The 288,358-nt window shown below is 46.2% G+C and overlaps 2 protein-coding genes across 2 annotated transcripts; both read right to left on the bottom strand.

The window, feature by feature from the left end:
• Nucleotides 1–62,308: 62,308 nt before the first annotated feature.
• On the bottom strand, nt 62,309–228,037 carry LOC142559297 (uncharacterized). The gene is made up of 9 exons (XM_075670914.1): nt 227,958–228,037; nt 224,748–224,841; nt 220,806–220,964; nt 220,434–220,640; nt 220,237–220,372; nt 219,289–219,362; nt 218,622–218,756; nt 69,769–69,919; nt 62,309–62,352 (listed from the first exon to the last, which is right to left on the bottom strand). The coding sequence occupies exons 2-9, from the start codon at nt 224,748–224,750 to the stop codon at nt 62,309–62,311; spliced, it is 909 nt and encodes a 302-aa protein (XP_075527029.1). The 5' UTR covers nt 224,751–224,841; nt 227,958–228,037.
• Nucleotides 228,038–228,046: 9 nt separating this feature from the next.
• LOC142559296 (uncharacterized) lies at nt 228,047–231,587 on the bottom strand. Its single transcript, XM_075670912.1, has 4 exons — nt 231,347–231,587; nt 229,426–229,536; nt 228,244–228,338; nt 228,047–228,137 (listed from the first exon to the last, which is right to left on the bottom strand). The coding sequence occupies exons 1-4, from the start codon at nt 231,473–231,475 to the stop codon at nt 228,047–228,049; spliced, it is 426 nt and encodes a 141-aa protein (XP_075527027.1). The 5' UTR covers nt 231,476–231,587.
• Nucleotides 231,588–288,358: the final 56,771 nt, after the last annotated feature.

The following is a 288,358-nucleotide window of genomic DNA, read 5'->3' as shown; positions in this document are numbered from 1 at the left end:
TCAGTTTTGGCACTAATCATTAACAAACTCTTTTCTGAGTGGTGTTTCCCAGCTGTCTTAGAACTGGTAGAATAGCTCCTGTTTTCAAAAAAATCTGATCATACTTCACTAGGGAATTTCAGGCAATATGTAGCCTTCATGTTTTTGGTAAAGTGATTGAAAAGCTTTTCCACACTCGATAATTCCCCTCCCTAAAGTAATTTGTCCTTTTGTGTCCTCAGCAATTCGGATTTCGCCAAGGATATAAAACCGATCTGGCACTTATTACTTCAACTGAAGAAATCAAGCAAGCTATTGACAGAGTTGTAGTTGTGGGATCTCTATTCATCAATCACACGAAAGCATTGGACACGATAAACCATTGCATACTACTTGTTAAACTCGAATCATTTGGTATAACAGGTCATCCGCTAAACTTTATAAGAGACTACTTGAGTTACCGGTCTCAGACGGTTCAGGTTAACTGCCATGTCTCATTATGCAGGCTAATTAACGCGGGTGTGCAACAGGGATCAATTTTAAACCCATCCTAATTTCTGATGTTTAATAATGACCTACCCACCCATTCTTGCTAACACCAAGTACATAATTTTCGTTGATGACACGACCATCTTTACATCCGCTAATTCATAGGCGTGTATATATCGCCTTCCAGCAATTTCGATACCAAAAGATTTGCGGATATCTTGAGTGTTTGTCCCGCCCCATGGGTCATCATAGGAGATTTCAATGCACACCATCCAGCATGGGGAAGTACAAGGTCAAATGCAAGAGGACGAATATTAGCAAGTATCGCCCACAACTATGGCCTTATTCTCCTGAACGATGGTAGCCCCACCTTTCTTCGAGGCGTGACATACGGCAGCTGCCTCGACCTTGCTTTCGTCTCCAACTCTCTCGCCAGATGTGTGAAGTGGTTTCCAGACATTGAGACACATGGGAGTGACCACATTCCCACCTATCTGAACATCAAAGGCTTGTCGTCTACATCAGGCTCACGGAATACCATTCGGACGATTCAATGGGCCAACTTCAAATCTGAGATGGAAGATGCCTGCCGCGAGGGCCTACCCTCTGGGTTAGAGCAAACGATTAAAATGACGATGCAAAACGCCACTCGCATGATGACGATCTCTTCCACGCGAAATGACTTCGACATAGAATTAGAGCGACTTCGAGCGCTTCGTCGCCGGGCGGAACGTCGATATCGACGTACAAAATCAATCCATGACCTTAGGGCAGCCAGGAGGATGCAGAAGAAGATTCAGCGTCGTATGGATAGATTAGCGTCGGAACGGTGGGCAACGTTTTGCCAGACACTCGACCCCCGCAAGCCACTGTCTCACATTTGGAAAACGGTGCAAGGTCTGCGTTGCCTTCCGGAACGGCGTTTTCCATTCAAGGCGCTAGCGCTTTTCCAAGGGCGGCAAGACATCGATGTCGCAGAAGACTTTTGTGCGCGGATCGCAGACCAAGCGGCTCGTCCAGATCCTCCAGCCCGAGCTGACGTCCCCCATTCCCGTGATTGCCGCATGGACCTTCCTTTTACAATGGAGGAGCTCGAAGCGGCACTAGCTCTCTGCAGGCGCTCATCATCTCCGGGTCCAGATGGTATATCATACCGGGCCTTGTGCTATCTCGGAGAGTCCGCACGGATAGAATTGTTGAGCCTTTACAACTCCTCATGGCAGGAGGGAAATGTTCCTGACGAATGGAAAGTAAGCCGCCTGGTGCCACTCTTAAAGCAGGGCAAATCCCCATTAGAACTCACCTCTTACCGCCCAATAGCACTGGCCAGCTGTGTAGGAAAGATAATGGAACGGATGATCCTTGGCCGCCTGGAATGGTACCTTGAATTTTACAAGATTTATCCGCTTTCCATGGCTGGTTTCCGACGTGACCGCTCTTCCATCGACAGTGTAGTTGATCTCGTTTGATATGTCCAGCACGAAAGGTCCCGTAAGCGTTTATCTGCAGCTTTATTCTTAGATGTGAAAGGGGCATACGATAACGTATTACATGAGGCCATTCTCGACGCTCTTGCGACGGTTGGCCTAGGTGGTCGAGTTTTTTTGTGGATTGCAAGTTACCTGTCTGCAAGATCATTCTATGTGTTAACTGACGATGGCCCAACTACGCGACGCTATACCAGCAGGGGCGTTCCTCAAGGCGGTGCTCTCAGCCCGACGCTATTCAACCTCGCTCTTGCTGGACTTGCTGAATGCTTGCCAACTACCATCAAGATTTCAACATACGCTGACGACATCTGTGTCTGGACTTCGGCAGTCACACGTCCTCAGATACGTGCGCGACTTCAAAGAGCGGCCACTTTGACAGCGAACTACTTGTGTAAACAGGGTCTCAGCATTTCACCTGAAAAATGCGCACTAGTCGCATTTACTCGAAAACCGATGACGCCTTATATCATCTCAATCAATGGGCGGACCATTTCCTATGTCCGAAACCACAGATTCCTTGGAGTCATTATTGACCGAGACCTCTGTTGGAGCCCACACGTGGCCTACATGAAACGGCGCCTGACAGCTACTTCCCAGTTGTTCAAATACTTGACAGGGAAGACGTGGGGGATGTCAGTAGACGCAATGCTTAAACTCTACAGAGCTCTCTTTCTCGGTTTTTTAAGATACAGTCTACCTGTACTGAACAACACCTGCAAGACAAATATTCGTGTTCTGCAGGCAGTACAAGCTCAAGCACTCAGAGTCTGCCTTGGTTTGCCCAGATGTACGTCAACAGAGGCGACTCTTGCGATTGCTCGGGACCATCCAATGCGAACTCACATTACGGTGGAAGCCCTGAGAACGCACATCAGACATTTTGCACGTGCCCCCTATCACCACCTTGCAGCACTACCTTCAGACAGGCACCAATCATCATTCTCTAAAACTATCAACAAGTACAACGACAAACTTCCCTCGGGCTTCACCGATGCATCTAAACCATCGATACCCCCTTGGTGTCTTATCAGCCCCACAGTACATCTCAGTGTACCAGGAATCGGAAAAAAGTCTGAACTGTCGTCGCCTGTCCTCAAACAACTGTCTCTGCTTCTTCTGCACGAGAGGTACGCGGACAGTCAACACATTTATACTGATGGTTCCACAAACATCCAGTGTTCGTCCGGTGCTGTGGTTGTCCCAGCAAAAGCTATTACCATCAGCTTCAGGACTGACCACCCGACAACATCGACATCTGCTGAACTAGCTGCTCTTCGCGCTGCACTCCGTTTCGTCAGTCGGGAGCCACCTCGACAATGGTCCATCTTCAGCGACTCAAAGGCAGCCCTACAATCTGTACTATCAGCTCTGCGTCGCGGGCCATTCGAACAGCTCGTATTCGATATTAGATGCCTACTCCATACATCACAGGAGAAAGGACACCACGTGACGTTTCAGTGGCTGCCAAGTCACTGCGGCGTCACTGGAAACGAAGACGCCGATAATGCAGCTCGGGCAGCTCTTGAAGACGCACAAGAAGAGGCCATACCGCTTTCACGATCCGACGCAGCTAGCAGACTTCGAGTGCTTGCACAGGAGATGACGCTCTCTTCATGGTGCACACCAAACAGCCAGACCAACCAGAGCAACCGTCAATACCACCTGCCCTCTTTGATGCATCTCTATATGCCAACTGGACTCCGCCGAAGCGAGGCGACTCTGCTTTATCGCTTATGGTTAGGGGTGGCTTTCACGAAATCTTACTCCTTCCGCATTGGAATGGCCGACAACGCTCTCTGCAATGCCTGTCTTTGCGAGGAGACGCTGCAACACATTCTGTGCGACTGTCCTGAATATAATGTTCAGCGACAGTCCCTGGCATCCGTTCTCGCGCACCTTGACACTAGACCATTGTCCCTCGACACGATTTTCACATGCCGCCGACAGAAGACATCGCAGGTGAAGGCGACAAAGGGACTACTTCAGTTTTTGAAAGAGACGGGATTGGACAAGCGGCTCTGACAGTGTTATCACGTACAATGCCGGATTGATAGACTCTACCGGACGATGTTTGTGTGCTGTGCTATGTGCTCTCTCTCTCTCTCTCCCCTTTCTCCATCTTTCATCGCACCCATCCCTCTCCCATGTGTAGGGTAGCAAGCCGGTTACGCTAAACTGGTTAACCTCCCTGCCTTTCCTTCTCTACTTTTTCCTTCCTTCCTTCCTTCCTCCAGTCTTAACCTTAACACCGACTTAAACAATATTACCTTATGGTGCCAAAATAATAATCTGCACAATAATTCAACTAAAATCATATTTATGGTGTTCGATTCCCAACAAAATTCAATCGACGTTCCACTTGTTCAAATTGGTGATTACGTCATACAAGTTTCGAACGAAGCGCGGTTCCTCGGTGTCATCTGAGATAGTGAACTAAAATTTCATGGACACGCCTGATCACTTACGAAAAAGATTGCATTTGGCATCCACATTATCGCAAAGGCAAGAGCTTAAAGAAACGGAAAGCTCATTTTAATAGTTTCTCGCGATCAACGCGCGTGAGAACTTAGCCATCACGAGAATTCACGCTGAAGTGGGAGCTATGGGTGTCTAGCACACGGGTTAAAAAACGTGGCAAGCAGGTTATCTTTATTGTTGGACATAAACTTGTTCAGGTTTGCCCAGGTGTCCACAAAAAAAGATGAACGGACTGGCGAGTGACAAACCTGCAGGATGTTCTGTTAACCATGAGAAGTACGTGAATTGCAAAATTCAAGTTGCTTATAAAATACCGTGCTCTTGTGGAAACATTTTACGTAGGGCAAACAAATCTATATTTAAACATCAGGATCCAGCAACATGCACTCAATGTAAACAATGGTACTGGTTCACATTCAGTGGTTCATTGCGGCTTACGATTGTGTAAACCCAATTTTGATAAAACCGATTTTGTAAAGGTATAGAGCGCAAAAAGGAGTGACATAGTGGAACCCTTTTACATGTTTTTCGAGGGTGACAGATGCAGCAGCCAACCCTCGATAGCTTTGTCGCAGCCATGTAGTACGGAATTCTTTTATTTAGTTGAAATGATTGCGAACGATCCTAACAAGGGTCCATCGAATCCTTGCCACGCGCACTTTCATAAAGCAGCCGCAAGACGCATTCTAAACGAGGAAATAATTTTTTTCGAGCTATATAAATGCTCGTTCCGGGCTTTTTCTCCATTTATCGGACTTGTGACACCAGGTAAGCAGCATTTGTTCTAGTACGACGCTCCACTGGACTACAGCTGCTCAAAAAGTTACAAGCATGTGTCCTTTTTGTCTTTAGACCTTTTAGGAACACTGCGTGTAGGGGCGAAGGGCACGGAAGTCGGGAATGGGCGGCATTGGAAACCAAAGCAATCCGCTTCTGCGTAGATATGGCGTAGAGAATACCCGACTCATCCCAGACAGCATCACAAAATATGAAAACACCTGATTTGCAAGCACTCTCCATTCCCGGACATAATTTCACCCGCTTAAAGAGCACTAATACACGGGCGACTGCGCTTTCAGAAAAGAAATTGGCCTCAGCCGACGCAATGGTACGCAGATGCTCTCAGCCAGACCATGCTAGACGCTGGCCGTATTCCTTCTATTCGCACTCAAGACAAATGCGCGGGTGCAATGCCTGTTTCTAGTCTTTCAGAAGACAGAATTTACAAGACCCTAGTTTCTGAGCTCCTTGGCGTTATCTTTCCCGCGTTTTGCCACCGCAAGCAACACATTCCAGTCTTATCATTCCTGGCAATTGGTGGTCGCGTTTTCGCAAGCGTGAATACCTAAAGAAGGTCTAGCTTGGGGTCACAAAAAGCGTCATAAACTTGTCCCATTGATGTTGAGTAAACGCCAAACTTACTTTCTCACTACGACCAAGCCGCTTTTATTTCGTTGACTGTGTCACAATTCCAGCCGCGGTTAGCGTGCCTCGAAAGTATCTGAAAAATAACGAAATTAGTTACAATAATTTTCGAGGTCAGAGAAAGTGCAAAAGCTTGTCCCAGTAAGATTCAGTGCACGCGAAACTTACGTTACTAAGCCGAGTGCGGCGAGCATGCGCAAAAACTACCGAAAAAAGTAAAATAATGTTGAGGCTCATAGAAAGCGTCGCAATCATCTCCTAGTACGAGTTATTAACTCATATTAACTACTCCAAGACAGCAGAGCTGTGTTTCGCTTAATGCGTCACAAGTCTCGGTTCCGTGTTATAACAGCTTAAATGGGTCGCAGACTGTCAAACGAAATTCCTCATCTTGCTGTAGTACGATAGTGAATTCGCGCCGTGTCGATGTACACAACGAACGCAAGAATACACCGGAACCATAAGAAACAGGCCACATCCAAAAGATGGGGATCGCCCAACAGGCGAACTTCACATATGCAGCCGGCCTCGCTCGCTTCGGTGGCGTGTTGGCGCATAAAGCGTGCTATGTAAAGCACGAAAAAGAAATCGCTAAGTATACGTTCATTGAACGCTAAAACGTTTTAGCTTTAGCGGGAAATAATAAAAAAATAAATAAAACGCTGTCTAAATTCATTTGACATTCCTTTTTTCTTTCGATGGTCGCATCAGCTAAAGAATGGGACTAACACAAGCCGCGACGTCTTTCCTGTTCCCAGTAAGTTCATCTATAGGAAAAACGTTTTGGTTTTAGCGAGAAAGAATAAAATAAAAATAAAACGCCGTCTGAATTGAGTTCACATTCTGTCTTTTTTTCCGCAGCACGCGTCAGCTTATGTATGGGATGAACACTAGGCGTGACGTGTTTCCTGTTAGCAATTTTTGCAGAGTGTCCCGTCCCGTTTAATTTTTTTCCCTGCAGGTAAACGGGTAAGCCGACAACTGAATTAATCGTACTTTGAACCAAGCGGTGATGGAACTGTCAATGATGCCAAAACGTAAAGAAAAGCGCACTCTAGGTACATTACACAAAATTCCTTTCACATTCCCTTATTTTTGTTCCGATGCTCGGGTCAGCTAGCGGATGGGATAACACTAGAAGGGACGCGTTGCTTGTTGCCAGTGTTTGCTGGGTGTACACTCTTGTTTAATTTGTTTCGCTATTATCCAGAAAAAAGCGCAAACGTCCATTCCATTGCGCACGGAGCCAGCACCCTTACGAAAAGCGCGCTCCTGATATGCTTCACAAACTCCATAGTTGCCCAGCGGTCTCTGTATAAGCTTCTCTTCATTTCCCGAACGGAAAGGCGCTACTGCAATTGCTTATTAAGCAGTATTGACGTAAAATATCCGCCGCCGGCGTCTTTATATGTAGATCTTCTCTGCTATTAAAAAATGCTAGGCATCTCGTTTCACTACATGAAGTATATTTACGCGTCCACTACGTAGCTTGATAGCGCACCAAGGCACAACATTGTAATGCTTTTACCGCTAAACACATTAGAATAAATCTGCCCGAAGTGGCAACCACAAAGGCGCCGCCAAGTTCCTGCCCCCCATTATTGTCATGCTCGCAATCAATGATGCGAAAACTTGCATTTACTCGAGAACGTCCATACGGACAATGTGTAAAAGTGCGTCTGCGTACTGTGGAGAAATATGGGATCGTCATTCATAAAACATTCAGCTAATTATTAGCGTGCCTTAAAAGATGCCTTTGCAGGTACCTCGACTAGATAGCGCCTCCATAATCAAGGGAGCCTCCGTATCGCTTAGATTGCGCGTCTCGTCTGAATCACATCTCGTCGTCGGCGCATGGGGGGGGGGGGGGGGCGCAAAGAAGCAACATGGCGGCGTCCTGGCAGTTGCAGGTGTCGATGCATGGGCGCTAGAGTTGGTTATATTAACTCGATAGGTGAACGTTGAAGCCTGTTTTATGTGTGACGCCAGCTGCGGCAGCTTAGTGCGTAAGGCGCTTCACTGCTGAGCTCAAGGTCGTACATTATATCGCCGCCATGGCGGCCGAATGTCGACGGTAAAAAGAAACAAAGATACGCGCGTGTGCTTGGATTCAGGGGCACGTTAGAGAAATCGAAATCGATAAACTCACCCCGAGTCCCTCACTGTAGCGGGCTTCATGAACAAAGCGGGCTTTTGGTGCGGAAAATCCAACATTTAAATTTCTAGCGTTATGAGCGAGCAAAGTTTCAAAAGCGTCAGTTTCAGCCACCGTATATATTTCGTGGGCAAGTGCACTTATCCCACCCTGTGTCTGCTTCCGCCCCCTTCACCTTCCTAGGGCGGATGAAGTATTGGTTAGAAGGCTTCGGGCCAGGGTGGCCCTTACACCAGCTGTGGCCTCAAAGTGGAAGTGGTCGTATTTACCAGTGGGTGCTACGTGTCCAGACTACTCTGTGCCAGTGACGCATAGGCAGATGCCGCGTACCACCTAATATGCACAGGTCGAGGCTCACAATCGGAACTCTCGAGTCTCCTATTGCAACCTTGCCTCCGCTACATGCAATGTCGCATCCAGCTTTGACCGCTGGGCACATGGCGATAGATTCCCCAAAACACAGCTTCAATTAGTACGCTACATTGACCCTACACCACTGATGTAATAGATATACATATCAAAAATTAAGGCTTCAGGCCAAGTTGTGATCACAATAAAAACATATAAAAACGAAGTATTCAAACACGTTATACGGTGTTTATCAACCATGTCTGCGAGTGCCTTGGGTAATTTCGACATCACGCCGAGTTTCCAATTGGCGAAAATGGGGACCATAAGATGTTTAATGCATGGCGAAATTTTTTTAAATTTGCAGCTGTGATTACATTTGTAAAGAAAACTGGTGCCACACTTTGTCCCTCTTTTTCATTTTTACGCACAGTTTGTGCCATTAACAAATTTCATTGTTGAACTAAACAAGACACTTGATCATATTGCTTGAAAAGAAGAGGTATGCCATGAGTAATGCGTAGACGACACCAAAAGCGTCAGATTTAACCACAGCTTCTGCAGTAAATTACGTATTCAAGCAGGGCGGGAGCGTTTTAAATGTGTTTCATGAAAGGGGGGGGGAGGTCTGCAGAATTTAACACGCTTTCCAGGGACCGCTATTATTGCCCTAAAGATTATATTGCCTTCGAGGCCAGGCACTCATGAGGTCTGGCCGGTATGAGCTGACAAGCGAAGTGTATACCACTCGCCCTAAGGATAGTGTCTGCTCAGTATTGCAACGTTACATGCCGCGCAAAGTACTTAAATTTCAAACCAAACGCCGTTTGCAGTTCTCCGCGGGGGCGTCGCCTCCCTGCGAGGTAGTGCATGTTTATATCGCGCAAATGCGCCTACGTACATGGCAGCCCTGTAAAGTCAATCGTAGTGAGACGTGTCTATAAAAATTATTCAAGCCGACATCATTTATTCGTTTACTATGTTGTTTCAATGGATGACTTAGAGTGAAGAGAAAGAATGTCCTCGTGTTTTTCTTTTACTTCGTGCCGTATGGTAAGAGAGATGCACTTCCATTTCGTCCCCTTGTTCCCACGTCACGCATTTGCGCGCGCAGAAAACCAAACTAGGTCGTTTTTACTTGCGTATTCCAGCGCCGCGGTCATGCTCTTTCATCCTCTCACGCCTACCTCATTGCTCGCGATTACGGCGCTGATTAGGTGTTCCTGTGCATGCAGAGCGCGAGAAATCACTTGCTGCGCAAAACAAGACAGACAAAAGAGCTCGCTCGTGAGAGCGTCACCGGAACTTTACCACTCAGCAAAAAATACGACAGAGCAAATAGAAGGCAGGACCGGTGACGTATCCGTCAGGCGATCCTCCGGCCGTGGCATGGGAGAGTGAAGGGGCGGAATTTCGCTTGCTGAGCCTAGAGAGGAAAAATGGAGAGGGCGTGTATATCGGTGGTTACGCTCGTCTGCTGCAATCACGGGTTAGTGTCATTCCAAATATTTCTATCTCTGCTATTAATGATCAAATTTAAAGAAGTGTTGCCGCAGAACGCTCCTTAGAGGGCACGTAACCACTTCGAAAGGATAACCCAAATTTTATTGTGGCTCGGTGACGGTTCCTTTAAAAAGGGCGCTTGCCATAGCACTTGCGCTATCGAATTTATGTGCGCATGCCTATATACCAGTTTTCGTATTAAAGAAGGTAACAGTTTCGTCGAAATGGCAATGCACTTCATTGTAATAGTGAAGTGCTAGACAACTACGCATCGTGAGGTTGATAGTTTTATGGGCTACATAGCTCACAGTAAACATTTCCTTTCTAAAAAAATAGCAAGCACGATGTCACGTCCCCCTAGTCAAACATCAGCCACGTTGTCACGATGAAGTACTGTCGGCATCAGGAATGGAACCCTTGGAGCAGCCTCATGGTTCAATGCCTTTCCGACACATGAGCTTACGCGATCGCTAACACTTAGGGACGCTGGAAGACAACGCACGTGAACCGACACGCTATCTCGGCTCCCTCAACTATGCACCCGCCGCAGATTACCTCCAATGTATCGCACGCAACCAGGGAATGTGCTCAACCACCCGAAGAACCATGCGCAGCCAGTGGCGCCCACCTTCCCACCCCGTCCCATGTGTGCCATACTATGGACACCATACGTACATACATACATACATACATACATACATACATACATACATACATACATACATACATACATACATACATACATACATACATACATACATACATACATACATACATACATACATGCGCAGCTACCGCAGCCTTCCTTCACACGCGTACCATACCATCACCAACATACATACATACATACATACATACATACATACATACATACATACATACATACATACATACATACATACATACATACATACATACATACATACATACATACATCGTAGTACGTGTACATACGCAGTGCACAAGTATCCGGAAGAATTTAACTTTGTTGTCTTTTTGTTGAGCAATGTCCATAACTTGTACAATCTCGAGGGCCGAAATTGAAGCTCAGCTTCTTGAAATTCATCAAAGGGTTTGAATGCGGGCTTATAATCGATAAGCCCTACCCTTAGATCAACTCAAGGACACATTTTTATTAATTAATTAATTAACTAATTAATTTATACACACATGTGTCGAATCAGCTAGGTAGGGCAGGAGATGAGCAAGATTGTACTGAGTGATGTAAAAAAAGAGAGAGAAAGGTTTTTCCCCTTTTTTTCACTTTTTGCTTTTATTCCTTTCTTATTTTGGTTTGACATTAGTGATGACTGTTGCCTAGACCAAGGAAATATTTTTGGGTGGTCCTGTGCACTAGCAGCCCCTCCTCACTCCCCCTGTGTACATAAAGCCCTGTTTTCCATGAATAAAATTCAGTTGAAGTCCGGCGTTCGTGTTGTCTTTCTCTTCTCGTCCGTGTTCAATTGTGCGCTGGGACTATGTTTCATAATAATAATCACAACCAACTAGCCCAGCTGTCCATACTTAGCGATATCATTTCAGATGCTTTTTTTTTCGGTGCTTGCGTGAGCTAACGCATAGGTTTACGACTAGCGATTACGGGTTTCGTCTAGCCAGTTCTTGTTGAATTTCTTTCTCTATGATTTACACAAAATTCCTTTCAGACGCTTTTTTTTTCCGGTGCTTGTGTGAGCTAACGCATAGGTTTACGACGTAGTTGTTCTGCGGAAACCCGCAAGGCGGAGAGAAGTAATGAATAAAGGTAAAATCAGACATCCACCCCTCCGTCACTTGCCTTTGCTTCGCGCTGTCGACAAATTCGACTTCGCCCTGCCATCTGCTAGCCGCCTGGTTAGCTCAGATGGTAGAGCGGCTGCCACGGAAAGGCGGTGGTGCCGAGTTCGAGCCCCGGACCAGGACGAATTTTTCTTCAACAATTAGGCTTTCCTTCCGAGAAACCCGTATGGGTGTCTTTTGTAGCAATTGCTACGGAGGGGTGGATGTCTGATTTTACCTTTATTCAGGTTGACGACTAGCGATTACGGGTTTCGTCTAGCCAGTTCTTGTTCAATTTCTTTCTCTATGATTACACAGCTTCAGCCGCGATGTCATATCTGTCATGTCGATGGAGCGAGCATCCAAACGAAAAGCGCACTCTTGGTACGTTACACAAACTCCATGGTTGCACTGGGATCTCCACGGAAGTTTCTTCTTTAGTTCCCGAAATGAACAGGCGTATGCGAACGACAATCAAAATGTATTTACGTAAAACATCCACAGCGGGCGTCTTTATATGGAGACCTCTTTTCTTTTATTGAAAAATGCTAAATTTGTCGTTTCGCATTACGGAGTATATTTGCCCGTCCACTAGCTTAATGACGCCATAAGGCATGACATCGTAATAATTTCACCGCTAGACACATTAGAGTAAATCTGCGCGAAGTAGCAACAGGGAAAGGTGCCGCCCAGTTGCTACTTCCCATTTCTGTCAGGCTCACAATATTCAATGCATGATGTGAAAACTATCATTTACACGAGCACGTCCATAAGGACAATGTGTAAAGCTCCTGCATATTTAGGAGAAATATTGGCTGACCCTTTATGAATCATTTCGCTTATTTTTATCGTACCTTAAGTTTTGCGTTTGCAGGCCTCTGAGCTAAATCCCGCCATCATAATGAAGAGGGGCTCAGTATCGCGTTGATTGCGCGCCTTGCCTGAATCGCATCTCGTCGTTGGCGCATGCGCGGTGGCGCAATATATCCACATGGCGGCGTCCTTGCAGTTGTAGATTTGAATGCATGGGCAAGGTCGATCCAAATAGGTTGCGAAGCTTCGAGCGTAAGCAGTTCAGTAAAAATTGTCACCGACATCAGCAAGGGTGGTTATGGGAGAAGCGACTGAAGCGCGACTAGGCTTGTGGAGAACAAACATTGGAAAAGATAAAATCGTTTTTTAATTCAAGCGAAACACAGTTACATTCATTAACAAATAATAAAATTCTTGGTCAATTTTACACATTCATGAGGAGCTAAGGAAATAGAAGTTGATTTAGTTTTATTATTACTAAAAATACATTTCTTTTCAGCGCCCACCGTTACTGGGGCGTTGACGCCGCGATCACTCTTAGTGCAATGTACCTCTTGAAGCGTGCAGAAAGGCGCGCTCGTAAAGTTCACCTCTTGAAATACGCTCCCCTCACACATTGTGCTTTCTTGCTTGTCGAAGTTTAGTTAGTTAGTTAGTTAGTTTGGGTTTAGTGGCACAAAGGCAACTAAGGCCATGCTGCGCCAGTTACAAGACAAAATAAAACGGAACGTTAGGGCAGGTAAACCTGCATTACGTTATAGTTGGTGTAAATAACCAGTTTTTTCTAAAAAGTCGAAGAGGTTAGGAAATGGCACTAGCGGGTCATCTGCTAGTAATAGGGCAGGGTGTAATGGAATGTGCAAATTATACAGGCTGTGTAAAAACCTCCGTCTCAGTGCTTCGATGTGTGGACATGTTATTAAGATGTGCATGACTGTAAGAGCTTCATTACATTTTTCGCAAGTTGGCGGGTTTTCTTTTCGGAGAAGGAAATTGTCCGTCAGATGTGTGTGTCCAATGCGAAGTCGACACAGGGTCATCTCGTAGAATCGTTGCTGGTGACTGCATGATTTCCACTCGCCAATTACAGGTTTAATTAGATGAGGCTTGTTGCTTAAACAATTGTCCCAATCGCGTTGCCATTTTCACGTCAAGGCCTTCCGAATCGGATTGACACCAACTTTATATGGAAGTGCTGTATTTTGAATGTTTTTGTACGCTGCCATTGATGCGCATCTATCCGCTGCTTCGTTACCCAATATTCCAACATGGCTTGGTACCCAGCAAAACTTAATTCATCTGCCATATTTGTTTGACGTTAATGCATTCAAAATATCGTCTAACAAGGGTTCACTTTGGGATTTCATGTGTAGAGCCTTCAGTACGCTTAATGAATCTGTGTATATGACAGTGTTTTCAAGTTTGTTAGCAATGATCTTTTGAACTACCGTCCATAACGCGTACACTTCGGCTGTGTAGACAGAGGTATGCTGAGGTAATCGAATACTTGTTTCCCAATTTTCTGTTACGGCCCCTACACCCACGTGTTTTTCCGTTTTAGAGCCATCAGTATAAAATTCTTGTAGTTTATATACTTGTCTTGAAGAGCGCGGAATTCTTGTATAATGTGTTGATGTGGCGTGTCTCTTTTCTTTAAATGTGTTAGTGTCCAATCACATAACGTCATGAAATCACACCACGGGGCTAAACGTTCTGGCTTTCTGGCAACCTGGAGGACATACCGAGGGATGTCATATTCCCGACAGTATTTCTCGTATCGCAAGATAAGCGGCCTAATCATGTTTGGTTTATTTGTGTAATGTAAGCGTGAGCTGCACTGTGTGACGATGTTGTAGCATATGTGTTGTGGTGAGGATCGGATTCTGAGTATGTAGGAAAAAGTTAGTAGCGCGCTGCGATGCTGTAAAGGAGGCTCATTACATTCAACATGTAAGCTCTGTATAGGCGATGTTCTGTAAGCACCGCATGTCAGTCGTAGCCCTAGGTTATGGACTGGATCAAGTCGTTGGACGTAAGATAGTCTGGATGAACCATATGTAATACTACCGTAGTCTAATATGCTACGCACCAAAGTGCGGTAGATGTGTAGTAGGCATTTACGGTTAGAGCCCCACCGTTTCCGGGAGAGGATTTTTAGAATGTTAAGTGCATTGTTCGCTTTGATTTTAATACTATTAATGTGTGCGAGAAAGTTCAACTTTTTGTCAAACAGAACACCCAGAAACTTGTGTTCTTGTTTCACGGGTAGTGTGGCATCCTGTAGTTTAATAATAATAATATTTGGGGTTTTACGTGCCAAAACCACTTTCTGATTATGAGGCACGCCGTAGTGGAGGACTCCGGAAATTTTGACCACCTGGGGTTCTTTAACGTGCACCTAAATCTAAGTACACGGGTGTTTTCGCATTTCGCCCCCATCGAAATGCGGCCGCCGTGGCCGGGATTCGATCCCGCGACCTCGTGCTCAGCAGCCCAACACCATAGCCACTGAGCAACCACGGCGGGTTCCTGTAGTTTAAGGATGGGATCTGGTTGTAGGCCTCTTTTTTGTGTAAAGACAACACTAATCGTTTTTTCACTTGAGAAGCGAAAGCCATTTTCAGATGCCCACTGCGTTAGTTTGTTTAATGTTATTTGAATTTGTCGCTCGCAGGTTGCCATGTTCGATGCACGACATGCAATTTGAAGATCATCCACATATAGTGAATGCATTATAGAAGATGGAATTAGACTATTCAGCAGGTTCATTTTCACCACAAACAATGTTGTGCTCAATACGCATCCCTGAGGTACTCCGTTTTCCTGAATAAATACGCTGGACAGCACCGTTCCTAAACGCACTTGGAATGTTCGATCGGACATGAAATCAGCTAGACATTTAAGCATTCTGCCGCGGATCCCAAAGTCCGCTAAATCCTTTAAAATACCGAACCTCCATGTTGTGTCCTACGCCTTTTCAAGATCAAAGAAAACTGTGAGACAATATTGCTTGTGTAGAAAGGTCGCACGTATCTCCTGTTCTAACCGAACTAGATGATCTGTTGTAGAGCAGCCTTTCTTGTACCCACACTGATGATTATCGAGCAGGTTCTCAGTTTCGAGGACGTATGCCAATCTGATATTTATAACGGATTCATAGGACTTGGCAAGACAGCTTGTGAGTGCTATAGGTCGGTAGCTGGTAGCTGTTGTAGGATGTTTCCCAGCTTTCAGGAAAGGGATTATAATGCCTTTTTCCACTCATTTGGCATTTTTACTCTTTCCCAGATTATGTTAAAAAAGCGGAGCAATGTGTTAACTGCTTTTGAAGATAGGTGTGCGAGCATTGTGTAATGTATTCTGTCCGGACCTGGCGCTGTTTTTTTGCCAGTAGTGAGTACTCTGTTGATTTCCGAAAGTGTTAAGGGGGCATTGTATAGTTTGTCGGAACTTCCTGTTGTCGGAAGCTTTTGTTTTTCTGCTGATTGTTTATACTTTTGAAATTCGGTGGAGTAGTTTAGTGAGCTTCATATGTTATGGAAATGCTGCGCTAATATGTCAGCTTGTTCTTTTAAATTCTTTTGTGTACCTGGAGGTGAGAGTATGAGGATCGTATAAGGAGCGTACTCGCTTCTAAACTTACGAAGCTGATCCCACATTCTTTTGGATGTTATTGAGCTATTGATGGAGGATACATACGTTTGTCAAGACTGTCTTTCGGCTTGCCTACGCGTGTACCTGGCTTCTTGGCCTTTGCCTTCTTGGCCTTTGCTTTCTTGAAATACAGAAGGTTATCTTGTGTTGGATATCGCCGAAAGATACCCCACGCTTTGTTTTGTGCTTTTTTAGTTTGAGTACATTCATTCGTCCACCAGGGTTTTAGTTTTTTCCTTAAGAAGCCGGAGGATTGCGGGATCGTCTGTTCTGCTGCAGCAAGTATGGAGGCAATAATCTTTTCATTTATTTCGTCTATTGTTTGATCATCTGATATGTATCAAGACTGGCCTTCTCGCTGAAGAGAGGCCAGTCTGCTAGATGGATTTTCAAAAGGGGAGGTCTTAATGGTACTGTAGGTTAAGGAGATGTGTTTTTAATAATGCCGGGCATATGATCACTATCATAAGGATTGTTAATAACACTCCATTTAAAATCGATCAACAGAGATGGAGTGCACAGCGCCAGATCTAGACAGCTCACAGCTCCTGTGCTTGGGGCGCAGTAGGTTGGCGCACCAGTGTTTAAAAGGCATATTTCGTTAGTCAGGATAAAATCTTCAAGTGTTTGTCCCCTGGTGTCAGTTGTTTTCCTACCCCATAATATGTTATGAGCGTTAAAATCACCTGTTATTAAAAAAGGTTTAGGTAGCTGGTTTAAAACTAACTCCAGATCTCTTACAGTAAAATGTGAATGGGGTGGAATGTACATTGAACAAATGGTAATGGTTTTATGTGCTATAACCGTGACAGCAACGGCTTCTAAGTGAGTATTAATGGCAACTTCTCCAGCTGCAATGCCGCTCATTAGAACTATAGCTACACCACCCGAAAGCCGGTTCGCCTGAGTACGATCGCGCCGTACAACAGTGGAGCCTTTTAAAATGTTTTTGTGCTTTTCACCTAGGTTTGTTTCCTGTAAGCATAATGCTACGGGAGAGAAATTAAATAAGAGGTCTTTTATGTCACCTAAGTTATGTAAGAGACCTGTAAAATTCCAATGGATCACAAAAGCCATTATAAAATTGAAGGATAAGAAATGAAATTAACGAGTGAATGGAAGATAAGAAATATGTTAGGTCACATGGATCTGAAGAAGGCAGGTACAACGGAGCTATAACCCTTAGGTTTAGCCTTCTTATTTTGCGTCGTTATTGGGATTTTGTCCCTCTTACCGCGCTTGAGAGAGCGCTTGTCCTTCGGTGTCGATGACACCGGGGTTTTTGTTCCGGCCTCCATCGCTCTCTCTGAGGCGCTGGAGGACCGAGAGTTTGGCGCCGAGACACGTGTCTCGGGCCTTGGAGTTCGCTTGATCTTTGGGCCCTGCGGGACTGGTGTTTGCAGAGCCTTGGAAGAGGATGGAGCAGCGTCGGCTGCTTCCATCACGGGGGCGGGAGGAGTCACTGCGGCACCACTGCGCGTGGGCTCGGAGGACTCCTGAGACCTCTGTGACGCTGCCCCCATCTGCGTCACATCGGCGTAACTTCTTCGCGGGAGGTACGATAGCCGCTTTCTGGCTTCATAGAACGAGATTTTTTCTTTGACAGTTAGAGCAATTACTTCTTTTTCTTTTTTCCAGCAAGGGCAGGACCGCGAGTAAGCTGGGTGATCTCCCTTGCAGTTAACACAAAGTGGGGAAGAGGTGCAATTGTCAGTTTGATGATCGTTGGAGCTGCATTTAGCACAAGTAGTGCGTCCTCGACATGCATGCGAAGCTTGTCCAAACCTCTGGCATTTGAAACATCGTCTAGGGTTCGGGATATACGGTCTAACATTTACCTTTACATAACCTGCATCCAGGGAGGTAGGCATTACACTTGTTCCGAAGGTGAGTATTACATGTTTTGTGGGGATTTCTTGGTCGTTACTGCGGATGACAATTCTTTGGACTTTGGTAACATTTTGTTCCTGGAAGCCTTCCAGCAGTTCTTCGTCGCTTAAGCCAATAAAATCTTCCTCTGATATTACACCCCTGCTTGTATTTAATGTTGTGTGCGGTGAAATTGTCGCTGTTGCGTTACCAATACTGGTAAGTTCTGTGAGCTTCTGCGCTTGGTCTTTGTCATTCAGTTCTAGGAGGAGGTCCCCGCTAGACATTTTTGAGGCTTTGTATGTAGGTTCGATTTTTTCTTTTAGACACTTGGCCACTAGAAATCGAGAGAGCTTTCTCACTGGTACGTTGTTTTCACTGTGCAGTACATAGAACTTGGGAAATGATGGAGCGTTGCTCCGAAAAGAGAACTGGAACGTTGCTTCGGTGTGACACCTTTTGAGACGCCGATCATATAGAATAGAAGCTTGCGCTTCCATGAGAAAAATGTGTATGTTCGGCAACAGCGCCGACCGCGCACCACGGAGCCCAACGAGGGGACGCGGCAGAGCTTGTGTACAAGTCTGCACGACGCCAGTCGTACGCCGTCACTATAACCAAATATGGTGTACCTAAGGTAGGATAGCCACACAAGGTTAACCCTAGCCGCCGTGGAGAAAGGAAGTAAATGGAAGAGAAAAGAAGACAGGAAAGATAAAAAAAGTGAGGGATAAAGACTAAGATTTGGGGAGAAAGAGAATGGAAGAGGCGAGTGCCAATTTCCCCCGGGTGGGTCAGTCCGGGGGGTGCCGTCTACGTGAAGCAGAGGCCAAAGATCTGTGTGGCCTCCGCCGGGGGGGGGGGGGAGGGCCTTAAAGGTCCAAACACGCGGCATCGGCTCAACCCCCAGGATACCCCTTTCCCCGGACACGGCTAAGCCGCGCACGGCTACACGCGGGAGGGTCCAACCCTCGTGTGCTCGGGTACGTGGTGTCGCAACAAACCTTGTCGAAGTTTGTCTGAATTTGGTGACGCGGGGTAACTTCATCACCTAAAGCACTCCACACAAGCACTCATTAGCACTCCAACCTAAAGCTTTCGTCGGCCTCCAAAGAAATTATGTTCTCTGCAGGGGTGCGATTTCGGCAACCGTATGGTTGGCTTTTTCCTGCATCACTTTCCGCGCTGAATACTCGATACGCCCATCAAGTCGAATGGCGGAGCATTCGAATATATAGCTTTAAAGGCAGGCGAACAAAACAAGTTTCGCGCCCTCCAAAACAAAATGGCGCCACTTCTGTTTTTAACGGATATGGCGTCACATTATATTTTCTTCTGCCGGAATTGTTCCCTCCACATACAGATGGCGCTAAGCCCCATGAACCGGCGATAAACGGCCATGTTTTGAACGTATACGCTCCGAAGGAAGCTTCGGTACCAGGTATACTTACCTTGGCATGGGCGCAGGAGTTGTTTTAGAGCGCAGCTTTTTGGCGTCCGTTCCTGGGTTTCGCGTCGTCGTCGGCGTTGTCGTCGGCCTCGTAACCAGCTCCGCCCCCCTTTCATCCCCCCAGCGCTAGCAGCGACCGACTGATACCGCTTGATGCCGCTGACGCCGCTAGAGAGTCAAGATAACGTGACTGCATAGAACACCGTCGCAGCCATGCAGAAAGAGGAGGAAAGGGTCCCCCCCCCCCCTGTTCTTGTGTGGCGGATAGGGTGCTCTTCAGTTGCCGACGCGCCGGTTATTTCACGTAGGCCCCGGCACGTCGACGAATACGTGACCACCTTCCCACGGCTAGACCTGGTTCTTAGCGCTGCGGAAGCGAGGGTATCATATTGTTTGTGTCGGCATCGGCGGCGTTGTCCCTGAAACCAACTCCGCAGCTGGGGTTGACTCACTATCGGCGTCAGCGGCATCAGTCAGTCGCTGCTATCTCTTCCCTCCTCCCTTTATCGTGTTGTCCGCTTGCTGCGCGCGCTTCTGCCCCCATCGTTTGCCGCTGGGTGTACACGCCGCCCCCCTCCCCCCTCTTCCTGCGAGTCTCCGGTTGTCAAAGCGCCGGCTCGAACTTAATTCCTTTCTTCGCTCCTCCTCCAATGCAACCCCTGTGCGGTGGCAATCAGAGAGCCAGATCGGTGGCGGCGGATCTGTATATGTGCACCGCCCGAGCCGAAATTGCCGCTGCCGTTCGCCCTGTGCGGTGGCAATTAGAGAGCCAGATCGGTGGCGGCGGATCTGTATATGTGCACCGCCCGAGCCGAAATTGCCGCTGCCGTTCGCCCTGTGCGGTGGCAATTAGAGAGCCAGATCGGTGGCGGCGGATCTGTATATGTGCACCGCCCGAGCCGAAATTGCCGCTGCCGTTCGCCACTGCGAAATTATCTGCCAGTTCTTTCTGAGCCATGAGCGAGACGACCGATGGAAGTCCTCCGTCTGCTGCTGCTGCTGCTGCTGCTGCTGCTAAACGAGCTGCCAGAGCAGAGGCCCAGCGCCGTCGCCGTCAGAATCCAGAGGTGCGTGCCGCCGAAGCAGAAGCTTACCGTCGCCGCCGTCGAGATGATCCAGGAGTACGGGAAATATAAAAAAAAATTCTGTGATAGCGCATACATGTGTTGCTCGATTTCTTTGCCTCAATCTATCGAAAAGGTGAAACAGCTTATTTGCTGCGCTCAAATTTCGCATTAGGAAGTAACGTAATCGTCGGTAATTTTTTTGTTAACTCGATAGGTGAGCGTTGGGGCCTGTTTTGTGTGTGATACAAGTCGCGGTCGCTTAGTGCGTCAAGCTTTTCACTGCTGAGCTCAAGGTCGTACATTCAATAGCGGCCACGGCGATCGAATTTCGACGAAGGCGAAATGGAAAAAGAAGACGAAAAAATAAAAAGAAACAAAAAGACGAGCGCGTATCTGGATTTAGGTGCACCTTAATGAACCCGAAATTGGTAAAGTCGCTCCGAGTACCTCATTACGGCGTGCCTTATAATCAAAGCGGGCTTTCGGCGTTCAAAACCGAACAGTACAATTTCTAACGTTATGAGCGAGCAAAGTTTCGAGAGAGTCAGTTCCAGCCACTATACATATTGCGTGGGCAAGTGCTCTTATCCCACACTCTGCTTCTTATCACACTTTCTGCTCCCTCCCCGTTCACCTTACTAGGGCAGAGGAAGTTGTGGTTAAAAGGCTTCGGACCGGGGCGGCCCTTACGCCAGCTGTGATCTCAAAGTGGAACTGGTTGCATTTACCATGGGGTGCTGCATGTCCAGACTGCTCACTCCTAGTGACGGATAGGCGGATGTGGACCGCTTAGTATGTAGAAGTGCAGGCTTACAATCGTAATGCTCGCGTATGCCACTGCAAGCTGGCCTCCGCTACAGTGACACAACCAGCTGTGACCACTGGGTGCGCGATAACAGATTCCACAAAACGCACTGCTTCAATTAATACAGTACACGGGCATCACAACACACATATATTACAGACATACACATGAAGTATTAAGGCTTCAGGGCAATTCGTTGTCGAAATAAAGATACATATAAAAAGGAAGCGCTCGAACACGTTACGCGGTGTTTACCAACCATGTCTCCGAGTGGTTTGGGAAATTTCGACGTCCCGCCGAGTTTCCATGTGGCGAAAATGTGGCTCATTTGATGTTTCCTGCGTGGCGAAAATTTTCATTTTGTAGCTGTGGTTACATTTGTAAAGAAAATTGCTCGCGTAGACTGTCCCTCATTTCCAATTTTACGCATGGTTTGTACCGTTACCGAAATACATCGTTGATCTAAACAAGGCACTTGATTATATTGCTTGAAAAGAAGAGGCATGTCGTGGGTAATACGCAGACGAAATCAGAAGCGTCAGATTTAACCCCAGCTTTTGTATTAAATTACGTATTCGATCAACGCGGGAGCCTTTGAAATGTGTTCCATGAAGGGGGCTGCAGAATTTAGCAGGTTTTCCTGGGACAACTACCAATACCCCCGATATTATATTTTCTTCAAAGACTGGCCCCACACAAGGTCTCACTATTTTGAGCTAAGAAACGCACTGCATACCAGGCGCGCTAACGTTCGTGTCTGCTACGCATTACTTTCTTATGCGTCGCGCTAAGAGCTTAAATGTTAAGCGAAACGCCGTTTGCCGTTCTCCTCGCGGACGCCGCCCTCCCAGCGAGAGAGTCGACGTATATCGCGCAAGGGCGCCTACGTACATGGCAGCGCTGTGACGTCGCTTGTAGTGACACGTGACTTCAAATATAATTCAAGTCGAAATCATTTATTTGTTTACTATGTTTCTTCAATGGATGACTTAGAGTTAAGAGAAATAATGAAGCATACAAGTCGAATGTCCGCATGTTTTTATTTCACGTAAGAGATGTGCTTCCGTTTCGTCTGCTTGTTCCAACGTAACGCCGTCGCGCGCGCGGACAACGAAATTTTCCTTTTCTAGCGTATTCCAGCGCCGCGATCATGGTCCTTCGTCATCTCACGGCTGCCGTGAGATGTAATAAATCGCAATTACTACGGATGCGTGGATGTCTCATTTTCCCTTTGTTAATTACTTCTCTCCACCTTGCGGGTTTCTGCAGAACTATTACGTGTTGGAACCTCAGCGCTGACGCCCATTGTTGCACCTGGGTCGCAAGCCCCAAGGGTAGCGTTGGCCTGGCGGCCTGGGGCACCACTGGAAGCATCCGAAGGTCCCGGCAAAGCATGAGTCGACTGGTAACAGAACAACTTGTATATTCTAGCATCGTAAAAGAGCGGGCGGTCAGGTCGACCGAAGTGGAGAGACGGGAGAGCACGTAACTCAACTGAAGAAATCGGAGCCTCTCGGCGTCCGGGGGCAGCTGCTTTTATACTCTCGCAGTTGAGGGCAAGAAGGAACGCCTCTATAGACGCGCACGTGACTGTGCCGCTCGGGGACGTTGGGACGAGTAGGTGACGCATCCGCCGGGCCGGCGCCGCTCAGACCTCCTCGCCTCACAGTTGGGGGAGCTCCTCTCCCCGGCTGCCGCGCTTTGACAAGTGTGGGCACCAACATGCACACACACACACACGCACATCGAAGACACGTGGCATTGGAACATGCCTGGACGCGCTTGGCGGGGAGGCGTAGCCGCGGCGCCGAACGGGCCAAAATGTCTGCCGCTTTGAACGAAGCCCCGGCGTCCGTTGCATCCGCGCCGGCTATACCGCGCGTCGTAGGCGAAACGTAACAGACCGCCCCGCCGGGGGAAGGAGATCCCGATGGTCAGGGGACTGCATCCGCTGTCCGGAGGGATGTCGCTCGATGATGCTCATAACCGAAGTCGGGCGTCCCTCGACGTTTCTTGAGCGCAGCGCACAGAGAAGGCCTCGTTCTCTCGTTCAGGTTCACACAGGACACTGCAAAGTGACTTCGGGAGAGTTGACATATTTGTTCTCGTTCCCGGCAAGCGGTAGAACTAAGCCGAAACTCAACCGCTCAGTCAGCAAGCACGAAACAACCTTCACTAAGCCCTGCCAGGCTCTTTCCCCTTTTATACCACTGCCTAGTTCCTTACAGTAGTCTAGCAGCACTCAAAACGCGTCCACAAATTGGAAAAGTGCACTAGAAAGCACATCATCACTTTGAAACACTACACAAAAGCAATATGTTAAAAATCCTGCCTCAGGAAGAAAAACATCAGTAACAAACAATTTTGAGGCTGATTCCTACGTTAGGGGCTTCGACTTAAGCCATCGGCGTTACCGTTGAGACTCCCCTTTTTGTAACGCACCTCAAAGGAATATTGTTGCAAAGCGAGGCTCCAGCGCAGGAGGCGGCCATTTTTGGGAGAGATGGTCTGCAGCCATTGGAGAGGGCAGTGATCCGTCTCAATGATAAACCTCGAGCCGGCTAGATAGCATGACAATTTCTGAACGGCCCACACGAGACACGCACACTCTTTCTCGGTGGCGCTGTACGCCTGCTCACGACTGGTCAGCTTACGACTAGCATACAGGACGGGGTGTTCCACTTCTCCATTTTCCCGTTGGCACAGTACAACGCCCATGCCTCGCTCACTAGCATCGCACTGAACAACGAACCCTTTTGTATAGTCTGGCGATCGTAGCACAGGCTGGCTTGTTAGGGCACTCTTTAGGGCGCTAAAAGCTCTTTCCTTTGTCTCGTCCCAGACGACTGTTTGCGGCTCTGTCTTTCTTAGAGCATCCGTCAAGGGAGCCGCGATATCAGAGTACCTGGGGATGTACCTCTGATAGTAGCCGGCGACACCTAAGAACGACCGAATGTCGGTCTTCGTGCGCGGTTGCGGGAAGTCTCGCACAGCGGCCACCTTTATTTCAGAGGGGCGGCAACGACCCCGACCAATCACGTGACCGAGGTAGACAACCTCGGCCTGTGCTAACTGGCACTTGGGAGCCTTGACTGTCAAGCCCGCTTCGCGCAGGCGGGTTAGCACTGCCCGCAAGTGTGCCATATGCTCAGACCAGGATGAGGAGAATATCGCTACGTCGTCTAGATACGGTAAAGCGAATTCTTGCTGTCCCCGCAACACTTTATCCATGAGGCTTGAAAAGCAGTATGGCGCGTTCTTCAAACCAAAACTCAAAACTTTAGGACGGAATGTTCCCATTGGTGAAATGAACGCCGCATACCTACTAGCCTCTTCTGTAAGTGGAACCTGCCAATAACCCCTGACAAGATCTAGGGTGGAAATAAACTGAGCGCTACTAACTTTCTCAAGGCGCTCCTCGATGTTAGGGATCGGATAAATTTGATCCTTAGTGATGGAATTAAGCCTGCGGTAGTCGACGCAAGGACGAGGTTCCTTGCCCGGTACCTCAACTAAAATCAAAGGGGAGGTATAATCACTCTCACCAGCCTCAATAACACCGAGCTGTAGCATTTTCTTTACCTCAGCCTCCATAATATCGCTCTGGCGGGGTGACACCCGGTACGCCTTGGATCGTAATGGCTCTGGGGAGGTAAGTTCTATATCATGAGTAAGGACAGAAGTCCTACCAGGCCTCTCAGAGAACAGACCTTGAAACTCTTGTAAGAGCTGGTGTAGTTCGATTTTCTGCTCAGGCGACAGCGATGCTCTACTGATTAAGTCACTAATGACTTGATCGGTGTCTTTCCTGTTCGTCACTGAGCCTAGTCCCGGAAGCTCGACCGGAAGCTCTTCAGGAACGTTTACCATCATGCACACCACTGCTTCCCGTTGTTTATAGGGTTTGAGCAGATTACAGTGGTAAACTTGCTGTGCTTTCCGCTTTCCTGGCAGACTCACCACGTAGTTGACGTCCGACAGTTTTTGAACAATTCGTGCTGGGCCCTCCCACTGCACGTCTAGTTTGTTTTTTAGCGATGTGCGCAATATCATGACCTCATCGCCCACCTCAAAACGACGGGCCCTGGCTGTCCGATCATAATAAACCTTGGCCCTCTGCTGGGCCTTTGCCATTGCTTCACCTGACAACTCCTGTGCCCTTCTTAAGCGTTCGAGGAGCTTAAGCACGTACTCCACCACGACTGGGTCGTCGCCCCTGCCTTCCCACGATTCTCGAAGCATGCGAAGCGAAGACCGCAGCGAGCGACCGTACACCAGCTCAGCTGGCGAAAACCCCGTAGCCGCATGCGGCGCGGTCCGTAATGCAAACATCACCCCAGGCAGACACAGCTCCCAGTCAGTTTGATGTTCAAAACACAATGCTCTCAACACGCGCTTCATGACGGAGTGGAGCTTCTCAACGGAATTCGACTGTGGGTGGTACACTGAGCTGTGTAGCAGCTTTACCCCACACCTTTCGAGAAAAGTTGTCGTCAAAGCGCTAGTAAACACTGTGCCCTGATCTGATTGGATTTCCGCAGGAAAACCAACTCGCGCAAATATGGACAGTAGTGCATTGACTATCTCAACTGAGCTGAGTTCTTTAAGCGGCACTGCTTCAGGGAACTTTGTCGCTGGGCAGATCACAATCAAAATGTGTCTGTACCCCGTGGCTGTTACCGGCAGAGGTCCCACTGTATCAATAACGAGCCGTCTAAAAGGCTCCGTAATGATAGGTACCAATCTCAACGGCGCCCTCGATTTGTCCCCTGGTTTGCCCACCCGCTGACAGGTGTCACATGTCCTCACGAAATGGTCTGCGTCCCGAAAACACCCTGGCCAATAGTACTCTTGCAAGAGACGGTCCTTAGTTTTCTTAACTCCTAGGTGTCCGGACCACGAACCCCCGTGCGACAAGCGCAACAGATCCTGACGGTAGCACTGAGGCACGATCAGCTGATCGAACTCCACTCCCCTGCGGTCTAGATACTTCCGGTACAGGACCCCACCTCTTTCCACAAAGCGAGCATTTTTCTTGGCGATACCTTCCTTGATAATGCAGCGTATGTTTTCTAGGCTGCCATCCTTCTTTTGCTCGGCTATCAAAGCCGACCGGCTGACTTTTAGCAACCTATTAAGTCCGTCTGACGTAGGCGCGATGAGCAAATCTGCAGATAACTCTTCTAACTTTCCCGCATCGGGAATTTCCTCTCCAGTATCTGGTGCCTTTAACGTTACAGACTCAATTTTATTCAGTTCGGGCGTGCTCTGAATATCAGCTTGCTGCGCCTCTGACCCTTTTTCATTGTTTGACAACGTCGGCCCCGCAACTACCGCCTTTGCAGCGAGCTCCCGAACCTTCGATCTGGTTAAGGCCTGAACGCTAGCCTCACCAAACAAAAGCCCCTTCTCGCGCAGGAGGTGATCGGACCTGTTCGAAAATAGGTACGGGTACTGGGGGGGCAGCATAGATGACACTGCGGCCTCCGTCTCAAGTGCTCCGAAAGGTCCTTCAATAAGCACTTTTGCTACGGGCAGACACACGCTATGAGCTTCCACGGCTTGCTTGATCCATGCGCACTCGCCCGTGAACATATGGGGTTCTACGTAAGAGGAGTGAACTACATCCATTGTAGCTGCGGAATCGCGAAGCACTCGGCACTCTTTCCCGTTCACGAGGAGGTCTCGCATGTAAGGCTCGAGAAGCTTCATGTTCTCGTCAGTGCTGCATAATGACAAAAACACAACTTTTGGTTTTGTTTCCGGACACTGCGCCGAAAAGTGACCCGGCTTCTGGCACGTATAACAAACGCGCGCTTGCCTCGTCTCGAACCGCTTTCTGCGTTCGGCTTCGGCTGCCGCCGTCTCCTTAGGTTCGGTCGGACTGCTTTCACTCGCATCCGCACTACGTGTGTTCCCCTTTGCTCTCATGGGTGTGAACTTTGGCCTCTCAAACTTGGAGCCAAATTCACCCTTTTGACCGTCCTTAGCTCCGCGAGCCCGACGCGTCACAAACTCCTCGGCTAGCTCGGCGGCTTTAGCCACTGTACTAACGTCTGGCCTATCCAAGACCCAGTACCGCACGTTCTCAGGTAACCGACTATAAAACTGTTCTAGCCCGAAACACTGCAGAACTTTCTCGTGGTCACCAAACGCTTTCTCTTCTTTGAGCCACTCCTGCATGTTTGACATAAGCCTGTACGCAACCTCTGTGTATGACTCACTTCTGCCTTTCTCATTTTCCCGAAACTTCCGACGGAACGCCTCCGCTGACAGCCTGTACTTTTTTAGCAGACTCGATTTCGCTTTGTCGAAATCCTCTGCCTCCTCTCTATTCAAGCGAGCGACTACGTCGGCCGCCTCGCCGGGTAACAAAGTGAGCAAGCGCTGTGGCCACGTTTCCCGAGAGAACCCCTGCTTCTCGCACGTTCGCTCAAAGTTAACCAGGAACAAACCAATGTCCTCTCCAAGCTTAAACGGCCGCATCAGGTGAGTCATTTTGAACGATACTCGTTCTCCTGCACCGTGTGCCTGACTTCCATTACGAGCGCGTTCCATCTCTACCTCAAGACGCTTCATTTCCAAAGCGTGTTGACGGTCGCGCTCTTCTTTTTTCTCTTGTTGCTCTCGCTCTTTTTGTTCTTTAAGTTCGCGCTCCTGTTTCTCTTTTTGCTCTTTAAGTTCGCGCTCCTGTCTTTTTGCCCTCTCCTCAATGGTCTCAAGGCATTCCGACAGCTCGTCATCCTCAGCCTCTAACTCAAGAATAGCCCTTAGCAGTTCTGGTTTTCTGAGTTTGTCTGAGACATCCAGACCCAACTCTCTTGCAAGCTCCAGCAATTTCGGTTTGCGCAACGACTTCAAATCCATGGCTGCTCTGAATGCTGCTTTCTCTACTGCCTACTATTGTCTTGCCGCAAACTAACCCGGCAGCAACGACAACCACAATTACCAGCTCTGTTTCTGACACTAACAAAAGCCTGGCAAAACTCAGAAGAAGAAAGTCCCGCACTCACCAAACCTCGCAGCCAAGAATTCAGCGCAGTCGTTCCGCTGCAGGCAACCAGTCATCACACAGGGCTCGTTGCACTGCTCCCGGATGGTCGTTGTGCTGCTCAGCATACAGTCAACTGCATATCTTCGCTGCTGGCCTCCGTTGTCGCGATCTCACCGCTGGCAGACAGTTGTTGGAACCTCAGCGCTGACGCCCGTTGTTGCACCTGGGTCGCAAGCCCCAAGGGTAGCGTTGGCCTGGCGGCCTGGGGCACCACTGGAAGCATCCGAAGGTCCCGGCAAAGCATGAGTCGACTGGTAACAGAACAACTTGTTTATTCTAGCATCGTAAAAGAGCGGGCGGTCAGGTCGACCGAAGTGGAGAGACGGGAGAGCACGTAACTCAACTGAAGAAATCGGAGCCTCTCGGCGTCCGGGGGCAGCTGCTTTTATACTCTCGCAGTTGAGGGCAAGAAGGAACGCCTCTATAGACGCGCACGTGACTGTGCCGCTCGGGCACGTTGGGACGAGTAGGTGACGCATCCGCCGGGCCGGCGCCGATCAGACCTCCTAGCCTCACAGTTGGGGGAGCTCCTCTCCCCGGCTGCCGCGCTTTGACAAGCGTGGGCACCAACATGCACACACACACACACGCACACCGAAGACACGTGGCATTGGAACATGCCTGGACGCGCTTGGCGGGGTGGCGTAGCGGCGGCGCCGAACGGGCCAAAATGTCTGCCGCTTTGAACGAAGCCCCGGCGTCCGTTGCATCCGCGCCGGCTATACCGCGCGTCGTAGGCGAAACGTAACATACGTCATGAAATTATTTCTAAAAATATCTGCGCCACTCTCAACCCTGCTCACAGCCGCTGCATTTCTTGGGACTGAAATGCGAAAACACCCTTTGTACTTAGATTTAGGTGCATGTTAAAGAGCACCTGGTGGTCCACATTTCCTGTGTCCCCCAGTAGGGCGAGCCTCATAATCGTAACATGCATTCCGAACTTAAAACACCATATTTATTTATCTCAACTACACTATTTCAAAGATTTGGCTGATGTGCATGTCGAAAGGAACGTCTCCAGCGAATTTCACAGACATCCACAGTACTCCAAATATCGCAGGAGTTAACCTCTATGCTCAATAAGTTAAGCACAGAAGTATCAATGACGTTCAGTATCGCCCGCCATGGTTGCTATTGTGTTGGGTTGCTCAGCACAAGGTCGCGGGATCGAATACCGGCCATGGTGGCCGCATTTCGACGGGGGCGAAATGCGATACGGCCCGTGTACATAGATTTAGGTAAAGGTTAAAGAACCCGAGGTGGTCCAAATTTCCGGAGTACCCTACTACAGCGTGCCTCATAATCAGATCGTGGTTTGGCCCGTAAGATCCCATACTATGATTTTTGTGATGTCCAGTATTCAACGAAAGTTAGACCTAGTACAATGTCAGTGGAGCCAGTACTGTAGGAAAAACGCACTATATTATGGCGGAAGGGTTAAGGCTAGAAGAAGGAATAAAGAATAGCATTGAAGGAAAGTGAAAGACCCGACATACAGCGTAACGAAAAGCGCGCTGATATTATAGCTAAACGGTTAAGCCCAGAAGAATGCATGAATTTGTGTGTTTAGAAAAAGTTTATTTCGACAAGAGACGATACGAACACTGAGTCGTAATCACGGCACGATTCCACCCGGACGATAACATGTAAGAAACGAAACAAAGCGCGTTGTCAACGTAAGTAGTGTCCGAGTCCTCACGCACCAACATATAAACACGTATACCCACGGAAAGGCACAGTTACACATAAACGAAATGCCACATGTACAAAATGATTTTCAATATATACAGTGTACACAATGGTTATATACAATGATGATGTGATAGAACACTTTACACAATTTTGAAGTGATGTGCACGAGATGTGTATATACAGAAATGATCATGTATACGAGAGGACACACACACAGAAATCACGGGCACCTGCATTCTATGTGCATTAAATGAATAATTCTGATGGTCTAGCTACAAGAACCAGGCTGGACGAAAATTCAGCCATACGCGTCCATCAGCCACCGACAGGAAACGACATGACCACTGTCGAAGGAACTCTTCTTCTCCAAGGAAGAACTCCTCCGACAGAAACGACAGTAGCTCAGAGTAGTGCCTCCCCATAAGTGGAAAAAGAGCGCGGTGACGACGTCCCATGGCAACTGCCTCGCACCGGTTACGCCATAGACAGAAGGCCCCCGCAGCAATTAAAAGTCGCGCGAAGCGGCCACGTGAGCAGCGACCAGATGTAATAAAGCGGTTAACTCCAAGGCCACCAAATCCAGTATCCACGGCCCTCCAAAATATCCTGGTATACGTTCACCGACAACTCCAACCGTCAATGGAGTCAGAGTATATCGAAAAGTGCGCTCTTTGTACGGCAAAAAAACTCCATGGGTGCCCTGGAATCTCTGCAAAAGTTTTTATTCGTTACCAAAGGATACAGGGTATAAACAATTTGTAATCAAATATTGATTACGCGAAATATCCGGAGCTTGCGTCTTTATATCGAGATCTTCCTTAATGCTGTATAATATGCTAGCCTTCTCGTTTTGCTCTATGGAGTATATAACATTGTCCATCCAATGCGTAGCTTGACAGCACACCAAGTCATAACATCCTAATTCTTTGACCGCTAAACACAATGGACTACAAGTGCGCGAAAAACAGTGGCAACAGCAAAGGCGCCGGCCAAGTTGCTACCTAACATTTGCGTCAAGCTAGCAATATTCAACATATCTTGTGAAAACTAGAATGTACATGAGCACCTCCTTGCGGACAATTTGCAGAGCTCATTCCATGCATTTTCGAGAAATATCATTTGGCCATTTATAAAACGTTTAGCTCATTTTTACCTTGCGTTAAGGGCTGCATTTGCAGGTGCCTGAACAAGATGGCGCCACCAAGGGAGGCTCCGTTTCGCGTTCATTGCGCGCGTCGTCCGAATCGAATCTCGTCGTCGGCGCCTGCGCGGTGTCGCAAAGTTGCAACATGGCGGCGCCCTTGCAGTTCCCGATTTCACTGCATGGGCGCTATGGCGAGCGTTTCTTCTAGAGTTGGTTATAATAACTCTACAGCTGAACGTTGCAGTCTTTTTTACAGTAATACCAGCCGCGGTATCTCAGTGCTTAAGGCGTTTCAATGCTGAGTTCAAGGTCGTCCATTCAATCGCGGTCACGGCAGCCGACTTTCGATGGGAGCAAAATGAAAAAAAAAGGTCAACAAAAAAGAAACAGAAAAAGGTAAGAAAAAGCGCTCGTGTACTTGGATTTAGGTGCAGGTTAAACAACCCTCAATTGGAAAAGCCAAACCGAGTCCCTCATTATAGAGGGCTGCATAAATAAAAGCTGGCTTTCAGCACGTAAAACCCAACATACCAATTTCCAGACTGATGAGCGAGCAAAGTTTCAAATGCATCAGTCTCAGCAACGATAAAAATTACCTCGGCATGTGCTCTTATCCCACTGTGTGTGTGTGCTTCTTCCCCTTAAACTTACTAGGGCGGAGGGGGTTTTGCTTCGGAGGCGTCGGGGCCAGGGTGGCCCTTACACCGGCTGTGATCTCAAAGTCACTCTAGTCACATTTACCACTGGGTGCTACCTCCCCAGACTGCTCAGTCCCAGTGACGGATAGGCAGATGCCTACCATCTAATCTGCACATGTCCAGGCTTACAATTGGAAAGCTCACCTCCCCTACTGCAAGCCGGCCTCCCCTTTCAGCGACGCAATCAGCTATGACCGCTACATACGTGACGACAGATTCCACAAAACACTACTACATACACAACAGAGGCCTCACACAAGACATGTAATACAGATCACACACCAATAATTAGGCCTTCAAAGCAAGTTGTAACCGTATTTAAAATATATATAAAATAAAGAAGCACTCGAACACGTTGCAATGCGTTTATCAGCCATGTTTCCCAGAGTCGTGGAAAAACTTCGACGTCACACCGACTTTGAATTTGGCGAAAATGGGGCTCATCTTATGTTTAGTGCATGGCAAAAATATTAAGTTTGAAGCAGGGATTACATTCGTAAAGAAAACTGGTCCCACAAACTCTCCGTCTTTTCAATGTTTATGCGCTGTTTTGTACCATTACCCAGATTTATTGTTGAGCTAAACACGGCAATTGACTAAATTGCTTTAAAAGAGGGGTTATGTTGTGGATGATGCACAGGCGAAATCAAAACCGTCAAATTTACCCGCAGCGTTCGTAGTTAAGTATGAAGGCCAGCAGCGTGGGAACACAATAAGTGTGTTTCACGTACGGGGGGCTGCACAATTAAGTACGCTTTCCAGGGAGAAGTATTACTGCCAGCGTGATTATATTGGCTTCAAGGCGGGGTTGACCAGGTCTGGCCAGCTTGAGCTGATAAGCGCAGTAGATACCACTCAAGCTAACGATCGCGTCTGTTAAGTATTGCACCATTATATGCCACGCAAAGTGTTTAAATGTCAAAGCAAACGCCGTTTGCCGTTGCACGGGAACCGCCCTCCCACCGAGAATGTCGACGTATATCGGGCAAGTGCACCTATGTACGTGGCAGCGCTGTGACGTCGCCCACAGTGACATGTGACTTCAAATATTATTCAAGGCGACATCATTTACACGTTTACTATGTTGTTTACATAGACCACTTAGGGTTTAGAGAAACGTTGAAACACACAAACGGAATGTGCGCATGTTCTTTTTTTTTTTTACATCGTAGCGTATGGCAATAGATATGGACTTCCGTTTCATCTGCTTGTTCCCACGTCATGCAGTCGCGCGCGCAGAGCGAAAGTATGTCGTTTTCTACCATGTTCCATCGCCACGATTATGCTCTTGCATCATCTTACGGCTGCCTCGTTGCTCGTGAATGTGGCACAGATGATGTGTTGTTGTGAAGGACGTGTTCTCGCCAGCTTCGCGAAAAGAAACAAACGCAACCGCTTGTGCGGGAGACCACCCTCCAAGGTGGACCATGCAAAAGAAAAAAAACGTGACAAAATAATAAGGTGGCGGGGTCCTCGACGTATTCAGCACGCCACCCTCCAGCTCAAGTATGGGAGAACGCAGGGAAGGAAATTCGCTTGTGGAGGCTAGACGGAGCAAGTGGTGACAGTGTCTATTTTGGCGGTGATGCTCGCGTCATGCTATCAAAGGTTCGGACCGTTTCAGATACTTGTATCTCTGCTATTATTGAAATAATTTGAAGAATTGTTGAGCAGAACACTCATTAGAGGGTACGTAACCACTTGCAACGTATAACCAATATATGCTATGTGGCCCAGTGAGGGTTCCTTCAGAAAGGGCGGATGACATAGCCCCCGTGCAATCGAATTTAAGTGTACGTGCTTAAAAACCAGTTTTACGTAAAAAACAAGGTCACAATTTCGTTCGAAAGTCGAAGCATATAATTGTGATGGCGTTAAATAACTGTACATAGTAAGGTTCGTTCTTTTTATCGGCTACACAAGTCACAAATAACATTCTCTTATTAAATAAATTAGCAAGCGCGATGTCACCCCCACCAAAGCAAACATGAACGACGCTGTCATCATGAACGTCGGCATCAGGAGTCGGACACTTGGAACTGCCTCTCGCGTGAACGCCTATTCCACACGTGAGATTATGCGATCGCCTACACCAGGAACGCTGGGAGACAGCGCACGTGAAGCGGCCGGCCTTCTCGGCTCGCCCAACTATGCACGCGCCGCAGATTGCCTCCAAGATACTGCACGCGGCCAGGCAATGCGCTCAACCACACTGAGAACCATGCGCAGCCGCGGGCACCCATCTACACAACCCCCCATGACCGCATACCATCACCAGCACCATACATACATACATACATACATACATACATACATACATACATACATACATACATACATACATACATACATACATACATACATACATACATACATACATACATACATACATACATACACACATACACACATACATACATACATACATACATACATACATACATACATACATACATACATACATACATACATACATACTACGCGTAATGTAAGCAAGGAGTGAGAATGTATCGTCATTAAAAAGCAATGCATGCGAAGGTGCTATCGTGCAAGGCAAATCTTTTCTCGGCGTCACAAGCATAGTGCTTTCCACACGCAGTGCACATGTAACCAGTGCAATTTACTTTCCTTGGCCTTTCGTTCAGTAGTGTACATAAGTTGTACAATCCCAAGGGCCGAAATTGAAGGTTGTCTTGCGAAAATGCATGAAATCATTCGAAGGTGGACTTAGAATCGATATGCACTATCCACACGTCAACTCGATGTTTACAATATGAGCGCTTGATACAAGGATGCGTCATGGGCGTTTTCTCAACTGTATTTAAACTTTCAAAAAGTCACGTCGAGCGATAGCAATGCGACACTCCATGTCTTCATACAACATACGCCTAACTTGGTTAGATCATTTAAGGTTTCCTTGTACCAAATCGTGCAATGTCAGCAACGTATGCGTTGGCAGAAAATAGTTAAGTACGGCTCGCTTGTACGAATATGTAGGCTTATAAGGAATTAGGTAAATTCTGTAAGCATGGACGCTGATTTTTTGTTGGCACGAATATAAACGCCTGACAGTAGTTACTAAAATGATAATCTGTTGAATGATTTCGTGACGAATTGACAACATTTCAGAAGGTGTCATTCCTACTATATCAGCAATAAATCTTCGCATTTTTCTAGCCTCACTTTGCCCCCCACCGAAGGACAGCTTCAACTTTCATGAAAAAAGTTGCGAAACCTCTTTGCAACATTTGTCTCGAAACTACACGCTAAAAACTAGGGAGGGTATCGCAGGAGTGAAGTGGCCGATTTACTCTTCAAAGCGTTGTTTTACTCTCGCAAAATGTCGAGTAGAGTGAAATGCATTGTTCCCTCGGTCACCAAGGACAGAGTTAAACCTGCTTTTCACTCTGTCCTTCTCAGAGGGAGTAGAATGCCCGTTCTACTCTTGCGGCAATAGAGAACAAAACGTAGCGTAACCTTCTGCTTCAACAGTTGGAGGCAGGCCCCGAACATGGCAATGTATCACTCACGTACACTGAGCAAAGAACACACCGCTTTGCTTCCAAGAAAACAGGCAGCCACAGTTCAAAGGAACGCGGAGCGAGCGCTCTACTTTTTCACTCGGAGTTGCTCCAACGCCCACGCGCTCAATATCGGGGTACAGCACCGGTGGTCCGTCCAGTGAGCAACAACGAAAGCCATCGAAGGGAGATCGTGCGTCAGCCATATCGCGTCGCCGCGAAAACACGACAGTCGTTCGTCATTCGCTAGATATAGCAACAAATCCTCCACGTTAAGTGAATTCTAACTTAGGTGCACTTTCTGCGTGTAGATATCCTATCGCCAGGAAGTCGTCGCGGCGCTTAGGCGACGCGATTGCTTTAATTCCGTGTTACCAGTCGTCTGTCATACACAAAACAAAAGGTTGGTCTAACAAACTAATAACTGCGGTCTAACTGCATCCTTTACATGCCTTCAAGAAAGTAAAATGGTAGATTTCAAACTGCAGCACTAGTCGAGTCTGTCAAAAATGAACTCCATTGCGCTGCTCATCAATGAGAATAAGTCCATGCCCTTTAGTAAGCTTAGATGCAGGCCGCAGTGAACTTTCATTACCTTTCGGTTCTTTCTTTTTTGTTTAAATTTAAAAATATATATTAGTTCAGCAGTTGACTGTTGCAGTCATTTAGATGTTTCTTATGCATTTCAGTAGGAAGACTACGAGCTAAGACTTCCTTTTAGTGCCATAACCTTGACTGTCTTGATGTTGTTTTACACCATGTCCTCGTGTTGACTTTAGGACACGACATTTTTCAGGCACTCGCTTTATATAACGCAAGAAGTCAGCTGCAAGGGAACAAGGATGTCAAAGAGCCAGCCCAGCGCGACTCCACGTGGTGCAGAAGAGCGCACACTAAAGAATCAAAATACACTGCCATGCAATTTGGACGAGAAAACTAGAATGTGGGTATATTCGGTGTACCATTAGACTAACTGCCAACAAAACTTTCAAAATACAGTATGCCGCAATAAGACGAAAATTCTCACGTGCCCTAGGCAGTCATGCTAACACGGTATATTTATGTAATGTCTCTGATGGGAAAGTAAAAATCAAGCATGCTCTCTCGAGACAAATACATAGGAGCAAGTGTCATTGAAAAGTTAGAAATATGTTTAATAAGGTGATTGGTTTTGTGAGAGCTGACTGCTTTTTGTCTTGCCGCTCAACAGATATATTCATGTGATAATCAAATAGTGGTACAATGAAATTGCACATTTGCTTAGTGACATGATACATACTTGCAATGAGCATGGTTAGGTGCTGACATAGATATAACATTTAACAGCTTTAATAGCTTACATTTAGTATCACGTTAATGCAAGGGTGCAAATACAAACCACTGTCATTCTGTATTTTAAATGCTGACATGAAACAGACAGATTTTCATGTCATCCCTTTTAACTGTTTTACGCCAAATTTTAGAATTGTGGCTTCCTTTTAGGTTCCAGAAAGGGGAAGCATTGGGGGAAGAGAATGCCATGTTTACGAAGTAAATTATCCTTTACGTGCATGGTAACAAAGCCGCTTCATTAGAACCGCTCGTGCCTCCCGAAGCGAAAGCAAGGAGCAATCAGGGATTTAACTTTGTACACAGTCGTGCATACCTTATGTCTTAGAAGCCGGACAGTCACTTAGAATGGAAAATTGTTTCAATATGTAAAATTGTAGTTTGTCCTGTGAAATAGTCATATGAAAGCTTCTGGAAGGTATTTGACATTTTGATTAGGGAGACTCAATCTACTTGCCAACCAAGTATGCTAGTAGAGATAGAGATGATTTCACTGCAAACAACTGAGAGCGTCTGAGTAGAACACTTGTTCATCAATTGGTGCATGTGAATTGGTGCATGCATGTGTGAAAGAGTATCGATCTACTCTCGAAAAGAGTAAAATGTGGGACAAGCTGTTACTCCCTTAAAGAGAGTGCCCGGAACTCTCTTTGTTTTTAGAGCGTACACTCTCTTATTCTCGATACTTTATATAGCTTACAATGTTACTTAAAAGCCTGAGGCCTCTCGACAAATTCTGGCTATAGACAGGAAGCTATAGGGAGCCAACAAGGGCGCCTATTTCTAAGGGTTTCACTACAAGAAATTTGAAAAATTTTGATGTCGCGTTGCCCTGCTCTCAAAAGACCAGCTTCACCTCCAAAGTTGACACTCTCTCCCTTAGCGTAAATGAACGTCCAAAAGCGTCACATGAACCCTCCGTGGCAACTTTCCCTTCCTTTAAAATAGCCATCTCCGTTGTGTGCTCCAATTTCATGCGCACCCTTTTTCGCTCGATTCACCCGATTACAGCCTTGCCTGCTCGCATAACTTCTAGTTAGAGACCCCGTTATATTCACGTCATTACTCTCGGCTCCTTTTTACCCCTTTCTATTCATTTCTTGTTCTTGCTGCACGACGCACACAAAGTTGTGGTACTTCACGTTCTGCATAAGGTGATTTACATAAGTCACGTGCAGAAACCACTGACGCTGGAGGCAGTGCGTCTTACGCACCAGCATTTTTACTAGTTAGCTGGAATCTTTGGCAGAGACCGGGGTTCCTCAAGAAGAAGGACCTGCGGGCTCTGTTTCAATTTCCAGCAGTTCGGGCTCCGTGCAACCGCTTCATATTTTGCATACTCAATTAGCACTCGCGATCTAGCAGTCCCGCTATTCTGTTTGCTACGCCCCAGCATGGTGAGGCGCTCTTTAAGACAATGCTGCATGCGTTTAGGAATACTGACCCTCCGAAAAACTGCATAAATGTCACAAAAGTGCTTCAGGATTATTTATCGTGTTTTTCTAGGCCGCGAATATTTCAACTTCAACTTCTACTTTATTAATTCTTCTAGTACACACTGCAAACGTCCTTCTGGGCTAAAAGCTGCCATAAGCAGCTTGACTGGACCCAAGAGACGTTGTTGTACATGGCAGGCCGATAACAGGAAGTACTTTGTAACATGAAACAGTTCAAAAACAGTTCCAGCCGCAGGAAAGAATTTCAACATATTCAAATATACGCCTATTGACAGGATAATTGTCTTGCGATGCAGAAACAGGCAACATTCAAACATATATGATAAGGTTAAGAAAAACAATATCAAAAATAAAAGGGCACCACACAATTAGAATCGTTATACATGAAATATATATGCTTACATGTGAACAAAACACATCTTCAATTCCCTGCGAGAAAAATTAGTAGAGTCAGCGTAATTATAAAGGATCTTTGGTAAATTGTGTTTAATGGATTGTAATTTGTATTCAGTGCGAAAATGTGGTACATACCAAGGATCAGGGTCTCTTAGATGTACTGGTATTTTATGGCACTGCAAGGCCGCTATGTATGCAAGTCAATTCCTTAACTCTGCTTTTGCGAAATAACGCATCTGTAAAACGCGATATACATAATAGCGGTCTACCCATATAACTTGTTATTTTTCTGACAAAGTCTTTGTCGTCGATAGGGGATTGGTACTGGCAATGTGCCGGAGGCTCGCCTTTTGTAATGTAATTATTTTATTCATGTTCGCTTGTGTTGTGGTCCCCCATACTAAGCTACAATGCATGAAAAATGTTTAGCTTGGTTGTTACCGGCATGACAGCCCTACAGCGAGCCAGCAGCCCGGCTACTGCAGAAAATTTCCTGTGAGGTTGATTAAAATGAGCATCCCAATTTAGATTACAGGAATAAGTTATACCAAGTATTTTATATTCGTTATAGCTCAATATTTTTATCTGAAAAAAGTTATTGAATGTTGCAGTTTAAAAATTTTATTTCTTCCTCTAAAAAGAACAGCTTTCGTTTTAGCAGGATTAATTATGATTCCATTTAACTGTGACCACTCAGACAGCTTACGTAGCAGTGCATTACACCTAATAATTAGTTCGTTCGCATCCTTTCTAGTGGACTAAAGTGCTATCATCTGCATATACAAAGAAATTAACCGCAGCATCAATAATTACTAAATCATTAACGTATAAGTTAAATAATAGCGGACCCAAAACACTCTCTTGTGGCACCCTGTTTTAATTGACGAGAAAGACGACTAAACATTAGCCATGCATACACAATGAGTGGTATTTTCCAAGTATGACTTCATCAAGGCGAGGGGACCGCCGCGAACTCCATACATAGAAAGTTTAGATATAAGAACGTCATGATTGAAGCAATCGTGACATTCTGCATGGCAATCTTCTCGACTCACAGAATATGTGTTGACTATTGTGGTAACCTAAACTCGTTGAGCACTGATATATGGTGCCGCTAAATTGGGGCGAGCGTTAGAGCGTTCTTCTAGCCAAGAACTTCTGGATTTCTATCTATTCTTCAGTTGCTGCTCTTAAGTGGAAACTCCATCGTAAATAGCGGTTTCCACATTTGACATTCTAAAGGTGTCTATGACCGGTTGGATTTGTTTTCCAACACTGCTATGATAATGGATCGGCCCATAAACTGCATTGAATCGCAATTTGCTCCCAATGAGTAATAAGAACCTTTTCACCGGCCGAAATATTTATGCGCAAAGACCAGTGGGAGAAACGACTTGGTCACGTTCATAAACCTAAGATTTCACAAAACTTCATTTTTTTCGGTCATCCAGCCACTTTAGCAATTGGAGGACTGTTCCCAGCATTTTCGCATTATTCGGAATGTGACCGAGAAACTATATATTCTGAGCGTTATCATCTGATCCGTTTTCGCTTCCAGGCATGGTTGAGTACCTATTTATACGTTACTTGGAGGATATCGGTATCAAGTTGTATATCGTTGAGTCCGTGGAGGTATTTGACAAATCAAATTATTCTCCACAGAATGGAGGCACGAGGCCTTCTTTTTCTAACATGCTTGCCTATTTATTCAGCGCGATATAGGTTCGCACATATTTACTCTACAAGAAAAAAATTGAGGGAATGTGAATATGAATAGTGCATTCCTTAAGCAAAAATGCCGCACACAGCCTTATGGTGTGCGGAGATGAGGTGCGTGTATCATAACGAGAATAATTGTCAGCTAGCGCTGGACGTGTTTCTAATCAGCAATTTTCCCTGAATGGACGGGGTCGTAGTCGAAAAAAAAAATAGATGAGAAGCGGCTGAATTCGGTAACAGGGAGCTTATACCGACTTAGCGAAATATTGATCGCCTGGTCGGTGACGGCTGCGTGCTTTCCGACATGAGCTAATGTATAAGAAACCGCATATGAAAAAGTCGCAGTTTCAACAGAAAGGCGAATCGTCGTTTGCGATAGCGAAGTAGTAGACAGCTATACTAAGTAAGGATAGTAGTTTTGTCGGTTGTATCAACTTCGAAACGGCCACTTACTAACTGAATTGACAAGCATCGTCCCAGCGCGCACAAGCAAACATCAACAGATCACACTCAGTGAGTGCGGACACTCGCCGTCAAAACGCTGGTGTGAGCAAGCGCGGCAGCAGCAGCGAGCGAAGCGACCTTCGTGCGGTCTATCGCTTCAACTTAAGCGCGGCGAGAACATAGCGCGCGCAAAGGTGTGAGTCATCTACAGACTCCTTTCAAGATACGGCTAAGGCTGGAAATTTCTAGAATTGATTTTTCGATTATTCGATTAACTGTATCCCGCAAAACAATTATTCCTTGTGGTTGTCCGCTTCTCAATTTGTCGACTTTATCGATCAGCCCGATTGGATTAATCGTTTTAGAGAGCTTGACAGCAGTCGCGCGAGAACTCTGAAATTGTAGTGGAATGGTTGCGCACGAGAAGTGACATTGCAGCTCTAGTAGAGTGACTCGACTGTTTTTCGGAGTCCCAAAAGTGATGAACTGCTCAGCGCCTCCCCCCACACGGCACACGCCACGACGCCGGCCCAAGCCGGAGGCTTAAAATGTCCTCGCAATTCAAGGCATACTATAGCAACCCAGTCGTCAATTGCCGGGCAACTCCCAGCCCAATAAAGGCGTGGCACGCTGGCTGTATGGCCATTCAAAGAAGGTGTAGGTTTCACCCAAACAGCCCAACCAATTGATACTCCTTCATTCTGTAGAAAGAAGCATGTGGTTTAAATTCCTAAACCAGAATTTTTTTTCGCCGATGCATACTGGAATTTCTTGCATATTTCAGTTCGACTTCACCGTTCACTTTTGCCATTTTACTTATTTCATGCCTAACTGTAATGTACAGGGACTCACTAGTGTCATGCACGAATCTTAATTTCCGCGCTAGGTGCCATGTTATGTCCCAATTATTGTTTCCCTCTTCAAAGGCCACTAGTGCCATTTATAGGTTTCCAAAAATGTAATCATTATCTCTTATCAAGCGTTTACACACTTGTGTTTCAAACTTGATTCCACGTCTCGGAAGTTAAAATAGCGTCCTAATAAAGTAGGGAACTGTTCGAACATACTTAAATATGCCCGGCAAGATTTTCGATTCCCGAATAAATCAATCCAAATGCCTTCATCAAAAGCGAATAATTGTTTAAATGCTGAAACGATGTTTGATTATTCGTTAATCGAATAAAAACATGTAATCAACCATGCCCTGCGCGCCCTTGCACGTGCGCGGCCATGCAAACTACGCGTTTGTTGCGGAGTCGAAGCTGCTCCCCTCCCTCCCTCGTAGCCTCTCCACATTCCTCATACAAGGCGCGCGACATTGAGCCGTTATCGTCAGTTGCCCTGGCACCCGGTCGCGAAATACAAACGTGCCGCAGAATCACAACCCAACTTACTTCCCCCTCCTTCCCTCCCCCCCCGGCCTTTCGCGCGTTGGAAGATTGTGCGTTTGCTCTCCGCTTTCCTCCATCGCGCTCACCAGCTTGAGTCGCGATCGTTGGCTTCCCTCGCACACTTCCACTCTCGCATACAGCATACGACGCGTGGCTATTGTGTTATCGCCCTTGGACCTTATACGAAACATCACGGCGACGCGGACACCGACGGCGACGGAAAAATTGCGCCCGGTGTGTCCATATAATTGCTAGCGCAAGAATAGGGACCGCAGTGATAAATGCCCCCATTCCAGTTGTCTGCACGCTATCGCGTTCAACGCGCGCCAGGTGCAATTGCAGGCCTGCCGTAGGAATGTTAGACGCACTCGAGAGCTCACATCAGCACCTCAACAAACACATGCCCGTCGGGAGGTACCATTGGCTTCGAAATGCAACGCCAATCCACTTACAACGAGGTCGGACGCGCCGAACTTCTTCCCCCCCAACCTGACTCGCGCAAGCATTACGGCATCCGGCCCTTTTGTTGTCTAGGTTGATGGGAGTCTGGCCCACGGCCTTTGTTCTTCAGCACCTCGCGCCGCACTTTTCACACGCGCAAATATCTGAATTGGTTTTTTTTCCACATGGATACCTAATCATCGCAAAATACGACTTCTCGCGCATCTGTCACCGCTGACTCTACTAGTATATGATTTAATAATTTATTTATTGTTCCCTGAGGGCATACAAAACATTAGAGAGGGGAGGGGTGATCATACCTTATGAAAATAAATGTAGAATAAAGCACGGTAACACAATGAGCAAAGAAAGAATCATGTCAGAAACTAAATTCTTCGCCCAAAGTAAATTGTGTTTTTAAATTATGGGGTTTTAGTGGCCAAAACCACTTTCTGATTATGAGGCACACAGTAGTGGAGGACTCCGGAAATTTCGACCACCTGGGGTTCTTTAACGCGCTAAGTTGTGTTTTTAAAAGTTGAAAGGAAGGAAAATTAACAGAAGGATGCGTAAACTGAACATAGCACAAAAAAGCGGGGTATTCAGATTATGCTGGCGAGCGACCTGCGGAGATGATCAGTGTCTGTAATGAGAACTGGCGAAAATGGAAGGTGGTTCCAGTCGTCGCATGCTTTAGCAACGAAGGACTGGGATGGGAATAAGTGACAATGTCATCGTGACGTCAGCACGTTGCGTCTGCACCCGCCAATAGTTCAGCTGGCTGCGACAAATTTCTCTCCATTTATGACTTGCCGGATTCCTGTCACGCGATTACTAAGTTCCCCGACCAGCAAACGTAGAACCTGCAAATAGCCTCCAAATGCGACCTGCCAACATAGAATGGCACATGAAGCAGAGGATACGATTTGTTGCCACCGCTGTTTCCTTCACTTTCGTTCCTCGAGAAGGGATGCAACTTTTGGAATAAATCAGAGATTATATATTAGTAAGCTATCTCACAGCAGGGACGACAAAAGATTTATTAAACCGGAATGGGGGTCAGTGTGGCAATAGCAAGTGCCACCCACCTAGTGTATTGTTGAAAATCTAAACAGAATTATTTTTTGTTTATTTGTTCGTCTCAACCAGCTAAACTGTATCTACAATAGGCGCACCTGTAGTAACAACTCCCCGCATGTGGTTAAATTGATAGGTGGAAATGTCGCTGTAGCGATAAGGTGCACAGCGTTACACTTTTGTTATGATATCAGGCTATCGAACACAGTGGCACGATGAAAGAAACATTTCAGAAACCGCCGCCAAAGCGAAGAATTCTGCTTAATAAAATTGTTTCCCCTTTGCACCTTCACCGAAACGAGCCTGATATTGCAAGGGCCAATGACACTAGCTATTCTTCGGCTATCCGTCATGAACAACAAGCCATCACTAAATCACTACACCTAAACTTACTTTCGCGCAATTTTAGGTTTTGGGCGTAGAAGAGAACTGATGCCTTCGCTACAGTTGAGATATTAATGGGAAAAATGTGGGCAAGAATCTCATACCAGTAATCACACTACTATTAACCACACAGGAACATGCAAGCATTGCGCTTCCTTGTTATCACTCCTAGCGAACGCTCGTCGCGCTTTCGACAGGTATAATTATTGACACGCTGACCATACTTTTGTCCAATGCTAAGAACTCTAGTTAGAAAACAAGTTATACATTGTTGGAGTCCACAAAGAAAGTTAAAAACGTTTCCACGCACGATGCCGTCAATGCGGCTTAAAAATTACGTGCAGTCACAGGAGCCGGCGTGCAGTCACCTAAAATTACAGTATTTATTACTGAGAGAAGAGAAACTGCCATTGTCAAACGCAGTAAGAATAACACACAAGTAGCGCGTTTATGATCACCATGGACGCGACAATCGGCTGATAAAATACAAAGTTCTCATGAGCCATAAGGGAAAGTGGCGAAAAACTCGCCACTGGTGAATTGTCATACAGTGCGTAGCATTCTCCGGAACCATTGCCGATAAATCTTGTACCAGGGTGAAAAATATTGGAACACCTTTCTTATACTCCACTCTCGAAACCAAGACTGCCGCAATTTAAGTGTCGAGCCACTCCATAATATACCACGCACACTGATGATATCCGCAGTAAACTCGTTTGTACCGCCAGTCCTGTTTTGGTAAATGAAAACAAAAATATTTTCGTGTTGTTGTTTGCTGTCCTACAGTTTGCCCGCCGACATCCTCGCCTGCATTCCAACGCGTCCTCCTCAGATGCTTCTTGCTGTTATTGCAGACAGAATATTCTCGGTGCGTGCGTTTTCAGCGCGAACCTTCATCGCGGAAGCTTTCGCTTTCGTTGAAACTGTGCCTCTGTAAACGCTGCGTTCCGCTTGCATTTACTCGGCGAATTCAGGCCTCTCCGTTCCTCGTCCCTTAGCAGCTTTGTAATGCACCCCCAGCCCTGTCACGCGAGTAGTGTACTGCCTTTTATCTGCACCAAAACGTGTAATTTGCAACTTTAAGGCATTTAGTCATTGTGATAGTGTGAATACATATGATTGGTAGCGTTTAGCAATGTAGAACATTTTAGAGCAAGAAAAAAAGATACCCGTAGATATACAGTCCAAAGAAAATGCATGGGAAAGATTATAGTATGGATAAAGCAAGAAAAATTTGAGACTGGGTGAACTTGAAATTTGGCCTTGGGGACAAATTGAAATTTGCAAGTGGGTCAACTTGACTTTTCTGGGTGAGCCAACTTGAAATGCGGGGTGGGCCAAATTAACATTTCAACCTGATGCAACTGCAATTTGGGAATGGACCAGCTGAAATTTAGGAACGAGCCAACTGAAATTTGGGAGGTGGGCCAAGTCAACTTTGTGATTGGGCCAACTTGAAATTTGGAGTTGGGCCGATTTGAAGTATGCATGTGGGCCAAATTAAATTGAGGGGTCGCTGCATTTCAATCTTGGGGCGGGCGAACTTTGAATTCAAAACTTGAAATGTTGCGTTGTCGCAATGGAAATGTGGGGTTTGGCAAACTTGAAATTTCACGAGAGGCCAACTAGACATTTATCTGTGACCCAATGTCGAGACGCGCTTGTTCTCCGCGTTTTCAATTCATTGGTACGATTGCATTGAAGAAGCCGCATGGGGCGAGGAATTCCAAATGTCTACTAAAGCCTAAGTATCCTTTGCCACAGGAAAGGCCATGGGTAGACGCGGATAAGCTAGGAAAAGCAGGTAAGCAAAATGAAGTAAAAACGAACTCACAGCCGAGCCAAACAATGTAGTCAGTAGACAATTTACTAAATATCTGTAACTTTTTGGGAAGCGGTATACTAACAGAATTTTCATTTCCAAGTAATGAAAGCAATAACGTCTTCTGTAAAATTATTTTCCAGCCAATTATGCGACGAAAATGCCCCGATGTCGAGTGCGCCAATCGCGAGTAAATTCTAACGATATTTTGGGTCGCAGGGTTTCATACAATAAAATTCACAGGGTCTCTTGTGTTACCCCTAAAACGAAGGCGAAAGACCAAGTACCGATACATGAAAGACGGACACATAACCTACACATTCAACTTGATTCGTTTACTCATCCTCCTCATTCGCTTAGTCAATCCCTTATTTCGCTTCGCGCACTTCGCTTAGTCATGCCCATAGAGTTTCTCACTATAACACCTAGAGGGTAATCTGGCGCCACCGTCTATGGGAGTTTCTTAAGGGGGCACCGTGCCTACATGGGAATGACGGTATATGTGTCTGCGAGGCTCGTGTTGGCTGATGTTGTAACAGGCTTGTCTAAAACGTGGATTTGGCTACACAAATAACGCGTTCTCAAAGTAAAATCTTCATAAAATGTTTCCATTCACGCATATTACATCTTTACTCACCTACAATGCACGACCAAGCGAAGAAAAGCAAGAACAGACGACAAACTGTTTCAAAGCGAGCGCGAACCTTGTCGTCTATCCTCCAACTTTAGCGGCTCGCTGATACTTTTTACATATTATATAATCGTACACGTAATAACAAGTTCTCATAGTTAAATAAAACATGTTTTTGCGTAATAATAAAGCTAAACAGCTTTTTGAGTGCTGTTTTAGTAGAAAATGAATCATTGTGACAGACGGAACGGTACTTGCCAAGCGCGTCTTCAAGGTGTCGTGTGTCTCCGAGAACGATGCCAATCCGAAGTCACAATATACCGGCATTCCCATGCATACCACAGCGCAGCAGCGCCAGATTTCCCTCTAGGTAATGTAGTGAGAAACTCTATGGTCATGCCTCTTAATTATAAAGGACGCAGTTGTTTATCACACCCTAGGTCATGGGGTTGAGCGCCATAGCAATGTCCTAATTAACTGTGCCTGAATTAACCTCGCATTTATTAACACCAATGATCGTGGGTTCGACTCTCAAAAAGGACGATGGTTAGACTGCAGTGAAATGTCGAGCATTCCCATCCCTAATTAACGCCAAAGGTTGTTGGTTCAACTGCCACCAAATGTAGAGGGCTCGTAGCCTTTTCGTACCTTTCGTGTCGTCAGCGCTTTTACGCCCATGGGCGACTGACCGATGAGACATAAGGCTAATCCTGAATAACTAAACTGAACTCTGGCATTGCGAACATTCGGCCAGTATGGGAATGATGGATGGTGCGTGGATCTGTCTGATCTTCATGCTCGTGGCGTAAGCCGTTTTAGAACGCCGCTCCTTAACGCCGCCCCACATTCAGTGTTTTTGCGGCGTTTCCTCACCCGGCGTCGCTTGGCGTCGATGCTGAGGGTGGCGTGCTCAAGTGACACCAGATCTCGCAGCCGCCGCCAGATGCGGCTCGATGAGTGCGGACCAATCAGCGCTGGCCCCCTTCCGCTCGTGTGCCTAGACGTGCGTTCGTGCGGAGACGCCGAAAGATGCATCGCCAGAAAATGCCGTTAAAAACGCTGAATGTGGGTCGGCTTTCAGGTGCGCATTGCTGAGCTGAGCGTCGGGGTTGTCGGCGTCTCTCGGCCTCACCGAGCGAACGAGCACCGCAAAGGACGAAAGAGCGAACGCGGAGCAAAGCGGGAGTATAAATACGGCAGTGGCAAAGAGAGCGCGAGGATGGAAACGGTGGAAGTTACAGCGAAAGCATGAGGCGGAAAGTGGAGGAGGAGAGCATGGCGATAGGGTAAGGAAGAAAGCAGAGTGCCACACGAGACTATGACATGGGGCAACAGTCATGTACGCCGTAGTGTGCCGATGACCTCATTACTAAGGCTTGCAGCGAGTGCTTGGCGAGCACGTCCACTGATACGAAATATGGAAACAAAGCGCTGCCTTGTGCTTCGAAGCCACACGGGCGTCCCCGTGTTCGTGCTTTCTTTCTCAACAATTAGTGATGCAACCGGTAGAATTCGAAAGATTTAAAGAGCGGCGTTCAAATTTTGCATTATGGAGCATTGTTGTCCTCGGTGAATTCCATTCTAGCTTCATTTATTTTGCCTTTATTGGCCTTCAGTGTATTACATTTCGAAGCAATATATATTTGCATATGTATTGTCAAGTAACACTGCGAATGAATTGCAACAAATGGCTGAGGTCCTTAGCATAGAAATCATAAGAGTAATCGAAGTTTAATATCCAGAGGACAAAGGTAATCTTCCATAGTCCGGCAACGAAGCAAGAATTCGTGATCGCCAGTCACCCTCCAGGATATGCGGAATGGTAGGTTTATTTAGGTCAAATATTCGCAGAGCACCAAGATCAGGAGAAGGAAATTTACTGAAGAATAAAAATGGGTTGAAGATTAACAAAGCTAGAGAACAAGCTAAGGACTGCCAATGGAAGAATGGAACAAAAAATCTTGGGCGTATGGTTTGGAAACAGAAAGATAACGGCATGGATGAGAGAGCAAACCTCGATGACATCAGGGGGGAGAAATGAGGCTGGGTAGCTCTTGTACTGATTAACTCATTGGAGTTAAAGAGTACAAGTTCTTGTACTCTGTAACTCATTAGAGTTACAGATTGGGTAATAAAAAAAAGGGATGCCCTGTCGAAGACGGCAGAACATCATGTTGAATGATGAAATTAGCAAACTTGTGCGCGCAAGTTGGGTTGAGCTAGCGCAAGACAGAGTCAATTGGAGATGGCTGGTTACGGTGTGCGGTGTCCGCAGCAGCTATCACCGATAATGAGAGAAAAGAAATATTCACTTACCGCCGGAGAGAACCGGGGACTACTGCGCGTGAGTCAGCTACTCTAGCATTGAGCCAAGCCAGCGCTGCGTAGCACGCAGCGGAAAAATGCGCTTTATATGCGTCTTAGCGCGCAAGGAGACACGCGATACGACATGCGCGTCGCGTAGCGTCGATGTGTGCACGTTGTTCATCGGATTACTACACGAGGTAGAACGCCATGTAGCAGTTGCTTAGGTAGCGGTACAAGGTAGATAGTGAATCCATGAGGAATAAAAGCGAATTACGGAGGAGTACATATATTGATGTAATGAAAAACATGTACGATATACCTGATTATTTCAAGCAGGCTAGGCGAGTGTCTCTGTGCCGTTTCATACGGAATGTCATTAAATCTTCATCATCATCATTAGCATCGTATCTTGCCATTTCACACGCGATGTGACAGTCGCGCCGCGAAGCGTCGGTACGGACAAAGTTTGCATTGCAGTTTCGCAATATTACAGTAGATGTGACCACCACTTGTTGCCCCTTTGATATAATAGGCAAGCAGTGAATGCGGGAAGATAAATACTGAGGCTTCTTAACAATGTGCACAAGCACATCCATCTACGTCCTCACATTTATTAAGGGAAGCGCCGGCGAGTATAATTGGCAGCCTTCGAGAACAGCAACCTACCGATTTTTGGAGCACGCAGTCTCGTCGTTTCTCACTTTTTTGCTGGTCCGCTTCACGAAATGAAGAACGTTTGATTTCCAATCCTCGTGGTGAAAAACTCGACTCCATAAAAGCAATCTTCTTTCATCTAATTGCTTGCGCGTAAGGTCGGGTCTGCGAGTAGCAAGCGCACAAACTCGCCGAATGTGCTGGGCTTAACCTCATCTCCTCAGCGCGATCTACATTAGCTGAAACTGTGTTCGTGGCTCGTGAAAACTGAAGCTTGTGCCGCCAACAATCCATCACCACTTTCCAATCATTAAACACCCGTTTACAGCGAACCTAACTTCTGAACCTAACGACATGCAACATCTCATTTTAAAGTCGACCTCACGGTCGTCAACTTTGTCGCCTGCCATTAATTCCCAGTATGCTCTGCGTATTCAGCTATTTAACTCATAACACAATGTGGCCAATAGTTGAGGAGCAGGGAGAGTATATCTGGCTTCAGGAGAATTAAGAAATAATTTGCAAAAATCTGCGCTGCCCCCGCCGCCGCATTTTATGGGAGTGATATGCCAAAACACCCGTTGTAATTAGAGTTAGGTGCATGTTAAAGAGCGCCTGGTGGCCCAAACTTCCCGCGCGCCTCAAAATGGTATCGTAGTTTTGGCACGTAAAACCTTATATTTAATGCCTGCTGTTTTGAAGATGTGGCCGACGTGCCCAACGTCCAGAGGAACGTCTCCAACGAATTTCACAGACATCATCTGAACTGGAAATATTGCCGGTGTTGAAGTTTCTGGTGAAATGGTTAAGCCCAGAAGAATCAATTAAATTCAGTATTTAACGAAAGCACACTTATTTCTATGGTTTCACAGTTAGGCCCAGAAAAACGAATGAATTTTCAGAACACAGAACTTCCTCTGGTATGGTTCCACAGTTAAACCCTGAAAAACGAATGAATTTTCGTCATACAGAGCACGGAGATGCGCGAGTGCCAGTGGAGCCAGCTGCCTAACGAAAAGCGCACTCGTGGTACTCTAGACAAACATCCGAGTTGCCCTGGCACTTCCATATAAGGTTCTCGAAAGTTCCCGAAGGTTTCTGGGCAAATGCAAACAGCTATCAAATAGTATTGACGTAACATATCCGCAGCCCGTGTCTTTATACGAGGATCTCCTTATATACGAAGACGCGTCTGCAAAGGTGGTTGAGAATGGTAAAGAAAATGAAAATGTACGAAGTATGCTGAAGCACCTAATAGCTACGATGCGTTCACTTCTCTGCGGACTACAGACGCCGGTTGCCAAGACCGCGCTACATGTTCTAGATGCTTTGGAACCGCTCCTCGCGGCTCTACAATTAGCCATCATGGTGTTATCTTTGAAAACCAATTATGAATCTCCAATATTGCAGTGGAATGCCAGAGGCCTACGAGGCCGCCTCGCAGACTTTTGGCAATGGAAGGATGTTCAAATACAAGTTTCCCGTGGCTGTAATATGTGAACCAAGCCTGGCGTCTTTACTACGCATATCTGGTTATGTGCCACTGTGGTCAAGGAATGACGACAACTTAAGCAAAATGCTCAATTTTGCAATTTTGCTCAATTTTGCATTTTGCAATTTAACATGCCTTCGTAAAGACATTCCTGTACATGCTTCCAACGTGTACGTTTGCATAAAACTGAAGTGCAAGCGGCGCACATTCTTAGTAATCGAAGGATATATACCCCCAGCATCGAGCATAGACTGTTCATATTTGCTGTCCATGCTGCAAACTTGTTCGACTCCCCACATATTCATCGCCGGCTTTAATGCCCACCATCCCTTGTGGGGCTCTGCTTCCACGAACACCCGCGGTAGAGACTTGGCTGACTTCATGCTTAGTAACGGCTTGATGGTGATCAATGACGGCTCGCCAAGATACATTCGACGCTCTAACTACAGCAGTTCTCTTGACATTACCTTTGTTTCAAAGAGCCTGCTGTCGTTTACACGATGGTGTACTGATCTCGCTACCCACGGAAGTCACCATCCAACACATATATTCAGATGAAAAGGTTGCATCCCCCCACTCCGCACACTGTGCGTTGTATCGATTGGCCAATATTTCGAGAATCTGTGAAAACCGCATGTCTAGCCAGCCAATCTCCATCCAATATTGAAGATGTCATCGCGACAACATTACGCGACACAACAAAACACCTCAGCGTACTTTCACCTAGATGACCAGTACGAGCAACTTCACGCGATACGGCCTCGAGCAGAAGAGAAATACAGAAGGACCAAATCACCATTAGACGTCGCTGCATCACACCGGGCTCTGGCGCCATGTCGTGCGCCACCTCGACAAGCTCGACAAACAACGCTCGAGATAATTCTGCGGCTCTCTGGATCCGAGAAAACCTCCCTCTAGAATTTAAACAATTGTGCGAAGTCTTCGATCGTCTCCACTACACTGCACCCGTTCAGCGCTGTCGCCATACGGCAAGGCCTGCGTGAAGTTGAGGTCGCCGATGACTTCTGCAAATTACTTCTCATTTTCTCTAATGGTATAGCAATGCAATCACGACTGACTTTTCTACCATCTAGAGATTGCTGTCTCGATGCGCCTTTTACTGTGCACGAGCTCGACGCTGTGATATCTACTTCACACCGATCACCTTGTCTAGGACCAGGTTGAATTACATACTCCGCTATTTGTCATCTTGGAGTAGGAGCTCGAGAAATTCTCCTGACGCTCTACGTGGTAGACAGCAACTGTGCCTGGCCACTGGAAGTGCAGTCTTGTACCTTTGCTAAAACCCGGGAAATGCCCACATGATCTCTCACGTTATCTGCCAACAGCCTTGGCAAGCTCTGTCGGTAAAGTGATGGAGGGGATGGTACTGAGCAGTCTGGAATGGCTACTCGAGAAAAGTGATCGCCTTCCTGATTTTATCAATGGATACAGAAGAGGCCAATCGTCCATTGATGGTGTGATCAACATAGAATCTTCTGTTCAACAGGTAAAAAGACACCGTCGTCTGGTATGTGCAATATTTATGTATGTTAAAGGTGCGTACGACAACATCTTCCACCATTAGATTATTCGGGCTCTTGAGGATATTGGAGTTGGTGGCCGGATGCACGCATGGCAGCACAGTTACCCCATTGGCCGCACCATTTTTATGTCCACTTAAGATGGCGAGACTGATAGACATGACGTTCGCAGGGGTGTTCCGCAGGGTGGTGTCCTTAGCCCAATATTGTCAAGTTTCATAATGGTGGGCCTTGCACACGAGCTACCTCAAAGAACGCATACAGCACGTACGCGGATGATAACTGTATCTGGTCATCCGGGGTCACAGGTCCACAAGTGCGTGCAAGGCTTCAACGTGCGGCTACCATCACGGCGAAGTACCTGCGCCGTAGACACTTGCAACTCTCAGCAACTAAGTGTGCAGTGTTAGCATTCACGCGCAAATCAATGTCACGGTATCCATTCCTTGTGGACGGAACGGTGCTCCCTTTAGTCCCGCACCAGAGATTTCTTGGCGTGATAATAGACTGCAATCTTTCTTGTACCTAACATGTTACTGGGCTAAAGGCTAAACTGACCAGCCTCATACACGTACTTCGTGTAATATCTGGATTGAGATGGGGCCCCTCTCAACGTAGTTTGCTCCAACTGTACCAGACACTTTTTGTGGTGCTACATACGCTTCAGCATGCCTGTGCTATCTAACATGGAATCATCTTGTATACGCACGCCTGAGAGCATTCACGCACAAGCACTGCGGATATGCCTTGGCTTTCCACGCTGCATGTCAACTAAGGGCACAATAGCGGAAGCACGGTCTTGTCCAATCAACATATGCAAGTCTTGTGAACCTGTGTGAACCAATCTTCGCCTGCTGACCAGACACTCAGACCATCCTTTGCCAACACTTACAAGAACGAACCTTGACTGTGGTTTTTATAAAGTAATTGCATGTCGCGCAAGCATTATACCTGCAAGCTTCCAGGCCGCAAACTTCTCCGAGACACTTCCATGGACATTGCCAAGACCATTAGTGAGGCTTCAGGTGCCCGGAATTATGAATAAATCCCACGCTTCCTCCATTGGTTTGAAACAACTCCCCCTGTTCCATATATCCACATTATATAGTGGGACTGTACAAGTATATACCGATGATCCGGTCGCGTCATCTGCCACAACGGCCGCATTTGTCATTCAATAACTTGGAATTACTCGGCGATTTCAATTAGACCACAAATCGGCATCTACGGCTGCGGAACTTGCGGGAATACGGGAAGCTCTCCGTTTTATGAGAACGCAGACACCTCATCAATGGACGGGATCCTGCGATGCCAAATCAGCGCAACAGGCGCTAAAATGATTTTTAAAGAGAGGACCATACTGCCTGCTGGTGCTGGAAATCGCCGAACTTCATCACAGTGCCGAGGTAAGTGGCCATGTGATCACTTCTCAATGGGTACCTAGTCATACTGGTGTGATTGGCAATAAACTCACTGACAGTGAGGCAACATCAGCCTTCTCTTCCTCTGACGGAGTACGGATTGCATGCTCGCGACCTGACACCAACGCCATGATCAAGTCACTCATGCAGGACCTTACAGAGGTATACAAAGCCCACAATGACAACATTCACAGACGCCTACCTATGATCAACTCAGACGCTTAACTATATTTGTCCCCGAAGGTTAAGCGGAGCAAAACGTCATTGCTACAAAGGATTCGGCTGGGCGTTGCTTTCACCCGTCGCTATGAGCTTCTCATCGGCCCATCGAACAGCCCTGATTGTGAACACTGGAACACATACTGTGCGATTGCCCAGCATATATGCTGGAGCGAAGGACATTATAAAGTTTCCTAGCCAGCGTTGGCTGGCAACCACTGTCGGAGGAAGCTACGCTCGGCCCATGGCCTGACACTGCAACTTCGGTGCGTGCAACTAAAGTGTTGCTGAAGTTTCTGCAGGACAGCAAACTCGACGAGCGTCCCTAGCAAGGCAACTGTCTCATATACATCAGCACTAACCACTTCTCTTATCATCATCATCATCTATCCCAGTACTTTCACTCGCCATCACTCTTCCGCAGTGCAGAGTAGCAGACTAGAGCGCACTAGCTCAGGTCGACCTCCCCGTCTTTCCTATTAATAAATTCTATTGTCTCTCTCTCTCTCTCTCTTGCTTTTGCGCTAACGAAAAATGTTGGTCTTCTTGTTTTGCTTGACTGAGTATATATGCCTGTCCGCTATGTAGCTTGATAGCGCACTAAGGCAAGACATCGTAACGATTTTACCAGTAAACATATTAGAGTAAATTTGTGCGAAATAACGTGGCAACCGCAAAGGCACCACAAAATTGCTGCCTCCCATTTTTGTGAGGATAATAATAATAAATACATGATGTGAAAATAGCGTCTCCACTAGTGTCCGTAACGGCAACGTGCAAAACTCATTCCGCGCATTTTCGAGAAATATCGGACGACCATTTATAAAACATTTTCCTAAATTTGTTCCTGCAAAAAAGGATGCGTTTGAAGGCGCCCGAACTAGATTGCGCCACCGTGATGAAGGGAGACTCCGTAGAATGTTCATTGCGCGTCTCGTCTGAAACGAATCTGGTTGACGGCGCATGCGCGGCAGCGCAAAGTAGCAACATGGCAGCGTCCTTGCAGTTGCAGATTCCAATGCATATGCGCTGTGGCGAGCGTTTGCTCTATAGATGGTTACAATAACTCTATAGGTTATCATTGCAGGCTTAATGTGATACCAGCCACGGTAGCAAAACGCTTAGGTGTTTCGATGCTGAGTTCAAGGTCGTCCAATCAATCGAGGCCACAGAGACCAACTATGGATGAGAGCGATATTAAAAAAAAATGACATGACAGAAGACAGAAAAAAGAAACGCTCGTGTACTTGAATTCAGGGACACGTTAAACAACCCCAAACTGAAGAAGACAATCCAAGGCCCTCATTCTAGCGTTCTTCATAATGAAAGCGGGTTTTCTGCGCGTAAAACCCAACATTACAATTTCTAGCGTGATGAGCAGGCAAAGTTTAAAATGCGTCAGTTTCAGCGATTATAAAAATAGCGTGGGCAAGTGTTCTTATCCCTACCCGTGCCTGCTCACTTCTATTTCACTTTACCATGGCGGAGAAAGTTTTGCTTAGGAGGCTACGGGCTGTGGTGACCCTTACAGCGGCTGTGGTCTTAAATGGAATGTTCGCATTTACCACTGGGTGTTACGTGTCCAGATTGCTCAGTGCTAGTGATGGATAGGCATATGCAGCGTACCACCTATTATGCACAAGTCCAGCCTTACAATCGGAACGCTGGCATCTCCTACTGGAATCTTGCTACCTCTACAGTATCGCATCCAACTATGACCGATGGATACATGGCAACAGATTCCACAAAACACTACTTCAATTCATATCCAACACAGGCATCAAAGCACACATATAATATATAGATATACAGGTTAATAATTATGCTGTCAGGGAAATTTGGTATTTAAATATAAATAATACGGTATACAGCATTTATCATCCCTCTTTCCCAGCGCCTTCCGAAACTTCGACGTCACTCGGAGTTTGCATGTGGTGAAAATAGCTCTCATTGTATATTTATTTGTTTGCGATAATTTAAAGTTTGTAGTTCTGATCACATTCGGAATGAAAACTGCTGCCACGCAGTTTTATGAGCGGTTTGTACCACAACCCTAATTCATTGCTGAACTAAATAAGGCCTTGACTATATTGCTTGAAAAGAAGGCGCATGCTGGGGGTAATGCGCCGACGAAATCAAAAGCGGAAGATGTAGCCACAGCCTTTGTCATAAATTACATGTTCAAGCAGCACCGGAGTGTTTGAAGTGTGTTTCACGAACAAGGAGCTGCAGAATTTGTTATGATTTCCGGGGACAAGTGTTACTGCCACCACGATTACGTTGACTTCAAGGCCGGGTCCCTCATAAGGTCTGGCCATTTTGAGCTGACAAGTGCATCGCATCCGTACCCACCGCGCGAAGAGCTTAAATTTCAAAACCAAACGCCGTTTGGCGTTCTCCTCGCGGGCGTCGCCCACCCATCGAGAGAGTCGATGTATATCGCGCCAGTGCTCCTATAAGTACAACGCACCGCTGAGACGTCGGTCATAGTGGCACATGACTTCAAAAATTATTCGAGCCGATATCAATTATTTGCTTAAACAGGCGACTTATATGTTATAGAAACAGTGATACACACAAACCGAATGTCTGCACGTTTTTCTTTTACTTCGCGCCGCATTGCAAGAAGGATGTACTTCGGTTTCGTCTGCTTGTTCCTACGTCACGCAGCAGCGCGCGCAGAGAACGAAACTATGTCGTTTTCTACCGTGTTGAAACGCGCAAAGCCGCCCGCTCTGCGAAACGAGGCAGACGCAACAGCTCATGCGCGAGACCGTCCCTAGAAGTGCACAAACACAGAAAAACGTGGCAAAAATAGAAAGAAGGCGCGGCCCGTGACCAATACGTAACGCAACCCTCGGGCTCCGCTATGGGAGAACGCAGGGAAATAATTTCGCTTGCGGACGCTAGACGGTGGAAGTGAAGAGAGTGTATTTTGGCGGTAACGCTCGCCTCCTGCAGTCACGGGTTAGCGGCATTGCAAATACTTCTATCTCTGCTATTATTCGGCCAATTTGAAGAACTGTTGCGGCAGAACGTTCCTTAGATGACACGTAACCACTTCCAACGTATAACCAAGGAAGGAAGGAAGGAAGGAAAAAGTGGAGACGGAAAGGCAGGGAGGTTAACCAGTTTAGCTTAACCGGTTTGCTACCCTACACATGGGAGCGGGATGGGACGTATAACCAATATTTGCTATGTGGCCAGTGAGCGTTCCCTTAAAAATGGCGCATATCATATCGCTTGTGCAATCTAAGTTAGGTGTGATTGCTTAAATACCAGCGTTTGTAACAATACAAGTTCACACTTTCGCCCGAAAAGCGAAGGCTTTCATTGTGATAGGAAAGTTTTAGACCACTACACATAATTAGGTTTGCATTTTATTCGGCTACACAGGTCACAGTAAACATTCTCTCATTAACAAATTGGCCAGCACGATGTCACACCCACGAATGCAAACATGAGCAACGCTGTCATGATCACCGTCATCAACATGACCCAAACGAATGGAAGCTGCCGCTCGCTTGAATGCCTGTACGACACGTGATATTACGCGATCGCCAACACTAGGCACGCTGGAAGACAGCAACGCAAAGCGACAAACCATCTAGGCTCCCCGATCTATGCACCCGGCGCAGAGAACCTCCAAGATACCACACGCGCCAGGGAACGCGCTCAACCACACAAAGGACCATGCGCAACCACAGGCGCCCACCTTCACACCCCGTCCCATGTCCGCCATACCATGGCCACACACACACACACACACACACACACACACACACACACACACACACACACACACACACACACACACACACACACACACACACACACACACACACACACACACACACACACACACACACACACACACACACACACACACACACACACACACACACACAGACACACACACACACACATAAATCGTGTAATTGAGCAAGGACTGAGTATGTATCAAGCCTTCCATAAGCAATCCGTGCGATGACGCTAACATGCAAAACAGCTCTTTCCACGGCGTGCGCAAGCTTATGCTTCCGATGTGCAGTATCCACAAAAATATCTAGAGGAATTTATTTATTTGTTCTTCGCTGGGGTATATCCGTAACTTGTACAATCTCGAGAGCCAACATCGAAGGCCATCGAAGACCATTAGGTGTAAGTATTGATTTGAAGGCGGACTTGGGATCGAAATGCCCCAACCACAGTTCAACTCGATCTCTACAATATGAACGCTTCCTACAAGGAAACCTCATGGGCGTTGTGTCATCTATATTTAAACTTGGAAAAAGTGACGTCGAGCGATAGCAACGCATATGCTCAATCTCTTCTTACAAAAAGTGCCTGAATTGGATAGATTACTCTACAGTTATCTTTATAACAAACAGCGCAACGTCAGCGTTGTGCGCTTTGGGAGAAAATAGTCACGTACGGCTCGTTGAAACGAATATGTAGGCGTGTGAGGCACTATGTAAATCATGTAAGCTTACGCGCTTAATTCAAATTGTCCTGCATATAACCACCTGACCGTCGTTTAAAAATGACAGTCCGTTGAATAATTCCGTGACGAATTCATCAGTTTTTCAGGCGATGAGGTTCCCACCATACTAGCAATAAATCTTCAAATTTTCGTAACCGCGCTTTCCACCTCGCCGAAGGAGTTTCAACTTTCATAAAAGAAATTACGAAATCTGTCTGCAATATTTTTATCGCAACTACAAGCTCTGGTTCTAGATATTTTGCATAGCTGAAGACACTACTTAAGAACTTTAGGCACCTACGCAAATTTTGGTTATAGACCGTCATCTGTAGGGAGCCGCGACGGGAGCGTTTTACTGTAAATGTATATCAAAGGGGTTGGTAACAATAAATGATAAAAAAGAAATGAGGCATTGCCGTGCTTTTAGAAGTCCAGCTTCATCACGAACGTTTACACTTTCTCAGCGTACACTAGGGACCGCAATTGTCACAGCCAACAACCGTGCCACCTTTGCCTCCCTGTGACATAATCTTCTCCATTGTGTACCCCATTCTTATGCGGCCCTTTTTCGCTTTATTAACCTGATTCCCTCTGTGTCAGCTCACAAATGCTGTAGTTAGGGAACCCGTCATGTCCTCGCTTCCTTTTTTCCCCTTCTATTCATTTTTCTTGCTCCTTGACGAACGTAAAAAAAGTGGTATTCCCGTTTTGCGTCGACTGATTTGTATAAGTAACGTGCCAAAACCACTGACGCCGTAGCAGTGCGTCTTACGCACAAGCATTTTTCGCTAGTGAGCTTCAGTCTCTTGCAGAGAGCGGGGTTACTAGAAAAGAAGGACGCCCGGGCTCTGTTTCGAATTCCAGCCGTTCTGGCTCTCTGCTGTCGCTTGTATTTTGCATACACAATTAGCACTGCGTGATCCAGGCGCCCCGCTTGTTTGTTTGCCCCAGTCTGGTGAGGCACCCTTTATGACAATGCTCCATACGTTTAGGAATACCGATCCTCGCAAAAATTTCAAAAGTGTCGTAAAAGTGCTTCATAAACAGCTGTCGCGTTTTGCGAGGCCAAGGATAATTGCGTCTTCTCGATTCACTGTATATGCTAAGGCTTTTGTGGTATATGAGAATCAATAAACGAACCAATTAATTCAATCAAGAGTCATCTTTGCATGCGTAAGCTTGTTCCATGCTTATATATGGCGCCGAAAAATTAGGGCAAGTGAAGTCAGTGACTTAAATTAGCTACGCCAAGACAGCCGAGCTGTCTTTTGCTTACTGCGCCACAAGTCTCGGTTCCATGCGATGAAAGCCCAAATTGTTTTAAATGCACCGCAGAACGTAAAACCAAATTTCTCCCCATGCTGTAGTTCGAAAGTGCGTTGGCGCCGTGTCTGAGTGTACAACGAACGCAAGAGTACGCCGGAAGCATAAGAAACAGGCTGCATCCTAAAGATGCGGTTCGGCGAATTGGCGAACTTCACATATACAGCAGGCCCTGCTAACTAAGGTGACGTGTCCAGCGCATAACGCATGCATATGACGCGTATGTTGTCCCGCTAACTTGTTGCCAGGTAAGGCATAAAAATAAATCGCAAGGTATATGTTTATTTATAGGGAATTTTTTTTTCAGTTTTAGGCGGAAAGAATAAAAAAATAAAACGTTGTGTAAACTCATTTCACATTTTTTCGCCAATGCTCGCGTCAGCTAACGGATGGGACTAACACTAAGCGTGACGTATATCCTGTTGCCATTAAGTTCATTTATGGGTAAAATGTTTAGTTTTAGCGAGAAATAGTAAAATAAAAATAAAACACCGCTTAAATTCATTCTACGTTTTTTTTTTTCGATGCTCGCGTCAGCTAACGGATGGGATGAACACTATGCGTGACGTGTTCCCGGTCGTCAATTTTTGCCGAGTGTCCCCGCTTGTTGAATTTATTTCTGCATGGTTAAACGGGTAAGGCGTTAATGCAGGAATTTAGTATTTAACAAAACGAAGCCCGACACCACACTGCCAATGGAGGCAGCTGCCGAACGAAAAGCGCGCTCTTGGTACATTAAACAAACTCCATAGTTGCCCTGCCATCTCTACCTTAGTTTCTCTTCAGGTCTGAAACCCAACTGTGCTTATGGAAATGCTGATCACATTATATTTACGTAAAATATCCGCCGCCCATGTCTTCATATGGAGAACTCTTTTTATCCTGGCGAAGAATATTAGTTTTCTCGTTTCGCTATATGGAGTATACCTGCCCTTCCATTACGTAGCTTGATAGCGCACTAAGGCATGACATCATAATGATTTTACCGCTAAACACATTATAGTAAATCTTCGCGAAGTGGCAATCGCAAAGGTGACGCCAAGTTCTTGCCTCCCATTTCTGTCAAGCTCAGAATAAATGATGCGAAAACTAGCATTTACACGAGCCCGTCCACACGGAAAATGTGTAAAGCTCATTCCGTGTATTCCGGGAGGAAGAAGAGCACGAAGCAGACATGTCTCTCACATCGGCTCCGTCTTTTTCGATGTTCCGCTGGCCAAATTTTTGAAGTACGACGATTTAAAGCGCATCATGAGATTCGTGAAGTTGCCCAGGCTCGACTGATACGAAGTTTCGAGGTGGGATCCAATTTTTGACAATTTTATTGGACTTTCTCTGTTCATCCCACTACGTTCGGAGCTAACCCTAGCGAGGAACAGGGCCAATTAGGCCTTGCCGGCCTACGCGCCAGGCAGACATGGCAGACTCCCGTATGGAAGAGGAAGAGGAGAACAACGAGGAAGATTTCGGTTGGCAAGTGGCTATCGGACGACGATCCCGTGCTGGAAAGAAGAGCAGCAACGCGGGCAACGCAACGCCAAGTACCTCACAAGCATCCGGCGGAGACGCCGCTAGCGGCGGCAGCAAGGGACCCGCCACCAGCACCGGCTCTATCAAGAATCGAGGAGGACTAAATTTGAGCAAAGTAAGTACCACCGCTATTGGAACTGCAGTGATCGAGGCTTCAGGCCTAACGGCAGAGCAAGCAAGTGAAGACATGGTGTGCCCCCAACTTCACACAAAATATCGTGGTGGTGAGCACGCCTGAACTAGACCATGCGGCAAGGTACGTGAGAATCAAGTCCTTCAAAATCGTGGAAATGGAGTACGAAGTCAATGCGTACGAGATGGCCCCACACGCCCCGTGCAAAGGGGTGATTAGACGAGTCGACATCAGGGACTCCCAGTCCACTATATCAAGGAATATCGTGCATGAGCGCAACCCGCTCGCTTTGTCCGCCAAGCGCATCAAGACGTCGGGCTCAGTCATCGTCCTCTTCGATGGACTGAGAGTGCCAAACTTTGTGCGCTACAGGCCGACCATGTTGAGATGTTATCTCTACAGGAAACAATTTGATGTGTGCTTCACTTGTGGTAGGGTAGGACACCGCTCGGACGTGTGCCCCACGCCAGACCCTGTTCAGTGTAGAGGGTGTGGAGCCCTCAACCCACGAGCGGACCACGTTTGCGCGCCCAAATGCAAGTTCTGTGGAGGAGACCATCCCACCGGAGACAAGGCGTGCAAGTAGGGATTTCAAACACCCTATGTGGTACGAGCGTGTCGAAGGGAACGTGCCCGGTAGCGATCGGCCGCGAGGGAGAGAAGCCGCTCGAAGTCGGGAGGAATGAATGCAGGCGCGCTTAGAAGATGGAACACCTGGTGCCAAGCCGACAGTTGGGACCGCCTGGGCGGGTAAAGTCAAAGGTACGGTGAAAATCGTCAGTGGCGCCACTACGCCGGCGGTGACTGCAAGCAATGATGTCAGAATAGAACAGTTGATTCGGGAGGTAAACTCATTGCGTAAAGCTAACGAAGAGCTGACCAAACAGGTAGTAGAACTGAAAAAGATGCATTACCAACAAACCCACATTGCAACCCTCGTGAAAAAGAAGGCACAGCCGAGCCCTGCCAGCGTAGCAGTAGCCAGACCAGTTAGTCAAAGCAACGGACCAAGCGAGGGTAATAACCACCTGCCCCGAAGAAAAAGAGCAGTAAGCCCCGAAACTGACTCGGTTTTCTCAGTCCTCAGCGAGCTGAAAGAGGTAATCAAAGAAATTAGAGAGACGACGGAAAGAACTAACCTTAAAGTGGATAAACTATGGAAATGGAGGTTAACGGCCGAACGGCGATTCAAGAAACTCGAAACGAGATGCGACGACGACGAATTCTTGCCGTCAGAACCAGAAAGCGTAAAATCGCTCTCCGGAACGTCAGGGGGTGCTCCAAAGAGATCGATCGCGGGTAAGAGCAAAATTAAGCCATCCAATAATCATGGATAGCGCCCACAGTTTTAGTGTGTGGCAGTGGAACTGTCGCGGATTCTTCAACAAAAAGGCATCGCTTCGCCAGTTAATTAGATCGACGGGGGTTAAACCAAAAGTGATTATGCTGCAGGAAACTTTAACGGACGAAGTAAAGCTAACCGGGTACAAATCGGTATGTAGAGAAAAAGATTGCGGGAGGGGATTGGCCACCCTCGTTAACAAAAAGCTATCCTTTATGGAACACGATATCCATCTCGGATTGAGTAAAATCGAGTATATCCTAGTGGAAGTTGTACTCAAAAGGCACAAGGGCAGGGCACAGAGTATCTTCTGCCTAAACATTTATAGCAGTCCCACGGACATGGAACAAAGCTTTAGGGCACTTTTCAACAAGGCACTCGCAGTCGCAAAGAGCTCCCCGCTCATCTTCGGAGGGTACTTTAATGCCCCCTGCAAAGCGTGGGGATACGCTTGGAATACAAAGAAAGGTGAGGGTTTATGGGACCTTGCCATGGACCTGGGACTGTGCCTGACCACCGATCCGGCTTTCCCCACCCGCTGTGGCACGTCCACGTGCAGGTACTCTACACCCGACCTAACTTTTGTCAACAACTCGAAAGAAGCTAGTTGGGAAAACTCTGGCACCGATCTAGGCAGCGACCACTGTATCATACACATAGGTATAGTTATGCCGAAACAAGAGACTAGAACCTTTCGGTGCACAGACTGGGACCTTTTTGGGAAAGTTAGAGCGAAGAGACTAGAATCGGAACCGATAGAAGCGGGCACACAGTCCTTCCAGACCTGGATCAACCAGCTCGAAGAGGACCTCAAGGAGGCCACTAAAGAAATTAAGACCGAAGAAAACATAGAGAGCTTAGACAGTATAGGCTCGCGCATCTGACCGAGGCCAAACAATCCATCCTGCAAAGATGGAAAACGCAAAGGCTGAACCGAAAGCTCAGGAAAAAGATAGCGTTGCTAAACAGACAGATCGAGGAGCATTCGAGAACGCTCGTGAAACAGCAGTGGGACGAAGTTTGCTACTTGGCCGACGGCAGAATCAAACATGGAGGCAGTTGGAATATCCTCAAACATATATTGAACGAGAGTGACACTAAGTCAAACAAGAGAACGGGAATTACAAAACTAGTACGTCAAGTCAGCCACTACACGACTCAGGAGGTAGTCATGAGACAGCTCGCGGACAAATATCTCCCGCTCAAACAACCGGGCGATAGCGAGGAACGCGTGGAGTACATGGGAGGATCGTGCGAGGAAATGGACCGCGATTTCACCGAGAGTGAGGTACGGGCCGCCCTCCATGGTCTCACGAGTAGAACGGCAGCCGGACCCGACGGTATTAGCAATAAATTCTTAATGAATCTAGACGATGAGTCGATCACTATCTTGACGAATCATTCCACCGAGTTGTGGAGAAAGGAGACTATCCGGAGGAATGGAAGATGGTCAACACCATCCTGATACCAAAACCAGGTATATCGCTCCATCCTGATAAGCTACGTCCAATCTCGCGTACATCGTGCATAGGTAAAGCTATAGAACACGTTATTCTCAACAGACTCAATAGATACGTCGAGCAAAATTACATACTCCAGTATAACGTGTTCGGTTTACGCCCCGGACTATCGACTCAGGACGCCATGCTCCTCATCAAACACACGCTCACACACGTTAGCCCTGTGCACGCGAGAGCGATTCTGGGACTAGACGTCGAAAAAGCTTTTGATCGCATAGAGCACAAGGCCATCCTCGAGGTCGTGTCCGAGCTGGGGTTGGGCGAGAGGTTATTCAGCGTAGTCAAGGCGTTTCTGGGTGGTAGGCAAGGGAACCTCACGCTAGGAGAACTAAAACCGAAGGTGATGAAACTGGGAAACAGGGGCACCCCGCAAGGGGCCGTACTTTCGCCCATGTTATTTAATCTAGCAAGGACCAGAGTCGCGAGGAAACTGGAGAGTATAGAAGGCATATACTTTGCAATATACGCCGATGACATAACCATATGGAGCGCCAACGGTAACGTAGGCCAAACGCAGACCACACTGTAGGAGAGTATACACACCGTGGAAAGCGCGCTAGGCGAAATGGGACTCAACTGTCCGGCGGCAAAGTCGGAGCTTTTGGTCCTAGAACACCGGCGCAGGGGCTGAAGACCCAGGGGCTACGTCCCCGAGGAGGAACCCAAGATTATCTTATGCTGTCACGACGGATCCGCGATCAAGCAGGTGGAAAGGATTAGAGTTTTAGGCTTCCTTATAGCAGCGGGAGGTACCAACCTAAATGCCATTCAACACATTTCAAACAAGATGGACCAAGTGATCAGGTTACTAAGGAGAATCAGCAACAGAAACCGAGGCCTGGCTGAGGACAGCGCTCTAAGGCTAGTGCACGCCTTCGCTCTATGTCACTTCACCTACGTGGCAGGTCTATTTAAATGGTCGCAGGCCGAGCTGAACAAGCTCAACAATATGATCAGAAAGTTAGTCAAGGCTACCCTAGGTATACCCATCAGCACCTCGAACGTGAAGCTCATGAACCTAGGCGTACACAATACGATAGAAGATATAGCGGAAGCGCAACAGATGGCGCAGCAGGAAAGACACGAAAACGCGAGCGGGCAGGCTTATACTCAAAGCGATAGGCATAGACCCCAATAGATCGATAAAGCCGAATGAATCCGAGGTAGAATTGAGCGCGAACCTTATAGACGCGATCAGAATTAATTAATTAATTAGTATTTATGGCGCAAGGGCTACAACGGCCAAAGAGCGCCAGCAACGATGTTTAGTAGTACAGTAAAATGTTATAAACATGTCAGCAGGTATAGTGGGTTGCAATGCCTGTAATGTACTGCGGTGGCTGCAAAGGCCTACGAATTAAAGACATAAGGCTTGCATTTCTTGGGAGAATTTAGGATGATCATGTAGGATTTCAGGTAGCGTAGAGAAGATGAGTTTAAAAGCGGTAAGATATATTCTTCAAAAAGTTCACATCATTAAGATAACTGAACAGCCGGTCGAGGGGGAACATCGGCTCAGCCGATAGGAAAAATGCAGGGTGCATGGGTAAATTGGTGCGGTAAAGTTCAGGAAAGTATTTTTTCCGCGTAGCTTCCATGCCAGGGCATTCTATAAGAACGTGGATGACTGTGAGTTGATTTCCACATCTAATGCAGACCGGTGGATCAGTACCTGTTAGCAAGTATGAGTGAGTTGCATGTGTGTGTCCTATCCTCAGTCTCGACATCATTACTTCCTCCTTTCTATGCCGGTGTACAGGTGTTTGGGTAATGTAGGGTTGGATGATGCGAAGTTTGTTATTATTTTCTGTGTCCCAAGCTTCTTGCCATGCGTGACGCAGTATTCCTCGAACGACAGGTTTCATATCTGTATATGGTACATAACTTAAATCTATTTGGGGCCTTAGACCTGCTAAGGCCGCATTTGCGTCTGCCGCTTCATTACCAAGTATACTAGTATGGCCAGGTACCCAGCAGATTATAATATGTAGCCCTCTCTTGTAGGCTAAGGTTAAGCTGCTGATGAGAGTGTTTATCACCGGATTCTTTCTTTGTTTTTCAAGGTGTATTGACCGGACCACACTTAAGGCATCTGTGTATATTATCGATTGATTGATCTGTTTTGTTGTTATTTCTTTAACTGCGAGGAGTATAGCGTGAGCTTCAGCAGTGAAGATACTTGTGTATTTGTTTAATCTTCAATGGGCTACAAAATCTGGACCAATTGCAGCACATGATGTTGTTTCAGCAGTTTTTGAAGCATCAGTGTAAAATTCTGGACACTTGTACTTACTCTGTAGTGATAAGAAGTGTTGTTTTACAGCTTCTTGGGGTGTATGCTTTTTGTTTGTTTCTGTGAACGAGAAGTCACAATGTATGGTGACTGATTCCCATGGTGCTACTAACTCGTCAGTGTTATGCAGGTGAACGTCCGACAGCAGTATGTTGTTTTCTTGACATAGCGACTGTGCTTTCAATGGAAATGGCTTTGCTAATGATGGCCGCTTTGCAAAGAGGGTTTGCGTTTCTGTGCTCTTCAACATTTTGTAACACGGGTGTTCTTGGTTGGAACTAATCTTAAGTGCGTACATAAAACTACAGTACTGACGTTGGCGGTCTAGGTTCCACTGATTAGCTTCTACGTGCAAACTTGGAACAGGGCTAGTACGGAATGCACCTAGGGCTAGTCGCATGCCAAGGTTATGTACAGGATCCAGAATTTTTAAAACAGAACGTGAAGCTGATTGGTAGACAATGTTCCCGTAATCGATACGTGTTCTAATCAAACTGTTATACAGCGAGAGCAAGCATTTCTTGTCAGTTCCCCATGACTGGTGCGAAAGAATTTTGAGGATATTCATAGTTTTTGAGCATTTCATTTTTATGTTTTTTATATGTTGCACAAACGAGAGCTTATCATCCAATATAACGCCAAGAAATTTCTGCTCCTTTTTTACACTAAGCACATACCCGTTCATCGTAATATTCGGTTCAGGATGTATGCCTCTTTTCCGAGAAAATAACACGCATGTCGTCTTTTCTTCATTAAAGCGAAAGCCATTCTTGTCCGCCCATTTTGAAAGCCTGTTCACTCCCAGCTGAATCTGCCTCTCGCATATGGACAGATTGCATGATTTAAAACTTATCTGTATATCATCTACATATAGTGAGTAGGATATAAATGGTGGGAGTGTTTTTTGTAGTGTGTTCATTTTAACTAAGAATAGTGTGCAGCTGAGCACTCCTCCTTGTGGTACACCGTTTTCTTGCACAAAGACTCTCGACACTGCAGTTCCCACCCTTACTCTGTACTTTCGTTCCGACAGGTAGCTTTTTATTATATTAAACATGTTGCCTGACACGCCATACGACGCGAGGTCTTGCAATATGCCATACCTCCAGGTAGTGTCATAAGCTTTTTCGAGATCAAAAAATACTGATAGACAGTATTGCTTATGAACAAATGCGTCTCGTATATAACTCTCAAGTAGAACTAGGCTATCTGTTGTACACCTTCCTGGCCTAAAACCGGCTTGGTGGGGATCCAGAATTCTATTGTATTCCAAAAAGAACATTAATCGGCGGTTTGTCATTTTTTCAAACACCTTACATACACAGCTCGTTAGAGCGATAGGTCTGTAGCTCTGTACATAGGAGGGGTCTTTTCCATGCTTTAATATTGGCACTACTATAGCTTCCTTCCAGCAGGACGGCAATCGACCACTGCAGAAAATTTTATTGAACAGGTATAAGAGGCATTCAAGTGTTTCCTCTGGTAGGTGCTTGACCATCTCATAATTAATACTGTCTAATCCTGGCGCAGAGTTTTTGCAGTTGTGCAAAGCTATTTTTAATTCTTGCATCGTGAATGGGCAATTGTACCCATCGCTATGGGATTTTCGGAAGGAGAAGGGTATTGACTCAGCTAATTTTTTATATGTAAGGAATGCTTTTGTGTAATTCGCGCAACTCGATATGTGCTCAAAGTGTTCGCCCAAAGCATCTGCTTGCCCTTCTAATGTAGACACAGTGTCATTTACCACGGGCAAGGGTAGTGTGGTATTCCCCTTCAGCCTTCGAACCCTACTGTACACTTTCTGGCTATCTTTGTATGAGTTTATTGAGCCGATATAATTTCTCCAACTATCTCTCTTGGCTTCCCAACGAATGCGTCTTCCGTTTGCTTTTGCACGTTTGAAATTTATAAGGTTTTCTTCTGTTGGATATTTCGAAAACGTACGCCAGGCTTTGTTTTGTTCTTTTCGTGCTTGCTTGCACTCTTCATTCCACCAGGGCTTAGGATTCACTATTTTACCAGAGGTTTGTGGTATCGATTGTTTCGCGGCATGAATAATGTGCTCAGTTATATAGGCGGTCATTTCTTCAATGTCAAGCTGCCTTATGGATTCAAGGGATATACATGCGAGCTCTTTGAATTCTGCCCAGTTTGCAGCGTTTAGTTTCCATTTTTTTGGATTCACAGGTGGGTCATACGTATGTATTGCCTCTAAGAGAACTGGAAAATGGTCACTTCCAAAGGAGTCTGTGAGAGCTCTCCATTCAAACAATGGCAGAAGTGTTGCAGAGCCAACCGCCAGATCTATTGCGGAGTAGGTGTTATGTGTAATGCTATAATAAGTCGGGAACTTTTTGTTAAACAGGGATGCTGCGGAGGATAGAAGGAATTTTTCAATTACGCGGCCTCTTGCATCACAACGTGAGTCCCCCCAGAGTCCACTATGAGCATTAAAATCACCAACCACAATATACGGCTCAGGAAGCTGGTCTATTAGTTTTTCAAACTCAGTAATGTCGAGCCTCTTGTCTGGTGGGATGTACAAAGAGCATACAGTAACAAGCCTATTAAGCAAAATAGCTCGTACGGCTACTGCTTCATAAGGCGTGTTAAGTTGGAGATTTTGGCATGCAACAGTCTTTGATATTATTATTGCCACGCCACCTGATGCAGCATGTCCATCATCACGGTCTTTACGAAAAATTCCAAACTGAGTTAGGAAGTTCGAGTCACTTGATTTTAAGTGCGTCTCCTGAACACAGAACACTCTAGGCTTATACGTAGATAACAATTCTTTGACGTCATCTAGGTTATGCAAAAGGCCTCTGGCATTCCATTGCAATATCTGAACACCCATTATGACAAAGGTGTTTTTGGGAGTGTTCTGTGTAGAGTGATAATCTTATTTAGGCTTTGGTGGAATTACTCGAGGGTTTTTTTCTTTTTTACGTCCCTCAAGCAAGCTGCGCTTGTCTTTTGGTGTCACTGGCACCGATGTACTTGCGTCAACCTCCATCTCCTTCTGGGAGGCGGTGGAGGCGGGGTCACGAGGCTCTGAGAGTCGTGTCTCGGGCCTCGATTTTTGCACAGTAATGCAACCCTGCGAGAGCAAGGTCTGCGTGTTGTTGGATTCGGCAGCACTGGGTGCTGCCTGTGTGGGGGCAGAAGAAGTCCCCCGTGGTTCACTGCGTGTGACCACGGCTGGCTCTTTAGGCCGTTGTGAGAGGGCCCCCTGCCTCGTCACAGCGGCAAAACTTTCGTTGCGGGGAAATGTACGTCGTTTTCGTGCTTCAGAGAATGTGATGTTTTCATTTATCTTAAGGGCAATGATTTCTTTCTCCTTTTTCCAGATTGGGCATGATCGTGAGAATGCAGGATGATCCCCTTCACAGTTCGTGCAGTGTGATTCAGCATTACAATTATCTGATGCATGATCGTTAGAACTGCATTTGGCACACGTTAATTTTCCTCTGCATGTCTGAGAGCTGTGCCCGAACCTCTGGCATTTGAAGCAACGTCTAGGATTGGGGATATAAGGCCTCACACGGATTTTCACATAGCCTGCTTCGACTGAGTCTGGTAGTGTGGTGGAGCCGAATGTTAGGATTACATGTTTTGTAGGGATTTCGGTGTCATTCCGACGGATCATGATTCTTTGAACTTTCGTCACATTTTGTTCTGCAAAACCTTCAAGCAATTCTTCCTCACTAAGGTCAAGCATGTCTTCATCAGAGATTACCCCACGAACGCTGTTCATCGAACGGTGTGCCGTGACAGTTACTGCTATGTCACCAATGAATTTGAGGTCTGAAAGCTTTTTAAGTTGTTCTTTGTCGTTCAGTTCGAGAAGGATGTCACCACTAGCCATCCTTGTAGCTTTGAATCCTGGGCCTAATGTGTCTCTTAGGCACTTCGAAACTTTGAAGGGAGATAGTTTTCTGGCTGTTATACTGCCGTCACTGTGGATGACATGGTACTTTGCAAAGTTGTCGTAGCTCTTGAAGAAGAATCGAGTGGTTGCTTCGTTGCGCCCCCTTTTTAGAGGACGATCAGTTAGAGAAATGGATGGAGTAGCCATAAAAAGTATTTGTCTTCGGCAGCAGCGCCAGCCGCCCACCACCGAGCCCAACATGGGGACGCCACAAGGCTTGTATCTCAAGACTTGCGAACGCCAGCTGTACGCCACTACTATAACCGTACATGGTGTAACCAAGGCTGGTTAGCCACACAAGGTTAACCCTCGCCGCCAGGAAATTAGAGTAGAGAAAAAAAGACAAGGAAAGGAGTGGAGAGAAGGAAAGGTGCAGAAGAAAGATTATAGATGGAGAGGGGGACAGGAAAAGGCGACTGCCGATTTCCCCCAGGTGGGTCAGTCCGGGGGTGCCGTCTATGTGAAGCAGAGGCCAAAGAGGCGTGTTGCCTCCGCCGGGGAGCCTTAAAGGTCCAAACACCCGGCATCGGCTCAACCTCCAGGATCCCCCTTTCCCCAGACACGGCTAAGCCGCGCACGGCTACACGCGGGAGGGTCCAACCCTCGTGTGCTCGGGTACGTGGTGTCGCAACACACCAAACGCCTGCTGGCGCAGACGCCCCTGCGGGGAACCGATGGTCATTAAGGGTTACGGACTGGATCCCAAGGGAAGGGAAGCGTAGCAGGGGGCGGCAGAAAGTTAGGTGGGCGGATGAGATTAAGAAGTTTGCAGGGACGGCATGGCCACAATTCGTACATGACCGGGGTTGTTGGAGAAGTATGGGAGAGGCCTTTGCCCTGCAGTGGGCGTAACCAGGCTGATGATGATGATGATGATGGACCTATCCTTAAGCAGCGACCAGAGAAGCAATTTGGCGGTTCATTACCGCGGCTGCAATAAGTGCAAAAAAGTGCGCCATTGTTCGGTTATTTTCGGGACAGGTAAGACCACATACGAACGCGAAATCTTTGAAGCTTTTCGCATTGGAAATAAGAAAGAAAATTGTGTGAGTGATACGTCTTTGTGTTTAACAAAGAAGGAACGGGCTTACCTATCGGGGAGGTAAAAGATTATTAATAAAAAAACTGACGTTGATGTACGGGTCTCGGGAGGAGTAGAAGTTGCGCATGCGTCGGCAGTTTTCGCACGGTAATGTATTTTGGAAGTGTTATCTACGCACATGTATTTGAAGGAGTTGACGATGCGCATGCGTCGGAGGTTATGTGCGGCAATGTAAAGTTCAATAAGGTGGAGTTGAAAGTACAGCGTCCGCCTGTTTCTAAGGCCTTTTCCTTATGTGCGCGTTCTTTGTGTTTCGCTGGTGCCTCCTTTTTTCAAGTTCATCATACACCAACTGGCCCAAGAGGTTGGTTGCGCTGATGCACCTCAACATGACTGTTGCAATAAACTTGACTTTGCTCCTTAGAAAATGCGTTGCGCGACCTACTGCACGGCATTCATTCATTCATTCATTCATTCACTGATGACTACAGATGAAGGTTTTATAGCGCAGCTGTAAGACTGTCATCTGTAGGCTAGGGTTCCGTGCATTTTTGTTCTCCATGAAGACAAATTATCACCATCAATGGCTCATACCCCCGTAAGCACTCATGCCCTCGTAAGCAAGCAGAAGATGCAATGGCTCATAGCCCCGTGAGGCAGAGGCTACAGACAATCAGCAAAGTGAAACGAACATTGCTTGAATTCTTTCCAATCACGCATACAACATACATAACAGCCTGTCGAAAACTCTCATCATCAATGGCTCATATCCCCATGATGATGTATGGGGTTTTATGGCGCAAGGGCCAGGAATGGCCAAAGAGCGCCATGTCTGTGGTAGTGGGTGTGCAGTGTAACTATGATTGCTATGAAATTGGTGTGAACGTGGCTGTAAAGGGGCCTTAATATATACGCTCTACAGTGCGTAAAATCTGTGTAATAAAATTATGGCGATGACATATGACCTGTACTATGAACATTTCGATGCACTTAAAAAGAATGATACAATAGGTAAAATATATCAGATTATAATAAATGCTAGAGCACTACTGCCTCCTTAGAGCCCTTGAAACACAAGGGTCTGGAGGCATGTGCTATACCGTACAACTATCCCAGCGGCATCCTCCAAAGAGAGGAAGCGCTAGGAATGCATGGGGCTAATAACATGTAGGACCACATCTCTCAGAAAACCTAGGACTGTGTCTGTGTTAAAAAGCGGTTCTGGGCCGAGGAACATTACTGGATGAAGAGGGATGTGCTGTCTATAAGCTAAGGAAAAATGTTTCATTCTTTCAGATTCGGCTTCCCGACACTCCAGAAGGACGTGGAGCACGGTCAGCCTCTCCCCGCATCTACCACAGGTTGGAGGTTCACTTCCAGTAAGCAGATAATTATGGGTGCCAAACGTGTGTCCTATTCTGAGACGACAGAATAGGACATCTGTTCGGCGCGATTTTGTAGTAGAGGGCCAGAATCCTAACTGCGGTTTTATCAGGTGCAGCTTATTATTTGTTTCCGCGTCCCATATGTGTTGCCAGTGGGCTCGCAGCTTCCTTCGCAAGAAAGGCCTCAGATCTGTGACAGGCACCTCAGCGGTAGGATTAGCAGCTCGCGATGCGATGGACGTGGCCATCTCGTCCGCCAGAACGTTACCCTCAATGCTCCTGTGGCCAGGCACCCAGCATATAATGATACGCTGGTTAGATATGTACGCTTTACACAAGACGGTGTAGAGTTCACTAAGTACAGGATTTTTGTGTGTATAGACTGACATCAAGGCCTTCACGACGCTTAGAGAGTCTGTATAGATCGCTGCTTTTGGAAGTTTTGATTTTCTTATATGCTTCACAGCAGAAAGTAATGCGTAGGCCTCAGCCGTAAATATGCTTGTTTCCGGATGCAGTACGTCGGATTCCGAGAAGGATGGGCCGACGGCTGCATAGGATACCCCGGCATTTGACTTCGAAGCGTCTGTGTAGAACTCTGCACAGGAATGCTTGTGCTGGAGTTCTAGGAAATGCATTCTGATTTCGGCCTCAGGAGCGTGCTTTGTAACTTGAATGAAAGATGTGTCGCATTGTATCAGCTGCCACTCCCAAGGAGGTAGCAGCTTGGCTGGATGCATTAGGCGAAGCTCGGGGAGTGGGACATGTATCTCATCACTAAGCTCCCTCACTCGAAGCGAGAAAGGCTTTCTTACAGAAGGACGATTATGGAATAGTGTAGTGCAGGTCATATCGTTAACAGTGTTAAAACATGGATGTTGAGGATTTGAGTGGACTTTCAGAAAATATGTTTGGCTGATGTAAGTTCTCTGTAGATGGAGCGACCATTAATTTGATTCCGCGTATAAGCTTTCAATCGGGCTTGTTCTGAAAGCACCAGTGGCTAAGCGGATACCTAGATGGTGGATAGGATCTAGGATCTTTAGTGCGCTCGGAGCGGCAGAGTTATATACGACGGCACCATAGTCCAATCGTGATCGAATTAGGCTCTTATAAACATTCATCAGACACTTCCTGTCGCTACCCCATGTTGAGTGGGATAGAACTTTAAGCAAGTTCATTGTCCTTAGACATTTTTCTTTAAGATATTTAATGTGCTGTATAAAAGTGAGCTTGGAGTCAAGTGTAATACCTAAAAATTTGTGTTCTTTTTTTATAGGTATTTGATGTCCACTCAGTTGAACACAAGAATCTGGAACCAGGCCTCTCTTTCTAGTAAAAAGAACACAAGAGCTTTTGTGGGGGTTGATCTTAAATCCGTTTTCGTCAGCCCACTTGCAAACCTTGTTCAGGCCCTGCTGTACCTGTCTCTCGCATACTGCGAGGTTGCAGGATTTAAAGCCTATTTGTATATCATCGACGTATACGGAATAAAAAATGGCCGGTGGCAGTGAAGCACGTAGTGTGTTCATCTTAACTATGAAAAGAGTGCAGCTGAGCACACCTCCCTGGGGTACACCAGTTTCCTGCGTAAAAGGACGTGACAGTGCATTACCGACTTTTACTCGGAAGGTACGGTTGGACAAATAGCTTTCTATTAGGGCGAGCATATTGCCACGGATGCCCATTCCCGACAAGTCTCTCAAGATTCCGTAGCGCCACGCTGTGTCGTACGCCTTCTCCATATCGAGGAACACGGATAGGAAATATTGCTTATGTAGAAAGGCGTCGCGAATGTTTCCCTCAATGCGCACAAGGTGATCAATTGTAGCCCGCCCTTCCCTGAAGCCACACTGAAAGGGATCAAGCATTTGGTTTAATTCCAGGAAATGTATGAGTCGCCGATTAATTATTTTCTCAAACAGCTTACAAATGCAACTTGTGAGGGCTATCGGGCGGTAACTTGACGCCAACGAAGGATCTTTACCTTGCTTCAGAATGGGAATCACAATCGCTTCTCTCCATGCAAGTGGAAGATATCCAGCAGCCCAAATAGTGTTAAAAAGTGCAAGTAAAGTCAATTGTGTATCAGTGTGTACGTTCTTAATTATGTCATACATAATTCTGTCAGGTCCTGGTGCAGAGCTCTTGCATGTGATCAAGGCAGCTATTAGCTCGGCAATGCTAAAGGGACGGTTGTAAGGCTCATTCTCTCGACCTTTTCTTGGTAATGGCTTACGTTCTTCTGTTTCTTTGTGTTTGAGAAAGGATTGTGTGTAATTTGTTGGACTTGACACGCTCTCAAAATATTCCCCAAGTGAGTCGGCCTGGTCTTGCAGTGTATCTCCCTGTGTGTTTACCAGGGGGAGTGAATGTGTTTGCCGCCCTCTAATCCTATTTGCTCTGTTCCAGGCTTTGGCCTCATTCCTAAACGAGTTAATACTTGGTAAAAACTTGTGCCAGCTTTCTCTTCTGGCCTGTCGGCGGGTTCGCCTGCCTTGGGACTTTATTTTTTTAAAGTTCATAAGATTCTCTGCAGTGGGAGAAGCGCGTAGCAACCCCCACGCCTTGTTCTGATTCTTACGGGCGATCCTACATTCGCTGTTCCACCACGGCACACGTCGTTTGCATGCCAGACCACTCACTTCGGATATGCATTTAGATGTGACATCTATTATGTATGCTGTAAAGAACTCGACTGCAGCTTCAATTCCTAACGGAGACAAGTCAGCCCATGAGATACTAGACAGAGATCGAAATTTCTCCCAATCAGCTGTCTCAACCTTCCATCTAGGAGCGTGTGGTGGATATTCATTTTCTTTCGGTGATCTTAGCAGTATAGGGAAGTGGTCGCTGCCGTAAGGGTTGTCGGTAACTTCCCATTCAAGTTCAGGCAGTACAGACGGGGAGACTATGCTTAGGTCTATGGAAGAATAGGTTCTATTTGCAAGAGAGTAATATGTGTGTTCCTTTTTATTCAACAGACAAGCACCAGAAGAAAAGAGGAACTGTTCGAGAAGACGTCCTCGCGCATCTATACGAGGGTCGCCCCACAGGTAGTTATGTGCATTGAAATCGCCAAGAACAACGTAGGGTTCTGGCAATTCATCAATAAAGGACTGAAATTCATGTTTGCTTAGTTTATAATGTGGGGGTATATAAAGTGAGCAAATAGTGATAAGCTTGTTTAGCAGAATGACTCGAACCGCCACTGCCTCAAGGGCCGTTCGTAGCTGCAAACGTTGACAGGCTATGCTTTTTTGAATTATAATTGCAACACCGCCCGATGATGCGAGAGCATCATCGCGATCTTTGCGAATAGTAACGTGTTGTCGAAGAAAATTTGTGTGTTTTGGTTTTAAGTGTGTTTCCTGTAAACACAGCACTTTCGGATTGTGTTTATGGATAAGTTCTTGCACATCATCGAGATTCCTAAGAAGACCTCTGACATTCCATTGAATGATTTGTGTATCCATATTTAAAGAAAAATTTGTGCTGTGTTTACGGAAATTGAGGTGATGCCGCTTAGGTTACAGAGCTCTTTCGAGGCCCTGTAACGGGGGTTCTGCCCTTTCTGGAGCGTTCGAGGGAGCCTCGCCGCTCCTTAGGCGCTTGGTGCGCCTTGAGAATAGGTGTAGTGTCCATTGCCTCTTGTGAGGCGCCGGACACCTGCTCTTGCGAGCGAGAAGTTTCCCGAGAGGGTCCCGCCTTGGAGGGCAAGACCCCTGCGCCCACCAGCCCGGAGGTCGATGGGGCACCCCGCGGGATTTGGCTGCGCCGGCTGTTGCCAGCGCTGGGAGGGGCCGGGGAAGTTGGGGCACCCTCAACTGCGCCCACCTTCAGGGTCGATGGTCCCCCCTGCTGTGTTGACGGAGCAGCGCTAGCTGCGACCGCCGCGGGGGCAGATGGCGTAACTGCCGACTCACTCCTTGTGGGTCGGACAGCCGCCGGAGGCCGTTGTGACGCTGCGCTCTTACGCGCCACATCGGCAAAGCTGCTCTTAGACAGGTATGACACCCGCCTCCGTGCCTCTTTGAAAGTGATATTTTCTTTTACTTTTATGGTCACAATTTCTTTTTCTTTTTTCCAGGACGGGCAGGCGCGCGAGTATGCGGCATGCTCGCCATCACAGTTGACACAGTGTGGGGTGTTCTGGCACGTTTCGGAGGAATGTTCATTGTCACTGCACTTGGCACAAGTCAGCCGGCCTCGACAGTTCTGTGAACTGTGGCCGAAACGTTGGCACTTAAAGCATCTGAGAGGATTGGGAACGTATGGTCGAACATGAAGTTTGATATAACCAGCCTCGATGGACTCGGGAAGAACACTTGAGCCGAAAGTGAGTATCAGGTGTTTCGTCTTGATCTCTTTTCCATCTCGCCTCATCTTAATTCGTTTAACATTTATAACATTCTGGTCACTGAAGCCCTCCAAGAGTTCAGCCTCAGTGAGCTCCATCAAGTCATCGTCAGAGACAACACCACGGGTGGTGTTCATCGTGCGGTGCGGGGTTATAATTATCTGGGTTTCCCCAAATGACACTAGTGTAGACAATTTTTCATATTGTTTTTGATCGCGGAGCTCCAAGAGGAGATCCCCGCTTGCCATCCTCGACGCCTTATATCCACGACCAAAGGCTTCAGTCAATGACTTCGAAACAAGGAAGGGTGAGATAGTTCTTACTGGTTTATCTGGTTTTGCAGAATGGATAACATGGAAACGCGGGAACGATTCTTTTTGGCGGCCAAAAAATTGAAAGACTTCATCGGTGCGCCCTCTTTTCTGAGGGCGATCAGGTAGTGAAGGGAAGGAAGTAGCCATGTGTGGACGTGTAGTTTTCGGCAGCAACGCCAGCCACCCACTATGGAGTCCAACAAGGGGACGCTGCAGGGCCTGAAAAACAGGGCCTGCAAACGCCACCTGTACGTTGCCACTATAACCCAATATGACATAACCAAGGTTGGCTACTCACACAAGGTTAACCCTTGCTGCCAGGAAGGTCGGAAGTAATAAAGAAATGAGAAGGAGACAGGAAAGGCGGAAAGTAAGGGAAAGACGAAGGTAATAGGGAGAGAGAGACAGGAGAAGGCAACTAACGATTTCCCCCGGGTGGGTCAGTCCGGGGGTGCCGTCTACGTGAAGCAGAGGCCAAAGAGGTGTGTTGCCTCCGCCGGGGGGCCTTAAAGGTCCAAACACCCGGCATCGGCTCAACCCCCAGGATCCCCCTTTCCCCGGACACGGCTAAGCCGCGCACGGCTACACGCGGGAGGGTCCAACCCTCGTGTGCTCGGGTACGTGGTGTCGCAACACACCAAACGCCAGCTTGCGCAGACGCCCCTGCGGCGTAGGTTTATTTAGGTCAATTACTCACAGAGCACCTAGATCCCGAGTAGGAAATTTACAGCAGAATAAAAATGGTTTCCAGTGTGTACCGCTGGCGTTACCTAATTCCTGATTGGAAGCTTAGCACTTTCGTTGCAAAGAAAAGCGTTCAATCTATGCATTCTACCAATACCAACATCCGGGGCCGAAACTTGGAGATTAACAAAGCTCGAGAACAAGCTAAGGACCGCGAAAAGAAGATTTCAACAAAAAACCTCGATGACACAAAGGGGGGGGGGGGATGGATCTGGGCAGGCCATGTAATGCGCAGCGCAGATAACTGGTGGACCATTAGAGTTACAGAATGGGTACCAAGAGAAGGGAAGCGCTGTTGATGACGGCAGAAAATCAGGTTGAATTACGAAATTTGCAAATTTGGGGGTGCCAGTTGGATTCAGCTAGCGCAAGACAGCAGCAATTGGAGATCGCTAGTGACGGTGTCTGGTGTCCCAAGCAGCTATCACAAGGAATGAGAAAAAAAAATATCCCGTTTCCACCGGGATAGTACACGGAACCGCTGCGTAAGAGTCAGCTACTCTACCATTGAGCCAAGCCAGCGCTTTCTTTCTTTCTTTCATGATATTTATTACAGTAGCAACAAACCGACGTTCACCAGTTGTGCATAGTCACACAATGAAGAGCACAACGAAAGTCACACAGAGAAAAGTCATGGTTCATACTGCCGGTAGAAATGTTGGTTTCACTCTAGAAGGGTGGTAAGGATAGGCACCTCACCAAAATGGGGTACCAGTCCAGCTGTGTATCGAGTCCGTCATAAACGTGCTTTAGGTGTTGTGGCATTTCGATGAATTTTGCCCTTGTAGGTACAACCGTTTCAGCGTTTCGTTCCACCATTCGCGTTTTCCACAAACTGTGCATTCCAATGAGAAAAAAAAAACAGATCAAAAGGTGCACTCTTATCAGTGGTCGGTAGCCGGTGTCCCACAGTATGAGAGTTAATTTCAATGTCTTTTTTTTAAATTCCGTTGGAGGACATCCCAAAATAGTATGGCGTCGGTGCAGCTAATAAAGCTCTAATAAGCTAATAAAGCTAATAAAGCTAATAAAGCAATGTTCAGTCGCCTCTGACACGTCACAAAGGCGAGAGTTAACAGAAGAGACAAAGATACCCTTTTTCTGTAGCCATGTTTTTTACCGGTTTGGTTTCTCTGCTGCGTGCCTAGCATGCCGCAGAGAAATGCCCTATAAATGCGTCCTAGCGCGCAAGGAGACACGCGATACGACATGCGCGCCTTGTAGCGTTGATGTGTGCACATTTCACATTGCATTATTACACAAGGTAGAACGCCATGTAGCACTTGCTTAGGTAGCGGCACTAAGTAGATAGCGAATTCTTGAGGAAGAAGAGGGAAATTGTGGAGATCTATGATATTGATGTTTGAAAAAAATATATGACATACCTGAATAATTCAAGCCGGTAGGCGACTGTCACCTTTATTTATAGTCATTCTTATTTATTTATTTATTTACAGTCATTAATAATTGGTCACCTTTGTTTTATAGGGAATGTCATTAAATCACCATCGTCATCGTTAGCACCACATTATGCCATTTCACACGCCATGTCACATGCGAGCCACATAGCGTCGATACGTACAAATTTTGCATTGCGGTTTCCATATACTCTACCAGGTGTCCCAACGTGTAGAAATGGCATCTGCATGTATCTGGTCCTGGTTAAGTCAAGCAGGTTAGGTGGCAATGTATCACCCCACCATGTTGGAGGGGATGCCAATAAACCACAATTATCATCATCATCTTCAACAACAACAGAAACGTGCCGTGCCAAGGGTCAAGTGATGTGACACGTGAGCAACGTAATCTGGATACCTCTGTTTACCCTTCGGTACGCGTTATGGCGCCTCCTCGCAAGGTACCACCAACTGTTGAAGCTGATCGTAGAGCAACGCGCATGTATGCAACCAGCCAACTTGCGCAGAGCGCTGTTCACAGGGCAGGAAAAGCCGCCGCGCAAACCGCAGCTCGCCGTCGACGCTGGGCGGACAATTCTGATCGTTTTCTTGAAAACGACGCCAAGAGGCCTCGACGTCAAGACTCTGCCCAGTTTGGTGCCGAACACAAAGCCCCTACGTCGCCGCTCTTCCAGCTCACGATGGGACTGTACAGCGTATGCCACGCATGCCTGTGACGTGTACAAGTCTACCAACCGGACACCTTCAGAGCAATGAGCAGGAGACCGGACATATGCTGCATATTTATCATACTTCGCTTTGTTTCATCACACAGTTCGAGTGCACCAGAAATAGACATATGTCAGGACTTTTTGCGTATAATATCTCAACTTGCGACTGCGTAGTCTCCTCGCAAAAATGGGCGCCGATTCCAATACTGAAACCATTGGTAGCCGAACGAGGCTGCTGTTTCACGCTGATGTATGCAAGTGCCCCCCACTTGTTGCCCCTTTGATATCAGAGACAAGCAGTGAATATGAAAAGTTAAATAATGGGCCTGCTTAACGATATGCACAAGTACACCCATGTACGTCAATACATTTATTAAGCGAAGCGCAGGCGGGTATGATTGGCAGTCTTCAAAAACAGCAACCTACCGATCTTTATAGCACGCAATCTCGTCGCTTCTCTTTTTTGGGTGTGCGCTAGACGAAATTATGAATGGTTGATTTCAAATCAGCTAAGTAAACACTCAACTATAATATAGCGGTCTTCTCTCATCTAATGGCTTGTGCCTAAGTTCGGGTACGCGAGTACGAGGCGCACAAACTCGGGGACTGTGCTGAGCATAACCTCATCGGCTCACGCCGATCGACATTGCCTCAAATTCTGTCCCCGGCTCGTGAACACTGAAGCTTCTGCCGCCAATAATGCATCGCCACATACCAACCATGAGTGACCCGTTTATAGGGCATTTCTAGCGACAAGATCTCATGTCAAACTCGACCTCTTGGTTGTAGAATTTGCCGTCTGCCATTAATTCCCAGTATGCTCTGGGTATACACCTATTTAACTCATAACACAATGTGGTCAATAGCAGAGGAGAAGGAAAAGTATGTGCTTTCAGGTGATTGAAGAACATTTTATAACAAATACGCTCTACTCTCGACCGTGCTCATGGCCGCCGCATTTCGATGTGGGAGAAATGGGAAAACACGCGTGTACTTAGATTTAGGTGCATGCTAAAGAACTCTTGGTGGTCCGAATTCCCTAGTGCCCCACTACAGTGTACCTGATAAATTTTCCACCTAATACCTAATATTTATTTATCTCAACCACGCTGTTTCGAAGATGCGGCGGACTTGCATGTCCAGAGGAACGTCTTCAGCGAATTTGAGACATCCACGCAAACCGAAATATCGCCGGAGTTAACGTGTGTAGTTACACAGGTAAAATCACAAAAACGATGAACTTAATTACGGAAGAAATACGCATGTCGCAAACGACCGCCAATGGAGCCACAGCCTAGCGGGGAGGGCATTCTAGGTAGGCTAGACAAACTCCATAGTTGCCCTGGCGTCCATACATAAGTTTCTCTTCAGCTCCCAAAGGTTTCTGCGTAAATCCAAACGGTTATAAAAATTATTCACCTAAACTATACGCAGCCCGTGTCTTTATACGGGGAGGTGTTCTCCTCTTTACGACCAATGCTAGTCTTCTCGTTTCGCTTGATGGAGTACCTGTGCCTGTCCACGACTGAGCTTGATGTCGCACTAAGGCATGACAGGGTAATGGTTTTACCGCTAAACACATTACGGTAAATTTGCGGGAAAAAGGGGGGCAACCGCATAGGCGGCGCAAAGTTGCTCCCTCCTACTTTTGTCAGGTTAACCATATTCAATATATCATTCGAAAACTAGCATTACCACGAGCAGTTCCGTAGGGTGAAGTGCGTAAATCTCATTCCGAGTATTTTGGATAAATAGCGGATGGCCATTTATAAAAGATTTATCTAATTTGGATCCTGTGTTAAAGGTTGCGTTTGCAGGCACCCGAACTAGATCGTGGCACCATAATGAAGGGAGGCTCCGTGTCGCGTTCATTGCGCGTCTCCTCTGAATTGCATCTCGTCGTAGGCACCTGCACGGCAACGCTCAGTGGGAACATGGCGGCGCACTTGCAGTTGCTGATTTCAATGCATGGGTGCTATGGCGAGCGTTTCCTCTAGAGTTGTATGCTAACTCTATAGGTGAATATTCCCGACATTTTTTAATGGGATACCAGCCACGGCAGCGTACCGCTTATGGGGTTTCGCTGCTAAGCTCAAGGTAGTCCATACAATCGCGGCCACAGCAGGCCAAATTTTTGCTGAAGGGAAATGCAAAAAAGACGAGAAGAGAGGAGAAAGAAAATAAAAACACTCGTGTACTTGTATTAGGGTGCATATTAATCAACCCCAAATTGAAGAAGTCACTCCGAGTCCCTCATGTTAGCGTGCCTCGTAATAAAAGCCGGCTTTCCGCAAGTAAAACCCAACATTGCAATTTCTAGCGTCATGAGCGAGCAAAGTTTCAAATGCGTCAGTTTCAGCCATTCTAAAAATTGCGTGGGCAAGTGCTGTTATCCCACCCTGTGCCTGCTCCCTTCCACGTCACCTTACCATGGCGGAGAAAGTGCTTAGGAGGCTTAGGGCTGGGACGACCCTTACAGCGGCTGTGGTCTCAAAGTGAACTGTTCTCATTTACCACTGGGGTGCCACGTGTCCCTGCCCCGTAGTCCCAGTGGTGGATAAGCAGATGCGTACCACCTAATCTGCACAAGACCCTGCTTTCCTAGGAATGCTCGCGTCTCCCACTGCAAGCCGGCCTCCGCTACGATGTCGCCACCAGCTACGACCGCTGGATACGTAACAACGAATTCCACAAAACTCTACTTCGATTCGCACCCAACACTGCCCTCAAAGCATAGATATAATACAGATATAAACATGAAGAATTATGCTTCCGGGCCAAGTCCTTGTCGTAATTAAGGAAAGTGCTCACCCAGGTTATGTACCGTTATTACCCATGTTTCCCAGTGGCTTGGAAAACTTCTACGGCCCTACAAATTTGCATGGAAGTAAAGGGGGGCTCGTCTTATGCTGTGATTACGTGTGCAAAAGAAACTGGTTGCGCACTCTCTCCCGCATTTTACTTTTTATGCATAATTTCTAGCTTTACCCAAATGCAATATGAAACAAAGCATCGCACTTGAATGTATTCCTTGAAAAGAAGGGGCATGTGTGGGTAATGCGCAGACGAAATCAAAAGCTCCAGATTTAACCACAGCCTTTGTGGCAAATCACGTATTCGAGCAGCGCGGGAGCGCTTTAAGCGTGCTTCACGACCGGGAAGCTGGCGAGTTTAGTAGGCTTTCCTGGGACAACTATTACCGAGACCGTGATTATATTGCTTTCAAGGCCGGGACCACGACCAGGTCTGGTCATATTGAGCGGACAAGCCCAATGCATGTAATATGCGCGCCAACGATCGTGTCGGCCAAATAGTAAATCATTACATGCTGCGCAAAGGGCTTAAATGGGGAGCAAAACGCCGTTCGCCGTTTTCTTCGCGGGCGCCACCCTCCCACCAATAAAGTAGACGTATATCACGCAAGTGCGCCTATGTACATGGCAGCGCTGTGACGTCGCACATAGTGACACGTGACTTCAAAACTTATTCAAGGTGACATTATTTATACGTTTACTAAGTTACTTCCATAGACGACTTAGAGTATAGAGAAATATTGAAAAACACGAAGCGAATGCCCGCATGTTTTTGTTTCACTTCCTGCCGTATGTAAAGAGAGAAGTACTTACGTTAACGTCTGCTTGTTCCTACGTCACGCAGTCATGCGCGTACAGAACGAGACTATGTCATTTTCGGCCGTGCTCCGACCCCGCGATCATGCTCCTTCATCATCTCACGGCTGCCTCATTGCTCGGGATTATGGTGCTGATCAGCTGTTCTAGTGAATGAACAATAAAAACCAAGAGTTCGAGAAAAGACTGAACCGGGACGCCACTCTTATTCCTAAGCTTTAACTCGTCGCTTTCCATTTTGCAATGTTTGATTGTCTTGATCAGCTGATTTCTGGGAAGGAAACTATATCAATCTGTGACGTCGATGCTGAATGCTGTGCATAATGGATACATGCTCTCTTCAAAAACCTGAAGACATCTAATGAGCTTTTTTAATTTTGAATGGGTCTTCTACGTGGAGACCTGTTAAGTTCTGAAGATAACCAAAGACTAGGTGTTGCCATTAGTTAATCTCAGACACAATTGTGCGTAAAGGTTGCTCAGGTTTATGCGTTTTTATCGTAAAGAAAATCACAAGGTTCAGCCCCTTACATGCTAGAATTGGGACATGTTCTCGTAATGGAGCGCGCAAAATCGCTTCCTATGCGAAACGAGAGAGACGCAGCAGCTCGCACGCGGTAACGTCACAGCAAGTGCAGCACTCACCAGAAAAGCGACAAAAACAAAAACTTGGAGGACGCTTAAGCTTCTTCTTCAAGAGTGGATCGCACTCCCACTCCCTTCGCACAGCCCACTCATTCGATCGGGATGTTCTTGAGTCACACAAAGACGAAACTTGCGCCTGAGCAAGCGGAATGAACCAAAGAACTCGGTGTCTCGGAGGGAGAAACGATCTCCGCGAGCCAAACGTCGTGATCGGCACGGACAGCCGGGACGCGACGCGCCAGCGACGAGCCGAGCGGGGCGCGACGTTCCTTCTAAGGCAGACCTCAAACAGCAGCTGAAAAAGAGATTTGAGTTCGAGTTTACACGCGACAGAATTACGCTTTCTCGCTTATTCCAAGTACAATTCGACACTATAATGTCTTTATGTAGTCTGTAAGTTGTACTTTACGAATTTTCTGACGCATTTTACTTTTAGAAGTTCAATTAGATCAGTAACGCCTCCGGCCGACGAACAAACAATTTCGAAGAAATATGCTCTACTCTCAACCGTGCTCATGGCGGCTGCATTTCGATGGGGGAGAAATGCGAAAACACCTGTGTGCTTCGATTTAGCTGCACGGTAAACAACCCCAGGTGGTCCAGATTTCCGGTGTCCCCCACTACGGCATGCTTCATAATTAGATGATACCTTTAGTACGTAAAACCCCATATTTTTTAATTCCAGCCCTTCTGTTTCAAAAATGTGGCCGAGACGTGCATGTCCAGAGGAATGTCTCCCGCGAATTTCACAGACATCTTCTGAACTCGAAATATCGCCGGAGTTAACGTTCATAGGTAAAGAGTTAAGCCCAGAAGAAACAATAATGTTCAGTATGCAATGAATGTCCGAGGTGACATGCACTGTCCGTGCAGCCAGTAGTGTTCGCCGAGAAGAACGACTGAAATTTCCTATTAACATTGAAGAAGATATAACTATGTCGATGGAGCGAGCTCATTAACAAAACGCGCACTCTTTGTACGTTACACGAACCCCACAGGTGCACTGGGACCTCTACACAAGCTTCTTTTCAGTTCTCGAAGGCTACTGGGAATATGCAAACGGCGATCGAATGATATTTACGTAAAATATGTGCAGCCCGGGTCTTTATTTGGAGATCTTGTTTTCTGCTGTAGAAAAATGCTAGTCTACTCATTTTGCTTCATGGAGTACTTTTCCCTGTCCTTTACGTAGATTGATAGCGCACTAAGGCATGACATCGCAACGATTTTACCGCTAGACACATAAGATTAAATCTGCGCGAAAAAAAGTGGCTTCCGCCAAGGCACCGCTAAGTGCTACCTGCCATTTCTGTGAGTCTAACAATATTCATTATACGATGCGAAAACTCGCATTCACTCGAGCACGTAGGTATAGGGGGCAATGTGGAAAGCTTATTCCGTGTATATTTTAGGAATACCAGATGACCATTTATAAAACATTCAGCTATTTTTTGTCGAACGTTAAAGGTTACGTTTGGAGGCACCTGAACTAGATTCCGCAACCATAATGAAGGGTGGCTCCGTATCACGTTCTTTGCGCGCCTCGTCTGAGTCGCATATCTTCAGCGCAATGTATTGGTATCAGCAGTAGCAGTAGCAGCGTTCTTGCGCATCTACGGATCCGCAGCAGACAACGCGTCCTTTAGCTGACATACCACGGTGTAGTCATTCCTTTTATCTGTATTCGACGACTGCAGATGAAGTTCACAAGGAGATCACATCATTGAAGAATACAAGTGCTGGCTAAGACCATATTGATCCTTCTCAAGTGAGACTAATTTCGCATGAAATAGTATCAGTTTTGGCACTAATCATTAACAAACTCTTTTCTGAGTGGTGTTTCCCAGCTGTCTTAGAACTGGTAGAATAGCTCCTGTTTTCAAAAAAATCTGATCATACTTCACTAGGGAATTTCAGGCAATATGTAGCCTTCATTTTTTTGGTAAAGTGATTGAAAAGCTTTTCCACACTCGATAATTCCGCTCCCTAAAGTAATTTATCCCTTTGTCTCCTCAGCAATTCGGATTTCGCCAAGGATATAAAACCGATCTGGCACTTATTACTTCAACTGAAGAAATCAAGCAAGCTATTGACAGAGCTGTAGTTGTGGGATCTCTATTCATCAATCACACGAAAGCATTGGACACGATAAACCATTGCACACTACTTGTTAAACTCGAATCATTTGGTATAACAGGTCATCCGCTAAACTTTGTAAGAGACTACTTGAGTTACCGTTCTCAGACGGTACAGGTTAACTGCCATGTCTCATTATGCAGGCTAATTAACGCGGGTGTGCAACAGGGATCAATTTTAAACCCATCCTAATTTCTGATGTTTAATAATGACCTACCCACCCATTCTTGCTAACACCAAGTACATAATTTTCATAATCGTTACATCCACTAATTCAATTGCCACACTCCAGTCTTAAGCTTAACACCGACTTAAACAATATTACCTTATGGTGCCAAAATAATAATCTGCACAATAATTCAACTAAAATCATATTTATGGTGTTCGATTCCCAACAAAATTCAATCGACGTTCCACTTGTTCAAATTGGTGATTACGTCATACAAGTTTCGAACGAAGCGCGGTTCCTCGGTGTCATCTGAGATAGTGAACTAAAATTTCATGGACACGCCTGATCACTTACGAAAAAGATTGCATTTGGCATCCACATTATCGCAAAGGCAAGAGCTTAAAGAAACGGAAAGCTCATTTTAATAGTTTCTCGCGATCAACGCGCGTGAGAACTTAGCCATCACGAGAATTCACGCTGAAGTGGGAGCTATGGGTGTCTAGCACACGGGTTAAAAAACGTGGCAAGCAGGTTATCTTTATTGTTGGACATAAACTTGTTCAGGTTTGCCCAGGTGTCCACAAAAAAAATGAACGGACTGGCGAGTGACAAACCTGCAGGATGTTCTGTTAACCATAAGAAGTACGTGAATTGCAAAATTCAAGTTGCTTATAAAATACCGTGCTCGTGTGGAAACATTTTACGTAGGGCAAACAAATCTATATTTAAACATCAGGATCCAGGAACATGCACTCAATGTAAAGAATGGCACTGGCTCACATTCAGTGGTTCATTGCGGCTTACGATTGTGTAAACCCAATTTTGATAAAACCGATTTTGTAAAGGTATTGAGCGCAAGAAGTAGTGACATAATGGAACCCTTTTACATGTTTTTCGAGGGTGACAGATGCAGCAGCCAACCCTCGAAAGCTTTGTCGCAGCCATGTAGTACGGAATTGTTTTATTTAGTTGTTAGGATCGGTCGCAATCATTTCAAGGGTCCATCGATCCTTGCCACGCGCACTTTCATAAAGCAGACGCAAGACGCATTCTAAACGAGGAAATAATTTTTTTCGCACTATATAAATGCTCGTTCCGGGCTTTTTCTCCATTTATCGAACTTGTGACACCAGGTAAGCAGCATTTGTTCTAGTACGACGCTCCACTGGACTGCAGCTGCCGAAAAAGTTACAAGCATGTGTCGTTTTTGTCTTTAGACCTTTTAGGAATACTGCGTGTGGGGAAGAAGTGCCCGAAAGTCGTGAATGGGCGGCATTGGAAACCAGAGCAATCCGCTTCTGCGTACATATGGCGTAGAGAACACCCGACTCATCCCAGACAACGTCACAAAATATGAAAACATCTGATTTGCAAGCACTCTCCATTCCCGGACATAATTTCACGCGCTTAAAGAGCACTGATACACGCGCGACTGCGCTTTCAGAAAAGAAATTGGCCTCAGCCGACGCGATGGTACACAGATGCTCTCACCCAGACCATGCTAGACGCTGGCCGTATTCCTTCTATTCGCACTCAAGACAAATGCGTGGGTGCAATGCCTGTTTCTAATCTTTCAGAAGACAGAATTTACAAGACCCTAGTTTCTGAGCTCCTTGGCGTTATCTTTCCCGCGTTTTCCCACCGCAAGCAACACATTCCAGTCTTGTCATTCCTGGCAATTGGTGGTCGCGTTTTCGCAAGCGTGAGTACCTAAAGAAGGTCTAACTTGGGGTCACAAAAGCGTCATAAAGTTGTCCCACTGATATTGAGTAAACGCCAAACTTACTTTGTCACTACGACCAAGCCGCTTGTATTTCGTTGACTGTGTCACAATGCCAGGCGCGGTGAGCGTGCCTCGAAAGTATCTGAAAAATAACGAAATTAGTTACAATAATATTCGAGGTCAGAGAAAGCGTCAAAGCTTGTCCCAGTAAGATTCGGTGCACGCGAAACTTACGTTACTAAGCCGAGTGCGGCGAGCATGCGCAAAAACTACCGAAAAAGGTAAAATAATGTTGAGGCTCATAGAAAGCGTCGCAATCATCTCCTAGTACGAGTTATTAATTCAAATTAACTACTCCAAGACAGCAGAGCTGTGTTTCGCTTAATGCGTCACAAGTCTCGGTTCCGTGTTATAAGAGTTTAAATGGGTCGCAGACTGTCAAACGAAATTCCTCATCTTGCTGTAGTACGATAGTGAATTCGCGCCGTGTCGATGTACACAACGAGCGCAAGAATACACCGGAAGCATAAGAAACAGGCCACATCCAAAAGATGGGGATCGCCCAACAGGCGAACTTCACATATGCAGCCGGCCTCGCTCGCTTCGGTGGCGTGTTGGCGCATAAAGCGTGCTATGTAAAGCACGAAAAAGAAATCGCTAAGTATACGTTCATTGAACGCTAAAACGTTTTAGCTTTAGCGGGAAATAATAAAAAAATAAATGAAACGCTGTCTAAATTCATCTGACATTCCTTTTTTCTTTCGATCGTCGCATCAGCTAAAGAATGGGACTAACACAAGCCGCGACGTCTTTCCTGTTGCCAGTAAGTTCATTTATAGGAAAAACTTTTTGGTTTTAGCGTGAAAGAATAAAATAAAAATAAAACGCCGTCTGAATTGAGTTCACATTCTGTCTTTTTTTCCGCTGCACGCGTCAGCTTATGTATGGGATGAACACTAGGCGTGACGTGTTTCCTGTTAGCAATTTTTGCCGAGTGTCCCGTCCTGTTTAATTTTTTTTCCCTGCAGGTAAACGGGTAAGCCGACAACTGAATTAATCGTACTTTGAACCAAGCGGTGATGGAACTGTCAATGGTGCCAAAACGTAAAGAAAAATTGGAGGACGCTTAAGCTTCGCCTTCAAGAGTGGAACGCGACAGCGTTCCCGTCGACCCGCCAAGGGGTGTAAGACAATGGGCTACGGCGCAGCGAATACGCGCCCCGCATCGGACGCGGTGAGCGTCGAGCAACGCAGCGTTCGCCGCGACAACGAAATGTGCGCCTGAGCAAGCGACGCACGCCTGAGCCTTAGAAACAGCTCGTTTCTAAAGCAACACCGCGTTCACTAGAGGCGCTTTTGTACTGCTTTGAAGCATCGAACTCGTGGCTCAGTGGTAACGTCTCCGTCTCACACTCCGGAGACCCTGGTTCGATTCCCACCCAGCCCATCTTGGAAGTTGCTTTTTATTTATGAAGTGCCTGCCGTGATTTATCGCTCACGGCCAACGCCGCCGACGCCGACACCGACGCCGACGACACCGGCTTTTCTGCGACACGAGCTCCTTAACGCTATCGCGTTAAAAGCGCACTCTAGGTACATTACACAAAATTCCTTTCACGCTCCCTTATTTTTTTCCGATGCTCGGGTCAGCTAGAGGATGGGATAATACTAGAAGGGACGCGTTGCCTGTTGCCAGTGTTTGCCGGGTGTCCCCTCTTGTTTAATTTGTTTCGCTATTATCCAGAAGTTTCTGTATTTAAAAAAGCGCAAACAGCAACGAGATTGTGCATGGAGCCCCTCTTGTTTAATTTGTTTCGCTATTATCCAGAAGTTTTCGTATTTAAAAAAGCGCAAACAGCGACGAGATTGTGCGTGGAGCCAGCTCCCTAACGAAAAGTGCGCTCCTGATATGGTTCACAAACTCCAAAGTTGCCCAGCAGTCTCTACATAAGCTTCTCTTCATTTCCCGAACGGAAATGCGCTACTGCAATTGCTTATTAAGCAGTATTGACGTAAAATATCCGCCGCCGGCGTCTTTATATGTAGACCTTCTCTGCTATTAAAAAATGCTAGGCATCTCGTTTCACTACATGAAGTATATTTACGCGTCCACTACGTAGCTTGATAGCGCACCAAGGCACAACATTGTAATGCTCTTACCGCTAAACACATTAGAATAAATCTGCCCGAAGTGGCAACCACAAAGGCACCGCCAAGTTCCTGCCCCCCATTATTGTCATGCTCGCAATCAATGATGCGAAAACTTGCATTTACTCGAGAACGTCCATACGGACAATGTGTAAAAGTGCGTCTGCGTACTGCGGAGGAATATGGGATCGCCATTTATAAAACATTCAGCTAATTATTAGCGTGCCTTAAAGGATGCCTTTGCGGGTACCTCGACTAGATAGCGCCTCCATAATCAAGGGAGCCTCCGTATCGCTTAGATTGCGCGTCTCGTCTGAATCACATCTCGTCGTCGTCGCATGGGGGGGGGGGGGCGGCGCAAAGAAGCAACATGGCGGCGTCCTGGCAGTTGCAGGTTTCGATGCATGCATGGGCGCTAGAGTTGGTTATATTAACTCGATAGGTGAACGTTGGAGCCTGTTTTATGTGTGACGCCAGCCGCGGCAGCTTAGTGCGTAAGGCGCTTCACTGCTGAGCTCAAGGTCGTACAATATATCGCGGCCATGGCGGCCGAATGTCGACGGTAAAAAGAAACAAAGATACGCGCGTGTGCTTGGATGCAGGGGCACGTTAGAGAAATCGAAATCGATAAACTCACCCCGAGTCCCTCACTGTAGCGGGCCTCATGAACAAAGCGGGCTTTTGGTGCCTAAAATCCAACATTTAAATTTCTAGCGTTAAGAGCGAACAAAGTTTCAAAAGCGTCAGTTTCAGCCACCGTATATATTTCGTGGGCAAGTCCTCTTATCCCACCCTGTGTCTGCTTCCGCCCCCTTCACCTTCCTAGGGCGGAGGAAGTATTGGTTAGAAGGTTTTGGGCCAGGGTGGCCTTTACACCAGCTGTGGCCTCAAAGTGGAAGTGGTCGTATTTACCAGTGGGTGCTACGTGTCCAGACTACTCTGTGCCAGTGACGGCTAGGCAGATGCCGCGTACCACCTAATATGCACGGGTCGAGGCTCACAATCGGAACTCTCGAGTCTCCTATTGCAACCTTGCCTCCGCTACATGCAATGTCGCATCCAGCTTTGACCGCTGGGCACATGGCGATAGATTCCCCAAAACACAGCTTCAATTAGTACACTACACAGACCCTACACCACTGATAGAATAGATATACATATCAAGAATTAAGGCTTCAGGCCAAGTTGTGATCACAATAAAAACATATAAAAACGAAATATTCAAACACGTTATACGGTGTTTATCAACCATGTCTGCGAGTGCCTTGGCAAGTTTCGACATCACGCCGAGTTTCCATGTGGCGAAAATGGGGACCACAAGATGTTTAATGCATGGCGAAATTTTTAAATTTGCAGCTGTGATTACAAATGTAAAGAAAACTGGTGCCACACTTTGTCCCTCTTTTTCATTTTTACGCACAGTTTGTGCCATTAACAAATTTCATTGTTGAACTAAACAAGACACTTGATCATATTGCTTGAAAAGAAGAGGTATGCCGTGGGTAATGCGTAGACGACACCAAAAGCGTCAGATTTAACCACAGCTTCTGCAGTAAATTACGTATTCAAGCAGGGCGGGAGCGTTTTAAATGTGTTTCATGAAAGGGGGGGGGGGTAGGTCTGCAGAATTTAGCACGCTTTCCAGGGACCACTATTATTGCCCTTAAGGTTATATTGCCCTCGAGGGCAGGCACTCATGTGGCCTGGCCGGTATGAGCTGACAAGCGAAGTGTATACCACTCGCATTAACGATAGTGTCTCCTCAGTATTGCAACGTTACATGCCGCGCAAAGAACTTAAATTTCAAACCAAACGCCGTTTGCAGTTCTCCGCCGGGGCGCCTACTCCCAGCGAGGGAGTCCATGTTTATATCGCGCAAATGCGCCTACGTACATGGCAGCCCTGTAATGTCAATCATAGTGACACGTGACTATAAAAATTATTCAAGCCGACATCATTTATTCGTTTACTATGTTGTTTCAATGGATGACTTAGAGCGAAGAGAAATAATGAAACACGCAAGCCGAATGTCCTCGTGTTTTTCTTTTACTTCGTGCCGCATGGTAAAAGAGATGCACTTCCATTTCGTCTCCTTGTTCCCACGTCACGCATTTGCGCGCGCAGAAAACCAAACTAGGTCGTTTTTACTTGCGTATTCCAGCGCCGCGGTCATGCTCTTTCATCCTCTCACGCCTACCTCATTGCTCACGATTACGGCGCTGATCAGGTGTTCCTGTGCATGCAGAGCGCGAGAAATCACTTGCTGCGCAAAACAAGACAGACAAAAGAGCTCGCCCGCGATACCGTCACCGGAACTTTACCACTCAGCAAAAATACGACAGAGCAAATAGAAGGCAGGACCGGTGACGTATCCGTCAGGCGATCCTCCGGCCGTGGCATGGGAGAGCGCAGGGACGGAATTTCGCTTGCTGAGCCTCGAGAGGAAACATTGAGAGGGCGTGTATATCGGTGGTTACGCTCGTCTGCTGCAATCACGGGTTAGTGTCATTCCAAATATTTCTATCTCTGCTATTAATGATCAAATTTAAAGAAGTGTTGCCGCAGAACGCTCCTTAGAGTGCACATAACCACATCCAAAGGATAACCAAAATACCATTGTGGCTCTGTGAGGGTTCTCCTAAAAACGGCGCTTACCATAGCACTTGTGCAATCGAATTTATGTGCGCATGCCTATGTACCAGTTTTCGTATTAAAGAAGGTAACAGTTTCGTCCAAATGGCGAAGTACTTCATTGTAATAGTGAAGTGCTAGACAACTACGCGTCGTAAGGTTGATAGTTTTATGGGCTACATAGCTCAAAGAAAACATTTTCTTACTAAAAATTAGCAAGCCCGATCTCATGTGCACCTAGTCAAACATGAGCCACGTTGTCATGATGAAGTACTGTCGGCATCAAGAATGGAACTCTTGGAGCAGCATCTCACTTCAGGGCATTTGCGACAAGTGAGTTTACGCGATCTCTAGCACTTAGGGACGCTGGAAGACAACGCACGTGAACCGACACGCTATCTCGGCTCCCTCAACTATGCACCCGCCGCAGATTACCTCCAATGTACCGCACGCAACCAGGGAATGTGCTCAACCACCCGAAGAACCATGCGCAGCCAGTGGTGCCCACCTTCCCACCCCGTCCCATGTGTGCCATACTATGGACACCATACATACATACATACATACATACATACATACATACATACATACATGCGCAGCTACCGCAGCCTTCCTTCACACGCGTACCATACCATTACCAACATACATACATACATACATACATACATACATACATACATACATACATACATACATACATACATACATACATACATACATACATACATACATACATACATACATACATACATACATACATACATACATACATACATACATCGTAGTACGTGTACATACGCAGTGCGCAAGTATCCGGAAGAATTTAACTTTGTTGTCTTTTTGTTGAGCAATGTCCATAACTTGTACAATCTCGAGGGCCGAAATTGAAGGGCAGCTTCTTGAAATTCATCAAAGGGTTTGAATGCGGGCTTATAATCGATAAGCCCTACCCTTAGATCAACTCAAGGACACATTTTTATTAATTAATTAATTAATTAATTAATTTATACACACATGTGTCGAATCAGCTAGGTAGGGCAGGAGATGAGCAAGATTGTACTGAGTGATGTAAAAAAAGAGAGAGAAAGGTTTTTCCCCTTTTTTCACTTTTTGCTTTTATTCCTTTCTTATTTTTGTTTGACATTAGTGATGACTGTTGCCTAGACCAAGGAAATATTTTTGGGTGGTCCTGTGCACTAGCAGCCCCTCCTCACTCCCCCTGTGTACATAAAGCCCTGTTTTCCATGAATAAAATTCAGTTGAAGTCCGGCGTTCGTGTTGTCTTTCTCTTCTCGTCCATGTTCAATTGTGCGCTGGGACGATGTTTCATAATAATAATCACAACCAACTAGCCCAGCTGTCCATACTTAGCGATATCATTTCAGATGCTTTTTTTTTCGGTGCTTGCGTGAGCTAACGCATAGGTTTACGACTAGCGATTACGGGTTTCGTCTAGCCAGTTCTTGTTGAATTTCTTTCTCTATGATTTACACAAAATTCCTTTCAGACGCTTTTTTTTTTCCGGTGCTTGTGTGAGCTAACGCATAGGTTTACGACGTAGTTGTTCTGCGGAAACCCGCAAGGCGGAGAGAAGTAATGAATAAAGGTAAAATCAGACATCCACCCCTCCGTCACTTGCCTTTGCTTCGCGCTGTCGACAAATTCGACTTCGCCCTGCCATCTGCTAGCCGCCTGGTTAGCTCAGATGGTAGAGCGGCTGCCACGGAAAGGCGGTGGTGCCGAGTTCGAGCCCCGGACCAGGACGAATTTTTCTTCAACAATTAGGCTTTCCTTTCGAGGAACCCGTATGGGTGTCTTTTGTAGCAATTGCTACGGAGGGGTGGATGTCTGATTTTCCCTTTATTCAGGTTGACGACTAGCGATTACGGGTTTCGTCTAGCCAGTTCTTGTTCAATTTCTTTCTCTATGATTACACAGCTTCAGCCGTGATAGCGAATGTGTATTGTCGATGGAGCCAGCATCCAAACGAAAAGCGCACTCTTGGTACGTTACACAAACTCCATGGTTGCACTGGGATCTCCACGCAAGTTTCTTCTTTAGTTCCCGAAATGAACAGGCGTATGCGAACGACAATCAAAATGTATTTACGTAAAACATCCACAGCTGGCGTCTTTATATGGAGACCTCTTTTCTTTTATTGAAAAATGCTAAATTTGCCGTTTCGCATTACGGAGTATATTTGCCCGTCCACTAGCTTAATGACGCCATAAGGCATGACATCGTAATAATTTCACCACTAGACACATTAGAGTAAATCTGCGCGAAGTAGCAACAGGGAAAGGTGCCGCCCAGTTGCTACTTCCCATTTCTGTCAGGCTCACAATATTCAATACATGATGTGAAAACTATCATTTACACGAGCACGTCCATAAGGACAATGTGTAAAGCTCCTGCATATTTAGAAGAAATATTGGATGACCCTTTATGAATCATTTCGCTTATTTTTATCGTACCTTAAGTTTTGCGTTTGCAGGCCTCTGAGCTAAATCCCGCCATCATAATGAAGAGGGGCTCAGTATCTCGTTGATTGCGCGCCTTGCCTGAATCGCATCTCGTCGTTGGCGCATGCGCGGTGGCGCAATATATCCACATGGCGGCGTCCTTGCAGTTGTAGATTTGAATGCATGGGCAAGGTCGATCCAAATAGGTTGCGAAGCTTCGAGCGTAAGCAGTTCAGTAAAAATTGTCACCGACATCAGCAAGGGTGGTTATGGGAGAAGCGACTGAAGCGCGACTAGGCTTGTGGAGAACAAACATTGGAAAAGATAAAATCGTTTTTTAATTCAAGCGAGACACAGTTACATTCATTAACAAATAATAAAATTCTTGGTCAATTTTACACATTCATGAGGAGCTAAGGAAATAGAAGTTGATTTAGTTTTATTATTACTAAAAATACATTTCTTTTCAGCGCCCACCGTTACGGGGGCGTTGACGCCGCGATCACTCTTAGTGCAATGTACCTCTTGAAGCGTGCAGAAAGGCGCGCTCGTAAAGTTCACCTCTTGAAATACGCTCCCCTCACACATTGTGCTTTCTTGCTTGTCGAAGTTTAGTTAGTTAGTTAGTTAGTTTGGGTTTAGTGGCACAAAGGCAACTAAGGCCATGCTGCGCCAGTTACACGACAAAATAAAACGGAACGTTAGGGCAGGTAAACCTGCATTACGTTATAGTTGGTGTAAATAACCAGTTTTTTCTAAAAAGTCGAAGAGGTTAGGAAATGGCACTAGGGGGTCATCTGCTAGTAATAGGGCAGGGTGTAATGGAATGTGCAAATTATACAGGCTGTGTAAAAACCTCCGTCTCAGTGTTTCGATGTGTGGACATGTTATTAAGATGTGCATGACTGTAAGAGCTTCATTACATTTTTCGCAAGTTGGCGGGTTTTCTTTTCGGAGAAGGAAATTGTGCGTCAGATGTGTGTGTCCAATGCGAAGTCGACACAGGGTCATCTCGTAGAATCGTTGCTGGCCACTGCATGATTTCCACTCGCCAATTACAGGTTTAATTAGATGGAGCTTGTTGCTTAAACAATTGTCCCAATCGCGTTGCCATTTTGACCTCAAGGCGTTCCGAATCGGATTGACACTGCCTTTATATGGAAGTGCTGTATTTTGAATGTTTTTGTACGCTGCCATTGATGCGCATCTATCCGCTGCTTCGTTACCCAATATTCCAACATGGCTTGGTACCCAGCAAAACTTAATTGATCTGCCATATTTGTTTGGCGTTAATGCATTCAAAATATCGTCTAACAAGGGTTCACTTTGGGATTTCATGTGTAGAGCCTTCAGTACGCTTAATGAATCTGTGTATATGACAGTGTTTTCAAGTTTGTTAGCAATGATCTTTTGAACTACCGTCCATAACGCGTACACTTCGGCTGTGTAGACAGAGGCATGCTGAGGTAATCGAATACTTGTTTCCCAATTTTCTGTTACGGCCCCTACACCCACGTGTTTTTCCGTTTTAGAGCCATCAGTATAAAATTCTATGTAGTTTATATACTTGTCTTGAAGAGCGCGGAATTCTTGTATAATTTGTTGATGTGGTGTGTCTCTTTTCTTTAAATGTGTTAGTGTCCAATCACATAACGTCATCAAATCACACCACGGGGCTAAACGTTCTGGCTTTCTGGCAACCTGGAGGACATACCGAGGGATGTCGTATTCCCGACAGTATTCCTCGTATCGCAAGATAAGCGGCCTAATCATGTTTGGTTTATTTGTGTAATGTAAGCGTCAGCTGCACTGTGTGACGATGTTGTAGCATATGTGTTGTGGTGAGGATCGGATTCTGAGTATGTAGGAAAAAGTTAGTAGCGCTCTGCGATGCTGTAAAGGAGGCTCATTACATTCAACATGTAAGCTCTGTATAGGCGATGTTCTGTAAGCACCGCATGTCAGTCATAGCCCTAGGTTATGCACTGGATCAAGTCGTCGGGCGTAAGATAGTCTGGATGAACCATATGTAATACTACCGTAGTCTAATATGCTACGCACCAAAGTGCGGTAGATGTGTAGTAGGCATTTGCGGTTAGAGCCCCACCGTTTCCGATAGAGGATTTTTAGAATGTTAAGTGCATTGTTCGCTTTGATTTTAATACTATTGATGTGTGCGAGAAAGTTCAACTTTTTGTCAAACAGAACACCCAGAAACTTGTGTTCTTGTTTCACGGATAGTATGGCATCCTGTAGTTTAAGGATGGGATCTGGTTGTAGGCCTTTTTTTTGTGTAAAGACAACACTAATCGTTTTTTCACTTGAGAAGCGAAAGCCGTTTTCAGATGCCCACTGCGTTAGTTTGTTTAATGTTATTTGAATTTGTCGTTCGCAGGTTGCCATGTTCGATGCACGACATGCAATTTGAAGATCATCCACATATAGTGAATGCATTAGAGAAGATGGAATTACACTATTGAGCGAGTTCATTTTCACCACAAACAATGTTGTGCTCAATACGCATCCCTGAGGTACTCCGTTTTCTGAATAAATACTCAGGACAGCACCGTTCCTAAACGCACTTGGAATGTTCGATCGGACATGAAATCAGCTAGACATTTAAGCATTCTGCAGCGGATCCCTAAGTCCGCTAAATCCCTTAATATACCGAACCTCCATGTTGTGTCGTACGCCTTTTCAAGATCAAAGAAAACTGTGAGACAATATTGCTTGTGTAGAAAGGCCGCACGTATCTCCTGTTCTAACCGAACTAGATGATCTGTTGTAGAGCAGCCTTTCTTGTACCCACACTGATGATTATCGAGCAGGTTCTCAGTTTCGAGGACGTATGCCAATCTGATGTTTATAATGGATTCATAGGACTTGGCAAGACAGCTTGTGAGTGCTATAGGTCGGTAGCTGGTAGATGTTGTAGGATGTTTCCCAGCTTTCAGGAAAGGGATTACAATGCCTTTTTCCACTCATTTGGCATTTTTACTCTTTCCCAGATTATGTTAAAAAAGCGGAGCAATGTGTTAACTGCTTTTGAAGATAGGTGTGCGAGCATTGTGTAATGTATTCCGTCCGGACCTGACGCTGTTTTTTTGCCAGTAGTGAGTACTCTGTTGATTTCCGAAAGTGTTAAGGGGGCATTGTATGGTTTGTCGGAACTTCCTGTTGTCGGAAGCTTTTGTTTTTCTGCTGATTGTTTATACTTTTGAAATTCGGTGGAATGTTTAGTGAGCTTCATATGTTATGGAAATGCTGCGCTAATATGTCAGCTTGTTCTTTTAAATTTTTTTGTGTACCTGGAGGTGAGAGTATGAGGATCGTATAAGGAGCGTACTCGCTTGTAAACTTACGAAGCTGATCCCACATTCTTTTGGATGTTATTGAGCTATTGATGGAGGATACATACGTTTGTCAAGACTGTCTTTCGGCTTGCCTACGCGTGTACCTGGCTTCTTGGCCTTTGCCTTCTTGGCCTTTGCTTTCTTGAAATACAGGAGGTTATCTTGTGTTGGATATCGCCGAAAGATACCCCCCGCTTTGTTTTGTGCTTTTTTAGTTTGAGTACATTCATTCGTCCACCAGGGTTTTAGTTTTTTCCTTAAGAAGCCGGAGGATTGCGGGATCGTCTGTTCTGCTGCAGCAAGTATGGAGGCAATAATCTTTTCATTCATTTCGTCTATTGTTTGATCATCTGAAATGTGATCAAGACTGGCCTTCTCGCTGAAGAGAGGCCAGTCTGCTAGATGGATTTTCCAAAGGGGAGGTCTTAATGGTACTGTAGGTTAAGGAGATGTGTTTTTAATAATGCCGGGCATATGATCACTATCATAAGGATTGTTAATAACACTCCATTTAAAATCGATCAACAGAGATGGAGTGCACAGCGCCAGATCTAGACAGCTCATAGCTCCTGTGCTTGGGGCGCAGTAGGTTGGCGCACCAGTGTTTAAAAGGCATATTTCGTTAGTCAGGATAAAATCTTCAAGTGTTTGTCCCCTGGTGTCAGTTGTTTTTCTACCCCATAATATATTATGAGCGTTAAAATCACCTGTTATTAAAAAAGGTTTAGGTAGCTGGTTTAAAACTAACTCCAGATCTCTTACAGTAAAATGTGAATGGGGTGGAATGTACATTGAACAAATGGTAATGGTTTTATGTGCTATAACCGTGACAGCAACGGCTTCTAAGTGAGTATTAATGGCAACTTCTCTAGCTGCAATGCCGTTCCGTAGAACTATAGCTACACCACCCGAAAGCCGGTTCGCCTGAGTACAATCCCGCCGTACAATAGTGAAGCCTTTTAAAATGTTTTTGTGCTTTTCACCTAGGTTTGTTTCCTGTAAGCATAATGCTACGGGAGAGAAATTAAATAAGAGGTCTTTTATGTCACCTAAGTTATGTAAGATACCTGTACAATTCCAATGGATCATAAAAGCCATTATAAAATTGAAGGATAAGAAAAGACATTAACGAGTGAATGGAAGATAAGAAATATGTTCGGTCACATGGATCTGAAGAAGGCAGGTACAACGGAGCCATAACCCTTAGGTTTAGCCTTCTTATTTTGCGTCGTTATTGGGATTTTGTCCCTCTTACCGCGCTCGAGAGAGCGCTTGTCCTTCGGTGTCGATGACACCGGGGTTTTTGTTCCGGCCTCCATCGCTCTCTCTGAGGCGCTGGAGGACCGAGAGTTTGGCGCCGAGACACGCGTCTCGGGCCTTGGAGTTCGCTTGATCTTTGGGCCCTGCGGGACTGGTGTTTGCAGAGCCTTGGAAGAGGATGGAGCAGCGTCGGCTGCTTCCATCACGGGGGCGGGAGGAGTCACTGCGGCACCACTGCGCGTGGGCTCGGAGGACTCCTGAGACCTCTGTGACGCTGCCCCCATCTGCGTCACATCGGCGTAACTTCTTCGCGGGAGGTACGATAGCCGCTTTCTGGCTTCATAGAACGAGATTTTTTCTTTGACAGTTAGGGCAATTACTTCTTTTTCTTTTTTCCAGCAAGGGCAGGACCGCGAGTAAGCTGGGTGATCTCCCTTGCAGTTAACACAAAGTGGGGAAGAGGTGCAATTGTCAGTTTGATGATCGTTGGAGCTGCATTTAGCACAAGTAGTGCGTCCTCGACATGCATGCGAAGCTTGTCCAAACCTTTGGCATTTGAAACATCGTCTAGGGTTCGGGATATACGGTCTAACATTTACCTTTACATAACCTGCACCCAGGGAGGTAGGCATTACACTTGTTCCGAAGGTGAGTATTACATGTTTTGTGGGGATTTCTTGGTCGTTCCTGCGGATGACAATTCTTTGGACTTTGGTAACATTTTGTTCCTGGAAGCCTTCCAGCAGTTCTTCGTCGCTTAAGCCAATAAAATCTTCCTCTGATATTACACCCCTGCTTGTATTTAATGTTGTGTGCGGTGAAATTGCAAGGCGGATTTAAAGTGGTGGCGAAGGCTGGGCCGAAAAGTGGTTTAGCGCGACTGCAGCACAACCAGAGGATGGGGGGCAAAACACTCATATAAAGAAATGATAAAGCTACAAAATTGGAATGTAATCTGCCAATAGAAAAGAAAAAATATATTAGCACCTTGTTTTATGAAAGAGGTAAGGCATTTTATTAAAACCTGGCAAATTTTGTATTTTTGCAACACTCTTGACCTGCCCCCTATTCATGAGTGTGCCGTGCATTACAGCGCGTCTTTGCAGGCCTTGTTTCGATACCCGGCTAACCCGGCCACAGTGGCGGGAGCTTACGAAGCGATTTCTTATCGCCAGCTGTCTGCGATGGCGCGCCTGGTAAAGCGTATAAATTTAGCTCGCCGGTCTCAAAATGCTCCTTTTGCGAAGTTGTCGTCGTCCTTGCACGTCGCTTCTTTGTCACCGTTCGGTAAGATTTGCAGCCCGCTGCACCGCTGCGGCAGTTTTCTCGGTTTTGTCGTTTGCTTCGGCGTGCGGCCAGTGCGAAGTCTTTTTCCGTCTTTGCATGCTTCGCGCTCTTCTTTTGAAGCGCTTAGCGCTTCATTTCAAGATGAGCTTGCGGCATGTGAAGAAACGATGCTCCGTGGTACACTGCGACAGCGTGGATAGTACCATTGGTGTCACGCTACACCGATTCCCGCTGGACTTTTATCGGGCTATATTGTAGCGTACAGTACATTGATTACATGCTTTACTGCCCCGCGAATGTCCTTGCACTTCACTGTACGCTGTACTTCATGTGTACTTTTGTTGACGTAAAATTACTTCAAATTGATCCGGCTAACGACTAGAAGTACTCTGGAGATGGTACGCCGGCTCAATGTATGGTATTTGCTCCTACGTTGAGCACGTTTGAGGGTGCTAAAGCTGGCTTTAACATTGCCTTGCAGATGTAAACGCACCTGCTATATTCTTTCAGCTGAAGAAATTAAATGTGAAGAATAATCCCAGTGTGCTCTATGGTCTGTGTTGATGCGCCTACTTATGTCATGTTATGTTTGCTTCAATTGAAGCTGTCGTAGCATTGTTTTCTATACTTTTCAATTTCCTAACTGACAACGTTCGTGGCACTTCAGGGCGTTTTCCTATCTGCACTGTGACTATTGAGATGATTAGCCAACTTAAACAATACTGCTTGTGCTGCCTGTGACATGTATTTTTTGTTTGTGTGCCAAAGATGTGCTTTGTGACTGTATTTGTTTGGTTGCTGCAATAAACAATGAATATGAAACTATGAAAACCATACTTGCCGTACACTCTATTGCGAACTGTGCACTTGAGCCAGTGCTTTGTGCATCATACCTTGCTGTACTCAAAAGCTCTCAAAAGTACTAGCACCAGTATTTGCACTACGAATCATGCAGGCTTCGCCAGTGTCTGGAAGTGTTGCTGCCTTTCTATGCTGCCCCTCCTTTACCAGTTACTTTCATTGGGTTCCCAATTGCACATTAACAAGGCCGTAACTAGCAGGAACTCGAGCACATTTGACTGGCAAAGGTTGGGGCGCGCTGAAAGGCAGCAACCTTCGAGAGTGTACGGGCTCGAAAACGCAGATTCTACAGAAAGACCGCTTTATAATTCGCGCCAAAAGCATACGTATGCGTGACGTCATTCTACGTCACGTTTGCGTAGTTTGCCCCCCAAAATCTAGGGGGCGCTGGAGTGCCCACAAGCCGCCATTTTTTGGACCAATGGGCGTCTATGGAGCCTTCGCTACCAGTACATCTACCTTGGAAATTGTCGCTGTTGCGTTACCAATACTGGTAAGTTCTGTGAGCTTTTGCGCTTGGTCTTTGTCATTCAGTTCTAGGAGGAGGTCCCCGCTAGACATTTTTGAGGCTTTGTATGTAGGTTCGATTTTTTCTTTTAGACACTTGGCCTCTAGAAATGGAGAGAGCTTTCTCAGTGGTACATTGTTTTCACTGTGCAGTACATAGAACTAGGGAAATGATGGAGCGCTGCTCCGAAAAGAGAACTGGAACGTTGCTTCGGTGTGGCACCTTTTGAGACGCCGATCATATAGAATAGAAGCTTGCACTTCCATGAGAAAAATGTGTATGTTCGGCAACAGCGCCGACCTCGCACCACGGAGCCCAACGAGGGGACGCGGCAGAGCTTGTGTACAAGTCTACACGACGCCAGTCGTACGCCGTCACTATAACCAAATATGGTGTACCTAAGGTAGGATAGCCACACATGGTTAACCCTAGCCGCCGTGGACAAAGGAAGTAAATGAAAGAGAGAAGAAGACAGGAAAGATCAAAAAGTGAGGGATAAAGACTAAGATTTGGGGAGAAAGAGACAGGAAGAGGCGACTGCCGATTTCCCCCGGGTCGGTCAGTCCGGGGGCGCCGTCTACGTGAAGCAGAGGCCAAAGATGTGTGTTGCCTCCGCAGGGGGGGTGAGGGGGGGCTTAAAGGTCCAAACACGCGGCATCGGCTCAACCCCCAGGATACACCTTTCCCCGGATACGGCTAAGCCGCGCACGGCTACACGCGGGAGGGTCCAACCCTCGTGTGCTCGGGTACGTGGTGTCGCAACAAACCTTGTCGAAGTTTGTCTGAATTTGGTGACGCGGGGTAACTTCATCACCTAAAGCACTCCACACAAGCACTCATTAGCACTCCAACCTAAAGCTTTCGTCGGCCTCCAAAGAAATTATGTTCTCTGCAGGGGTGCGATTTTGGCAACCGTATGGTTGGCTTTTTCCTGCATCACTTTCCGCGCTGAATACTCGATACGCCCATCAAGTCGAATGGCGGAGCATTCGAATATATAGCTTTAAAGGCAGGCGAACAAAACAAGTTTCGCGCCCTCCAAAACAAAATGGCGCCACTTCTGTTTTTAACGGATATGGCGTCACATTATATTTTCTTCTGCCGGAATTGTTCCCTCCACATACAGATGGCGCTAAGCCCCATGAACCGGCGATAAACGGCCATGTTTTGAACGTATACGCTCCGAAGGAAGCTTCGGTACCAGGTATATTTACCTTGGCATGGGCGCAGGAGTTGTTTTTGTTAACTCGATAGGTGAGCGTTGGGGCCTGTTTTGTGTGTGATACAAGCCGCGGTCGCTTAGTGCGTCAAGCTTTTCACTGCTGAGCTCAAGGTCGTACGTTCAATAGCGGCCACGGCGATCGAATTTCGACGAAGGCGAAATGGAAAAAGAAGACGAAAAAATAAAAAGAAACAAAAAGACGAGCGTGTATCTGGATTTAGGTGCACCCTAAAGAACCCGAAATTGGTAAAGTTGCTCCGAGTACCCCATTACGGCGTGCCTTATAATCAAAGCGGGCTTTCGGCGTGCAAAACCGAACAGTACAATTTCTAACGTTATGAGCGAGCAAAGTTTCGAGAGAGTCAGTTCCAGCCACTATATATATTGCGTGGGCAAGTGCTCTTATCCCACACTCTGCTCCTTATCCCACTTTCTGCTCCCTCCCCGTTCACCTTACTAGGGCGGAGGAAGTTGTGGTTAAAAGGCTTCGGACCGGGGCGGCCCTTACGCCAGCTGTGACCTCAAAGTGGAACTGGTTGCATTTACCACGGGGTGCTGCATGTCCAGACTGCTCACTCCTAGTGACGGATAGGCAGATGTGGACCGCTTAGTATCTAGAAGTGCAGGCTTACAATCGTAATGCTCGCGTATGCGACCGCAAGCTGGCCTCCGCTACAGTGACACAACCAGCTATGACCACTGGGCGCGCGATAACAGATTCCACAAAACGCACTGCTTCAATTAGTACACAACATGGGCATCACAACACACATATATTACAGACATACACATGAAGTATTAAGGCTTCAGGGCAATTCGATATCGAAATAAAGAAACATATAAAAAGGAAGCGCTCGAACACGTTACGCGGTGTTTACCAACCATTTCTCCGAGTGGTTTGGGAAATTTCGACGTCCCGCCGAGTTTGCATGTGGCGAAAATGTGGCTCATTTGATGTTTCCTGCGTGGCGAAAATTTTCATTTTGTAGCTGTGGTTACATTTGTAAAGAAAATTGCTCGCGTAGACTGTCCCTCATTTCCAATTTTACGCATGGTTTGTACCGTTACCGAAATACATCGTTGATCTAAACAAGGCACTTGATTATATTGCTTGAAAAGAAGAGGCATGTCGTGGGTAATACGCAGACGAAATCAGAAGCGTCAGATTTAACCCCAGCTTTTGTATTAAATTACGTATTCGATCAACGCGGGAGCCTTTGAAATGTGTTCCATGAAGGGGGCTGCAGAATTTAGCAGGTTTTCCTGGGACAACTACCAATACCCCCGATATTATATTTTCTTCAAAGACTGGCCCCACACAAGGTCTCACTATTTTGAGCTAAGAAACGCACTGCATACCAGGCGCGCTAACGTTCGTGTCTGCTACGCATTACTTTCTTATGCGTCGCGCTAAGAGCTTAAATGTTAAGCGAAACGCCGTTTGCCGTTCTCCTCGCGGACGCCGCCCTCCCAGCGAGAGAGTCGACGTATATCGCGCAAGGGCGCCTACGTACATGGCAGCGCTGTGACGTCGCTTGTAGTGACACGTGACTTCAAATATAATTCAAGTCGAAATCATTTATTTGTTTACTATGTTTCTTCAATGGATGACTTAGAGTTAAGAGAAATAATGAAGCATACAAGTCGAATGTCCGCATGTTTTTATTTCACGTAAGAGATGTGCTTCCGTTTCGTCTGCTTGTTCCAACGTAACGCCGTCGCGCGCGCGGACAACGAAATTTTCCTTTTCTAGCGTATTCCAGCGCCGCGATCATGGTCCTTCGTCATCTCACGGCTGCCGTGAGATGTAATAAATCGCAATTACTACGGATGCGTGGATGTCTCATTTTCCCTTTGTTAATTACTTCTCTCCACCTTGCGGGTTTCTGCAGAACTATTACGTGTTGGAACCTCAGCGCTGACGCCCGTTGTTGCACCTGGGTCGCAAGCCCCAAGGGTAGCGTTGGCCTGGCGGCCTGGGGCACCACTGGAAGCATCCGAAGGTCCCGGCAAAGCATGAGTCGACTGGTAACAGAACAACTTGTTTATTCTAGCATCGTAAAAGAGCGGGCGGTCAGGTCGACCGAAGTGGAGAGACGGGAGAGCACGTAACTCAACTGAAGAAATCGGAGCCTCTCGGCGTCCGGGGGCAGCTGCTTTTATACTCTCGCAGTTGAGGGCAAGAAGGAACGCCTCTATAGACGCGCACGTGACTGTGCCGCTCGGGAACGTTGGGATGAGTAGGTGGCGCATCCGCCGGGCCGGCGCCGCTCGGGCACGTTGGGACGAGTAGGTGACGCATCCGCCGGGCCGGCGCCGGTCAGACCTCCTAGCCTCACAGTTGGGGGAGCTCCTCTCCCCGGCTGCCGCGCTTTGACAAGCGTGGGCACCAACATGCACACACACACACACGCACACCGAAGACACGTGGCATTGGAACATGCCTGGACGCGCTTGGCGGGGAGGCGTAGCGGCGGCGCCGAACGGGCCAAAATGTCTGCCGCTTTGAACGAAGCCCCGGCGTCCGTTGCATCCGCGCCGGCTATACCGCGCGTCGTAGGCGAAACGTAACATACGTCATGAAATTATTTCTAAATATATCTGCGCCACTCTCAACCCTGCTCACAGCCGCTGCATTTCTTGGGACTGAAATGCGAAAACACCCTTTGTACTTAGATTTAGGTGCATGTTAAAGAGCACCTGGTGGTCCACATTTCCTGTGTCCCCCAGTAGGGCGAGCCTCATAATCGTAACATGCATTCAGAACTTAAAACACCATATTTATTTGTCTCAACTACACTATTTCAAAGATTTGGCTGATGTGCATGTCGAAAGGAACGTCTCCAGCGAATTTCACAGACATCCACAGTACTCCAAATATCGCAGGAGTTAACCTCTATGCTCAATAAGTTAAGCACAGAAGTATCAATGACGTTCAGTATCGCCCGCCATGGTTGCTATTGTGTTGGGTTGCTCAGCACAAGGTCGCGGGATCGAATACCGGCCATGGTGGCCGCATTTCGACGGGGGCGAAATGCGATACGGCCCGTGTACATAGATTTAGGTAAAGGTTAAAGAACCCGAGGTGGTCCAAATTTCCGGAGTACCCTACTACAGCGTGCCTCATAATCAGATCGTGGTTTGGCCCGTAAGATCCCATACTATGATTTTTGTGATGTCCAGTATTCAACGAAAGTTAGACCTAGTACAATGTCAGTGGAGCCAGTACTGTAGGAAAAACGCACTATATTATGGCGGAAGGGTTAAGGCTAGAAGAAGGAATAAAGAATAGCATTGAAGGAAAGTGAAAGACCCGACATACAGCGTAACGAAAAGCGCGCTGATATTATAGCTAAACGGTTAAGCCCAGAAGAATGCATGAATTTGTGTGTTTAGAAAAAGTTTATTTCGACAAGAGACGATACGAACACTGAGTCATAATCACGGCACGATTCCACCCGGACGATAACATGTAAGAAACGAAACAAAGCGCGTTGTCAACGTAAGTAGTGTCCGAGTCCTCACGCACCAACATATAAACACGTATACCCACGGAAAGGCACAGTTACACATAAACGAAATGCCACATGTACAAAATGATTTTCAATATATACAGTGTACACAATGGTTATATACAATGATGATGTGATAGAACACTTTACACAATTTTGAAGTGATGTGCACGAGATGTGTATATACAGAAATGATCATGTATACGAGAGGACACACACACAGAAATCACGGGCACCTGCATTCTATGTGCATTAAATGAATAATTCTGATGGTCTAGCTACAAGAACCAGGCTGGACGAAAATTCAGCCATACGCGTCCATCAGCCACCGACAGGAAACGACATGACCACTGTCGAAGGAACTCTTCTTCTCCAAGGAAGAACAACTCCTCCGACAGAAACGACAGTAGCTCAGAGTAGTGCCTCCCCATAAGTGGAAAAAGAGCGCGGTGACGACGTCCCATGGCAACTGCCTCGCACCGGTTACGCCATAGACAGAAGGCCCCCGCAGCAATTAAAGTCGCGCGAAGCGGCCACGTGAGCAGCGACCAGATGTAATGAAGCGGTTAACTCCAAGGCCACCAAATCCAATATGCACGGCCCTCCAAAATATCCTGGTATACGTTCACCGACAACTCGAACCGTCAATGGAGCCAGAGTATATCGAAAAGTGCGCTCTTTGTACGGCAAAAAAACTCCATGGGTGCCCTGGAATCTCTGCAAAAGTTTTTATTCGTTACCAAAGGATACAGGGTATAAACAATTTGTAATCAAATATTGATTACGCGAAATATCCGGAGCTTGCGTCTTTATATCGAGATCTTCCTTAATGCTGTATAATATGCTAGCCTTCTCGTTTTGCTCTATGGAGTATATAACATTGTCCATCCAATGCGTAGCTTGACAGCACACCAAGTCATAACATCCTAATTCTTTGACCGCTAAACACAATGGACTACAAGTGCGCGAAAAACAGTGGCAACAGCAAAGGCGCCGGCCAAGTTGCTACCTAACATTTGCGTCAAGCTAGCAATATTCAACATATCTTGTGAAAACTAGAATGTACATGAGCACCTCCTTGCGGACAATTTGCAGAGCTCATTCCATGCATTTTCGAGAAATATCATTTGGCCATTTATAAAACGTTTAGCTCATTTTTACCTTGCGTTAAGGGCTGCATTTGCAGGTGCCTGAACAAGATGGCGCCACCAAGGGAGGCTGCGTTTCGCGTTCATTGCGCGCGTCGTCCGAATCGAATCTCGTCGTCGGCGCCTGCGCGGTGTCGCAAAGTTGCAACATGGCGGCGCCCTTGCAGTTCCCGATTTCACTGCATGGGCGCTATGGCGAGCGTTTCTTCTAGAGTTGGTTATAATAACTCTATAGCTGAACGTTGCACTCTTTTTTACAGTAATACCAGCCGCGGTATCTCAGTGCTTAAGGCGTTTCAATGCTGAGTTCAAGGTCGTCCATTCAATCGCGGTCACGGCAGCCGACTTTCGATGGGAGCAAAATGAAAAAAAAAGGTCAACAAAAAAGAAACAGAAAAAGGTAAGAAAAAGCGCTCGTGTACTTGGATTTAGGTGCAGGTTAAACAACCCTCAATTGGAAAAGCCAAACCGAGTCCCTCATTATAGAGGGTTGCATAAATAAAAGCTGGCTTTCAGCACGTAAAACCCAACATACCAATTTCCAGACTGATGAGCGAGCAAAGTTTCAAATGCATCAGTCTCAGCAACGATAAAAATTACCTCGGCATGTGCTCTTATCCCACTGTGTGTGTGTGCTTCTTCCCCTTAAACTTACTAGGGCGGAGGGGGTTTTGCTACGGAGGCGTCGGGGCCAGGGTGGCTCTTACACCGGCTGTGATCTCAAAGTCACTCTAGTCACATTTACCACTGGGTGCTACCTCCCCAGACTGCTCAGTCCCAGTGACGGATAGGCAGATGCGTACCACCTAATCTGCACATGTCCAGGCTTACAATCGGAAAGCTCACCTCCCCTACTGCAAGCCGGCCTCCCCTTTCAGCGACGCAATCAGCTATGACCGCTACATACGTGACGACAGATTCCACAAAACACTACTACATACACAACAGAGGCCTCACACAAGACATGTAATACAGGTCACACACCAATAATTATGCCTTCAAAGCAAGTTGTAATCGTATTTAAAATATATATAAAATAAAGAAGCACTCGAACACGTTGCAATGCGTTTATCAGCCACGTTTCCCAGAGTCGTGGAAAAACTTCGACGTCACACCGACTTTGAATTTGGCGAAAATGGGGCTCATCTTATGTTTAGTGCATGGCAAAAATATTAAGTTTGAAGCAGGGATTACATTCGTAAAGAAAACTGGTCCCACAAACTCTCCGTCTTTTCAATGTTTATGCGCGGTTTTGTACCATCACCCAGATTTATTTGTTGAGCTAAACACGGCAATTGACTAAATTGCTTTAAAAGAGGGGTTATGTTGTGGATGATGCACAGGCGAAATCAAAAGCGTCAAATTTACCCGCAGCGTTCGTAGTTAAGTATGAAGGCCAGCAGTGTGGGAACACAATAGGTGTGCTTCACGTACGGGGGGCTGCATAATTAAGTACGCTTTCCAGGGAGAAGTATTACTGCCAGCGTGATTATATTGGCTTCGAGGCCGGGTTGACCAGGTCTGGCCAGCTTGAGCTGATAAGCGAAGTAGATACCACTCAAGCTAACGATCGCGTCTGCTAAGTATTGCACCATTATATGCCACGCAAAGTGTTTAAATGTCAAAGCAAACGCCGTTTGCCGTTGCACGGGAACCGCCCTCCCACCGAGAATGTCGACGTATATCGGGCAAGTGCACCTATGTACGTGGCAGCGCTGTGACGTCGCCCACAGTGACATGTGACTTCAAATATTATTCAAGGCGACATCATTTACACGTTTACTATGTTGTTTTCATAAACCACTTAGGGTTTAGAGAAATGTTGAAACACACAAACGGAATGTGCGCATGTTCTTTTTTTTTTACATCGTAGCGTATGGCAATAGATATGGACTTCCGTTTCATCGGCTTGTTCCCACGTCATGCAGTCGCATGCGCGGAGAACGAAACTATGTCGTTTTCTACCATGTTCCATCGCCACGATTATGCTCTTGCATCATCTTACGGCTGCCTCGTTGCTCGTGAATGTGGCACAGATGATGTGTTGTCGTGAAGGACGTGTTCTCGCCAGCTTCGCGAAAAGAAACAAACGCAACCGCTTGTGCGGGAGACCACCCTCCAAGGTGGACCATTCAAAAGAAAAAAAACGTGACAAAATAATAAGGTGGCGGGGTCCTCAACGTATTCAGCACGCCACCCTCCAGCTCAAGTATGGGAGAACGCAGGGAAGGAAATTCGCTTGTGGAGGCTAGACGGAGCAAGTGGTGACAGTGTCTATTTTGGCGGTGATGCTCGCGTCATGCCATCAAAGGTTCGGACCGTTTCAGATACTTGTATCTCTGCTATTAATGAAATAATTTGTTGAATTGTTGAGCAGAACGCTCATTAGAGGGTACGTAACCACTTGCAACGTATAACCATTATACGCTATGTGGCCCAGTTAGGGTTCCTTGAGAAAGGGCGGATGACATAGCCCCCGTGCAATCGAATTTAAGTGTACGTGCTTAAAAACCAGTTTTACGTAAAAAACAAGGTCACAGTTTTGTTCGAAAGTCGAAGCATATAATTGTGATGGGGTTAGATAACTGTACATAGTAAGGTTCGTTCTTTTTATCGGCTACACAAGTCACAAATAACATTCTCTTACGAAATAAATTAGCAAGCGCGATGTCACCCCCACCAAAGCAAACATGAACGACGCTGTCATCATGAACGTCGGCATCAGGAGTCAGACACTTGGAACTGCCTCTCGCGTGAACGCCTATTCCACACGTAAGATTATGCGATCGCCTACACCAGGAACGCGGGGAGACAGCGCACGTGAAGCGACCAGCCTTCTCGGCTCGCCCAACTATGCACGCGCCGCAGATTGCCTCCAAGATACTCCACGCGGCCAGGCAATGCGCTCAACCACACTGAGAACCATGCGCAGCCGCGGGCACCCATCTACACAACCCCCCATGGCCGCATACCATCACCAGCACCATACATACATACATACATACATACATACATACATACATACATACATACATACATACATACATACATACATACATACATACATACATACATACATACATACATACATACATACATACATACATACATACATACATACATACATACATACATACATACATACATACATACATACATACATACATACATACATACATACATACATACATACATACATACATACATACATACATACATACATACATACATACATACATACATACATACATACATACATACATACATACATACATGCATACTACGCGTAATGTATGCAAGGAGTGAGAATGTATCGTCATTAAAAAGCAATGCATGCGATGGTGCTATCGTGCAAGGCAAATCTTTTCTCGGCGTCCACAAGCATAGTGCTTTCCACACGCAGTGCACATGTAACCAGTGCAATTTACTTTCCTTGGCCTTTCGTTGAGCAGTGTACATAAGTTGTACAATCCCGAGGACCGAAATTGAAGGTTGTCTTGCGAAAATGCATGAAATCATTCGAAGGTGGACTTAGAATCGATATACACTATCCACAGGTCAACCCGATGTTTACGATATGAGCGCTTGATACAAGGAAGCGTCATGGGCGTTTTCTCATCTGTATTTAAACTTTCAAAAAGTCACGTCGAGCGATAGCAATGCTACACTCCATGTCTTCATACAACATACGCCCAACTTGGTTAGATCATTAAAGGTTTCCTTGTACCAAATCGTGCAATGTCAGCAACGTATGCGTTGGCAGAAAATAGTTAAGTACGGCTCGCTTGCACGAATATGTAGGCTTATAAGGAATTAGGTAAATTCGGTAAGCATGGACGCTTATTTTTGGTTGCCACGAATATAAACACCTGACAGTAGTTATTAAAATGATAACCCGTTGAATGATTTCGTGACGAATTGACAACATTTCAGAAGGTGTCATTCCTACTATATCAGCAATAAATCTTCGCATTTTTCTAGCCTCATTTTGCCCCCCACCGAAGGACAGCTTCAGCTTTCATGAAAAAAGTTACGAAACCTCTTTGCAACATTTGTCTCGAAACAACACTCTAAAACTAGGGAGGGTATCGCAGGAGTGAAGTGGCCGATTTACTCTTCAAAGCGTTGTTTTACTCTCGCAAAATGTCGAGTAGAGTGAAATGCATTGTTCACTCTGTCACCAAGGACAGAGTTAAACGTGCTTTTCACTCTGTCCTTCTCAGAGGGAGTAGAATGCCCATTCTACTCTTGCGGCAATAGAGAACAAAACGTAGCGTAACCTTCTGCTTCAACTGTTGGAGGCAGACCCCGAACATGGCAACGTATCACTCACGTACACTGAGCAAAGAACACACCGCTTTGCTTCCAAGAGAACGGGCAGCCACAGTTCAAAGGAACGCGGAGAGAGCGCTCTACTTTTTCACTCGGAGTTGCTCCACCGCCCACGCGCTCAATATCGGGGTACAGCACAGCACTGGTGGTCCGTCCAGCGAGCAACAACGAAAGTCATCGAAGGGAGATCGTGCGACAGCCATATCGCGTCGCCGCGAAAACACGACAGTCGTTCGTCATTCGCTAGATATAGCAACAAATCATCCACGTTAAGTGAATTCTAAGTTAGGTGCACTTTCTGCGTGTATGATATCCTATCGCCAGGAAGCCGTCGCGGCGCTTAGGCGACGCGATTGCTTTAATTCGGTGTTACCAGTCGTCTGTCATACACAAAACGAAAGGTTGGTCTAATAAACTAATACCTGTGGTCTAACTGCAACCTTTACGTGCCTTCAAGAAAGTAAAATGGTAGATTTCAAACTGCAGCACTAGTCGAGTCTGTCAAAAATGAACTCCATTGCGCAGCTCATCAATGAGAATAAGTTCATCCCCTTTAGTAAGCTTAGATGCAGGCCGCAGTGAACTTTCATTACCTTTCGGTTCTTTCTTTTTTGTTTAAATTTAAAAATATATATTAGTTCAGCAGTTGACTGTTGCAGTCATTTAGATGTTTCTTATGCATTTCAGTAGGAAGACTACGAGCTAAGACTTTCTTTTAGTGCCATAACCTTGACTGTCTTTATGTTGTTTTACACCATGTCCTCGTGTTGACTTTTGGACACGACATTTTTCACGCACTCGCTTTATATAACGCAAGAAGTCAGCTGCAAGGGAACAAGGATGTCAAAGAGCCAGCCCAGCGCGACTCCACGTGGTGCAGAAGAGCGCACACTAAAGAATCAAAATACACTGCCATGCAATTTGGACGAGAAAACTAGAATGTGGGTATATTCGGTGTACCATTAGACTAACTGCCAACAAAACTTTCAAAATACAGTATGCCGCAATAAGATGAAAATTCTCACGTGCCCTAGGCAGTCATGCTAACATGGTATATTTATGTAATGTCTCTGATGGGAAAGTCAAAATCAAGCATGCTCTCTCGAGACAAATACATAGGAGCAAGTGTCATTGAAAAGTTAGAAATGTGTTTAAAAAGGCGATTAGTTTTGTGAGAGCTGACTGCTTTTTGTCTTGCTTCTCATCAGATATATTCCTGTGATAAACAAATAGTGGTACAATGAAATTGCGCATTGCCTTAGTGACATGATACATACTTGCAATGAGCATGGTTGGGTGCTTACATAGATTTACCATTTAACAGCTTTAACAGCTTGCATTTAACATCACGTTAATGCAAGGGTGCAAATACAAACCACTGTCATTCTGTATTTTAAATGCTGACATGAAACAGACAGATTTTCATGTCTTCCCTTTTAACTGTTTTACACCAAATTTTAGAATTGTGGCTTCCTTTTAGGTTCCAGAAAGGGGAAGCATTGGGGGAAGAGAATGCCATGTTTAAGAAGTAAATTATCCTTTACGTGCATGGTAACAAAGCCGCTTCATTAGAACCGCTCGTGCCTCCCGAAGCGAAAGCAAGGAGCAATTAGGGATTTAACTTTGTACACAGTCGTGCATACCTTATGTCTTAGAAGCCGGACAGTCACTTAGAAGGGAAAATTATTTAAATATGTAAAATTGTAGTTTGTCCTGTGAAATAGTCATATGAAAGCTTCTGGCAGGTATTTGATATTTTGATTAGGGAGACTCAATCTACTTGCCAACCAAGTATGCTAGTAGAGATAGAGATGATTTCACTGCAAACAACTGAGAGCGTCTGAGTAGAACACTTGTTCATCAATTGGTGCATGTGAATTGGTGCATGCATGTGTGAAAGAGTATCGATCTACTCTCGAAAAGAGTTAAATGTGTGACAAGCTGTTACTCCCTCAAAGAGAGTGCCCGGAACTCTCTTTGTTTTTAGAGCGTACACTCTCTTATTCTCGATACTTTATATAGCTTACAATGTTACTTAAAAGCCTGAGGCCTCTCGACAAATTCTGGCTATAGACAGGAAGCTATAGGGAGCCAACAAGGGCGCCTATTTCTAAGGGTTTCATTACAAGAAATATGAAAAATTTTAATGTCGCGTTGCCCTGCTCTCAAAAGACCAGCTTCACCTCCAGAGTTGACACTCTCTCCCTTAGCGTAGATGAACGTCCAAAAGCATCACATGAACCCTCCGTGGCAACTTTCCCTTCCTTTAAAATAACCATCTCCGTTGTGTGCTCCAATTTCATGCGCACCCTTTTTCGCTTGATTCACCCGATTACAGCCTTGCCTGCTCACATAACTTCTAGTTAGAGACCCCGTTATATTCACGTCATTGCTCTCGGCTCCTTTTTACCCCTTTCTATTCATTTCTTGTTCTTGCTGCACGACGCACGCAAAGTTCTGGTACTTCACGTTCTGCATAAGGTGATTTACATAAGTCACGTGCAGAAACCACTGACGCTGGAGGCAGTGCGTCTTACGCACCAGCATTTTTACTAGTTAGCTGGAATCTTTGGCAGAGACCGGGGTTCCTCAAGAAGAAGGACCTGCGGGCTCTGTTTCAATTTCCAGCAGTTCGGGCTCCGTGCAACTGCTTCATATTTTGCATACTCAATTAGCACTCGCGATCTAGCAGTCCCGCTATTCTGTTTGCTACGCCCCAGCCTGGTGAGGCGCTCTTTAAGACAATGCTGCATGCGTTTAGGAATACTGACCCTCCGAAAAACTGCATAAATGTCACAACAGTGCTTCAGGATTATTTATCGTGTTTTTCTAGGCCGCGAATATTTCAACTTCAACTTCTACTTTATTAATTCTTCTAGTACACACTGCAAACGTCCTTCTGGGCTAAAAGCTGCCATAAGCAGCTTGACTGGACCCAAGAGACGTTGTTGTACATGGCAGGCCGATAACAGGAAGTACTTTGTAACATGAAACAGTTCAAAAACAGTTCAAGCCGCAGGAAAGAATTTCAACATATTCAAATATACGCCTATTGACAGGATAATTGTCTTGCGATGCAGAAACAGGCAACATTGAAACATATATGATAAGGTTAAGAAAAACAATATCAAAAATAAAAGGGCACCACACAATTAGAATCGTTATACATGAAATATATATGCTTATATGTGAACAAAACACATCTTCAATTCCCTGCGAGAAAAATTAGTAGAGTCAGCGTAATTATAAAGGATCTTTGGTAAATTGTGTTTAATGGATTGTAATTTGTATTCAGTGCGAAAATGTGGTACATACCAAGGATCAGGGTCTCTTAGATGTACTGGTATTTTATGGCACTGCAAGGCCGCTATGTATGCAAGTCAATTCCTTAACTCTGCTTTTGCGAAATATCGCATCTGTAAAACGCGATATACATAATAGCGGTCTACCCATATAACTTGTTATTTTTCTGACAAAGTCTTTGTCGTCGATAGGGGATTGGTACTGGCAATGTGCCGGAGGCTCGCCTTTTGTAATGTAATTATTTTATTCATGTTTGTTCGTGTTGTGGTCCCCCATAATAAGCTACAATGCATGAAAAATGTTTAGCTTGGTTGTTACCGGCATGACAGCCCTACAGCGAGCCAGCACCCCGGCTACTGCAGAAAATTTCCTGCGAGGTTGATTAAAATGAGCATCCCAATTTAGATTACCAATTTAGATTACAGGAATAAGTTATACCAAGTATTTTATATTCGTTATAGCTCAATATTTTTATCTGAAAAAAGTTATTGAATGTTGCAGTTTAAAAATTTTATTTCTTCCTCTAAAAAGAACAGCTTTCGTTTTAGCAGGATTAATTATGATTCCATTTAACTGTGACCACTCAGATAGCTTACGTAGCAGTGCATTACACCTAATAATTAGTTCGTTCGCATCATTTCTAGTGGACTAAAGTGCTATCATCTGCATATACAAAGAAATTAACTGCAGCATCAATAATTACTAAATCATTAACGTATAAGTTAAATAATAGCGGACCCAAAACACTCCCTTGTGGCACCCTGTTTTAATTGACGAGAAAGACGATTAAACATTAGCCATGCATACACATTGAGTGGTATTTTCCAAGTATGACTGCATCAAGGCGAGGGGACCGCCGCGAACTCCATACATAGAAAGTTTAGATATAAGAACGTCATGATTGAAGCAATCGTGACATTCTGCATGGCAATCTTCTCGACTCACAGAATATTTGTTGACTATTGTGGTAACCTAAACTCGTTGAGCACTGATATATGGTGCCGCTAAATTGGGGCGAGCGTTAGAGCGTTCTTCTAGCCAAGAACTTCTGGATTTCTATCTATTCTTCAGTTGCTGCTCTTAAGTGGAAACTCCATCGTAAATAGCGGTTTCCACATTTGACATTCTAAAGGTGTCTATGACCGGTTGGATTTGTTTTCCAACACTGCTATGATAATGGATCGGCCCATAAACTGCATTGAATCGCAATTTGCTCCCAATGAGTAGTAAGAACCTTTTCACCGGCCGAAATATTTATGCGCAAAGACCAGCGGGAGAAACGACTTGGTCACGTTCATAAACCTAAGATTTCACAAAACTTCATTTTTTTCGGTCATCCAGCCACTTTAGCAATTGGAGGACTGTTCCCAGCATTTCCGCATAATTCGGAATGTGACCGAGAAACTATATATTCTGAGCGTTATCATCTGATCCGTTTTCGCTTCCAGGCATGGTTGAGTACCTATTTATACGTTACTTGGAGGATATCGGTATCAAGTTGTATATCGTTGAGTCCGTGGAGGTATTTGACAAATCAAATTATTCTCCACAGAATGGAGGCACGAGGCCTTCTTTTTCTAACATGCTTGCTTATTTATTCAGCGCGATATAGGTTCGCACATACTTACTCTACAAGAAAAAAATTGAGGGAATGTGAATATGAATAGTGCATTCCTGAAGCAAAAATGCCGCTCACAGCCTTATGGTGTGCGGAGGTGAGGTGCGTGTATCATAACGAGAATAATTGTCAGCTAGCGCTGGACGTGTTTCTAATCAGCAATTTTCCCTGAATGGACGGGGTCGTAGTCGAAAAAAAAAATAGATGAGAAGCGGCTGAATTCGGTAACAGGGAGCTTATACCGACTTAACGAAATATTGATCATCTGGACGGTGACGGCTGCGTGCTTTCCGACATGAGCTAATGTATAAGAAACCGCATATGAAAAAGTCGCAGTTTCAACAGAAAGGCGAATCGTCGTTTGCGATAGCGAAGTAGTAGACAGCTATACTAAGTAAGGATAGTAGTTTTGTCGGTTGTATCAACTTCGAAACGGCCACTTACTAACTGAATTGACAAGCATCGTCCCAGCGCGCACAAGCAAACATCAACAGATCACACTCAGTGAGTGCGGACACTCGCTGTCAAAACGCTGGTGTGAGCAAGCGCGGCAGCAGCAGCGAGCGAAGCGACCTTCGTGCGGTCTATCGCTTCAACTTAAGCCCGGCGAGAACATAGCGCGCGCAAAGGTATGAGTCATCTACAGACTCCTTTCAAGATACGGCTAAGGCTGGAAATTTCTAGGATTGATTTTTCGATTATTCGATTAACTGTATCCCGCAAGACAATTATTCCTTGTGGTTGTCCGCTTCTCAATTTGTCGACTTTATCGATCAGCCCGATTGGATTAATCGTTTTAGAGAGCTTGACAGCAGTCGCGCGAGAACTCTGAAATTGTAGTGGAATGGTTGCGCACGAGAAGTGACATTGCAGCTCTAGTAGAGTGACTCGACTGTTTTTCGGAGTCCCAAAAGTGATGAACTGCTCAGCGCCTCCCCCCACACGGCACACGCCACGACGCCGGCCCAAGCCGGAGGCTTAAAATGTCCTCGCAATTCAAGGCATACTATAGCAACCCAGTCGTCAATTGCCGGGCAACTCCCAGCCCAATAAAGGCGTGGCACGCTGGCTGTATGGCCATTCAAAGAAGGTGTAGGTTTCACCCAAACAGCCCAACCAATTGATACTCCTTCATTCTGTAGAAAGAAGCATGTGGTTTAAATTCCTAAACCAGAATTTTTTTTCGCCGATGCATACTGGAATTTCTTGCATATTTCAGTTCGACTTCACCGTTCACTTTCGCCATTTTACGTATTTCATGCCTAACTGTAATGTACAGAGACTCACTAGTGTCATGCACGAATCTTAATTTCCGCGCTAGGTGCCATGTTATGTCCCAATTATTGTTTCCCTCTTCAAAGGCCACTAGTGCCATTTATAGGTTTCCAAAAAGGTAATCATTATCTCTTATCAAGCGTTTACACACTTGTGTTTCAAACATGATTCCACGTCTCAGAAGTTAAAATAGCGTCCTAATAAAGTAGGGAACTGTTCGAACATATATAAATATGCCCGGCAAGATTTTCGATTCCCGAATAAATCGATCCAAATGCCTTCATCAAAAGCGAATAATTGATTAAATGCTAAAACGATGTTTGATTATTCGTTAATCGAATAAAAGAATGTAATCAACCATGCCCTGCGCGCCCTTGCACGTGCGCGGCCATGCAAACTACGCGTTTGTTGCGGAGTCGAAGCTGCTCCCCTCCCTCCGGCTCAGCCTCTCCACATTCCTCATATAAGGCGCGCGACATTGAGCCGTTATCGTCAGTTGCCCTGGCACCCGGTCGCGAAATACAAACGAGCCGCAGAATCACAACCCCACTTACTTCCCCCTCCTTCCCTCCCCCCCGGCCTTTCGCGCGTTGGAAGATTGTGCGTTTGCTCTCCGCTTTCCTCCATCGCGCTCACCAGCTTGAGTCGCGATTGTTGGCTTCCCTCGCACGCTTCCACTCTCGCATACAGCATACGACGCGTGGCGATTGTGTTATCGCCCTTGGACCTTATACGAAACACCACGGCGACGCGGACACCGACGGCGACGGAAAAATTGCGCCCGGTGTGTCCATATAATTGCTAGCGCAAGAATAGAAACCGCAGTGATAAATGCCCCCATTCCAGTTGTCTGCACGCTATCGCGTTCAACGCGCGCCAGGTGCAATTGCAGGCCTGCCGTAGGAATGTTAGACGCACTCGAGAGCTCACATCAGCACCTCAACAAACACATGCCCGTCGGGAGGTACCATTGGCTTCGAAATGCAACGCCAATCCACTTACAACGAGGTCGGACGCGCCGAACTTCTTCCCCCCAACCTGACTCGCGCTAGCATTACGGCATCCGGCACTTTTGTTGTCTAGGTTGATGGGAGTCTGGCCCACGGTCTTTGTTCTTCAGCACCTCGCGCCGCACTTTTCACACGCGCAAATATCTGAATTGGTTTTTTTCCACATGGGTACCTAATCATCGCAAAATACGACTTCTCGCACATCTATCACCGCTGACTCTACTAGTATATGATTTAATAATTTATTTATTGTACCCTAAGGGCATACAAAACATTAGAGAGGGGAGGGGTGATCATACTTTATGAAAATAAATGTAGAATAAAGCCCGGTAACACAATGAGCAAAGAAAGAATCATGTCATAAACTAAATTCTTCGTCCAAAGTAAATTGTGTTTTTAAATTATGGGGTTTTAGTGGCCAAAACCACTCTCTGATTATGAGGCACACAGTAGTGGAGGACTCCGGAAATTTCGACCACCCGGGGTTCTTTAACGCGCTAAGTTGTGTTTTTAAAAGTTGAAAGGAAGGAAAATTAACAGAAGGATGCGTAAACCGAACATAGCACAAAAAAGCGGGGTATTCAGATTATGCTGGCGAGCGACCTGCGGAGATGATCAGTGTCTGTAATGAGAACTGGCGAAGGTGGAAGGTGGTTCCAGTCGTCGCATGCTTGAGCAACGAAGGACTGGGATGGCAATAAGTGACAGTGTCATCGTGACATCGGCACGCTGCGTCTGCACCCGCCACTAGTTCAACTGGCCGCGACAAATTTTTCTCCATCTATGATTTCTAGGATTCCTGTCACGCGATTACTAAGTTCCCCGACCAGCAAACGTAGAACCTGCAAATAGCCTCCAAATGCGACGTGCCAACATAGAATGGCACATGAAGCAGAGGATACGATTTGTTGCCACCGCTGTTTCCTTCACTTTCGTTCCTCGAGAAGGGATGCAACTTTTGGAATAAATCAGAGATTATATATTAGTAAGCTATCTCACAGCAGGGACGACAAAAGATTTATTAAACCGGAATGGGGGTCAGTGTGGCAATAGCAAGTGCCGCCCACCTAGTGTATTGTTGAAAATCTAAACCGAATTATTTTTGCTTATTTGTTCGTCTCAACCAGCTAAACTGCCTCTACAATAAGAGCACCTGTAGTAACAGCACCCCGCATGTGGTTAAATTGATAGGTGGAAATGTCGCTGTAGCGATAAAGTGCCCAGCGTTACACTTTTGTTTTGATGTAAGGCTATCGAAAGCAGTGGCACAATGAAAGAAGCATTTGAAAAACCTCCGCCACAGCGAAGAATTCTGCTTAATAAAATCCTTTCCCCTTCGCACCTTCACCAAAATCAGCCTGATATTGCAAAGGCCAGTGATACTAGCTATTCTTCGGCTATCCGTCAAGAACAACAAGCACACAGCAATGAATCATTACAAATCACTACGCGTAAACTTAAACTTTCGCGCGACTTTCCGTTTTGGGCGTAGAAAAAAAATTCGTTCGCTACAGCTTAGATAGCAATGGGGAAAATGTGGGCAAGAATCTCATACGAGTAGTCACAGTACTATTAACCGCATAGGAATACGCAAGAAATGCGCTTCCTTGTTATCACTCCTAGCGAACGCTTGTCGCGCTTTCGACAGGTATAATTATTGACACGCTGACCATACATTGTCCAATGCTAAGAACTCTAGTTAGGAAGCAAGTTATACATTGTTGGAGGCCGCAAGAACAATTTAAAACGTTTCCACGCACGATCCCGTCAACGCGGCGTAACAATTACGCGCAGTCACAGGAGCCGGCGTGCAGTCACCTTAAATTACAGTATTTATTACTGAGAGAAGAGAAACTGCCATTGTCAAACGCAGTAAGAATAACAGATAAGTAGCGCGTTTATGATGACCGTGGAAGCGACAATCGGCTGATAAAATTCAAAGTTCTCATGAGCCATAGGGGAAAGTGGAGAAAAACTCGCCACTGGTGAATTGTCATACAGTGCGTAGCATTCTCCGGAACCATTGCCGATGAATCTTGTATCAGGGTGAAAAATATCGGAACACCTTTCTTATACTCCACTCTCGAAACCAAGACTGCCGCAATTTAAGTGTCGAGCCACTCCATAATATACCACGCACACTGATGATATCCGCAGTAAACTCGTTTGTACCGCCAGTCCTGTTTTGGTAAATGAAAACAAAAATATTTTCGTGTTGTTTTTTGCTGTCCTACAGTTTGCCCGCCGACATCCTCGCCTGCATTCCAACGCGTCCTCCTCAGATGCTTCTTGCTGTTGCTGCAGACAGAATATTCTCGGTGCGTGCGTTTTCAGCGCGAACCTTCATCGCGGAAGCTTTCGCTTTCGTTGAAACTGTGCCTCTGTAAACGCTGCGTTCCGCATGCATTTACTCGGCGAATTCAGGCCTCTCCGTTCCTCGTCCCTTAGCAGCTTTGTAATGCACCCCCAGCCCTGTCACGCGAGTAGTGTACTGCCTTTTATCTGCACCAAAACGTGTAATTTGCAACTTTAAGGCATTTAGTCATTGTGATAGTGTGAATACATATGATTGGTAGCGTTTAGCAATGTAGAACATTTTAGAGCAAGAAAAAAAGATACCCGTAGATATACAGTCCAAAGAAAATGCATGGGAAAGTTTATAGTATGGATAAAGCAAGAAAAATTTGAGACTGGGTGAACTTGAAATTTGGCCTTGGGGACAAATTGAAATTTGCAAGTGGGCCAACTTGACTTTTCTGGGTGTGCCAACTTGAAATGTGGGCTGGGCCAAATTAAAATTTCAACCTGATGCAACTGCAATTTGGGAATGGACCAGCTGAAATTTAGGAACGAGCCAACTGAAATTTGGGAGGTGGGCCAAGTCAACTTTGTGATTGGGCCAACTTGAAATTTGGGGTAGGGCGGATTTGAAATATGCATGTGGGCCAAATTAAATTTAGGGGTCGCTGCATTTCAATCTTGGGCCGGGCGAACTTTGAATGCAAAACTTGAAATGTTGCGTTGTCGCAATGGAAATGTGGGGTTTGGCCAACTTGAAATTTCAGGAGGGGCCAACTAGACATTTACCTGTGACCCAATGTCGAGACGCGCTTGTTCTCCGCGTTTTCAATTTATTGGCACGATTGCATTGAAGAAGCCGCATGGGCGAGAAATTCGGACAATTGTCTACTAAAGCCGAAGTATCCTTTGCCACAGGAAAAGCCTTGGGTAGACGCGGATAAGCTAGGAAAAGCAGGTAAGCAAAACGAAGTAAAAACGAACTCACAGCCGAGCCAAACAATGTAGTCAGTAGACAATTCACTAAATATCTGTAGCTTTTTGGGAAGCGGTATGTTAACAGAATTTTCATTTCCAAGTAATGAAAGCAATAACGTCTTCTGTAAAATTATTTTCCAGCCAATTATGCGACGAAAATGCCCCGATGTCGAGTGCGCCAATCGCGAGTAAATTCTAACGATATTTTGGGTCGCAGGGTTTCATACAATAAAATTCACAGGGTCTCTTGTGTTACCCCTAAAACGAAGGCGAAAGACCAAGTACCGATACATGAAAGACGGACACATAACCTACACATTCAACTTGATTCGTTTGCTCATCCTCCTCATTCGCTTAGTCACTCCCTTATTTCGCTTCGCGCACTCCGCTTAGTCATGCCTCTTAATTATAAAGGACGCAGTTGTTTATCACACCCCAGGTCATGGGGTTGAGCGCCATAGCAATGTCCTAATTAACTGTGCCTGAATTAACCTCGCATTTATTAACACCAATGGTCGTGGGTTCTACTCTCAAAAAGGACCATGGTTAGACTCCAGCGAAATGTCGAGCATTCCCATCCCTAATTAACGCCAAAGGTTGCTGGTTCAACTGCCACCAAATGTAGAGGGCTCGTAGCCTTTTCGTACCTTTCGTGTCGTCAGCGCTTTTACGCCCATGGGCGACTGACCGATGAGACATAAGGCTTATCCTGAATAACTAAACTGAACTATGGCATTGCGAACATTCGGCCAGTATGGGAATGATGGATAGTGCGTGGATCTGTCTGATATTCATGCTCGTGGCGTAAGCCGTTTTAGAACGCCGCTCCTTAACGCCGCCCCACATTCAGTGTTCTTGCGGCGTTTCGTCACCCGGCGTCGCTTGGCGTCGATGCTGAGGGTGGCGTGCTCAAGTGACACCAGATCTCGCAGCCGCCGCCAGATGCGGCTCGATGAGTGCGGACCAATCAGCGCTGGTCCCCGTGCCGCTCATGTGCCTAGAGGTGCGTTCGTACGGAGACGCCGAAAGATGCATCGCCAGAAAATGCCGTTAAAAACGCTGAATGTGGGTCGGCTTTCAGGTGCGCATTGCTGAGCTGAGCGTCGGGGTTGTCGGCGTCTCTCGGCCTCACCGAGCGAACGAGCACCGCAAAGGACGAAAGAGCGAACGCGGAGCAAAGCGGGAGTATAAATACGGCAGTGGCAAAGAGAGCGCGAGGATGGAAACGGTGGAAGTTACAGCGAAAGCATGAGGCGGAAAGTGGAGGAGGAGAGCATGGCGAAAGGGTAAGGAAGAAAGCAGAGTGCCACACGAGACTATGACATGGGGCAACAGTCATGTACGCCGTAGTGTGCCGATGACCTCATTACTAAGGCTTGCAGCGAGTGCTTGGCGAGCACGTCCACTGATACGAAATATGGAAACAAAGCGCTGCCTTGTGCTTCGAAGCCACACGGGCGTCCCCGTGTTCGTGCTTTCTTTCTCAACAATTAGTGATGCAACCGGTAGAATTCGAAAGATTTAAAGAGCGGCGTTCAAATTTTGCATTATGGAGCATTGTTGTCCTCGGTGAATTCCATTCTAGCTTCATTTATTTTGCCTTTATTGGCCTTCAGTGTATTACATTTCGAAGCAATATATATTTGCATATGTATTGTCAAGTAACACTGCGAATGAATTGCAACAAATGGCTGAGGTCCTTAGCATAGAAATCATAAGAGTAATCGAAGTTTAATATCCAGAAGACAAAGGTAATCTTCCATAGTCCCGCAACGAAGCAAGAATTCGTGATCGCCAGTCACCCTCCAGGATATGCGGAATGGTAGGTTTATTTAGGTCAAATATTCGCAGAGCACCAAGATCAGGAGAAGGGAATTTACTGAAGAATAAAAATGGGTTGAAGATTAACAAAGCTAGAGAACAAGCTAAGTACTGCCAATGGAAGAATGGAACAAAAAATCTTGGGCGTAAGGTTTGGAAACAGAAAGATAACGGCATGGATGAGAGAGCAAACCTCGATGACATCAGGGGGGGGGGGGGGAGAGAAATGAGGCTGGGTAGCTCTTGTACTGATTAACTCATTGGAGTTAAAGAGTACAAGTTCTTGTACTCTGTAACTCATTAGAGTTACAGATTGGGTAATAAAAAAAGGGATGCGCTGTCGAGGACGGCAGAACATCATGTTGAATGATGAAATTAGCAAACTTGTGGGCGCAAGTCGAGTTGAGCTAGCGCAAGACAGAGTCAATTGGAGATGGCTGGTTACGGTGTGCGGTGGCCGCAGCAGCTATCACCGATAATGAGAGAAAAGAAATACTCACTTACCGCCGGATAGAACCGGGGACTACTGCGCGTGAGTCAGCTACTCTAGCATTGAGCCAAGCCAGCGCTGCCTAGCACGCAGCGGAAAAATGCGCTTTATATGCGTCTTAGCGCGCAAGGAGAAACGCGATACGACATGCGCGCTGCGTAGCGTCGATGTGTGCACATTGTTCATCGGATTACTACACGAGGTAGAACGCCATGTAGCAGTTGCTTAGGTAGCGGTACAAGGTAGATAGTGAATCCATGAGGAATAAAAGCAAACTATGGAGGAGTATATATATTGATGTAATGAAAAACATGTACGATATACCAGATTATTTCAAGCAGGCTAGGCGAGTGTCTCTGTGCCGTTTCATAAGGAATGTCATTAAATCTTCATCTTCATCATCATTATCATCGTATCTTGCCATTTCACACGCGATGTGACACTCGCGCCGCGAAGCGTCGGTACGGACAAAGTTTGCATTGCAGTTTCGCAATATTACAGTAGATGTGACCACCACTTGTTGCCCCTTTGATATAATAGGCAAGCAGTGAATGTGGGAAGATAAATACTGAGGCTTCGTAACAATGTGCACAAGCACATCCATCTACGTCCTCACATTTATTAAGGGAAGCGCCGGCGAGTATAATTGGCAGCCTTCGATGACAGCAAACTACCGGTTTTTGGAGCACGCAGTCTCGTCGTTTCTCACTTTTTGCTGGTCCGCTTCACGAAATGAAGAACGTTTGATTTCCAATCCTCGTGGTGAAAAACTCGACTCCATAAAAGCAATCTTCTTTCATCTAATTGCTTGCGCGTAAGGTCGGGTCTGCGAGTAGCAAGCGCACAAACTCGCCGAATGTGCTGGGCTTAACCTCATCTTCTCAGCGCCATCGACATTAGCCGAAACTGTGTTCGTGGCTCGTGAAAACTGAAGCTTGTGCCGCCAACAATCCGTCACCACTTTCCAATCATTAAACACCCGTTTACAGCGAACCTACCTTCTGAACCTAACGACATGCAACATCTCATGTTAAAGTCGACCTCACGGTCGTCAACTTTGTCGCCTGCCATTAATTCCCAGTATGTTCTGCGTATTCAGCTATTTAACTCATAACACAATGTGGCCAATAGTTGAGGAGCAGGGAGAGTATATCTGGCTTCAGGTGATTTAAGAAATAATTTGCAAAAATCTGCGCTGCCCCCGCCGCCGCATTTTATGGGAGTGATATGCCAAAACACCCGTTGTAATTAGAGTTAGGTGCATGTTAAAGAGCACCTGGTGGCCCAAACTTCCCGCGCGCCTCAAAATGGCATCGTAGTTTTGGCACGTAAAACCTTATATTTAATGCCTGCTGTTTTGAAGATGTGGCCGACGTGCCCAACGTCCAGAGGAACGTCTCCAACGAATTTCACAGACATCATCTGAACTGGAAATATTGCCGGTGTTGAAGTTTCTGGTGAAATGGTTAAGCCCAGAAGAATCAATTAAATTCAGTATTTAACGAAAGCACACTATTTCTATGGTTTCACAGTTAAGCCCAGAAAAGCGAATGAATTTTCGCAATGCAGAACACAAAAGTTCCTTGGGTATGGTTCCACAGTTAAGCCCAGAAAAACGAATGAATTTTCAGAACACAAAAGTTCCTCTGGTATGGTTCCACAGTTAAACCCTGAAAAACGAATGAATTTTCGTCATACAGAACACGGAGATGCGCGAGTGCCAGTGGAGCCAGCTGCCTAACGAAAAGCGCACTCGTGGTACTCTAGACAAACATCCGAGTTGCCCTGGCACTTCCATATAAGGTTCTCGAAAGTTCCCGAAGGTTTCTGGGCAAATGCAAACAGCTAGCAAATAGTATTGACGTAACATATCCGCAGCCCGTGTCTTTATACGAGGATCTCCTTATATACGAAGACGCGTCTGCAAAGGTGGTTGAGAATGGTAAAGAAAATGAAAATGTACGAAGTATGATGAAGCACCGAATAGCTACGATGCGTTCACTTCTCTGCGGACTACAGACGCCGGTTGCTAAGACCGCGCTACATGTTCTAGATGCTTTGGAACCGCTCCTCGCGGCTCTACAATTAGCCATCATGGTGTTATCTTTGAAAACCAATTATGAATCTCCGATATTGCAGTGGAATGCCAGAGGCCTACGAGGCCGCCTCGCAGACTTTTGGCAATGGAAGGATGTTCAAATACAAGTTTCCCGTGGCTGTAATATGTGAACCAAGCATGGCGTCTTTACTACGCATATCTGGTTATGTGCCACTGTGGTCAAGGAATGACGACAACTTAAGCAAAATGCTCAATTTTGCAATTTTGCTCAATTTTGAATTTTCCAATTTAACATGCCTTCGTAAAGACATTCCTCTACATGCTTCCAACGTGTACGTTTGCATAAAACTGAAGTGCAAGCGGCGCACATTCTTAGTAATCGAAGGATATATACCCCCAGCATCGAGCATAGACTGTTCATATTTGCTGTCCATGCTGCAAACTTGTTCGACTCCCCACATATTCATCGCCGGCTTTAATGCCCACCATCCCTTGTGGGGCTCTGCTTCCACGAACACCCGCGGTAGAGACTTGGCTGACTTCATGCTTAGTAACGGCTTGATGGTGATCAATGACGGCTCGCCAAGATACCTTCGACGCTCTAACTACAGCAGTTCTCTTGACATTGCCTTTGTTTCAAAGAGCCTGCTGTCGTTTACACGATGGCGTACTGATCTGGCTACCCACGGAAGTCATCATCTAACACATATATTCAGATGAAAAGGTTGCATCCCCCCACTCCGCACACTGTGCGTTGTATCGATTGGCCAATATTTCGAGAATCTGTGAAAACCATATGTCAAGCTACCCAATCTCCATCCAATATTGAAGATGTCATCACGACAACATTACGCGACACAACAAAACACCTCAGCGTACCTTCACCTAGATGACCAGTACGAGCAACTTCACGCGATACGGCCTCGAGCAGAAGAGAAATACAGAAGGACCAAATCACCATTAGACGTCGCTGCATCACACCGGACTCTGGCGCCATGTCCTGCGCCACCTCGACAAGCTCGACAAACAACGCTCGAGATAATTCTGTGGCTCTCTGGATCTGAGAAAACCTCTCTCTAGAATTTAAACAATTGTGCGAAGTCTTCGATCGTCTCCACAACACTGCACCCGTTCAGCGCTGTCGCCATACGGCAAGGCCTGCGTGAAGTTGAGGTCGCCGATGACTTCTGCAAATTACTTCTGATTTTCTCTAATGGTATAGCAATGCAATCACGACTGACTTTTCTACCATCTAGAGATTGCTGTCTCGATGCGCCTTTTACTGTGCACGAGCTCGACGCTGTGATATCTAGTTCCAACCGATCACCTTGTCTAGGAGCAGGTTGAATTACATACTCCGCTATTTCTCATCTTGGAGTAGGAGCTCGAGAAATTCTCCTGACGCTCTACAACTCTATGTGGTAGACAGCAACTGTGCCTGGCCACTGGAAGTGCAGTCGTCTTGTAGCTTTGCTAAAACCCGGGAAATGCCCACATGATCTCTCACGTTATCGGCCAACAGCCTTGGCAAGCTCTGTCGGTAAAGTGATGGAGCGGATGGTACTGAGCAGTCTGGAATGGCTACTCGAGAAAAGTGATCGGCTTCCTGATTTTATCAATGGATACAGAAGAGGCCAATCGTCCATTGATGGTGTGATCAACATCGAATCTTCTGTTCAACAGGTAAAAAGACGCCGTCGTCTGGTATGTGCAATATTTATGTATGTTAAAGGTGCGTAAGACAACATCTTCCACCATTAGATTATTCGGGCTCTTGAAGATATCGGAGTTGGTGGCCGGATGTACGCATGGCAGCACAGTTACCCCAGTGGCCGCACCATTTTTATGTCCACTTCAGATGGCGAGACTGATAGACATGACGTTCGCAGGGGTGTTCCGCAGGTTGGTGTCCTTAGCCCAATATTGTCAAGTTTCATAATGGTGGGCCTTGCACACGAGCTACCTCAAAGAACGCATACAGCACGTACGCGGATGATAACTGTATCTGGTCATCCGGGGTCACACGTCTACAAGTGCGTGGAAGGCTTTAACGTGCGGCTACCATCACGGTGAAGTACCAGCGCCGTAGACACTTGCAACTCTCAGCAACTAAGTGTGCAGTGTTAGCATTCACGCGCAAATCAATGTCACAGTATCCATTTGTTGTGGACGGAACGGTGCTCCCTTTAGTCCCGCATCAAAGATTTCTTGGCGTGATAATAGACTGCAATCTTTCTTGTACCTAACATGTTACTGGGCTAAAGGCTAAACTGACCAGCCTCATACACGTACTTCGTGTAATATCTGAACTGAGATGGGGCCCCTCTGAACGAAGTTTGCTCCAAGTGTACCAGACACTTTTTGTGGTGCTACATACGCTTCAGCATGCCTGTGCTATCTAACATGGAATCATCTTGTATACGCACGCCAGAGAGCCCTCACGCACAAGCACTGCGGATATGCCTTGGCTTTCCACGCTGCATGTCAACTAAGGGCACAATAGCGGAAGCACGGTCTTGTCCAATCGACATATGCAAGTCTTGTGAACCTGCGTGAACCAATCTTCGCCTGCTGACCAGACACTCAGACCATCCTTTGTCAACACTTCCAAGAACGAACCTTGACTGTGGTTTTTATAAAGCAATTGCATGTCGCGCAAGCATTATACCTGCAAGCTTCCAGGCCACAAACTTCTCCGAGACACTTCCATGGACATTGCCAAGACCATTAGTGAGGCTTCAGATGCCCGGAATTACGAATAAATCCCACGTTTCCTCCATTGGCTTGAAACAACTCCCCCTGTTTCATATATCTACATTATATAGTGGGACTGTACAGGTATATACCGATGAACCGGTCACGTCATCTGCCACAACGGCCGCATTTGTCATTCAATAACTTGGAATTACTCGGCGATTTCAATTAGACCACAAATCGGCATCTACGGCTGCGGAACTTGCGGGAATACGGGACGCTCTCCGTTTTATGAGAACGCAGACACCTCATCAATGGACGGCATCCTGCGATGCCAAATCAGCGCAACAGGCGCTCAAATGTTTTTTAAAGATAGCACCATACTGCCTGCTCGTGCTGGAAATCGCCGAACTTCATCACAGTGCCGAGGTAAGTGGCCATGTGATCACTTTTCAATGGGTACCTAGTCATAGTGGTGTGACTGGCAATCAACTCACTGACAGTGAGGCAACATCAGCCTTCTCTTCCTCTGACGAAGTACGGATTGCATGCTCGCGACCTGACACCAACGCCATGATCAAGTCACTCATGCAGGACCTTACAAAGGTATACAGAGCCCACAATGACAACATTCACAGACGCCTACCTATGATCAACTCAGACGCTTAATTATATTTGTCCCCGAAGGTTAAGCGGAGCAAAATGTCATTGCTACAAAGGATTCGGCTGGGCGTTGCTTTCACCCGTCCCTATGCGCTTCTCATCGGCCCATTGAACAGCCCTGATTGTGAACACTGGAACACATACTGTGCGATTGCCCAGCATGTATGCTGGAGCGAAGGACGTTATAAAGTTTCCTAGCCAGCGTTGGCAGGCAACCACTGTCGGAGGAAGCTACGCTCGGCCCATGGCCTGACACTGCAACTTCGGTGCGTGCAACTAAAGTGTTGCTGAAGTTTCTGCAGGACAGCAAACTCGACGAGCGTCCCTAGCAAGGCAACTGTCTCATATACATCAGCACTAACCACTTCTCTTATCATCATCATCTATCCCAGTACTTTCACTCGCCTTCACTCTTCCCCAGTGCAGAGTAGCAGACTAGAGCGCACTAGCTCAGGTCGACCTCCCCGTCTTTCCTATTAATAAATTCTATTGTCTCTCTCTCTCTCTCTCTTGCTTTTGCGCTAACGAAAAATGCTGGTCTTCTTGTTTTGCTTGACTGAGTATATATGCCTGTCCGCTATGTAGCTTGATAGCGCACTAAGGCAAGACATCGTAACGATTTTACCACTAAACAAATTAGAGTAAATTTGTGCGAAATAACGTGGCAACCGCAAAGGCACCACAAAATTACTGCCTCCCATTTTTGTGAGGCTAACAATAATAAATACATGATGTGAAAATAGCGTCTCCACTAGTGTCCGTAACGACAATGTGCAAAACTCATTCCGCGCATTTTCGAGAAATATCGGACGACCATTTATAAAACATTTTCCTAAATTTGTTCCTGCATTAAAGGATGCGTTTGAAGGCGCCCGAACTAGAATGCGCCACCGTGATGAAGGGAGACTCCGTAGAGCGCTCATTGCGCGTCTCGTCTGAAACGAATCTGGTTGACGGCGCATGCGCGGCAGCGCAAAGTAGCACCATGGCAGCGTCCTTGCAGTTGCAGATTCCAATGCATATGCGCTGTGGCGAGCGTTTGCTCTATAGATGGTTACAATAACTCTATAGGTTATCATTGCAGGCTTAATGTGATACCAGCCACGGTAGCAAAACGCTTAGGTGTTTCGATGCTGAGTTCAAGGTCGTCCAATCAATCGAGGCCACAGAGAACAACTATGGATGAGAGCGATATTCAAAAAAAAAAAATGACATGACAGGAGACAGAAAAAAGAAACGCTCGTGTACTTGAATTCAGGGACACGTTAAACAACCCCAAACTGAAGAAGACACTCCAAGGCCCTCATTGTAGCGTTCTTCATAATGAAAGCTGGTTTTCTGCGCGTAAAACCCAACATTACAATTTCTAGCGTGATGAGCGGGCAAAGTTTAAAATGCGTCAGTTTCAGCGATTATAAAGATAGCGTGGGCAAGTGTTCCTATCCCTACCCGTGCCTGCTCCGTTCCATTTCACTTTACCATGGCGGAGAAAGTTTTGCTTAGGAGGCTTCGGGCTGTGGTGACCCTTACAGCGGCTGTGGTCTTAAATGGAATGTTCGCATTTGCCACTGGGTGTTACGTGTCCAGATTGCTCAGTGCTAGTGATGGATAGGCATATGCAGCGTACCACCTATTATGCACAAGTCCAGCCTTACAATCGGAACGCTCGCGTCTCCTACTGCAAGATAGCCTCTGCCACAGTGTCGCATCCGTCTATGACCGCTGGATACGTAATAAGAGATTCCACAAAACACTACTTCAATTCATATCCAACACAGGCATCAAAGCACACATATAATATATAGATACACAGGTTAATAATTATGCCTTCATGGAAATTCATTATTCAAATAAAAATAATACGGTATAGAGCGTTTTTCATCCCTCTTTCCTAGCGCCTTCGGAAACTTCGACGTCACTCCGAGTTTGCATGTGGTGAAAATAGCTCTCATTGTATATTTATTTGTTTGCGATAATTTAAAGTTTGTAGTTCTGATCACATTCGGAATGAAAACTGCTCCCACGCAGTTTTATGAGCGGTTTGTACCACAACCCTACTTCATTGCTGAAATGAATTAAGGCATTGACTATATTGCTTGAAAAGAAGGCGCATGCTACGGGTAATGCGCAGACGAAATCAAAAGCGGAAGATGTAGCCACAGCCTTTGTCATAAATTACATGTTCAAGCAGCGCCGGAGTGTTCGAAGTGTGTTTCACGAACAAGGAGCTGCAGAATTTATTATGATTTCCGGGGACAAGGATTACTGCCATCAAGATTACATTGACTTCAAGGCCGGGTCCCTCATCAGGTCTGGCCATTTTGAGCTGACAAGTGCATCGCATCCGTACCCGCCACGCGAAGAGCTTAAATTTGAAAACCAAACGCCGTTTGGCGTTCCCCTCGCGGGCGTCGTCCACCCACCGAGAGAGTCGACGTATATCGCGCAAGTGCGCCTAGGTACAATGCACTGTTGTGACGTCTCTCATAGTGACACGTGACTTCAAAAATTATTCAACCCGATATCGTTTATTTGCTTATTAGGTTGCTTAAACAGGCGACTTGGATGTTATAGAAACAGTGATACACACAAACCGAATGTCTGCACGTTTTTCTTTTACTTCGCACCGCATGGCAAGAAGGATGCACTTCGGTTTCGTCTGCTTGTTCCTACGTGACGAAGAAGCGCGCGCAGAGAACGAAACTATGTCGTTTTCTACCGTGTTGAAACGCGCAAAGCCGCCCGCTCTGCGAAACGAGGCAGACGCAACAGCGCATGCGTGAGACCGTCCCTAGAAATGCACCACACAGAAAAACGTGGCAAAAATAGAAAGAAGGCGCGGCCCGTGACCAATACGTAACGCAACCCTGGGGCTCCGCTATGGGAGAACGCAGGGAAATAATTTCGCTTGCGGACGCTAGACGGTGGAAGTGAAGAGAGTGTATTTTGGCGGTGACGCTCGCCTCCTGCAGTCACGGGTTAGCGGAATTGCAAATACTTCTATCTCCGCTATTATTCGGCCAATTTGAAGAACTGTTGCGGCAGAACGTTCCTTAGATGACACGTAACCACTTCCAACGTATAACCAAGGAAAGAAGGAAGGAAGGAAAAAGTGGAGACGGAAAGTCAGGGAGGTTAACCAGTTTAGCTTAACCGGTTTGCTACCCTACACATGGGAGCGGGATGGGACGTATAACCAATATTTGCTATGTGGCCAGTGAGCGTTCCCTTAAAAATGGCGCATATCATATCGCTTGTGCAATCTAAGTTAGGTGTGATTGCTTAAATACCAGCGTTGTAACAATACAAGTTCACACTTTCGCCCGAAAAGCGAAGGCTTTCATTGTGATAGGAAAGTTTTAGACCACTACACATAATTAGGTTTGCATTTTATTCGGCTACACAGGTCACAGTAAACATTCTCTCATTAACAAATTGGCAAGCACGATGTCACACCCGTGAATGCAAACATGAGCAACGCTGTCATGATCACCGTCATCAACATGACCCAAACGAATGGAAGCTGCCGCTCGCTTGAATGCCTGTACGACACGAGATATTACGCGATCGCCAACACTAGGCACGCTGGAAGACAGCAACGCAAAGCGAGAAACCATCTCGGCTCCCCGATCTATGCACCCGGCGCGGAGAACCTCCAAGACACCACACGCGCCAGGGAACGCGCTCAACCACACAAAGGACCATGCGCAACCACAGGCGCCCACCTTCACACCCCGTCCCCTGTCCGCCATACCATGGCCGCCACACACACACACACACACACACACACATACACACACACACACACACACACACACACACACACACACACACACACACACACACACACACACACACACACACACACACACACACACACACACACACACACACACACACACACACACACACACACACACACACACACACACATAAATCGTGTAATTGAGCAAGGACTGAGTATGTATCAAGCCTTCCATAAGCAATCCCTGCGATGACGCTAACATGCAAAACGGCTCTTTCCACGGCGTGCCCAAGCTTGCCCTAACCCTAACCATAGTTCAACTCGATCTCTACAATATGAACGCTTGATACAAGGAAACCTCACGGGCGTTGTGTCATCTATATTTAAGCTTGGAAAAAGTGACGTCGAGCGATAGCAACGCATATGCTCAATCTCTTCTTACAAAAAGTGCCTGAATTGGATAGATTACTCTACAGTTATCTTTATAAAAAACAGCTCAACGTCAGCGTTGTGTGCTTTGGGAGAAAATAGTCACGTATGGCTCGTTGAAACGAATATGTAGGCGTGTGAGGCACTATGTAAATCATGTAAGCTTACGCGCTTAATTCAAATTGTCCTACATATAAACTCCTGACTGTCGTTTAAAAATGTCAGTCCGTTGAATAATTCCGTGACGAATTCATCAGTTTTTCAGGCGATGAGATTCCCACCATACTAGCAATAAATCTTCAAATTTTCGTAACCGCGCTTTCCACCTCGCCGAAGGAGTTTCAACTTTCATAAAAGAAATTACGAAATCTGTCTGCAATATTTTTATCGCAACTACAAGGTCTGGTTCTAGATATTTTGCATAGCTGAAGACACTACTTAAGAACTTTAGGCACCTAGGCAAATTTTGGTTATAGACCGTCTTCTGTAGGGAGCCGCGACGGGAGCGTTTTACTGTAAATGTATATCAAAGGGGTTGGTAACAATAAATGATAAAAATGAAATGAGGCATTGCCGTGCTTTTAGAAGTCCAGCTTCATCGCGAACGTTTACACTTTCTCAGCGTACACTAGGGACCGCAATTGTCACAGCCAACAACCGTGCCACCTTTCCCTCCCTGTGACATAATCTTCTCCATTGTGTACCCCATTCTTATGCGCACCTTTTTCGCTTTATTCACCTGGTTCCCTCTGTGTCCGCTCACAAATGCTGTAGTTAGGGAACCCGTCATGTCCTCGCTTCCTTTTTCCCCCTTCTATTCATTTTTCTTGCTCCTTGACGAACGTAAAAAATGGGGTATTCCCGTTTTGCGTCGACTGATTTGCATAAGTAACGTGCCAAAACCACTGACGCTGTAGCAGTGCGTCTTACGCACAAGCATTTTGCGCTAGTGAGTTTCAGTCTCTTGCAGAGAGCGGGGTTGCTAGAAAAGAAGGACGCCCGGGCTCTGTTTCGAATTCCAGCCGTTCTGGCTCCGTGCTGTCGCTAGTATTTTGCATACATAATTAGCACTGCGTGATCCAGGCGCCCCGCTTGTTTGTTTGCCCCAGCCTGGTGAGGCACCCTTTATGACAATGCTCCATACGTTTAGGAATACCGATCCTCGCAAAAATTTCAAAAGTGTCGTAAAAGTGTTTCATAAACAGCTGTCACGTTTTGCGAGGCCAAGGATAATTGCGTCTTCTCGATTCACTGTATATGCTAAGGCTTTTGTGGTATATGAGAATCAATAAACGAACCAATTACTTCAATCAAGCGTGATCTTTGCATGCGTAAGCTCGTTCCATACTTATATATGGCGCCGAAAAATTAGGGCAAGTGAAGTCATTGACTTAAATTAGCTTCTCCATGACAGCCGAGCTGTCTTTCGCTTACTGCGCCACAAGTCTCGGTTCCATGCGATGAAAGCCCAAATTGTTTTAAATGCACCGCAGAATGTAAAACCAAATTTCTCCCCATGCTGCAGTTTGAAAGTGCGTCGGCGCCGTGTCCGAGTGTACAACGAACGCAAGAGTACGCCGGAAGCATAAGAAACAGGCTGCATCCTAAAGATGCGGTTCGGCGAACGGGCGAACTTCACATATACAGCAGGCCCCGCTAACTTCGGTGACGTGTCCAGCGCATAACGCATGCATATGACGCGTAGGTTGTCCCGCTAACTTGTTGCCAGGTAAGGCATAAAAATAAATCGCAAGGTATATGTTTATCTACAAGGAATTTCTTTTTAGTTTTAGGCGGAAAGAATAAAAAAATAAAACGTTGTGTAAACTCATTTCACATTTTTTTCGCCAATGCTCGCGTCAGCTAACGGATGGGACTAACACTAAGCGTGACGTATATCCTGTTGCCATTAAGTTCATTTATGGGTAAAATGTTTAGTTTTAGCGAGAAATAGTAAAATAAAAATAAAACACCGTTTAAATTCATTCTACGTTTTTTTTTTTCGATGCTCGCGTCAGCTAACGGATGGGATGAACACTATGCGTGACGTGTTTCCGGTCGTCAATTTTTGCCGAGTGTCCCCGCTTGTTGAATTTATTTCTGTATGGTTAAACGGGTAAGGCGTTAATGCAGGAATTTAGTATTTAACAAAACGAAGCCCGATACCACACTGCCAATGGAGCCACCTACCAAACGAAAAGCGCGCTCTTGATACATTAAACAAACCCCATAGTTGCCCTGTCATCTCTACCTTAGTTTCTCTTCAGGTCTGAAACGCAACTGTGCTTATGGAAATGCTGATCAAATTATATTTACGTAAAATATCCGCCGCCCATGTCTTCATATGGAGAACTCTTTTTATCCTGGCGAAGAATACTAGTTTTCTCGTTTCGCTATATGGAGTATACTTGCCCTTCCATTACGTAGCTTGATAGCGCACTAAGGCATGACATCATAATGATTTTACCGCTAAACACATTATAGTAAATCTTCGCGAAGTGGCAATCGCAAAGGTGACGCCAAGTTCTTGCCTCCCATTTCTGTCAAGCTCAGAATAAATGATGCGAAAACTAGCATTTACACGAGCCCGTCCACACGGAAAATGTGTCAAGCTCATTCCGTGTATTCCGGGAGGAAGAAGAGCACGAAGCAGACATGTCTCTCACATCGGCTCCGTCTTTTTCGATGTTCCGCTGGCCAATTTTTCGAAGTACGACGATTTAAAGCACATCATCAGATTCGTGAAGTTGCCCAGGCTCGACTGATACGAAGTTTCGAGGTGGGATCCAATTTTTGACAATTTTATTGGACTTTCTCTGTTCATCCCACTACGTTCGGAGCTAACCCTAGCGAGGAACAGGGCCCATTAGGCCTTGCCGGCCTACGCGCCAGGCGGACATGGTAGACTCCCGTATGGAAGAGGAAGAGGAGAACAACGAGGAAGATTTCTGTTGGCAAGTGGCTATCGGACGACGATCCCGTGCTGGAAAGAAGAGCAGCAACGCGGCCAACGCAACGCCAAGTACCTCACAAGCGTCCGGCGGAGACTCCGCTACCGGCGGCAGCAAGGGACCCGCCATAAGCACCGGCTCTATCAAGAATCGAGGAGGACTAAATTTGAGCAAAGTAAGTACCACCGCTATTGGAACTGCAGTGATCGAGGCTTCAGGCCTAACGGCAGAGCAAGCAAGTGAAGACATGGTGTGCCCCCAACTTCACACAAAATATCGTGGTGGTGAGCACGCCTGAACTAGACCATGCGGCAAGGTACGTGAGAATCAAGTCCTTCAAAATCGTGGAAATGGAGTACGAAGTCAATGCGTACGAGACGGCCCCACACGCCCCGTGCAAAGGGGTGATTAGACGAGTCGACATCAGGGACTCCCAGTCCACTATATCAAGGAATATCGTGCATGAGCGCAACCCGCTCGCTTTGTCCGCCAAGCGCATCAAGACGTCGGGCTCAGTCATCGTCCTCTTCGATGGACTGAGAGTGCCAAACTTTGTGCGTTACAGGCCGACCTTGTTGAGATGTTATCTCTACAGGAAACAATTTGATGTGTGCTTCACTTGTGGTAGGGTAGGACACCGCTCGGACGTGTGCCCCACGCCAGACTCTGTTCAGTGTAGAGGGTGTGGAGCCCTCAACCCACGAGCGGACCACGTTTGCGCGCCCAAATGCAAGTTCTGTGGAGGAGACCATCCCACCGGAGACAAGGCGTGCAAGTAGGGATTTCAAACACCCTATGTGGTACGAGCGTGTCGAAGGGAACGTGCCCCGTTACGATCGGCCTCGAGGGAGAGAAGCCGCTCCTAGTCGGGAGGAGCGCAGGCGCAAAGGGAACGCGCCCGGTAGCGATCGGCGGCGAGGGAGAGAAGCCGCACGAAGTCGGGAGAAATGAATGCAGGCGCGCTTAGAAGATGGAACACCTGGTGCCAAGCCGACAGTTGGGGCCGCCTGGGCGGGTAAAGTCAAAGGTACGGTGAAAATCGTCAGTGGCGCCACTACGCCGGCGGTGACTACAAGCAATGATGCCAGAATAGAACATTTGATTCTGGAGGTAAACTCATTGCGTTAAGCTAACGAAGAGCTGACCAAACAGGTAGTAGAACTGAAAAAGATGCATTATCAACAAGCCCACATTGCAACCCTCGTGAAAAAGAAGGCACAGCCGAGCCCTGCCAGCGTAGAAGTAGCCAGACCAGTTAGTCAAAGCAACGGACCAAGCGAGGGTAATAACCATCCGCCCCGAAGAAAAAGAGCAGTAAGCCCCGAAACTGACTGGGTTTTCTCAGTCCTCAGCGAGCTGAAAGAGGTAATCAAAGAAATTAGAGAGACGACGGAAAGAACTAACTATAAAGTGGATAAACTATGGAAATGAAGGTTAACGGCCGAACGGCGATTCAAGAAACTCGAAACGAGATGCGACGACGACGAATTCTTGCCCTCAGAACCAGAAAGCGTAAAATCGCTCTCCGAAACGTCAGGGGGCGCTCCAAAGAGATCGATCGCGGGTAACAGCAAAATTAACCTATCCAGTAATCATGGATAGCGCCCACAGTTTTAGTGTGTGGCAGTGGAATTGTCGCGGATTCTTCAACAAAAAGGCATCGCTGCGCCAGTTAATTAGATCGATGGGGGTCAAACCAAAAGTGATTATGCTGCAGGAAACTTTAACGGACGAAGTAAAGCTAACCGGGTACAAATCGGTATGTAGAGAAAAAGATTGCGGGAGGGGATTGGCCACCCTCGTTAACAAAAAGCTATCCTTTATCGAACACGATATCCATCTCGGATTGAGTGAAATCGAGTATATCCTAGTGGTAGTTGTACTCAAAAGGCACAAGGGCAGGGCACAGAGTATCTTCTGCCTAAACATTTATAGCAGTCCCACCGACAAGGAACAAAGCTTTAGGGCACTTTTCAACAAGGCACTCGCAGTCGCAAAGAGCTCCCCGCTCATCTTCGGAGGGTACTTTAATGCCCCCTACAAAGCGTGGGGATACGCTTGGAATACAAAGAAAGGTGAGGGTTTATGGGACCTTGCCATGGACCTGGGACTGTGCCTGACCACCTATCCGGCTTTCCCCACCCGCTGTGGCACGTCCACGTGCAGGTACTCTACACCCGACCTAACTTTTGTCAACAACTCGAAAAAAGCTAGTTGGGAAAACTCTGGCACCGATCTAGGCAGCGACCACTATATCATACACATAGGTATAGTTATGCCGAAACAAGAGACTAGAACCTTTCGGTGCACAGACTGGGACTTTTTTGGGAAAGTTAGAGCGAAGAGACTAGAATCGAAACCGATAGAAGCGGGCAGACAGTCTTTCCAGACCTGGATCAACCAGCTCGAAGAGCACCTCAAGGAGGCCACTAAAGAAATTAAGACCGAAGAAAACATAGAGAGCTTAGACAGTATAGGCTCGCGCATCTGATCGAGGCCAAACAATCCATCCTGCAAAGATGGAAAACGCAAAGACTGAACCGAAAGCTCAGGAAAAAGATAGCATTGCTAAACAGACAGATCGAGAAGCATTCGAGAACGCTCGCGAAACAGCAGTGGGACGAAGTTTGCTACTTGGCCGACGGCAGAATCAAACATGGAGGCAGTTGGAATATCCTCAAACATATATTGAACGAGAGTGACACTAAGTCAAACAAGAGAACGGGAATTACAAAACTAGTACGTCAAGTCAGCCAGTACACGACTCAGGAGGTAGTCATGAGACAGCTCGCGGACAAATATCTCCCGCTCAAACAACCGGGCGATAGCGATGAACGCGTGGAGTACATGGGAGGACCGTGCGAGGAAATGGACCGCGATTTCACCGAGAGTGAGGTACGGGCCGCCCCCCATGGTCTCACTAGTAGAACGGCAGCCGGACCCGACGGTATTAGCAATAAATTCTTAATGAATCTAGACGATGAGTCGATCACTATCTTGACGAATCATTTCACCGAGTTGTGGAGAAAGGAGACTATCCGGAGGAATGGAAGATGACCAACACCATCCTGATACCAAAACCGGGTATATCGCTCCATCCTGATAACCTACGTCCAATCTCGCGTGCATCGTGCTTAGGTAAAGCTATGGAACACGTTATTCTCAACAGACTGAATAGATACGTCGAGCAAAATTACATACTCCAGTATAACGTGTTCGGTTTACGCCCCGGACTATCGACTCAGGACGCCATGCTCCTCATCAAACACCAGCTCATACACGTTAGCCCAGTGCACGCGAGAGCGATTCTGGGACTAGACGTCGAAAAAGCTTTTGATCGCATAGAGCACAAGGCCATCCTTGAGGTCGTGTCCGAGCTGGGGTTGGGCGAGGGGTTATTCAGCGTAGTCAAGGCGTTTCTGGGTGGTAGGCAAGGGAACCTCACGCTAGGATAACTAAAATCGAAGGTGATGAAACTGGCAAACAGGGGCACCCCGCAAGGGGCCGTACTTTCGCCCATGTTATTTAATCTAGCAAGGACCAGAGCCGCGAGGAAACTGGAGAGTATAGAAGGTATACACTTTGCAATATACGCCGATGACATAACCATACGAGCGCCAACGGTAACGTAGGCCAAACGCAGACCAGACTGTAGGAGAGCATACCCACCGTGGAAAGCACGCTAGGCGAAATGGGACTCAACTCTCCGGCGGCAAAGTCGGAGCTTTTGGTCCTAGAACACCGGCGCAGGGGCCGAAGACCCAGGGGCTACGTCTCCGAGGAGGAACCCAAGATTATCTTATGCTGTCACGACGGATCCGCGATAAAGCAGGTGGAAAGGATTAGAGTTTTAGGCTTCCATATAGCAGCGGGAGGTACCAACCTAAATGCCATTCAACACATTTCAAACAAGATGGACCAAGTCATCAGGTTACTAAGGAGAAACAGCAACAGACACAGAGACCTGGGTGAGGACAGCACTCTAAGGTTAGGGCACGCCTTCGCTCTCTGTCACTTCACCTACGTGGCAGGTCTATTTAAATGGTCGCAGGCCGAGCTGAACAAGCTCAACAATATGATCAGAAAGTTAGTCAAGGCTACCGTAGGTATACCCATCAGCACCTCGAACGTGAAGCTCATGAACCTAGGCGTGCACAATACGATAGAAGAGATAGCGGAAGCGCAATAGATGGCGCAGCAGGAAAGACACGAAAACGCGAGCGGGCAGGCTTATACTCAAAGCGATAGGCATAGGCCCCAATAGATCGATGAAACCGAATGAATCCGAGGTAGAATTGAGCGCGAACCTTATAGACGCGATCAGAATCACCCCCCTCCGGAGAAATATGCACCCGGAACACAATGTTAGCAGGAGAAAAGCGAGAGCGAAATCTTTGTTGAAAGAAATTGAACAGCTAGGACAACAAGCGGTCCTTGTAGACGCAGCCTGGGTCAAAGGCAAAGAGGCCTACACGGCCGTGGTGGTCGACAGCCGGGGCGAGGTACGGGACGCCGTCACCATCTTCACTAAGGATTCCACGGTGGCGGAGCAAGCCGCGATTGCTCTAGCCATCAGGAACCGGTAATGGTCTTTCATCTATAGCGATTCCAAAGCAGCAATTAAGAGATTTGACAAAGGCTATGTCGCTGGGACTGCGGCTAAATTTATCGTCAAGGTCGAAACTATCAAAGCTGAAATCCGATGGTTTCCTGCACATATGGGACAAGTGGACGAGACTCGACCCAACCTCGACGAGGTGACGAACGACCTGGCACGAGGTCTTCCTTGCCGTGCCGGTCAAAACCGAACCGACGCCCACTACCATTCTGGGGAGCTTAAAGACCACTTACTAACTTACAAAGACATCACTAAATATTACTTCTTGGGGCGTAGGCAATTCCCACTGCCACACGTAAAATTGAACAGGGCTCAGGCAGTCACGCTACGTTTACTGCAAAGCGGGACGTACCCCACTCCGTATTTCATAAATAAAATTCACGCCGAAAGAGAAATTCGGAAAGAATGTAACGTGTGCGATGGCATCATTGACATCACACACATGCTGGCAGGCTGTCCCGCGACTCTTGCCGACCACGAAGAAAAATAGCTTTACTGGCACAAGATGATATCAAGCTCTTCATATCAAGATCAACTACGGGCTGTCCAGAGTGTCCACGATAGCGCCATAAGGCTCGGCCTGGCGGTGCCAACGTGGACGCGACCCGCCTCGGTCTGAAAAGACCGGGCTTCAGGACTCTTAATAAAGTTTTGTGAATGAATGAATGATTCCGTGTATTCTTCACAAATATCGGATGGACACTCATAAAACATATAGCTAATGTTTCTCTAGCGTTAAATGATGTCTTTGCATGCCTCTAAAATAGATCACACCAGCATAATATAGAGCTTTAGCAGGGCGTTTACGGTCCGCTCCGCTGAGATCGGCGTATCATAACAATTGGCACATAGCCACTGAGCAGAACGCTACCGGGAACACGGACGCGCCAGCGCACAGTGCTCGTTGCAGCAGCGGAACATAAAACGCTGCCCAAATTCCATGAGGAACTAGATTTTGCGAAGCGTCATGGTGCGTCTAATTGCTGCCTTTGTCGTTTTACAGCGCAGCAGAGAGGACGCAACTGGGGTCTCTGGGAGACGCGCTTGTTAGATAAGCGAAGTCAGTACACCCAAATGAGCGCGGAGCGGAGCGCAAGCAACGCTCTGCTAAAACCCTCTAATGAAGGGAGGCTCCTTATCGCGTTGATTGCGCGTCTCGCCTGAATCGCATCTTGTCGTCGGCGCATGCGTGGTGGCGTAAAGTGGCCGATGTCGGCGTCCTTCGAGTGGCAGATTTCGCTGCAAGGGCGCTGGAGTTGGTTTTATTAACTGTACAGATGAACGTTGGAGCCTGTTTTCTGTGTGATGCCAGCGGTGGCAGCTTAGTGCGCAAGGCGTTTCACTGCTGAGCTCAATGTCGTCCATTCATTCACGCCCACGGCGGCCGAATTTCGACGGAAGCGAAATGGAAAACAAGACGTAAAAAGAAAGAAAAAGAAGCGCGTGTACTTGGATTTAGGTGCACGGTAAGGAACCCCAAATTGGTAAAACCTCTCTGGGTCCCTCATTATAGCGTGCCTCATAATCAAACCGGGCGTTCAGCGCATAAAACCCGACATTACAATTTCAAGCGTTATGAGCAAGCAAAGTTTCAAAAGCGTCAGTTTCGGCCACTATATGTATTGCGTGGGCTAGGGCTCCTATCCCACCCTTTGTCTGTTCCCTCTCCCCTCACCTTACTAGGGAGTAGGAAGTTGTGGTTTCAAGGCTTAGGGCCGGGGTGGCCCTTACACCGGCTGTGGTCTCAAACTGAAACTGGTCGCATTTACCACTGGATGCCACGTTCCCAGACTGTTCAGTCAAAGGAAAGGATCGGCAGATGTAACGTACCACCTAATTTGCAGAATCTCAGGCTTACAATTGGAATGCTCGCTTCTCCTACAGCAAGCTTGCCTAAGTCGGATACATGACAACACGTTCCACAAAACACTGCTTGAATTAGTACACTACAGAGGTCTCACACAAAAAGGATGTGCTGGAACACATTTAGGGTGTTTATCAACCATGTTTCCGAGTGCCTTGTGAAATTTCGACGTCACGCCGAGTTTGCATGGGGCGAAAATGGGGCTCATCAAATATTTAATACATGGACAAAATTTTAAGTTTGTTGTTGTGTTTAAATTTGTAAGGAAAGCTGGCCCCACACTTTGTCCCTCATTTTAATTTTGCGCAATGTTTGTACTACCAGTACCTAAATTGCGAAAAATACCGAAATTACCGAAAACAGTTGATTATATTGCTCGAAAAGAAGAGGCTTGCCGTGGGTAATGCGTAGATGAAATCAAAAGCGTCAGATTTAACCGCAGCTTTTGTATTAAATTACGTATTCGAGTAGCGCGGGACCGCTTTAAATGTGTTTCATGAACGGGGGGCTGCCGAATTCAGTACGCTTTCCTGGGACAACTATTATTACCCCCTAGATTATATTTTCTTCAAGGTCGGCCCCTCACCAAGTCTGGCCATTTTGAGGTAACAAGCGCACTGCATTCCAGGTGCGCTAATGATTGTATCTGCTAAGTATTGCATCTCTACGTGCCACGCAAACAGCTTAACTTTCAAACCAAACGCCGTTTGCCGTTGTCCTGGCGGGTGCCGGCCTACCAGCGAGAGAGTCCACGAATATATCACGCAACTGCGCCTACATATATGGCAGGGTTGTGATGTCGCTCATAGTGGCACGTGACTACAAAACTTAGCCATTTATTCGTTTATTATGTTCCTTGAATGGGTGACTTAGAGTTAAAGGAAATAACGAAACGCACCCATCGTGGTTGATCAGTTGCTATGCATGGTATTGGGCTCCAGAGCAAGAGGTCGCCGTATCGAACCCCAGCCGCGGCGGCCGCATTTCGAAGGCGGCGAAATGCGAAAACATCCCTGGTACTTAGATTTGGATGCACGTTAAAGACCCCCTGGTGGTCGAAATTACCGGAGTCCTCCACTACGACGTTAAACTAGTTAAACCCTAATTTAATTTTTCACTAATACAAACACGCGAGCCGAATGTCAGCATGTTTTTCTTTTGCTTCGTGCCGTGGGGCAAGATATGTCTTCGGTTTCGTCTCCCTGTTACCACATCACGCTGTCACGCGCGCAGAGAAAGAAACTATGTCATTTTCTCGCATGTTACAGCGCCGCGGTCCTGCTCTTTCATCCTGTCCCGCCTGCTTGATTGCTCGCGATTACGGCGCTGATCAGGTCTTCTCGTGCAGGCCGCGCAAAATCACACGCTGCGCGAAACGAGAGAAATAAAAGCGACCATCCGATCCGTCAGGGCATCTTCTTGCCGTGGCATGGGACAACGCAGGGACGGAATTTCGCTTGCAGAGGCTAGGCAGGGCAAGTGGAGAGAGTGCCTATTTGGGCGGTGAAGCTCGTTTCCAGCAATCACGGGTTAGCGCATTTCCAATATTTCCTTCTCTGCTATTCTTGATCCAATTTGAAGAATTGTTGCCGCAGAACGCCCTTAAGAGGACACGTAAGCACTTCCGAAGCATAGCCAAAATTTGCCTCGTGGCCCGGTGAGGGTTCCCGTAAGAAGGCCGCATATAATAGCCCTTGCGTAAAGGAATTTAGGTGTGCGTGCTTATGTACCAGCTCTTGTAATAAAGAAGCTCCCAGTTTCGTCCAAAAGCCAAAGCACTTCATTGTGATAGTGAAATTTTAGGCACCTACGCATAGTGAGATTCGTAGTTTTTATCGGCTACTTCTCCCACAGTCAACATTCTCTTACAAAATAAATTAGCGAGCACGATGTCACGCCCGCCTAGTCAAACATGAGCAACGCTGTCATAATGAAGAACGTTGACATCAGGAATGAAACGCTTGGGGCAGCCTCTCGCTTCAACGCCTGTCTGACATGGGAGTTTACGCAACCTCCAACACCCCGCACGCAGGAAGACAGCGCAAGTGAAGCGACCAGCCACCTACGCTAGCCAAAATATGTACCCGCCACACATTACCTCAAAGATACCGTACGCGGCGAGAGAATGTGCTGAACCACGCAAAGAACCATGGGCAGCTACTGCCGCCCGTTTTCACATCCCCCTCCCGTGTCCGCCATACCATCACCACCATACCTACCTACCTACCTACCTACCTACCTACCTACCTACCTACCTACCTACCTGCCCCGCCCCGCCCCGCCCCGCCCCGCCCCGCCCCGCCCCGCCCCGCCCCGCCCTGCCTGCCTGCCTGCCTGCCTGCCTGCCTGCCTGCCTGCCTGCCTGCCTGCCTGCCTGCCTGCCTGCCTGCCTGCCTGCCTGCCTGCCTGCCTGCCTGCCTGCCTGCCTGCCTGCCTGCCTGCCTGCCTGCCTGCCTGCCTGCCTGCCTGCCTGCCTGCCTGCCTGCCTGCCTGCCTGCCTGCCTGCCTGCCTGCCTGCCTGCCTGCCTGCCTGCCTGCCTGCCTGCCTGCCTGCCTGCCTGCCTGCCTGCCTGCCTGCCTGCCTGCCTGCCTGCCTGCCTGCCTGCCTGCCTGCCTGCCTGCCTGCCTGCCTGCCTGCCTGCCTGCCTGCCTGCCTGCCTGCCTGCCTGCCTGCCTGCCTGCCTGCCTGCCTGCCTGCCTGCCTGCCTGCCTGCCTGCCTGCCTGCCTGCCTGCCTGCCTGCCTGCCTGCCTGCCTGCCTGCCTGCCTGCCTGCCTGCCTGCCTGCCTGCCTGCCTGCCTGCCTGCCTGCCTGCCTGCCTGCCTGCCTGCCTGCCTGCCTGCCTGCCTGCCTGCCTGCCTGCCTGCCTGCCTGCCTGCCTGCCTGCCTGCCTGCCTGCCTGCCTGCCTGCCTGCCTGCCTGCCTGCCTGCCTGCCTGCCTGCCTGCCTGCCTGCCTGCCTGCCTGCCTGCCTGCCTGCCTGCCTGCCTGCCTGCCTGCCTGCCTGCCTGCCTGCCTGCCTGCCTGCCTGCCTGCCTGCCTGCCTGCCTGCCTGCCTGCCTGCCTGCCTGCCTGCCTGCCTGCCTGCCTGCCTGCCTGCCTGCCTGCCTGCCTGCCTGCCTGCCTGCCTGCCTGCCTGCCTGCCTGCCTGCCTGCCTGCCTGCCTGCCTGCCTGCCTGCCTGCCTGCCTGCCTGCCTGCCTGCCTGCCTGCCTGCCTGCCTGCCTGCCTGCCTGCCTGCCTGCCTGCCTGCCTGCCTGCCTGCCTGCCTGCCTGCCTGCCTGCCTGCCTGCCTGCCTGCCTGCCTGCCTGCCTGCCTGCCTGCCTGCCTGCCTGCCTGCCTGCCTGCCTGCCTGCCTGCCTGCCTGCCTGCCTGCCTGCCTGCCTGCCTGCCTGCCTGCCTGCCTGCCTGCCTGCCTGCCTGCCTGCCTGCCTGCCTGCCTGCCTGCCTGCCTGCCTGCCTGCCTGCCTGCCTGCCTGCCTGCCTGCCTGCCTGCCTGCCTGCCTGCCTGCCTGCCTGCCTGCCTGCCTGCCTGCCTGCCTGCCTGCCTGCCTGCCTGCCTGCCTGCCTGCCTGCCTGCCTGCCTGCCTGCCTGCCTGCCTGCCTGCCTGCCTGCCTGCCTGCCTGCCTGCCTGCCTGCCTGCCTGCCTGCCTGCCTGCCTGCCTGCCTGCCTGCCTGCCTGCCTGCCTGCCTGCCTGCCTGCCTGCCTGCCTGCCTGCCTGCCTGCCTGCCTGCCTGCCTGCCTGCCTGCCTGCCTGCCTGCCTGCCTGCCTGCCTGCCTGCCTGCCTGCCTGCCTGCCTGCCTGCCTGCCTGCCTGCCTGCCTGCCTGCCTGCCTGCCTGCCTGCCTGCCTGCCTGCCTGCCTGCCTGCCTGCCTGCCTGCCTGCCTGCCTGCCTGCCTGCCTGCCTGCCTGCCTGCCTGCCTGCCTGCCTGCCTGCCTGCCTGCCTGCCTGCCTGCCTGCCTGCCTGCCTGCCTGCCTGCCTGCCTGCCTGCCTGCCTGCCTGCCTGCCTGCCTGCCTGCCTGCCTGCCTGCCTGCCTGCCTGCCTGCCTGCCTGCCTGCCTGCCTGCCTGCCTGCCTGCCTGCCTGCCTGCCTGCCTGCCTGCCTGCCTGCCTGCCTGCCTGCCTGCCTGCCTGCCTGCCTGCCTGCCTGCCTGCCTGCCTGCCTGCCTGCCTGCCTGCCTGCCTGCCTGCCTGCCTGCCTGCCTGCCTGCCTGCCTGCCTGCCTGCCTGCCTGCCTGCCTGCCTGCCTGCCTGCCTGCCTGCCTGCCTGCCTGCCTGCCTGCCTGCCTGCCTGCCTGCCTGCCTGCCTGCCTGCCTGCCTGCCTGCCTGCCTGCCTGCCTGCCTGCCTGCCTGCCTGCCTGCCTGCCTGCCTGCCTGCCTGCCTGCCTGCCTGCCTGCCTGCCTGCCTGCCTGCCTGCCTGCCTGCCTGCCTGCCTGCCTGCCTGCCTGCCTGCCTGCCTGCCTGCCTGCCTGCCTGCCTGCCTGCCTGCCTGCCTGCCTGCCTGCCTGCCTGCCTGCCTGCCTGCCTGCCTGCCTGCCTGCCTGCCTGCCTGCCTGCCTGCCTGCCTGCCTGCCTGCCTGCCTGCCTGCCTGCCTGCCTGCCTGCCTGCCTGCCTGCCTGCCTGCCTGCCTGCCTGCCTGCCTGCCTGCCTGCCTGCCTGCCTGCCTGCCTGCCTGCCTGCCTGCCTGCCTGCCTGCCTGCCTGCCTGCCTGCCTGCCTGCCTGCCTGCCTGCCTGCCTGCCTGCCTGCCTGCCTGCCTGCCTGCCTGCCTGCCTGCCTGCCTGCCTGCCTGCCTGCCTGCCTGCCTGCCTGCCTGCCTGCCTGCCTGCCTGCCTGCCTGCCTGCCTGCCTGCCTGCCTGCCTGCCTGCCTGCCTGCCTGCCTGCCTGCCTGCCTGCCTGCCTGCCTGCCTGCCTGCCTGCCTGCCTGCCTGCCTGCCTGCCTGCCTGCCTGCCTGCCTGCCTGCCTGCCTGCCTGCCTGCCTGCCTGCCTGCCTGCCTGCCTGCCTGCCTGCCTGCCTGCCTGCCTGCCTGCCTGCCTGCCTGCCTGCCTGCCTGCCTGCCTGCCTGCCTGCCTGCCTGCCTGCCTGCCTGCCTGCCTGCCTGCCTGCCTGCCTGCCTGCCTGCCTGCCTGCCTGCCTGCCTGCCTGCCTGCCTGCCTGCCTGCCTGCCTGCCTGCCTGCCTGCCTGCCTGCCTGCCTGCCTGCCTGCCTGCCTGCCTGCCTGCCTGCCTGCCTGCCTGCCTGCCTGCCTGCCTGCCTGCCTGCCTGCCTGCCTGCCTGCCTGCCTGCCTGCCTGCCTGCCTGCCTGCCTGCCTGCCTGCCTGCCTGCCTGCCTGCCTGCCTGCCTGCCTGCCTGCCTGCCTGCCTGCCTGCCTGCCTGCCTGCCTGCCTGCCTGCCTGCCTGCCTGCCTGCCTGCCTGCCTGCCTGCCTGCCTGCCTGCCTGCCTGCCTGCCTGCCTGCCTGCCTGCCTGCCTGCCTGCCTGCCTGCCTGCCTGCCTGCCTGCCTGCCTGCCTGCCTGCCTGCCTGCCTGCCTGCCTGCCTGCCTGCCTGCCTGCCTGCCTGCCTGCCTGCCTGCCTGCCTGCCTGCCTGCCTGCCTGCCTGCCTGCCTGCCTGCCTGCCTGCCTGCCTGCCTGCCTGCCTGCCTGCCTGCCTGCCTGCCTGCCTGCCTGCCTGCCTGCCTGCCTGCCTGCCTGCCTGCCTGCCTGCCTGCCTGCCTGCCTGCCTGCCTGCCTGCCTGCCTGCCTGCCTGCCTGCCTGCCTGCCTGCCTGCCTGCCTGCCTGCCTGCCTGCCTGCCTGCCTGCCTGCCTGCCTGCCTGCCTGCCTGCCTGCCTGCCTGCCTGCCTGCCTGCCTGCCTGCCTGCCTGCCTGCCTGCCTGCCTGCCTGCCTGCCTGCCTGCCTGCCTGCCTGCCTGCCTGCCTGCCTGCCTGCCTGCCTGCCTGCCTGCCTGCCTGCCTGCCTGCCTGCCTGCCTGCCTGCCTGCCTGCCTGCCTGCCTGCCTGCCTGCCTGCCTGCCTGCCTGCCTGCCTGCCTGCCTGCCTGCCTGCCTGCCTGCCTGCCTGCCTGCCTGCCTGCCTGCCTGCCTGCCTGCCTGCCTGCCTGCCTGCCTGCCTGCCTGCCTGCCTGCCTGCCTGCCTGCCTGCCTGCCTGCCTGCCTGCCTGCCTGCCTGCCTGCCTGCCTGCCTGCCTGCCTGCCTGCCTGCCTGCCTGCCTGCCTGCCTGCCTGCCTGCCTGCCTGCCTGCCTGCCTGCCTGCCTGCCTGCCTGCCTGCCTGCCTGCCTGCCTGCCTGCCTGCCTGCCTGCCTGCCTGCCTGCCTGCCTGCCTGCCTGCCTGCCTGCCTGCCTGCCTGCCTGCCTGCCTGCCTGCCTGCCTGCCTGCCTGCCTGCCTGCCTGCCTGCCTGCCTGCCTGCCTGCCTGCCTGCCTGCCTGCCTGCCTGCCTGCCTGCCTGCCTGCCTGCCTGCCTGCCTGCCTGCCTGCCTGCCTGCCTGCCTGCCTGCCTGCCTGCCTGCCTGCCTGCCTGCCTGCCTGCCTGCCTGCCTGCCTGCCTGCCTGCCTGCCTGCCTGCCTGCCTGCCTGCCTGCCTGCCTGCCTGCCTGCCTGCCTGCCTGCCTGCCTGCCTGCCTGCCTGCCTGCCTGCCTGCCTGCCTGCCTGCCTGCCTGCCTGCCTGCCTGCCTGCCTGCCTGCCTGCCTGCCTGCCTGCCTGCCTGCCTGCCTGCCTGCCTGCCTGCCTGCCTGCCTGCCTGCCTGCCTGCCTGCCTGCCTGCCTGCCTGCCTGCCTGCCTGCCTGCCTGCCTGCCTGCCTGCCTGCCTGCCTGCCTGCCTGCCTGCCTGCCTGCCTGCCTGCCTGCCTGCCTGCCTGCCTGCCTGCCTGCCTGCCTGCCTGCCTGCCTGCCTGCCTGCCTGCCTGCCTGCCTGCCTGCCTGCCTGCCTGCCTGCCTGCCTGCCTGCCTGCCTGCCTGCCTGCCTGCCTGCCTGCCTGCCTGCCTGCCTGCCTGCCTGCCTGCCTGCCTGCCTGCCTGCCTGCCTGCCTGCCTGCCTGCCTGCCTGCCTGCCTGCCTGCCTGCCTGCCTGCCTGCCTGCCTGCCTGCCTGCCTGCCTGCCTGCCTGCCTGCCTGCCTGCCTGCCTGCCTGCCTGCCTGCCTGCCTGCCTGCCTGCCTGCCTGCCTGCCTGCCTGCCTGCCTGCCTGCCTGCCTGCCTGCCTGCCTGCCTGCCTGCCTGCCTGCCTGCCTGCCTGCCTGCCTGCCTGCCTGCCTGCCTGCCTGCCTGCCTGCCTGCCTGCCTGCCTGCCTGCCTGCCTGCCTGCCTGCCTGCCTGCCTGCCTGCCTGCCTGCCTGCCTGCCTGCCTGCCTGCCTGCCTGCCTGCCTGCCTGCCTGCCTGCCTGCCTGCCTGCCTGCCTGCCTGCCTGCCTGCCTGCCTGCCTGCCTGCCTGCCTGCCTGCCTGCCTGCCTGCCTGCCTGCCTGCCTGCCTGCCTGCCTGCCTGCCTGCCTGCCTGCCTGCCTGCCTGCCTGCCTGCCTGCCTGCCTGCCTGCCTGCCTGCCTGCCTGCCTGCCTGCCTGCCTGCCTGCCTGCCTGCCTGCCTGCCTGCCTGCCTGCCTGCCTGCCTGCCTGCCTGCCTGCCTGCCTGCCTGCCTGCCTGCCTGCCTGCCTGCCTGCCTGCCTGCCTGCCTGCCTGCCTGCCTGCCTGCCTGCCTGCCTGCCTGCCTGCCTGCCTGCCTGCCTGCCTGCCTGCCTGCCTGCCTGCCTGCCTGCCTGCCTGCCTGCCTGCCTGCCTGCCTGCCTGCCTGCCTGCCTGCCTGCCTGCCTGCCTGCCTGCCTGCCTGCCTGCCTGCCTGCCTGCCTGCCTGCCTGCCTGCCTGCCTGCCTGCCTGCCTGCCTGCCTGCCTGCCTGCCTGCCTGCCTGCCTGCCTGCCTGCCTGCCTGCCTGCCTGCCTGCCTGCCTGCCTGCCTGCCTGCCTGCCTGCCTGCCTGCCTGCCTGCCTGCCTGCCTGCCTGCCTGCCTGCCTGCCTGCCTGCCTGCCTGCCTGCCTGCCTGCCTGCCTGCCTGCCTGCCTGCCTGCCTGCCTGCCTGCCTGCCTGCCTGCCTGCCTGCCTGCCTGCCTGCCTGCCTGCCTGCCTGCCTGCCTGCCTGCCTGCCTGCCTGCCTGCCTGCCTGCCTGCCTGCCTGCCTGCCTGCCTGCCTGCCTGCCTGCCTGCCTGCCTGCCTGCCTGCCTGCCTGCCTGCCTGCCTGCCTGCCTGCCTGCCTGCCTGCCTGCCTGCCTGCCTGCCTGCCTGCCTGCCTGCCTGCCTGCCTGCCTGCCTGCCTGCCTGCCTGCCTGCCTGCCTGCCTGCCTGCCTGCCTGCCTGCCTGCCTGCCTGCCTGCCTGCCTGCCTGCCTGCCTGCCTGCCTGCCTGCCTGCCTGCCTGCCTGCCTGCCTGCCTGCCTGCCTGCCTGCCTGCCTGCCTGCCTGCCTGCCTGCCTGCCTGCCTGCCTGCCTGCCTGCCTGCCTGCCTGCCTGCCTGCCTGCCTGCCTGCCTGCCTGCCTGCCTGCCTGCCTGCCTGCCTGCCTGCCTGCCTGCCTGCCTGCCTGCCTGCCTGCCTGCCTGCCTGCCTGCCTGCCTGCCTGCCTGCCTGCCTGCCTGCCTGCCTGCCTGCCTGCCTGCCTGCCTGCCTGCCTGCCTGCCTGCCTGCCTGCCTGCCTGCCTGCCTGCCTGCCTGCCTGCCTGCCTGCCTGCCTGCCTGCCTGCCTGCCTGCCTGCCTGCCTGCCTGCCTGCCTGCCTGCCTGCCTGCCTGCCTGCCTGCCTGCCTGCCTGCCTGCCTGCCTGCCTGCCTGCCTGCCTGCCTGCCTGCCTGCCTGCCTGCCTGCCTGCCTGCCTGCCTGCCTGCCTGCCTGCCTGCCTGCCTGCCTGCCTGCCTGCCTGCCTGCCTGCCTGCCTGCCTGCCTGCCTGCCTGCCTGCCTGCCTGCCTGCCTGCCTGCCTGCCTGCCTGCCTGCCTGCCTGCCTGCCTGCCTGCCTGCCTGCCTGCCTGCCTGCCTGCCTGCCTGCCTGCCTGCCTGCCTGCCTGCCTGCCTGCCTGCCTGCCTGCCTGCCTGCCTGCCTGCCTGCCTGCCTGCCTGCCTGCCTGCCTGCCTGCCTGCCTGCCTGCCTGCCTGCCTGCCTGCCTGCCTGCCTGCCTGCCTGCCTGCCTGCCTGCCTGCCTGCCTGCCTGCCTGCCTGCCTGCCTGCCTGCCTGCCTGCCTGCCTGCCTGCCTGCCTGCCTGCCTGCCTGCCTGCCTGCCTGCCTGCCTGCCTGCCTGCCTGCCTGCCTGCCTGCCTGCCTGCCTGCCTGCCTGCCTGCCTGCCTGCCTGCCTGCCTGCCTGCCTGCCTGCCTGCCTGCCTGCCTGCCTGCCTGCCTGCCTGCCTGCCTGCCTGCCTGCCTGCCTGCCTGCCTGCCTGCCTGCCTGCCTGCCTGCCTGCCTGCCTGCCTGCCTGCCTGCCTGCCTGCCTGCCTGCCTGCCTGCCTGCCTGCCTGCCTGCCTGCCTGCCTGCCTGCCTGCCTGCCTGCCTGCCTGCCTGCCTGCCTGCCTGCCTGCCTGCCTGCCTGCCTGCCTGCCTGCCTGCCTGCCTGCCTGCCTGCCTGCCTGCCTGCCTGCCTGCCTGCCTGCCTGCCTGCCTGCCTGCCTGCCTGCCTGCCTGCCTGCCTGCCTGCCTGCCTGCCTGCCTGCCTGCCTGCCTGCCTGCCTGCCTGCCTGCCTGCCTGCCTGCCTGCCTGCCTGCCTGCCTGCCTGCCTGCCTGCCTGCCTGCCTGCCTGCCTGCCTGCCTGCCTGCCTGCCTGCCTGCCTGCCTGCCTGCCTGCCTGCCTGCCTGCCTGCCTGCCTGCCTGCCTGCCTGCCTGCCTGCCTGCCTGCCTGCCTGCCTGCCTGCCTGCCTGCCTGCCTGCCTGCCTGCCTGCCTGCCTGCCTGCCTGCCTGCCTGCCTGCCTGCCTGCCTGCCTGCCTGCCTGCCTGCCTGCCTGCCTGCCTGCCTGCCTGCCTGCCTGCCTGCCTGCCTGCCTGCCTGCCTGCCTGCCTGCCTGCCTGCCTGCCTGCCTGCCTGCCTGCCTGCCTGCCTGCCTGCCTGCCTGCCTGCCTGCCTGCCTGCCTGCCTGCCTGCCTGCCTGCCTGCCTGCCTGCCTGCCTGCCTGCCTGCCTGCCTGCCTGCCTGCCTGCCTGCCTGCCTGCCTGCCTGCCTGCCTGCCTGCCTGCCTGCCTGCCTGCCTGCCTGCCTGCCTGCCTGCCTGCCTGCCTGCCTGCCTGCCTGCCTGCCTGCCTGCCTGCCTGCCTGCCTGCCTGCCTGCCTGCCTGCCTGCCTGCCTGCCTGCCTGCCTGCCTGCCTGCCTGCCTGCCTGCCTGCCTGCCTGCCTGCCTGCCTGCCTGCCTGCCTGCCTGCCTGCCTGCCTGCCTGCCTGCATACTACGTATAACAGGAGCAAGGAGTGAGTATTTATCAATTCTTGAAAAAGTAATACATGCATACATACATAAAGTGCTGCCGTGCAATTCAGTTCTTTCGTCGGCGTCCGCAAACTTATTGCTTTGCACACGCAGTGCAGAGGTGTGCAGAGGAATTTCATTTCGCTGTCCTTTTGTTGAGCAATGTCGATCACTACTGCAATCTTGAGACCGAAATAGAAGGACATCTTTATGAAATGCATAAAAGGACTTGAAGGCGGGCTTAGAATTGATAAGAACTATGAGATAAATCTCTACGACAAGAACCCTCGATACAAGTAAACTTGAAAAAAGTGACGTCGAGTGATTAGAACGCTACGCCCTATGTCTTCACAAAACAAGTACCTAGATTGGCTAGATCTGTTAAAATTTTCTTTATATCATAGTGCGCAATGTCAGCGACGTATGCGTTGGGAGAAAATAGTCAACTACGCCTCGCTCAAACAATTACTTAGGCTGATGAGGCACTAGGCCACTTCTATAAGCATGGAGGCTGATTTTAAATTGTCTCGAATATAACCGCCTGACAGTCCTTTTTATAGAACGGCAATCCGTTGAATGATTGCATGACGAATTCAATAATTTTCACAAAATGTGATTTCTACAATACAAGCAACAAACCTTCAGAGTTTTCCACCTGCGATTTTCTCTTACCGAGGGGATAGTTTGAATATTCAACAAATTTTTCAAAATAAGTCTGCCTGCAATGTATTTTTTCTCTAAACTACACGCTATTGTTCTCGATATTTTGCGTAGCTTACAATGCTACCTAAAATGCCTTAGGCCTAGCCTGGCCAAATGCCTAGCCAAATTTCGGTTACAGACCGGCAGATTTAGGGAGCCACGTTACTGCAACAGTATTTCAAAACGGTTCCATTACAAGAAACGAGAAAAATTGAAATGTGGCATTGCCGTGTCGTCAGAAGGCCAGTTCCACTGCTAAAGTTGACGCTACCTCTCTTAGCGTAGACTGGCATCCAGAAGTGTCACAGCAAGCCCCCGTGGCACCTTTCCATTCCTCTCACATAACGATGTCCGTTGTGTTCCCCATTGTTATGCGCACCTGCATTCCTGCTTTGCCTGCTCAAATAGGCTGTAATTGAAGAGCCGTCATGTTAACGTCATTACTCTCGGCTCCCTTTTTTTTTCTCTCCTATTCATTCTTTTTTTGCAGGACGCACGTAAAGTTATTTTCCTTCCCCTTCTATATCGCTTGATTTACATAGGTCACGTGCCAAAGTCACTGATGCAGCAGGCAGTGCGTTTTACGCACCAGCATTTTTGCCAGTGAGCTTGACTGTCGCAGAGCGGGGCTCCCCAAGAAGAAGGACGCGCAAGCTCTGTTTCAAGTCCCAGCCCCTCTTACTCCGTGCAGCTGCCTGATATCTTGCATACATAATTAGCACTGCGTGATCCAGGCGCCCCACTTGTCTGTATGCCCTAGCCTGGTGAGGCACCCTTTATGACAATGCTCCATTTGTTTAGGAACACAGATCCACGCCAAAATTTCAAAAGTGTCGTAAAAGTGTTTGATAAACTGCTGTCGCTTTTTGCTATAGGCCATGGATAATTGGTCTTCTCGATTCATAGTATATATAAAGGCTTTTATGGTATATATAGAATTATTGTACGAACTAATTGCTTGAACGAAGAGTCATATTTGCATACGTAAGCTCGCTGCAGACTTATATAACGCGCTGAAAAATTGGGGCAAGCGTCAGAACACTTTTCAAGCATGGGATTTCTGGGTTTGTAGGTAAATTTCAGCGCTTCCGTTATAAAGAGAAACGACGTGTGAAATAGTAAATTTCGTATTTGACACACGAAAACTGCCCATGACCTTTGTATTTTCTTTTTCCAACAGCTGTATCGTAATTGTTTTGCCGCTATATGCATTAAGTCGCACATTGCTGCCAGGGACTTTTAGGGGCCTTATCACTGGGCGAACTATTTATATTTTTTAACCAGTGGTGCGATCCACTTGGTCACGTTCCTCAACCTAAGCTTTCAAAGATTTCACGTCTTCCGGATATCGAGCTACTTTTGTACCTGGCGGAAAATTTCACAACCTTTGGCATTACTCGCAATGTTGTTGACAAAGTATCCTAACTGGATCATGCTATCTTTGTTCATTAGCGGGCACGTTTCCAGAACTATTTGATATATTGCTTGCAGCTTTTTGATGAAAAGTTGTATATCGATCAGTTTGCCCAGTGATTTGTCAAAGTATATTATGCTCCCTAGACTGTAGGAATGAAGGCTGTTTTTTCGAACGCGCTTGCCTATTTATTCAGAGCAATATACCTTCGCAGAGATTTACTCGTCAAGAAAAAAACTGACGGTAAGAGCACATCAACATTGATCAGAAAAGAGCAACTATTCTTGAAGTGGAACTGCCGCCACCGCCTACAGGTGTGCGGAGATGAGGTGAACGTATGATGACGTGAAAAACTATCTGCTAGCATTGGGCGTTTGTTTCATCCGTAAAGTTCCTGAATGAACTGGGTCGCCGTCGAGAAAACACATCAGCAGCAGCTGAACACAGATCGAGGGCACTTATACCGACTTAGCGAAAATTATCAGACAGTGACGGCTATGTGCTTTGCTTTGCTTGATAAGGATCCGCTTAAAGAAGCCGCAGTTTCTCCGGACAGCCGAAGCATCGATTGCGATAGCAAATTAGTAGATCAGCTTACAAAAAAATGACGGTAGTTTTAACGGCTATGTATATCGCAAACACTCGCTTAATAACAAGCGCGGTTTCAGGTCAGCGCGCGGAAGCAAACGAGCGCGGACCCTCGCTGTCTTAACGCTGCTGTGAGCAAACGCGGGAGCTGCGGCGAGCGAAGTTCTCTCGCCGCGTACTGTCGCTTCAACGCGAGATCGGTGAGAACACAGCGCGCAGAGAGGTATGAGCCATCCCCAGATTATTTGCAAGGTACGGCGCACGCGAATGCGCGCGGCTATGTAAAGTACAAACTTGTTGGCGGAGGCGCAGCCGCCCTCCCCATTCCCTTTCGATATATGGGGCGCGAAATTGAGGAGCGATCGTTAGTTCCCCATGTGCTCGGTCAAGAAATGCGCCGGTGCTGCCGGCGCACAATGGCGACCCCCGCCTCTCCATCCCATCTATCTTCCCACGGCCTTTCGCGCGACGGAAGACTGCGCGTTTTCTCTCCGCTTCCTTCCATCGAGTGCGCCAGATTGAGCCGCGAGCAGTTGCTTCCCTCGCGTGCTTTCAGTGGCACATACAGAATACCACGCGCGGCGATGGTGTTATCGCGCTTCGACTTCGACTTAAAGGGACACTATAGCCGAATGCTCAGTCGACGTGGAGTGTTCAAACACCAATGCAGAAACCTCGAAAGGCTTGTTTCCTACCGAGAAAACACTTATTTACGAGACAATTGCGTCTGAAGCGTCCCAATACCTTCTTCTAAATTAAAATCTCCCGCTAACTAAATGAGGTGAGTGGTGACATTGCATACTCCGTCACCACCGTTCGCTGCCGTCAATGAGTAAAACGGCGCCCGACAGGCGGCGGTATACCGAGCCAAGTGGATTCGCCGCTGCAGCTGCTTATTGGTGTGGTGGCGCAGAGCATTCGGGCATCCCGCGACATCACGTGGATGTTGAATTCTCTACTACGAGAAGTTTGTGCGAGTTTCGCGAGCGAGCAAAAGCAGCGCAGCACTACGCCATAACGAAAGTACTGAAACGCTAAAGAGTGGGCGGCGCGCAGTTGAGCGAGAACGATACCTTTCCACCACCCGTGTCGTTGTCGATGATATTTCAAGGCGTACCTTTCTTTCTTCTAAAATGAGCTAGAACTGGAGAAGTACCGTTCTATTTCGTCTTATAATACAATACAGGAATGTTTTTTTTTGCAACGCGTGTTTGAATACGAGGGATAGAATTTAACTGAGCAGTGATTTCGTCTTGCCCCAGCACTTGAAGGTCTCGGGCTCTAATCATGCCCGGCATTTACCTCAATTTCTCGATTATTAAGGCGCTGTTCTCGATAATATTGAAGCCATAGTGATTGCCGAGCCTTAACCTATCAGATTAGCTTGATTTAATATTTGCCTTTAGTGTCCCTTTAAGCCTACACCGCACAGAATCTTGCGCACACGCGCAAGTTCGCGTCCGCGCACCCACGCTTGCGCATGCAGTGCGGCACGGCTCGTACGCGTAGAAATGGGGCACCATCTGGGTCAACAGTCTCTCTGGTGTAGCGATTCAAAAAAAGTCATTCGCAACTACACAAGAGGACTGATAGCGCCTAAGCCCAAAAGATACTCTCTGTCACTCCTCCCTTAAGGCAACGCCGCGTCCACATCATCTGGGCCCCTGGTCACTCGGGTCTGGCTGGATACGAAGCCGCCCACGATGCCACCCGAGCTCTCGCACACCGGGCGCATGGTCCTTCTCCTGAGTCTTCCCATCATGACCAGCCCTCGGTTCTGCATCGCGGTCGCGCGCGCTACCGAATGACCACGTTCAGAGAAATCCTCCTCCACTACCGCAGAGAGCGGTTACGCTACCCCCCAGCACACAAAACAATGAATGAATCTCAGTCCACCACTTGGCGACTACTTCAGACTCCAACTTCGCCGAACGCCGTGCTGTACAACCGCATTTACCCCGACGCATACTCTCCATTCTGCAAAGCGTGCGAGGCCCGCGCTGACCTCGATCACATTATCTGGCAATGCCCTCAAGCCTGCACCCACAAACACCTACCGCACTAACACTACACACATCATAACTACGGCCGAGCAGTGTAAGATTTTGCTGCACAGCTTGGACCCAGAGGAGCAGCTCTGGGCCGTCCGGCCGAAGACGCTGCCAGAAAGCAAGGACTGGCCGCCGTGTGAGGAAGGGGGGGGGGGCACTGGTGGTTGGTCTCCCGACCCCTGCCACTCCTGGACCCTATCAAGAAAATAATAAAGTTTTATCTCTCTCTTGGGCTGCCTCGCATCGGCGCGCCTGGCTACGCAGCTATGGCGTGGTACATTCAACTCTCAGTGAAGATATATAATATGCAAGTACTTGGTCGTTCTTTTTCGTACTGATCCAACAGCTTTAAATATCTAACAATCCCAATGACAGGTATCGAGCCATCTTGCAGCACTGTCAATACTTAAGCACGAAGTCGCGTTTTCCAAGGCGTCTATGAGGGCACCCAATGAACGCATGTTGTCGCACGCATGGAGGCGCGTGTTTGTGGATACAAGACACCATTCCTCGCGCGGCGTGGCATGCGCAAGACGCGTAGACGCGAGTTTGCGCACGTTCCAAAGCATGCGTGTTCTTTGGGCTTCATACGCAACCTGAAGAGGCCGCCGACGGCAAAAATGCGTCAGGAGTGTCCATATAAATGCTATTACAATAAATTGCGTCACTGTGATAAATGTCTCCATTTCCAGTTTGCAGGCTTTCACGTTGAAGGCGCGCAGGGTACAACTCGAAGTGTGCCGTGGAAGTTTTAAAGTCAAACTACACGTACGCTTGCCGGCACGTGAAAGCTCGCGGCCCCGTGCCTTGCGTATGCCGCTCCTTGCGTGTAATGGCGGTTCGAACCTACAAGACGCGCGCCGGCGCGCGGCCATTGGGCTTGTATTTTCGCCTTGGTAGGCGTCGTTTCGTATTTTGTGATGGAGCCAGAGCACCGATAATTGTCTGGAGGACGTCTACAGCTTTACAGTAGCGTTTGTCGCCAAGTACATTAAACACAAGTACTTTGCTGGGCGTTTTCGTATGCGTTCCTTCAAGACATTTAGTGCAACGTAGGGGAACGAAAACGCAAGGAAGATTTAGTGCGCGTGATGCTAAAACTTTTTTAGATGAAAGAAAAAATGCAGCAGCCATGGAACCTTCCACTTCCAGATCCATTGATCGAACATGATTCAAAACTTACGCGACAAGCTCGGCCAGCGCCGGCACAGAAATATCGGCGTCGGAATTTGCGCTGGGTTCGTTCGCAGCATGTTGCTTTCATCTCTCCAGAGGTTTGCGGTCATAATCCCGTTGCGCGACCCTATTCCTAAAAAACCTTCTCTCTTATTTTCTCGGACACCACAACAAAGATATGAGCAGAAGTACCTTATAACTGCATCTGTGGTAAATATTCCTTAGCCAACAACATGGGTAAATCGTGCTTGAAGAACTTTCTCTAAATGTGTACTTCGCCCCACGAGTACTGTTCGCTGCTGCTCTTGTGGCTACTAAGAATAACGCTGCTTTGGGCCCCCGTGAGTCGAGTGCGACGAAATAAGTGCGATGATTGATCTTCTTTAAAGCAGAAATACGGCCACTACTTGGTGCGGCCTCCGCTTATTCGCTATCGTAGCTGAGCTTCCGCTAACCATGGCACTCACCTCTTCGTCGTGAACCATCAACATAGGAACTTTCAATATATATATATATATATATATATATATATATATATATATATATATATATATATATATATATATATATATATATATATATATATATATATATATAGTTAGCATTTTTACGCATCTACGGATTCGCAGGAGCTGGCGTGTCCTTTATCTGATATACCTCGGTGTAGCCAATATTTTACCTGCATTAGCCGACTGCAGATGAAGTCCACCAGGTTATCAAATTATTGAAGACCATAGGCGCTGGTTTAGACCACATTTATCATTGCGAAGTAAACGTAATTTCGCATAACGTCCTCACTTTTGGCACTAATCTTTGATGAAATGTTCTCTGCAGGGGCGTTTCTGAGCTGTCTTAAAGGTAGTGGAATAGTTCCTGTTTTCAAAAAGGAAGTTGATCACATTTCACTAGGGAATTACAGGCCAAACTGTAGCCCTACTTTTTAGCTAAAGTGGTTGAAAAGCTTTTCCACATTACATATAATGCGGTACCTAAAGAACTTTAGCCTTTTGTTTCCTCAGCAATCTGGATTTCCACAAGGATATTCAACCGAACTCACTCTTATTACTTTAACTTGACAGAGGTCTAATTGTCAATTGACAGAGGTCTAATTGTGGGTTCTGTATTCATCGATCTGACGAAGGCATTCTACATGATAAACCATCGCATACTACTTGTTAAAATCAAATCATTTGGTATATTTGGTCCTCTACTAAACTTTGTAAGAGACTACTTGAGTAACCTGTCTCATACGCTACAGGTTAACGGCCATCTCTCATCGTCCAAGCTAATCAACGTAGGAGTGCCAAAGGGATCAGTTTTCGGCACACTTTTATTTTTGACGTTTAATAATGACCTGTATACCCAGTATTAATGCTAAAGTCAAGTGCATACTTTACGTTGATGACATTACCACCTTTACATTCATTACAGCAATTGCCACACTCCAGTCTAACTTTAACACCTAGTTAAACAATACTATTTATGGTGCTGTAATAATCATCTGCAAATTAATCCCAATAAAACCACACTTGTGGTTTGCCATTCCCAACGACATTCAATCGGCGTGCCAACTTATGTGTACATTGGTGATTAGGTCGTACAGGTTTCGACGAAGCGGAGTTCCTCGGTGTCATCTTAGATACTGAACTAAAATTTCATGGACACGCCCGATCACTTGTGAAAAAGGTTGCATTTGGCATCCACTTTATCGTAAGGATAATAACTTATTTTCCACCTCACGTCGTACGATCTTTCGTATTTTGCTTATATTCATAGCCATCTTTCGTATTGTGCATCGTCATGGGACAATACGTATTCTACGCATATTGAACGTCTGCAGCGACATCAGAACCAAGCTATGACACTAATGAATTCCGGCCCATTTGATTTGTCCTGCAGGTCATTGTTTCCTAAACTCAACATTCTCCCGTTACGACATTCATTCTGTTAGAAACTATCCATCATTCCAGATAGGCTCATCACACATGACATCTTGATTGAATGTATCGATCCTGAACACATTACTAACAACACCAGCCGGTTTTACCTGCTCAATAATCTCCTTTTACCTGCCGTAAGGACGAATAACGGCAGCCTCAAAGCCCCTTTCTCTGGCATAGCATATGGAATTCATTACCTTTGCAAATAAAATTATCACACAACGTTTATACATAATCCGCGCGCACAAAGGAATATTTCATTCATCAATTAAGCGACTCATCTTAATTTCTTAATTAACTATATGTAGGTATGTCGTTTTGCTGGTTAACTTTTGTTTTTGTATAGGTAAATGATATTATTGATAATAAAACGAGTTCGGTCTGTCATGTCGGGTTAATTATTTTTGTCAATATTCGTTGTTATTCTGCTTATATACAAGCTTTCAAATATTTTTCATGATCCTTTGAATAATTACGATTAGCATTAACTTATGTACCAATTTCCTGTTATACATAATCAGTGTGTCTATTATTACTGTTCACATGACCATACTTTGTTGACTTTGGGACTTTCTGCTGTAATAATATTACAGTGTAACTCGAACATGACTGTTGCAATAAACTTGGCTTTGCTCCTTATAAAATGCTTTGTGTGACCTAGTGCATGACATTCATTTATCCATCCACTGACGATTACAGAGTACTGTTTTACAGCGAAGCTGTAAAACTGCCTAATCCTGCATAATCAGCGTGCGCATATCATATTAGATGGTTCCGCAGTTTGCGTGACGTTGCGTGTCATACAGGTGTGTATGTGGTGACTCCAAAATTTTTTTACCAGTCGTGGAGGGCTCATTGCAGAATTGGAATAGAAGAGCTTGGATCTGCTTTACGTTATAGCGCTCCAGGCTAACGAATGCAATGGCACAATAGAAGAGGAACTTTAAAAAACTCAGTTCCCTTCCCCTTTTGAAGAAGGATGACGAGCGAAGCTGTGTATGTGGGCCCCTTAATGGAGAACTGCACCTCCGCCGCGGTTCGGCGCAGCATTGCACTATCTCCGGGATCGGCCCACGTATGGGGAGTTGTTTGCTTACCACGCCAACGACACAAAAATTTCCTTGGACGGTAGAAGTACACAGCTTCGCAATAAATACCGATGGCGAGGAACGCGGCTTCTTCAAATCATTTCCCCCTTACACCTTCAGCGAAATCGGGCTGATTTCGCAAGGGTCAATGGTACTATAGCTATTCTTCAATATCCGTCAAAATAACAAGCGCAGAAAAATGAAGCATTGTAAATGGGTATATGTAAACATACACTCTATCGGTTTTTGGTGCAGAACAAAACTGGTGGCCTCGCTACACCCGAGATATCAAGGGGGAAATGAGAGTGTGTATCTCATAAGAAACAGTTTATTGACATATTTCTACTATTAACCCAACACCAAGACACAAGCAATGCCCTGTCATGTTATCCCTCCTAGGGAACGCTCTTCGCGCTTGACCATACATTGACCATACTTTTGTCCACTACTAAGAACTCTAGCTCGGAGACATGCCATACATTGGTAGGGGCCGCAAGAACAGTCGAAAATATTTCTTTGTAAGATCCCGTCAACGAGGCTGAAAATTCAAGTGCAGTCACAGCAGCTGGCTTGCGCTCAGCTTAAATCGCAGCTTCGATTACCGAGAGAGAAAAGAAACCTCACCATGCCATTGACAAAAAGCAGTAAGAATTAACGCAGGAGTGGCTTGTTTATGATCACCAGGGACGCAACAACCCGGCAATAAAAGAGAAGTTTTCACGAGTGACAGGCAAAATTTGGTGAAGGAACTCGCCACTGTGCAATTATCATAAGTTGAGTAGCATTCTTCGCTACAATTACCTATGAGCCTTATACCAGGTTGAAAAGTATTGAAGCATCCTCCACAGTACCGTAGCTAGGTCGTCTGGCACCCGGGGCCCATAGGTGTTCTGTCATCCTCGCGTCCCCGGTTGTACTAAGGAAGAGCAGGATAAGGAAAATTACCGGGGAGAGGGTGGGGGTGAGGTTCCAGCACCAGCACAGCTGCCTTGGAAACCGCACATTCCCCCCCACCCCCCTTTCGATTTCGTGCCCTGAGATCGAGAATGTAGCATGTATACACGCTGTTTTATTTGCTGCGCAAAATAACACAGAGTGTTGCACTGATAACTTGTGATAAGCGCATGTGCACATCTGCTGCCAGACAGGAAGTCATCGTGGAGAATATGGATCACAAGTAACAAACATATTTTAAGAGAGTTTTGCTTAGCAATTTTAGAGGAAATATCGTATTTGGAAGATTGAAACACTACACTCATATGTTGCCCAAAAGCAACTCCTCAGATATCGTCGTAGATACTACAGCGTGCAGTATTTTCGCTGTGTGTAGCCCTAAACCCAAAGGAAAGTTAAGTATCATGTTAGTGACACTGATCTCCCCACCCTATAAGAAAACGGCACCTGCTCTGCGTTTACGCGGGCGTCAATGCTATGACAATTACGAGGTTTCTCATACTGATCCATAACAGCTTTCTTTTTATGCTGCTTTGGGAAAGCGCCATTATCCTGACTGCGGCACCGCCACAATGTTTGGTAGCTCGGAACAAACCGACGCTGAATCGACGTAGACTCCACGTGCGACGGCTTCGCGTTTTCTTAGACATGGAAGGGATAAGGCGAGAAATAACTAAACGTTCACATTCAGTGATGTGTTTTACGTTATTTAACTGTTCTTAATAAACTGTTTTTGCTTTCTCGGATGAAAACACGGGACTTATTCCTAAGCGGTCTCACTTGAGCGCGCTTTCCCTCTGTAGGTTACCGTTCATAGCCATAGACAGTTGTCCGCGAATATAGTTTCCTCCCAGGTATGGACGCCGATGCTGATACTGAGGTCGTCGGTAGCCGAACCAGGTGGATGTTTCACGCTGATGTATGGAAGTGGCCACCACTTGTTGCCCCTTTGACATAAGAGGAAAACTGTGAATCTGCGAAGGTAAAAGATGAGCCTGCTTAACGATATGCAAAAGTACACCTACGTACGCCGTCACATTTATTAAGGGTAGCGACGGCAAGTACGGCTAGCAGCCTACGAGAACAGCAAGGTACCGATGTTTATAGCACGCAGTCTCACCGCTCCTCACTTTTTTGGTTGTCCGCTTTACGAAATGAAGAAGGTTTGATTTCCAATCCTCGTGGTAAAAAACTGAACTATGCAATAGCAGTCTTCGTTGATCAGTTGACTTGTGCCTAAGGTCGGGTCTGCCAGTAGCAGGAGCACAGACACGGGGAATGTGCTGGGCCTAATCTCACCGGCTCAACGGGAGCGACATCGACTCAAACTATCCTCGCAGCTCATGAAGGCTGAATCATGTGCGGCCAACAATGCAGCACCGCTTTCCAACCATTAGTCACCCGTTTGCAGGGAACTCAAGTTCTCGCGACAGCAACATATCCGTGTCAAACCCCACCTCACTATTTTCGACTTTGACGTCTGCCATTAATTACCAGTATGATCTGCGTATACATCTGTTTAACCCATAACACAATGTGTTCAATAGCTGAGGTGAAGAAAAAGCATCTGGTTTAAAGTGATTGAAAAAAATATTTTCTAAGAAATCTGCTCTACTTTCAACCGTGTTCATGGCCGCCGTATTTCGATGGGGGAGAAATCCGAAAAACCCGTGTACTTAGATTCAGGTCCAAAGTAAAGAACCCTAGGTGGTGCAAATTTCCAGTGTGCCACACCACGGTGTGCATCAAAATCAAATCGTAGTTTTGTCTCGTAGAACCTTATATGTCTTCTTGTCAACCCTGCTCTCCCGAAGATGTGGTCGACCTGCATGTCCAGAGGAACGTCTCCAGCGAATTTCACAGACATTTAATCAACTCGAAATATCGCCGGAGTTAACGCTTATGGTAAACAGTTAAGCTCAGAAGAATCAATGAAGTTCAGTATTGTACGAAATTCGAAGACGTAATACACATTCATGGCGCCAGTGAAAACCACACTACATCGATGCTTCAGCACAAACGAATATATGAATTTTGGTATTTGAAAGACCCAATCACAGCACAGCACAATGGAGCCAGCACAGGAAAGGAGCGCTTTTGGTTCGCTATACAAACTCCAAAGGTACCTTGGCATCTCTTGATAAATTTCGCTTCAGTTCCCAAAGATTTCTTGCCAAAGGCAAACAGCGATCACATAATGTTTACGAATATATTCGCTGCCCTTGTCTTTATACGGAGATCTGCATATCGCCTAAAGAGAAAGGCTAGTCTACTCGTTTTGCTTGATGCAGTATATGTGCGTGTCCACTACGTAGCTTGATAGTGCACTAAGGCCTGATATCGTAATAATTTTAGCGCTAAACAGCGAGTAATGCTATGTTCAGACTACGTTCGTCAGGCGCCGATTTTTCGTAACGTGCGTAAGCGGAAGCGCAACAAGCGTATGCGTCTAGTTCAGAATGCGAACGTAAATGTACCAACGTGCGCAATTCACGCGAGAATCGTGGGTGAGAGTGTTGAAGGTTCAGCAACATTTACGACTGCGATATTACGACCGTTGCGACACAGCCAATGACCGATAAAGTTTCGGTTTTCAACAACCGGTGACGACACTTCCGTCCTCCCGTCTGCAGACAGCTTTCCGCCATTCCGTGCGCACGATTAGGTTGGCTGTGTTCGTGAAAATTTGTGGAGTGCGCCTTGCGAGACTGTTTTCAGTTAATGTGGTTTATCCGCCGAGGAAATCGTTGGCCGCAGATGCGTGCTCCGAACTTCGATGAGTGGTCTCACTAGGTTTTCAAGGAAGCGGAACTGCTGGGGCGACATGCGCATGAAGTTATGAAACATCGCAGCGTCATCAACTCGGAGCTTGGCGAAAAGAAATTGCCGTCCACGGCCCTGTCGAGAAGTACTTGCCGCACCCAAACCCTTCTGCGTCGCCTTCGTCGTCTTTGGGCGATTGAATACATGACTATAAGTTTGTTTTGAGCGTAATTTCTTCGACCTCGGCCAGCGCTCGCATGTTGACAGGAGCCATATTGGACCGCTGGTGACGTCGATTCTGCAGCTCCAAATTTGATTGGCCTGTTGTAAAAGCCGTAATTTACGCAGCAGCAAATGTGAACAAAGGCGCCGGCTTAACTGCCGTAACGTTTTTTACAAGTTGCGTTCGACACGCCGAAAGACCTGTTACGCGCGTTACGACCGTAGTGTGAACATAGCTTAAATTACCGCGAAAAAAGGTGGCAACCACAAAGGGGCCGCAAAGTTGTGGCCTCCCATTTTTTTATGGCGTACAATATTCAGTATATGATAGGAAAACTAGCATTTCCACGAGCACGTCCGTAGGGGCAACGTGCAAACTCATTACGCGTATTTTCGAGAAATATCTGACCGCCATTTATAAAACATTTCGCTAATTTTGATCCACGTGAAAGGATGCGTTTGCATCCGCCTCAACTAAATCACGCCAGCATCATGAAGGGATGTTCCGTGTCTCGTTCATTGATCTCCTCTTCTGAACCGCATCTCGTCCTCGACGCCTGCGCGGTGCGCAAGGTAGCAACATGGCGGCGTCCTTGCAGTTGCGGATTTCGATGCCTGGGTATCATGAAGAGCGTTTCCTCTAGATATACTTTCTGCTTACTTATTTTTTCACCACGACCAAGCCGCTCTTCGCTGACTGCATCGGAACGCCAGGCGCGATGGGCGTGCCTACAACGTCTCTCAAAAAGTAACGAAATTATTTATAATAATGCTCGAGGTCAGAGATAGCGCTAAGACTTGTCCCAGTAATGCTCAGTGCATGCGAAACTAACCACCTCACTAAGCCGAGTGGGGCAAGCCTGCCAAAAAAGTGCCGCAAAGAACTGAAGTAATGTTGGGGCTCATAGAAAGCGTCGCAACCATCTCTTAGTATGAGTCATTACGCCAAATTAACTGTGCCAACACGGCCCAGCTGCCCTTCGCTTACTGTATCACAAGTCTCGGCTCCATGCCATAAAAGCGTAATTGGGTGAAATGCGTCGCAGGATGTCAAACGAAATTTCTCCCCTTGCTCTTGTTCAATAGTGTATTCTTGCCGTGTCGAAGTGTACAACGAACGCAAGAATACGTCGGCAGCATAAAAATCAGGCTACACCCAAAATATGTGGGTCACCGAAGAGGCGAACTTCACATATGCAGCAGGCCTCGCTCGCTTTGCTGGCGATTCTGGAGCTAACGCAGCATGTGATGCCTACGTGGTGCCGCTAACTTGTTGCCAGGTAAAGCATGAAAATAAATCGCAAAATATAAGTTCATTTATACACGAAACTTTTTAGTTTTAGCGAGAAAGAATAAATTACAAATAAAACGCACTCTAAATTCATTTCACATGCTTTTATTTTTTTGCACTGCTCGCATCAGCTAACGTATGGACTGAACACTAGGCGTGACGTGTTTCCTGTTACAAATTTTTGCCGATTCTCCCCACTTGTTTAATTTCTTTCCCTATGGTTAAACGGGTAAGGCGAGAAAAGTCAATGAATTTTCGTATTGAACCAAGCGGAGAACAAGATGGAACGAAATGAAGTCACAGCCTAAAGAAAAGTGCACTCTTGGTACGTAACACAGCAGAAATTCCAGATTGCTTTCTTTTTTCGAAGCTCGCGTTAGCTAACGGATGCGTTTAACACTAGGGTTGACGTATTTCCTGTTGCTAGTTCTTGTTGAATTTACTTCTCTATGATTAAACGTGCAAGCCTAGAAGAATGAATAAGATTTTGTAGCTGCCTAACGAAAAACACACCCTTGGTACGTTACAGAAACTGCATAGGTGCCCTGCAATGTCTACATAAGTTTCTCTTCAGTTCCTGAACGGAAATGGGTATACGCGAACAGTGATCAAACATAATTGACGTAAAATACCCGAAGCCCGTGTCTTTGTATCGAGATCTTCTTTTCTACCATTAAAAACTTCTAGACTTCTCAATTCGCAAAGTGGAGTATATATGCCTGTCCACTACATAGCTTGATAGCGCACTGAGGCATGCCATGGGAATGATTTTACCGCTAAACACATTATAAATCTGCGCGATGTGGTAACCGCAAAGGCGTCGCCAAGTTCCTGCGTCCCATTTCTGTCAGGCTAGCAATATTCAATATATGATACGGAAACTATAGCATTTACACGAGGATGTGGTGGTGGTGGTGGTGAATTGTAGCAACAGGCGGGTTTAGCCTGGCGAACGAGGCCGGCAATTGCTCCGCCCGAGCGTCTCGCACAATACCGCTGAAGGGTTTCACCATAGGTCTATCAAGCCAGTCTCTCTTAAGAATTCGATGAGTAGACGGGAAGTTTCTTTGCGGGCTATAACTGATCCCTCTGGAAATATAAGGTGTTGCAGGCACGCATGCGGAAGGTCCTTGTTTTGCAGATTCTTCAGGAGAGTGTCTCTTTCATTTTGGAATTGCTGGCAGGACCACAAAAAGTGCTCAATGTCTCCTGTCTCATTGCATGCCGTACAGTTCGGAGAATTGATTCGCCCCGTTTTAAATAACCAGGCCGGTGTATTAGCAGATCCTGTCCTTATTCGATATAGAAGTGTCGCTTCCTCTCGGTGCAATCTCTTGCTTACGCAGGGCATATGCGGTGGAACCCAAAGCGACGCAAAGTGATTTCGAATGTCAGATTTTTGCACTTGATCACTCTTCGGGGCCTTGATTTTGGGAGGATGATAGAGCGCTGCGTATGCAAGCGCATCAGCTTTTTCGTTTCCTGAGATACCAATGTGGGAGGGAATCCACTGAAACTTTACTGTGAAGCCTTTGTTGTTCAGTTCTTTCACGATGGCTAGCGATTTGCGTGGGAACTTGAGGGATGGCAAACCACGGTATACTTGTTGTAATGCAGCCTTTGAGTCCGTAAGGACAACAACATTCAGCGGAGGCAAAGTCTTTAATTTGCGCAGAGCAGAAGCTATTGCGACGCCTTCAACAACTGTCGACGAGGCTATACAGTCCAGACGGCCAGACCACGTATAGCTTAGAGAGGGAATACAGAATGCAGCTGCGCAGCGGTCTTCGTCTGCCTTGACAGAGCCATCTGTGTATACTTGTAGGTGATTCTGGTAAGTCGTGTTCAGGTGTTCCAGGACTAATGACTTGGCTTCTGCAGATGGGATGCAGCTCTTTGATTGCAATCGTCCATACGGACAATGTGTAAAGCTCATTCCGCGTATTTCTGAGAGTTATCGAATGGCAGTTTACAAAAAAATTTAGCTAATTTTTATCGTGCGTTAAAAGATGCCTTTGCAGGCGCCTGAACTAGATTGCGCCACCATAATGAAGGGAGGCTCCGCATCGCGTTGATTGCGCGTCTTGTCTGAATTGCATCTAGTCCTCAGCGCATGCGCGGCGGCGCAACGTAGCCACATGGCAGCGTCCTTCCAGTGGTAGATTTCACTGCATAGGCGCTAGAGTGGATATACCAGACGGTTTTAGTACTGCGCACGTTGCGTAAGCGAAGGCGCAAAACGTACGTAAGATCGCTACGTTCTACAAAGTGCGCATGTGCAGAACGCTACGCGAGCGGTACGTGATGCGTACGCGGTGGCTGCGTACGCACGCATCCTGATTCTTCCGTGCGTACACGTGGGGAGGCTTGCGTGCTGCTCTCGTGGTTCCTGTCTGTTCGGGACAGCGCGAGACAAACAGAGTTTCGCAAGATGGCGGCGTCAAAGGCAACCAGCGGAAGGGTGTACTTTTCAAAGGCCTAAAGTTTGGCTCTGCTGCCTTAAGTCAACGCGCAGAAGCCATTCCCTGATCTTGCATCGTGGGAATGCAAAACGAGAATAAGAACCTAAGAAAGAAAATGTTCAGTGTGCACTGTTTGCGCGAAAGGCTTGACATCCAGTGTGCGTAGTTCGTCGCAAATGACCATGCCAACCCAAGATAGCGAGTACACAGTTTTTATATTTCTCGACACGATTTTTTTTATTGAAGTGAATGTTAGGAGAGGTTGGCGCTTTATGGTGGCACCGGCTACTCCTTGTCACTTGGCAAACGAAACAAATTTGCGTACAAAGGGAGAATAGCGACACAAAGTATAACACTCAGTAGAATACCGGATAAATAAAACATATGCAGTCCAGCAGTACATGAGTCGCAAAGTTCTGTGCACTAGTTCAGTCCTCGTACGCATATATAAAGTCAGATGTTTTGAACAGCCAAAACACACATGTAATACACTGCAAGTACAGAACAGAATTATACATGTTGCGTAAAAGATGCGATCACCCCATAACCCAATTATGAACCTCGAACAACGTTTATGTAACTCATTAACGTATTCGGATCATCTGATACTTAATATTTTCCCGAAATGTTGGTCTCCTCTAAAAGCTTTTTCAGAGCAAGAAGTGCTCTTTTCTGAAGGCTCGCAGTTGGCCATGGGCCAATTATCTATTTAAGAGTGAATGGTCTTCTGTCTAATATAAACGAATTAGCTTGCAGTACCGTTCTTTGTGTATCGTATTTCGTGCATTCGAGAAGAAGATGATGCACATCTTCGTCTGGGTGGCCACAAGAACACTGCAGACTAGAGATACGTTTTATCCTGTACAAGAAGAGTTTCGTAAATGCAGTACCAAGACGCAACCGGTGTACCAATGTTTCAAATTTTCTGTTGTCTCTTAGAGTTTCCGGCATTGATACGTTTATACACGGGTCTATAGAGTATAACTCCGAGTTTTTAGTTTGCTGGTCAAACCAGGTAGTTTCGCTGAGGCGACAAGAAATCTGTCTCAGGATCAGACGGACTTCACTACGCAATAAGGGCAGATTGGTTGTCTCTGCGTTATTGTGCGCTCGATTCGCAGCTGCGTCCGCTGCAGTATTACCAGGAATATTGCAGTGCCCAGGTATCCACTGAAATGCAATTACGTGGTTCATTGCGCTTGCTCTTGTAAATTCTTTGAGTGTCTCATACAATAGCGAAGTGTTCAAGGAATTTTTCCTATTGCTCTGCAGTAATGTGAGAGCGGCTTGCGAATCGCTAAAGATAACCCACTTTTGCGAATGTTTTTCTGACGTTATGAAACGCAAAGCACACAGGATTGCAAATAGTTCTGCCATGGTGGAAGATGTCTCCCGGGATAATTTAAATGTTTGCTCTAGCGCTAAATGTGGAATGACGAATGCTGAAGTCGAGGAATTTTTATGACGCGAACCATCTGTATAAACGTGGATGTACTGGGGATATAATGAGTAAATTTGGAACAGTGCCAGTTGCTGTGCGGCTACTATGAACATGTCTCTCTTTGTTACAATCTTGTTATAATACACGATTCGTGTATTGCATCCGTATTAAATGTAGACTCTTTTAAAAGCCTAAATAGAGTGCGACGTAGCGTGAACGCGCGCACAGGTTAAGGGCTACGTATAGTCCGTCGTAGCGGGAGCGCGCGCATACGTCACGCTACGTTGACGAGATAAGCAGCGTGTGTAGTTCGACCGGTGGTTCGACGCACTGGCGCAGCCAACATAACCGGACGCACCCGACGCGTTTGGCGTCGATCGACGCTCGCCCGCGCGCCGGTAACATCGGACTATAAACGCGCCTTTGCATCACGTGGCGAGATCAACAGCGTCTATAGTCCGACCGATGGATTGACGCACTGACGGCCATTGTCAACGCGTTCTGACGGTTGTTGTTGTTGTTGAAAAACTTTTATTGCTCTCAGACGAGAAGCACATCGAGGCACGCACATGGGCCGGTCCTTAGGGGCCCGGCCCTTAAAATACTGGGTGGAATCCGTAGTACGGGACCCCAGTGGCGTCGGCCGCTGCCCGGGCGCGCTCGACCAAGGCCCTTTGGGCCTGCAGGTCATAGCAGCCGAGCAGGGTCGCCTCCCAGTCCTCCCGAGTGGGGTTTGGGTGAGGGGCAATAGCTGGGTTAGATGGGCAGGCCCACACCATGTGGTAGATGTCCGAAGACGTCTCCGCACAGTGCGGACAACTGCCCGTGAAAGAACGATCAAAATGTTTGAGTGCTGCCGGGCACAGCAGAGTGTTCGTATAGAGACGGAGTAGAAGCCGCTCCTCCGTCTTAGATAGACCTTTACTCGGGCGAGGGTAAAGGCTATGGCCAGATTGATAATGCAGGACAATGTCTTTAAAAGAATACGCAGGATTGAATTCTGACGGGCCGGGCGTCTAACAACGCTCGCCCGCTTACGTACGTAAGCATTTTACACTACTAAAACCCTAACGTGACACGCGCTCCTACGTTCCGCAAAGCGCTTGCGTGCTGCGTACGTATCGTCGTGGCGCAGTACTGTCGCTGTCTGTTAACTCTATAGGTGAACGATGGAGCCTCTTTTGTGTGTGACAGCAGCCGCGGTAGCTCGTGCGTAGGGCGTTTCACGGCTTAGCTGAAAGTCGTCCATTCGGCCACGGCGGCCGAATTTCGACGTGAACGAAATGGAAGAAGAAGACGAGAAACGGGAGAAAAAAGAAAGCAACAAGACGTGCGCGTGCACTTGGATTTACGTACTCGTTAAAGAACCCCAAGTTGGTAAAATTAGTCCGAGTCCCTCATAGCGTGCCTCATAATCAAAGCGGGCTTTCGGCGCGTAAAACCGACACTGCAATTTCTAGCGTTATGAGCAAGCAAAGTTTCAAAAGCGTCAGTTTCAGCCACTATATATATTGCGTGGGCAAGTGCTCTTATCCCACCCTGTGTCTTCTTCCTCCCTCTTCACCTTCCTAGGGCGAAAGAAGTTGTGGTTAGAAGGCTTCGGGCTGGGGTGGCCCTTACACCGGCTGTGGTCTCAAAATGGAAGTGGTCGCATTTACCACTGGGTGCTACGTGTCCAGACTACTCAGTGTCAGTCATGGATAGGGAGGTGCAGCGTACAACCTTATACGCACAAGTCCAGGCTTACAATCGGAACACTCACGTCTTTTACTGCAAGCCGGCCTCCCCTGCAGTGCCGCATCCACCTATGACCGCTGGATACATGACAACAGATTCCACAAAACACTGCTTCATTTATTACACTACGCAGGCCTCTGAGCACACATATATTACAGGTATACATATCAAGAATTAAGGCTTCTGGGCAAGTCGTTAATGCAACAGAAAACACATAAAAGAAAGTGTCCGATCATGTCATACTGTGTTTATCAAACATGTTTCAGAGTGCCTTGGGATATTTCGACGTCACGCCGAGTTTGCATGTGGAGAAAATGGGGCTCCTCAGATGTTTGATGCTCGGCGAAAGCTTTAAGTTTGTAGCTGTGAGAACATCTGTAAAGAAAACTGGTCCCACACACTGTCACTCTTTCTAATTTTAAGCACACTTTGTACCATTGCCCAAATTCATTGTTGAACTAAGCAAGACACGTCATTACATTGCTTGAAAAGAAGAGGCATGCCGTGGGTAATGCATAGACGAAATCGAAAGCCTCACATTTAGCCGCAGCTTTTGTAGTTAGTTACGTATTCGAGCGGCTTTATTGGCAGAACTATTATTTCCCCCAAGATTATATTGCCTTCAAGGCCGGGCTCCTCAACAAGTCAGGCCATTTTGAGCTGACAGGCCAAGTGCATATATTATGCGTGCGAAAGATCATGTCTGCTAAGTATTACATCCCTACGCCTCACGCAAAGAGATTAAATTTCAAACCAAACGCCCTTTGCCATTCTCCTCGCGGGCGCCGCCCTCATAGCAAGAGAGTCGACGTATATCGCCAAATTCCGCCTACTTACATGGCAGCGCTGTGACGTCGCTCATAGGGACACATGACTACAAAAATTATTCAAGCCGACATCATTGCAACTTTGCAAACTTTTAAAACGGATCATTTACTCTCACTTTGTTGAATTTTTGGAAACCAATTCATTCTTTCATTCCTGTCAACATGGCTTCAGAAAAATGTACTCGTGCGAAACCCAACTAGTTTGCTTTACTAATGATCTTTTGCTGCATCTGACAATAACTTTGACGTTGTCTGCATTTTCTTGGACTATGCTAAGGCCTTTGATACCGTAACGCACGATCTACTAAACCTTAAAGTCGATCAGCTTAACATTGATCCTTTAGTATTAGCCTGGATTAAGAACTTTCTTTCCAATCGAACTCAATACGTAACTTCCAATAACGCTTCCTCTGCTTTTTCATCGGTTACATCAGGGGTCCCGCAGGGATCCGTCCTCGGGCCTCTGCTCTTTCTAATTTATATTAACGATCTCCCTGACTGCGTGAAATCGTCTTCAATTAACCTATTTGCTGATGACTGCGTGATATAAGAATAGTGACCAGGCCGATTCCACTAAACTACAAGAAGACCTTAACAATTTATCTATATGGTGCAATGCGTGGAACCTGAAACTAAACGTCAATAAATATAAATATATGCGCATATCACGCCGCTTTACCAATACTGACACACGCATGTATTTTCTGAATAGCGCTCCTCTCTGTCAAGTTAATTTTTACAAGTATCTCGGCCTTTACATCACTCACGATCTATCATTGCACAAGCATGTTGAATTTATAACTTCTAACGCTAATCGCACGCTAGACTATCTACGCAGAAATTTTTACGCCGTTCCTGCATCTTAAAGCTGACGCTTTACAAAACACTTGTTCGATCAAAATTAGAATATGGCTCGGCCATCTGGGATCCCCCTCAAGTATCACTAACCCTCTCCCTCGAAGCCATTCAGAACCGCGTGTCCCGCTTTATGCTATCTAATTACTCTCGTCATGCTAGCGTAACACTCATGAAGCCAACCCTTAACATGCCGGAACTTTCAGTACGTCGTGCATACAGTCGCCTCAGCCTTTTCCACAAGATATTTACCACAACCCGGTATTAAAAGAAAAACTTCTTACTCGTACTTCCTACTTTTCATCCTGCAGCGATCACCTTCATAAAGTTTTCGTGCCATCTTGTCGAACGAACGCGTATTATTACTCTTTTTTACCTCGCACCTGCAATGACTGGAACCACCTCCCCGCATCGGTCGCTACTATTATAGACTTATCGATGTTCAAGACTTCTGTTTTCCATGCCTTCTACAAATATATTATTCATTGCTCTGCATTCTTATTCTGTGTATACGTACCACTCCTTTCTGTAGCGCCTACGGGCCTTGAAAGTATTTAAAATAAATAAAATAAATAAATAAATTGGTAACCTGCAGCCACTCCTATCATGGTGTGCAGTGCGGGGGAGGGGGGGCGGTGAACAATACATTTATCGAGGTGTTTGCCCTCCGTCCAACAATAACAATGCGGCATTGGTTTGCGATACGATTTCGTATGCATGGATCCGTAGATAGACAGTCGTCATATTGACGCGAAATAAGTTTGCACGTGATGACACGGGACCCTTAAGGCGAGAGCGACGAAGTTCGTGGTTGCGCGCGCGCTCTCCGGGGACCAGCCATCGCTAAAGGCAGACTTTTTTTTTTTGCCAATCTGTCGGTGTTAAACTGTTTTAGTTGTAATATCTGGGTGACAATATTTTGTGTAATATTGCCGGTTACACGAAGGTTAACTTAGCGAAGCCCTAATGTATAAACACATGGCAATTACGAAGCGATATGGCGCAATCAATGCATCTCATCGGCGCTACTTTGTGTTTGCACATCATCGCCGTAAAAAATCAAGAACCATTTTGTCTCGTTACGACATTACTACTACTCGCAAGCCTCTGTCCTTGTATTACATCCAGCATACATTCTGTATGCAATGGACCACGAACTGAAGTTCAGACTTCTTGTTAGCTTACGGAGATAAATGTAGACTTTGTTCGATCGAATTCGACTAGTGTGGCATTCACTAAACGTTTTCTAGATATAGTAAGGCGTGCCGGGTTATGTTTTCCCGGCAAATCAAATGAGTTCAAATTACTTGTACTGTTAACATGTTCGCTTTTTCGCTGTAAAAGGCGAGGACTGTGCGTCAATTCTACGTACACCTAAGGGGCAACACTTCATTCTCTAAAAGGGACTACTCTCGCACCGTTGCCTTCTACAGATATTGCAGGTAGAGCATTAGGTGCTGAGCGCAACCGTTTACTAACGTACTAACGTGGAACCTAGCCTGAAAGTACTGACATTTTGCTAGCATCGGAAAAAATTTTTATGCATCTCGCTTAACTTGTAGAACACCGTGTCTATTTTTATCGTGTTTTTTTTTGTTTCCAGCCAGCATTTTATTCAAGCGATTTTCATCATTCTTAGCTGTAAACATATGCAGAAGGCAAATCCAGAAGCAGAAGGCACATGCTTTCCACTATATATACATCGTTTAACTGTCATCCTTCTGAACGCGAAAAAACAGATATATATGAAAGTACCCCTCCATGGGACTTAACATGTATAAACGACTACAAAAAAAAAAATCCCTGGAACCTTTACATATCTGTGCTCGTGCTAGTGTAAGCTTGCTACGCGCACGCAGACACCCTTGTCAACGTCGTCTTGTCAAGGCTGTCGGATGTGGCGCCCGAACCCGCGCGTCTGCGTCGTCTTTTTTTGGCCATCATTCTTTTCTTGTTTCTTTCTTTTTTTATTTTCTTTCGCTTTGTGCTTCACTCTTAGGGTATCTCCAACGCCCGACGCAGCCCTCCATCCCCTTCAGAATTCCCCAAACACTCCGCCGCCAAACGTGTTTATTGGTTCGTGCTCTTTCTGCCAGGACGACAACGCCACCTTGCGCGGCGCGCACGCACCGTTTTGCTGCGAGCATTCAACTCCGCTCCCACGAGAGTTCAAAAAAGTGGAATCTGTCATTGCGCGTCGCTTCTTCCCCCTCTACATACGCTTGCTCCACTGATTGAAGTTGTCTCGCGCATTGTTGCCTGGCTGCATTATGGCCGAGTCTCTGCCGTTATAACGCCCGTCTGTCGCGACAGCCAGCGACCAGCACTGTATATCATTGTGCAGCAGCAGTTTTGATTTTCACGCCGCGCCGTGTTTGTTGAACGTATCTTACCCTGTTTTTCTTTCTTTTTTTTTGTGAGATTCGGAACTTGCTTGGTGCATTCGAACGTGATTACAGAGATACGACGTGCAGAACGCGAAAGAAAGCAACAATTTTTTTGCCGTCTGCTACCTCGATTGAAATTGAGGCTGTGAAAAAAAAAGGAAGAAGTCACAGTCGGGGTGCTGAGTGCGCGGCTGAACGGAAACAGGCGCCGTCGGCGTTGCCACGGCGCCACGCTGCTGCGAAAAACCGGCAAAGATGCGTTGTTTGTTAGCTCTCCGCTTAAAGGCTTTGCAAACGTCCACCAGTGAAAAGAGCAGCCACACGTGCTAAACTTTGGAAACAGGTTTGGAACAGAAGTTCCTGCGTTTTCACTGTCGAATACAAGGCTTGTTACAACTATGGTTGAAACAGAACAGCGCGGTTTTGACGGGGACAAGCAGGGAGAAACGACACGGACGAGCGCTTTTCTCCCTGCTTGTCCCCGTCAAAATCGCGCTGTTCTGTTTCAAATATGGCGTACCAACTCGCCCAAACGTCCGTTTTAACGAGTTACAACTGTAGCTTGCTTTAATTTCGTAGTTCCAGTTCGCGAAAGCTAAAGGCAATATAAATTTTCCGCAAACATAAATATCCCCAGAAGTACCAAAATACTGCACGAGTTCATTTCACACGGCTCGGCACAGAATGTACTGAAAGCTGATCGAACTTATGACACGACAGAAATACGGGCTTTTTTTTTTTTTTTTTTTTACAGAAGTAACGTATTCGTATTCGGCAGGTATCTCACATGGGTTCTAGGAAAGATTTCCGTGATGTTCGTCAGTCAATGCTACCAAAAACTTCGCTTGGAGCGGCTTGAAAGGAATTGGAATAATAAACGGCCCAATATATATATATATATATATATATATATATATATATATATATATATATATATATATATATATATATATATGTACTGAAGCTCTGATAAGGTGTTCAAGCTTTTAGACAGCACACCTAGCTTAGGCTGCGGATTCACAGCCTTGTTTATTGCATCAAGAATGCGCTTAGCTACTGCAGCCTTCCGCGGCATCAACCGATGAAGCGAGGAAATAACATTGTCAGATGAGCTCCGCAGCAGGGCGGACGAATGTTCACCACCTAGGTAACTTGCTTCTGGGGCACAACAAGTCCGATGACTTCAGTAAGACCAGCCGCAAACGCACTTGTACACACATTGTACAAACGCATTGGGAACTCTACATGAAGGGTTCTCACACTTTCTGGCAGGGGGGAATGCCATTTGCCTTCCCAGTGTACCGCGACACCACCCATTAAGCGGGCCCTGGACCAGCCCTCGGGCTTGGCGAAATAACCTAGTCCGCGGGTCGCATACGCTGCTGTGAACATCTTAGCCAAGTTTAGTTGTCGTGCGCGGTGCGTGGAATTCGCAAGTGGATCGCGAATTAACCTATCACTCAAACGCTCTGTTTTCAACAGAATGCCCAGCAGCTCTCACTCTCTTCTGGATGCTTTATTTCGTCATCGGGAGCTTTATTTCGTCATTCCCTTAGACGGCTGATACTGGCCGATAGCTGACATCAAGCTGCGGTCGGCTACAGTGCGTAGATACGAGTCTACTGGCTAAACGGATTGCGGCTCGCTGACGACAACCGGGTTTGGCTTAAGTTGAACACGTCTTAGGCACCAAAGGCGGTAATCGTGGCGTCCACGTTAACATCGAAAATGAAATTTTAACGGCGTTCCACGATGACATTTAAAAATTGGAGGACGCTTAAGCTTCGCCTTCAAGCGTGGAACGCGACAGCGTTCCCGTCGACCCACCAAGGGGTGTAAGACAATGGGCTACGGCGCAGCGACTACGCGCCCCGCATCGGACGCGGTGAGCGTCGAGCAACGCAGCGTTCGGCGCGACAACGAAATGTGCGCCTGAGTAAGCGACGCACGCCTGAGCCTTAGAAACAGCTCGTTTCTAAGGCAACACCGCGTTCACTAGAGGCGCTTTTGTACCGCTTTGAAGCATCGAACTCGTGGCTCAGTGGTAACGTCTCCGTCTCACACTCCGGAGACCCTGGTTCGATTCCCACCCAGCCCATCTTGGAAGTTGCTTTTTATTTATAAAGTGCCTGCCGTGATTTATCGCTCACGGCCAACGCCGCGGACGCCGACGCCGACACCGACACCGACGCCGACGACACCGGCTTTTCTGCGACACGAGCTCCTTAACGCTATCGCGTTAAAAGGCGGTGCATTGTGGACACGCCCCACTGCGCCGTAGGTTTCGCAGAGCAAGACATTGAAGAAGGAAGGTTAGCGCAGCGGACGCCGTGTTTGATTGAAAATAACTACGCTTCTAATGAACGCATTGAAGTACTTTTGCGGCAAAGTATTTCCTGAATAGTAGCCTATTTTGACTTCAAATGCCTTTCTACCCTGCGATAAAAAGTGATTCAGGGCCACTTTGATGCTATTGAGATCCTCCAGAATCGATAGAATATCTGAGGAATTCGTTATTATACGTTTCACCAGAAATGTTGGCCTCAGTTACAAGAACCGAGAATTAAGACTGAATAAGACTTGAGCGAGACAAGAATAAAGAAATCAACACCGCGTGAGCTTGCAGTCTCGGATATTTACTGTTCAACGTGTAATCTTTAATCTCAAAGTCCATCCGGCTTGGCTGGGAAACTCATGATAGCACGATAACATCCATGTTTCTCCTCGCTGCTCCACACTCTATAATGCAGCGAGCGCCGCCAATAGAGCTATCCCGCTCTAGCTACCGCGTGGCATAAACAGAGTCCTTGCGCAAACGCAGCGTGGGAGGCACAAACGTTTACTTATGAACTTGTCTTTCAGCACAAGTACTGTTAGTTAATCGCTTTGTCTTATGGTAATCAATACAAATACTCATCGCAAGCCGTAACCCTAAAGGCCCGCGTGTCGGGCCACGTAAAAGCCCGGTGCACGTTAGGCTAGTTTGGGTGATGGTTCCGAAATTTCATCCCGGACAAAGTAGAAACGAAAGGCTGTGCGAAATTAAACCGCCCTGTGTCTACGAAAACTGACTCCCGAGGACACGAACATGCCTTGAACTGCTACGGCCCGTGTGTCTGCTTACAATACGCCGATGGCCATTGCTATGCATTCACAACGCGCTGACCCGCCGATATAAGTTCGAAAATTCCGTCCACTTTGCAGGGCATACAAGTCTTCCTGTGAAAACGTTGAGTGATAAGTCCTGGTGCTTGTGTGAGAAGGTTATTTGATATGTAATCTTGAACCGTGTATGTTGTATGATGGAACCATTCAAGAGATAAGGAGTAGTCGGCGCCTTAAATTGTGCGTCAACATCTCCTTAAATCATATCAATAAAAAAAAGTCAGTTCTTGTTCCGACCACTCTGCGAGCACGAATGATACGTGTGCAGCGCGGACCCCGCCCCGCCGCCACGAATCGCGCAGTAATGAGATTTGGCCGCCAATGCCGCGAAGGTATTTCTCGTGCGAAGGCTTCCGAATCGCGGATCTGGTGGTTTTTAACTGTCACGTTCAAACTCAATTGCAAAAATGCAGCGAAGAGAATATGTGGTCGGACTGGATGGAATCGGAACCCTAAAATGGCGTTCACCGGATTCAGGGGGCACCGTAGAACTCAATTTCGCAACCCCCTGCACTACGTGAAGCGAGAGTTATAAGGAGGCGTGACCCATTAGTGCTTCATCAGGTGCCCGCTGCGCATACACCACCTCCCGTTCAGAAGCAGAACATGCGCAACCTTGTCCCCGTCTTATATAGACGGTTAATTTGCTGTTGTTGACTCGTGTTTCTTTCAGTGTTGTATATAAACTTATTGCAGGGAATGAAGTCAGCGCCCGTACGTTCAGTACCTCTTTTTTTGTTGTTCCTTTGTATACAGAGCATGCGGGTTGTTCCGCCTTGGAACGCACAGTTTTGCTCTTATGTACTTTCCGACACAGTTCCGTTTTTATTGGTCGCCCAGTTTCCATTACCAGATGGTATTATGTTGTTATCTGGCCTCGGCAAACATGATGCTTGTTTTCACGGTGCAAGCTACACGCACGTATATACTTGCCTCTGAAGTTAGATGTTTTCTCAATTTGTTTCGTAAGATATGCCGGATATACAAATATGGCTTATCCAGATGCTTTAGGCTAACTGCCGGACACATATTCTGTGGGACCTTATGCGCGCATACAGTCAAACACGATGATAAGTAGCCCACGTACAGCAAAACAAAACATCTGCTTCATATTGTCATGTTGTAGTGAGGGTAAAGAACAATGCAGTGTCAAAACTGTGAATTTCAAATTTATCTCTGTATTGGGAGAACTTGTGCCCAGCAAAACAACACTCAGAAAACAACGACAGCAGCCAGCAAAGTGGGCGGTTGTTGAAAACATGATCAACGGGTTAGGCACGCTGGCTTTTATATGTGAGTCGTTGAAAGTTCCAGCGTAATCACTGGTGCCCGCACGTCTTCCAGAATATACTACACAATTTTCCTGGCGCATACAATCAGAATACACAAGGTTTGCTGTTAAGACAACGAATAGAGCCATCGATAACATTCTAGGAACATCCAAGACATGCAGGGTCGTCCTGCGCGGAGCGATAATGTTTAACATTTGTTCGCTGCCGAAAAGCGGTCAACAGAGAAAGTTAAAAAGTACAAATGTCAATATTAAACTCGCAGTATTTATTTGGGAACAGCTGTACGAAATACATTCCCGAAAACGAACTTGACCTTACATATGGCGAATTGCAAGCGCCTGAAATCTGCGGCCCACAACCCCTCCACAGCGGTACTTCCTGTATTTCTTCTTATTGCAATTTTTTTTAAAATAGCCTTTCCAAGCATTTCCCTTTTTTTCAAAACTGCTGTTTAGCGTGCTTAGCCACGAGTATGGATGCAAACAGGTGAAATGTGTTGCCAACAATAACCCGATAAACATGTGCAGACACTAAGATGTTGCTGCTTTTAATTCTTGCTCGTGCTGAGCCGAGACGCAGCATGCCTGAGGGCCCCACCTGGAGGTCGCCACTTATTTTTGCAACAACGGGAAAAGACAAGTGGAGTACTAATATGTGCCCATCATGACTCGATGATGCCTGCTACATTTTCTAGGAGTGTTCATGATTAGACAATAAATATTCTTTATTGCACAATCGCAACGAGGAAATGCCGAGTTGCAAGCTTTCACGTTATTTTATTTTGTACACCCCGTCTCTTGCAGCAAATCGTGCCAAAGTTATAAAAGAAGGTGACCGAAAGTGTCTATGTCTTATTAGACAATTTCTGGTAAATACATACGTTGTAGGTTACCTGAGCTATTCTAACTGTGTATGAATACAGAAATAGAAAGCATTGACCTGGCCATTTATTGTTTATCCCTGTCATACAAGAAGAAAATGACCACACCTAAAGTTTTAGCTTTGACCTTTTTGTATTAGTGTGTCTAGAAACACATTAGTGACACGCGACTTAGGAATTTGATTTTTATAAACGAATACCCAAAAATAAGGCTCAGTGTGTCGAGATGACTACAAAAGACACATTTCTCTGATAATATGTACCTGTTTATTTACAAGAAATGTGACTGTCGCTCGTATGCGCTGAATTGTAGTTCATTAAGTGGATTGTCCCGCCGGTAGTTTTGCTCTTGCGGGAATGTGTAGCTTAGAACAGACGTCGTGTCTAAGGTCAAGGGAGCGAAAGGGAAAAAGCCTGCGGTATGTTCCAAATTCTTCAGTATGTGGGCACCGACGAATGATAGTGGACAATTTGTACTAGTGACTAAAATTGCGCCCAACCAAAAGGGACTATCCAGAAACAAATTATATTATAGAGGGAATAATTTGGGTACGCTATTGGAGCACATGCAAACATTACTAATGGGACAAGGGTGTCAGCTGGTGTGCTTCTTGATCAATGGCTCACAAGAGCTTCTGGTTCGTTCATCCCACAGCCTTTCCAGTTGTCGAGATGACACACGAATAACATTCTAACTCTGGGACAACGTTCTTGGCTATTAAGGGAAAACTATGGGCGTGTGACTTCTGCACACGTGCTAATGCGCCAAGTAGTGCGGCACCGTTTCACAGACGCTGATTCGACGCAGCTTCCATGTGTGACAGTTACGCGTTTCCCCAGACGCGTAAGGGAAAAGCGGAAAATTGAGTAAACCTTTACACTAAGCTGTGTGTTCTATCTTAGTCAACTGTTGCTAATAAAATGTTTATGTTTGCTCTTCCCCAGCCTAAACTAACGTGGATTGAAACGCGGGACTCTTTTCTGAAGCGCTCTCACTTGTGCGGGCTGTCTCCGTAGCTTTCCCTTCGTAGCCACCGAAAGTTGTCCACGAGTATAGATGCATATCCCATCATAAAAAGCAATACGTTATCCCAAGCGAATTGCGTGCCAGAATATACAGCCATCCGTTTATTCTTCCTCCGGCACTTCAGCCGTTTCTCAGCCGGCCTAGGCATACATATACTGGAATTTATGCACACGTTTAAGAGTTCGCAGTGTCTATTACACCTGTGGGATGTCATGTCTGCCGAAGGACGAATCCCAACATAAAAACTTACCGATTCTTTAATCGACTAACGATGGCAGCGGACGGGCATACCAACGCTACGTTCGTCGCAGCAGCGGAAGGTAGAAAGCGCTCCCTCTCAGCCACGCAGCCTGTTTTTATAGCCACCGTCGATGACGCGTACCTTGGCTGACGTGGCGGTGGCGCTATGTTTTATCGACCATGCAGTCCAGCGTGCAGCTGTGTTGTGCTGGGCCACATGATAAGACGATGGAGGGTGCGCAGAAATATGCGCGAAGTGTGTCGCCACACACCTTATGTGAAACAGAAACTTCGGAGTCAGTTATAGAGCTTGCAGACTGAAAGTTACTTTGTAAGCTACCCGAATTTCTGTCTGGTAGTTTGGAAACGAATACGTATAGCAAGAAAGAAGGTACGAACGAAACCTCTAGAACTCTGTGATGCAAAACACAAGGCCACAAGTTGACTTGGCATTGTTGTAACGTGCACTTAGGGCCCCTTAAGTATCGCTGGCATTTTTCACATTACGTTAAGAAAGAATGGTTCTTTCTTTTTTTTTACAAAACGGCGCACCTCGATGAGGAAAATGTGCTGCTTCAAAAAACTTCAATAAACGAGAATACACACTCAAAAAAGAAATAAAAACAACAACCAGGCATTTCAAAACTTCTCGGCGACTTGTGAAATTGACTGCAAACAAGACTGTCTTGATTTTCCGTTCGACCAGTAAAAAATCCCTCCTATTTTCATATATTACTCTCTCAGAATACCCCGAAGTCAAAGAAAGTTCAACTCATCCAGGTTTGACGTCGGTTGGAACGAAAAGAGAAATTGGCGGAGAAACATCTTCTGCCAGAGCACAAATCTCGGAAAAAAATGTAAGCTTGCGGCTGGTGATGGATTTGGCGACGAGGGAATAAAAACACAAAAAAGTATATGTGACGAAAACAAATGTCCTATGAACAGTCGAAAATAAAAAACATCCGACTCAAAGCGTGCGAAGGCTGCAAGCGATCTTTTTCTTTTTCGACTGTGGCCGAAAGTAATGACGTTGATGGTAAAATAATGTGAAAGACACAGGGAACACGCCGTTAGAGAAAAAGCACGCAAAGTTACGAGTTCACCATCATTTGTAGTACGGAGAAAAATGTAACATGTAAAAGTGAGATTTCTGTAACTTCGCCTGTTAGCATTGCCTCTGGGCAACCAGGAAGTTGACGGCGAAACTTTCGAACCTCAGAAAAAGTTCAATGCTTTCTTTCGCTTTTGTGTTTTGATGCCCTACATGGAGGCTGCCTGGTGCCTCGTGTGGTAGTGTAAACGGCAAAAAGCAAACGAAAAATGGTTAGTTTTGTTGAAAGGATCATAATTAATAATTTAACCCTTTTACGCAAATGAATAAATTAAACACGTACACTTCGGAAAAACATTTAACATTGATAATCCTCTTTTCTACAAAAGAAAAAAAAGCGATAATAACTTTGCTTCTTTTTATCTTTTTTGCATACTGGCGCTTCGAACAGAAACACAAGTTTCACTGAATCTCTCCCTTTACACTGTCAAAATTAATAACGTCACTAAGACCTGGAACGGTAGCTTTAAAGCGACATCGGCCACTGTCTTCTTTTTTCGTTATGCGCGTGTTTGTGCACAAGGTCACATTCCATATGTGACATGGAATATGACATGTGGCATAAACTGCTGTAAACATCCGCTTCCTATCTAAATTAACTAGCACGTTGTCAAGCGCACGGCCGAACACTAACACATCTCACTCGATGGCCGCGGACACCCGCTGTCAGAACGCTGTCACGATGAAGAGAGGCCAGCAGCGGCGAGCCAATTGCCTTTCGTGCTGCCTCTCGTTTCAACGTGAACTAGGCGTTCGAAAACACGGCGCACGCGGAGCTACGAGACCTTCCCAGGTCCGCTATAGTCTTCGAACCCAACGCAGGCTGCCTCCAAGATAGGACGCGGTCGGCCGCAGCAGCTGGTGTAGAAGAGGAATTGCGCGCTAACCTGTTCCCTTAACCTCGATTCATCCCAGTGAGTGCACACCTCTCTACTTCCCCCCTTGCGCGCGCGTCACAAGACGGTGCACGCTCACCCCGCCTTCCTCTCTTGCGAGCGTGAGGAGACGCCGCTGCATCAAGCCACCATCCTCCTCGGCCCACACTCGCAAGCTTTCGCTCACACCCACAGCCCACGGCGTGCGGCCAAGATGTTATTGCACTCGGGCTTTTTACGAACCATCACGGCGACGCCGACGGCAGAAGTTGGACCTGGGATTCCATATAATTGCTGTATGTGAGCCGATCCTTTATGCAGTTCAGTTTATTGTGCGGGCCGCTAACGCGGGTATGCGCCATTGGATATGTGCCGCTCTTCAGTGATGCTGGTTGTTGCCAAGTTAGGTATGTGCCACTAGATACGTGCCCTTGGGGCCATAGAGCCTGCACCACTCGGTGCGTGCCATTCAGTATATTTCGCTCTTCAATGACCCCCCTTTTGACGCCTGGTTCACTGCGTGTGTGCCTCTGGGTTTCCGCAAACTTCGAGGCGGCCCCACCAGAAGGCGCAGGGTGTTCAGAAGGAAGCCTGAGAAGATCCAAGGTGCAGTAGGCGCATCATACATGACGCATTTTGGCTATTAGAACGCTTGAAGTTCTGCTGGATGTTTTTTTTTGTGAGTGGGGGTTTCAGAATCAGAAGCTAGCGCATTAGCCGTCAGGTTAACATTGCAAGGGCTTCATGCCGTAAACGTTGTAGGCCAAATGCATAATAACCAAAAGTACGAACCTCCTATGCAGAAAAAGAAAAGAACACGAAGCACTGGTGTCAGGTTGATTAAGCCAGCAGCTTAGAAAACGATAACTTTTTTTTTCGAGTTTGGCCCTGCTTTCAGCCTAAGCGTAGGTCATTTCCTTACATACGTGGTAAGCTACCTGCTATTGTACTGAAAGAAAATTTCTATAACAACGCATTCAGAAACAAGTGACACTATACCCACACCGCTAAAGCTGTTCTCAGGGCTGGCCGAGAGGTAGCTTCGGCTTTCAGTATTTCTAGGGCCATGGTATGGTTATAGACGCACCGACTGTCTCCTAATCCTCTGGTTACTAAGCCTTCATACCTTCTTTTGTGCCTTTAATTTCTTTTCTTCAATGGAGCATGACCGCCGATGAAAAACGTTTACGACAAAATGACTCCATGGTTGTTCCTATTTGCTCAAGATAGCGGAAAATTTGGCAGCTCAGACTAGTAACTGATATCATCAAAAATTATAGGAGTAAATAAGGTACAATGGACGAGCCACATCGCCCTTGATGATGTAACAGCGTCCTTCCCTTATGTGTTTGTGAATCTATAGCTGGTGAACATCTCTAAAATTGATAAAGGCAATTTTACGTATTACTCGCTAATGCCTGGACATTACTCAGTTCTCAGGCTCAATTCCAGAGCATCATCGCATCCAAGCATAGATAGAGGCCCTGTCGTAAATAATAACGATACTAGATACAAAAAATACTCCAATTGGGCATTCGTTCAAAAAGAAAATATAGGCCTAACTTGTAAGTTGCGTGAAAAATTTGCACCAATTGATCGCACCCTGATCGCATTCCTTGATATCTTGGTACCCGAGTCTCAACTTCACTAAGTAAAAAAGCTTCACCAACCGGAAAACAAAAGGCATAGGAAACGTGTCTGACAAGCACGTCGTATTCACGCCGAGCGCAGGGCAGTAAGCTCACCCAAAAGGCATAGTGATAAAACACGACCACTATAACAACAGCAACAAAACACCAGAAAATTTCCACGCGAAAAAGCACAAACAAGATGACGATGAAAATGAGCTGAGCTGAGTCAAGGAGATTGAGCTCAGCACTTGTGAAAAAAATACCGAGTCAGCTGCTTGCTTCCTCGCGCTGTTATTTCTATGTCGCATCAACGGAGGGGGGGGGGGCGCACGTCCGCCTCTCTACGGCCTGACGAAGATGTCGGATGCAACGGGTACGCAGTTCTTCGCCCCTGCCCTTCAAGGACCATAAGATATCGTAGGCCTAGCATCCAATATTTTTGTTCCGTGCAGTGAAGTTACAGCTCGTTTCAGTTTATATTCTGTCATGCTAGGCTAAACGCCTTCTCCCATATTCTCATTTTTTTTCCGCTAGAATTTTCTAATTGTTATATTGACGGTTAGCCTATTCACATGCATTGCCACATGAAAGCCTATTCAAGGATCTCCGGCCCCCGCTGTCTTGTGTGTGCTGTATCGGTGCTATACGCGCAAAATTCCTAATGTTGTTACAGTAGTTCATCCTCGCCTTCTTTCGACTATATAAGCTGGTTATAAATAAACCACTGAGTATTTGTTGCACGCAGTAGAAGATTTGTTCAAGATGATTTATTTGTGCTAGTCTGTGTTATAATATTCATCGTAGTGACCAGCAAAACCAAGGTGCTCCTTGCAACAAGAAATCTCGATGGCTCTATTTATGTATGTTTTTGCTATCTGCAGGTGCAGTACCGAGTGTGCCTGTCCAATAGATATTGTTCGTGCAGCTAGTATTGATAGGGCCATCTAGTCTGTGTAGGGCATAGGAACACTCACTTTGTCTCATTTATATAGTTATCTGATAAATTAACTTATGGTTTATTCACACGGCCCAATCGCTGTCCCCTGAACTGACACCGTAGTTAGCTGCTCCGTTGCTGCTCGTAGGTAAACAAGTACCATTTTTATTTACCAAGCGTCTTTAGTAACCTAAGCGCGACCTACATAAATACTCGTCGCTAATCAGAAATGTATAGACTTTCGTTATTCAACTTTATTCATTGGTTGCTTGAAAGTAATTTCAGAGAAAGAACAAAAACATACGGCGTAAACTGCAGAGAAGTTTACCCGATTCAATGCTCGCGCATAACGCACATTAGTCAGGCAATTGGAACGTTTCCCTATGAAGACCTCACGATGCGGGTCCATAAGATGTCATATATGATGCACACAACTGCGCAAGTTGTCGAATACGGGGCTCTTCTTCCGGGCATTTCTGCGCGGTAGGGTCCACGTGGGACGCGCTAACTGGCTTATTCCGGCTGCAAAGTGTCCGAATAGGGGACGTGACCGGCGAGACAAAACAGCGGCCTAAGCCAATTTCCGTCTACTCGTGCGTGAAAGGTAGAGCGGCCGGAGAGTCCCTCTCAGCATCCTTTCTTCCCGAAGAGCCGAGAACGGAAAATTCACGTCGCCGACACAGGCTTGTTACGCTTCTTCACGCTCCAGCTCAGATATTTATTCGCTCGAGTGAGGTCTTGGGCAAGTGAGTCGCCTTCTTAGGGTCTGCGAAATAGCTTCCTTTAACCGGTTCGTGGAAAGTTTTAACACAGAAGGTCAGCCCTCAGAAACAAAATTATGCCACAGTGAATTTCTCACACTAAGACTGAGGAATGTTTCGGGGTGTAGTGACAAAGCTATTTGCTCTTGGCACCCATTTCCAGTTTCGCAAGACTCGTTCACAGATATTAGTATCTCAAGCAGGCAATGACAGGCCACTGAACAAGAACAGCGCTGTGAAATCAATCGCCCCTTGGACTTTTACCCGATATACACGTGCGATGCATGCTGAATGATGCTGCATGGTTTCCGCAACTCATTACAAGTTCTGAATTGTTTCGAGCAGCATGCAGAATACGTCATTTCTTTAATGCGGGGAGAATGCAGGCTTTTTCTTGAATTCATACGCTCACAAATCGGAGTTGCGTGCACTCGGGATATCGAAAAGAGGTCTGGTGGAAATGGAATCACACAAGTTAGTCAAATATATGAGCCTACTAACTTACCGGTATCGCTCTAAGGAGGTTTCGGCCATGTGATAGAAAACTGGACATGTTGGTTCGAAAAAAAAACAGCATTACTATCCGCGACAAGGATTGTCTATGACAGGCAACCAGCACAATTACTACAGAAACCACGGTGGAAAACAAGTAACTATAGCGCTTTCATCGAGCTATACTTCTCTTCAATCAATGTATCACGTGTGTACTACATCTATTTTTATGTGTGCGCGCACCAAATTTATAAATATTGCATGTAGCCCACTGCACGATTCTAACCCTTGAGCTAAGTTACACGATAAGGCGGCCATTACCTCTACAAGAAATAAGAATGCCTAATTGGATAATCAACCTAATCACACAAATTACATTTTTAAATAATCAACTTAGGGCAAATATTTCAATCTGCGAATTATAGCCGGTAAGTTCATAAGGTGTATTCACTTAGAAGGAATTACCAGGACTACACCCGTTCTGAGATAATAATTTTCGACGTGCAGGGCTAAACGAACTGGCGTTCCAGTTATTTTTGTGCTTCGATGAAGAACACAGCGTTTTCGTAAAAATTTAACCGTATACTAACAGCGCATTCCTGTCGCAAATTTGACGGCGGACATATAAAAACCACTATCATCTCAAAAATTCGTTCCAAGTCCATATTCCTTGCGAACTCACTCACTAAGTACAATTCGTACAGTGAAATATGAGTCCCAAATAATTAAATAGAAGTTTATAATGTAAATTATGTTATTCATATAATTAAGCATTTGGATTTCTCGTAAGAAGTATTCGCTGCCTCACCAAGTTATTTACCTAAATGGTTAGAATTGTGTTGTCTGTCCAAGGCAATTTTTTTTCTTTGATTTGGTGCAGTTAAAAAAAACGCCCCCATACGGCGGGGTTACCATTTTTATGTTCTATGGAATGTTTGAATATCGTCTGTTGCGGATTAACATAAATCTAATTCCGCTGGATTATGGTGAGAGGCGGACCTTACCTTCACGAGAAAGGGAAATAGAAATTCATCTAATTACAAAAAATTAATTATCTTCCTAATTACTCTATGACGCACATGCCATTATATGAATTGTAGCCGGTGAGTTATTTGCAAGGCTTATTGGCTTGCACTGAATCTTCAGAATGAGCCCAGTTTGGAGATATGCGCCATCGAACTCACCGCAAAAATGCCGTGAGTTGTATGGCGCATATGGCCGTTAATCTCCACCTTCACTTTAACATCCAATATGCCTGAACAGAACGCCAAAATGATGCCAATGTTTTTTTTTTTGTTTCTTTAGCCTTTTTCTCGCAGCAGCTGCACGGCTCTGCTGAGATATTGATGTCCGTTTACTGGCGACAGCGACCGCGCCACTTACGCTGCAGGCGGGCATTACGTTTTTTCTTTCTTTTTTTTTGGCGCTTCCCGTAAAGCCGCTTGAATAGTAAGCGACAAAGAGTGTTGGAAACAATATGCAGCTTGCGCATTCTTTTCGTTTTTTTTTAATTTATGCGCTCTACGTCGCGTCTCTTTCTGTGGGTAAATGAATATCAAACAATAAAGAACGGTGCAAAAAGATGCAGCTAATGATTATATTTGTTGTCGTAACTTGCCACGTTAAGAGAAGAAAGGTCTCTGCAGCAGAATTTTCTTTCTCTGTATACGCTGTCATACATGCTTGCACACGTGCCATGTGCATGTATGAGAAAATAGTCATACATGCACATACATGGTCATACACGGTTCAATTAAACGGAGCTACTGCAGCTCAACACTGATCTTTAAGGAAGTCGCTTTTGAATAAGTTGTATAGTTTCCTAATGACAAAACTAGGCTTCCCTTTTATATTTGCCTGAACTAAAGTCAGACCAAGTACAGTGGTCTCAACTTGAAGTTCAAAAATTTGCTCTGCCCTCTGAGCCGAAAACTTCTTTCAAAAATCTCAGACAGCTTCAGGTGGAATTCCAGCGATGATAGCACCAGGGATCCTGCATCAGTGCCCGGCTCCCTTAGCAAAGCATAAAAAGAAAGTTACATACCCAAACTACCGACTTCAGTGCCACTCAACTTCGTTCTCTTTACCGCTAGTACAAGTTCTCCCAGCATTTCAGTTCCACCCTAAGGCAAAAATCGCGCTGGCTGCAACATATCTCACCCACAGCGAGCAAAGGACAGGAAGCTATTAAACTAGCGGGCATCCCTGAAGCCAACGCCTGCGGTAGAGAGGGAGGCGCACGCTTCCTGTTCCATTTCTTTGTTCAATGCAGCGACGCACCAGCTGCAAACAAAGTCTAAAGTGCAAGCAGACTAAAATATTCCTACGTATGCGGCGTATGGGTTAGTTTTCGCCAAGAAATGCGTTCATCTTCGCCAGAGGCAGGACCCCAGGGAAACCACACGCTGTAGAGAGAGGACGTGTCAGGAAGCCCGAAATCATTTGTTATGCGAGACGTTGGCGACAGTTCGTTCTTCTAGTTCCTGTTGTAGTTTTTCCTCGACTGTTTCTGAAAGTCCATGTTTCTTGATAGCTTCGTAAAACGTAGAAAGTGGGGTACCAGCATGGTCGCAAAGATCTACCCTCACTATTTGTGCTAACTTATGCTTGCTGTTCGTCCATCAATGAATGAGTCATAATTGCTTCCTATGATGCATTGATAAGTAATTGAATCTAACGTTATTCGAGCAGAGAGTAAACTGCGTTTTTAAAATTGCAAGAACGGAAAGAAAGAACGCCAAGAGAAATCCTGGATTTCATGTGCCTGGGTGAAAAATGAAAACAATATGCAATAAAACAAGGATAATGAATAACACAATATTCGAAAAAATATATTCTAAGAGAATTGTTGGGACCCAATAGGTCGTTCTCAAACCGGGAGCGAACATCATCGTGCGTGAACCTGAGCGTACATATTTCAAAAGACAGGAAGATGCAATTTGTCAGGTCGAGCGCAAACTCTTGGACAAAGAATTTCAAGAAAAGTAAACAGTTTCAGCGGTTTATCATACGTTTATCACAGTCTTACGCAAGTTAATGCTGCGACAATAAAAGAACAAGTTTTCCCAACCAGTTGATGGACCCTGTATAAGCGAATTTTCGACTTCCATGACATCCTCATCCTGCTTTGACTGCCGCCGTATCAGTGCGGCGAGATACTGCTGCTAAGGAGAGAAACTAATTGTTTTTATTTGAGTGACTATCAGTAATATAATTGTTGCAATTATTGCTAGCTTTCACAGACGACTACGAAAACAAACAATGAAATAACGCGATTTAAGTGGCTGAGAAATTCCTCCTAAAGTTCCACCCCAAACTACGCTGTCACGTTCTCTCGTGCAACATACATGTGTACAAGTCTGATCTAGTGTCCTTGGCTGTGTGCGCTGTATTTTTATACAAAAACTATTCAACACATCATTTTATCATGCTGTTGACATGTTTCAGGCAAACGATTTTGTTGCGATAACATTTTATACGAACCTCACCCACCTTGTTGGTATCCATTTGAGGAAGAATATGGGCCGATACCGCTGGGCGTGCGGTCTAACACAGCATCTGAAAGCATTACGCTTGCTGGTGGGCTATTTGGCTCTGATCCATGGTGAACTAATAATAACCCTAAATAACTAGAACGAGACGAGAAGGCGACACACACGTCAGTTGAAAGCCAGCACATGCGTGGGCCGTTTTCTCGTCTCGTCATTTCTCTCTGTTATTGGTTCACTATGAAAGCAATAGCTGCCACGGAGAAGAATGTGACCTACTGATACGCGATACACAAGCAATACATTTAAACGAACGACTTTGGTATGGGGAAGAATGCGTGCCAATGCGGCCTTACATTTAAAGCATTAGGCGGCCGCGCTGAGAGGCAAAGGTTCGAACCCACCATGGATTACGCATTCGTGTATATCATTCGGTGGACGTGATCCACTTTGGAGGTGCCTCACAAGAACTCCAGGTGTGATGAGCATACGGGATTTGGCGTCACAGTGTAGACGAAATTAGAAACTTGCAAGAGAGTGCCGGATATACACACGTCATTTTGGTGAGCGTGTGCAAACTCGACCTTTACACAAGCGCGCTAAACTCTCTGGGACATCATCCACGCATAGGAAGAAGTTGGCCAATCCTCGAGACAGTGCAGTGGTAAACTATAGGCCGGTGTCGTGTTAATCTGGGCCCGATAATCACTCTGCTGCAGAATCTTTCTCAGGCAATGAAATATTTTATAAGTATTAAATAAACGCACCAACGAATAATTCGCGTCGCATGTATATTTCACCCTGTGCGTTGGATCTGAGGTCACTGTTGTACTTCCATAAAGATAATGCAAAATATGTCGATGTGAAACTTATAAGCATTCTATCTCACGCTTTATTAATTATCGTAGGTTATTTAAGCTAAGACTTCTTTGATAAAATATGAATAACGATAACTGTGCCTGACGCCGCAAATGCTGGAGAAAATATTTTAGACAGAGTACTTACATGACATTTTTAAACATATATTTGTTTTGGTAGGTTAGACTGCAAGATATCTAAACCCGTAGAACAAATACGTTGATTTACTTTGCTTCAAATTTGAGGATTAGCCTCATATCCATGTTACGTTCTGAACATGAACCAATGAAACGTTTAAGTTTCGTTCATTGTTTCGCTGCCTCAAGCCAACGGCATGACTATTTTCTCATACATGCACATGGCGCGTGTGCAAGTTATGCAAATTTCTATTTATCCTCAACAAATGCTGATTCTCTACAGGCGTTGCATTAAAGAACCATACCATGAAGAAGTAGCACCGTAACTTCATAATGAAACTGCTGCACTGAGAAAAAGGCGTTCAGTGAAACGTTATACTTAGTACCAGAAACTGTGTTATCCTAGCCTATCACGTTTTAGCACACGTAAGATCGTGCAGCACTTTGAAGCTGGAGAACCTGATATTGAAAGCTAGTAATATAAGGACACATAGCTGGTTTCTGTAGCGTTATTCTATCGGGCGTCTCGCGTAATGACGTTAGAGAGAGAACACGTCGAAGTCTCCGTAGGGGCACGTCAGTGATCAGGTGTATCAGCAACCATCCCTCTGCGCAATCTCTACTAGCACTCGTTTCTTTTGTACTGGGAGCCAATTTGTGTTTTCGTTGACTAATTGCATCAAAAGCACGTCCGGGCAATTGTTCCATGCCAGCGGCTCTTATTTAAACGTACAAGCGTTAACATGCATAGGAATAAGTATTTCGTTGCAGCATACGCAAGTAGAACAGTGCCAATAGAGCAATTTCACGAAGTATCCCTTGAGGCTGTCGAACGCACGCAATTGCTGACGTTTAACATTACATGCTAAGCTTAACCACTCGTTGAAAAGGTACACATAAAAAAAGCCTTCAGGTGCAGGCAAAACAGCTTTCTCCTGATAATCCAGTGTCAGTGTGGGGAGGTCAACTTCTCCACACAGCTCTCGGGGACACTGTTTCAGTCCACCAAGAAAAGTCATCTGCGCTTTCACAAAGTCGTTGGAGTCTAGTGACTACTACAATAGCTTGATGACGCGTTTACATTGGCACCCTCCTGTAGGTAGCAGAGCTACGATACATTCCCTAAACGAACACGTGGGGCAACTTCCTAAGACCAAATTCCTGTAGTTTTTTAGAGGCTAAGTGTTCGTGATCTTAGCCGTGCCTGCACTAACTGAGCCGATCGAAAATTGTCATGTACTTGCTGGTAAATCACCACAGACAGTTCAGTGCATCGCGACTAGCATTCAGTATATTGCGACCTGTTCGTAGTTGGGCTACACTGAACACTTTCGTGGCTTGGATATGCCCCAACGAACTATAGGTCTACCGCATCAGCATCTACTGGGACACTGGCCAGCATATTCTCGACGTCGGAGTGAAGGTAACAGATCAAGATAATTTCTCTACCTGTTTGGTACTGACCTTCGAATGAGCTACGTCACAGATTATGCCTGCCATTTTCTTTCGTCAAAAAACTACGACATATTTTTCACGCCATAAGCACGATAAAGTAACACTCTTCAAACACTGCATGAGCATGCCAATAAAACACAGATTGACTATTTCCAAACAATTATTTCAAGTCACTTCATAGCTACAAATTTTTAATCGCATGAACATTTTAGTCTTGCTTCTAGGACAGCAGGAAGGACAGCGAGAGCAACTCGGTACAACTTTAAGACTTGGCGCAGAATGATCAACATTTTTGGTAGCGTTGCAAGTGCCCTGCTGTTGAAATGCATTCGAAAAATATGCATCCCACCTACAACGAAGGACGAAGACGAGCCAGGGGTAAAGCTCTGCTCGCCAGTGCCCGCTTGAACAAAGACCGAACATGCTTCGTAGACGCTGCTTCGTACGTTCAAGAAGAGGCCTTCTCCTCAGCGGTCATCGACTGTGATTCTAAAATCCTTAGCTGCGCTACCGTTCGCACCTCTAATTCCAGCGTTGCAGAGCAGGTGGCTATTGCTCTTGCATTGACGGACAGTGTACATAACACGATTTATTCGGATTCCAAGGCCGCTGTCAGGGCCTTTCAGATGGGAATGGTGGCTCCCCAGACCCTACGTATCATCCAAAGTGCGAAAGACATGAAACATCACTCTTTGGCCTGGTTCCCTGCGCGCCTTGGAACCATTGAGGGTGTCTCGATCAACCCCAACGAGGAGGCGCACTCAGCTGCACGAGGTTTGACTGACCGTGCGCTGCGCAATGCGTCCTCTCCCGGGCGACCCGAGCCTCTTTGCTCGTACAACGAAATCTGCAAATATAATTATTTGTCAAGAAGCCTCCTACCTTCGCCGCAGTCCTCGCTGTGCAGGGCCCAGACAGTCACTCTCAGACTTCTGCAAACAAGCACTTACCCGAGCCCCGCGGCGCTGCACACAATGTACCCCGAACGGTTCCCAAGCCCGGACTGCCCTCTGTGTGGTGATTACGCGGACTTCGAACATTTCCTGTGGGGCTGCGCCTCTGCCGGTCCCCCTTTCACTCAAGAGGAACTGGTGAAGCTAATTAGGGCCCAGGATCAGACCTCTGAAATCCTGGCAGTCCAGAGGGCTCGCGAGAGGGCCGTCAGGTTTCACCGGATGGTCCCCGAGTGGGCCTAGCCAGGTGACGTGGAATTTGCTTACGTCTATAGTGGACCAAATAAAGTTGTTTCACTCACTCATTCACAAGTGCACTTCACTTTACTGAACCTTGATCAGTAATGCATATTTTCTGCCAGACTATTAGCATTCAATCACTCTATCAAGCCAGGGTAAAAGAAAGAAACACTAGGAGCACCGAGATGCAGACGAGTGACAAGAATAGTTTAGTGTAGGGTGCCGTGCGATCTCCGGCACAGCGAGGAAACGCCATAGCCGCTCAGCAAGCGCTGTGGTTGAGTTCGTGCTTTGCCATAAAGAGACACCACAGGAGGAGAACAAGAGAGCGAAACAAAAATAGTAGTGATGGCGCAAGTAAGGTTTTGTATAGTCGGGGCTCCACAAACTAGTTTCACACTAACACAAAATTTGTATCTATTTACACTCCGTGTACAGTAACTGCTTACTCAACTGTTGCGCGACTGAACAAAAATTGCGAATAAGATTCGCCATATTAACCCACCATACGGCGTCAGCAGAAGCAGCAACAGCAGCAGTTTCCACTAACAAACGCGACAGTACACTGCATCTTAAAATACAAATTGCGTCGGCATGACTTGACACCGACGTCCAGAAAAGTAAGAGGGCTCTTCCAGACTCTTGTGAAAAAAAAACAGTCTGCGGCTTTTTATTGTACGAGGTCTGAGAGAGCTTGAGGATTACGAAGAGGCGTAAGCACTCTTCCGTTTTCGTTGTATAAGCGCTAAGTGATTTCCGTCTTCATCAACGCCCCTCTAATCAACGAGAGTTCCACGAAAAGAGATTACCGCGTAAAATGTGAGGATAGCAAAACTTATTTCTCCGTCCTCCCCGACGATATCTGTACATGTTCTGCGACCTGCCAACTCTGGCAACGAAAACGAAACTAAAAACAAAGACTAAAAGCCTGCTGATGAACTCGTCTAAAAGGCTTATCACCGAGCCGTGATGTGACTCTATTGATTTTCTATTAGGGATGGCGCTGTGAGCATGTTGTCTACGGAGTAAGAGTAGAAAACGAGCGAGAAGAATATTACTGCGAGCATCCTTAATGGCGGGCTTCACGCTATCTACTGGAATGCTTCGCCATCAGTACCGTGTGTGGCAAACAGTGTTTCCTGGTCATCTGAGTTTTGCACTGTCAACACGAAGCCCATGTTTGACAAAACAGACTTATTTATTTGTCGCATGGAAATGGCCGGGATGAATTGGCATACACAGACACACAGCTCGTAGTCTCATTCTGCGCTGACACCACGCAAGTGAGTGCACAGTTTGAACGTGTGTGCCTGAAGCTTTCATGAGCCAGCAAGACAAAATGACCCATCACAACTACATACGAGCTGCAGGTTTCAGTGATGAACGCGTGCCTCATCTACAATGATTGACCTTGTAGAGGAAGCGGAACTATTATTCAGCAGTAGAGCTTGTTTAGTCGCAACACACCTTGTGTTTCACCTCGCAGTAACGTGCAACAGTGTCACAGTGCGATGAGACACGCCCACCAAATTATGCATCCGAACGTGTCCCGTAACTCTGATCTTCATCCTCAGATAGAAGATGCGCGGGATCCCTTTTCAAAAATAAATTGGTGCTATGTAATGCACTTAGTGTACCGAGCGTCTTGAGGCTCTGATTCCATCTCAAGGCTCAGGAGAATTCCACCTATTTTATCATGCGTCCGTGGCCTCGTAGTTAGAAAGCGGGCTTTTCTGTGGGAGGAACCCGGTTCGAAATTAACCGTCTAGAATGTAATTTGTTCATGCACACTATCCCTCAAAGACCCATAAACGACCAAAAAGAAACAAACACATGTAAACCGTGAAAGGGATGGGGGGTGGGGGATAGTACCAGAGAACGCTATCGCTTGAAAAAACAGTCACAAAAATGAAGGCAACCAGCAAAAAAGTACAATCAAGAAGGGCTCCACTTTCCATCACACCGATGCTTTTTTGGGCGCTTACAAAACAACAAACCTCGCCACTTGGAAATCCTCCTCCTTTCCTTCCCTCTAACTTCAACTTTGTTCGCATTGTCCGAGAATAGATCCTCTTGAGGGATGACGCATACCCTCCTTTCACTGCGCATTTGGTCATTTCCCCACAATCTTCTAGGGTGGAGGAAGTCTATCTGGAGACACAGGACCAGTGCCGCCCTAACGCAGGCCACTACTTGTACATGAGGCAAACCGTACGAAGGCAATGGCTGGTGTCCAAAGGGTTCAACTATTGTCTGCATCGGATTCACGCCATCTACATCGCGCGTACCCTAAAAAGGACAGTGGGCGAAAGTATATTATGGGTGTGAAGTTCAAAAGAGACCAACCGAAGATTATGAACGATGCATCGCGAATAACGTATATTACAAGTTGCTTTTGCATTGTCAGCGTGCAAAGGCCCAGCGGGCTCATATTGATTTTCATTCTGACGTGATGCTACGTGGCAAACCAAGCAAGAAAAAAAAAACGCTCTCCAAGGATTGAGATTGGAATCGCATTTCTGAACCGCATTCTTCAGATCTAAACTGCGTTTTCAGAAGCTTGCATTCGTCGCTTATTCACCGCTGACATGCTTGAATAAAATGCGAACAGCAATATTTGCTGAAGTTCCCGCACAGCTGCTTTGGAGAACAGATTTTTCAAGCTTGCAGGCTCTGCAAAAGCCTCGTCCAAAAGAGGTGGACCGAGAGTCGATTACATCCTTTGTCTACATCAAGCAACACGGACACTCGCGTGACTAATCATTTACGGAAGCACTTCATTCATGTAGACATGCTGTCTTCACGTTCCATTCTTTTCTGTGCCAGTTTGTGCATAGTCTCCCAGCTATTATGCAGTCGAAACATTCTATACGAGAATACGACCACGTGCATATTGTTCCGAGCCCAGTTACGAGTAAAATTTAGTTATAAATAATAAAAGCGCATGGCATTTCCTTATGAAGACCAATTAGCTGACCTATTACTTCTTCCATCTGTAAAGCTGTTCATTAGATAATTGTATGGAATCAAAAGGATAGTCCAAGGCAGCTGTTTCTAGCATGGTTTCTACACTGCATGTTTATTCTTATTCTTTATAAAAGCTAAGGGCCGCAAAATATGACAAGTACCATGCTACCACGCACCCGAATGTGCTAGATAGCAACGCCATGAAACAGTTTCATTTGGAACTGTTTCTCCCTTATTCACCATCCATGTGTTGTCCATTGCGCGAAAGCCAACTTACCAATACTGCGACGTTCCCACTCGCTCTTTCCTGTGATCCGCTTGTTTTTGGGTGAAGACCTAGCGTAGCCAGTCTATCCTATAAGAAAGAGAGGCCGCAATTATTTAGATACTTAGTGGATGTTGCACTCATTACGCTATGAAGGCGGTGCTTTGGGAAAATGCTAGAGGGCTACCATTTTTCGCCGATAGTTGCTGTAATTAAGTAGCTCTGCGATGAGTAATATTTATTACTTTGGTGAAAGGTCGTCCCAAAAACTCAGTGCTTCTAGTGAACTTCTCAAGTACTGAACAAGAATGTAATGCTGCTTAGTTTTGATGGCCTAAGTGGAATAAGGTAAGAGAAGCAACGACATGAATGACGTGTCTTTCTCTTTCGCTCACTGGCCACAACGTAACTGTATATAGCACTTCTTGAAGCAACTGATATTCCATCTGTTAGACGGAAATAACGACATGCTGAGACCACCCGAAGGAATATGGGTGGGCAGTTCATTCAGGGCTTTCTTTTTTTTGGCAAAGCTCGTTACGGCACGCAAAGGAAAGTGCGTTTTCAATGTAAACGAATAGCCACATAAAGAACGCCCATTTGGGCGCACATTTCGACGCTCGCTTTGGAAGCTGCATTGTGCTATGGCCATTCCACGGTGCACCTTGCGCAATTTCGGTTCACGCAGAGTTTGTTTAAATAAAACGATAGGCGTCACGAAACCAAAGATGTTCAAATTCGACGCGCTTTCGCAATCGCAACTTGGCAAGCTTTCCGGGGCGCTTGCAACAGCCATTCGAGTGGTAGAAGCGTCGACCCTATTGAAGCACGCGGCAGGCTAATCGGATTCGGCGCTATGCAAATGGCCTGCCAGACTTGATTCCCGCGGAAGATTTACCTTTCTTCCAGCGTCGCGTAGAACTCTCGTATTCCAGTTAACCTGGCGCGTGAACCTTCGCGCTACATTATCAGGCGCCCATTATATTGCTGCTTTTTTTGTTTTTTTGACGGTGACCGCTATTCACAAGGATTTCGCGGTTGCCAATTTGTCGGTCGGCACCAGACACGACTTGAGGGGCGGTGGTATGGCTGTAACCTTTGTTGTTTGCTCAATTTCTCGGCGTACTACGGTACCCCAAGATGGCGACCTCGATGACGTCAATGTAAGTCAATGTAAACAATCTATGTTGCGCATAAAGGTCAGGATGCTGAGGTAACGCAATGAGGACAGAGTAACGACAGTGGCTTAACAACGAGGGCCTTAACGGAAAGGACGGACAGACCAGCGAACGCAGCGGACTCACTTTGAAACGCAATTCATAAATGCTGTCGCATCGAATAAAAATTTTGCCTTTAACTATATCAATCTGCTGCGTCTCGTAAAAAGCGGTACGAGCGCGTAATGGTGTGTTTCTTAAATACAGTGGTGTGTCAAGGCTTCGCCGACATTTAATGCGGCTTACGGAATCTCGCAGCGCTCTACAGCCGTGTCCCATAGAGATCGAGAATGAAGTAGGGTGGTCCCACTATCCTTTTCATCAATAGTGGCAGGCTAGGGGAAACAAACTACCGAACATAATAAAAAAAGCGGAGTGGTTTGTTTTTAATTTTATCAGCAACGAGAACGTTGGAATCGCAAAGCATCTAATGTGAAAACACAAACTCATTATCAACTGGAAGTTGCGGCAGGCGGAAGTGCTCCTGTTCCAGGTGGGGCATAACATAATGGCGGCACGGCATTTACTGTTTGCGACGATAAGCTATATAAAAATCACGAATGGAATAACAAAAAGAATGAAACGAGCAGCAAGCTAGCCAAAGTTGAACGAAACGACGGAAATATGTTTCTACGCTGCAAATAAAAGAACGAAAAGTTAAACAAGTCAAAAGAAAGGGTGTCTGGCTAAGCCACAGTGAACGGACAAGACAGGCACAGTGAAAAAGTAGAGGGTAGTCGAACATTGCGTTTTTTTTTATTTATGCATGCGTTTGGTGACGACAGATATTTAGGGCAAATTGCGGACAAAAGAAGATTCGGACAGCCGAGAGCCTCTAAATGATAAACAACTTCAGTCATATGGGGCATCATCGGAGTGACAGTGATGAAACCAGAAAACTTTGTAATAGAGGTGCACTTGCACAGTTATGTTCCATGAAGGAGCCAAGTGTGATACCACGCCTGCGTACATTGCCTTAAAGGGAGGCGAACGTGGATATCCGTGGCCAAATGATATATTCAGATTCATCATTCGGTCTACCTAAACACTATAATATGCATTTCTATTCCTTATACAGTCGAGAGAAATGTGCCTGCGACAACTTCGAATAGTAAATCCTTGAATAAAATAAGCATCAACTAGCATGGACGGTTCGATTGCAATTCTAAACTTCGACATTCCGCACCTTCCTACTCTCAACACAAGCAAATAGAAAAAAAAGGAAAATTGCTTCTAACATCTAGAAATACACTGCCGCAAAAGTCGCCTTACGCCCCTCAGCTATAATATTATTTAAGTGCTGATATATTACGTGCCACTACCGCGGTATGGTTACGAGGGACACCGTAGTGAGAGATTCCGGAACAATTATCACTAAATGTGTTTCCTTAACGTGCACGTAAATCAAAGTACATAAGTATTCTTCACTTTCGCCCTCATCGAAATACGACCGCCACCCCCGCTGAGTAATCTGCAAGAAGTTACTCCACGTTTTGTGTAAAGTCTTAGAGCAAGAGAAGGCACTCGTTCCGTCCTTAGCTTCCCTGTATCTTGTGCCGTGCTATTCTTATGCTTGAAATATGCACCAACCAACCCGGCAGGGAGCTTTACGCACAAGGTGACAATGAGCGGCGGTATTCTGTAATGTACAGCTTCTATCAGCACACCCAGTGTTCAATTATACAATTCTACAATGCCACCATTTCGGGACTTTTTCTAACATTCCGTACCGATCAAAGAGGAACACAAAGGAAAGAAACAACAAGACAGCACATTGTCTTGTTTATGTCATTGGTGTTCTTCTTTGGCGCTGTTTAATCGTGTTACCGCTAAAACTAAGCTCACATGTCCTTACTTTTAGGATTACGATTCCACACTGTCTTAAAAAGCCGTTCTTAGCTTGTTAGTTGTATTATGCAAGCCAAAACAAGGTCTCTCGCTGGGGAACATATTTCCTGGCGGGCAATTAGCGGAGCTGCCTTTGATTCTAGACCGCAAAGGAGATGATTCACCTATATTTTTTACTTGCGGATGCTATAAATCCTACAACGAATATAGATAAACGCTATCGTTGTCTTGTTTATGTCATTGGTGTTCTTCTTTGGCGCTGTTTAATCGTGTTACCGCTAAAACTAAGCTCAGATGTCCTTACTTTTAGGATTACGATTCCACACTGTCTTAAAAAAAAGCCGTTCTTAGCTTGTCAGGTGTATTATGCAAGCCAAAACAAGGTCTCTCGCTGGGGAACGCATGCTCAACGCCCGGGCCGGGGACTTCGGATCCGGCACGATTACAAACAAGTCCCTCAAGTGGTTCCCCGCGCACGTCGGGGAGCTTGGCAGTAACAACAACAGCCACGACAATAATGACACCAACAATGCTAACGGCCGAAGACGCAACGACACTCCACCCAACCACAACGAGCGCGCCCACCTCGTCGCGAGGCAGCTTACCCGCCGCGACGCGGTCACCCAGAGGGCAGCCGCTGCCGTTGTTGTGCGGGACCCCAGCGGAGGAGTGATGGCGACGGCGGCTGCCACCCCGTCTGGCGCGGCCGCTGTTGTTACCAATACAACACAAATCGCGGCGGACGGAGCTGGGGACCACGAGGACGCCGACTGTGATGTCAAGGAGTTTCCGGCAACGTACCGGGAGGTGCTTGGTCACTATAGGAAAGAACGAAGAAAATATCCACAACCCCCCGGGAGCCTAGACAGGTCCCAGGCGGTCGACCTGAGACGGTTGCAGACGGGCACTTTCACCAACCCCTACCACCTGCACCGCCTGTGGCCCGCGCTGCACCCGTCGCCCGGCTGCCCGTGGTGCGAGCACGAACGGGCCGATATGGCCCATGTGCTTTGGGAATGCCGACGCCACGTGGAACAAGGACAAAGAGGAAGGGGTAATACAGCAGCAGAACCCTCTGAAGCGGGGCGCCTCGCTGAGAGATGGCAAGCCGCCCTCCTCAGCGAGGCACCCGAAGACCAGGAGTGGGCCGTCCAGCGGGCCAGGGCCGTTGCCGAGGATCTCGAAAGATTTTCCTCGGGCGATGGAACCCTGGCAGCCTAGCCCCGGGCACCAACATCAACAACCGTTGAACAAATAAAGTTTATTCCTATCCTATCCTATCGTTGATGACGCAGCACCTGTTGCTGCACGATAAAAAGACACATACGTAATCAACATTTCGACTTCACAAACCTATGTGCGCCTGGCATAACAGTAAAGACAATAGTTATGGCCCGAAGGCAGACTAACTGCACTTAAAAACACCATTTCGAAATTTTAAATGTTCTTATGAACCGAACCAAGTTGTTTCCTAAACGGTAGCGACCGTAAAGTTGACAAGTCAGAAGGATTGCGCGCCTTGAATCGCATTCTGGGTTTTTACGTGTGAAAACCGCGATTTGATTATAAGGCACGCCGTAGGGGGATACTCCTGATTAATTTTTACCACCATGGAATCTCAAACGTTCCCCCAATGCCTCGGCACACTGGCGTTCTTGCATACTGCCGTCATGGAAATGCGCTCGCCGCGGCTGGGATTTTGACCCTACTTCTATTAGTAGGGTCAAAAGCTTGGTAATTGAGTGCTATTTTCTATGATATATTCCGTGCTATTTGGCAAAGCTGTCACCGCACGTGAACATCGCGAGAGAAGCGAATATCCCGATTAATTTCATAAGTGTGTAGACAGCCCTTCCAACGTTTTTCTGTGCTGTCCCAATGTGGCACTGCCGATGCTCCTTTGTTATCGTTGCCACACTTTTTTAAGCGCCTGAAACGCTTTTCTTGTTCCTTTTCGCTCTTAGATGAGCGGTAAGAGAGACCGTCAAGAGGCAGTAGAACACTTCTAAGCTTACTTCCCCCCAAAGAGAGGACACGATAATGCTGGTATAAGCTCGATGGCGCATTCACCCCGCCTCGAAAGCTATTGTGCGCGAGCTTACAATCGCAAGCCGGGCTCCCTTACAGTAAGTACATCCCAGTCTGCAAACACAAAGGAGAATCACAAAAGACGCTGAGCGCCGACGGAAAGGAACGCTCCGACAGCGGGCCGGTGTGCTTCGCTCACGTGATTTCGCAAGATGCTCTCAATATGCTATTAACCCTGGGTATCATAAAGGAACAAGGAACATTGAGTGAACCTGGGTATGCATACCTCCTGGAAACGGCACTGCGCAACGCTCCCCTGCAGAGGTCCGTTTCGAAACTTCGAACTAGGGAATATAGTGTATCGTACAAAGAGCCTCGAGAATCGACGCGTTCTTGCCGTGTCTGGCAGAAAACTTTCCGAAACTCTTGCAATAAAGACCTCCAGCAACGAACCCAGCAAATCGCGTCATAGGTACAGGCTCTGTTCGCCTTTATACGAGAAAATAGTCGTCTTTGAATGCTGTACGAGCTTTCCTCATTTCCCGCCAAATCGCACAGGGTTCGCTTAAAGTGATGCACTGCGCCTCAGCTCGAGGCCGGCAGCAAATTGCCGGAGATATAGCTGTGCCGTATTTTTAGCGATGTAGGGCGTTGCTTCTCCTCACTGCCTAAGCGCATTCGTTGATAACAATCTACCCGGCTCAAACAGGCTAGGCTTTATCTGCCTGACGCCATTTCCTTTTCAGCTATTTTGCTAGTCAACGTTACGTAAAGATTCATTCTTTCTATGTTTCCTTTTTGTTGTAGTAGCGAACCGGCTTGCATATATATGCAAGTCTTCCCCGAAGTCGGAGTCAGGCAGTGTTATTGCTGGCACAAGAATCGCGAAGAAGCAGACGAGGCGCTTTCCTGCGTCGGACCAGGCGTGACAGCAGCTACCCACGGAACCTACACTAAACGAACGTGACGTAAGTGTGTTGGGGGAGAAAAAAATAGAAGGTTTTTAATGAATCTGATAATTTGGGTGTGGTTATTGAAGAACAGACAGAAAGACAATCAGTTAAGATTATGGCTATACTACTACAAATAGGTTCGCTCAATCATCGTTGGCGACATCTGATTTCCCGCATCTCAGTTTTTCTTGGAGCAACAAATGGTGCTCTTCTAGAAAACTTGAAGTAACGATTACAAAACTGCGCTACCGAGTCCCCCTCACTGAACTTTTACTTCCACAGGTCTGGTCTGGCTATATCGTCCTTGTTCCTTTGGGCAATGAGAGTGACTCTCGGGAACACTTCTTTTTTGATATGCCGCCCTTTCATCATTCAAGGGAACAGATTTTTAGAATCCTTCCAAAAGCTTGGCTTGAATTTGACTTCCTGTAACTCTACCGTACTAGGTTACAGCCACAGGAACGTTTGTGAAGCCCTCTGTATCTTTCCGCGTGAGACAAAACGAATTGCATGTTAAAATTTTTCAAAACTCCTTTAATGTTCACAAATTTCACAAGACTATCTAGATACTTGATTATTCATACTTGTAGCAGTAGACACTTTAAATCCCAATTGCAAGATAGTTATTTCATTTCAACCAAATTAATTAAAAACTAATGCTAACAGCTTCTTCACCGCCCGTTTCATGGGCGATCCCCCAGAGTGGGTTGCCCCATTTCACTGAGGAACAAGAACAAGCTACCAACGTAGTCGGGCTATGGTTTATTCTTAACAAACCACTTTTTCTATGCAGCAGGAGGCTTGATTTCCTACAAGGGGTGCCAAAATTCATCGGAAGAGCGAATCACATCGATGACCCCAAGGTAATCGCCTTCCTGCCTACCGATTCATCGTACCGATTTTTGGCTGCTCATGGTGGAGTCAAAGCATGGAAGCACTCAAGCTTAAGCCCAAAGCCGAGAGATCCCAGGCAGCGCCACTTATTAATGAAATTGAATCATCGCTTAGCCAAGACAGTGATACGGAAGAACAGCTGGAAATGGAATGGTATTCGAAATGGAATCCGCTGCTGATGTACTGCGCTCGCCGAGCTGCTGTGTGGCGTGGCATTGGACGCGTCTGGAAGCGCTGCTTTGCCTTCATGGAGGAAGGAGAAAGTTAGAAGAAAGCATTACATCACGCAGCCATCCTTGGCAAGCGAACGCTCCGTGAAACCGGACCTTTGCTCGGCGGCCCAACACGTGACGTCTTGAGTCGAGATCAGGGAGCAAAAATCGAGAGTTGCTGGGACGTCTCGTCGCGGTTGCTTCAGGTACTTGCCTTCTTCTAGCCGGGCAGTGCGCTCGGTCTCCCTGGCCTTTTTCGCTGCCTGTCGAGTCACCTTCAGCCGGTCTTCTTCTTCAAGCTGGGCAGCATCCATATGGTCCAGTGCACAGAAATGGCGTGGTGCGGTGTGGTGATGTGGGGTGTGTTGTTGCGAACATGCACAACACACATTTTAAGACTGAGGCTACCCAATCTGCCGGTCGATATTTCATGCTTGCATCTACTCTCGAATACGGGAGAGCCAACAATCTTTTCTGCCTTGTATGATTTTTGTTTATAATTTCGCTTCATTTTTCTGTTGTAGATTCCTGTACTCGCTCCCTCAATAACTACCATTCTTGCCCCTGACATAAATGTAACAAAACGTTTATGTAACTATCCAAATAAAATAGCATATTTGGTAAGCAGCAGGCTTATTTTTTTTTTCCAGCGCCTTTTGGGAGCAATAGTTTCTTGCCTTAAGACAGAGCAAACCGGTGGTGCTAACGCCACTGAATCTTTTTTTACGATATTACATGGAATAATCTTTCGTTTTATATGCAGGCCTTTAAAAAAAAATCATTGTATGTCGAGTGCCGATGTTGGGACACTTCGAACGTAAGCACCACCAGGTTCACTGCGCGTACGCTACTGGCGAAACACTTCGAGCAGTCGCTGAAATTGCACTTCTTTATTAGGTGGAAATGCTTGGTAATTGTGCGCTATTTTCTATAAAATATTCCGTGCTACATAGCAAAGTTGTCACCCCACATGAACATCGCGAGAGAAGCGAGTATCCCGAATTATTTCTTAAGTGTGTAGACGTCCCAGAAGGGTGGGCAATCTTCTAGTATTTCCCACCTGGAAGGGTAGAAAATATTAGAAAACGGAATGAGACAAAAGTTTAGATGAAAAAAACCTTCTTACTACTGTTGTTGTGTGCAAGCTGTAAGGGGCGCGTCTTTTCATTATTGAAAAGTTTGAAAGTTTGGAGCTGCTTTTAGAAAATAGTCTCATGGCTTCTTACCACACAGAAAATTTTGCAGTTGAAAAATGATCTTAGGTGAACCTTGCGTCTCTATTGTGGCTCAAACGAGAGAGGCCGACATTATGATGGCTTAGGAGGTGCCTCCGTCATACGTAAAACAGGCACTTTTTCGTTAGCAGGAGAACACGTACTATGTTGGTCGTTTGAGCATAGAAAATGATATCGGCAAGGAGCGGACGCTCCTTTACGGCCCTGCGGCCGAGTTATTGCACTGCCGCCAGCGCCCTGAGCAGCTGATCAGATAGCAAATTTTGTCTTCCGAATTTTTAGGCGCCTGGTTTATAGCTCTGTTTTAGTTTCGGTTGCGATAACAACGCTGTCGATTCCGGTTTTTCTTTGACTGCAAAAATGTTCAATAGGTCGTCTCCAGCGGAGGGCAATACCTTTAATATTGCATTTTTAATCATGCCGTACAAATTGGCGTAATAAACTCGCAGACTGCTCAATAAATGAAATAAAGAAACTATAATAATATAATAGTTTCTTATTAGTTTCTATAATAGTTTCTTTATTTCATTTATTAAGCGCAAGTAATTCCCCCTATGTTGTCCTTGGTGTCAGTGTTTGTTGGCTTCTCATGATATGACTAATAAAAATCGGGCCTCTCGGTTAACACGGTCTTCTCGTTTATTACATAACGAGGGTCTCGAATCCGGCAACATTGATGCCTTCAGGTAGCATGTGTGGGTTTATTGACCAGTTGCCTTCAGCCAAAAAGATCACGTTCTCATGACGCCTGCGGCAACAAGGACGTTTCACGTCCGCCGCCAAGGTCTGTGAGTGGTGGCGCTGGCTAACTCTCCCAGGGTTCTACTAGTACACATAAATACCCAAGAAAGTGGATGGGGAAACGGCGCCGCGGTAGCTCAATTGGTAGAGCATCGCACGCGAAATGCGAAGGTGGCGGGTTCGGCTCTCACCTGCGGCAAGTTGTTTTTTCGTCCACTTTAATTTCCATTATTTTATAGTTTCTTTATTTCATTTATTAAGCACAAGTAATTTCCCCTATGTTGTCCTTGGCGTCAGTGTTTGTTGGCTTCTCATGATATTACAGGCCAAGTATTGCACTTTTGACCAATAAGTTTCGTCCAGTGTTCGTATTATTTGTGTTGTTAATGTTGTTCCAAAGTAAATCAACAAGTGATATGCTTAGTGAAGTTATACTCATCAAGAAAAGTGCCTGTTTGTTTTTTCTTGTCTCGTGCTTCAATAATGATGTGGTACCCTATTCAAACAATTGCAAGTGACGCAGTAAAGTAGCAGCAATATGAAATCGTAAAGAGATAAAGCGTAAGGAAATAAAGAAACGTTACAACACGCATTTCTTCGCCTCGTTCCGTTCTGGACTAGTACTTTCATTTCCGCGCATTCCCCGCCCGTTATGTTGACGAGGCAATTGTATGCCATGATTGTCGTCCAGCCTATGACCTTTATTATTCTTCTCGCAACGACGGCATATATTGCACCCGCACATTTCAGCTGAGTGCATCCGTGTGTCATCAGACCGCCCGCAATGTGCGCACGTGAGCTGCTTTTGCTATGACCTTTGACACTTTGAATGTGACCCGTCATTGTTTCACCATTCTCTTGTATGGGTGGACGTGGATAAAGGGCCAATGTTTGGCGACGAGAAACTCGGATTACCTGGAAAGATATCACTCAATATGATCCCCGCGAATCGGGCAACCGACATGCGCGCAAGATATGTCATTCTTTTATTTTTCTCTCAGAGTGGTATCCTTGACATACTGGACGTTGGGGTTTGATGATGCGCATTTCTTTCCTTTCCGAGAGGGGCAGACTGTTAATGGCATCCTGCGTTCCCTTTGCTCAAATATCTATACAATATATCTTCGTGGCTTTCTATTCATCTATATTCTGCTTTGGAGAGTGAGAACGACGGCTCAATTTATTATTTAGACCGAATGAACAAGCGCTTGTTTCGATATTTTTGCTCGGGGAATACGTACCCCGTCCACGTGCAAATACGACAGGCGAAGGCGCGTATGCGGGCCTATCTTGTGTTCCATCCAGGCTTTCCACAGTTGCAGTGCTACCAAAGCGGGTAGTTGCAAATCTGAGAGCAGCATCAATGATTCCCGGGGAAAACAAGCCGACCTGAAATACATTTGTGGACAAGGCCTCGCGACTATCCAGATGGTCGTGAAAGTGATCGGCTTGCATGGATTTGATCAAGTGCATTGTACACATTAAAGCACGGCCCACGTTCCGCATAAATATAAGTTGACGTTTCTTCGCCGACATCGTGTATAGCTGCGAGAATGAAAACCGTAGAAAATAAGCGAGAAAAATGGCATGCGTTTGATCTCGATGAATAAATGTCAAGTTGAGGCCGCACTAATCGCTCATGAGTATAGTATAACGAAAACGATGGCGGGCGAGAAAGCATATTATATAGCTTTCACTAGAGCCAAGATCTTTATACACGTTGTACTCGTAACCATTTCGTTTCTGATCAATAGTGATCCTGTGGTGTTCATGTGTGCCTTGGCTGCTTAGGCACTCCCGGCAGTTTTCATGCTTGCAGCAAACCAGCGATTTCTATTGGCGAATACGAAGTAAGTGGGCTGGAGACGATATTAAGCCTGCTGTCTTTCGAAGAGTTTTGTTTCGCTCATGGCGAAAATGTTACATCAGCGCTACCGCCGCTCGCGTTTATGCAATGCGCGGTTGTCTGTATCAGCCTGAATATCGCTTAATTTTTGAACAAGTGACTTCCGTATTCTAGAATATATATAAATTGTTTAGGTGTGGGAATATCGTTAAACTGAATATCGTACACTGGACTTACTCAGTTTATGTTGGTCGCAAAGACCCTGATTAGCTGCCTATAACGTGAATTTTCTCAATAGTAGGGTATATGTAAAAATATACGGAGTATATGGAACGACTCAAATTAGTTTTGATATTGTTCCTTATCCACGGAGTTCAGTGCTAGGCAACTCGCACTTCAAATTATATAACTACTGTTTGAACAAAACCAAAAAGATTCAATGTGGTAAATGTCGCCGAAAACTAAAACGCCGAAAACTAAAAAAAAATTCTCTCATGAACCCGCCCGCTTGCAGGAAACACGTTGTCGTCAAGGCACACAACAATTTCAAAGGCTTCCGAAAAATATTTCATGTACGAGAGCTACACTTTTTACTCGAAGGGTAGCCTTTGATTTATTTGGCCTATTATGCCGCATTGAATCATTTTCAAAATTCCTTAATATGAGCGACCTGTGTCGCTTCCGAACATTAAAGGAAGATATAGTTGACTCGTTCATCATTTGTTTTTCACGTGCTAGGAAATTCGATCTAGGTTACATTGGTCCGGTTTCTACATTTCACAAGCTTGGGCGAGCGGTTAACCACCACTTGATGGGAAAACATTTTCTTTTTTTTGAAAAGAAGGAGGAGGTGTGATTTCTGGGTTTACGAAAATGAGTGTCACTTCAGCAATTTTCGTCGATAGAAACACCGTCTTAAAAGTCACATATCTTTGTGTTCGCATGTGGGGTAACAAAAATTGAAATAAATTGAACGTACAGCGATGTTGCCAAGCAGAACACAAATAGAACTTACAGTACAAACACAAGGTGGCGCCACTTTGCGGACAAAGGAAGGCACAATGTGGGAAGCGTTTTTTCGCGAGCGTCAGGGACGATGTGCTTTCATCGATTTCGACGACATCTCGGCTAACCGTGCGTGCTCACGGCAACCTGGAGGCACGCAAACTTATCTGAATTTCTAATACACGCGTCCCGTGGTTTCGCCACTTTCCAACGTCAATTGCGCCGAAAGTGCGGCGCGGCTTAGACCCACCCACCGCATTCGCAGGCACGCGCTCACGTGCTAGAATCCTTAAGGGATGGAACGGGAAGCGCCCCGACACTCTCGGCGATCGCACCGCAGCTCGAAGCCGTTCACGTGACAGCTATCCGGCGCCCTCTTCCGTTATCTAGGAGGGGATGTGGCATGAGCTTTCACGGACATTTTTTTTTTTACTTTCACTTGAAGATTTAGCTTCCGTGGGTAACGAGTGCTGCACACACTAAACAAAAATAACGCGAAACGGGAGTAAACCGCTCGTCCTGTATCGCATTCCCGTTTCTGGGCTTTTTTTACTACGTACCAGTCGAGGTAAAAATTTACTACCATGCTGACCAAGTTTTTTGTATGTAGAAACGAGAGTAATTTTTTAATCTGTGTGAAGGTTTTTGGGGACGATAGCGGGAGTATATTTTTACTTCCATCACAAAGTTCTAGCGGCTACTTCTGAGAGTAATTTTTCAAGTCCATTCGAGAGTTTCTTGGCTCTGATGCGAGAGTATTTTTTTACCTCTTTCATTAACTTTTCTCAGCGTTATCTGAGAGTTAATTTTTCAAGCCCATTCTGGAGTTTGTTGGAGGTGATGTGAGATTACTTTTTTACATCATTTATCCGGTTTTCTAGGCTATTCCTGAGAGTTATTTTTAGGCCTATTCTCGAGTTTTTTGGTACTGATGTGGGGGTATTTTTTTACCTCGTTATCAAGGTTTCTTAGCTCTACCTGAGTAATTTTTAAAGCCCATTCTGTAGTTTGTTGGAGCTGATCTCGGAGTATTTTTTTACCTCGTTCATCAGGTTTTCTCGGTTCTTTCCGAGAGTAATTTTTCAAGCCCATCCTGGTGTTTCTTGGGGCTGATGTGGAAGTATTTCGAAGACAATTGAAAGATCACAAGGATGATTTCAAGGATTCCAAGCATGAATGATTGTTTATTAGTTCTGACATGTTTCTCATAAAAAAGTCAGGCATGAGTTAATTATCACAAAACTATGGCCTTAAAAATGCTGTGATAAGCATAATAAATATTTGTACTAATACACAGACTGGGGCTGGTAACTGCCCATTAGATCTCTCATAGCAAAGTAAAATATATCACAACACATTCAATGTGCAATCCCACTAAACTACAGTGAAAACAAACACAATATAAAATCTAACTGATAAATATACAGTCAGTACTAGAGATGTTCACATTAAACCCACTGAATATGCAGATTATTCCTTCAAACAGGCAGTTGTCCAGAACATGGGTGTGCAGTGCATTCAATGGATGATTATGAACTATGCAACATAAAAATATTGCACTTAAGGCCAAATGACATCTGCTAATGGCCACTACTGCCCCAGACGAAATGAAACAACCATGTGGTAAATACAGCAAGCATTCGTACTATCACATTGGTGCCGGCAACTGCCCACCATATCTCACTGCAAAAGGAAAACTATCAACGCACTCACGATGTAGTGAACACAGTGACACACAATACAAAATCTAACTCATAAATACACAGGCAGTACTAGAGATGTTCACATTACACCCACTGAATATGCAGATCATTCCTTCAAACAGGCAGTTGTCCAGAACATGGGTGTGCAGTGGATTCAATGGATAATTATGAACAAAACTATGCAACATAAAAATATTGCACTTAAGGCCAAATGACATCTGCTAATGGCCACTACTGCCCCAGACGAAATGAAACAACCATGTGGTAAATACAGCAAGCATTCGTACTATCACAGTGCAACACATTCAAGAAGTAGTGAAGCTAAGTCAGTAGTAGAGATGTTCACATTAGACCCACTGAATATGCAGATTTCTTCAAACAGGCAGTTGTCCAGAACATGGGTGTGCAGTGCATTCAATGGATTATGAACAATACTATGCAACATAAAAATATTGCACTTAAGGGCAAATAGCATCTACTGCTAATGACCATTATTGCCCCAGCGAAATGAAACAATCGTGATAAATACAGCAAGCATTCATACTATCACATCAGTGCAGGCAACTGCCCACCATATCTTTCATTGCAAAAGAAAAACTATCACAAGAAATTCAAGATGTAGTGAAACTAAAGTACAGTGAAAATAAACAAGTGACACAATATACAAAATCTAACTTAAGTATTGCAACAAGCAAATGAGAGAACACTAGAGATTATCATTAGATCCATTGACCATACTGACCTTCAAACAGCTAGTTGCCCAAGACATGGGTGCACAGTGCAGTGAATGGATAGTTGGGAAGAAAATTGCAACAACCATGAGCAACATGTTCTATCAACTTTCAAAATGACCTCACTCAGATGAGGAAAGTGGTTATTGCTAATATACACATGACAAAATATATATGTGAAAACAGCCATTAACCGATACCACTCCCCCTTGTGCTGAAAGAAAACATATGCAGCCTTTTTTCCACAGAAGAGGAACATGTTGCACAACTGTATTGCGGTACTCATGCGTATAAGCCAGATTTCAATTTCGTTGCCTAAAGATTTAGTGCATCTTAGATAGTCTAAAAGGTAATTGAGTCTGCTGCCCTAGTCTGTTTCTAGGCATGCGGTTGCGATGGATGCCATATGCTTGTGTCACAAGTTGAACATAGTGCTACCTAGGTGCGACTACAAGGATGTATATTTGTAGCTGCCCTCAATCCCCTTCATGTTGCCAGTCAGAATCTATGGTGTCTCTTTGTATTGTTCACCTAGCACTGTTTACACACAGAAGGCATGTCTGAATACCAAACTACCTTATTCTCCACAGTTACATTAATGTGAATGCATTGTGACAAAGTGTAATGTGAGAAGTCCATGATAAAGAAAAAGATAAATGAAAATAGCTAATTCAACTCCCCCCTGAATTACCCATTTCTGGGCCATTAAGTTTTGCATAATACACTTGTGCTAACACAGAGCCACGTTGGCCTAACCTTAGTGGCACAGGACATCCTTCAAATTATCAGTTGTTACAGAACCACTGAGCATGCTGCAGGTGCTCTTGCCTCTGCTGAGAATACCAGTGACATACTAACACACATTTTGTTGCTAAAGGTCCACTACAGAGACATTAAAGAGAAACAGTAAATCATTTTAGACTGATAAAACAATCTTTCAGAACTTTGTATTCATGAACATTGTGGCAATAAGCGGATCAATAGGAGAGAATGAAGATTTAACTTTCATTTTTCGAAATTTTATGTAGTGCCCACACATCAGTGTGGAGTCATACTTCAACTAAGTTTATTCTTTGACTCCTTTAGAACAGAATTCATCAATATTGGCCAGTAGAACATTAACTAGACCCGAACAGACACCGTCAAATTCAATATCACAGCAAGCTGGTTCAGGAATTATAAGGTGGTGGTGGTGACACCAGTTTTCGTTTTTGCAAGTTCTCTGGCTTATCAAGCCAATTCTAATGGTAAGAGTTGCATTTTCGGTGTTGAAGAATGATTTAATAACGCTCAAATAAATTTTCTCTTTCATGCTCCTTTAAAGCAAGCACTGTGCTATATGGCTTGGGCAACCTGCTGGCCACAGAACCCACAAGTGCTTTTGTTAGGCAAAATAATTTTCAGATACTTTTCTGAGGATATGCATCTGAAAATTTTTTTGCCTAGCAAAAGTTCTTGTAAAAGTTTACCAACTCTAATGCTTTCACCCGTGGCTTTGTGTAGCCCAAATCGAGAAAGCAGTGTTCAATGAATGTTAAAATCCTGTGGGCTTTTTTTGGGTATATTACGTGGAATACCCAGAACGAAGCGAAAAGGCAGGCCAGGCCTGCCAGCAGTGACGATGTCACAAACAATCGCTGCGCATCGATGTGTAGCGCGAGGGAGCCATCAGATGCCCTCTGGAGGCATGGAGTCAGTGGGACCGCAGCTGTCTGTGGAACAACAGAAATTAAAAAAAAAAAACATTATTACCTGAACCTAAGGTCACTCCATAAAAAGCCCCTAATTTTGGTCACAAAAAGCAAATGCCTTGTTTTATTCATTCATCAAGTGTGTGTTATATTTAAGTTTTCCTAAAAGGGGGCATGTTAAGATATGGAAATAAATTTGTCTTACTGGAAGTCACAGCATATGTGCGCAAAGCACACAATTCAGAAATACACTAACCAAGACCTTAAATAAAAGCCAACTAATACACTGGGACTGCACAAAACATGGTCATTAAATTTTCGCTAAGCATTAGTTTTCAGCAACAGATGTCAGATGAAATCAGTGTGTTTAGGTTCCCTTGAGCAAAAGGGTCAGCAGCTCCCATTTAGCGAGGGAAGAGCAGACCCGCAGTGCCCCAGAAAGTTATGATAGGCAGAAACAGGCCCCACATGCAGTCCAAAAGGAGATTAACACAACTGTGCTCCAGTCCAGCTATTGTATATGTTAATAGCTCCTCTGTCTTGAAGCACTTACCTCTGTTAAGATAGCATCAAGTGATTCATTGCAGCGGCCTGCAATGAAGTTGAGGACGCCAAGCACACCATCCTCTGCAAACAGTGAGGGATACACTTCAGTACTACTTCACTAGCAAGACTGACTTATGTACTATACATACATTTTATGTAAAGAAAGAAATTAGCTAGAGCCACGCATGTATCAAGGCATAGTTACTTCATGCATAAGGCTATAAAGGGACAGGGCACACATCTTACCATTTCTGTAGCGCTGCTACATGCTGGGCTTGTTGGCATGCAAAGTTCTATATTCTTGCGCAAGCACACAGGGACAAAAGGCAGATGCAAGCACTACATCTAAGTCTTCATTTTGTCTCGGTCTGCTTACGCAAGAATGTTATCCAGGTTGTAGTTTGCGCTATAAACTTTTAACGTAACAGTTGTTTGCAATGCTGTTACATTATTGCAAAGCTGTTTCATATTCATTGGAAAGTGTGCTCATGCGGTGTGGTCAACATTCCTGGCCATCTCAAGCACACCTTAGACAGCATATTACAAAGAAAACAGCTCATTCTTAGTGTTCAAGAATCCCATCCGGATGTTAGTAACCTCGTGCAGATTTCGTTTTGAATAAGAAAATTCAGTGTGGTGCCAGAACTACATCTTTAGAAGACAGTTACCAATCAGAATCATCATATGAAGTCGCATTAAGCAGGCTCCTACAAACTCGGCATGCTCTCTCAGTGGTTAATCCTCTACAGCTTGAAAAAACCTGTTGTAGCTTGCATGTGAAATAGTAAAGAAGTTACTTGCTCTGGGTACATTTAGCTCAAGTGAATAAAAGTAATTATGTGAAAGATTTTTGTATAAAGTAACTCATGTATATACAGAAATTGTTGATCCCTGAAAGGAGTAGCAGTTTTGTCAACACTGAAAATTTATAAAAAATAGCAACACATAATATTACCAGAAGCCATGGCAGAGAATCGCACAACCTCGTCCTGCTCCGCGTGGTCCAGAATGATGCTGCACAGACGGCTGCAGCCATGCTCAATACTGTCGAGTATTGTTCTTTTGAACAATATATTGAACTCCATCAGCAGCTGAAAACAGAGACCATTATGATTAGCATGAATGGCACGAAAATGTTGAACATAAGCATACCGAGTGTTCTGTTGCTAGGAAAGGATACTGCAGGAGCGCCTCCGACAACGTGATTCGCCGAAGACACTCATGCCGTTCCTTGGCTGTTGCGAGCAGACGTGGCCGCAAATCTTCTGGATCAGCAGTTGCAAAATTCTCCTGTAGCCACTCATTATGCTTCTGCCGTGACTCCAGGGTCTCCCCATAAATGATGAGGTCATTGTTGTCCTGCAATATGTAAAACCAGCACCTCAGTGACGAAACTTTGATAGTTAAAAGAAAAATATAAGTGAAACAAAAAACAGCGAAAAGATGTGCACCACTGACAACACTTTAACTGCATTTTTCAGAGGGGCATGCAAAACAAAACAAAAATAATTAACAAACACTAACAGAGAGGCGGCATAGCTTCTTGTTCGCCACCTCCACCACTGGCTCCCTGGGACTCTTGCGGTAGCTCTGGGCTCGAACTGCTTGCATTTCCGTGGACTTATTCACCGCCTTCTTTCTGTTATTCTTAAACTTATTCTTGAGGGCAACTTTCCATGATTCCTGTAGATTATTTGAACAAAGATGCATAAAAGACATAACTTTCGTTACTTTAGTGCATAAAAGCACACATGAATTCCAGTTGGCTAAAGAAATGTGTATGCATACCTAGAACAAAAGCCCGTTACCTGTTACTGTGCATCACAAACAAATTTTTTAAAGGTACTTGTTCTATTGATACCATTTCGGTCTGTTCGATCTTGGTTGTTTTACTTGTGTAAGTGTGATTGCCATCTTTACAGACTTGCGCTGCCCTTAGCAGATTACAATGCAGTCAGACCGACTGTCCAGTTGTGCGCAGCATTAATGACTCTGCTAACAAAATTGTCTCATATGACACACCTCTCGTTGCCCAACGGATACCTTCACACATAAAGATCGCCATAAATAACGAGGCTGTTCGGCTGGCTTCACTTGCACTCATAACAGCTGTGCCTGCCCTGAAATATTGTGCAAGCTTGATGAAGCTCGTCTGGTGATTTGTCAACACCTACTCAAGCAGCATCTAGACCAGCGTGTCGCAAATGGAAGTTCCCACCCCGTGTTCGCGATCAAGGCTTACCTTGTCGCTCTAGAGCACTACTACTCAAGCCAAGGGTTGGCTGTGTGAACGTGTGCAAACGTTTACAATGACAAGGACATGTGGCCGGTCCATAGATAGTAGTGTCCTGCTTCCATTGCACAGCGCACGTCGCTTGTGAGAGACTGTCACCCTCTTGGCCTGCAGTGTACGACACTCAACGAATATTTGTACCCCAGTGGTTGTGCGTTTCAATGCAATCAGGTGCATCACACTCTTACTTTTCTAAAAGAATGTAGCTTAGGTTCACATTTGTAGCCTATTTCCATTTTCGGGTGACAGGAACTCGGACACAATTTTTTCTATTTCGACAATATTTAGTGGCGCAACCTGCAGTGACCGGCCCTACTGTGTGTGACCTGTATTGTGTGCGTTCTACCTAATTCTTTGAGATATGTAATCTTTCTCTTTCTTTTCTCTTCCAACTCCTTCTTCCTATCTTCTATTTCTGTCTCCTGCTTTTTGAAGAGTAGGCAGGCGTTGTGCCCCTTCAACTGGCAGTTGCCAGCCTGCTCTTCACATCCCTTTCCTGTCTAGTATATGTACAGGGTGTTTCCGCAAGCACTTTTAAAAAATTTTAAAGGTTGCCTGTGGCAGATAGCACAATTCTGGTTCATCAGCTGGTCTATTCAAAGAGGCAGACATTACTTGCACAAAAAATCGAAATGCATAATCTACTTAAAAGGACGTCTTGTTGGGCGAGTTGGTCACAATTCATCTGGAGTACTAGGCGCGAACACACACAAGACACAAGGGAGGAGACGGGACAGAGTGCCACTTACAACTGCTTTATTTGGAGGCACACCACACACTTATATGGCCGTCTTAGACGCAAGGAACGCAATCAGATCAAGATTGATATGGAAGCGAACTGGTTAAATATTTCTTCTCAGCCATATATAAAGATGTTGATGGATCGCTGATGCACATACTTCCTTTCTTTTCGCTAAAGAAATGGCTTGCAATTCACCGTTGAAGTGCCTGAGGGTAACTGCCTACAGTTTCCAGATATAAACGTTGAGTTTTGTACGGATCATATTTGTTGCGCATATGCACCTCGTGCAAAAAAAGGGCTCCTGCCATGCAACTCCGCCCATTTGAAGTTAATAAAAAGGGGGATTGCTTCACTTTGCCTGAAATCCGCCCTCAGAAAATCATGCCCTCACAGGATGCAGTTTAGCTGGCAGAACCAATTGGCCAGGCTGTCTCCAGCTGGATTCCCTGATTCGATTGTGATTGCAGTCGCTTAAAGCCTAGTACAAAATATGAGTGCGGCTGTGAGAGCTGTGGAAGATCCCCCTCGAGATGAGGTGGTGACGCCTGTGGTGGTGCCCTATGTACACAAGATGGCCCACAATTTAAAGAAGGTTCCTAGCAGACATGGGGTACTGCTTGTGTTTTCAGCCCCCAAAAAGCAAGGAAGGCTTTGTTCTTGTATCGAAAGAATATATATGTGAAGATAAAAATGGATGCGGCACCAAGCATGGGCGACCGTTTATGAAGTGCGCCGAAGGTGTGTACAAAATCTCCCTCTTATGCGGCCGCTCCTACATAGGGCAAACTGGGCCCTGCATTAACGACCGAATTAGGGAACGTGAAAGAAATGTAGAGCAAGATAAAGAAGGGCCAAACATATCCAAGCACATTAAGTTCTGCCCGTCACGCTCTTGTGAGCCATGTTTTGCAGGGGCGCGTATTCTTGCAAAGAGTAAAGATAAAAAAGCTCAGGAAGTAATTGAAGCTTTCTTTATCGGAAAGAAAGGAAGCATGCGTGTCAGCGACCCATCAATATCTTTATATATGGCTGAGAAGAAATATTTAACCAGTTCGCTTCCATATCAATCTTGATCTGATTGTGTTCTATGCGTCTGAGACGGCTATATAAGTGTGTGGTGTGCCTCCGAATAAAGCAGTTGTAAGTGGCGCTCGGTCCCCTCTCCTCCCTTGTCTTTGTGTGTGTGTGTGCCTAGTGCCCAAGATACATAATTGACTAGTTAACATACACTCACTAATTACATTTTTGAACTGATTACCTTGTGGCCTGTATTGCAATTTACAAATTTAGCAGTGGAGTTCGCAAGGCGGATCTATTTGGAATGAATTCACAGTATGACACCAGTTTCAAGATATTAATTCCCAAACGTTGCGGAGAAATGCATTGGAATTCCAGTTACTCTCCTCACGAAACATCGTTATATGCATTAAAGCACGAAAGTAACTTGAATGCCAATGCATTTCTCCGCAAAGTTCGGAAATCAATATCTAAAAAGTGGTGTCATCCTGAGAATTCTTTCCAAGCAAATCCGCCTTGCGAATTCCACGGTTAGAATTTGTAAACAGCAATATGGCCAAGAGGTAATTAGTTAAAAGTTAGTTAAATAATTGTTTAATTAGTATATTATGCATATTAATTTTTTGTGCAAGTAATACCCTCCTCTTTAAACAGACCGGCTCATGAACTACAATTGTACTAATTGCCACAGGCAACCATTAAAATTTTTTTAGTGTTCGCTAAAACATCCGGTATGTTTTCAAAACAAATAATGTTACTGCGCATGAAAAAACTAACATTTTAAGTACTAGTTCTGTTATGCAAAAAAAGTGAGGCGTGCAGACAGGACACAAGAGAAGTGGACAACACGCCTCACTTTTTTTGCATAATGAATCCTTACCAACTAGCTCAGCTTTCTGTCGTTCTATACTAGTTCTGTTTCTACCATTTCATTCTGTTGGATCTTCCTTCTTTTACTTGTGTAAGTGCACACAGGATACATAACACTGAGAACTCCATGAAGCTTTTAGTGATGTATGGTATCAGCACACCACCAGATATTTGAACTTTGTAGCATGAGTTTCCCAGATTTGGACATATTCTATCCATTTCCTGGATATAATCTGAGCCTGTTGCATATTACATAAAAAGACTCAGCTATCTGAGGTGCCTGAGGGAAGTTACACAATATTCAAGGTTTCTGAATTCGGCTTCCTAGTTTCATAAACACTGAATCATTAATGCCCATCCTCATCTCATCATTGCATTTAATAAACTGAGCATCTTCCTTCTTGTTGTCCTTGCATGATTATAAGACCCTGCAATGAACTCTGCCACACCACATCAATCCAGCTGTCAGAACCACTGCATAAGACCTCAATGTGGCACCTATGTACTAAAATTGGAAGGGAATGATGGGAAAAGTTTTACTCACCATGCCACTGCCTTTCTTCACATTGTCACGCAAGTGCGGATATTTTTGAATCAGTTGCTCCACAGCAGTGCAGTAAAGCTCCTTGGAAGGATACCTATTCAGAGGAGATGTATCAATATGTTTGTATTATCAGTACAGCATGAAAACATCTCAGGAAAGCACTAAAGTTGTAAAGAATCTTCAAAAAGCCAATTAATGCAATCATTATTTCTTAGGTATATTGTAAATGGTTGAAAGAAATGATAATTGGTTATCAGCCCCTGACTCAACATAGACCAACCTGCAAACCACACTATGTCCAAGCCAAAAAGAAAGATTCATGTCAGACAAAAAGTTACATTTTAAAGGAACTCAGGAAATACACTACGCAACTTCAGTTTCCTACATCCATGAATGCAAGCATCTAAACATACACACATGCACACATACATAGGCAATGCAGTAAGCTGTTTATAAAAGTGCAGGATGCAAGTGGCACTACACCTCTGTTAAGGGCATGCAACGTATCCCCTTCAGTCACTGTACACATTTGTAGACACGACTTATTTTTGCCATACCTGTGCAGTTGTGGCAAGGAATAGATAATAAAAGTTACACTTAAGGTAAATTGAACATTCTTCTTACCTCAAGTACCTCCGTTGTACTGAGGAAAATCTATCGCTACTGAAGATCGCTTTCGAGAAGGCACTACAGTGTTTGACGGGTGGTGTAACAGGGGACGTTTATGTAGCAATTGCGGAATTTTTTTTTCTTTCTAGTATGCTTGCAACCAATAATTAACTTGCACAAGTAATCCATGCTAGTCTAATTCGTGACTGAAGGGGCTATCTGGCTTGTTGTTCAATTACTACTCTTTGGCATTACATTATAACCTTTTAAGGTAGTGAGACTATTCTGCCTGCAAGTCACCTTGCAGAAGCAGAAATTATGAGTGAAATTGCATTGTGGTGTAAGAATATGTGGAACTGAGAAGGTGCCGCCCTCCAGCTTATTTTATTCACAACAATATAGCCACATTATTATGCAACTGCCTGCAGTAGCGCTAACACATACCTACAAAAGCTATGGCCACATAGCAGCACTTGGACTAGGCAATGCACACAACAGCCACCCAAATATACATCTAGAAACAAAATTTATTCATTAGCAAGCACCAAAGAAGCTATGCTGGCACATTTGTAATGACTACGCTGGATGTCTTTCACGTTTTCTTAACGCAGTGAAAGGCACCAGTAGTCACATCAGTGGCACTTTATCATGTTCCTTGTGTGGGTTTTTTGGGAAGTTATTTTGCTTTTCAGTTATGAACCAACTAGCCTGAGAATAAGTGCTGTTTATCTGGGCTCAGCACTTCTTTCTTGCTATTGGAATGCTACTGCAGGCAGTATACACGGTGTTTCTGTGAACACTTACAAACATATTTAATGGTTGCCTGTGGCAGATAGCACAATTCTAGTTTATGAGCTGGTCTGCTGGAAGAGGCGGGCATGCAAAAAATATTGATATGCCTAATCGACTAAGTAACGGAAGTGCACTAATTAAGTTTTTTTAACTAGTTACCTCACGGGCCATATTGCAATTTACAAATTGTAGCCATGGAGTTCGCAAGGCGGATTCACTTGGAACGAATTCTCAGGATGACACCAGTTTCGATATATTGATTCCCAAAATTTGTGGAGAAATGCATTGGCGTTCCAAGTACTTTTGTGCTTGAATACATAAAACAATGATTTTTAGGAAAGTAGTTAGTGAATGTTGTTAATTAGTCAATTATGCATTCAATTTTTTTTTGCAAATATCCACCTCTGAGTAGACCAGCTCATGCACTAGAATTGCGATATGTGCCCCAGGCAACCTTTAAAATTTTTATTAAGTGTTCACTGGAACACCCAGTATTAAAAACAGTTGTACCCTCCTGAATAGTTGGCCTGTTGCATTCTGTGTGCTTCTGCTCACCCTTCAGGTTACATAAACTTGGAATCGATTTTCTGATAGTCTGGTACACAACAAAATTGTGAGCATAGCACTGTGTTCAACAGCCTCTCAGTCACTAGTGCTGTGGACTGCCGTGTGTTCATTGCAATGTTAAAGAATATTTTCACTGTAGTTGCCTAGAGCTTGTTCGGCTACGCGATTGCTGCACTTTGCAATAGGCCTTGAGACGGCTGGTATTGCAATATGAGTTGGGCACTCAGATTTAGATCTCTTACCAGTTCAACTGGCTTTTTAGCCAATTCCCTGCACTAAGTAAGCAGTTTCACCTGGTTCACTAGTTGTTGCAGCTGGGAACACGCTAATAAATCACTGCATCTAGTAACAACCAGTTGAATATTTTTTACTATTGCACAGCATATACAAAGTTTATTACTTTTTATGACCATGAAAAAGAAAGCATATATTCTTCGTTTACCACATATCTTAAAACTAAAGAAAGGCAAGAAGAACCTGGAGGAAGCTGTGGGAAGTGTTAGTACAACCAAAACCACTAGAAGCTTGCGGAGAAATGTGTGAAAACTATCCCGAGTTTAAATAATGTGCAAGCTATGGCTGTCAGAACTTTCCCTAATAGGGAGTATACGTGTCTGCAATATCACACAATACTAAGATCAACAGCTGTTCCAGTTTATAAACATAAGTTCTCATATCTCAATTCAACACTAAAACACTGCACGAGAAATTAAGTTTTTTGCTGTAATATACCGCTTGTGCAAAAGCAAAAGAAAAAGTTGAAACGGGAAAGAAAGAAAAATACACGTGAGGCATTAGTACTGTGATTCAAACTGCCTGCCTTGACACCGAAGGCGAGTGCCCTAACGACAGTGTTACGATGAGAGCCTGGTTTCTCTTGTCTCATGAAAAAAAGAAGGCAGCAGTACCATGACAGCAGCCTTAGCAGCACTGTGAGAGGCTTACCACAAAAGGTTTGAAAAAGGTTAGTGAAATTATTTTTTTATTTAGTGGTACAACTGGTTTATTGCCAAATTCAGTCACTCCAGACGGATACCAGTAAGACCTATAAAGAAATTATTTGGCACCAGGTGCTTCGAACTAAGAATCCTACAATAAAAAAAACTCCACCAGTCATCAACAATAGGTACCAGTGCGATTGCTATCACTGCGGTCCTTAACAGGTGGGGCTGGAGGCCAAATTCTATGCATGTCGACATAACATGGGACCAGACATTAGGTTAATGCAAAAGCACTGCTTACCATACTATCTCGAAACACGCTTGAAAAAGGCGGTTAATGATTGCCCGCCTCACCGGTCCCCCCACGGGCTCTTTCCGCTGTAGGACCTCTTAGTATGGGCCGAATGATGGCAATTTAAAGTCCAAATAGTCAAACTGCTTTTGAAGTGGCACATGCACCTCCACGATGGAGGAGCCATCACTGAAAAGGATTGTTATTGTTAAGTTCACAAAATAGTAACTGCTTTTAGCTCCAGTGAATGACAAAGGGCCTTTCTGTGCCTTTTCTATGAAGTACCAGCTCTTACCTGAGACCAAGAAGCTCATTAGTGGGGCCAGCACTGTCGGACGCATTTGAGAAGCTGGTGTCCAGACTCGTGCACTGCACGGCAATCATGCTTTCCTGCAGCAACAGTTTCAGATTTGTACATTAACAGAAGTCCTCAATGAAAGAATCAATGTCACTTAACTAAGCTGTGCTTTAAATGAATAAGTTCAAGCATATTGCAACAAGGCCATTTGTAGTGCTGGCAATAATAATTACAGCCCTTCGAAATTATAGTTAAACGTGAGCAGTAGCAGCAAGGTATTTGAAATTGCTTGAAAACCTGACTTGGCTTAAAAGAATATTTTCCCTTTTAAATGTAAGATGCACCAGCTAATTCCAGCACAATAGCAAACACTACTAATACCAAACAGCATGACAAGCTAGCAAGCCTGCAGAGTCAGCCAAATCCTATGTAGCATAGGTAAGAGGAACAAACTATGGATTACTTGAACCTGATACCTAAACCTGAATCTGCAACTGCATCAGGTGCAGATTGAAAATTAACAGCTCCACATCCTGACTCCCTTGAATTTGAATGCCTCTACCAAATGTACCTTCCTTCTCTGTCTCCTCTGACAAGTCAAGGAGATGTCATGTTTCCATTACAAGTATTGCGTCCTTTATTATTTTTTCTCTTTCATTTTCGCAGTGCACCGCACTTACAATTACATTTTTCGCAGGTTCTGCATTAAATGATTTACCAAAGTCACGTGTCATGGTCGGCAACATTGCAGGCAGTGCCTCAGATTTTCATTCTCTGGCAAAAAGTGGGGCTTGAAAGGAAGGGCGCACAAGCTTTAAATTCAAATTTTAGCTGTTTTTTGCAGCATGCAGTAGTTTGATACTTCACAAACACAATAAGTGTGTGATCTACACACCAGGCTTGTGTGTTTGCATTGCCCTAACCTGATGAAGGGCCCTTTAACTTTTTTCCTTACCGGGTCATAGGAAATGGGTGAATTGGATCGACAGCTTTTCGACAAGTGCTGCCTGAACTCTTCCACAAGCAACGCCATGCACCGTATGAAATGAAGGCTGCACTTTTAACTGTCAAATTTTTCAATTTTTGCCACACTGAGGAGACAAACAATTAAACAGAAGCATGCTCTAAAGACAATTCCCTGGTGGCTGCTTGACTTCTATTTCAGAAGAATACACTCACATCTGTATGAGGCACTGTTTTTCTTGCCACCTTTATCTTTGCCTTGGTAGGAATTATGGCATCTGCCTCCAGGTCAATGAAGTCATCCAGATCGTCGTCGTGGACCTGGAGCTGAACAAGGCATTTTAATTATAAATATCAGCGTTTCTTGGGTGCACACATACTATTACAGCTCTTCTAATGCCTATCAGTGCAGCCTGCTCATAGCCCAAAGGAGCAGGAATAGAAACATATTGCACATGGCATAGACTCATGTTGTTACATTCCAACCTCTTAAGACTTTTTTCCCAAGCTGATGACGCAGTTTCCTATTGATATTTTTATCCATGTAATAGCTACACCCAAATTATCCAAGAACTACAAACAGTGTGGCTAATTACAACATGCATCTGAGTGGCACGTGCTTTATTGATCGGGAATGAATAAGGGCATGCAAATAGTGTCACATCATGTTGCATGCATTTATTTTAGTGCGGTGATGTGTCATGCACCAGAGGCCTCAGGAGAGTACCTTGGTAAAGTAGGCGGCACAGAAAATACAGAGCAATGAAGTAGCAATTATATGTGAACAGGAAGAAAGCAAACCTAGGGGCCCAATTTTTATTAGTCATATCATAAGAAGCCAACAAAGATATATATAGGAACAACTATACATAGTTGTGTTTTCATCCATTTTGTTTTCATTAATTTATCATTTATTTGACTCAATAAGTGCAAGTAATTTCTCCTATGCTGTCTTTGTTGGCTTATGATATGACTACTAAAAATTGGGCTCCTCGGTTTCCTTTCTTCTCGCGCATATATATATATATATATATATATATATATATATATATATATATATATATATATATATAGGGGGTTTCACGTAGCTTGAGCCAAATTAGAATATGCAAATGCCACATCGCTGAGAGGTACTGAGATTATCTTTTGCATCCGCCTAATTAGATGATGCCTTAATTACCTTATCAATTATTATAATTAGATGAAAGGTTTAAACAAAAAAATTGTAGAGCAACATGAAAAACTCCCGATACAGCTTTCTGTTGCTCATAAAACTTTTTCTGAGCGTGAAAGAACCCCGCGAATGCACGCAAAATTGCCGCGCGACTGGCCGCTCGAGGCACTTTGCGTGTATTCGCGGGCATCTTTCACACTCGGAAAAGCACTTTTATGTACCGCGTATTGAGCAACAGAAAGCTGTATCGGGAGTTATTCATGCTTCTCTACAATTTTCTTACTTACACCTTTCATATGATTATGATAGGGAAGTTTATTAAGATCAATTATCTAATTAGTCGGAATGCATAAAATAGTATATCTCCAAGCGACGGCAAACAACCTTACCTTGGTTCTGTCCAGCTACGTAGCATGTGCATGGCTCAAATTAAGTGAAACACCCTGCATTGCGCTGAAGCACCTGCCAATTCTCGGTAGTATTAAATTTTTGTCACGTTCGGAAAATTAATTACTCTCACGCATGTAAATATACCACTTGTGGACAAATCTCACAACGCGAATGATGCGCATGTTCTTTGTTTCAACTAGTGGGTCAGTGCAGCGATTGTCACAAGTATCTTGTGGCGCGAAAACGCGACTAAGACAAAGAAACACACATCGAAAGAACGGGAGCTTTCGTTTTTTCAGTCCATAATAGTTGTACCAAAAGTACCCAAAGTTGCGAGTTGGCATGCATTCATGCTTGGGAAGTTACAAGCAGCGAGAAAAAGCGCGCGCACATGCATAGAGAAAGGGATAGAGAAAGGGATACAAAAAGCGCTTGTCTTGTCAGTTTCCGAGTCCCTCTGTAGCTGTCCGCGTTGCTTGTAATTTTCCAACCATGCATGACTACTTACGGAAGTGACACTATATTAACCATCCAACCCAAATGCAAAGCTGTCAAGATATTCAAGGTACTCACCAGTGTCTTCTCGTTGACGGGCACAAATGGCTCCAAAGCCGCCAGAAGTTCTGCATGGGTTCCTGTCGGCAGCACGAGCTTTTTACGCTCGCCAGTTTCCAAGATGGCTAAACACACTACCCCCGCCATCTCGAAAGGTACTACTGCCGGACGTCAAAGTTCGTAAGCTGGCGGTAATGGTGGAGCTCGGAAAGTGCGCGTACTCGTAGGAGCGCAACGGACGGCTGCGCACGTATGACCCTAGCTTAAGGAGCATACAGGAACTAACTGAGCGCCAAAACGAGCAATCGCAGGGAATTGTGGGGCGCGCCGTCAGCTGTAGTAGCTTCTGATTGGACGGACGACGCGGCGGCATCAGCGGCATGCCCGGCGCGCGTGTTTTTCTACGCGATTTCAACTGTCGGCCGTGCGAAGCTTTCCGTCCGCTTTGTCGACCAGCGATGTCGTACCATTCATGCCGCTGATTTCTGGGTTTCAATTCGCTCTGAGCGCGACGACCACGAGCCAAAAAAAAAACAAGAATACGCAGGGTGTTTCTTTTCTTTTTTTTTTTTTTTAAGGATACGCTGTTTTCATGAGCGAACTCTGGTTTTAGTTTCGGCAGCCTTTTTTGCTTCTGCCAGGTTTAGCTCTACGACATTTACCGCTGATTGGACGCACCGTCACATGCTGTGCCTGCGGGTCAGTAAGACGGATGAAAAAGCTATATTTATCCGATAACTTATCAAGCAAGGTTTCGACTTTTGCGCTGCTACTGCTGCCTCTTTTTCCTTGCGCGCTCGTCGGGGGGTGGCTCAGAGCGTGTGTATATATATATATATATATATATATATATATATATATATATATATATATATATATGAAATTAAGCCGACGCGAGAAACTCGTTTGGACCTTTTCATCGCGTGGCATGTGCGCAATGCCCTCTGGAGCCCCCTGGGAAGTCTCCGAACCAACATTATATGTTATATGGTAGAATCGTAGTGGGATATGCCTATTTCGGGTTGGCCAAGAACGGACGCACACCCAGTGGCACACGCTCAGTGTTGTATAAAACTTCACATTCACAGATCGGCGTGCTTTGTAGGTGCCTGTGAGGCGACATTATATTTTCAGGTCTTATGTAGCAAGCTTTCTCTCTCTCTCTGTTTTTTTTTTTCAAACGTATAAATATATATATATATTTATTTATTTATTTATTTATTTTGTCAGGATACAAGGGCCATCTAAGCCACTTTATAATTCACTATCATACAATGGCTGTTGGGGGCGAGGACTTACGGAGTCGCTATCTGTCGGAAGCGCTCGGCTTGCTTAGTATGAGGGATAACGCGGCGCGTTCCTTATAGTTTTGGGTTCGGCGTTCAATAAAAACAGCACGCGGGAGCGATCCTGGACATTACTGTTACTCTCGAAATGAATGAAGTATTTTACTTACTGTCAAAATAATAATCTTGGACAAACAGAAAGTACAGAATGGTATACAGACACTATCTCTTTACCGAATACGTACAGTGATCGCCCAGTGCGGGTGGCCGCCGCGATGGAGTCACCCGAACCGGTTTCTTGCGTGAAAGGTCGGCAATCGCAAAGAGCGAACTATGTGAAATATCTTCTTATAGTGGGCTGTCTGTATAACCAAATGGAGCTTAACAAAATGAAGCCTCCATACAGCGATTGCACGGGTTCGCGGTGACCAACTGCGCGTCTGCATGCATGTCCGCGCACAATGTTTCACTTTCGCACCGTGCCGTGAGCTTTAGGCCGCAGCATATGAGCATTTGACAGTACACAAGCAATCATTGTTGCGTGGATACTCTCAGAGCTGTTCAAAAATAATTTCGTTATAACTAGGGACTTCGACGCTTACGACGGCGACTTGTGATGTCCCGTCTCGACGATTCAATCTTCTTTATTTTTTTTTTGTAAAGCATCGGACGTTTCAGTATAGTTATTTGTCAAGTTGCGTCGCACTGTATATTTATCGGTCCTCGCAACGAGCAATTACCCGCTGCTTCTTTTTCTTAATCCAGTACATTTCATTGTTTGGTGCTACAAGCATGAGAATATGCCGCGCCTTTTATTTTGATGTGTTTTTTACCGTTGCCTTTTCATTGCAATGAACTTGCCATTATCTAGAATCAACAAGTTCATTGACCAAAGCTTCATGACATTAACAGGGTTGAGCGCGCGGGCGAGCGTCTCAGTGCGCGCTTTCTGCTGCTCACCGAACATCGCAACCCCGACGCTGTACCAGAAATATGACTCGCGGAAGTGCTTGCTGCACGCCCGAGTTGTAGCCGACGGCTGCTTGTCGGTTCTAAGTATCGTAAACTCCACGCAGCTTCTTGTCCTGCAGGCTGACATATGAAGGCTGACACTCGGCTCCGTTGTGTATACGTCCGGCACTGCGGCATCGAGCAGTAGCCTACCATGATGGATGCCTTCAAAGGCAGTCGTTGCCTATTAGAGGGTTTGCGAGTGTTGTCAAGTGCACACCCGAAGAGAAAACCTCCCCGCTTAATCAGAACCGCAGCGCATGTGGATCTTTCGTTTTCAGCTCGCTTCGGCGCTTCCGAAGCAGCCGACGCGGCCGCTGTGTCCACGTGATCCCTCATACCACGTCACTCTGACGGAGGCGCCAGCTTTTCCAGTGGTGGAGCTCGCCCCCAATATAAGCACAGATGTACATGAAGAGACAATATACGTTACGTAAGGAAGATAACTATTTACATTCATACAGCCGAGGAACTAAGTAAACTTTATTCGTAGGGCGCTTGTGGATCGAGTGCTGGGGAGTTTGCCACCCGACCGCGCACACCGGCACTGCTATAGTGACAGAAGCCGAGTGGCGGGGCTCGAGGAAGTCGCACATATGAGCTCGCGCGTGAGAACGAGAGGCCGGGCAGCCCACAGGAAACTCGTTCGCGGACTTTGTTGTAACCACTGGTTCATATGTAACAGCTGCGTGCTTGCAAATCCGCTTGTGACGTGTACGGCCCTGCAGTACTGAGCAGCGGGCAAGTGTGATTATTTGGGAATCGTATCATTTAAAAGTTGTTTGTTTCTTGTAAAGCAGAGAGAGCGGTCACAGCTTTTGGAGCTCTGTCGCTCCACAAGCTATGGTTGACATATATATTTGTAAATAAACCTGTATGTGAGATGCTGTCGCAAGCCCCATTTGCAAAGTGTGGACTCAATATCAAATAGGGTGTGGAGATCGACAGTTCTACCATCGCGAGAGGCGGCCCTGCAGGGGCCTGAAATTATAGCGTCATCTGCAACTCGCTCTGTATGGAAATATTCTGCCGACGCGCCAGGAAGGCACGCGGTCAAAATATATGCTTTCGTCCACAGACTAGCACAACAAAATATTGCTGTTCACTTAATTATAATCTCGATCCTTGCACACAAGCCTTCTAGTGTGCGGGTTCGGCTGTAATGCCGACTGTTGAATGGCGCAACTGTCGAATAAAAGGCACTTTTCATGGCCAAGCAACGACAAAATACGTGCGTCTTTTCGCTTCCGGAACAAAACTAATTGACTGTATTTAAGAAGGTATTTACACGAGTCAAAATGCAGCAAAAGAAACACAGATTGCCAAGTCTTGCTCGACACCAACACGATGTTTCAGCTCTCACTTTTCTCAGAGGCGTCAGGGATCTGCACCTTCTACACCCTGCAAGTGGCAATCAGCGCGTCTCTTCAAAAGATGTGGAATACATGTAAAGCATGATGTTCCGGATCTTCGTGGCGGAGCGCCGGCGGGGACCGGGGTCTGACTATGGATATATAGTGTAATTAAACAAAACGCGAAGTTGCCGCATATTATTCACAACAACCGTGAGGCAGAACAAAAAGAAGAAAAGGTGCTGGAAAACAAGCGTTTCAATCGATGTGGTTTAGCTCGCTACAATTTGAAGCATCGGAGAAAATTAAATAAAATGAACACGTTATATTCGTGTCCCGAAACCAAGTTATAATGCGAGGCGCGTTATTATGGCAGGAAATTCCGTAAAACAGCTCCCATATATTGTTGCAAATACGATATTTGTTAACGTAAAACTCGGAGAAGCAGCATAGCCTCCGAAAACAGCGGTGGCAACTCTTGCACCTATCCCTTCTTCCTTCCTACCACAGATCTCGGAAGTCTCAAGCACTCACTTTCTCCATCGAGATAGAGAGTTTCTTTCTATCGAGATAGAAATACAGTGATTGTGGAGAGGAACAGGCGCTTTCTGTAACGCGCGAAAGATCGACAAGCAAGCGAGCTGTCGCTAAGAGCACCCACTTGCACTATCCGGAAAGAGAGAGAGAAAGTGATCGCGTGGAGGAAGAGGTGCTATTGGCGCTATTCTTTTCGCGCGCGAAACCGCGAAACATCGACGAGCGAACCACCTTCAGCGTGCTGCGCTCAGATTCTGTTCAACTTCGCGCAGGACTCCCTGCCAGAATGCGAGGACGTTTATAAGTACATTTATCTTTTTGTGAGCCGGAGGTTACGTAGCCACGGCGCTGCGTACTGCGTTACGCTCCTACGGTAAGTTGCATGCAGCGGGTATGCCCGCGTTCTTTATCTTATATGATCTGAATAACCAGTAAACTCAATCGAACGGTTGTTGTTTAGCTTAACTATTGCGAGGATTTTACTGAGCGTCCCCTGAAATAAGAGTCCTTGTAAGATCACCCGGTATACAGAGCGTTAATTTTTAAGTTTTACGGAATTTTTAGAAATTGTCTGTGTCAGGTAGCATAATTCTTATCATTGAGCTGGGTTATTCGATGCGGCAGACATTAGTATCACGAAAAATCGAAGCACATATTCAACTAATTAACAAAAAAATCGCTAATTAACTTCCTAGTTAATGACTTTACGACACATATTGTAATTTACGAATTGTAGCCGGTGAGCTTGTCAGGCGTATCCACTTGGAATGAATTTCCAGAATACCACAAGTTTAGAGATATGCGCCATCAAACTTGCTGTAAAAATGCATTGTTCCACTTACTTTTTTACCATAAAGCTGTTTTATACATTGAAGCACAAAAGCAACTGGAACGCTCATGTATTTCATTCCACAATTTGGGAAATATCTCGAAATACCTTTGCACCTTGCATTCGCAAACAACTTTTTTAGTGAACTGCAAACCAACTTGTGGATAACAAAGTTCCACACACAGAACAATCGTTAAATTAAAATGAAAGAAGAAATATGGACGTGGAATCTAACTTATACAATTATCACGATACAGTACGAAATACGTAATAGCGCAACCATTAAACAGCGCTAGTTTTTTTTTATACATATGGTATTTATAACAATCAGTGTAATGGTGTATGTACAGGAACTACATTTACAAAATTATGATCAAGAGATGGTTACAAACAATGACAGGATAACGAGCAGTACACAAAGAAAACACCATACAAGGCAAAACCTTCCATCTCCACGAGAATTTGAAAGAAGTTCGCCGCCTAATCAAAAGTGTATGTCAATTCAGCTGGCATTGATTTTGATCGTAGATGTCCTTTAGGCGCATAATCATATGAGAGAAATGTACTCTTGAAAAAGCTATTCTTTCTGCATTTCGGTCTTGCATACCAGTTTATTATAGGCTATACCAATAATTAAGCTGGCAGCATTGGCCTTGACTGCATGTTGCCTAATGCAGGCCGACTGATAAACTTGAATTAGGCAACGCTCGGTCAGTGCCAACAGTGCTATCTTATTGGCATAATTGGCGCTCTTGGACTAACACTGTAGCGATGGTTATAGTTATGGCAAATTGTACGGCATTCTAGTTCACTGTAGTTAGGGTAATGATGGACACGCCCTTTCTTTTGTGAAAACATTATACCCATTGTGCCTGCGAGCATTTGACTAAAAAGAAGTATGACTTACAGCCAATCATAAAAAGGTTTTGTGATGTTCAGGGAGAGACCAAGTCTTCTAAAAAAAAAATTAACACAAAAGATTTCTTTTGCTTTTGAGGATATGTAACAAGCAGTGGAACAAATAAATTTTTAAATCATCATAATAAACACACGTCTAAGTAAAGCCTCTCTAGATACACAGGCAGAGATTTCCAGGCTCTCTACAGAGATAATTCATACAATTTTTGTTGATCACACTTTTACATAAGCGAACAAAATTTCAGATCATGAGGGAGAAAAACTTATTTTGTCAAAAATGTTGCCCCGAAATCCTCCACTTAGCCAGAAAAGTCTGCAATGGTCGAGCTGCCAAGCCTGGGACACTTGGCATGGAATGACCCAGAAAACGAAAAGAAAAGAAAGAAAAAAAAAATACAACCACAGATGTATCTTAGCCTTGATATATGACACAGATTTGGAAGCCCAGTCAAGCATGAACACACAGTGGCAGCTCTGTTCAATAACATGTATGCCCATAGTGCATCCCTTCACTGTGGGAGACCTCCGTCAGGTCTATATATGCCATGCCAGCATGTCGGCGACGTTGTCAATGATTTTCCGCTCAGCTAGAGACACACAGTATGGGCGGCGCCACACGATAGATGTGTCGTCTGTCAGAATGCAGTGCTCTGCAACGGTTGCTTGGCCCAAGATCAACGAATAGACGTCAAAAGAAGTAGCGTATTTCTTTTTTTTTCAACAAATCAAGCAGCTGTTGCGTCTGCGCAGGAGTCAAGTCAGAGCTGATGACTGCTGTCAGGGCGGTAGACAAAGAAGGGTCCTCAGAATAGACTGGTGTAAGTGGCAAGACACATACAATATAAGCAAAAATTGGTTGACGAAGTCGTGCCAGTAGTTCAAAAGAAATCGGTAGTTCCAAAGGAGATTTTTAACTTCACAAAAAGCTAAACAGTTCTCACCCATTGATCACACAAAAATATAAAGATCTTTTACTTAAGTTATGCATTACGATTATGCTTACTACGATTATCAAATATTTTGGGGGGACATGGTACTACTCATACAGTGACTTCATTGGGTCCAATTAGAACCTATTACCTCCTATTGAAAGATTCCATTGAACTCAATGGTTTTGTTTTGACTGGGTGGGTTGCTATCAAGCACACAAGTACTTCAAAAACTTAATTTGATGAAACCATATTGTCCTGTTTGCATCAGGCATTCTATCACATGCTATGTTCTTTCCCAACTGATGTATGAAACCAGCATACAAGTATTAAGATAACTGTATTTCATAATGCATAATGCATGGGCTGTTTGTCTTTCATTGTTTGTATTTATTAAATACAAATGATAACTTCCTGTGATTGCAAGATGTTTAACAGTGTAAATGGTGATATTCAGGTGCCACTGGAGCTTTCGCGTTCTGTCTAGTTCTTATAGTTATGTATTACTACATTCTTTCCCAATAATGTACTTTGCTATTCCAGATGGACTCGACGAATGCATATGCTTGTCCCCAGTGCCACCAAAGAACGTGTTCTTTAGCTACCCTTTTCCGGCACTTCTGCACATGGCATGGCACAGAGAGTAACTGGCATTGCAATCTGGAAGGCTGTGTCAAGACTTACAGACTGTATAGCACCTTCCGGAAGCATGTCAGGCAACACCACAACCATTTGTTCCTAACAAGTACCAGTGAGACCCCTGTGGAACCACACTCTAAGAAGAATTCCGGGGAAAACGGGAGTAACTGTGCAGTTCGTCCTAAAAAGGGCGCTTTCGTCCCTCGAGGGAGTAACTGCATGGATGTGCGTGTCGTGTGCAAATTTTGGAGAGTAAGTGTTTAGTCCCTGGTCGGAAAGAGAGCAACGGGAGGACGAACAGCAACAGTTACTCCCCATGCGCTCCGCTGTTTTCGTCCGTGTCGTGGAGTGGTGCGGCAAAAACTGTATTGTCTATAAATCGTGAATAGTTCGAAGTTAGTGCACTGTCTATTGAACTACATGCAAAGCAGCACTTTGCCTCTTCGTAAGAAAATTGCGTGAAATTTAAAGTTGTAATGTGAAGAGCCATGCCCTTCATGGGCACACCATAAGTGAGCGATACACATTAAACGGGCAAGTCATTGATAGACTGCCAGATTGTGCTGGTCAATCGTACCTAAGTTCATTCCGTTCCAAGGAGATTACGAACTTAACTGAAGTGGTGTGTAGCTCAAACGGGACACACTAAGCGACAGAGCAATTGTCCGTCTCTGTCGTCGTAGGTGCCCCGTTTGAGCTCGCGTATACACGTTTACATCGCGTAGTGCCTAAGTTTAAAGCACCCTAAGAATATTCGGGCAGATTTCTTTTCGCACTCGCTTATGGTTGCAGGTACACGCAACGTTACACTCTCCCCGCACGGCATACACAAAATGCCGAGTCGCTTTTACATTGCCGCACCTGCATGCCAATGCTTAACATGTCTCAATTTCGTACGCCGTCAAGCAATCTGCCGTGGTGCAGTGGTTAGAGTAACTGACTTGTGGGCGCGAGGACGTGAGTTCGAATCCTCCTTTCAGGCGCCTTTTTTTTTTCTTTTTTTTCAGCTCAGAAATCTTTTTTATTAGTGTATAAATGCCTAATTTTATTAATTCCACCTTTGCGGAGCATCGGAAATAATGACCGTTACTCCCTTGAGGAGCATCGGAAAAGAGCAACTGTTAGTCCTCGGAGGAGTAACGGCATGGGGAGTAACAGTTCATCGCCTCGCACTTACTCCCTAAAGGGAGGAATGGTTGTGGCAGATCAGTTGCTCCCCTAAAGGAGTAACCTCAATACCCCATTTCCTCCTTTACTTCTTAGAGTGCAGTACACTTCAGCAGTGCACATGGTGCAATCGAGAACTCCTTCAGTGTGTCCAGTGATGAAGAGCCTGAACAGAGATGTAGCAGCAATACTGCGGTGCTTGACACCAGTGATCAATGTGCAATGCATTTGTCCTCTCTGCTGTTGAAGTGGCAAGAGGGGAGACAATTACCGGAAAGCACGACTAATGAAATCGCCAATGATTTGCTCCACTTCATTACAGAGTTCAAAGCAACATTTAATTCAGTGGAAATTACAAGGCTTGAGCATCTTGCGACGAAATCCGGACGGGAGAACTATTGGAAAAGTGTATTTCCTTTTGTGTCTCCTAAGACCATGTATCTTTCAGATTCCCAAGATGAGTGCTTTGAATATGTTCCGATCCTAGAAACTATAAAAGCGGTTGCTGGGGTGCACAAGCTTTTTGGAGAATTCAAAGAATCATGTTCAACCCTCTTGCAAGACATATCTGATGGCAGCTATTTTAAAGAGCACAGCATATTTAGAAATGCCAGCACAAAAAGATTATTGGCCATTCAGCTCTATTTTGATGACTTTGAAATCTGTAACCCCCTGGGAAGCAAACGTGGAAAGCATAAACTTCTGGCTGGGTACTTAACAATCTTAAATCTTCCACCACAATCGCAGTCAAAGCTGAATGATAAATACCTTGTAATGCTTGCAAGGACATCCCTTGTGACCAAATTCACTCTTCATAAAATTCTTGAACCACTTCTTAAAGATCTTCAGCAACTAGAAGCAAATGGCATTGAGCTTAACGAAGAAGTTGTGAAAGGCTCACTTTTGTTTGTGAGTGGTGACAACTTATCAAGCCACCAACTTGGTGGTTTCCGCGAATGTTTTTCATCTGGCCCTATCTGCCGGTATTGCATGGCAACCAGAAATGAAATTAATGACAAATGGCATGAAGATGACTTTGTTATTAGAACAAAGGAAATGCATGCTCGTCATATTCAACTCATAAAGCAAGATCCAACTCTCTCTAATACCTATGGTGTTACAGGTGAAAGCTGTCTAAGTGCTCTTAATTCTTTTGATGTGACTCAAGGGTTGCCACCAGATGTTATGCATGACCTTTATGAAGGGGTCATCCCATTTGTCATGAAGCATGTCATCCAGCACATTGTATCAAGTCAGCTTCTAACTCTAGACCAGCTGAATGAGCGGCTTGCCAAATTTCCTCTTCGAGGAGGGGACAAAAAGTCTCGATTGCCAGCCCTGTCACGTGCAGCAGTGTTCGGAAGAACAACCATCAAGGGGTCAGCTGCTGAAAAGCTCTGCTTTTTTCGTTTTTTCTCTCTGCTTGTCGGAGACAGTGTCCCAGAAGGAAATCCTGCGTATCAAGTATACCTCGAACTCCGTGCTATAGTGGACATTGTTCTTGCACCACAGGTGTCTCGTGGTTCTGTTGCCTATTTGAAGGTGCTTATTGAAGACTTCTACAGTGCATTTAAGGAAACTTTTGCAGATGTGAGCATTATCCCAAAGATGCACTATCTGACTCATTACCCCAGCCTTCTACTTTTGTATGGCCCTCTTTCTAAACTGTCCTGCATGCGTTTTGAAGCAAAGCACCAATTTTTCAAGTCTCTCACTAGGAAAGTACGCAACTTCAGGAACATTTCTTCAACACTGAGTCGTCGACACCAAATGCAACTTATGTATGCTTTGACACAACCTCAAGAATCACTGACCGTCATAGGGAGCAAGAGACTAGAGCCAGACTCATTACCTGACCTCTTGAAAGACAGACTTCGAGAACTCTGGCCGACTTCAGCAGACGTGCACTGTGCAGATTCTGTTACTGTATCTGGAAGGACGCTAAGTGTGGGTGCTGTCATACCTTTGCTTGTACCAGATGATGACCTTCCCGAGTTTGCTACAGTGACACTGATTGCAGTTTGTAACCTAAAGTTGTTTGTTTTTGCCACCATTCTTGACACAAGGTATTTTGATGAGCATTTTCATGCCTTTGTTGTAGAGAGCACAGCTCATAATGTCATAATTGAAAATGTTCACCACCATAGGGAATTTTATGACCTGCTGTACATGTACAAACAGGGAGGCAATAACTATGTTAGCCCTCGTTATGCTTTCCTCACAGATTCAGATGAGTAACATGCAGCAGAAAAGCTCTAAACTTCTACATTTTGTGCTCATCCTTGGTTTTTCTGTAAGCATGTTCATTCATTCAAATAACTTTATTGAGTGCCCTGCGATTTGTTGGGGTGGGTCTGGACCCCGCCTAGGCGTCGGCCAAGTGTTGTTGGCCCTTGGCAGCTTCCTCGGCTCGCCGGACGGCCCAGAGTTGGTGCTGCAGGTCCGAGCTGAGCAACGCAGACTTCCAGCGTGCATAGAGGTTGTCGCTGTTTGAGGCGGCACCAATGTTACTGTGTATTATACCCTTACGTTCCTATCGGATATGCTCTGGGGTGGCTCTAGAGTCGCAATGTCTGCACTTGTCAGTCATGTATAAATCTGGGTGTATTAGGTACATGATAGCTCGACTCGGATAGGATCTGGTTTGTAACTGCCACCATTTAACAGACTGTTCTTTGCTTAATTTTGGGTGAAGCGGCGGAAATGTGCGCCTCTACAATCTGTGGTGTTGTGCAATTTCGTGAAATGTGGTCATTCGATCTTCCCACGCCCACTGGTCGGTAGTTGGTGAGGCAGGGCTAACCGAAGCTTGGTCCGTAAGCTCTCGAGCCATGCGGTGCGCTGCTTCATTGCTGCCCTCTGGTAGTGTGTGAGCAGGGGTCAAGATGCACACTTTTGTCAGGGTTATTACCTGATTTTAGGAGTCGCAGTGCCTCCAGGGAGATTTGACCGTTGTCGAAGTTTTGTATTGCCGTCTGGGAATCACTGATGATTACATCTCCTTGCGTTTGTGCTACGGCTAACGTGATAGCTATTTCCTCTGCGGTTTATACGTGTGGCGTGTTCACTGTAGCACTCGTCGTGCATTTTCCCTCGCAATTTATCACCACTGCTGCATAGGCGCGCTTGTGTCTTTATCTAGCTGCGTCTACAAATGTGGTGTCCTTGCTGTTACCAATTTCTGTATGTCGCAGGCTCTGCTTTCCCACCTACCCTGATAGTGAGTGGGATGCATATTCTTGGATATTGGAAGGACGGTTATCGTGCCTCTGATGTGTCTGGGTATATCTGCTTTGATGCCATGTTGGGTACGATACCCTATGCCCAGGCGATTCAATATTTGCCTACCTGTTTTAGTTTGGACAGGCGTTCATACTGTGCTATGTGTTGTGCCTTGATTAGCTCACCCAGTGTAGTGTGTAGACCTAGCTGCAGTAGTCTATCGTTGCTGGTGGTGATGGAGAGTCTGATTGCTTGCTTGTAAATTTTTCTGATTAAGCAGCCTAATTTGTATCGTTCTGAAGAGTACCATCGTAGGTACGATGCCACATGTACTATGTTGCTTAGTACAAATGCTTGGACTAGTCTAAGCAGATTGCCTTCTTTCATTCCACTATGTTTGCTGGCTATTCGTTTGGATAGCCGCATGATTTGAGATGTTATATTGTCTAATTTACGTATGGTCTCTCCATTGTAGCCGCTACTTTCAATGATGAGCCACAATACTCTGATCTTGTCAACCTTGGGTGTGGGCGTACCATCCGCCGTAGTTAGGTGAATTTTCGGATTGTTTCGTTCCTCGTAGTTGCATGATTTTCGGCCATGTCGCAATGGTATATAAATTAGGAGCTCAGATTTCTCTGCTGAACACGCGAGTCCGGTTCCTGCTGGGTATTGTTCAACTGCTTCTATTGCATGTTGTAATGTGTTTTCAACGTGTCTATCGTTGCCATCGCTCACCCAGAGGGTGATATCATCAGCGCAGATGGTATGATTGCAGCCATCGATTTCCTGTAGCTTCGACGGTAATCCGATCAGAGCCAGATTAAACAGCATCGGTGATAATACGGAACTTTGGGGCGTACCTGCGCTTACGATTTGTAGTTCTTCGGAGTTAAGGCTTCTATCCTGATGTGTGCTTTTCTGTTAGTAAGGAAGTTTTGTATGTAAGTGTATACTCGTCGGTCTAGGCCTAGCTCATTTATTCTGTTTAATATTGTTCCGTGGGTAACACTGTCAGAAGCTTTCTTTAGGTCCAATCCTAGGATAGCTTTGGTCTTCCAGCTTGTGTTATCTATAATTTGATGCTTAAGTTGGGGCATTGCATCCTGTGTAGACAAATTTCTCTGGAAGCCCAACATTGTAGGGGGAGAATGTCGTCCTCGAGATAGTTGGTCAGTCTCATAAGGACAACATGCTCCATGAGTTTGCCCGCACAGGACGTGAGTGAAATCGGTCTCAGGTTCTCCAACTGTAACCGCTTGCCTGGTTTAGGTATTAGAATAATCTGGGCCGTTTTCCATTGTTGTGGTATTGTACCAGATTGCCAGCATTTGTTTATATACTTGGTAAGTTGGTCTACAGAGGCATCATCGAGATTTCAGATTGTCTTGTTTGTTATTCCGTCTAGTCCCGGCGTGGATGTAGTATTAAGCTTTTGTAGAGCTGCTCTCAATTCCGCTTTGCTAATCTCTTCGTCTAATTGTCTGTTTTTGGTGCCTGTGTAATCTAGGTGAGGAGTTCACTTAGCCCGAGATAAATACCTTGTGGCTATCTCATCGATAAAAGCTTTTTCAGTTTTGTCATATGCATGTAAGATTTTATTTATGTTTTGTCTGTACGTGGCTTTACTTTCCTCAGAATTCAAAAGGTGCCTGAGCAAAGTCCACATTTTGGATAATCCTAACTGATTATTCATATTGGTCCATTATCCATCAATTGCTTGCTGTCATTTTTCCATCTTCAGGTCTAAGACTATTTGTGCATATTGTGTTTCCATGTCAGAGAGGGATCTTGAGGAATAGGCAACTGGAAGCCTATGACCTGCTGTCTCTTGTAAGAGGACTGCCCCAAGACTGTACGGTGATGCATCTGCAGACACAGTGAGATGACTGCAAGGGTAGTAGTTGGGGAGCACCAGTGTCGTTGTCAGTGTTTTTTTTTTTTTAAATGGCATTGAAGCTCTCTACTAGTGGTGTATCCCAGCACCATTAAGCATTACTATGAAGTAGGTCACGTAACAGTTTTGTGAGCTGCGAGAGCCCTGGGAGAAATTTGGTCAGGTGATAAGCCATTTGCAAGAAGGATCTCGCTTCTGTTACATCTGCTGGCTCTGCTAGATGACAGACCGCGTTGACCTTTTCAGCATCAGCACTGATACCGTTTGCTGTTACAAAGTACCTGAGGAATCTCACTGACTGCTGGTGTAGTACACACTTTGCTGCATTTAAGGTGATGCTAAGAAGTACTCTGTGGAGTCATGCATCATGTTCTTCCTTCATGCAGCCAAACACTATCATGTCGTCTTGCAGACATGCTTGGCTGTGCAGGCCTTCTAGCACTCTTAGCATTTCCCTCTAGAAAAATTCAGGTGCTGTGGAAATCGGAGGAACTGAAAATGGCCAAATGGCATCAGGAAAGTGGTGTACCTCTGGGACTCGGCTGCCAGTGGAGCTTGCCAATAACCGGAACTTGTGTCCAGCTTGCTAAACATGTAGCTCCAGAGAATTTGGCAAAGCATTAATCGATGGTGGGCATTAAGACTTGTTCACGCAGAATGTTCTTCAACCCCTCAAAGTCAATGCAGATTTGAAGCTCGCCTCCTTTCTTTTTTTTCACAACTGCCATAGCTGCACACCATTTTGTGGCCTCTTCAACCTTTCTGATGACACCCAGGCACTCTAGTCTTTTAACTCACGTTTGGCATAGGGCAACATGGGCAGAGGTACTCGCCTCAGGTACGTAATAGCACATAGGAATATCATCATTTTGTATTTTGTCTTGACTAGGCTCAGGCATGAAGTCAGGTATAGAATGTTGTACAGGTATCAGGTATAGAAAGTGGCATAGAATGTTGGATGGGTCGCTGACCTAGCAGGTTGACTCTGTTACCTCCAGAACGCTTGGTAGGACATCTAAAGTAATTGATTACGAGATGTCCAAGAAGTTCGTGACTCTGTCAATCACATAAATTTATTCTTGACACAACTGGCCACTCCAGCACAGGCTTAATTGCACTGAACAGTCCAATCGTACGTTACTATTTTGGTCCTGCTAAGTCCAAGCAGCTGTTTCTTTGCTTGCTTTAAGTTGCCCATAACTTCTTCATCGTGCAGGTTTGTTGGTATAGCGGTTATATCCGCGCCAGTGTCTACCTCGAACTTCATGGGCAAGCCGTTGACTGTCGCACATTTGTTACGCCTTTTGTAAGCGGATAAGCACACGGCGGCGAAGTGTACACGTCCCTTTTCGTCACAAGCACTGCATGTTCTGCCGTTCGCTGGGCACACAGTGTGATGGTGGGAGCGTTGTTGAGCCACACCCCTTGCACGTCAGCGCAGTCTGCTCGCGCTGGTTTTTCTGAGCCTACTGATTTGACTTTCCTTTGCTCTTGGAGTTGCGAGCAGGGGTGGCGGCGGTTTCTTGGCGTTAAGTTGCAGCTTCTCACTTAACTGCGTGTCTTTGAGACCGACCACGAGCCTATCTCGGATCAGTCAGTTCCTCTGATCGCCGTACTCGCAGGTTTCGGCTCGTCTGAATAGTTCGGCGGCGAACGTATCGACTGTCTCGTGCGCTTCGTGCTTCCGGCTGTTGAACATCGCACGCTCGTGTATGACGTTCGTCCGCGGAACAAAATATTTCGCGAACGCTCGGGCTCTATGGCTCGGGTTTCTGTGTCGTAGCCGAGTTGGCCGAGTTTCTCGGCGTCGCAGAGCTAGGTAGTCTTCGGCTTCACGACCCATGGCATAGACGAGGGCGTTTACCTGCTTCTCGTCAGCTTGCTTCCTAAGTCGAGATAGCGCTTCCATCTCGTGAACCACCGTTTCCACTCTTCGGATCGCCGAAACTGTATTTTTTTCGGCTGTTCATATACGAACGGGTTGAGCGGAGCTGTAAATTCTTCGTTACTAACGTTCTCCTCGCACGGGCGCGGTACGTCGGATAGACTTTCTCGCGCCTGCGGTGCTCCTGCTGCATGTCGGATTATACCTTTCTTGCGCCTTGCGGCACTCTAATTTCAAAATAACCTCACTTTGAGTAGAAATGTTTTGGAAAGTCACGGAGAGCAGCATACGAAAAGCCTGGCACAAGCGAAGATACTACTACAAGAGTGCAGGCCCGGTCTCTGTATACTACGGCCCCTACTGCTTCTCTTGAAAAATCAGTGATGTTATCTTGAAGGTAGAGCGCCGCAAGGCGCGAGAAAGGCATAATCTGGCATGACTGATACAGCACGAGCGCCGCAGGCGCGAAAAAGTCCATCCGACGTACCGCGCCCGTGCGAGGAGAAGGTTACGCCAACGAGGAATTTACCCGGAGCGGAGCTGTAGGCATTGAAGGCGAAGCCATGTGTAGTGAAGTTTTGTGTTCGGTGCACTGCGCCCCTGCGCTACGGGAGTTTTCAGACTTCTATTTCAACGGTGCGTTTCTCACGGCGTTGCCGAGCATCCTGCCGCTGCCACCATGTCATGGTCGTCTGCCGAGCATGTGACGAGATTGACGAGACGCAAGTGTTAATTGACAACTATTTAATAAGCCACACGCGCATGGCTTACATGCCGTCTCGGCTGGCGCCGGCCGCGGTCTGCTAGAGGCGTCATCGCGTCATTCCGCATCTCACCATATGATTTCACCATGGATGGATGGCTGAACCATTTAGATCGGGGGGCGGCTCACACCACCTAGCCGTGACTATCATAACATGTGTGACTGCAGAGTAGTAGTATGCATGTAATTGTACTTAGTGGAGGGTTACATTTCACTCGTCTTAATTTTAGCCACCAAACAGATAACCTCTGTTTGGTTATTTCTACCTTGTCTGCACTGCCCCTAAACCCCAATGCTTTGAAAAAATCCACCCTGTTGCTTTAAACTGTAGGGCGAAACCCTTTATAGAAAAAATATCAGGTGTTCAGCCGTTCCTTCCTCTTCACACGCACCGCATAACGTGTCTATCCCTTAATAGTTGGTTTGGTACGTATAGTCCGCAATACTCCCGTCCCGTCCTGACTTCAAACAACAAAGATCTTCCCCTAGAATTATTGTAGATATTTTCTTTGGCAATTTCCTGCTTGAAAATTCTGTATGTTCCCAGTGCTGACTTCGTCTGCATCCCTATTTCCCACAGACCCCTCTTTGTTTGTTAAACCTTGCCCTTAACCGATGATTCTTGGTTTGGCCTCCTGTTGCTGTCCAGATATTTGCTTGACAATATTCTGGTTCACTTCCTCCATATTGTGTCAACATTCCTCATGTACAAGTAGCAGAAAACTTTCCTAGCCCACTGCTTTTCCCCCATTTCTCTCAATCGCTCCTATGTCTTGCTGCTAGCTTCTCTGCTCCCAAATGGTGACCATACTGTCTCCCTGCACCCTCTATTTGGTGTATTTCCATGTGCTCCCAAAGCAAGCCTACCTAACCCACGTGGCTTAATTTCCAACCTTTCTCAAACCTCTGATCTCACGCACAGGACCGCATTGCCAAAAGTCAGACTAGGAATCATCACTCCTTTCCAAATCCCTCTCGACCACTTCGTACCTAATGTAATTATTTACTTGTACCTATTAATTATCACTTATTGTAGTGCCCTATTTTTCATCACAGCTGCATTCCTGTTACTTTAAGTCCTATCTTTCGTGTTCCGTTAGTTACTCAGCTCCATTGTTTATCCACATGCCGCAATATTTGTGCTTATCCACTACCTCCAGTGTAACCTAGCTCCTGTATCCTATGCTTGCCACCTTTATTTTGATTAAAAATCATGATTGCTGATTTCTCATTACTCAAGTTTAAACCTAACCTAGCTCCTTCTTTACTGCAGATGTCCATCGATGCCTGCAAATCTTCCTTGTTGTCAGCCATTAGTACTACATAATCCGCGTACATCAGTCCTGGTAATGACTGTTCAATCTATTCTTCCTGCTTGACAAAAGAAAGGTTGAAGCCAAGTCCATTTCTCTCTAATTTAGCCTCTAATCCTTGTAGGTAGAGCGTGAACAACAAAGGTGACAGCCCCTGTCTAAGCCCCATTGTATCTCTGTAGGCTCAGTTACCTTTTTTCCCATTTTATAAGCAGCTTGAGACTTTTATAGATATCTTTTAAGAGATTAGTTACTCCACGTTCCACATCTAGTGTGTGCCACAAGTCCTCTTGAATTACACTGTTGTAGGCTCCCTTTATATCCAGAAATAACAGCCATAGGGGCATGTATTCCTTTTCTGCTATTTCGATGCACTGTGTCAATGTGAACAAATTGTCCTCTAAGCTCCTTTGTTTCCGGAACCAATTTTGTAGTTCCCCCAGGATCCCCTCACCTTCCACCCATGCCTATGGACACGTGTGCGTAGTGCCATGTCATTGTAATCCCGCACACGACACTCCCTTGAGGACAAACATACAGCAAAAATGCAACATTTTATCTGAATTTACAACTGTAAGTTATTCATTGTTAGTCTTCTCAGGTACTGAAGAAAACTGGAATGCTTGATTTAAAAAGAACTAGCATGTGAACTAGGGCCTATATAGGCAATTTTCATAAAGCTGTTTTGTTTACAATACTGTTTGATTAATATAAGGCTGTATAATGGGCACCTGATCACAGTGTCCTTTATGCATACAGATGCTTGCATGGCGTTATGGCTATGAGAACTACAAATAGGAGTTAGAATAATCTATTTACTTTTGGTTATCTGTGTAACCCATATTAGTCATTTCTCCTTGAATTCCACATTTATTGGCAATTATTCCTAATGGGACAAATTTTTACCTATTTTATGGCGCATTCCATTTTCCAATAAGAATTTGTTGCCGTGTATTTCAGCCCTTGTGTCTTGCTTAAACGAAGGGATTCAGAATAATAATTTCTAGCTGCAATACAACACGAGCAAGCTCCCCCATATACTGTAAAATGCACTAACTTCTAACAATTCAACTGCATACATTCTGCTGTCATCTCCCAATAGGAGCCAGCATTCGTGAGTGAGTAACATAATAACTGCTCTCCAAGCCGATGTTAAATACCGGTACGCTGCTAAATGCTTCATCTGAAAAAAAATAATAATAATCTATATATATATATATATATATAAAGCTCTAGGTAACAAATTCTATATAGTAGTCACCAGGTAACAAGCTTTCTTTTATGTGTGTTAGAGAAGAAAGGAAATGCAAAAGCTAGTAGATCTCTTGTACAATTAAAAAATCTTTCTCTAAAGTGGTCTTGTTTAAGAGTTTTTTGGTGTTGCAAAATGAAGAGAACTACTCTTACTTGTCATGGCTGACAATATGCTTGTTGAAGGAATTTGGTGATGTGTAGGGCTTTCATAAGGAAGGGCAGCAATTGTGTCTTTGCTTACAGTGAGATCACACCAAAACAGCATGAAAAGAGTAGGCTCAACTCAAACAATGGAGGCTGCTTTAAAAAGCAACTTCAGAAAGCCCACCTTACCTCAGATGAGTTTGTACTTGACACTAGCAGTATAGGATTAGCTTTCGTAAACAAAGACCTCATGTTTCCAATTATAACATTTTTTATTGTTTCTAGATACCTAATAAGACAGATGCGCTGGCAAGGCTTTTGAGAATGTGCTTTCTGATTGTTCGGTAAGACTAAAAAAAAACTATACATGAAAATTTTGAATGTTTTGGTTTTAGCCAAGCGAAATAAAAATTATATCAGAAGGTACTTTTGGCAGAAGATACTGAAAAGCTGAAACCCCACTTATGAGCACACCTTCTAAAAACAGCTGTGAAGAATAGAGCTTCGTTGGTTGCTGCTTTTGTATACATATGAAAAGTTTGACAGAGATCACAAATATGCGAGAATAGTATGAATGCATGTTTGCCTTAATAGGAATTCAGACAACCACACAAGAGAAAACTACAGGACAATGAAGCACTAACTTCAAACTAAAGCTAATTCATGATGAAAAGCACCTATTTGACCACCATCACAATAACCTAAGAGCAATAAACACAGATAAATAATGGCTCATGTGGCCTCAAAACACCGAAACATCAAATCATGGCTTGTCACACTGCTGCACCCTCAGAAAAAAAAAAGAAAGAAAACTGAACATGAAAGTGAAAACCATGCCAGAGCTCATATGCCTGCACAAAAGGCAGACAGGTAGTATCAAATTGATACTAGACACAACTTTTGGGGAATTACAGTTAACTGTTATCAAAGGGTGGCTAACACTCGAGCCATTTTTGTGGATGTAGAAAGCGTCATCTATTTCTCGAGTTAATCTATCTTGTATACACACACGGTAAACCTATGTTGTACATGCCTAGATACACATACAAGGTGTCAAAACTGAATATAGAGAGAGACTCAGCACCAATGTAGATGCATGTACATGAACCTAACTAGGCCACTGTCATAAGGCCTTATCTGAATTGTCTTTAAGTATACCACATTTGAGAGGCAAATATTAGGGCAGTCCCATTCGTGCTTCGATTCTGTGGACGGGTTGATACATGAATTTCTAATATGACTCTCAATCTTGTTTTAACAACCTAGCTGGATCAATGACAGATAAAACATGCAATGATCACGATGCAATTATGATGAAAACATGCACCTGCTAAGCAGCACTGAAGGAGCATTGGAACTTTTGAGGGAGGGTCGACAGACATCCGAACAGAGATTTGGGAGCCCATCACTGCTTCGCTGCAATGCTCGCTCACAGGTCCTGTGGGATGCATGTTATTTTTTGGAATTTCACAGCAGTCTTGCAGCACCCCTGTTGCACACCACTGGGTTAGGGCTCTTTGGCCAGCATTGCAATAGCTCCTGCCAACTTGGATTAGAACCTCCTGCAAATTTCTGAATGGATTTGATAATGTTAGCTTAGCCTTTGTCAAATCTGTATACCGAGAGGGAATGTCACAAGTTCCAAATACCTTTTCAAATTTTAATAGAGCACAGTATGGTGAAATTAAGATGGAACTTGTTCTGGGGTTTTCCTAGATGAAGCAGGTGAGGTTACGTTAAGTTGAATTGGCTGGGCTTACACAGTAAATGTAAAGGCATAGCAAAACCATTAAGAGCAAAGCAATGCAGCCATAGTAAACACATTCATATGGGCTTTAATGCATTTTTTCTCTACAGTTACAACAGAAAAGCATTTAGAACGAAGTGACATTCGGCTACTGTTGACTGCTTTAAACAAGTAGGACTGTGTGTGTCGTCATGCCTGTAGACCTGTTTCAGTACAACACGTTCAATTTTGCTAAGGTTGATGCAGATTGAACTCAAGGATGATTGCACACTGATTCACTGACTGACAGTCATTTTCAAGCACAGGAATGTGCATGCCAGACATAACTCACTCCTTGGTGCAGTGCTGCTGCACAGCTACTCAAGGGCTTGCAGAGTAACATTCAGAACACGCTCAACGAGGTGGCTTGAGTGATTAACCAAGCAACACACCACTCAACCAGCATCGATTTTCCCCTGCATTGAATCATACATGATTGCAGTGTTTTAAAGCCATAAGCTTAGTGGCTTTGCTTAGACTATGGTTGTAACAGGTAGCGTATGTCAGTGCTTCATGTCTATTTGGCAAGCTCACCTAAAGGCCTTTGTGTTAAGGTATCAGTTAAGAAGGTGTTTGTCATAACTTGTCTTTCAGCAATTCACTCTTGTAGGACAGCTTTGGGTGCCTGCTTTGTGCATTTGAGAGTTGTCATTTGTATCCCAGTCGGCAGACTGACTTGTGGCGGTATTTTGGCTCATATTGTGCTCACATCACAGTCCTGAACATGCAGAAAGCTGCATGTTCAGGACGGTGATGTGAGCACAATGTAAATGAACAGTCATTGCAGTAGGACGTACCAGCAAGCTTGTCTAGCTCTCGGAGATACCTCATGTGCCTTGCTTCATGAGCTGCCTGCCACATTTGTATGATTTCAAGTGTCAGTGCTACCCACGACCAGAGCCAGTGCAGTATTACTTCCTCTCACATAGTGAAGCTGTGCAACAAGGCAAAGAGGAAATGAGCCTCATGCTTTTTAGCAAGAATTCGTTATTTGTCGGAAGAGAACACTGAAAGCTGAGCGACTCGGAACTGATTCACGCTGTGAGCTGTCATGATAAACACACGAACGAGAAATGAAAGCGTGGATGACACAGGCATAATCCATGCTTTGGTTTCTCTTCCTTGTGTTTATCATGCGACCCACGGTATGTATGTTAGAAGCAAGATTAAGTCTGGGGTTGTCTTGACGAGCTTCATGTACTGTTCTGTTCCATGTACTGTGTGACGAGAAGACGAATATATTTCTTGGAAGATAATGTGCATGCACCCAGGTAACGGTCATCTTGTGATTGAGAGCTGCTTCTTTCCTCACTCCCAGGCTAAGTGGGTGCTTTTGTACACTTTTCTCAGTTACTAGCTAATTGCTTGCACAGTTTGGTTTCTATATGATGATGGGATGCACTGCTTCCTAGGTTAAAAAAAAGGGCATTTATTGTGAAATATGTGTAGTCCATAAAGCTCAAAATAAACTATGCTGCCATTGAATACTGTCACATATTTGTGTGTGTCTGTTCACTTGTGTACTTTCTTGCAATAGAGGGATAAGGCAGATGTGAAGAAGGCCTGTGATGGCAAACGTTACTTTCTTGTAGATTCTTGCTACTGGTGTTGCTGTTGTCTTCTGAGGTGAAAGTGTTGAGTGCTATTTTATACTACACTAGTTCAACGTACTTGATCAGGGGAAACCAGTTGACTTAACTGACCTTGCTGAGAATAGCGTGAGTGATATTAGCTAGACTCTGGAAGTGTATTTGGAATGTGGGGGCAAGAGCCAGACTCGTTACGCCTACACAAACTTATCTTTTTCTTATTCTGAGCCCAGTTAATGCTTAATATTTTGTACATTAGAGGGGGCCAGTTATCCCCTGCAGTGAGCGCCGCACCGATTCCATTGCAAATAATGAGCTTGGCAAAACATAATTTTTGGTTTGGGCGAGCTATTTGAGGTCATGAACATGAATTTTGTCTATCGAAACTGCCTATTGGCTGCCAGGTATTTGTTTATAACTGGGCAGCCACATCTTAAATTTAAGAATCACTCTACTGCAGACGTGTCCATCGCCCTGTAGTAAAGAATTCCTGGGCATGCTTTGAAGCATACAGAGCACTTAGTGTACAACTTAATATGAAGTTTTCTAATTTGCGTAACCTAAGTGGTTTGGGTTCTCAAAGAGACCTTTGCATACGGAAAGCGTCATACCCCACTTGTGTTATATTGTGCAGCTTTGGGATAGTCTTGTATACGTTTCTGGCACTCTTTTGTAAGCCCTGCTGTTTGTGTCCTCACTTTGCACACTCAAAACTTAAAACTCCCTATTGCCAAGGGCATGAATTTCAAGGTATTTGGCACAACTGGCAGGATTCAAGGAAATTCTGCTCTTGGTGAGCCGCGGTTACACTTGCAGTTTAACAGGAGGATTTTCCGAGTTGTATGGCCGACATTATGGTAAAAGTAACATGTAAAATGCACGAATACACAGCCTTTGCCACTGCAGACTGTAGATAGCAGCCAACAGCAATCAACAGTGCTTCCTTGATCAGTAGATGTGGGTGTTAACGTGTACCCTGTGTTTACACTGGGAAGTCAAAGTGCTACGTAATTTCAGAGCAGCATGGTTTGAGTCGTGAGCCCGTGCCATTGTGGCTCCCACTAAAATCAGTGATGGTTGTTTTTATTTAATATGACGATGGGCCACTGTTTTGCTTTGTAGAACGTGTTTGGGTCTGAGAATGCCTTTGTACTGAGGAAAAGGTTCTGTAAACCAACATTGATGCTAATCAAATTCTATAGCTCCTCAGCTGCATGTATAGAGTTACATTTGTTTGGTGAGGAACAATTATACAATGTGTATAGTGACCGTGAAACAGTATGTTGAAAACATTGGTGTGCATGGCTGTTTACATAATGGGTACAGCCTTGTGAAATCTGCTGTGGCAGCAATAAAAAAAAAAACAGTAAGGACAAATCTGCTCATCCACAATTTGAACCCCTGTCGGAGTATAAGAATGAGCGTTCCAAGGTGTTTTTTTTTTCTTTATTATACCAGTGTCACACGGCCACTTTCGATCGCGATTGAGCCCGATTCCGTTCGAAATTCTCGACTGTGATTGGCTTCCTCTCACGGCTTGCTCAAGGTGGGCACACGCGACCGAGAAATTCGATCCTGATCGGGTTTGATCGCCGTGGAGAGTGCGCGGTGTGACACCCGCATTGCACTACTCGGAATACGAACTAGCGCTCGACATGATCGCATCTATTTCTAGTGCGTGAGGCTTTCCATTGACTGTCGCTACAACTAACCAACGTTTTGTTTCTTTTGCGCTACAGTGGGCCGTGACGATTTCGTTTATAGCTCCAAAGTGGACAAGAGACAGCCGTTTTCCCGCTCGTAGAAGCATGCAAAAGTGGGCTTGTGCTTGGCAATGAACTTTGACCGACACGCTTGCTTCCGGCCGGAGCAGCAGACGCGACAACTCGCCGTTTGTAGGCTGCCGGCCGATGGCGGTATCCCTCGCGAACGGCAAGATATTTCCCTGCCGTAGAGAGGATCGGTCCAGGAACGATTATAGAGGCGATTTTTGTCGCTGAACGCGAGCATGGCCACGCCGGTTCGCCGTGCAGAGCGGAATCGGAACATTATTTTTCGATGAGTTCGCACTGACGCAATGCAGTCGGTTGGCTCGTCGGTCGTGCAAGGGGCGGCGCGCCGGACCACGTCCACTTGATAGACCTCCCACGCGACGTACATACGTTCCAAGTTTCCAACGTTCTGCGGTTCCGTTGGCGGATGCACCGCCACGGCATCGATCTTTGCCATTTCTGCCGCGGCCGTGCCTGTCGCCGAGCATAGGCTTAACTGGATCGGGCGGAGCTTGCAATGATCGAGACCTTGCGGAGTAAAGTGGTAGTATTTAATCACGTGACCTTCAGGCTGGTTCCAGATCACGTGGTTTTAAACTCTCAATAGATGATTTTTGGTCACGTGATGTAAAACTCTCCACGTCGTGAAGCCGGCTCATGACATCCTTTTACTACGTTTCTCAGAGATGGTAGTAAAACGATGTAATGTAACGCATTTTACTGCCTCATGCCAGAGTAATTTTCTGGTGCACGGTAGTCTTCACAGCTCATGAGCCGCAAAAACCCCAATGTCGGCTAACTTTTGCTAACAGTGCAGCTTGTTCCTTCGTATAGTTGCGTGCCCTATATTGTGTCAGCCTTCATGCTCTGGGATGGGAATAAAGAAAAAATAAAGATCTGTCCCGGGAAAAAAAGTTGTCACTTCTTCGAAAGAGCGTAGACAAAAGCATGTGAAATGCCGCAGGTTTGATCGGAGACAAAAACAAGCAAAAGATACGGCGTCGGCTCGACACAATGCCTTTGACGCCGAGAGGGGGGCTAAAAGGGGTCAGGTTTCTGGGTAACGGTACGCTCGGCTGGTTTTGCGCCAAATAAAAAAAAAATAACCTACGTAGAATCTCCTCAGGGAGTTATCCGAATGATGCGTAGGCATTTCGTAGTCCCAACGTGCTGTTGACTGGTCGTGCGCTGGTGTGTTTGGTACAATTGCGAGAACGACCATGACAGAATCGTGAAACGCAGCAGCGCGGTTTCAACAAAGAACTGTTGAGTGCGACCTGCACGAGACGACGTAGAAGAGGCGAGTAGAAGTAATGTTCACTCGTGTTATAGATAGTCCGCTGCAGATGTGGACGTGGGGTGAAGTGACGATGGAGATGTAGGAAACGAAGGAAATGCATGCAGCTTTCCCTGGAACATCGGTATCGGGCGGCATTGACGCGGCTCCGTTCCTCTTGTTCGTTGCGTTCGGCAGCGTGTTGCTGTAGTTCCACGCTATGCGCAGCGGCGTTCATTTGTTTCTGGTGCAATCTGTATTCGCACTGTTACTCTGCGTTCCCGCGTTTCCGTTCTTCTTCACTGAGTGACTGCGGTCGTCTTGGCGACATTACGGTAAATGCGACAGCGCTGCGGCGACACGGACCGCTGCGGAAGGTGGTGCAATGAACTGGTGGAGCAAGCAAACCACTGCAGGTGGCGGCGCCAGGCGCGCTGATGACGTTCGGATTCGAAACCACGGCGGCTCCACACTTTTGGTGCGTGCCCGATCAAAGCCACCTGGAAAAAGGCTTTGGCCCGATTGTACACGTCGCGTGGTCACAGAGACGCGGTCGTGTCACTGCTCGCGCTATCGTTGCCTTCTTCCACAGCTGCCTGGCTCTATCTTGAAAGCGATCGTCTTACGCCGAGGGGAGACGGACGGACATTTTTCACGGTGAGTAACCAGAGGAATGCTTTTCATCCGCGATGTGGCAGCAGTGCGTTCATGACCCCAGAGAACTTCCGGTCAGCCATTTTCGAGAGTCCAATTAGCCAAGAAAGAAGAAGTAGTTTGCCGCATGGTATACTGTAGGCACATATTCTTGATGTTTTCAGATATCAAGAACGTGCACCATGGCGTCGAACTCATGTACGAGCTTTTTTTTTTGCACTTCACAATACGATTCATTTTCAACCACACCAACTCCCGAACAATACTGGTGCCAGCTGGAGGGTCCTGTACGTTTATCGACTATTGTAACTTGCGTTGTTCCTGAGGGCTTAACCGGAAGTCTTCTGGGAGCTCAGTTTATAAGCAAGAAAAGGGGTAAACGTTTTTTTTTCTTGTTTGCGATGCTCGCGTTAGCTATTAGCTGATGTGAATACTAGCGTGATGGGTTACGATTCCCGACTGCTTATACAATGGAGGGAGTCCATTGACATCCTAATGTCAGCCTTTCTCATTTGAGCCACAACACAGACGCAACATTCTTCTAGAAATCTTGAGAAACTGCTAATTTCAACTGCAAAATTTCCTGCGTAGTCAAAAGCCCTGAGACTATTTGCTAAAGCAGCACGCAACTTTTATTTTAAACTTTTCATTAATGAAAAGAAACACCCCTTAAAAGTTACAAACCACCACAGTATTGAGAAGGCTTTCTATCAGAATTTTTCTTTCATCCCATTTTCTCACATTTACCACATGCTTTTCAAACACATCTGGCTATGACGTGCGAAGTGTCCCAACATTGGCGCTCGACATACAAAGATTTCTTTTAGAGGCCTGCATATAAAACGAAAGTAAATTAGACGTAATGTAAAAAAGAATCAGTGGCGCTGGGAACACCAGTATGCTTTGTCTTAAGAGCCGAAACTGTTGCACACAAAGGCTTTGGTAAAAAATGAGCCCGTTACGTATTAAATATGTTACCGTGTTTATGAATTTACATAAACGTATTTATTACAGTACCGTCAGGGCAGGAAGTTGAATGATTAAGGGATTGAGTTCAGGAATCTACAACAGAAAAGCGAAGAGAAATTGTAAACAAAGTCATACAAGGCAGCAAAAAATTGCTGCCTCTCCCGCGCACCGGAAGGCCAACTCAAGGCAATCCAGCATGCCGAAGCTGCCGCCATGGCGCAAGGGCTCAAGATCGTCATCTATGTGTTGAGGCCTAGGTCTCAAATCTGCTGTGCACAAATATAGTTTATTCCTCTTCTCCCGCAATCGAAAGCAGATGTAAGCATAAAACGGCAAGTGGTCAAGCAAATCGGGTGGCCCCAGTCTTAAAATGGGTGTAGTCCATGTTCGCAACGGCACACGCCACCACACCACACTGCACCACGATATACTGTGAACTGGTCCATATGGACGCTGCCCAGCTAGAAGAAAACCGGCTGGAGGCGGCTCGACAGGCGCTGAAAGAGGCAAGGGAGACCGAGCGCACAGCCCGGCTAGAAGAAGGAAAGCACCTGAAGCAGCCGCGACGAAACGTCCCAGCAACTCTCGATTCTCGCTCTGTGATCTCGGCACAAGAGGTCACGTGTTGGGTCGCTGAGGATAGGGCTGGCATCACGGAGCGTTCGCTTGCCAAGGCCGGCTGCATGACGTAACGTTCTCTCCTAACTTTTCCCTTGCGCCATGAAGGCAGAGCAGCGCTTCCAGACGCGTCCAGCACCACGCCACGCAGCAGATCCGCGAGCGCAGTAGATCGGCAGCAAATTACATTTCACATAATTGAAGTGTATGGTGCCCTGTATCTGCCTTTCGAATGTCGCTATTGGAAATGAGAAACTTGAGCGCACAAGAAGTTACAGCTTGAGCGATATTGTGAACAAACATGAGGAAGAAGTCGGAAGGAATATTCTTGTAACTTATTTGGGAGTAACTAGCGTATGTAATCCGGTCATGTAAAAAGGGGGGGGGGGCGAGGGGGATCTCGTTTTGCTCTCGCAAATTGCATGGGTGTTCTCAAAGGTCGATCGAAATAGGTCGCGAAGTTTCGGGTGAGAAGCGGCTGAGAACAAATTGTCACCGACATCAGTAAAGGTGGTTATGGGGACAGCTGTTTAAGTGTGACTATGTTTGGAGAGAACAAACATTGGTACAGAAAAAGCAATTTTTTTTATTAAGGGGGGATCGTACACGGACAAGGGACCTTAAAATTGTTGCCGAATATCTCAACTTCCATTCTCGACAAACCATTAAAGCTTTTCACAGCTAATCAAATATGCTTCTACTTCTTTTATATAAAAATTCGAGCAGAAAGGCTGAGTAGTATTGAACCTATTAAATATAAATGAAACACAATCGTTGCTTTGGTAAAGGAACATTTAAAGAATAAGGACTTTTTTCTAGAGCGACGAAAGTGCTCTGAAGTCTTCCCTTTAACACGCGGACTTTACTGAACTAAGAGAAATACATATTGTAATTGTAGTCCTCAAATACCATTTTTTTTTATCTGACACTTTACCTAGGCAATTTTGGATGTAGAAAGTTGTAAACAAAAGAAACGTATTTATTGAAAAATTATGTCTTTAGTTCAGTCTCCACAACGACCACTGCGCGATTATTGATTGAAATTTCACAGAAAACCGTTCTTTCATTGCTGAGAAAATGTTCCTTGTTCACCGCAGACAGCGTTTTCAGATATCTGGCTTTAAGTTTTTATCTGTTCGACAATCCTAGTAGGCACCTGGGGCGAAGTCAGTAGCATCGTCCACATCAGATTCCTTTACGAAACCTTTTCTTGCAGATGCCATGGCCTTCTTCCTTTTTTTGCATTAGTGTTGCATTACTTAATTTATAATGAAAATTACAACCTAAGAAGCCCTTCTAGAAGCCACGTCCACTTTCACGAGCAAGCATTCATCAGATGCGAGATTTTTTAATCGCTTGTGGTGCAACTACAAGCACGTTTCTTGCTGGACATGTTCTCCATAAGATTTATTTATACAATACTGCAGGCCTCATTGAGGCCCAGGCAGGAGGGGCATACAAAATACAGAATAATTAAGATGAAAATACAGATGATGTATTTGTTGGTCCTACTTTTGAGAAACGGCGCGTTGCACAGATTTCGGGTACGATTCCCTCTTAAAGCGATACACAGATTCATACAACGAAAATAAAATTCCTAATCAATATTATATATGCGTAACGTTTAAAGAAAATCCAACCATATTTTATTGTATCGTTACCAATAAATACTTTTTTTTCAGCTTGCAAAGCAATGCAGCTCTGGAAGCACACATAAAGGCGTGCGCGTAAAGTTCACCTGATAGAATACGCCATCCTCACAGGTTGTCCTATTTCGCTTGTCGACGTCTGTCTCGATTTGGTGACGCGGGTAGCTTCATCGTTCCTTAACCTCTTCATTCAAAAGTAGAGAGTTACGACCGCCAGATAATTCCTTAGTGTAGATGTTTACGTGCGACTGCGCAGGCCAACGGGCCTGGCGTCCGACGATAGAACCATCGCTCTACGCCTAAACCTTTCATCGGCCTCGAAAGTATGTTCTGTTCAGGGGAGCGATTTAGATACCGTTGTGGCTGGTCTTTACTTGCATGGCTTTCCGCTCTGAAAGCTCGAATCGCCCATCAAGTGGCATGGCGGGGCATTTGGATATACAGCTCTAATGGCAGGCCAACAAAACAAATTTTTCGACTTTGAGAACAAAATGACGTCACTTAGGTTTTCAACGGATATGGCGTCACATTTCTTTTTTCCGCCGGAAGTGATCCCTCCTCACACAGGTGGCGCTAAGCCTCATGAACCGCCGATGAACTGGTATGTTTTCAACGTATGGGCGTCTCTGGAAGTTTCGCTGCCATGTATATTTAACATGTGTTTTCGATTCAGTACCCGGATGTTCTCGTTTGAGTGCCCGGATAGTAGCTCCGGCTGTTGGCTCAAGGTCACTTGAACGTCACCTACAACGGGAGCTAAAAGCATTTCATGCTTAGGAAAAAAAAAAAGAACATGTGATTTAAGATTTGTTATCTACCTAACAGTAGCACGAACCTACAAAGCACAGCAACTGCAAAGGGTTTGATCCCAGATGAAATCCAAGTACTGGGATGGACCTACGATTATTTGTTTTCAAAAATATACACATATTCAAAAAAATAATTGTAGTTACGAAGCTACGAATATCTTCTGAGACACACGCACCTGATTCTTTAGTCAGGACGAAGCGACGAAGCTTTCTGTTAAAACCGTATGAGTTTCCTTTGCAGCTTCAGCCTACTGTCAGGTGGATTCTGATTTTTTTTTAGCCAGCCACGAAATACTGTACACTTCGCGCATTTCAACAAACGCATCTCGCTACTACTGTAAATGCATCTACCGCAAATAAGAGCGCCTTTGCGGCATTGGATCATAGAGTCTTGCGTTCCCACACAGACTGTATGACGGCGCTGGCATTCCGCGAGCGCGGGTGCATGGTCACGTGATATTTTTCATATGCGAATCTACCCTCCTTCCGCCAGCAAAAAATACACACGCGATGAGAACCTTGCCAGAGACATCTAATTTTACATCAGTTTTGATCTCTACAACTCAATAATTGACATTTGGCGATTAGAAGAACAATTAAAATAACGAATATTACCTTTAATTTACTTTTCGAATGTCAAATAATGATAAATACTTGCGGTTTTATGCGATTGATTTGGAACAACATGCTCTTCCTCTTATTGGCGTAGCATTGTCCGTCGTTATTTAAACCCACGAACACGAACAATTATATGTATCGCATAGGACTTACCACACTAACCCATACTGGGATAACTGTCGCAACTTAGAGACAATTGAGCACATATTACTAGAATGCCCCGCGTACCGCGACGAGAGACAATTTTTTGAGCACCAAATGGACATGGTTTGCCACGAACCCTTAACGCTACCGAGCATCTTAGGTCCTATGCCCGGCCCTTCAAAACAGCGACGGGTTTTGGATTTATTGTTCAAATACCTGACAGAAATAGGTCAAATAGGAAAGCTTTAAAAATTGCATCCTTCCTATACAAAAGCCTAAATTTACCCGCCATGTCACCTGTAAATATTAGTATTAGGTCCACTCGGACATTTCATATTTATTTCTATCCTCCTTTTCTCCCACTCTCTTCTGGAATCTTTTAATCCCATTCCCCATCCCGATACAGAGTAGCATGCCAGCGGTTATATAGGCGCCGGCAAAATTCTCTGTTTTTTTAATAAAGAGCCCTCTCTCTCTCTCTCTCTCTATTTAAAGCCGGTTGCATGATTGCCGAAACAGCTGTATTTATAATACTCTAACTGGTACCTTCATGCGCCTTTCAAACCTGAACGAGTAGTGAAATTTATATGGGCTGAAGGAGTGGTAGCCATCAAAATTGCCGCGCTATTTCCGGAAGAGCAACGATCGCGTCCAGTACAGCCCTAAGGAGGACACATCATAAAAACAGATATTAAAAACAAGACAGTAAATATGGGCTATATGTGGTCATACCAATTCCTTACTCCCGGATGCTTCACATACAGACAGCGAAAATTCCGCAAATACAGTTTTGTAAATGAACCTAACACTAAGCAGCTGTCGATAATGACAATACATATGATACACCAAAAGCATGGTGACGCCATTAGTATATTTTGGCAGAGCATATTCTTTTCAAACGTTTGTCCCTTACGTACACATGCCGCCGAAAAAAACAATCTGTAGGAAGAGCAAGAACGTAATCACAAAACTAGGTAACACGTCTCATTCATTATGCCGCTGAATTGCGTTACGATATTTTCTGATGTTGCAGTTAGTCTTGGAGCTGTGAAATTATTTTAATCAAAATGAGGCAACCGATACATTTCATAACAGCATTCGAACATTGCTCAAGTAAAACTCTTCCTTGGGCTTGTTGGTTCATGCTTGAATGAGCAAAGGCAAGGCGCAAAACACCAGGACTGAAGGACACAAACGACAGGTAGTTTCCTTCTTCAGTCCTGGTCTTTTGCGCCTTGCCTTTACTCTAGAAGGATCGACATTTGGGCGAGTTGGTACTGGTTCACTCATTTGGGCGAGTTGGTACTGCCTTTACTCATTCAAACATTGCGCCACAGCAAAACGGGTTTGCCATGTTCTGTTTTGAACCACCGCCTCTAAACGCAAGCCTCACGCGAGCGCAAGCCTCGATCCTGCGTCGAATCCAAACTAAATCGTTCCCCAACCCACATTGGCTAGCCATAATTACCAACGGGCAATGGAACCCAATATGTCAAAATTGCACAAATCAAACATTGGCTACCCAAAATCACGTTCTTTGGGGGTGCGAGGGCTTACCCCCTCCCAGGTCGCTCCTGCCAGCTCCCTCACTACAGACGTGGGAAGAGCTGCTCAGAACGCCGGAAGAAAAAGTACAAAAAGCCCTCGTTGCCTGGGCCGAAAGGGTCGCTCCTCGTGAGGGGCCATTCTAAGACTCGGGCCTGCCAGGTCATCACTGAGCAGAGTCTCAATATAGTTGTTACCACCACCACCACCCCGTCTTGGGCGGCCCTAATAAATTTAGTAATAAAAAAGAAAGTGAGTTCGGACAATGTGGTTTACGGCACCGACGAGCTTTTGTAGATTTCCTTTCCTGTTACAACTTATTTTTCCGCTTCCTCATGGTGCACTCAACTGGAGAGGTTATACAAGCCCGATCTCGGCAATTGACGCTGCGGCCCTTGCTCTTTCGTGTGCCGTGCGTATAAAACGTATCCGGTTCTAACACAAGTAATTCTGGCTGAAACAGGCAAACACAGGCCCAAGTAATCAGAGTACCTCACGCTATCCAGGAACATCCCAAAATCAGCTAGCGCCACAGCAACCTCTCCACTCTGGGCACGACAGCACCGCAAAAGAAGAGCCGGGCAAACAACCGTCCCATGTTTGCGCTAAGCAATGAGACGGGAGGAATGAATGAGGAGATTACGGCGCTTGAAAAAAAAGTCCGCGCTGTCGCTTTCGAGGCGCTCTGTTGTCGCGCCTAATTGCTAATTTGTACGACACGCAAAAATACTCAAACTGCAGACCGTCGTTTCGCTCGAACGGCTGTTACAGAAAGCGATTGCAATCGCTTGTGATTAGCGATGGCGCTCGAACAATGGTAGACAGCGAGATACTCCTTGCTAGAAACACAGATAGGGACGTACCAGGCGTGCGACTATATACTTGGATGAAAGTTTTGTCAGGATTGTTTTGTGCGAAGTTCTTCAATTACCAACAGCAATTACTGCAATGGTCCGAGCGAAATTCCTTATAACAGTACAGAACGATTATGTGATTGCAGGAGGTATTTGATCATTTTAATTTAATTGGAGCGCACAGCAATTTCCTTTCCCACTTGCTAGGGCTATTTTCACTAATGCGCGGGTACACTAACAGAATTTTATCAATGCGCTAATAAAAGCTTCATGGATGAATGAATGCGGTGCACCTAGCTTGTCACTCAATAACTTTAAAGGGTGTAAAATTTCACTTCGAGACGTGCCTCCTTGAAGCTGTATTTTAATAAACTCGTTCGAAAAATTGCACGAGAAGAAGCAATGATTTCACCGCAAGGGCGTTAAGAACACACTTTTGTGCTCACAAATACTTTTTTGTTATTCGTTTCCTTTTGTTTAGCAGTCGGTACATAAGGGCCTATAATCTACTTTCTATTAAAACCACCACTTTCTTGATGTGATGGGCCACTAGTGGTACAAAACTTTTTCACTAGACAAATTGCAGGCCTTTGATCAATGTTGGCGACAGTGTGTAACAAAAACGATCTCACTGTTGATCGTCATCGTTCTTTGAAAACGTTCTCTCTCTCTCTCTCTTTGATAACCCTGCATGCAGAAGCAACGATGCCTCCTCTCAACCATGAGAAACACGGGCGTAATTTTGAGCGTTATCACCTCGGCAACGAGAGGTTACGGCGTACTTAACAATCATGTTATGTTGCAGAGTTTATTACCACGGAGAGGCGATAAACGAGCGGACTCTCGGAGCTGTTCCGGCTGCGTAATATCACAGAGACGAAAGGAGAAATAGTCACGGTATATGAGCGTGGGCAGTGTAAACAACTTTACAAGATGGACCCAGTGTTGCGGCTGTGGTAACAGACGTATTTCCGCTTGTTTACTGGAAGCAGCGGACCACGCGAAAACGAGTTGATTTTTTTATTGCTATAGCAATTATATGGACACTCCAGGAGGGCTACTCTGTAAGAGTCCACCTAGTGGACTGTCCATTTCGGCCGCTGTTGATAGGCTAGGGCCGCTCGTCTCCTCCTCTCTCGTACAGCTGCATCCAATCAGCAGCGGCCGAAATGGACGGTCCACTAGGTGCATTCTTACCGAATACCCCCCCCCCCCCCAGGACCATTTCTGCCGTCGCCGTGCCGTGAGGCTCCGCATAAAGTTCAGTGGTGATAAAACCATCACTGCGCGCCCTATGCTGCATATCAGAGTGAAAGCGTGCAAGGATGAGCCGGCGAACGCGGTTCCATCTCACGTGCGCGAGCGAGGAACGCTTGCCGAAAGCGTGCCCTCTCCTGTCGCGCGCGAGTCAGCAGGGCCAGGCGAGGTAGGAGAGGCGTTCTTCTCCGCCGACTGCTACGATGCCTGGACGTCCCCCTCGCCCGCCACTCTGTACAGAGTGGAGGCAACCACGGCGTCTACTACGCCGTTCGCCACGCGAATGGCGGATGCCGTAGTCATAGAGTTTCTCTCCACATTACCTAGAGAGAAATCTGGCGCTGCTGCGCTGTGGTATGCATGGGAATGCCGGTATGTTGTGACTTCGGATTGGCATCGTTCTAGGAGAGACAGTACGCCTTGAAGGTGCGCTTGGCAAGCACCGTTCCGTCTGTCAGAATGATTCATTTTCTACTAAAACGGCACGTAAAAAGTTGTTTTGGTTTTATTATTACGCAAAAACATGTTTTGCTTAACTATCAGAACTTGCTATTGCATGTACAATTATACGATACATAAAAAGTACCAGCGGGCCGCTAAAGTTGGAGGACAGACGACAAGGTTCGCGCTCGCTTTGAAACAGTTTTTCGCCTGTTTTTGCTTTTCTTCGCGTGGTAATGCATTGTAGGTGAGTAAAGATGTAATATGCGTGAATGGAAACATTCTATGAATATTTTACTTTGAGAACGCGTTATTTGTGTAGCCATATCCGCGTTTTAGGTGAAGCCTCGTACAACGCCAGCCAACACGAGCCTCGCAGACACATATACCGTCATTCCCATGACGGCACGGTGCCCCCTTAAGAAACTCCCATAGACGGTGGCGCCAAATTTCCCTCTAGGTGCTATAGTGAGAAACTCTATGGCCGTTGTGGACGCCTTTGGCGGACGTCTTGGGGACGCGTTCCCGGCGCTCGTGTGTCTTCAAAGCGATCTGCGACGCGGCGAAAGTGCGCGCCCACGCATGCCTCGTACTCAAAGCGACCTGCGGTGTTTACAGAGTGCGCGTATGGCCGATACGTTCGTATGCGCTGTGCTTTCGACGTTTCGTTCACGTTGAAACGAGAGATGCATGGCGATCTGCGACGCGGCGAAAGTGCGCGCCCGCGCATGCCTCGTACTCAAAGCGACCTGCGGTGTTTACAGAGTGCGCGTATGGCCGATACGTTCGTATGCGCTGTGCTTTCGACGTTTCGTTCACGTTGAAACGAGAGATGCATGGCGGTCAATCCGCCTGTTGCTGCCGCGATTCCTCACTCCAGCATTTTGACAGCGAGCTTCCGCGCTCATCGAGAGAGATGTGTTCATGCTTACCGGCGCGCGCGTGACACCGTGCTTGTTAATTTAGCTAAAACACGTTGGCAGGCCAGTTGGTTTGAATATATGATACAATGTGTAATCGTGACCAAGAAGCAAACACGCAAAAACAGGGCTGTCTGTGTGTGTATGTGTTTCTCCCTACGTCTTACGTGGTTGGTAGATCGGTGACGTGTAAACGAAGGCACTTTTGTTCGGCTCTGTCAAAGAATCAAATTTCATTGTTTTGAGCAGCGCCTGTGTGTCGCTTTATCTTTTTTTTGTCGGCGTCTTTACTAAGCGTTCAACTACTGCCATTGACGAAAAATGAGGCCTTTTAATGAGGAGGTGACGTTTGTTGAAATGAAGCCGCTCACATGATAACAGAGCGCTCCGTGTGCTGATGAAAGTTTTGCGATCAAGGATTCGCGATCGCCAATATTATCCTGATAAAGAGCATGGCCAGCGCGTGATACTTCTGAAAAAACGCGTTCTCGAGATCTGCAGGTTAACCTTGCACCGTGAATTAGATGTCCCGCATGTGAAACACGTGATTTACGTGGTTCTGAGCACGAAATGAGGCCGACACGGCGCGGAGAGGCACATACTTCAATGAGTGTGACGCCATTCCACTTAGATGTAGGAACGCGCATAGAGATGCATGCAACGTGCTCTTGAATGGAACAGTCACACTATTGTTCAACAAATTGTTTCTTATTGAGAAAACAGAAAAGAGGAAGACGTATATATTGGATACCTTATTCCATGTAAGTTCCTGCAAGTACCTGCTCGTTCAAGAACTTAAAATGCAAGGTTTCACATCGCAAATAATTGTGTAAACCTTGGTTCACAGAAAAAAATAAACACAATTTTGCACATTTTAAGTCCTTGTGAAATCAGTACCGCGGAAGCCTGCAATTTGAAGTTCATGAAAATGAAAAATTGACATCCATCCATATTGTAGAAATACGCTAGACAGGCAACCCTTACGGCTTTCTGAGAAGGCAAGTCTCGCAGAGGAAATTTTTCTTGGTCCGGAAATCGAATCCAGGAGCACCCACTTTCCAGGGCGATCGCTGCACCATCTGAGCTAACCAAGAGTTTTTTTTTTCTTTATTGACTGAGCTAACGAGAAGGCTTGCAGATCCCTGAGGCAGGGCGAATCGCATGCCTTCAATGACAGGGACACTGAACATAGCAAATGAACATTGCTGAAGCCCGCAAGGAGAAGAAAACCTGATAAAAGGGAAAACTGACGTTCACCCACCTTCTACCCCGAAGCTACAAAGGAAACCCACAGTTGTCTTTTCTTTCAGAAAGAAAGTCTTGTACTTAAAGAGAAGTTTGTCCTGGCCCTGCATTTCAACCACAGACGGTATTTTTGAAGATAAGAACTATAGAGCCGACTGGACCAGACTGGGAAGAGAGACTAGGGCTGCCGCCTGGTACCTACCGATAAAATTGGTACAAGCGTGCTCCGGGCTATGGGCACGGCCGTTATAGGACGTCAGTGCTTGAGAAGGGGTGTTTGTCATCAACACGACGTCGTCCCCCACCTTATACGTGCATTCGCATGCCATATGGTAAATGGCCGCCACGGGAGCGGCCAGAACCAGGATATCGGAACGAAAAGTTTTTCGTTGCGGTTTTGGTTTCGTCCCACTGAAAATTGTTCCGCTCCGGTTTTACTCCGGAGCGAAAAAAAATCTCTATCGATTGAGAAGGATTTTGCTTCCCTTGGAAATATTTTCGAACCAATGTAACGATAAAAAAAGTGTTTATTTTTCGCAATAAGCAATTATATGAATTCTGAGATCATGCTCAGTACCTTGAGCAAAAGCACTGAGCATGACGTCAGCAGCTGGGAGTCATCGACTGTGCTTGCCGAAATGCGAGACCGCTGTTCCGCTAAAACAAACTTATACGAACATAAACAATAAACCTTCGCTAACAAAGCGTCGTACCTTTACAAAACAAAACGATAATATATTCAGCGTGGAAGCCCTGGGTTTTGCTATGATGCCCATCTGCTAGTGAATCGAGCGGCAGGCTTCGTTTACTGTACTACAAGACTACAAGCTTCGTACTACAAGACAGGTGAATATAAATTGTGTTCGATTTCATTATTTTATGTATTTATTTATTTATTTGGTTCACAATACTCGTTTGTCTCCATGCTTGGGGCAAAAGGAAACATTACATAGTCACGTGACTAGGCCTCCAGCACCGTATCAGCATTCATTCACGAAAAATATTCTCGCACGAGACTGAAATTATAGTGCAGGTCATATATGCACAATGACAGAAACTAACAAGCAGATTTGGCCTACTACAGTAGACGCCGACAAAGAACAGTAACAGAATGTACAACCAGAATTCAAGTACAAGGATACAATATACAACCAGTATGCAACTACAATCAATATACAGCTTTATGAGCAACCAGTAATCCAACAATGGTATTTCAAATATAACGTCAGAGTCAAGGAAGCATACATTCGATTGCTTGCTGAAAAATGGTAATGAAGGAGAACGTGTAATTAAAGACAGTAATTGGGGGGGGGTACTTAAGATATTATTTGTCAATTTAATAGCTGCAACCCATAATTAGTTCTTCTATTTGTATTGATAAATATCAAACGCCTGAAATCGTATATTGTAGAAGCGTTATTTTATGTGGATAGGAATAACTGACAACCAACTGTGTTTCGAGTAAAAATAGGTTCAGGAAGGCACTCACTGTACATAGCAGGAATACTAGGAACACGATGAAACAAGAGGAAACATGTTCGTGATAGAGTAGGTTTGAATAAAACGGACAGCTATTTTTGCATGAGGTAGAGCTTAATTATTTAACTTGTTTTGAGACGTAACTCCCCAAATGAGGATATTGCAATGAAAACAGGAACGCATTACATAAAAACAGCGCTGGTGTCTCAGCTGTCTGGGTAATAAGGTACAGTGTGTGTTTAACATACCTGTCGTTTTCGAAACGCTGTATCACGAACCCTAGATGCTGCGTCCATCGCAGGTTTTCGCGAAACTGAACTAAATATTTATGTCATGTTACGCACTCTAGCGCCTTAGATAAGTATGCAATTATTATGAGATATAACCACTTCATGAATGGCGTGGGATATCATTAACTTCGTCTCATCTTATAGTTAATCGTAGTTGATTGGCATATAAACATTCTGATAAATGCTGTAGGCATGTATTGGCCAAAGGTGCGAGAGTAGCCAAGTTAGCAGAATAAAACACTCGTGTCATCTGTATCAAGAACTATTTTGAGGGTGTGGGGACCAGAAACGATTTCATTAATGTAGAACGATTTCTTTAATGTAGAGAAAGAACAGTGTAGGACCTAGAATTGGTCTATGTGGCAGTATTTCATAAATTGCAAGTCTGACCTCATACCATGAATAGCGACAAACTGCGCTCGGTTAGACAACTAGCTGCGAATCAAACTGAGGGATGTACCACACATTCCATACCTCGGTAGCTTAGCAAAGAGAATGTCGCGTTTAACAGAATCAGTCGCCTTCTTCAAGTTTAAAAATATGCCTAAAGTGCATAAATGGTTTTCCATACCAGATAGTAATTTTTCCTTAATATAAGGTAACGCACATACAGTTGATTTGCCTTTAAGAAATCCGTACTGATGTCGCTGATGATTCAGACCTAATGGTCATTAACTAATCGGCATAAAGTTTGTGTCTCCCTTAACCCCTTATCTTCCATCATGGTGTCATATTACACAACGAGCGAGTTAAATTACTTCCTTCAGAATAGTAATTGCTCTCTTGTTCATTTCAAGGCGCGCAGCCTCCGTAAACATCTCGATAACTTCCAGAATCTGCTTTCAACACTTTCACGTTTTCAATCATTGCAGTATCAGAGACCTGGCTTAGCGAAGATGACAAAAACTTGTACTGTTTCCCTTCTTATAAATCAGAGTATACACACAGACAGTCCAGCAACTACGGCGGTGCGGCTGTCTATATCTCGTCCGGAATCCCGTACAAAAGAAGACTCCACGTTAAATATTCAAAACTGCAAATCAGTATGGGTGGAATTCGATCCTAACTTCCTTAACACTGATGATCGAAACCTCATCTTTGGTTGCGTTTACCGTTAACCTTCCTCTTAAATTACAGACTTTTGTATTTCTCTCGAAAAAATAATGGCAAAGTTATCCGCTGAGACAAAAAAATGTCATAATTATGGGTGATATGAACATAAATTTAATGGAGACATCCCCGAGCTCTGTCAATTATTCGTCTTGTTTCAAAAGTTTTCGTTACGAATGCCTTATTAATGTGCCTACTCGTTCAGTTCTTGGGGGTTCAAACACTCTAATAGATCATATATTGTCTAATCTGTTGAATCCACCGGATGAAGGAATACTTGAAAGTGACATTACTGACCATATTCCCCTTTTTCTGCGCACTACATCTGCACATTGTTCCTATTCAAGTTCTTACGCCAAACTTGTTTTTGATAAAAGATTGTTCTCAGCAGCAGTATCTCACACTGACTGGTCTTTCACTCTTGACACAAATGACCCACAGGTAGACTTCTCGCGATTTCTAACAAAGTTGATATCATACTGTCATACCTACTCTCAGATAAGTAAATGCAGAAAGAAAGTGGCTTCACCTCAAAATCCCTGGGTCACCGATAGTTTGCTGAAGGCCATGCGCACACGAGAAAACCTATATAAAAAAACTAAAAGGCAACCATTCAATTTAAACCTACATGCGCAGTACAAAAACAAGAAAGGGGCTGACAGATGGAATAGCACACTGTGGTATAATGTTTGTAAACAGGGATGAAGTGCCTCAGACAAGCTGGCCAACGTTTCGATAGGAGGACCTATCTTCGTCAAAGGCCTTTGAAGAAGATAGGTCCTCCTATCGAAACGTTGGCCAGCCTGTCTGAGGCACTTCATCCCTGTTTACAAACTTTATACCACAGTATGCGCAGTACAAGAAATTTTGCAACACACTTTCTTCACGGCTTAAAAAAGCTAAAACCAAATATTACGAAGAAAAAATACTTAGATATGGTTCCGACGTAAAGAAAAAATGGCAAATAGTGAACTCCTTTTTGAATAGGAAACAAGGAGCGGATAGCATAACTAAAATATCCCATATGGTAATACTTATTTCGAACCTCTTAAGATTGCGGATGCTTTCAGTAATTTCTTTTTTGTTAATAACTCCACTCAAACTCAACACAACTTACACGCATCAAAGCACCTTCCACATTCATTTTATATGTTTCCAACCACTCCTGATGAGGTGGTATCAGTAATCAACAATTTAAAAATAACTAGTGTTGGATTAACTAGTGCATCCTGGTCATGTTAAAATAATTTCTAAATCAATATCGTTTGTACTGTCTGAAACTATTAACCTCATGTTTAAAACAGGCACATTTCCTCGCGAGCTTAAACGTGGTAGGGTTATTCCAGTTTTTAAGAAAGGCGATCGCTCATCGCTATCTAACTACAGGCCAATCTGTGTTTTACCCTTTTTTAGCAAGGTCACCGAGAAAATAATCGAAAAACGATTGATCGAATACATGACCAAATTTAATATTCTTTCACCTGACCAATTTGGATTTAGATCCGGTTACTCTACTGACCTAGCACTTGCATCTCTTACTGATCAATTAAAGAAAGCCATTGACAACAGTAAATTCGCAGCATCCTTATTTGTAGACTTTTCAAAGGCATTTGACAGCATTGGCCACTAAATTCTTTATCTTAAACTAGATTCAGTTGGTATCACAGGTCCTCCTTTACTACTATTACGCAGCTACTTACGAGACAGATAACAGGTTGTTAGTGTTTCCGATGTTCATTCTAAACCTAAAATGACTAGGTGTACCACAAGGATCCATATTGGGCCCGTTACTCTTTTTACTTTATATTAATGATCTTCCTAGCTGCCTCACATCCTTTAAATGTATACTATATGCCGATGATACAACAATTACTAATTCAGGCGAATGTCTGTCAACGGTAATAACCAAGCTTAATAGTGATCTTTATAACTTGTTAGAATGGGGCAAAATCAATAGACTTACCAATAATCTTATTAAAACTAAATTTATTTTATTCTCATCCCAGAATAAATCATCACTATGCATTCCGCCCATTTCCATTGGGGACCATTTATTACAAGCAAGTGAAGAATGCACGTACTTAGGTGTTATTATTGACTGTAACCTAAAATTTCATCGCCATATAACGCATATTCAAAAGAAGTTATCACATGGAATACGCATTCTCATCAAGCCACGTCCATTTTTTTTTTCACGACCTGTGTTGCTCTCGCTCTATTTCGCGTTTGTACACTCTCACATTAACTACTGCATAACGTCCTGAAGTAACACGTGCACTACTCACCTAAAACCGATACAAACCATCCAAAACCAGGCAATTAGAATAATCACGTCGAATCCACACGCCGCCAATGCTAAACAGTTACTACAAGCAAATAACATTCTAGACGTTGCAGCCCTTGTCAAGTACAGCCTTGCCACTCTTCTTTTCAAAATAATAAATGACAAAATATCATTATCACTACTTCCTATGTCATCTCTAACAAACACTAACTCAACTCGTATTGCGCTGCACAATAACTTCATTCTGCCCAAAGTGCGCACTAATTATGGGAAACAGACAATTCACTTTGCAGCCATATCACGGAATACATTACCATTTTTAATAAAACTCCTGAAACCCCATCGATTTTATGATGAACTCAAAAATTTTTTTTGTTATGTGATATGTAAATGACACTATGCATTGTATAATCCGATTTTGGTTTTAGACCTGCCATTGTTATGTACTTCAACAAGTCATTAATTTCTTTTTCTTTAACTTTTTTTCTCTTTCTCCCTCTTTTACTTTCGTTTTATCTAGTTTCTAAATATTGCTTACTGCTGTTATATTGTCTATTAATTACTTCATCTACTTAGATTTGTATGCATTATTTGTTATTACTGGAATTGTACCAATTGGGCTGTTCTTGCTTGCTAAATGAACTTATATGTTAACCATGAACAGGAGGTCCCAATTCAGTTTTAACTATGGGACCACCTTCTGTATACTTCTATCTCTATATTATTTTTATATAATAATAAAATTGATTGATTGATTGATTGATCAATGATTATAACTATTCACGTTTTAAGGTCCTCCCTCACATATGTTCTCGCACTGATATTATGATGAAATATGTTGACGATGTTACGGTTTATGAGACTCCTGGCTACATCACTTTGCGTATATGTTGTAAAGCATGTGCCAGTTTTCTGTGCCTCCTACAATATGCTCCCTACCATTTAGAGGTGTCTTGTCTTCCTTTTTTCAGAAGTCATCCTCACCTAAGTACTTTCAAGGTCTACGGGGCAGCGAAGCTGCAAATACCTTACAATGGCAAATGGATCATTAAGTTGTATGAAACGCTGAAATATAAATCGCGCGACCACAATGGCTTTCCTTCAGTGGGAGGAAGGTTGTACGGGAAAAAAAATAACGTCATTATTCTTCTCGTCGAACGACCAGCCCCAGATGTTTGTGCCGATAACCTTCCCTCGCTCCCACGTCGACGGCTGGTGCCAGGAGAACGCGATGATTTGTTTCAGCCGGTGGAAAGCTGATGACGTTCGTCAGGTATCGATCTGTAGAACTCCCGAAGCAGCCTCAACGGGAAAAGCTTTTGCTCCTTCTGGATGGTTTACCCTCAGGAACAAGAAGTTTTCCTTGCGCAGATCACTCCTTATCTAGATGTGCGTAAAATATATAAACAGAAAGAAAATAAATATTGGCGTGTGTTCGTAACGTTCTCTTCCGTGTGAAAATACAAAAGTAGACAAAACACCTTCCCATAGTACCATTTCAAGGGGGACATCGCTTGGAAACAAACACAAGAAATATAACGACTTTGTTCTGTACAAATGCAGAAATAACAAAATTGTGTGAGCGTCATCACTGCTCAATCATTTCTGCGGAATAAAAGACTCGCTTCTTATGCGTGTAAATCTACGTCTGAACCACGTGCCACAAAGAATAAGCTTGCGCTTTTACAAAACGAGATTTATTCTTTTCCCTTCTTTCGGATATCGATGTTTGCGTCAAATATTGACAGTTGTGTTGCTATAGCGCAAGCTTAGCTTCAGGAAAACCAAACGTTTCCACTTGCACCATAATTCTTAGCGAACTGCAAGTACAGTTTTCTCTTTTTTTTGTGCGAAGACATGTCGTGCAAGAGAAAAGAGACAGATGCAAAGTAGGAACAGTCGTATACTGTGCTGACGCCCACGCAATTAATCCCCACTATTGGTTTTGATTGGATTTAATTCTATAGGCCGAAATAACGCTGCCTAATATGCCATGTTCCGAAGCTCGCGGCTTACTTGATGGGCACTTTATGGTGGATATGAGCGCTCCTTCATGAATGCGCGCATTTTTGTTCACTCTTTCAAGCGAACGAAAATGCTTTCGGTATAAACGACTGAAATTCATAGTGACCTGTTTGGGGCAAGTCTACATTGGCTTGGCGATATGCTTCGAGCAAAGAACAGACGCTGTTGCAACGTCTCTCCACTTCAGCTATAAAGACGTTAAATCTGCAGAGTTTTTAAAAGAAAACGAAAGTATCTAACAGAGCGATAATTTGGGTCAGTTCTTGCACGTTGTTGGTGAATGTGGGAATGTGCTGTACACGCACCTCCTTACAAGTCAGTTTCCATATTGTATCCGTTAGTGTGTGCTGGGCACCGCGGGATAACAATAAAAGCATCTAGATAGCAGAGAAACTGCATAATGTTTATGAAAGCTTTTCGTCCAAGTGAAGTCAATGTTACGTGCTAGATCAAAAACGGTGGGTTCGTGACGGAAGTGTATGAGACTTATATAATTTGCACACGGTGCCCAATGTTAGGCGATGCAGTACGCTCGGAGCACTTCATGCAATATCATGACAAACGGGTAGACGCCAGTGCTACTGTTGTGTCGCTTGCAACGCTGTGTGACTGGTAAGGTGGTTTTTTGACACTGAAAAAAAAACTCCTAAACATAATTAGTCATTTTGACAACATAGTAACAGTCATCTTCAAAACCTCAGAGCACTAAACAAGTTATTTTCCGCGTACGTTAAAGTCCGGCAACATAACATAGCAAAAACCTTTTGACGTAAAAAATTAGCACAGAAAAATTGTTCGAAGTGCTTTAAGTAGCGCACTTGATCACTAACCTCATTAGCGACTGTCAGTTTTCTTTGCAGATATTAGTGAATATATGGCCCCTAATTTCAACCCGTTTCTAACCGGACGAAACCGATCGTTGCTTACCCGGTCTCACGGACTTCAATAGCGTGAAAAAAAGAAAGGCAGCATCGAGGGCTTCTCGATAGTGATAACGCCAAATGACTTCCTGTTCTCCTCGTCTCCAAATATACACTGCCTGCAGGGAGGATTGCAGAGAGAAGTTTCTCGATACTGATGCTTTCTCTATTGTTAACATCTTTGGGAATTATAATAGCCCATTAGCAAGCAGCGAGAATAGATTGCTGAAAATGTTGTGATAGAAAAACTTTTTTTTTGCCTACAGAAGTATAGAGCCAAGAGAGAAAATAAAGAACAAAAAGATGTTAAATAAGGTTCGATAGAGAGAGACATTTTATTGATAGTAAAAAAAAGAGAGAGGTTGATTTGAGCTGGTGCGCTCTAGTCTCGTGCTCTGTACTGGGGAAGAGGAAAGTGCAGTGAAAGAACAAAATGGATGATGATGAGAAGTTACGAAGATTAGACCAGGGGGCTTACTAGAGCCACTCATATAGTTTTCCTTGAACTGCCCTTCTTCATCTACTTACTGAGTGCGATCGATGAATTATCAGTCTGATTAAAAAAAAGAGATACAAGAAAACCATACCATTATATTGCGGGAAGTGCTGCTGTTTTGCTGCGCAGGTTCGTTCTCACGTAACTGCTTGGCCCCATTCATTGTTGTTCATGAAACAGTGTTAATCGAAGCCAATAAAGCCAACCAGCCCAACTTCTCGCAGACTGAGTAGTGACAGAGCTTGCGATACAGGAAGAAAATTCCCGCCTGTCTCGAAAAAGCTGAGTCATGGTGACAAGTCTCGTTAATAACATTCTAATGTTGAATTAAGTAGGATTCTGAGAATACTCTGAACATGGTTGCTTAGACACGTGGTTCAATTTAACTAGCAGTGAAATTTAATTTCCATTGAAGCAAAATGAACAGACCTAAACTACTGCTCACGCGCGAAGAGGGACGAATAGACACACTTGGCATTGCAAATACGTTGCTGGGTGAATGCAGCGCGGAATGCAACAGAAAAATTGGAATAGAAGTCATATGCCTTTCACGTTTCAATCTGATTTGCTATTACGCTAATTTGGACTATATTGATCATATTGTTTAATGACCCAATCAACATATTTTTCATTGTACAATAAAATTATCAAGCCACATCCTGAAGTGCTTTGGCACTGATGACGTCCCAAGGCGAAGCGAAGGCTGGTGCTGCTACTTTTCATTTTCGTAGTTTGGTGTATCAGCATAACAAGGCTCCGGTTGCCCCGTTCTAACAAAAAGTTCTCGCAATGGTCTCGATGCTACTCTCTGTTCGCATCGGAAGCTTAACCTTTTCTATTGACCTTGTTTCATGAATCGTGCGCGACGTTTTATCTATAACGCCGTCAATCGACACCACCAAGACCGGAAGGGTTGAAATGGCTTCGCTTGATGCAGGACCTTCTAAAACAAATTATCTGCGAGACGTACTTGCATTCAAGCAAAGTTTACGAATATGTGCGCTGCGACATGACGCTGATTATAATATTTTAATGAATAATATTTAATGAAGGAGAAATAAAACCGAACATTGCGAACACTAAGCTATCGTCCGAGCCTGCTTCCTCTTTGGTGCGCACAATTCCTTGCGTAAGCGCATTTCATTTTATTGTATAATCATTAACTATGATGTGCTACGAGGTACCAAGGCCTTTTGGTATGCGCGAAGCCTTGGGATACCTTGAGCATTGGCTGTAATAAGAAGCCAGTCAATGTAATCATTTTCTAATTTATTCTCCAGCCGCAGCCTACAATTTTCGTGTGTTCATGTGGGGCGTGGGTCATTTCCACGCTTCGCGAATTTGTAAGCGTCACCGCGAGAAAACATGACTGCTTTGCCTAATCTTTAACGCTGTCTACCCTGTCTAACTTTACCTACGTTCTTATTTGAATCTTGGCAGGCAGCAGTTAAGCCTTCAGGAAATGTGAAGGTTGACACCAATGCTGACGGCAGCTTTCCACTGAAATCATTTCAATTCCTCCCAACGAAAACACAACGACTCGAACACCGCAGCGTTGCGCCATTCTTCTACACCTGTCAGTGCAAGGCAATTCCAAGAATGTCTGTCGCAATGATTTCCTAACACATTTCCGCGCGCGAGCTGTCGTGACTTAAGATTGAACGCTTGAGCTCCCAACTTCGGCTTCGAATCGAACGCTCCGGAATACCCGAATTCTCGGCTCGACAATGTGAGCCGTACTCCAACGTCTTCCCTGCATGTTCTCCGCGCATTCCCCCTAAAAACCAATTTCGATTAGATTAGTCGCACTCTTTGTTCCATTCTTCCCCCAACTTTGTCTTACATTTGGTACAGTTTACGTACAGCCTAACCTTTAAAAAGAAGCATTTGTTATAAGGTTATTTATTGTGACTGCCGCTGAAAACAGATCATCTCCGCTAATGCGCCACTCCCTAGATGCCACGTGACCGTATTTGTTCAATACAATAATTTCAACGCCCCGAGTCTTGAAGAGTACCGTCATCGTTAAAATTAACACTGCGAAAAACACTTGTACGTTTTAAGTTTGAATATGCATGTGCAATGTAGCCTTCAAGGCACCAGTATCATATTGAAATTGAAACTCTGCAGAACCGTAGAGCGCGATTTAATTTATTCGATTATTGTCTTCTTTCAAGTTTGTCGAATACGAAATCATCCTTACATCTTCATAATATTCACTCACTCGAGAAAATGTCCTATTTATTGATATTATATAAATCTTTCATAATCCCGCACTGAGAGTCCTACTTAGTGAGCAATCGTATGTTTCATTACGTAAACACCACAGCAAGAAATTAGGCGTTCCTTATTGCAAAACAAAATTGTTTTCTGACTCGTTCTTCCCCACTTATTTCTTATCTTCGTAATCCTGCCCTACCGTGACCAAGCCACTGTATAGAACCACCTGCCCACCTCCATCGTCAATGTTATTATTATTTCTATATTCAAAGGTGCCATCGATTACTATTTTATGCAGCAAAGAATTCATGTAATTACGTAATTCTTATTTTTCGTCACTACTTCTGCCTGTAACGCTTTCGGGTATTGAAGGTATTGGAACAAACGAGTCAGTATGCAAATTAATAAATAAAATTATTATATTGATCAATAAAATATCAAATAATATGCGTGAAATTCGTAATACAAGCTAATATTATAACTTTAAATCTTGGCGATTTACCAAACGAATACATACACATCTAGGTGCGAGCTTCATTTCCAAATTTCTCATTAGCATAAAAAGTGCTGCACGCTTCAGAAAGGTGGTAATAACTATACGAAAGCTTTTGAATGATTTGTCCGTTCTAAATGTGCATTAAAGAACTTTTTCACTATCAGGCGACTTCACTGAATGATTAGGGCGCAATATGCACATGAACGCTGAACGAGCTGCCAAAAACAACAATTGAGCTTTTTTCTTCCCAAAATAGTTATGCGTTTTTTTTATAATTCTAAATGTAGAAAAAAATTGAAAAAAAAATATCACCCAACGAACGTGCGACCACATAAAGTAGGGGAACTTGAATCACAAATAGCAGGAATTCTACTTATTTACCGGTGCTTAAAGTGAAACTGCCACCATGGCATTGGGAAGGTTAAACGGAATCAAGCAGTTTTTACCCTGCCTACTTCCTCTTCAGCAACACAACATCCCGAAGATCCGTTAAATTTCTTGTACTTTGTGCGCAACCGCTGATATATTCAACCAATAATACTGCCGTCGACATTACAACGCCTGAAGAACAGCAATTGCAGAAGAGCTGTATTTCATCTCCTTTCAGAAGCTTTGCTTTCTTTGAATTTTGTTAATTGCTTTCTAGAATTTCTGATCTCCGTAACCCTGCCCTACCGTGACCAAGAAATCTTATACTCTGCAGCTGCTACCTGTGCTTTGTTGAAAGTATCGTTTTGTGTCAGCAGTCCGGTGCAGAATTGCCGTCAAAGCCGCGGAAAACGCATTTTAATCCGGTTATCACAATTGTAAACATGTTGTCTGAGAGTATAGTCAACTTTTCATTAGCATGCGGTAATACACTCTTTCTTACCTCAAGAAGTGTTGATTTATGTTGCTAGAAACTGTAAAAACAGAACTACATACATTTATAAATATCTGTATTCAGGGCATTCCCATATGAGTATCAACACCTATTCGCACAACGGGGGAAAGACTGAGCGTAAATGATATCTTTCTTTTGCCTATGGCGTTTGTAGTGGTGACAGAGGGACTCCTATGCTTGTTGGAATACGTGAACTGGGCACAATTTTTCCGCCATAACGCAGTATTTAATTTACAGAATGGGATTTCTTCACCTGGCATACGTGTAAACATTACAAAGCCTGCATATTAGACTACTGCAGTCTGCGCTGTGACAGGCACCTATATTGTTTTCTAGGAAAGATTTCGCCTACCTTTATGTACAAATACGTTCGGTGCGCAGAACGTAGTTGTCCTCAAGATGAAATTCATCAGTGATGAAAATGGGAACCTCGACACCGGATATGTGTCGCATGGTGTGTAGAGAATGCACCAAATACCGACCGCGCTGACGTATGTGCCTTCGGTGTGGCGCTGCTAAACCCAAGGGCACAAGGTCAAATCCCGGCCATGGTGGTCGCATTTCGATGGGTGCGGAATGGAAAAACGCTCGTGTACCGTGCCGTGGGTACACGGTGAAGAACCGCACGTGATCAAAAATATTTTGATCCCACGCTACGTCGTACATCACGTAGAATCCGATAATTTTTTTATTGCACCAAATGAATCTTTATTTTGTGCACATTTCATACGAGGTGTTTCTCTTTGCGCGGAGCACTTGCTTTCATGTGAAGGTCCCCGCCGTTCTTGTAGATAGGCTGCGTGACTAGACGGACATGAGCAACAAGAAAAAATTAGAAAACATTCGTTCACTAATTATTCTCAATTAGTAATTAGATTTTAAATCATTCACATTAGGGTGCAAGTAATCGCTAAACTGAGACCAACGAGCAGTGAAGTCAAGTATGGTTACCTGAAATCCTAAGGCAGGCGCCAATTTCCACTATCCCCCATCCCCAGAGAAGGTTAGCAAACCGGAGACCCATATCTGGTTAACCTCCCTGCCTTTCCTCTTCATTCTCTCTCTCTCTCTCTCACGAAATATGTGATTTTAAAATGTGCTACGAAAGAAACTGGCGTTTGAAGTAACATCTTCCCAAAAGTCCAAGGTGTCTGACGCCGCCGCCTTGGGCTCCCCGTGCAGCACTTGAACTCGTAGATGTGAACAGCGTGAATACCCATTGAATTGAGAAAAAAATAATGTGCCGTGGCACTGCAAATGTGAAGTTGTTCATAACACGCAGGTTTATGCTTTAGGTTAACGTTTACGGCGAATAATGCCGCGTTCCATTTAGAGTGCCCTTCTATAGAGCTGTCGTTTCTAACTATGGAGCAGAAAACACTCTGTGTAAGCACCTGAATGCCCCGCATAACGCGCAATTAGTTTGATAAAAGCGCTTTCCGCAGCGAGACCGTCTGGCAATTAGAGAATGCGGTCGTCTGCGCTATCTCCACCCGTCCATCCGCCGCGGCATTCCTGATGGGCGTTGAAGCCCTCCCACTGCAAAGGTTTACGTTAGAACTGCACAAAGCGAACGGTTTGAACTCTCACATCTAATGAATGAGTGTACGGAAGCAGACCTGCCAATAAGCTCCTCAGACACAGTTTTAAATCTCAAGTGAAGCTCGATATAACACTGCCACTATACAGCCTGTCCTAACTATCATGCATCGAGTTTTGTAAAGAAAAAAATAGCCTTTTTTTTTGCTAAACGCGATGCCAGACAGCTGGGCCATCCTGTGTATAGGCCCGCGTCTCATATGGCCGAGAAGTGTGCGGGTTTCAAGGACGCGACCCTCAGGCTGGCAATAGAGGTGCACAAAATTATAAGAAATACATGATAGCCAGGCCATTGTTTCTCTGTGATTCACAGAACATTTCAATGAAAACTTAAGTCCCTACGATCCCTCCTGCTACTTTTTTTTTACTACGCCAGCAGTTAAGATAAGAGTAGATTCGCTCTCTTCATTTGACCATCGCTTAGGATGTGCTGCGGCGTGCGCCATCATTTTGCCAGTTCTACGCCCTCAGCCCGTAGCACATGGTAAAAAAAAGACGGCGCAGACTTCAACATCATTCCTTCCGCTCCGAAGTCATTTATTATAACAGCAGCAAACTCTCACAGTCGGTGCTGTCATAACATATAACAAGCAACTTCTTTGTGACTCACACAACGTCGTCCTTGGCTACTAGAGAGCTACCGATACTGGCCTCCAAACGTACAGTACGTGCATTGATGCCACCTATCTCAGAGTCGGAGTCGAATGCAGGAGCTTGAAATAATTACCAAGACCGAAAGTTGTGTGATAACGCCGTAGGTAATGCACGTTGGATGCACCTTTGTTAGCCCGCCTTTTAAGGTAATAAAGTACAGTGAAGGGAAGCGAGTTTGTATTGCACTGGCGGTAGAAACAAAGTTGTGTGTGCCCGAGCGCTTATCTGGGCTACGAGGAGCGCTTTGCCAATGTCCATAGCTTTAACATAGATTCGCATTAACTCTATCAGTCCATCCATCCATCCATCCATCCGTCCGTCCGTCCGTCCATCCGTCCGTCCGTCCGTCAGCCGCCTACGTCTTGGTTCTCACATGATCATTTCGTTAAGTTGGTAAGTACCAAAAACGGCATAGGATGACAAGAGTGTGTGACCAACATAAATACCAGGTCATGACACGCATGTCATGGCCTGTCATGTCATGTCATGTAGGTCATGAAAGAGCCGCCTACTCATGGCCCTTTCGTTAACAAGGTAGGCTCCCCGCACACAGCTTCACATAACATGGATTCCCACAGGGCGTGGTGGCCGCCGGCTTCACGCTGTGGCGAGGATGAAGCAAAAGATGACTCAGCCTGACGGCCACGCCGCTAGCAACGACTGCATACGTGGCAGCGACAACTGCAGACGCCATAGTTATAATCGGGCTAATGGAAACGACGGACAGGTGGACACAGAACACCCAGTTTAGCACTTTTAACGGACGTTGCTTTGGAAGCAACACATTGCCCGTCGCTGCCATTGGGAACGGATGTATTACAGCAACGACGTGCGATCAGGAGCCCGACCCGCTAACCAATTAGTTAGCGTGAAGCTGCCGCAATTGGTTGTTCGTGCGGGCTACGTAGCGCGGGCAGTGCTTACTCGGAGAATAGTGGCGTCTGGATGTCTTGTCTGAAGGCTGCAGAAAGCGATGCGCTCTGGCACTGCAGCTGGTGCGCGATACAGCAGTTATTTTCAGTGCAGCATTGAAGGCGGCAGTGAAATCAAGGGTTCCCTATTCGAGGAGAGCTCTACATGAAAAAAAGTATATATATATATATATATATATATATATATATATATATATATATATATATATATATATATATATATATATATATATATAGAGAGAGAGAGAGAGAGAGAGAGAGAGAGAGAGAGAGTTGCTCTGTACCTGCCACGTTATTGATTTTGTGTGACTTCTCCTGTGTGTATCCCAATGTATTATTCTTGCTATACAGTCTTTGTACTGAGCTTGTTGTTTCAATAATTCCAGTTATATTAAGGTTTTAATTATATGCAATAAAATCATCCATTTCTCACTCACCCCTGCCGAAAGTGTGAACGCTGACGCGCTGTGTAACAGACAGATATATAAATTATTTTGTCAATGTGGCCACTACCACTTGATCATAGGGTTCAAAAACAACCATGACTTAAAGGTTTTCCTCAGAATACTCCTCTCCCTTTGATCGTTGCACCAACATTTTTTGCGTGCGTTTCACTTCAAGCTGCTTTCTATAGCTCACTGAATATGACGCACCATACATCAGAGCAGCGCGCAGAAAGCATCTACAAAGAAAACAGTGACAGTGACCAGTCATCCGTCAGCGTTACCTTATCGAGCTGTGCAGGCGTTATTCTCTAGGGAGTAGCTACACCCACCGCCATTCACACTAAAACCTATTTCTCAGGGATTCAAGAAGGGCGTCGGTAGCGTTCGATACATCCCCCAGGCGTTCGGTAAAGCTACGGGTTTGCTTTACTAGAAAAAGCTATCCCCTAAGAGAAGCTTAACCTAAACTGGGTCTTTTGTTCCTACGATGGTGAGATTGAAGGCTTAATGTTATGTTCCTCGCTTTGCGGAGCTCCGGTCCCTGCGGTAAAGGCAACATAATTCCCGAAGACAGGTGATATTCGCAATTTCCCATGCACCTAGAAGGCCGGCAGGCCTTGCAAATATTTATTGCGAGCTGCGTTTTCTGTCATTCCACTTTTGTTATCCCGTCCTCGTAATACTTTATTGCGTCCGCCCTGAGTGCGACATAATCGAGAACGGTACAGTTCTGAGCAAAACTAAACTGACGAGGGCATTAGCAAAAAGGTTAAATTTCTTCCAGCAGAGTCGTGCACCTCCAATTCTCGCAATGAGCTGCACTGATTCAACAGGCACAGGTGAGCCGCTGCACATTATTTTATCATTGAAATTGTAGCCTTGAAAAATAGAAGTCCACTTGTTCAAAAGTTGGCTCCCGTTTTCTCCTTGTTCTTGTTTTGGTCATCGTCATAATTTCAGCAAGCATTTCTAGGCTGCGCCCCCCCCCCCCCCGATATTTAACAGAAACTTCGCGGAATCTGTGGTCCTTAGTCTTTTGCTCACGACTGTGCGTGTAACAACCGTACATAAGGTCACTCTGAATGTAATAATATTCTGAACAATAATCCAAAGATAGATTCGGGACGCCTTCGAAAGACTGCGATGGGAACTGACAATGGCCGAATGCCTTTCCTTCGCCCGATACACTTCTGCAATTTTCAAGGGTATACTTCAGATAACGTTCCGATTTGATGCAATCCAAAAGTGTGCCTAAGAAATATGCTATTTTCATGCGCACCTACGCATCTTTTCCCAGTGTGCGTCTTTCTTCAATTTGCAAACGTTAAAGAATATTCGCTCAGTGGAAGACGCGTCTTTCTCCGTCGGAAATTTCTCGAAAATTATCGAAGGTACCGACTATTGTCTACGTTGTCACCGAGCCTTGTGTAACCAGATTCTGTGCGCGACACCAATACACTCCGTACGTTCTGTACAATAAATAATCCGTAGATTCTATAACTTACGCGAGCATCAGGGTTTACACCTGAATGCTCGTTGAGCCATAATTAAATAGCTGGCGCGTCCGATCTGCGACTGCGTACGGAGCCCGATTTGGTTCAACCGCTACCAAGAAACAGGTACCCTATCCACAGTGCAAAAAAAAAAAAAAGGCTGCAAGGGCTAAAGCCGTGCACTTCCAGCAAGACAGAACCAACACCCCTGTTATAAACAGACTAAAATTGACGGTCGAGCAAGTCAGGTGCATGCTCCGCAATATAATGTCGAAATCAAGGGGTACGGGGAAGGACGAAGCGCTGCGCCATACCGTAGCTACTCTTACACCGACATCAAGGAAATCGAGACCCTCCTGCGCAAAGTCTACAAGCGGGCTCTGTGTTTACCAATCAGTACATCTAACGACAAGCTGCTGAAGCTTGGGCTCCACAACCCCACCGACATATCCCCTGACCAATCAACTAGTGCGACACCCCAAAGACAACGCTTAAAGAATAATGGAATAAATATGTTTATTCTCTCCCTCCATTTCTCTCTCTCGCCATACCGTATCGTCAAGCTATCCTCGTCATACAATTCTTATACACTCATTGCCACACCAGCGTCGTGATGTCATCAAGGTGATCGTGGGCATGCGTCATCGTCGTACGGACTTTCTTGTGCTATTGACATCTATCCTTCGTCATTCTATTGTAATTACGCTGTCATCATTCGCGGTTATGGCACCGTTGTCATGTCATCATCGTCATTGAATCGTTGGACAGTCGCTATCATGCGTTCTCTCGGAGTCGTTCCATTAGCCTTGATTCTTATTTCGACGTCAGACTCCCGTCATGCCGTCGTCGCAATGCTGTCGTTTTGCCATCTTAATCACTTCAGCAACGTCATATCATTGTATTCATTCCGTCGTCAACATACCGCCTTTGTCGATTCATGGACATCACTACTTCACCATTTCACTGTAATCATGCGGTAGTCATTGAATCGTGATTATTCCACCTTTGTCATGCCGTCGTAGTCATTCAGTCGTCGCCAGATAGTCACTGTCATGCATCTGTTGTCATCAGTGACCATGGTCACGCCGTCGTGGTCATGCCAGTGTCGTCATTCAAGCTATCATCCAGCTGTCGCCATACCATCGTCGTCACGCCACTGTCATCTAACACACGTCATCCCACTGTCCTCAATTTGTCATTGTCACACTATCGTTGTTATACAATTGTCATAATTTAAAAATCGTCACCTCTTCATGCCGCCGTCGCTATACCGCCTTTGCCATTCCATGGACATCATTTCTTCTTCACCATTCCATCGGCGCCGCTGTGTCGCATCATAGTGTCGTCTTGCCGCTATTCAGCTGGCGGACATTGGCAAGCGCGGGCCACGGCGAAGTGGGATGATGTTGGAGTATGTCGCATATAGCCGAAGCAAAGGAAGGCTTAGAATGACCATTAGAGATGTTTATAAAAATAACTTGAGAAATAGGCAGTGTCACTACACTGCTAGAATGCTAACCGCCTTACCATCTGCAGGCATTGTGAATGAGTTGTGCTGTAATTTTTTTTAAATGAGGATAAGTGACCTTGTCTATAACCCTGATCTTTCCGCTCTGATAGCTGTCCTTTTTGCAGTATTCAAGGCAGCGTGATACCGAATTATACAGTAATAGGTATTACTTCTGTAAATATAAGCGCCTGCCTTTGAATATTTGATATTGATTCGATGTTTGTTAACTGTTATTCGTATTCAATTCGCATTAGAGAGCTGACTTAAGGGCCCAATTGAGACCTCCAACGGAAATGGTGATTTTACAGACTCCTTGAAACAATCGTTTCAACCACCCAATATAAGTGGAAATTACCGAGTTCAGAAGGCAAAGCGTCTGTGCCTCTGTGTCTGTGTAATTATATTCTCGCAGATTAACACAAATCGTGAGTCGGGCCAATATACTGGATTAACATAGCAAGCTGGGCGCGTTGGTAACTGAACCATAAAATTCCTTTTGTCCTTCGTCCGAGTTACGCTGCCTACTCCTAGGAATATGTTCGAATCAATATGCTAGTTGGTTGCGCCGAGAGAGGTAATTATTTCGAAGAAGCGCTTATCTATCGTGCACACGTTACACCTATATATCTAATTGTACTGTTTCAGATATTGATGGCAACCAGTTATGGTATCTTGTTTGTCGACTTTTTTTTACAAACAAAGGTGATGACGTCTGCAACAGGTGACATAAAAAGTGAAATAAATAAATTTTAATTATATCGCTGTCAAATTCTCCTGTTGGATATTTCTGTCCGCCGAAGGCTGTGAGAATGATTACGTAGTTTTCCCCTTAGAGCTCCGTTGTCGTCCTCTATCAACTTTTCAAAGGCATTTGCGGTATGGGGTGCTACCCATGGGACAA

This window comes from Dermacentor variabilis, chromosome 10 (genome assembly GCF_050947875.1).
Source record: "Dermacentor variabilis isolate Ectoservices chromosome 10, ASM5094787v1, whole genome shotgun sequence".
Lineage (NCBI taxonomy): Eukaryota > Metazoa > Arthropoda > Arachnida > Ixodida > Ixodidae > Dermacentor > Dermacentor variabilis.
Note: the sequence above shows the minus strand (reverse complement) of the source record. Positions and strands in the feature narration are given on the sequence as shown.

Excerpts from the sequence above, each read along its gene's own strand:
- LOC142559297 (XM_075670914.1), bottom strand. Across the intron at positions 218,757-219,288 it reads TTGATGCTATCTTAACAGAG|ACAGCTGCGGTCCCACTGAC; the intron begins GTAAGTGCTTCA and ends GTTGTTCCACAG. Across the intron at positions 62,353-69,768 it reads GGAGATGGAGGTTGACGCAA|GCGGTCCCAACTGTCGGCTT; the intron begins GTACATCGGTGC and ends TTACCCGCCCAG.
- LOC142559296 (XM_075670912.1), bottom strand. The coding sequence starts at position 231,475 with ATGGCGGGGGTAGTGTGTTTAGCCATCTTGGAAACTGGCGAGCGTAAA. Across the intron at positions 228,339-229,425 it reads AAACAGTGCCTCATACAGAT|GAAAGCATGATTGCCGTGCA; the intron begins GTGAGTGTATTC and ends CTGTTGCTGCAG. Across the intron at positions 228,138-228,243 it reads AATGAGCTTCTTGGTCTCAG|TGATGGCTCCTCCATCGTGG; the intron begins GTAAGAGCTGGT and ends AATCCTTTTCAG.